The sequence below is a fragment of the Schistocerca piceifrons genome, chromosome 1 (genome assembly GCF_021461385.2).
Source record: "Schistocerca piceifrons isolate TAMUIC-IGC-003096 chromosome 1, iqSchPice1.1, whole genome shotgun sequence".
NCBI classification, from domain to species: domain Eukaryota; kingdom Metazoa; phylum Arthropoda; class Insecta; order Orthoptera; family Acrididae; genus Schistocerca; species Schistocerca piceifrons.
Window position 1 is genome coordinate 574,018,483 of NC_060138.1, and position 288,358 is coordinate 574,306,840.

The 288,358-nt window shown below is 40.6% G+C and overlaps 1 protein-coding gene across 5 annotated transcripts; it reads left to right on the top strand.

Annotated features, from left to right (window-relative positions):
* Positions 1-12,607: 12,607 nt before the first annotated feature.
* On the top strand, positions 12,608-131,219 carry LOC124801730 (palmitoyltransferase ZDHHC6). Of its 5 annotated transcripts, none has more exons than XM_047263098.1 (9): positions 12,608-12,863; positions 51,684-51,865; positions 52,216-52,311; positions 56,585-56,752; positions 78,610-78,744; positions 90,484-90,615; positions 105,847-105,927; positions 120,065-120,211; positions 120,324-120,453. In XM_047263098.1, the coding sequence occupies exons 1-8, from the start codon at positions 12,809-12,811 to the stop codon at positions 120,170-120,172; spliced, it is 957 nt and encodes a 318-aa protein (XP_047119054.1). In that variant the 5' UTR covers positions 12,608-12,808; the 3' UTR covers positions 120,173-120,211; positions 120,324-120,453. The 5 variants fall into 5 exon arrangements, with proteins under 5 accessions (XP_047119054.1, XP_047119055.1, XP_047119051.1 ...); XM_047263099.1 differs by having other exon boundaries at positions 120,096-120,211; XM_047263095.1 differs by lacking the exons at positions 120,065-120,211; positions 120,324-120,453 and adding exons at positions 126,984-127,171; positions 131,078-131,219 and having other exon boundaries at positions 12,614-12,863.
* The last annotated feature ends 157,139 nt before the right edge of the window (positions 131,220-288,358 follow it).

The window sequence follows — 288,358 nt, forward strand, 5'->3', positions numbered from 1 at the left end:
AAGACAGAAAGGAAGAACAGGTCGACGTTGCGGGTAGGGGAGAGGACACGGATGAGAAGGAAGTCGGAATAATGGGAGAAATAAAGGAGAAAATAGGGGAAAAGTGGAAGCAATAAAGAATATAAGGTGCGACCACCGCAAAGAACTTCATAAATTACTAGTAGAACATGCGGAGGTCTTCCTTCCCAAGACAGGATCAATAAAGAACTTCCAATATGAATTTCGTGTATGTCCGCACAACCAGTTTCGTGTGCCACCCTATCCAATCCCCTTGGCATATCGACAGAAGGTAGCAGCTGAAATTACGCGAATGCTGAGTGAAGGAATAATAGAACCTACGGCTTCAGCCTATAATAACCCATTAAGAGTAGTCGAGAAGGCAGACGGTAGTATTCGTTTAGTCTTGGACTCGCAACAAATTAATACCATAATAGAACCCGAAACAGACAGACCGGAACGATTAGAGGAACTCTTACAAAACTTCCATGGAATATCAATCTTCTCATCAGTTGATCTAAAATCGAGTTTCTGGCAGATCGAGCTCCATGCAAATTGCAGATAGTACACAGCCTTTTTAGCATTTGGAAGATGTTACCGGTTTCGTCGTCTCCCATTTGGTTTGAACATTTCGTCTGCCGCATTCATTCGGGGGCTGGACGGCATACTAAGCGATAATTTGAAACGTCATGTCACCAGCTATGTGGACGATTTGCTGATCGCGGAGAAATCTTGGGGAGAGCACAATGCGGTCCTCGGTGAACTCATTGCGACATTCAAGGAATACAGAGTGACTATCAATATCGAAAACTCGAATTTTGGGACGTCCTCTGTCAAATTTCTAGGACATATCATCACGGGTGAGGGCATTGCGCCAAATCCCGAAAAGATCGAAGCGATTGGAAAGTTTCCCATTCCTACGACAAAGAAGCAGTTAAGGGGGTTTTTGGGGATCATAAATTTTTACAACCGCTTTATACTTGTCAAAACTCAGAGCAGTCCTAGGTTGCATCAACTTACAGGAAAGAAGATTCCTTGGGAATGGGATGAGGCGGCCGAATCCGAATGGAAAGCATTGAAATTCGCATTATTACAAGCACCCATCCTCTCACACCCAAATTTAGCAGAAGAGCTTTGCATAGTCACGGACAGTTCATACTCAGATCTGGGTGTCATGGTGTTCCAAGACTATGAACATGAAGGAAACAGGGTGTGGAAGACAATTGCATTTGGTAGCAGAGTACTAGCCAAGAGTGAGAGGAATTACTCAGTAACCGAGTTAGAGGCGCTGGCTATTGTATGGGCCTTTGAAAAATTCAGATACCTTCTGTTTGGTCGCAAGACGAGGGTCTACACAGACCACACGGCACTCGAGTTCCTGATGACTGCAAAGCTTAATCACAGGCGGCTCATTAGGTGGGCGTCATATCTGCAGCTGTACAACTTTTCGATAGAATATATCCCCGGCAGTCAGAACATTATTGCAGACGCCTTATCACGGTCACCGATCGGATTTGAGCACAACATGGAAGAAGATCTGGAGGAAAATCACTACTGCCTTTTCTATATGCAGAAAGTAGCCTTTGAAAATTTTATTACCTGTAGTATGCAAGACATCAAGAAGGAGCAAGACAAGGACCCTGCCCTAGTGTTATTGAAACAGAAATGGATAGACAGAAGACACGCCACTATCAGGCAGTTCTACCGCTTGAGGAAAGGCATAAATTTCCACCGAAATTATGCCAATGACACTGAAGGGGGGGTATGCATCCCTGAACACCTAATAAACAAGGTTATCTGGCATACTCACCTCAGCTATGGACACTTCGGACCACGCAAGTGCAATCCCAAGCTAAGGACCATGTGTTACTTTCGAAACATGGAGCGTCGAATTCGGAGGGTACTGTCGGTGTGTAAAGACTGCCAAAAGGCTAAGCACACCACTGTGAGCATGCAGGCACCATTATACCCAATCGTACCGACCAAATTAAGACAATTAGCAGCAACAGATTTGATGGGACCTTTGCCAAGAACAAGAAGAGGATATACTTACGTATTAGTGTTTGTTGAACTAACGTCCAAATACGTTACCTTTACACCACTGAAGAGGGCGACAGGACGAACTGTATCACGAGCCCTAATCTGGGATTTCCTACCACAGGTTGGTCATGTGAGTAAAATTATTTCTGATAACGGGCCACAGTTTAAGTAAAAAACATGGAAGGAGACATTGCGTGGATGTAAAATAGATCCCCATTTTTATATCTTCACACCATCCGAGCTCGAATGCTGCAGAACGGGTTATTAAGGAACTCGGAAACTTGTGCCGGTTGTACTGTAACAAACAGCACACGACATGGGACGTTTTCCTTAAAGACTTCCAGGAGGTGATCAATGAGGCATCCCATGGGATAACGAAATTGGCATCCATTACAGTACTGAAAAACCGGATTCCTAAGGACTTGATAACCGAGGTCGTAAACTTCTCACCAAGGGCGCGAACACAGCACCAAGCCATAGTGGATTTGGCTCTCAAGAGGATACGGGCTGCAGCAGAGGTCAGGAAGAGACGTGCCGACAGGGGAGCTCGTCTACGACACTTCCAAATTGGACAAAGGGTGCTCGTGAAGTCTTTCCGACTTTCGAACAAACAAAAAATGAAATGCCAAAAATTCTATTCTGTTTACAACGGCCCGTACCGTATAAGGAGAGCAGCTCACCACAATGCTTATGAATTGGAGACGCTGAAAGGAAAGAAGTCCATAGGACTCCACCACATCTCTCACATAAAGGAGTTCGTGGAATAGTAGTAGTGTAAGTGGTGTACATAGTAGAATGGGCAAATACATGAACCTTGCTATAGTAGTAGTGTAAGTGGTGTACATAGTATAATAGGCAAATATATGAACCTTTCTTCAGGGAACAATAATCATTGCATCAATAGATTAAGACTGTTAAATTATTAACACGCTGCATTGTCTCACATAAGAATTTACTGCTGCTATCCTTTTTTGTTTCTGTTCGCGACTTCCAATGTCGGTGGAGTAGGAGACACTACCTTTCCATGAGCAATATTTTAGTCCTTTCCTGTCTGGTGTCCATGTTGAGGGATAATGATGAGTGAGGAGATGTCGCACAAACGGGCGCATACAAGAACGTGCTCTTAGAAGCGTTCTGAGAAGTCGTGATACGCTCCATAGCGGCCACAACCAGTTCGTGAGACGTTCATAACAATGCTTGCAGGCACGCGTCAGTGCACTGCAAGATTGTGGTATATTGCGTGATTTCAAGGATGAACATGGGCGGTATAGTTTTTACAGTGATGCGCCAGCATCGTTGTCTTGCAAGTCGGGGTGAGCGTTTGACTCCAATGGTGCCCTAGACGGTAGAAATACGGGCTTAAAGCCTACCATGCCAATGTGCTGGTTGGGGATTTAGTGTGCTGCTTGTGACTGTCACAGATGAATAACCAAGGAATTATACTTGGAGATTCGTGACATGCTGTGTAGCTGGTGTGTGGTGGGCGACGGAATCCTCAACAGGAACCAGTCCTGGCTTGGTCATATTACATTGCCTCTGGAAAGGTGTGCTTTGACCGCGAAAACCGCATAACATAGAGAAAGAAGTTGCAACTATAAATTTATTGTCTTGTATAGCCATGGCTAACCCAGTCTCTGGAGTTTCAGTGAGGCGTAGTGAGAACTTGGAGGCCATGTCGTACGGCGCGCACATCACTGTCGTCGTCAATAGCGGCGAGCAGCGAGACATCTCAGCGTAACAGGAATTATGTAAGAGTGTTTTAAAAAAGAAAAAAATAGAGAGAGTATCATATACTAGGATAAGTTAAACTTTAGGATTTAACAATAACTAGATCCTTAATATTGTGGTGGTTTCCTACCACAAGTGTTTGGCGCGCGCCTGTTGGGATGCTATTTTTCAGGTCACCAAACCACAGACCCGAGATGGAGGGACGACGGGCGAGCGAAAGTAGAATATTTGCATGTTCTTTATAGCACAGTAAAACTTAGACCTGCATAACAACGTAATTTAATTAAAAGACATAGAATGTAGATCGTTGGCAAATGGTAGTTAATTCTTGAGCATGTCTACTGTCGATCTATATAATTAATAGTAATATTAGTGCGGGCCCGCACATTTAGTTGTTCATCCAATACATAGCATCAGTTGTCACACACCATATACAATAGTGAGATCGGTCTCTACACAAATATCAAGATAAATTATTTCCATGTTTAGATTAGATACACCAAGATTTTGTTATAATGATAGCCATAGATTAATAACTATAAAAGTAAAATAAGAGTGTCTGAAATAACAGACCATCAATGTGTCGTTATGTAAATTTATTATAACATTGAAGGTCACGGGAAAAAGTTAGGCATAAGATTTTTGTCAGAATTGTGCAGATGTCGGGTATCGAGGCAATGCAGAGGCCAGCCGGAGCAAAAACAAGAGGTCTTCGGCTACCTGCAAGAAGGGGAGCATCAGCGTGCCACCTAACGAGAAGGGCGCACGAGCGTCCGGTCCAGCAAGCTGACAGTCACCGGGCCGTATACCTGAGGGATTAGGCGGGATCCTCGCCAGGCCACAAGCGAAAGTGAGGCTGGCCGTTGACATTGACATGTGACCCACACGCGACAGCCAGCTAGCTCTCCGGACACGGCAGCCGTTTGGAGGGATTCCCTGTGGCAGACCACGTTGTCGTGAGTATATGAAGAAGATCGCATATGGTGTCAGAACCTGCACCTCATGTGCCTCAGGACAGAAAGGGACGCTATATACTCACCTGTTTGGGTTTTTACAACTCACTAGCATTGGCCGATCTGCATACACAAAGCAGTATCATGCCACAAACTCTAAGAAATGAATTGTCTCATTTCTAACTTCTCCTCTCTATTAGAGAGCAGTTGTAGCAATCGTTGCTCCTAGTTCGGTCCTGTCTGGATGACCTCACACACTTGTGGAGTCACTCCACGTGCCACCATCCCCCGTCGAACTTCAATATTGGGAAACGTAAAGTACTGTCCAGGGAGAGAAGAGATCTGGACTAGTGATGCATCCCAACTAGCAGGCCTCAGAGACATTTAATCGACATGAGGAGAGCCTATCACTATGTCTTCCTACCATACTGCCATTATCATATGCGTGGGTCTGACTGCAATCTCAACAGTGTACTGCAGATGCTCCAGCACTCCCTATTGCTGTTGCAACAACGTAGCAACAACACCCGACGTTTAGCCCTATGTGATGTCAGTACTGTGGCCTGATCCCAAAAGCCCCCCTCCGATGCTCGAGACATGGAACCACATGCATCAATGCATATGACTCAACATACCAACCCCCTCAGAGAAACTAAGGAATTTGTGAAGTGCTTCGAATATTTCTAACAATGTGATTTAGTGCCTCATTCTCAACACAGTCGTGAACATTGTGCAATGTGCACGCACAACTTGAAGCCCCATGAACCATGTTTTTTTTCTTAAAATTTCTTTCTCTAGTGTTGTTTTTGTAATGTATGTAATACCTCGTATGTGTTTGGGTTTTACACTGTAATTCTTATGTAAGTGATAGAGTAGGGCACACAAATTACAAATTACTGTATTGTTCTCCACACCATGTTGTTTTTTTTGTATTTTGTATTTCTTGTTGTGTGCATGATAACAGTGTGCCTGAAGTCCCCATATACTGAAGCAGATACCACCACTGTCATTGTGAATGGACCATCATTTCAGGGAACATTTTGTAAAGGTTATTCTTGCTGCAGGGAGACAGAATGAATCGGAGGTTGTAATTAGATTCTGAAAGCTCATAAGGAGATTGTTAACTTAAATACGTAGTATCATGTGTGAGTGAGTTCAGGTTAGTTTAATGATTGAAATTGTTGTAACATCTTGGGCATTTAATTGCGGAGCACTCCAACTCTGATTGTAAAGAATAAACTGCTCCATATTTGGCTCACATGCCCGGGCCATTTTTAGTGTGTGAATGTCTGTGTGAATTGGTGTTTGGAAGGGGCTCCCTGGGTATGGATGTGTGATGTGAGTGTTAGAGTTCCATATTAAGAAGGTGAAGTTGGCCACATCATAAATAATCCTCCCTCTATGAGCTGCATTTTTCAGTTGCAGTGATTTTCTTTATAGAGTGCGGCATGTGGAGTCAGTTTGCAAGATTGTTCTTGGGCGATTGACTCACTACCTTGCTCCTAAGTGAGCCAACCGCTCACCAATTACAATCTAAAATGGCGTAGGGGCTATGAGAGGTGGCATGAGCCCCGTCTCATATTTCTATCTTACGATTTTCCTCTCCAATTGCATGCAGTGTAAAGTTGCTATTCCTTCACACGCGGACTTCCCACGCAGCGTCTCTCGTCACCCAGGTGGTCCGGTGACAGGCGGGCTCTGCTAATCTTGAAAGGGTAAGCCGACGGGTGTGAGGGAGTCGAGTGAATGCTTTCCAGACGCCGACATGGTAGAATAGCGGAGGAGACACGCTCGGAGGGGCCTGAAGTAGCGGCTGGGCTAGAGGTCCCGTTACTTCGCAGAAACTTAGCGAAAACACTTTCTGGCGGACTACCAGCGAGGCGTGGGAATGACTTGTGTACCCAGGCAGTTTTGGCGTGCAAATTCCCGCGCTTTCTGCAAAATCGTAACTGTGATTGGCTTGGTCAGGGCATTGCTCCGTGACGTAGCAAAATCGGCGCAGAAATTGGCGCCAAGAATCTCCATTGGTGGAATGGTAGTGCTCCGGTAGTAGAGTGGAATTTTCCGTCGGTTTTCGAGTTGCTGATTGGAACGGTTAACCACGGCCACTGTCGTGGGGGCGGGAATGTTCTGTGTTCGGTTTGTACGGGTGCTCTTGTGGGTAGTCGGCTCTCGCCTTTCGGTCGAAGTAGGTTACAAGGCTGAGCTCTCGCTGCGCGGGTCAGCCTGCCTTCCATTGGCTGTCTAATATACTTTTATTTAATTGTAGCTGTTTGACGAAGTTGCTGAGGTTTCGACTTCAACGTAACTTTCCGAGTACAGTTGACAATTGTGCGTTCTGTGTACAAGAGGCCTATGTTGTCTGTCTTGAGCAGTTTTGGCTAATGTTGACTGTATCGGAGTTACTGGGTGACTTCGCTTGTTAAAATCAATCACTGTACCGTCAGCGATTGTGTGGCGAGCCTTCTTCGTCTCCCTCAGAGGCGCATTTGTATTGCTAGGAAGTCTTTAGTCTGGAACAACCAGGCCAGGATAATTTGTTTCGGGCTATACTCGCGACATTATCATCACCACGACGGGACGTCGAAGCAACCAGCCATCGCTTCCGGTACGCCAGATCGTGTCCTTGCAGCTAAGAAGACAGCTTGGTAAAGTACGTCCGCAGCACCGGCAAAGCAGGCATTTTTGCTAGGCGATAATCAGAGCTCAGCAGAGCGCTCCTGTTCGTCTTTTCTAACTTTGTTCTATCTTGGGTGTTCATTGTCTGAGTTCTCACTAATGTAGCAGCAATTAATGTTGGGTTAGCGGTGTGTCTCTCTTAAGATTTGAGTGGCAAGGAATTGGCTCCACGTACCACTTCATCATAAACGTCACGATCTAGTTTAGGGACAACTTCACTTTCACAGCGTTTGTTTGAGTATCCAATTTGAACCAATTTGATGTATTGTAAATGTTTCATGTGTTTTTGTTTATTATTTTGTGTTTAGTCTTAATAAATCATATTGTTATTTTGGACAGAACTTTCATTCTGTTAATCGGTAGAGTAACCCTATCATTTCTCACTACGTTAATGAAACCTTCCTTTATTTAACTAATTTATCAAATTAAATTATTGCAGGTGCCAAACTCTTTTCTACTCCATTTGCAGGGTTGATTACAGTCAGTTCACGTATCTTTTTAATCCATGTGCAGCAGCAAAAGTCGGAGTTAGAATGGGGAGGGGAGGGGCTTAGAGCATCATTTACATATGTAGATTCTAGAAGAATTTAGTGTTAAATTCACTGCTAGCCCCGGCACCTCGCAACTTTTGTCAGGATAATTTACATCTGTCTTCAAGAGCTTGTCATTTCATGTCCTTTGATACCTCTGTGACACTCGCCCATGGATTAAACAAACTCGTTACCAATGGTGCTGCCCTTCTCTGTATACATTCAATATCTCCTGTTAGTCCTATCTGTTATGGGTCCCACACACTTGGGCAATAGTCTAGGATGGGTCATATGAGTGCTCTGTGAGCAGTCTCTTTTTTAGACTGATTGCACTTCCCCAGTATTCTATCAATAAACCAAGGTCTACCACTTACTTTACTCATACTGAATGTATGTAAGCATTCCATTTCATACCCCTACAAAGTGTTGTGTCCAGGTATTTGTATGAGTTGACCGATTCCAACAGTGACTCATTGATATTAAAGTCATAGGATACTACATTTCTTTGTTGTGTGAAGTGCAATATTTTACATTTCTGAACATTTAGAGCAACTTCACAATCTCTGCATCACTTTGACATCTTATCAAGATGTAACTGAATATTTATGCTACTTCTTTCAGACTGTACTTCAGTACAGGTAAGTGCATCATTTGCAAAATGTCTGATGATACTATTAATAAGGTCTGCAAAGTCATTAAATATACAACATAAGGTTGCCTGCACACTTTCCTGTGGCAAACTCTTAGTTACTTCTACATCTGACGATGGTTCTCCATCCAAGATAACATGCTGTGTCCTCTCTACCAAAACCTCCTCAATCCAGTCACAGATTTCACTTGGTACCCGATATGATTGAACTTTTGGTAAAAAGCATATTTGTGGTACTGAGTCAAATGCTCTTTGGAAATCAAGAAATACTGTATCTACCTGACAACCTTGATCCATAGCTTCCAGTATGTCATGTGAGAAAAGTGTGAGTTGGGTTTCACAGGCTGATTGGCATGGAGGAGGTCATTCTGTTCAAGATATCTCATTATGCTTAACCTCAGAATATGTTCTAATATTCTACAACAAATCGATGTCAAGGATATGGGATGGTAGTTTTATGGATTACTTCTACAATACTTCTTATAGTTGGATGTCACCTGTTGTGTCGGGTACGATGTTTTGTTCAAAGGGTATGCATTAGGTTATAGTGAGAACAGGGGCTAACTCAGCTACAACTTCAGTGTAGGGTCTGAAAGGGATCCCATCAGGCCTGGAGCTTTGTTCAGTTTGTTAACGATTTCAGCTGTTTCTCAATTCCACTGGTACTAATAACTTATTTCATTCATGTTTTCAGTGGTACGAGGATTAAATTGGGTCAATTCTTCCGGGTTTTACTTTTTAAAGGAACATTTCAAAACAGAGTTAAGCATTTCAGCTTTTGCTTTGCTACCCTTAATTTCAATTCCTGTCTCATTCGCTAGAGACAGAACACTAACTTTGGAGCTACTATTAACAGCCTCTCTCTTTGTGTTGACTCCTTCTCCAAAAAGTACGAGTCCTCATAGAATTGAGATGTGCAGATTAGGACGTAGCTCGGTAAGAAAATGAAAACTTGCAACTTCTGCATGTTATAACTTTTAATTAACACAATACTGGGAGAGTGCAAGTACATATGTCTTTATCGTACCAGCTAAAAAAGCCAACAGACACCAAGATCGGTGAAAAAAGTATTGGGGTCCATAAAAAATTGATAGTATAGGTTTCAATTTGCTGTCAGCTTACTCAGATGTAATCATTCCTCCATATGATACCATCGTCACGTGGGGATGGTGCGAATAAGAATCATTACAAATGTTTATTTATATGTGTAGGTGATTTAAAGAACTAGACCATGGACAATAGCTTAATGTATACAATTTCTTTTTGGCAGCTTATGTCCAAGTGTCTCTGAAAGGCCAGAATCGAGATACTTTGTGCAAGCACTTTCAACTAATGAACTGATTTCATGTTCAGCTTTACAGTTCTACTCTGCTTTTGTATATGCGCCTTACTGGTTTCATCTATGATGCGAATCTTCTTGGAATGATTATGAAGTTCATCATTAACATACTCTATCTTATTGTTTGTTCTGATAACTTTTAGCTTATTAACTGTCTGCCTATCCAACAACAGTTGAAACTCTAAGAAAACAGAAGCGTTATCACTTTTGCTCTTAACAAAATATAAAGATTTGTACAAAGTACATTTATCTTTATAAACGACAAAGTAGCTGGCTTCAGCTAACTATGTGAGTGACATCCATCTGCATACATTGGCATGAAATATTTGTCCTGGGGTATAAAGATAGTTTTCAAATTCGAATAAAATTAGTGTTTGTTATACGATCTCTGTTCTCATTTCTCAACGATCATCAATATTTGGGCACAGTGTTGGACTAGGGGCTTCGACCATAGACTGGGCAAGCAGTACAGCGGCTATACGTCTGGCGTGGCTGCAACATAGAATCACGTGACTGTTGGCAGAACGTCGGCGCGAGTTCAAGGCACCATTCTGATTCCTGGTTTCACTTCCAGTATTTCTCAGTGAATTTCCTCCTAACTTCACCACATTAAATGTAGCTTATGTAAACACAGCTAGAAGTGATAAATTATTGCGTAACCACCGTACAAATTTAGTTTTACAGCCATTACTTCACAATGAACTTTGTGAACTGCTGAAACACTTTCGATGTTCGGCAATATATTCGCCGCGAATATTTCAATGTTACCAATTATGAGATGCATTCTCTACTCAATACGCGTTATGCACTGCATAAAATGTAAATATTGCGTGTGTGTCTTTTAGTGCCTTGGTTGTAGAAAGTGTTATAGACTTCATAAATCGGCATAAACAACAAAACCTGTAACGTAAACACACGCGTTCACATCGAATGTAACGAACTCAATTATGTCGTTCACCCACAAAACGTAAAGCAGTTTCATATGAAAGCTCTTTTTTGGTTTAAACAGTTTGTTTCGTAGATGTATCAAATAAGATATCTACAAAATCAGTACCTACTTACATGAATACTTGTTCCACAGATCATGAATATGATACTTCACAATGATGTGTCAGTTTAATGAAAGGTAGACCTATCATTACATAACAATTCTTCCAATCACTTATTTATACCTAAAAAATCGTCTACTGAGTAGGAGCTGTCATTCACAGATTCTTTTAGTTTGATTTTAAATGCTGGTTGGCTATCTGACGGGCTTTTAATGCTTTTTGGTAAATGACCAAAGATTTTTGTAGCAGCATATTATTTATCCCATACATTACAGCTTATTATCTGGAAACTAACATAGGCCATACAACTACCTTTTTGCAAATGGTATTCAGTATTTGTTTCTGATATTTGTATGTTTTGTAACTGGGAAGTACAAAATAAAACTAAACCCTGATGAGAAATCAAACCCCTAACTTGTTTGGAAATACAGAAGCGTCCGATCTTACCCGTCGGCTTTGACCCATGACGTCACAAATACCGTGGAAACGACCATAAACAACAATTCCAATATGGCGGATATAAAAACATCGAATACGTATTGTAAATCAATATTTTCGAATCATAGGCGGCCGCTGCCGCGGCCGCATTCCAAAAAAAAAACTCCCAACCTAACCTCAAGTGGGCTACGCTACAGATCAATATGTTCATCAAATTGCTTCATATTACGTATATGTTCATTAGTGTCAAATCAATATTTTCGAATCATAGGCGGCCGCTGCCGCGGCCGCATTCCAAAAAAAAAACTCCCAACCTAACCTCAAGTGGGCTACGCTACAGATCAATATGTTCATCAAATTGCTTCATATTACGTATACATGTTCTTTAAACAAGAGTACATCAAACCATGTATTAGGTTTTCCGCGCCGTAATGACGTCACACACCACAACACGCTTACGTCACGGGTCAAAGCCGACGAGTAAGATCGGACCTTTCTGTTGACCCACTTGTTTTTGCAAATTGTTCTCTAAAATAATACCAGCATAATTCACCCCTTTTTGTACCAAAGTCAGATTTAATCCAGGATAGGAAAAATCATCCTTTCTTCTTATGTAGTAGCAATGCACATTGCCATTGCTTTTGGAGTGGGAAGGGTTATTGGTAATAAATCTCTCTCTCTCTCTCTCTCACACACACACACACACTATATATCTTCTTCAAAGTGCTTCGAACAGATGCGTGTGTGCGCAGTAGGCTTGAAATCTTTTCGTTTCACTGCCTGTATCCACATCTGCCTGCGCCCTTCATCCTTTGGAAACCTATACGAAAGAGAAAAAGCAGCTTTGTAGCTTACCATTTCAAGAAATATATACGATTGCAATGTGCGCCTAGAAACACACACAGCACTTCAAACCGCCAATTTACGTAACTGTGGCGTTCTGGGTAAGGATATGATACACACAATAGTTTATCAGTATTCAAGAAATACCGCTAAATTATACTAATAATACTTACACGTGAAATTTAATGTTATTTCCCTTCACAAAACGCTCGGTACAACCATAAGCACAACAGGATACCACCATTGTTTTGCCAATAGTCACGTGGTATAGCAGTAGAGATGTTGGTGCCACGAAATATACGTCATGACCAGTCTACCAATATCTATGGTCGAAGACTAGGGGCCCAAGATTCGTTTGTATCACAGAATACCAGAGACAATAAATTCCGTACTCCATAGATACGATAAACTTGTGGGAAAATGTGGGTGTGTATGAATGTGTGGATGTTTATGTGCGTCTTCGGGGACTGTTTGCGGCGTCAGAGTAAAGTTCTTACGAAGCTTCAGGTGTTGTGATATGCTGTTACGTTTGTCATGAACTGCGGCAACTACAGCTGAGCACTATGGCAAAACTGGAGTGGAGGAGAATAATTCACTGGGGTCCACTGACGGCTTTAGGTTGGTTTACATTTTTCAATCATCGTACCAATACGCATTGTGACAGATCTTAGAAACTGTGTGACCACTTTTTATATTTGCTGTTGTTCTCGCCTGAGTGCAGACAGGTTTCTGCCACCAGTTTTGTATGGATAGAATGAACAGCTTATGTTATAGATGGGATTCCCCTTCCCATGTATTAAGAATAGAAAACCTACGTCGGTAACGTCAGCAGGCGTCGTACTTAAGCGTGTAATCTGCTACTTTACCAATAATTTAAATCCTAAAACCAAACATCAAGGCGTGTAACACCCATATTTGTGCTAGGAGCAATATATAGGTTAACTGAATCTACCGACACCATTTATTTCACTTTATCTTATTGACGCTAACTTTCAGTTTAGCTATAATTTCAATTAACTTTAGAAACATTACAGGTGTGAGCAGATTTCCTTCTGCAAGTCTCCTGTATTCGAATTGTGACCTGGCAAACAGTTTTAATCTGCCAGGTAGTTTCAAAACCAGTGTACACTCTGCTACAGAGTGAAAAAAACCACATTGACGGTGATTAACCACGTTCTTCGCGAAGTCCTTACTTTCAGGAGTGCAGGTCTCACTAGGTGTGTAAGAGAGCTGCTGTGAAATGACGAAAACGATTGAGGGTTCGGTGCCCCTCTCACTAAATTCATTACATAGGTCTGCACATCATAAACATTGGTGAAGACGGTAAATAATGTAACATTTAAAAAGTTACATACATACATAATTATGTGGCAAATTCAACAATTATTTCAAATTCAGAAATATAAATAATTTATTATTAAAGAAGACCATTCAAAGGATTTCTTCCCAAAAGCTAACAAAGTTTTCATTCTCTTTTGTGTGTCTCTGTTGATGACTTGACTTTTCCACTTTTGGTGAATGGTTTCCTGTTGTTCTAAATTATTTACTTTCTGCAGAACGTTCCTATTATAGGTATGTCAGATTCAACAAATGTACAAACACCACTCTCAATACTATTTCATACACAGAATGTCGGTACTCTTTTGGGAGGCCAGGTTCTTGTTGTCACTAGTTGTGTTAAATGGGATTGTGGGAATAATGGTATGTACTTTAAAAAAAAGTTTGTCCAACTGGCCCAGCTGGTAGCACCTCGTATGGACTTATTGTCAGAATTATGTTGAAAATTGCAATGGTCTGGGAGGTGAACGAGACCAGAAGGTGACAAATATGACTCACAGGCAGAAGCAGTGTCATCACTGATGGGATTGGTACACAAAGAAGCTACATTCTGAAAGAAGGCAGCAGTTCCTCCAGTAACCACAAAGGCAGAAATCAAGAGAAATTGGATGGCAGCTGTGATCCTACATGCAGTTATGGTTGGAATGATTATTGCTAAAAATGCCTTGCTTCCTTCTGGTCAAAATAGTAATCTACAATGAGTAGATCATTGGATATCAAGAGAATCCATCAGTCAAAAATAGAATGCTGATTTGGGTGGAAAGCAAGGGGAAGAGTTAAATGGATGTGGGAATACAAATATTGAGTGGAGAAAGTGGAAAATGTAAATGTAGAAATCAAAAGGCAGCCAGTAAATACTTTAATTATCTGTGACACATGATCAGAAGAGAGATATTTGGATGGGGTATCATAAGAATGTTGATGCTGGATCAGATAATGATAGAGAGGGAATAACAATGAATAGGGTGATTGGCAAATTAAGTAAAGAGTTATATGCAATAAACCACAAGGAACATTGATTTTGAAATGGAGTAAATAACTGACGAATACTGCAATCACACAAGTATACATCCCAAGCAGAGATGCGGATAATAGAGAAATTTAAGAATTGTATGATAATATTAATGAATTCCTGAAATATGTCAAAGGATTTTGTAGTTTAATTATAATGAGAGAATGGTATACAGTTATTGGTGAAGATAGGGAACAGAATACAACAGGCCAGTTCAGTAGGCCTATTGGCAAGTGAAATGAGGTGAGAGAAGTATAAACAGAGTTCTGTACCATGAATTACTCATTGCAAACACACTTTTTCGGAATGTCTTGAGGAGGCTCAATATATGTATTGGATTGGATATTTTGGTGAAACAATGATTCAGAAATCAAATGAAGATTGCAAGATTTATCTAGATTCCGACATTGGTAGTCACTGTAACCTATTATTAATGGAAAACCAATTGAAATTCAATAATTTAAAGATAAGTAGCCGATGTGTTGGAAACTAGAACCCAAGGAAGCAAGTATGTACAAGAGTGCTTTACTGAAGAATAGAAAAGAAAATTAAAAATAGTTTAGGAATAACTGGTTTGATGCTAAGAAAGGTAGGTATATGCGTCACTCACTTCAGGAATATTAAAGATCAGATTTCTGAAAAATAAGGAACTGTATACCAAAATCAGGAAATGTATAAGGCAAGGGTGCTCATTGTTACCCCTAATACTTAACAGCTGAAAGTGACCTGGAATAAAGTTAGGTGCCTAATGCAATGGAGCATCTATTAACAATGGCTATAATATGCATAAAAATTAAAACATCGGGATCTTTCCACAAGGGTCCAAGGGGTCCCCACTCAACCATCTCAGATTCTGTTAAGAATTGATATGTGTATACATATGTATGTGTTAGGTCACTATTCAAAATTTTGGCTCAGTTCTTTCAGTGGTTCCAGAGCTATGGCCACCTTAGTGGACCCATACCAAATCATAAAGTGCACGGGGTGAATAATTTGGCCAACTTTGGTATACCTTAGTGCATCTGTTGTGGCATATATCACCTTGAATTTTTGTGCACTAGTAAACCTTTTAGTGCTGAATGTAGCTGTAGCACTCAAATTGCTCAGAAATTACTACCCCCTATTGCTACTTGGTCTGAAAGTACCTTGTACAATTTATCATGAAAGATTTACATCATACTTTAAGCATCTTTTATTATAAGGGAAAAGCAGCTATGACCTTGATTTTTGAGCTGCTAGCCAACAACCAGGTGCTAATTATACCACACCAGTATTAGCATTTGTGAGTGTATGCTTCTGATGGGTTTACGGAAGTGTCCGATTCCACCTGTCTGCTTTGACCCATGACGTCATCAATATGGTGGAAATGGCTATTCTAAGTGTCTCCATAATGGCGCCGATGATGTGATTACATACACACGACAACAAACATGAAAACACACATAAAAATAAGAGGCCAACTGCAGCTGACGATACCAAAATAACGCCAGCAGCAAAAACTATGGAAATTGGAATCAAGACATTTCCCTTGACCACAGCTGACAATACCCAAACACCAATATCTACAAGTAAAACTACAAAAATTTTGAATCGGTTATTTCCCTTAACCTATATAGATCAACCACAACTATTGATAAGAAAAAAACAAACGCCTACAACTACAAAAAAAAACCAAAACCACAACACCTCAAAAATTCAAAAGTCAAACATCATAAACTCCGCGCCGTAATGACGTCACACACCACATCACCATTATGTCACGGGTCAGGGCAGGCGGCAGAATCGGACGCTTCTGTTGACCCCTTCTGATTTTATTTACCCTTATCTCAAGTGTCAGATTGAAAATTGCAAATTTACAAATTTTTCAAAACCAGTTTTTAATATAGCTACCATCAACTGATCTTCTTTTAACTGACACCATTGGAAAGAGCTCGGTTTTTTGCTACAAGGAACATTAAAAAGTAGAATGGTAATATTCCATATAAGATTTTTAAACTAGCTTCAAAGATACCTTAGCTTTTGCACATACCGCATGCTTGACATAATATCTTTAATGAATGCATACAAAAATCAGCAAATAAACAACATTGTTGTGAACATAACAAAGCAATAAGTTCACAAAATGAACCAAGCATCCTAAATTTGTTCCCGGAGTTAGTGAAACCATTTTCATGGCTCTAAAATTCTCTTCAATGCTCTTCAGCACCACTGATAGGTAAGTGTGTTTCTGACCCATGGAATTGGCACTTAGAGCTGGCAGGATGTCGATTATCTGCTGCTCTGGGATCCAGTAGGTGTCCTTTCTTAGGGGCCAATGTAATGAATTAGCTGGACCATGTGGATGCATGAAACTAAGGCATCTCTCAATTGGAACACTCAGAGTTTACTGATTGATCAATACTTGCAATAAATGACACTGTGTCATTTTATACTCCGCTAATTTGTAACCGTTTTTCATTGATTGGTCTGAAGCAGTGGTTTTCTCTGGTCCCTGCAACTGTGCAACCATTTTCAAATCTTGGCGACTTGCTTTTGCTGCTAATCACTTTGTTGTGCCCCCATTACCATCACATGGACACTTTCCATGGCTTGTGGCGAAGTAGTTCCATTCTGCACTGATACTAAAGTCATTGTGCTGACATAGATTCATGAAGTTCTTGAAATTTTTGTATTGGGCGGCTGATCCATTGCTGAAATAGCTGATGTGCTTCAGCACTGGAAAGTGGGTTCGCAGGTGATCAATCAGCTTGGAGCAGAAAACGTGAACTGCAACTGTATCATGTCGCAAGCAATCACTGATGATGCAGAAGCTAAGAGACTCAATCTTTCCAGTCAAAGCCTTGTAATGAATAACAAAGGGATATAATGTGGCCTGACTATTTTCCCAGTGGAAGCCTTGTACAGCGTACTGCACGATAAATGAATAATTTTCTGCTAAATCCATCAGAACAACCGGATTTCCACCTTTTACATTTTTTTTTTCTGGTAAACCTTCCTTTCTTAGCTTCTTTTAGATCGTTGCTTTGATGCTTCGCTATGTAATGATGGGGTGAGATATTCACAATTTTGGTCATGATGTTTTGGATAAATTCTTCAATCATTGACTGCTTTGTCTCCAGGGTATCTTGGTCGGTGTGTATCCATTCCTTGTATTCAGTTGCTTCATCAATGTCGTTCCCTTCAAATGCAGCTTCTACAAATCTTTCCAAGACTTCTTATCCAGGGCATTGGTCAGATTGTCGGAGCGGTGCAATCTTTTGAATCCATATTGCAAACTGTTTTGGCTAACAAACTCTTGTAGACATCCTTAATTGCAGTCACTGCTAGCATCAACGTGACATTTTGATGAGCTGTACAAACACAAACTGAGTGTGTTCCTGCTGAACCAACTGTGATGCCCCACTTTGGTCAGAGCCCACAAAATTTGGAAAAGCCAACTTTTGGTAAATTTTTTCTGCAGTATTCTTGATAGGCTTCTTTGAAGTTACAAAGCAGCAGACGTTTCTGCATATGAACTTTTGGGCCAGCTGGTGTCCTTGCATTATTTGTGGTTATTACCTGTGAATGTTTACCTTGAAACTTGGCTGATTCCTTCAATTCATTGTTGAATCATTGTTGAAGTTACAACATGTTGTGGCTTCAAACAATGGAAATATGGATCTAGAGCAGTGCACCATTGGACAAATCAATGAGTCTATGTGTCATTTAATCAAATTCACCAAGGACAAACACCTTCTGAAGTCAATTAGTGACCTCTCTGAGGAGGATCAGAACTTGCTGATTCGATGAGTTGCATTTTAGCGTGATTGTGATGCCAACATATGTTTACATCATGAAGCAGAACTGTTGATCAGGATTCAATACTTGCAGAAATCATGCTGCAATCCATTTCAAAAGAAGAATCATGAGTTCAACAAAGGTCTGCATCTTATTGATGTAGCAATAGCTGACTTTTTGAAACAACTTACGATGGTTGATGTTAAGTCTGGACAGAAGCTTTGCCCTGGTTGTAGAGTTGATGTCGATGCAAAAAGGGTCAAGCCATTGCCACCATCAGAGTCTTATGAAGATGATCCTACAGTTGCTTCAGACGGCTTTGACTCTAGCTTGACAGCAATTGGTGTGTCACCACTAAAATTTCAGCACGTTTCAAACCAGGATTCTAGCGGATATGCAAAACAAAAGATAAGGCAACTTCAAATGGTTGTAGCTACCACAATTGCTGAAATTGGCAAGCTTAAAGCAGATGATGTTATAGCACCAGGTCAAAAATTCCACGATTGCTCTTCATACAAAGTTCTCATCAATGAACTGAAAGCAAAGCTGGAGGTGTTCTCAGCTTCTGAGAAAATTCAGATTTTAACTTTGGTCCCCACGAGTTAACGGGCATTAAAAAACAATGGAAGAATTCAACGTGTCTGAGCGAATGGTAATTACTGCCAGAAAGCTGAGGGAAGAGAAAGGCATATTAGCGAAACCAGATCCAAAGCGAGGAAAGACTTCACAAGAAGATATTAAGGAAAATGTAGCAAAATTCTATGACACTGATGAAGCCAGCTGAATCTGCCCTGGAAAAAAGGACTGATTGACAATTTGCTTACAAAGATGAGTGCTACCCAAATCAGAATGTATGAAATGAGAATACTGGAGATCATTCCATAACATTACATAAAATTCTTGAAAGGAGGATATAAGATGAACATCAACAAAAGCAAAACAAGGATAATGGAATGTAGTCTAATTAAGTCGGGTGATGCTGAGGGAATTAGATTAGGAAATGAGGCACTTAAAGTAGTAAAGGAGTTTTGCTATTTGGGGAGCAAAATAACTGATGATGGTCGAAGTAGAGAGGATATAAAATGTAGGCTGGCAATGGCAAGGAAAGCGTTTCTGAAGAAGAGAAATTTGTTAACATCCAGTATTGATTTAAGTGTCAGGAAGTCATTTCTGAAAGTATTCGTATGGAGTGTAGCCATGTATGGAAGTGAAACATGGACGATAAATAGTTTGGACAAGAAGAGAATAGAAGCTTTCGAAATGTGGTGCTACAGAAGAATGCTGAAGATTAGATGGGTAGATCACATAACTAATGAGGAAGTATTGAATAGGATTGGGGAGAAGAGAAGTTTGTGGCACAACTTGACCAGAAGAAGGGATCGGTTGGTAGGACATGTTCTGAGGCATCAAGGGATCACCAATTTAGTATTGGAGGGCAGCGTGGAGGGTAAAAATTGTAGAGGGAGACCAAGAGATGAATACACTAAGCAGATTCAGAAGGATGTAGGTTGCAGTAGGTACTGGGAGATGAAAAAGCTTGCACAGGATAGAGTAGCATGGAGAGCTGCATCAAACCAGTCTCAGGACTGAAGACCACAACAACAACAACAACAACAACATAAAATTCCGGAAGTTTCTAGTGCCTTGTTATAAAACTGTTGTACCAGCATAAAGTTTTTGGAATCCATGCCTTGTTTTATAAAACAGTGGTACCTCAATATCAAACTTCCAGAAGTTTCTGGAATCTGTTACAAAACAGTCATACCAGCATATCGAATTTCCAGAAATTTCTGGAATCAATGCCCTGTGTTGTAAAACAGCAATATTTGCATCTCAATTTACAGAAGTTTCTGGAACCCCCTGCCCTGCATTATAAAACAGTCATATCTGTATATCTAATTTCCAGAAGTTTCTGGAACCCATATATGAAATAGTTGTACCTGCACATCAAAGGAACAAAGGTACCACGCTAAAAATAATTTGTACTAAGAAATCAAATCACAAGTGCCTCCACATCTCCTGCACAACAGCTGCCAACAAGGTAATACACGCAGTAAGAGTAACATCTTAGGTTTCTTTTGATCTATTTTAAATGCCTTATATGGAAAATGACCTTTCTTCTTTTTCAAGTCCCTTGTAGCAAAAAAAAGTGCTCTTTTCAGTAGTGTCAATAAAAGATGATCAGAGTTGATAGCAATTTGACACTTGAGACAAGGGTCAATAAAATCAGAACTACACACATCAAAAAAGTTTTGTATCACCCTGGTTCACAGAACGACTGAAAGTAAACATAGACTGTGGATATTGTATCAAAGACACAGTCCCTTTGACTGTTCAGAGATGTCGATAAACCCTGACAGCAATGCCACCATGTTGAATAATGCTTTTCATGCAGCCACAGGGCGTCTTATTATGACTCAAACTGTGCACAGTAGGCTGCATCATGTGCAGCTTCACTCCCGATGTCCATGGCGAGGTCCGTTTTTTCAACCACGACACCTTGCAGTGCGGTACTGATGGGCCCAACAACATGCCAAATGAACCGCTCAGGATTGGTATCATGTTCTCTTCACCAATGAGTGTCACATATGCCTTCAACCAGGCAATCTTGGAGACATTTTTTGAGGCAACACGGTCAGGCTGGACGGCTTAGACACACTGTCCAGTGAGTGCAGCAAGGTGGAGATTCCATACTGCTTTGAGATGGCATTATGTGGGGCCGACCTACGCCGTTGGTGGTGATGGAAGGTGACATAATGGCTGTACGAAATGTGAATGCCATCCTCCAAGCAATAGTGCAACCATATTTGCAGCATATTGGCGAGGCATTTGTCAACATGGATGACAATTCGCGCCCCTATCGTGCACATCTTGTGAATGACTTCCTTCAGGATAATGACATCACTTGACTAGAGTGACTAACATGTTCTCCAGACATGAACCCTATTGAACATGTCTGGGATAGATTGAAAAGATTTGTTTATGGACGACATGACCCACCAACCACTCTGAAGGATCTATGCTGAATTGCCATTGAGGAGTGGTACAATCTGGACCAACAGTACGTTGATGAACTTGTAGACAGTATGCCATGCCAAATACAGGCATGCATCAATGCAAGAGAATGTGCTACTGGGTATTAGAGGTATTGGTGTGTACAGCAATGTGGACCACCACCTCTGAAGGTCTCGCTGTTTGGTAGTACAGCATGCAATGTGTGGTTTTCATGAGCAATAAAAAGGGTGGAAATGATGTTTATGTTGATCTCTCTTTAAATTTTCTGTACAGGTTCCGTGTGTATTTACTCATGGTGTAGTGTAGTGAGTACCTGGTTGTTGGCTAGCAGCCCAAAAATTAAGATTCTAGCTGCCTTTCCCTTTAGTTAAGGGTGGTTAAAGTAGGGTTTCAATCTTTCGCAATAAATTTTACAAGGCACTTTCAGACCAAGTAGCATAATGGATGGTCATTTCTAAGGAATTTGAATGCATTATCTCCATTCAGCAACAAAAGTTGTTCTAGCATACAAAAATTTAGAGTGCTAGATATCACAGAAGGTGCACACAGTTATAACAAAGTTAACTGACATCTTCACACCGTGCACTTTGTGACTAGGTATGGGGCCACTGAGGTGGCCCTAGCTCTGGAACCGATATAACCATTGAGCCAAAATTTTGCACATTGACCTTACACATACGTATGTATACAAAAACAAGTTTTGAACCGAATGTGAGATGGTAGAGTGGGGACCATTTTTTATTCTAGGGCACTTGACATGGAATGACCCAGCAGGTAGACCTGCTGAATGGCTAAATGTGAAAGTTGTTCAAGAGGCTCTTGAAGAGATGACTGAATTTTGCTGCTGAAGATGGTAAAGATGGAAATGGATCTCTGGGAAGCCTTTGAAATGTGATGTTACATGATGTTGAAGATGAAGTGGATTAATTAAGAAGAGAAGACATCCTGTAATAAGTCAGTCAGAGAAAAATCTTTATAAAGGCTGTAGTAATCTGAGGGAGTAATAGTTTCACATGTACTGCAACATGATTCTTTGCTCAGAACTGTAATTGAAGATTTTGTGAAAGCAAATACATCACTGGTGCAGGCCCAAATATAAATATATGAAGTAGATCATTTCTAATGCAGCAGTAATGCTGAAATGAAGAGGATAATTGGAATGTAACAGGAATGTGGAGACATGAATGAAACCAACTTAAGGTTCATGACTGAAATAACAAGAAATAAAAGCTGATGAAATCCTCTTGGGCTTCCACTTGGGTGGCTGCGTCAAAATTCTCTGATGTTTCAGTAAGTGTTGACCCCTCCAGAACATGCACTTGGAGGAAAGGGTGGGTATATAAATGGGACACTCATGCCAGCTTTACTCTTTGCCAGAAGATGATGAAAATGACACTCGTGGAAAAATTGTGGACGCATTTACCTAGATGGGAGCCTGAAAAAACTTCATCAGCTGTATACATTGGGAAAGTCTACATTCATATATAAAGAAATAAAAGGTTTGATAGCTTCAGCCCATGTACATATGAATGCTTAGACAAATATTGCAGCATGACTTGTTGATGAAAACTAGTTGAAGGAATGGGAAAATGAGAGGAATATTAATTTTAAGAGTCCCACAAGGGGCGCATGACTTATTTCACGTGTACTTTACAATGTGAATATGGGCCCCGAGGTACTGCATAATACTTTCTCTGTCTTTCCCATGCTGCAATCCCTCTCTTCTGTATCTACACCTCCTCAGACACTACTGATCCGTGTTATGTCTGGGTTTCTGACTCTTGCATTGTTATCCTTTCTTTCTTCTCTGTATCACTTTCTCAGTAAAATAAAATGTAGTTCTCCATTTTTCCAAAATATGACATTACACTGGACTTTTTTGTGAGGGATACTGTGGATAGTGCCCTTTTCATGTACAGTGGTCTATGTTTTCAAACCATGTTGGGAGTTACTCTGGTTGTAGAGCCAATACTGTAGCCAATTCATTTCAGTGAGGTTAAAATTTACGCTCTCTATCATTATCCTCTGACAATGCAACACTTGCAGATTGTGCCTGAGGTGTTACCTCTCTACGCCAATCCACCCACCCCCGGAGGCTCACGGTCCCCTTTCGTGAGTATGTGCGTGGTGACCATGGGGCCCAGAGCTAATGCAGCCTTCCTTCTTTCCTGGGCTGCATTTCCTTTCCCTTCCCCTCCTTTCCTGTCCTAGCTCCTTCCACTCCGCCCTCTCCCCTCCCTCTCTTGGTGTCCTTGTTTATGTTGGCCCTGCTGTCATCCCGGTTATGTTGGCTTTGCGATTTGGTTTTTTTGAGTAATTACTTCATCCTTTTGTCATTCTCTGGTCCCCCTCTGGGGTTTAACCTCCATTACTAAATTTCTATTCTGTAGTGTGAGCCATTGGGGGAAGAGCACCTTACCTAGTATCTCCAGTGTGTGCCCTCCTAGTTCCTTCCATCTTTTCCTTCACGTAGTTGTCTGATGCTAGGGTACATAGCCAGCACGGTAGCCAGCCCGTGTGGTGGGGTCGCTATGTACCCTTGTGGTTGAGCTCCCTGAAACCACAGGGATCACACTTCTGATACCTGTGCTGTGACCTCCTCATGTAAGCCTAGGAGTGGTTTCTTGTCATCTTGAAGCATTGGAACTCCCGGCAATGGCCGCCGTGCGAGATGGCCCTTGCTGTAGCTGGGTGGTGCTTGTGGGGAGAGCCCCTGATTGGAGTGGGTGGTATCAGGGTGGATGCTATGCAAATGAAATGCATATGGGTCCAGAACTCTGGCCGTTGTTCTACGGCCGTCTCTTTGAATGGAAATGATTCTTTTTGTGCTGCTTCTTCTGCCCTTTTGGCCTTTCCTTCCATGGCTACCCCCTGGGAGGTGGGTCAGGCTTGTTGGCTAGGGGCGAAACATTTCCCCCGCTATATGGTTTGCACCAGGACTGATGGGGATACTTTCACCAATACCAAACCTTTATTTTTTGTGGAACACATTGAAGACAAGTTTGGCGAAGTGGACTCTCTGAGCAAGATGCAGTAGGGTTCGTTGTTGATCAAAACTGCTTCAGCTGCCCAGTCTGTGGCCCTTCATGCCTGTGACCATCTTGGCAAAATTCCTGTGTCCATTATTCCCCATCAGTCTTTGAATATGGTTCAAGGTGTAATTTTTCACACGGACCTCATCCTTCAAACTGATGAGGAACTTAGAGACAATCTAGGACGGCGGGGTGTTCACTTTGCTTGGTGTGTTCAGAAGCGCTCGAAGGACAATTGCATAGATACTGGTGCCTTTATCCTGACATTCGAAGAGGATACCCTCCCTGAGAAGGTCAAGATGATGGTTTATCGATGTGACCACCACCTATGAGATGTTTTAAGTGCTTGCATTTTGGACCCGTCTTCCCACTGTTTGCAGACCCCTCTCTGTGGTGACTGTTGTTTTCCACTCCATGAGGGGAGTTCCTTTGTTCCCCCTCCTGTGTGTGTTGATTGTCATGGCAATCATTCTCCAGATTCACCAGATAGCCCGGCTTATAAGATGGAAAGAAGGTACAGAAGTGTAAGTCCCTTCATCATCTAACCTACACTGAGACTCGTCAGAAGTATGCATGTGTTCATCCTGTGTCAATTACTTCTAGCTATGCTTTAGTTACATCTTCATCCCTTCCTCCCCCTTCCTTACCCCAGTCCCGAACCCCTCTCCACCACCCCCCTCCCCTGCAGTTCCCACGCCCTCCCCTCCAGGCACCGCTCCCCCTCCCCAGCCGGAGAAGTGTCCCACTTTTTCAGCGTCTGCCAGTCAAGGGCGCCACTCCCGGAACCCCCCTTCCCGGCACCTTCCAGGCCATAGGTCTGCTGCCACACGACGACCATGAGAGCCATGGTCTGTGGGCCCCTAGGTCGCGCGCTTTTTTTCTGTTCCAGATCTTGCTGCAGCTGGCCCCTTTTTTAGCAGCACAGCCCTCCTCGATCTCAAACAGAAAAGAAGAAGAAACATAAGTCCTGGGACAAGGAGCCTCTGGTGTTGCCAGAGGTCCCGTCCCCACCTTTGCAACCTGACTCTGACCTGCTGTTCATGAATGTCGCCCCCTCCTTGTTTGTACCCTCAGGGGGCTCAGCATTTAGTTGCTGGGTCCGGGCTTGGCGACCCCGGGGTCCCTGAGCTGGGAACTGGGAAGCGCCACCAGTCAGTCCTCAATACCGTAAACTCTGAGCATGCTTCAACGACCACCGTAAGGCGCGACGGTGGGATGTTGTAAAGTACAGAGCCTGGGTTGCAAGGATGGTATAAACCTCTATAAAAACCCCTAAGTCTCAAGGTGTGCTGAGCGCCAAGGAGACGCATGGCTGTTGAGGTAGAACAGTTGCTAGCGGGCGACCACTGGGGAACCTGCCGTCCCCCTGGTTGTATTAGGCTTACCCAGGCAAGTGGGGCTCTGTCTGGGTGGACATTCCTTTCCCTAGCTGCTTGTGGGACCACCATGAAAAGAAATACGAGTAGTGCAGAAGCATGAGTCTCTAAGAAAGGAAACTTCATTTCTTTACAGTATGACCCCTTCCCTGCCTACACCAGGGGGGGTGGGGGTGGGGGGGAACGGCAGTCTAAATTACCTGGTGAGACGTATTCTCCTCGATTTCTGGTTTGCAGCCGAACAGATGGGGACTCATTTCTGAACACAAAGTCTCAGTTTTTTGTGGAAAATTTAGAGGACAAGTTTGGAGAAGTTGAGGGCATGTCTAAAATGAGGTCTGGAGCAGTCCTCATACAGACAGCATCCCCAGCACAGTTACGGGCACTGCTTTCTTGTGACAAGCTTGGTGACGTTACAGTCTCCATTACGCCTCATAAGAGCCTCAATATGGTTCAAGGACTTATTTTTCATCGTGACTGTTGTTGCAGTCTGACGACGAGCTCCGTGCAAATCTGAAATGCCGCGGTGTCCACTTTGTACGACGTGTCTTCAGGGGACCTAAAGATAGTAGGGTCGCCACCGGTGCCTTCATCTTGGCTTTCGAGGGAGACACCCTACCCGAGAAGGTCAAGGTGATGATACATCAATGTGATGTTAAGCTTTACGTCCCTCCTCCCATGTGCTGCTTTAAGTGCTGGAGGTTTGGGCATGTGTCATCGAGATGTGACGCCACCCCCAACCTGTCAGGATTGTGGACGTGCCTCCCACCCCAACGTCCCGTGTTCGCCGTCCCCTGTTTGTGTCAACTGCAGACAGAAACATTCACCTTGCTTGTCAGACTGTGCGGTTTATCAAAAAGAACGGAAGATTATGGAGTATAAGACCTTGGACAGGCTCATCTACACAGAGGCTAAACGCAAGTACGACCGACTTCACCCTGTGCGCATTTCATCGACGTTTGCTGCAGCAGCTTCGATGTTGCCATCCCTGGTGACGAGTCCCCAAACTCAGCCACTTTTTGTGGGCCCTCCAGCCCGGCCGTCTATTCCTGCCCCCCCCCCCCCCCCCCCCAGGTAGTTGGGTGAACACCCTCTTCCATTGCTCCTCTGTTATCAACATCGGGAGTAACAACCCCTCTTTCTTTGGGGACTTCAGTCCCCACCTCTGAGCCGGAGAAGTGCCTGCCTCCACCGGCTCCCCTTGCGTGGAGGGGATTGCTTGGTGCCCTTCCTTCCACAGTTACTGCCCCTCCAGATGTCAGCCAGTGGCTGAAAAAGCCACCACCTGAGGGCTGTAGGGCTTCCAGGTCTTCCTCGGTCCATGAGACTGGGTCAGAAAAGCCCACCCAGCCTGTTAAACCGAAGGACAAAAGGGACCCTATCAAAAAGAAGAAAAAGCAAAAGGAGAAGGACATAGAGACAGAAAAGGACTTCACCACCGCACCTGAAGATGATGTGGAGCATCTAGCGTCCACTCAGGAGCTAGATGTTGCTCGACCCGCAGCTGCTATGGAAGTTGATCAGGCTGCTTCGCAATTGGTGGCGGCGAGCGCTTCTAAGGTGTAACCTATCCCTCCCCAGGTCCTTTCATGTCTTCACAGTCGGATACCATTATCCTTCAATGGAACTGCCGTGATTTTTTCCACCTCCTTGCTGAGTTGAAACAGCTTTTGTGCCACTTCTCTGCCACTTGTCTGGCCCTACAGGAAACTTGGTTTCCTGTTCGGCGGCCCCCCTCCCTCTGTGGCTACTGGGGTTACTATAAGAACCGCGTAGAATACGACAGGGTGTCTGGCGGTGTCTATGTTTATGTTCTTGCCACTGTTCCTAGTGCCCCAGTGCCACTTAACACGGCTCTCGAGGCTGTGGCTGTTAGAATCTGGACTGGAATGGAGCTTACCATCTGTTACCTCTACCTTCCCCCAGATGAGGTTGTCCCTCTTGCTGACCTAGCTGCCTTGTTCACTCAGCTCCCCCCCCGCCATTCCTCCTTTTGGGGGACTTTAATGCCCACCACCCTTTATGGGGTGGGGCCCAGATCTCGGGCCAGGGTAGGAATATTGAGGCTCTCTTGGCACAGCAGGACATTTGCCTCCTTAACACTGGTGCTCCCACATATTTTAGCTTGACTCATGGCACATACTCGGCCATTGACCTCTCTCTTAGTAGCCCGGGTCTTCTTCCATACCTCAGTTGGAGGGTCCACGACGCCCTCTCTGGTAGTGACCACTTTCCTATCCTGGTTTCTCTTCTTCAATCCCGACCCCCTGACCAGCTGCTCTTAGTGGAGCTGATTGGGCAGCCTACACCTCAGCTACTATGGCCATTACTCCGCTTCCTGGTGACATTGATATGGCAGTGGACGAGGTCACTATGGCCATTGTTTCTGCTGCCGAGGCAACTGTCCCCTGTTCTTCAAGTACCCTAAGGCGTAAGTTAGTCTCTTGAAGCTATCCGTGACCACCGGTGAGCCCAGCAACGTCACTGGCGTCATCCTTCCCTAGGGAATCTGGTTGCCTTTGAACGGCTGCGGGCCTGGGCTCGGCGGTTAATCCGGTGGAGCAAACGGGACTGCTGGGAACAATATGTTGCCACCATAGGTTCTCGCACCTCCCCATCTCAGGTGTGGTCGCGGGTTCGGTGCATTTTTGGCTTTCACCCTCACGCGTCTGTCCCTTGCCTTTCTCTTCAGGGTACACTTTGTACTGACCCAGTCGCCATTGCCGAACATCTGGCAGAGTACTTCACTCGTATTTCCGCGACAGCAGGCTACAGCGCAGAATTCCACGCCGTTAAAGAGCAGGCTGAGCATTCGCAGTTGTCGTTTCGCACGCACCGTTGGGAACGATACAGGGCCCATTTAGTGAATGGGAGTTCCAAAGTGCCCTTACAGCTTGCCCCGATACCTCTCCAGATCCAGACTGAATTCACAACCAGTTTCTTCACCATCTCTCGCCGCACTGTCAGGGTGAATTACTCGCCCTGTTTAACCGCATCTGGACGGAGGGCGTTTTCCCACCTCGTTGGCAGGGTAGCGTTACCATCTCGGTGCTGAAACCTGGTGCAGATCCGCTGGTGGTTGATAGCTATTGCCCTATCAGCCTTACCAACGTTATGTGCAGACTCCTGGAATGTATGGTGAGTCGGCGGCTCATGTGGATCCTCGAAGCTCGGGGCCTCCTATCCCAGCAACAGGGGGGTTTCCGTCAGGGCCGCTCAGCGATCGACAATTTAGTCTCTCTAGAGTCGGCTATTCGTACAGCTTTTACTCGACGAGAACATTTAGTTGCTGTTTTCTTTCATCTTCGGAAGGCGTACGATACCACCTGGCACCATCATATCCTTGCTACGCTGCACGAATGGGGCTTACGGGGTCCACTTCCGATTTTTCTACGAATTTTCTCTCCAATCGCTCCTTTCGGCTTAGAGTTGGCACTTATTTTAGCTCTGCTCATATTCAGGAAAACGGTGTCCCACAGGGCTTGGTTCTCAGTGTTCCCCTCTTTTTGGTGGCGATTAATGGTCTTGTGGCTGCGGTGAGCTCAGCGATCTGTTCTTCCCTATATGCCAATGACTTTTGTCTTTATTACAGTTCCCCAAGCATTAGTGTCACTGAACGGCGGCTGCAGGGAGCTATCCGTAAGGCACATTTTTGGGCTTCCAACCATGGTTTTCAGTTCTCAGCCTCTAAGACCCAAGTGATGCATTTCTCTTGTCGTCGAAACGGTCCACCTCCATCCAGAGCTCTACCTTGCCAATGAACTCCTTCGTATTGAGAAGACGCATCGCTTCCTTGGCATGCTGTTTGATGCTCAGCTCACTTGGACACCTCATCTTCGCGAGCTTAAACAACAGTGCTGGCGGCACCTCAACATTCTTCGCTGCCTCAGCCACACCGTTTGGGGGGCTGTACGAACAACCCTCCTACAGCTCTGTAAGGCCTTAGTCCAGTCCCGTCTTGCCTACGGGAGTGTGGTGTAAGACTCAGCAGCACCTTCAACATTGCAGATTCTCGACCCGATTCTCCATTGTGGCGTCAGACTGGCGACAGGTGCCTTCCGCACTAGTCTGGTGACTAGCCTTCTTGTAGAAGCTGGAATCCCTCCGCTACGATTCTGCCGACAACAGTTGCTTGCGTCATACATCGCCTGTGTCCATGTCTCGCCCGACCACCCAAACCGCAGGCTCCTTTTTCCATCTTCTGCACTCCCCTCCCCACGACGACGGCCTAGGTCGGGTCTCACGATTGCAGTCCGCTTTCGTTCCCTTCTCTCATCACTTGAGTCCATACCCCTTCCTCCATCCTTCCGGCCCTCTTCTTCTATCCCTCCTTGGTCCCTCCCTCGCTTGCGGCTTTGCTTGGGTTTGTCCTGTGACTCCAAGTCTTCTGTTCCACCTGCCAGTCTTCGTCAACAATTCTTGGCTCTTCTTGCCTCGTTTCGCGATGCAGAAGTAGTCTACACCGATGGTTCTGTGGTCGATGGACGCATTGGGTTTGCTTTCATCCACGGCGACTATGTTGAGCAGCATTCCCTGCCTTGTGGGAGCAGTGTTTTCACTGCGGAGCTGGTTGCTCTTTATCATGCACTCGCTCACCTTTACTCCTGCCCTGGGGAGTCATTTGTCATATGCAGTGACTCCCTGAGTGGATTGCAAGCACTCGACCAGTGTTTTTCTCGGGGCCCTTTGGTGCACAGTATTCAAGGTGCTGTTTTTGCTCTCGCCGAGTGTGGTCATTCAGCGATGTTTGTGTGGACCCCGGGCCACATCGGCATTCCATGAAACGAACGTGTCGATTGGTTGGCCAAGCAGGCCACCACTTCGCCACCCCTGGAGTTTGGTCTCGTGGAAAGAGACCTCCGGTCAGCCCTACATCGCAAGGTCCGCGACGTTTGGAGCTCTGAATGGTCTGTCTTGAACATGCTCCGCATGGTCAAGTCGTGCACGGCCGTATGGAACTCATCCTTGAGGGGCATGCTTAGGGACTCAGTTGTTCTCTGCCGTCTCCGAATTGGACATACGCGGTTGGCCCACAGCCTTTGTTGTGAGAACCCACCCAAGTGTCGCTGTGATGCAGGGCTGACAGTGGTCCATCTTCTGATGGACTGCCCCCTTTTAGCCCCCCTTTTAGCCCCCTTGCGGCAGTCCTTTAATTTACCAGCTGCACTTCCTTTAATTCTAGGTGACGATGCCTCTATAGCTGACTCAGTTATATGTTTTATCCGTGCAGCTGGGTTTTATCACTCGCTCTAGTGTGGGTGCTCTCACATGATTTTTCAGGCTACACCCACTCCAGCGACTTTTAATTGTGACGTGGATACCAAAATAGTGTCTTTTATGGTAACAAGTTGTGTTGGTACCTCTATCAACGCTTTCCAGCTGAAGGTTCTTTGTTTGTAGTTGAGTGGTTGACCTTTTACCTGATCCATCAAACACTGTAGTCTGTTTTACTCTAGTCAACTATTTGCTCTGCTCCTTTTAAGTGTCCTCTATTTTGTGTTATCCTTGTGCTGGTCATGGTACCTTTTCTGCCATTCATCTTTCTCTTTCTTCTCTGTCCCTCATCCCTTCATTACACTGGTCGCCACACGACGACCTTTGCGATAGTGACCACTTCCCATTGATTCTCTTGCTCCATTCCCGCTCATTTTAGCTCTGTACCCCTTGGTGTTCCCTCGCTCTGGGTGCAGAGGTTACGCTTTTACTGTATAGGCCTTTTACAAGTATGTCTGTTTGGAACAGGGGACTGATGACCTCTATGTTTAGCCCCATCAAACCCCAAAACGAATCAACCCACCTTGTCTGTGACGGATGGTGGCATGACGGCATGACTGGCTTTCGCCTGTTTCCCACCCATTTGAATCATCATTCTGTTGTTATCCAGTGGAATTGTAATGGATATTACCGTCGCCTTCCAGAGTTGAAACCCCTTATTTCTTTTTACTATGCAAATTGTGCGGTTCTACAGGAATCTCATTTTACAGATGATCTGTCACCGACTCTCTGTGGTTTCCGTGCTTTGTTGAAATCGGTTCGGCCCCCTGCGGGCCTCTGGTGGCGTTTGTACATCTGGACTCTGGGGTCACAGTTTGCAATCTTTATCTCCCTCCTGACAGGACTCTTACACCTGCTGCCTTAACTGCCCTTCTTCAGCAACTTCCTCCTCCCTCCTTCCTTCTCGAGGATTTTAATGCTCATCGTCCCTTGTAGGGCAGTGTATTTCCATCTAGTCGGGGTCTTCTCATAGACCAGTTTCTTGCAGGCCACGGCTTGTGCCTCCTTAATGATGGCTCCCCTACCCATTTCAGTGCTGGTCATGGTACCTTTTCTGCCATTCATCTTTCTCTTTCTTCTCTGCCCCTCCTCCCTTCATTACACTGGTCGCCACATGATGACCTATGCGATAGTGACCACTTCCCATTGATTCTCTCGCTCCATTCCCGCTCCCCGATGGACAGATTACCTCGTTGGCCTCTCTGTACTATACAGGTCGTTTATTCTACCTCTTTGTTGGGTTGTATTGATGATGTCCTACGTGACGTGTCCGATGCGATTGTTTGTGGTGCTAGCCTTGCTATCCCACACTTGTCTGGACCATTTCGCCACCGGCAAGTCCTGTGGTGGAATACGGCCATTGCCATTGCCCTCTGTGATCACCATCGAGCTTTGCAACACCTTAAGAGGCACCCATCTGCTGCCAATCTTATTACCTTTAAACGCCTTCATGCCAAAGCCCTTTACTTAATCCAATGTAGCAAACGGGTATGTTGGGAATGCTTTGTTCTTCCCTCAGTTCTAATGTCTGTAAGTCACAGGTAAGGGCTATACTTCACTCTCTCCGAGGTTGCCATCGGCAGTCTACCCTCCCGGGCGGCCTTCGCACGGACCCGTTGATTCTTGCGGAACATCTTGCGACCCATTTTGCAACAGCATCAGCATCGACCTCCTATCCGGCTGCTTTCCTTCACCAGAAACAGCGGGACGAAGCTTCCGCCTTATAGTTTGCCCCTTGTCAGTCAGAATCTTACAACGAACCTTTTTCTGAATGGGAACTTCTTTCCGCACTTTCTTCTTCTCATGATATGGCCCCTGGACCAGACTCCATTAATAACCAGTTGCTTCAACATCTCAGTGCACCACAATGACGACATCTTGTCCACGTGCTTAACCGTATTTGACTCCTGTGACTTCCCTTCTCAATGGAGGGATAGCATCATGGTTCCCATCCTTAAGCCTGGTAAGAACCCCCTGTTTGTTGAAAGCTATTGGCCAATTAGACTGACAAACGTTGTTTGCAAGTTACTTGAATGGATGGTAGCCTGTCGGCTCAGTTGGGTCCTCGAATGGATCAATTGTCCCCTTAGCAGTGTGGCTTCTGAGAGGGACGGTCTCCGATTGATCATGTACTTCAATTGGAATCTGCAGTTCAGCAGGCTTTTTCCTAGTGCCACCATTTGGTTGCAGTATTTTTAAACCATTGCAAGGCCTATGATCTGCCAGTTCCTGTTCCATCGGTCATTCAGGGTTTGGGTTGGTACTGTATTTAGTTCTCCACAGACCCAGGAGAATGGCATCCCACAGGGTTTCGTATTGAGTGTACTTCTTTTCCTCATTGCTTTAGACGGACTTGTGGCCTCCGTCGGTCCTTTGGTCACCCCTGCTCTGTATGTGAATGATTTCTGCATTTGCGTTAGTTCCTCTTTGATTGTCTCTGCAGAGCGGCAGCTCAAGGCTGCTATACAGCGTGCCTCTGCATGATCCCTCTCACACGGGTTTCAATTCTCTCCTTTAAAAATGCAGTTGGTCCACTTCTGTCGCCGTACTACAGTCCACCCCACTCCAGAGCTCTACCTCAATGCACAATGATTACCTGTGGTCCCACAGTTTCGTTTTTTGGGTCTTCTTTTCGACAACAAGCTCACTTGGCTGTCTAATATCAGACTTCTGAAGATAGGATGTTTCTGTAAACTCAGTGTCCTTCACTTCCTTGCCCACACCTCCTGGGGTGTGGATCGTTCCACTCTTCTCCGCCTTTAGTGCTGTCTTGCTTGGACTATAGTTGTCAAGTTTATGGTTCGGCTGCTCCTTCCACACTGCGCCTCCTGGATCCGGTCCACCATTGTGGTATCGGTTTGGCCACCGGTGCTTTCCCCTATTAGCCGTATTGATAGTCTCTTGGGTGAAGCTGGGATCTCCCCCCCCCCCCCCTCCCCCCTTTTCTGTTCGGCGGTCCCACCTTCTGGTTTCTTAAGCAATCGCTGTCTGTTTCTCTCCCGCTCATCCTCTCTATTCTGTCCTGTTCCCAGACCAAGGACGTCGCTCACCTGATTTCTGCCCTCAGGCGAGTTTACTGGTTGGGCTGCGCCTTGCGTTTCTTTGCCGTGATTTTCAGCTTCGTCCTGTCTCCCACGTTCCCTCTCCAACCCCCCCCCCCCCCTACCCCCCCTCCCCTACCCCCCCCCAGTTCCTCAGCCATTGATTCACATGGATCTCCCCCGAGGTCCGAAAGTTTCTGTTCCCCCGATGGTGTATGGTGTTCCATTGTTTTTTCCACCTTATTTTATGGGAGTTTCGGGATGCTGTTGTTTCTTACACTGATGGCTCTAAATCTGCTGATTGTCCTGTGTTGGCATGGAAAATCGTCTCCTGCCAACTGCTTGTGAGGTGTTAACTGCGGAACTCATGGCAATTTCCCGGGCCCTTACTTTTATTAAATGGTCCCGACTCAACCTCGTTTCGTTATGTACAGACTCAATGAGTGGCCTTCAGGCTATTGACTGGTGTTTTTCCCACCATCCCTTGGTCTTCGCCATCCATGACCGTCTCGCTGATCTTCACCATGATTCTTGTTCCGTTGACTTCCTTTGGGTCCCTGGCCATGTGGGTATCCCAAGTAATGAGCTTGCTGATCGTTTGGCTGGGGGAGCAGTCATTTACCCCACCTTCTCTGTAACCCCTCCTGCAGTGGATTTATGACTTCATATCAAATCCCACTTCGCACAGTCATGGGCCAACTCTTGGGAGGCTACCTCCCTGTCTAATAAACTTCATGTGATTAAGGTGACACTTGTCCCGTGGCATTCTTCCTTCAGCTTCTCCCGAAAGGACTCTACCATCCGTGTCATCTCCGCATCGGCCATACCAGACTGACCCATGGTTTTCTTTTGCGTAATGAGCCACCCCCACTTTGTGGTTGTGGAGCCTTCCAGTCAGTAGCCCACATTTTGGTGGAATGCCCCCTTCTTTTGGCTCTGCGTACTAAGTACAGACTTCCCTGCACTTTACCTTTGCTATTGGCTGATGATTCCAGGATGGTTGAACTGGTTCTCAGTTTCCTCCATGAAAGTGGTTTTTATTTTCAGTTATAAGGTTTTTAATCTCCCTCTGGAGTAGGGGCAGGGCGGTAAGGGTTGGGGTGTCTCCCACTGTAAGCTGTGTTTGGAGATTCCTGACTCCCCTCCCTGGCCAAGATCCTCTTTTCTCTCCCTTTTACTCTGTTTTTATCGCTTTTTAGATTTGGTTAGTTACAACACGCACTTTTACATTCTAGCTGTTGAACGCTCTTGAATAGCAGGTGGTCTTGCCTGTACTGCATCAGAGGTGGGATATTTCCTGCCTCTAGCATAGCCTTGGGGTTGCCCACTTGCTGACTTCCCTCCTCTTTTTTCACCATTGACAACATGACTGCACTTTTACTTTTTTTAGCCTGTTACCTTTTATTATTATGATTCTCTGAGATGTAAATCCGTCCGAATTGATCACCTTTGACACAAGGGACTGATGACCTTGCTGTTTGGTCCCTTAAACCTCAATCAACCAACCAACCATCTCTATGCCAACCAAGGAGTAGATGCCTTTTCTTTTTGGACACCAAACTCCCACTAAAAACCATCTAAGCCAGGTGGTTATTGACGTGTTTGGGTGGCACTAGTTGAGAGAGTGCGAAACAATTTCTGTGTCGCATCATCAGTTTCAGGGTGCGGGGACTACAGTAAAGTGGCAGTGGTGCATCAGTTACAAGCTACTAGACACCAGAGGCTGGTATTAGACTCTGGGACGTACGTCAACAGGAAGCGTGTAGTATGCAATCGCGGAGTAATTTCTGTGTCACATCGTCAGTGTGTGGGTGTGGGGACTACAGTAAAATGGCAGCGGTTACAAGCTACTAGAGACCTGAGGGCGAGATTAGTCTCTTGGAGATACGTCGGCAGGGAGCCTGTAGTATGCAATCGCGAAGCAATTTCTGTGTCACACAGGGGGATATCATTAAACATACTTTGCACATGAAATCAAGCATATCCCACATAATAATGGAACTGATTCAACTATCTGTGCAGATAGAAATGTAATAATTATTGTCTTTACTTCTCATCCTGTCCGGTAAGTCTCCCTTGATCTAGGGCTCTGGGTGCCTGTTTTGTAACTCCCCCCATTTCCTAAACCTTGCCAGTCCCCTTCCTTCACCCCTCTTCCTTCCCCTTCAACCCTTCTGCTGAACCTTGCGTGAACATTGAAATATGAATACACACTGATTCATGGCATGCCTTGCTCATCAAACACCACCATTTGCATTGGTATTGTCGTAGTGTGCTGTTTACAGTGCCAGTCCAAAATGGTTTAAAACAAATGATCAGCATGCCAGCTGTCAGATAAGGTCACTCTACTGGTTTTTTACAGCAAAGGAACGTTGCAGTGGTGGAAATTTATTGACAGATAAGTGAGGCGTGTGGCTCAAATGTGATGAGTGATAGCAAAATGTTGAAGTGAGAGCTTTCAAGGATGGGTGGGGAAAATGCCCGTGATGAACCATGAGCAGGCTGACCATCAGTGATCTCAGATTATTTGGTCAATGTTGTCTACAAAAAGATTCGTGAACACCAGTGATTCACAGTTTCAACTTTAGCTCTGTAATTTTTGAATTTGGGTAGAACAGCTGTGCACAAAATTGTGTCTGAGAAGCTGCAATTTCCGAAATTGTGCGCTTGTTGGGTTCCCAGGCTGCTTACTGAGAAACAAGAAATGGAAAGAATGGGTTGTGCTCTTTGTTCTTTTGACCAGCATCATAAGGAAGGTGGTTGTTTTTTTTCCCCAGAATATTCTCATGGGACAAGATGCCTCGCATCATCCCAGAGTCTACATGTCAGTCGATGGAATGGCATCACATGGCATCATTGATCAAAGTCCAGGCCAAGCAGATAATCTCAGTGTGCAGTGTTATAGCAACTGTATTTTGGAATGTTATGGCAGTTGTGTTTTGGGATTGACCTGGAGTTGTGTTAGCCAGTTACTGCACTATCCTCAGTAAACTTCGACATGCAATACAAAATAAGCTACATGGCCTTCTGACGTCTGGCGTTTTGTTGCTGCATGACAATGCCAGACCCCATTGTGCCATTCGCACCCAAAATCTGATCCGATCTTTTGGATGGAAACAGATTGTCTGCCCTGAGTACAGTCCAGACTTGGCAGCCAGTGGTTTTCACTTGTTTCACAACCTAAAGTAGTTTCTTCTCAGTGGCAAGTGCTTCACAGCAGGTGACAAGTTGAAAGAAGCAGTTAAAGACTGGTTAGCTTCACAGACAGCGGACTTATGACTTAGGGATACAAAAGCTTGTGGAACATTATGTCAAACGTTTAAACAAATATGGAAACTATATAGAAAAATAGAGAAACATGTAAGGAATTAAATAAAAACAGTCTTTTGAAAATAAATCTGTGGTAGTTTATGTTCTATAAGAAATTGAACCTTACTTTCTGAATGACCCTCGTAGAAAATCAGGATCTTGAAGAATTTGTGCAGTTATGATCCATCCACCCTCCAGCACCTTGGCAAGTTTTTGCAGCAGCACAAATATGGGCAATAGATGGAAGTTGTCAGAAAATATCTTTAAGAAATTAGACATTTGTCTATTGATTAATAGAAATACTTTAATGTTGCACACAGTGCTTTTGCCACCAGTGATGTTAAACTATGTAGCTCAAGCTTAGTACCAATGATACAAAGGCTGCTCGTGATGAGTAGCTTAACAGTGACCATTACCCCACCTTCTTGGTGGTTTCATGTTGTCGACTAAAACCAAGTGAAAGACGTTGACTGAATCATCCAGGATGCTACAAATACTATTTTATAAGGGGCAGTCAAATGAAAATGAGGCAGTAAGTAAGTAAACTGTTTATTATTTCGAAAGTAATCACCATAACTGCTGATACATTTATCCTGTTGTGAGACAAGATGGTCAGTGCAAAATGGAAAAATTTTGTGGTTGCCTGTGGAATTGCACATGCACCTCTTCGTCTGAAACAAATCGATGGCCACAAATGTCTTCCTTCATATCAAGGTTCTGATATTGAGAAGGCTATCTACACTTACAGTGAAAATGTGCTTAATTCATTAGACAAAAAATTGCAGGCAACTGGTATATTTTGTGATCTGTCAAAGGCATTTGACTGTGTAAATCACAATATCCTTTTAAGTAAACTAGAAGATTATAGTGTAACAGGAAATGCTGCAAAATGGTTCAAATCTTATATCTCTGGCAGGAAACAAAGGGTGTTATTAGGAAAGAGACATGTGTCAAGCTATCAGGCATCATCCAACTGGGAACTAATTACATGTGGGGTCCCACAAGGTTCCATTTTGGGGCCCTTACTTTTTCTTGTGTATATCAATGACCTTTCATCAGTAACATTACCAGATGCCAAGTTTGTTTTGTTTGCCGATGATACAAACATTGCAATAAATAGCAAATCAAGTGTAGTCTTAGAAAGATCAGCCAATAAAATATTTGTGGACATTACTCACTGGTTCCTAGCCAATTCTTTGACACTAAACTTTGAAAAAACACACTATATGCAGTTCAGAACTTGTAAGAGGTGTCCCACGAGTATATGTCTAACATACGATGACAAGAAGATAGAAGAAGTGGACAGTGTTAAATTCTTGGGATTACAGCTTGATAATAAATTCAACTGGGAGGAGCACACCACAGAACTGCTGAAGCGTCTTAACAAATCTCTGTTTGCAATGCGAATTTTGTCAGACATAGGGGATATAAAAATGAAAAAGCTGGCATACTATGCTTACTTTCATTCCATAATGTCATATGGGATTATTTTTTAGGGTAATTCATCAAGCCAAGCTAAAGTTTTCCGGGCACAAAAACGTGCAGTAAGAGTTATATGTGGTGTGAACTCAAGAACATCCTGCAGAAGCCTGTTTAGGGAACTAGGGATACTAACTACTGCTTCCCAATATATTTATTCCTTAATGAAATTTGTCATTAAAAATATATCACTTTTTCAAACCAACAGCTCAATTCATGGAATCGATACTAAAAATAAGAATAATCTTCACAAGGATTTAAAGTCACTTAGTCTTGTACAAAAAGGTGTGCATTATTCAGGAACACACATTTTCAATAACTTGCCAGCAGCCATAGAAAGCTTAACAACCAATGAAATTCAGTTTAAGAGAAGCCTAAAGGATTTATTGGTGGCCAACTCCTTCTACTCCATTGATGAATTTCTTAGTAAAACCAACTGATTTGTATATAAGTACAACATAACTTTTGCACCATTTCAGTGCAGTAATGTGTTCATTGTAAATAAGTATTACAGTAGTTGTATTACATGTTTATTACCTTATAAATAAATAAACTTTTTATTTTAAATTCAGTGCATTAGTATTTGTAAAATGACTCTTAGTGTTCATTAAAAAATGACGATCATTCCACTTGGGACCTGTGGAATGGTAGATTAGCTTATTTGTTTTAGTTGTAAATATTTGTCATGTATTGTTGTTTTTCTGACATGTTCCACATCCTGGAGGACCTCCTCACTACGGATCAATTGGAATGAAAGTAAATCTAATCTAACCAAGAATATGGAAATTGTGTGGGGAGATATCAAGACTGTAAGGAGGATGTGTAAGGGCTTCCTGGTGAAACTTCTGCAGCTTACTGAAAACAACCTTAAAAACATGTCATATAGGTCAGCAAATTCAAATGGATAATGGCAAGAGCACAGTATCTTACAAAACAACAGAAAAAGTACTGTTTGGAATACATGTTGCTTCAGTGACTGCACATACACTGCCTGCTTAAGTGTGTGAAAAGTTGAAGTGCATAAGTTGATATGCCTTTCCAGCCAAAATGGCTATAATTACCAGCAATGAAGTCTTTTATACTCAGCATAAAATGTATAGTTGTTAATAGTCTTTAGTCTATTACCTAGTTTGGTGCAGCTCTCCAATGTTAATCTTTCCCATGGAAACTGTTTCTTCTCTGCATAACTGCTGCAATCTGCACCATTTGAACCTACTTGCTGTAGTCAAGTCATGGTCACCTCTCCTGTTTTTAGCTACCGCACATCCCTCTAGTACCAAATTGATACCTCCAGTAGTTATTCAGTTTCCCCTTCTAATCTTCAGCATTCATCTGTAACCCACATTGCAAGGTCCATTTTCTTCTTGTCGGAACTGTTTATTATCTAAATTTCATTTCAGTAAAAGGCTACACGAGACACATGGCTTCAGGAAGTAATTCCTATCTTCCAATTTTTATTTGGAGTTAGCAAATTTCTTTTTCACAAATGCTTTTATTGCTATTGTCAGTCTGCATTCCATGTTCTTTCTAATGTGACCATTGTCAGTTATTTTTCTGCCCAAATTGCAAATTTAATTCCCTGAGTATTACGTGACTTAATATGACTACATCCATTACCCTTACTTTCCTTTAGTTGATGTGCATCTTGCAGTCCCGTTAGCTTAATGGTTCTTCCAAGTCTTTTGACGTATCTGATACAATTGCAGTATCACCGACAAACCTCAAAGTTTTTAAATATTCTCATAAACTTATTATTATTTTTTAAATTTCTCCTTGGTTTCAGTTACTGCTTGTGCAGTGTACATATGGAATAACACTGAGTATAGGCTACAATCCTGTCTCACTCTTGCCTCAATTTTGAATTCCGTTTTAGATCCTTTGATGCTTATAAATGCAGTGTGGTTTCTATATAAGTTGTAGATAACCTTTCACTCTCTGAAATTTATCCTTGCTACCTTAAGAATTTCAAATAGTGTATTACAATCAACATTGTCAACAACCCTCTCTAAATATACAAATGCTATAAAAGTGGGTTTATCTTTCTTCAGTTGTCTAAGATAAATTGTAGGATCAGTCCTGCCTTAACTGTTCATACATTTTTTAAGAACCCAAACTGATATTCATCGAAGTTGGCCTCTTTGTCTTTCCATTTTGCTATAAAAAAATTGTAATCTAAGTCTGTGATTGTTTTGATTGCCTCATATATCTTGCATACAAAGTGTAATAATTTTATCAGGGTATGTTCTGTCAAGGATCTTAATAATTCTGAGAGAATGTCATCTACTTCATGCCTTATTTCCACTTAAGTCTTTGTCAAATAATTCTTGTGGTATCATATTTCCCATCCCACTTTTATTTACTTCCTTTTCCATAAGAGGGTCTTAGAGTTAGTTTGATTTGTATGGCCCTTCTACGCCTATATATTCTTTCCACTTTAGTCATTCCTTCTTTTCTTAGTACTGGTTTGCCGTATTAGCTCCTAATATTCATACAGCTTCTTCTCTTTCCTCCAAAGTTCTTTAAATTTATATATGGGCGACATCCTACCTTCCCATAGTTATTAATGTTTCTGCAGCTATCTGTATCTCGTCGACCCATTCCTGCTTTGTACCTTTTGTACTTTCTGTCAGTCTAATTTTTTAGACATCTTATTTCCCTTTTATTTATTTCTTTTGTGGTATTTTTGTATTTTCTCATTCTGTGAATTGAATTCAGCCTTACGTGTGTTATCCAAGTATTTCTGCTAGGCCTTGTCTGTGTGTCTGTCTGACCTTTGGCTGACTATGTATTTCATCTATCAAAGCTACCTCTTAGTCTTTTATTGCATTCATTTCCCCTCATTCAGTCAATCATTGCATGATGCTGACTTTTAAATCTCTTGGCAACTGCTGATTCTTTTCATTTACAATGTCCTATCCTTTTAATTTCGTACTTTTCTGCAATTTGTTCAGTTTTAATCTGCAGTTCATTAGCAACAAAGTGTGGCCAGAGTCTGAATTTGCCTCTGATATCTTCCAGTGTCTCCAGCACTCGCACATAATACTTTTGGGGAATATAATACTCTCTCCTTCCACTCCATGAAGCGTTAAACATACAACACTCATATTACTGATGAGGAATTTAATGGTGCAGTAGCACAGTGAGAGATGCCTCCTCAATACCTGACAGAATATGTTGCCATCACCTCACTAATAGTGGGAAATCAGGCATACTAACAACATTCAACAAGATATGCCAAAAAGGAATTTTGCTAACCCAGAAGAAATAAAGTGTAACAATACAAATTATGAAAACTGACAGAAACTTCACAGTTAGGAAATTATTAACTGATTAGCTTAATTGCCCTTCTATGCAAATTAAGTCTTTTGTCTTAGTGTTGGATCGACTTCTAGTAACATGTGAACAAGAAAATGGAATACTGCAGTTGGCTGTTTTAAATACCACCCTTTTAGCCATTGCAATAAATGGAATTGTAACTGCCACAGAAACTAATGTTTATTGGCAGTATATGTTGACGAGATCTTTGCTTCTAGTACAGTGCCGCTCCTGGCTGGTCCAACAGATATCTCCAAATGCCTTTACGTGGAACACAGACATAGGTTAAAGCATGGTTGTTGTATTTCATTGATGAAATCACATGTTGTACCCTTTTGCAAACTTAGCCCTTTTCATCCACATTGCAAATTGTACTTATATCACCAAACATTAACAGTTGTTAACTGTGCCCAGTTCCTGTTCTTACTACTCATTAGTAAACTGGTGTGAGTGTCACACATCAAGCAGACAAAGGCTACTTGTATACAGAAATTTATATTACTTTGGAAATATCTTCTGGGAGGAAATGAAGTCTCCAAAAATTCTGTGTATCATGTACCTTAGCTTGACTACTGTTATGGGAGCATCATTATAGGTCCACTAAGCCATATGCACTAGTGTTATTAAGTGCTGTATATCACAGTGGGATCTGAATCACAACAACAGCTTTTGTATATGAACCCAATAGACAGCCTTCTGGTGGAGGTAGGTAATACTCCATTGAAAATAGTGTTTCAGCAACTTCTAATTAATAGTGGGCCTGAAATAAATAAAATGCCATAATACTTTTGTTATTCAGTCTTCTTCCACATACTAACATTTGGTTATTTAGAGTTCATTTATAGAATGGTGGTCAGCTATGTTATGTTTTACTGGTGTTTACAAAGAGCCCCCTTAGGCCCTGGGCACTCAAGCTCTGCTCATGACAACGTTAGTCTCACCATAGCACATACTCTCTCCTGCCACCTGACTGGATCTCAAGCATGCCATTAAGAATGACAGTTACAGGAATTTACCACTATTGATTCTTCTCTGTACTGCAAAAATTTGATGCTTCTGCAAGATATAGGCATATGGTTCCAAAGGTGGATAAACAGTTGGTATCCATATTTCAATAAGAATTTCTTCAAACACTACTCTCTACCAAGTGAATGTGGGCATTTGTGTAGTGGAATTGATAGTTCTACTTTGATTGTTCATCCATATCAAAACTTGCTCCATTCAAGAATCTCTTCAATACTGTGATTCTCAGCAGTCTCCAGGCAATAATAAGATGCTTTCCAGTGCAGCCTAGTCTATAATATCATAGTGCTCTTATATAACCTTTACAGAATAGGGAACACATTTGGAATTGAGCAACATTGGCATCCTAAGTAATGGTCACATTGATGAGGTAACTGAGGCAGTTTGTCAGATGGAACTGTTGATGCTTCGATCCCCTGGAGCTGGTGTAAGGATATAGTACCTATGTTGCCAGCTTCTGCATAAATTGGAAGAGGTGTGGCAAATAAGCACCTATCTCAACATACTCAGGATGATAAGATAACACTAAATAAAAGAATTTATTCTATAGCACTTCCCAAGGAAAGTTGATTTTCCTGTATCATATTCACACTGTACACGTTAAGCTCGCATGTGGATATATCTTCCTACTAGACACCAGATCAGGTGTCGCTGCATAAAAATTTCAACAATTCAAATATTGTTGAATGCCTAGATGTATGAAAGCTGTGGCACACAGTTAAAACAATCCTTATCACAGATTCTGATGGATGACTAATGCAAACAGTGTTTATTGTAACCCAAGAACACTATGATTTAATGGTTGAACAGTACCCACACATGGAAGACTAGGACCAACACAATTAGCGATACCCAATTGGCCGGTGGAACCTTGTGTTCCAGCATATATTGACATTACTTCCAATAGGTGTTGCAGCCACCAGGCTGCTCATGCAACTGCTGTTGTGTTAGCAAGCCTGGTGGCCTCTGGCAGATGAACTGAGCACAAACTTCATGCCTGAAGTATGAAGCGGTGCGCACACAGAACTGGTAGTTCCAGCACTCTTCTTCCTTTACGAAGAAGTGAGCACTGCGCTCACATCCATTCTTGTGCGTTCGACGTAGGTTGTTGAGTCATGTGATTAGACACCACCGGTGCATAGGGTCATATGTGGCACAAGTGCGGACTGGTGTGTGGTGCGTACCTACCTGTGAGAGGCCATATAGGAGGACAGGCAATGCTGGTGCAGCTTCCATATCCACATCAGCGTCCAGACACAGGGAAGGAGATGGTAGCAGAACTGGTGGCACCAACTGTGCTGGAGGTGGTAGAGATGGAAGCATTGGCTGCAACAGTGTAGCTGGGTTCCCAATATGGCCCCTGACAGCTGAAGAAGGCACCCACAGCAGAAGAGACAGTTTTGAAAACATCGGCAGTGGCAGTGAAGGCGAGGGCGCTAGCTATGATGTACGAGATGGTTCGGCAGATGAAGGCACGAGATGGTGGAGGTGCACACAGTGTGCAGCCGCCCACACGAGGTCGTATCTGGTCGATGCATCGTGACACCCTCCCCGCAGCCATGTGGATGTCGCAAAGGCTTTGGCCATGCGTAATCTAGATTACTACCGGCATCCATTTTGTCTGTAATTTCATGGTGAACATGGGGTGTGGCAACGCAGCAATAGATTCAGTATGGTGGCACAGTGGTTTAATGCCAGTATGCGACACTTCAAAATGCAAATAAATAATTGATGATTGAGAAAGCTCTCTTGTTAAAATTGTACTTTAACCCCGCACACTGTAAAACAGAAAATAGAGCACAAAGGTTTTGCAGATGATCCTCTTTAAAGTCACCAGACAATACTGTGTCATCTTAATAGTTGATGCAGGAGAGAGAGAGAGAGAGAGAGAGAGAGAGAGAGAGAGAGAGAGAGAAGAAAAACTAAAAAACTGCTGGTGCTCATGCCTCACCAAAAGACAAATGCTGGCATGGATAAAACCTAAATGGGGCATTGATAACTAGATGGCATTTAGATTTCTCATCTACCAGCAGCTGTAGATATGCATCTGCCAAGTCAGTCTTTGAACAATAATGCCCCCCCCCCCCCCCCCCCCCCCCTACACCATCCCAATAATTTTGCTAACAGCTCATCAGGGCAATACAAAGGACTGGTCTCAATCATTGACTGTACGTTAATAGATTTTAAAATCCACCTCAGAGGCATAATTTACTGGTAGGTTTTTTACTGTCACCTTTGGTGTTGACCATTCACTGGAGGAAATAGGTTGAATAACATCAAGGGATTGAAGATTGATCTAATTCTGCATCTGGTTGAACCCGTAAAGTAACTGGCACCATGCGGGCCCAGGAAAAACAGGGGCAGACAAACTGTTTCATAGTAATACAGGTCTGAAATTCTGTTGCACAACCCAGTCCCAGAGAAAACGGAGAGGCAAATTTGGCACAGAGAGCACCTTACTGTTGATATGGAACTTTATCAAAAACCACAAGCATTTCATCATTGATGGAGAATCCAAACAGCTTAAAAGCATCCACACCAAACAGATTTTCGGTCTAAGCATTGTCAGCAAATAGGAATGTTAGTGAATGAACCACAGCCTTGTAAGTCACAGGTTCAGAAAACTGTCCAAGAATGGGAATCTGTTGCTTGTTATAACTCACCAGCTTGTGTGACACTGGAGTCAGAGGAACAGAACCCAAATCTACGTAAATCTGAGATTTCATTGCTGTTCCACTCGTGTCCACCTGCATTTGAACGGTTTGTTAAACACATGCATTTCAGTGTATAACTTGTGTTATGACACTGTCACTGCTGACTCACCGAGCACATTCATGTTCATTTCATCCTTACTCAGGTTTGGAAAGGAGTTACATACAGAAGCAAAGTGACCTTTCTTATGGCACCTATTACACATTGCCCAGTGCTTGAGACACGTGGTCCATTCATGTTGAATGAAGCAGTGCGGGCATGAGACCAGCAGAGCATGTGACTGTTGCTGTTGTACATGTCACTGTTGCTGTTGTACATGTGACTGTTGCTGTTGTAATGTGGACTGTTGTTGTTGTAATGTGGACTGTTGTTATTGTAGACGATGATTACGTGTACGATGCTTAGATGTCTGCTGGACTGTTGCAATAGTGTCTGTTCCATTTCAAACTGACTGAAGTCTGGGAGGGGGTGAGAGGAACTGATTTGTGAAACTTTGGACCAGACTTCTGTCTGACTACTTGCAGCCTGTGAAACTTCAAATGACTGATCTATGTTCAATACACCTGCAAGTGTAGAATTTTCACACTGTAGAGCTTGCTCTCGAACTTCCCTATCAGGAGCAAAACCTATGATTTGCATCTGTCACAAAGTTATGACGATGTCTAAGACCACGTAGTTCTGCTGCCCATGGCCTGTATGACTGTTTTGGCTGTTTTTGGGAGAGGTAAGACTCCACATGAGTAGCAATAATGAGAGTATGTTTACAGTGATAGGTGGAAAGTAGTAGCTCACACAGCTGACTGAAAGAAAGAATTGAAGGTTTTTGTAAGGGAGTGAGCTGACATAACAACTGATAATGCAAGATGAAATTTACTACAAGAAAAGGACCTTGCACAGGTTTATGTCTGTCACCCAAGATACCTGGAAATGTTGCCGCATGTGTTTTTTGTAAGCATCCCAGTCTTCTGGTGCATCATTGTTTGGAGGAAACAGCAGTGGATATGTTGTTGATGGGGCCGCAGGTTTTGCCAGTGTAGTTGTTAAACTGGAAATAGCAAATGTCAGCACCTGCTGTTGCTCAAAAAGTGATTTAAGCACTGCCTCTCCAGGAATTAAACTCAAAGAACCAATGACGGAAGTGAAACGTGGAGCTGAATCTCATTCTCATTGCCAAAAAAGTGTTCTGACCCAAGAACACTCTAAACTATTGCTCAAACAGTACAAGCACATGGAAGACAAGGTACAATACAATTATCAATACACAAGTGGCCAGAGGAGCCTTGCACTCCGGCCTATATGGACATCAGATCCAACAGGGGGCACGACTGGCAAGCTGCGTGTGCACTGCTGTCGTATTAGCAAGCCATATGGCCTCTAGTGACCAAATCAAGCACAAACTTTACACACGAACTGTGAAGTGGTGTGCGCACACACAAAATTGGTAGTTACAGTACTGTTAAAATAATTACAAGAAAGCAGTTATTATCACAAGTCTAATTTCCTTGTTAGGAAAATTGAATTTATCAATAGATACAACTTGAGAACCCTGTATCCCTGGAGGCTTTCAATCCTAGTGTATTTCATATGTTCATTACCATCTTCTTCATTTTTTCTTTACTGTACTTTTTATTTAATCATGTCTCATCATTTACCATATTCGTATTTCAATAATTTGTTACATAGGTAGAGCACCACCATTTAATGCCATAAATTGCCTTTTTCCTCCAGAAATCAGAAAAACCACATGTAATGTCTCTCTTAATTTTTCCTTATCCCTTGCAGTGACCCTCCCTTGCTGACAACATGGGGAGATCGTGCCTTCTGCAACAAGATTCTGTTCTGGGAGAAAGGGGAGGGGGTGGTTCACAGGCCATTCTTATACTGACATGCAATCTCTTATACAGCTATTAGTGTTACTAGGAAATGAGTGACTAATAACCCCATTGTTAAATCTGATTAATCCAAATTCTTTCACTACAGTTTTAAGAATTTTTGTGAAGCATCTTTTCAGTGGAGAAAGAGTAGTAATGCAAAAAATTTTTAAATTCAGTTGCAGACAACCATATCGCCAATGTGACATTTAATATGCTCTGACAGATTGTTGAGTTCTTACGTAGCCTTGTGTATTAGTCCTTTCTGTGTTAATGTTAATTTATTGATTTATTTAGGGAGATTGTATTTGATCCTAGTGTGACATTGTAACATACTTATATAACACAGGTTTTTTTTGGGGGGGGAAAGAGAAATGATGATGTACATGCTGTAAAGCATTTTTCAAAGTACGAAATTCTGTTATTAAGATGGCTCTGCTGGATATTCTAGAACAAGCAACCAGTATAATTTTTTTTAATGCTTCAGTATGCTAAAAACTCTACCACCATAAGTCCAACTTCCCCAATAAATGTTCTATATCACCTATCTCAGGAATCGTGCATACTGAAAATGTGACTGACCTAAGACATTATATTAATAGTAGGATATGGATTTTCCAGATAATGTAACTCTTTCTACTTCAAATTATTCATCGATAATAGTAGACTATCCTTATACCTCTTGAAGTTTAAGAAGCTCTGAATTATGTATACTGAGTCTCATCAGATATCTTATTAACTACTTTTCAGTAAGAAAACTGCTACTAGTTTTTATTCCTATGCTTGTATTAACTGTCTGAATTATGTATACTGAGTCTCATCAGATATCTTATTAACTACTTTTCAGTAAGAAAACTGCTACTAGTTTTTATTCCTATGCTTGTATTAACTGTAAAAAGGACAAAATTTGCACCTTCTGACAATGCAAATGAAATTTTTTACATATATGAGAAACAACAGAGGATCCAAAATAGAACTCTGTGGTGTGCCGCGTTTGATTCGCTTTCCAGATTACAACATTCAAACCTGCATGTGGCCATCCTGATTTAGGTCACTCCAGCCAAGTGTCAGGATGGTTCCTTTGAAAGGGCATGGCTGCATTTCTTCCCCATCCTTCCCTAATCTGATGAGACCGATAACCTCACCTTTTAATCTCCTCCCCCATTTCAACCCAGTCCAACCTGTGTCTGATTGGTTCACATTCTGAGTGCATATTTCAACATGAACAACATGGAACTGAAGCATTTTGTTTTCTCCCATGCATATAAGACAAAATGAAACTGATATGCCCATTATTCCATATTATCTAAAATGTTACATCTGTATCTACTTGTACACTCTGCAAGGTACTGTCTTTTGCACGGTGGATGTTACATTGTATTTTTTATTTTCTGTTTTGTCCATTTGCATATTGAGCAAGGGAAAAGTGACTATATAGGCCTCTGTATATACCCTAAAATCTCTCTTATTCTCATGACAGCTACATATGTGATATAAGGTGGTGTCAGCATAATAGTCATGCAGTCGTCTTTGAATATGAATTGTCGAAATTAATGCATTGTGGCTTCACAATTTTTCATCAAAGATTTCCATTTAAGTTCCCTTAGCATTACTGTTGCACTTTCATATTGACTCTGCCAACCTGTGGTGTATCTTAGCCGAATGTCTCAGAATTTGTTTGATGCCCATCGTCATGCCTACTTGAAAAGGACCCTCAACACAGCAACAGTACTCTAGATTTGGTCACACTAGCATCTTGTAGGTGATTTGTTTTACAGACATGTTGCATTTTTCCAGAATCTTTCCAATAAATTGAAGTTTTTCATTTGCCTTCCTGACTGAACACCGATTTTCTGTAACTGTCCCATTTCATATCGCATCCTAGTATTTCTCCTAAATACTTGTACAGTGTGTTGTGTTGAAGATATTCTTCACTAAGCTTCTAGTCTGATGTTATTTGGTTCTTTCTCTTTGTTGTAGGCATTATGTCACATGTATTCCTATTTAAAGCGAGCTGCAATTCATTTCACCATGTGGAATTTTTGCGCAAGTCTATCTGCAGTAGAACAGTGCCCATCTGCTATAACTTACCAAGTCCTGTCAGTCAAATATTCATCGAGCTAATCACATATATGTTCAGAGGTACTCTGTATGATTGTATCTTGGCTATGATGAGACATCATGATTCACACAATCCGAAACAATACACAAATAAACAAATACTCTCAATCTTATAAATTTTGGTTAATTGATTCTAGTATATCATCTACACAGCCAATTCAGTTGACAATTATGTTTGAAATCCAATTTATTTACTACTTTATTTTTTTTAAAGTGGGAGTTTTATAAGTTCTGTTGTGCACTGTATTTTCAAATACTGTCTCTCATGAGATGAATCAGTAAGTCTTTATCAATGTTTTATCACCTTTTTTGTGAAGTGACTTGATAATGGCATATTTAAATGTGTTTGGGAAGATGTTGCTTTGAAAAGATTCATTATTTAAGTAAATTAAAACATTACAGCGTTCAGCTGAACTGATTTTATTTTACCACTAATTACAATGTAATCACTAGGCTAAGCGTTTAGTTTTAAGAGCGTTGAAAACTTATTTTGGAGATGTAGCAAATAGTTGAATTTTATCAAACTTGTTTTCGAACGCTGAAACTGTAGGCTACCTAAAAAGTATGTTGTCAGGCTTAATTTGTCTCCTACACACAGAAAAAAGTCATTAAAAATGTCTGCAATTTTGAGAACTATCATTGATCACTTCATTGTTTACCACATTTCCTCACTAATTTTTCCTGTCCCATTGTTGTGCATTGTTCCAAATAGGTCTTACTTGTTGCCAGAGGTGCTTATTTTTTTCTTGAATAGGATACTTTTTGATGATCTGATGACTTGGCTTGTAATTTTACAAACAATTTGTAACGTGAAATAAGCCCATTATCAACTGTGTCCCTTGATGCTAAGTAAACTCTTCTGATAGTCTGAGTAATATTCTGATACCTGACAAAAAGTTTGAAGTGATAAATTGAAGCAGATAGTCTGAATATAAGAAGTCAGTAACAAGTAGTGAAAAGGAAAAATAAATTATCAAAACTTGTCAAATGTAAAGCTGGACATGTTTTTACAGTAGGTTTAATCCTGTAATAAAGGGTGTACATAAAGTCCGGGAACACTTCCAATTATTTATTGCATAAGAACCAAATACTGTACAGATATCATACATATGTCATTTTGAAGAGAAACCCTGAAAGTGTTTTTTAAATGTATACCGCCAAAGCGTAGTTTGGTAGTTTGCCGATAGTCAGCGCTAGTTGCAAACATGGCGAGTTCAGGTGCGGAGTGAGCTTTATGTGTGTTGGAGTTTGACAAAAACAAGTGTGCTACAGCTGTTGAACGTATGTTTAGAACCATGTACAGTAAGAAACCACCAACAAGGGAGGCCATTTACCTCTGGCACAAAAATTCGTTACGATGGGTTGCTTGTGCCCAGCAAAGAGAAGTGGATGTCCCAGTGTGAGTGAAGTGAATGTGGAGCGCGTACGAGATTACCGTATTAATGTCTGCCGGGTCACTCCTGGTTCGCGTATCAAATGTTTGTAATTAAAAAAAAATGAATAAATAAAATAAAATAAAACTTTCAGAGTTTCTCTTCAAAATGCAATATGTATGACATATGTACAATGTTTAGTTCTTGTGCAATAAATAATTGAAAGTGTTCCCGAATGTTGTATACACCCTTTTATGTGCTAAGAAAAGAATCTTGTTGTTTGATTTATTGCTTTACAATTGCTGAGCTATGACTATTTAAGACATATGGTTCTTCAGATGTAATATATTCATTTTTCTGATTAAAACAGGAATTGTCAAAATCATTACTTTCATGATGGTACACTGCTGCAGTATGTGGTGGCCACCAGCAGAATCCATTAGTGGCTTTATTAACTTGGCAGTTTTCATGCTATTTAGTGGATTGACAATATGTAATTTCCTAAATGCCATATTTGATGGCCCGGGATACCTACCACCAAACTGGCAACCAGTGAGTAATCTACTCAACAGTTTCTTTACTGTAGATGTAAATTAATTGGGACTTCAATGTAATTATCTTCACATATTGTTATGGTGAAATGCACTGAAACACACTATGCAGGTTTATGACCAAATGTAACCAGTTATTATCATTAAATGTAACCAGGTATATGTATTGAACCACTTATTATTATAGAATCTTTATCAGATTAAGTAGTGTTAGTAAGGTCAGTTTTGGGTCAACCTTGTTTTGTTATGAGCTAGTGTCACTTAAAACTCTTTCAAAATTCAGGATCAGTGTTGTTAATTAGTTTTGTACATTTCTAGCAGTAACTGAAGACTTTGTTCTTTTCTCTTTTGATGGTGGATAGGAGAATCCAGATGATTCGGAATACCTGCAGTTCTGTAATGTGTGTCATGGTTATAAAGCTCCAAGATCTCACCATTGTGGGAAATGTAAGTATATGGGTTTTGCTGGGAGCCAGGAAAGTTTCTTTGGCACTGGTTTTTATCTTGAGGATTTCTTAAAATGCATGGTTGGAAACAAAAGTAAACAACTGTAAAATGTTTGTATTGCTGTCGGCTGCCAAATGAATGCAGACATTAACGTAACACACTATTTTGGCAAGAGCACCATGTCACCATCTTCAGGTGATACTGTAGAATGAGCAGCTTTGCTACATTGTGCATCCTTTATAGTCTTAATACTCCCTACCCCCTTCCTCACTGCAGGGCTGAGCATCGTGTCAGGTGGTGTGGTGGAGGGGATGCACTCACTGAATGCTGGGTGTGAACTCTGCTCCCTTAGTGCTTCTGTCATCCCGGTGGGTTCGGAAATCATTCGCAGTCAAGAGTGTGACTGCAGTTGATTGAGTAGTGGGTTCCGTGCTTCACTGAGAGTGAAACGGCTATCTCTAAGGATCAGGCTATAGACAGCTTGCATGTAAACAGGTTCTGTTAGAACACAGTCGCAAAATGATGAAGGCTGTTGTAGCTCTTCTGTTTGTTCATATTTCAATTTTATTCATATCTCATGGAGTTCCTTGTAGCTGTACGATCTGCAAACACGGATTTTGTTGGTTGCTTGAGTTCAGTATGTCTCCCGTGCTCCTGGCGCCTGTCATCTTCTGTCTGCACAGTCTGCCAAATTTATACCTTATCATATTTGAATGGAATGTGATAGACACGCAGTTTATGGTGCCCCAAGTCATCCTTCACCAAACAGAATAATGCATCTGTGTTTGGAAGTTGTCAGAGAAAGCATTTAATGTCATGTTGTTTCAAAATTGTCAGTTTTGTTCAACACTTTGCCAACTTATGATGGATACACCATTGTCTTAACCATATTGTTGTGTTCTATTTTCTCGGCCTGCACCTTCTGCCTGAAAGTCGTATGTCTCCCTCCGTACCCATTGTCCTTGAATACATCCTTAGTCCGCAATATCTTGGCTCAGTGTAACATTAAATGCCTTTTCTGTCCACCTCTGAAAGTTTGTGCCCTATTAGGTACAGTGATGGGGTTTCATAAACTGAGTTTCTACTGTAGTTCATCCAAGTTGGTGGGGCAGACATGAGCAGACTGTGCAGACAATCGAAGAAATGTGCCAGAAGCACAGGAGACACACCAAACTCAAGCAACCGAGAAAATCTGTGGTTGCGGAACATTATGTTGCTACAAGGGATTGAATGAAATATGAACAAATGGAGCTGCGAAGATAGACTATGTTCATTATGGGTCTGTATTCTAAAGGAGGCTGTTGAAATACAAGTGACTGATAGCCTGAGGAATAAAGGCAGTGGCTTTACTCTCGGTAAAATATGGGAAGGCAAGTCTTCTCATTGTGAGGATGCTCTGCCTGTCCTCTTATTACCAGAGTCATTAACACATCACAAAGTTATGATTTCATTCATAGGCAGTATTTTTGCAGTAAGGTGGTATATATTTTTGCAATATGAAATTGTCATCACTGTGACAGATTAATCTGTCATGAGTGGAACTCTACAAACCTTAGGAAAATATAATTTATTAGAAAATGGCAGCAGGGGCTTTTTATCACATGCATAACTATTTTAGTATACCTTAATTATATAAAAGCACATAAAAAGTATTTGTTCAGTGCTTCTAGTGCATCAACTTGACATTTATATAAGTGCGATTAATTCACTATAAAAAAATCTGTGGTTGTAATTATTGCATACAGTGTGTATGTTTGGTGATATGTCATGGCATTATGCTTCATTAATGAAGATATTTATATCTGCTTATATGTGCTATAAGCCAATATTTATTATTTTTTGTAGTATGCTTCTAGTACTTTACATACCTGTTTGACCATTTTCTACTGATGAATTTTTTCCTAAATTTCAATATAAAATTGTGAAGTTGACAACTGTATTTCATTTTGAGAAAACGTCACAAACCCCTCTGTGCCCTTTAGTCAGTAGTGGAAATATACCCAAAAGAGAGAATGATTCATAACATTCAAGACACTGTCGTAAACATTCAGAACCAAGGGAAAGCAGTATACTTGTTGGATCTCGTGAAATGGGAATCAGGGGCAGTGACATAGGGATGCAGGAGCCAAAGATGCATGTTGGGATAGCACAGAATAAGATCATCCTGTCCCCTTCATGCTCTTATCTTACTAATGAGAAGAAAAGATGTGAGTATGCGAAGAAGAGCATTTTCTAATAATGATCAACAAGCTGTAATCAATAAATCACAGCATTTGACCACAATACTTGTTCTTCCACCCACAGAGATGGATGGAAGTGGTGATGTCCAAACTGATAAATGACCTTTTCCCACAATCTGCAGCTACCCTTTTAGACAAAATGATCCTCCAGTATACAGTGTGTGCAATATAACCTTGTCTTTTAGCTAAATGCATTTTATTTTGTAACAAAGAGTGGCCTTTAGATTTTCCAAAGATTTGTCATCAATTGTAGCTGACAACACTATTATTGTAAAACTTTCAAAATTTTATCTTTTGTGGGGCCTGCTCTTATGGAATGTTTTTTATCAAGTGAACAACCAGTCACAATTAGTCAGTAGTGTGATTTTACCTCTCGTATTTTCTCAGGTATGATCTTTTTTACTATGAACATGTAGTCAAACGAACATAAAACCAAGATGTTAAAAAGTTTTTAATGTAATTTGTGAGCAGTCAGTTTTAACTATTTTTTAATGACCTTGCTACTTTTCAAAAGTGTAATGGTGAGGACTCATTGTGTTTTCCCTCTCAGATACACATTTTTCTTACTATCCATTTTCATAGTATTGTATTCTATGTAATTGCTCTCCATCATTCGTAACAGCATGCTTTGTCAATTTTAACTTCCAACCATTCGAAGGGATGCTGTGGAGCGATGCCAACCTCTCATCACCACCACTATCACAGTAGGATTACTTCTGAATGGTTACTTTGTGCATTTCACAAAATTCATACATTTATAATCGGCAAGGGCACTCATAAACATGTTGTTGAGCATCATCATACTCCTTGGATTTTGTCCCATCTATAAAGGTGTGCCTATCGGTAGATATTCAGGTTAGTGAACACGTATTGCTTCTGAATTACTATTTTATTAATCCTAATGCACCAGATTGTGTGATTGTATTTTAATCCTCAAATTTTATCTTTTGACTGTACTACCGTAGTGTATCTTCTGTTTCATGTTAGATGCTATATTATTGACTGATAAAATTATTTAACTAGATGGATAAAAATCTACTCGCCAAGTGGCGGCAGAACACACACACAAGATTGTTGTGATTGACAAGCTTTCGGAGCCAGTGGCTCCTTCTTCAGGCAGAAGGGTTGAAGGGGAAGGAAGAAGGGTGAAGGGAAAGGACTGGAGAGGTCTAGGAAAAGGGGTAAATTTTGGGAAAGTCACGCGGAACTGCGGGTCAGGGGAGACTTCCCGTACAAGATGAGAAGGATGGCCAACCACAACAATCTTTTAGTTTTATCATTACCAGATTATTGACCGAGTGGTAGAAATTTTGGTTTATCTGTAATTGTGATGGAAACGGTTTTGTTGTATATAGATAGTGAAAACTGGCTGATGCTTACTTGTATTTTTAAATTTTAAATGTTAACAATGAAAAGGATAGTTGCTACTCACTGTATAGCAGAGGTGCGGAGTTGTAGATAGGCACAACAAAAAGACTGTCACACTGTGTGTGTTTTTTGTCTATTTTTGACAAAAGCCTTGTTCGCCGAAAGCTTATTGTGTGACAGTCTTTCTTGTTGTGCCTGCCTGTCACTTAGCATCTCTGCTATATGGTGACTAGCAATTATCCTTTTCATAATATTGTTACATTCAATCCTGGATTTTCCATTGTTTAAAATTTTAAATGTGCATTACACCTCAGCTATTTGATTTTAAAAAGTTGGAGCAAGTATGTTTCTAATTTATTTCTTCAGCATTAAATTAATTTCTTCCTAACCCAAAGTAATTTTCCTAGCAATTCAATACTTACAAATCTTTAAGTCAGTATGATTGTTAATTGCCAAAGTTACTCCACAAAGTCGTAGTGTAATATAACTGTTAATTTTCAATTATACCAGGCATCTTTCTCATTATGTGTTGTTACTTTGTCATTCCCAACTTTGTGACTATAAAAGAAAAATGTAAGAAGAATATTTCATATTTTAGATATTTAAACTTAAAATGACTATTTCTCTATCCTTAAAGAGAAAAACAATTGGAATTTCTGTTATTGGCAGGTGGTCACTGTGTGATGAAGATGGATCATCACTGTCCATGGATCAACAATTGTGTGGGACATCGTAACCATGGGTATTTTACTGCCTTTTTATTTTTTGCTGTATGTGGCTGCTTGCAAGCAAGCATTGAGCTGACGTGCTGTTTGTACAGAGCACTTAATCGGGTAAGTATACTGGACCCCTATTATTAAGCAGATGAGATCTTTTCTATGCTTGTTTAAGTTTCAAAATGTATCAGTTTTGAGATGTGGGAAATTATTTAACAGTGTAAGTGGTCAGAAGCAATTTATTAAATTAGTGGAATAACTGAGCACTATTATTAAGAGAAATTTTTCCTCTTGTTGCTTTCTGCCTGTGTAAAGTCTTGTCTTCTATCAGAAAAACAAAGAGCTTTGAACAACATATATATGCTTATGTTAGCTCCTCATTGCTTGTAAACAGGCACAGCCTGAGGTTTGATGAACTGCTATAGATTGAAAATTGTAATGGTGTGACCATGATTGTGTAAAGATACAAGTTAATTTTTACAAAAAGTAAAAACAGCAACTAGCTACCAATATTAATGCAATTTATTAAGAACAAATAGTGCTCTCCTCATGGCATTGAGGCCGTCTTGTCCCAAAGGTCCTGGACGGTTCTGAAAAGCTTATAACGTTCATTTCCAAAACCTTAATTATAAGGCTCAGGAACATTATTTGCAAATAGAAAAGGAAATGGTGGCTATCACATATAAAGTGCGTAAGTACTATATTTTCTTTTTGGGAATACTACAAGCCTTTGTGGTCTTGGTTGGGCCCAAGGCTAAACTTTCAGAACAAACAGCTCACGATCTTCATTATTGTATCTTACACTTTTCAAATTACCAGCACTTGATACATTACTGCCCACCCTATCAACATTCTAAGGCATACTCCCCATGTGTCCAGATTTCAAATTTGACAGACAGGAAAGTGTTGTTTTCAGATTGACTGCCACAAAGAGCAGTACTTGGAAGGCTTTCCGATAAAATTCAGAAGAGAGTTAGTTGGACTGTCCTCAGGGGCTCAGCATTTGTTTGCTGGGCACAGGTTTGGCAAGTCCAGAGTTCCTGAGCTGGGGACTGCTAAGCACCGCCAGTCCCCTGATGCCCTAAGCTCTGGGGATGCTTCAGCGACCACTTTGGAATGTTGTGTGTCAGAGAGAATAGGAATCTTGACTTGACCACCTGGATTGTGAGGAAGGTAAAAACCTCTATGAAAATCCTCTTAATTTCAAGGTATTCTGCACGTTGATGAGGTGCTTGGCTGATGAGGTGGAGCAGTCGTTAGTGGGCAACCTCTGGGGAACCTGCTGCACCTCAGTTGTATAAGGCTTACCTAGGCATGTGTGCTCTGTCTAGGTGGACTTTCTATTTCCCTGGTTGTTTATGGATCCTTCTAAGTTTTCTGTTCCACCTCCCAGCAGAATGCGTGGGCTGCTGGTAGGTACTAATACCCAATCAAATAAGAGGGCTTGTGCAGCCAGTCCTCTGGACTCAGGGATATTAAAGAATTCAAGCGGGTTCAGTAACAGAATGCATGCTGCTGGTCAGAGAGGTTTTTATTGGCTGCATGGAAAGAGGGGGGTTTTGAAAAAGTATCACCTTTTTACATACAAAAGAGTTAGAGGCGATTGCTGGTAATTTAAAATCAGTTAAGTCATTATGAAATGACGCACTGTTGGTGGAATCATCTAATTCTCAACAAATAACAAACCTCCAGAAGGCCGAAAAACTTGGGTAATATGCCATTGAGACTGAGCTCCACTCCACATTTAACTACAGTAAAGGTGTTGTGACCTGCAGAGACCTGGTGGACATCCATCTTTGGAAGACCTGAAAGTTGAATGGACCCTAGGAGGCATTTTAAATGTGCAGAATATTATTAAGAGCGCAGGGTGTTGTGATTACATCTAACTCGTTAATCATCACTTTTAATAGCACAGAACTCCCTGAACATATTAAGGCAGGATTTCTTCACGTAACTATATGAGGCTCTTCGTCCCCAGTCCACCACACTTGGATGTAAGGGAGAAGCCACTTGTGGCAAATATGGTGAGGCTGCCCGTGAAGTAGTCAGATGTTCATCTCCTCCATAGTGTGTGAACTGCAGTGGGGCTAACCCTGTTTTGAGTAGGGACTTCTGTGTCTTCCTTGAAAAACAGAAGATATGGGAGATTAAAACCATATGATGGATCCCCTGTGGTGAGGCCAAGAACATGTATAAGACCATAAAGCCCGCAACATTTGCTACCTTCTTTGCATCAGCTATTAAACAGCCAGTACAGAAAACTGATGCTGCTACACAATCAGAGATAGCTAGTGTTATCACTAGTATCTGCATTTGTCAGTGTACTTGTGCTGCTGCAGTTACTTCATAGTCTACCTTCCTCCAAAAACATTGGAAAAGTCTGTGGTCACTAACATTGCGAGGCTCCCTGCTCCACCTACAGTTCAGTGGGGTTCATCGTCCAATGCTGCCATTACCACTGGTGCGGTTGAGGCGAAATTTTTCCAAACCAAAAAGGCAGGAGTTTGCTAAACAAATAGCAGGTGAAACATAGGAAACAGTATACTCAGAGGTAGATGCAAATGAGAAATTCAAGAACTTCATGACACTCTTCAAACAAAAATTTTAAGAATCTTTCTTAAAGTGTTACGTCCGTTCTCAACAGCTGAACAAATCAAATGGGTGACGAAAGGTATCAAAAAATCATCTCAAACACTGAAGTACCTCAGCTATATCAAACACAGTCAAAGAAATCCATCTTTTTATTCTTTTATAAAAGGTGTAGGAAGACATACAGGAAAGTGTTGTGTGCTGCTAAGAGGGCTCACAACTCCAAACCGGTGCTGAGTGCTGAAAACAAAAGCAAAGCAGTCTGGAAGATTGTAAAACAGGAAACCGGCAACAGAAAAATGAATGTGTCAAACATAAAAATAAAAAAAGACAGGATTCTAATGAAAGATCCAAAATATTTGGCAAGTAAATAATTATTTCAGCAGTATAGGTACAAAATTATGCAAAAATTGCAAAAAGTCCCTCGGATCACAAAGCTAAACAAAAGTGTACCACATTCAATGGTATTACTGCTCACAACAAAGGAAGAAGTGTACAAAGTAGTTTGCAAACTGAAAAATAAAAATTCAGCTGGTTTAGATGAAGTTCCAATTTTTCTAATTAAAGACTGTATAGAGAGCCTGTTACCACCATTAGTTTATATTATATTGTATTGTATATTTATTGGTCCTGTGAATCATACACTGTATAGGGGTACATAATGATATAGGACAAGTCAAATAATTTGCAATAAAGTTTAACAGAAAAAGCTGTTGTATGGTTTTCAGTATATAGCAATATAACTCTAACATATGGGAATAACATTTCACAAATAAATTTTACATGCACACATTTCATACTTTTGGCCTTTATTATACAGACACACACATATATGTAATAGACCACATATAATACACAGATACATCTAATGTACACATTTCTTATTTTGGCCTTAATTGTATAAACTATTTAAAATTTTTCACATATTTACATTGTAGATAAAAATTCATCAATACTATAGTAACAATTCTGTAGCAAGTAGTCACTCACTGCAGTTTTGAATTTATGCATGCCAGTTATTGCCTTAATTTCTTTAGGTAGTTTGTTATACAGTTCTTTTCCTGCTTGCAAGGATCCTTTTTGTTTTAGTGTTGTATGTGAAAACTGCATATGTAAATCTTGATTATCATTCAAGCAGGGTTACTTTCCTGACTACTTAAAATATGCTAAAGTACTGCCTCTCTTCAAAAAAGGAGACACAGGAAATATAGTAAATTATAGGCCACTCTCACTGCTCTCGTGCTTTGCAAAAATAATAGAAACTATTGTGAAAGATAGACTTATGAGCTAATTAAATAAGCACAACCTCCTAGCCAAGGGCCAGTTTGAATTCTGAACAGGGAAAGGCACAGAAGCAGCAACAGCATATCTCACTAAATATATCCCAGAAGCACTCGATAAAGGAAACTATACAACAGGTATATTTCTCGATCTAACCAAAGCTTTTGACACAGTGGATCACAAAACACTATTGGTTAAGCTAGATGAACCAGGAATAAGGGGGATTGTAAAAAAATGGTTCCAGTCATATCTAGAAAATAGAATACAGATGACTGAAATAACACATTTATCATGTAACTCCAACTGTGTTGAAAAACATATTTCTGACCTCAAACATATAAATATAGGTAAACCACAGGGTAGTGTCCTAGGTCCAGTACTATTTCTAATTTATATTAACGATTTCCCACAAAGTATAAAGCATGAACATACAATATTGTTTGCAGATGACTCTAATGTGCTAATTAGTGACATCACATGTAGATCTAAGAGAGAAAGCTGAAGAAACACTAAAAAGTGTATATGAGAGGGCAGCTAATGACCAAGTCATGCTTAATATTAAGAAAACAAGTGCTATGAACTTTTACATAAACAAAAAACCATATTATAATAACTTGAAGTTAGGTAATGAAACCATACAATGGGTGGAAAGTACAAAATTTCTTGGCATGCAAGTTGATAGTCAGTTGATGTGTGAAGACCATGTAAAAATACTTCGTAACAGAATCTCTACAGCAAGCTATGCCCTCAGAGTTCTTACTTCAGCATGCGATATTTCATGTGTTAGATCAGTATACTTTGCGTACATCCATTCTGTTATTAGTTATGGGATAATATTCTGGGGAGTGAACAGGAAAAATATTGAAGCTATATTCAAATTGCAGAAAAGAGCAGTATGTATAATGACCAAGAGTGGCAGCATGGCTCACTGCCTTCAACTTTTAAAATGCTGGAAATCTTAACTGTCCCATGTGAATATATTTTTCAGAATGTTATGTACATTAAAAAAAAATATTGGACACTATGTTAACAATGGTTCTGTACATGGTTACGAAACTAGGAACTGCAATAATTTGCATCTGGATAGAAAAAATAAAGTTAAAACGCAACAGAGTCTACTGTACAATGCCATCAAATTATATAATAAATTATCGCAAAACATAAAAGACATAGAGACAATCACCTCCTTCAAAGAAAAACTAAAAAAATTTTTACATAATAAAAGTTACTATACAGTAATGGAGTACTTGAATTGAAAAATGTTACTTAAAATCTGAAAGTTCTGTGTTAAACTATATGGAGAAATAATAATTATATAAGACTGAAAAATGTAAATTAGGTTATAAGAAAATTTCACTGTCAACTATTGTGTAAGAAACAAATTTAAACAGTTAAGTTGTTTATTATTCAATGACGAAATCCATGCAATGTAAATTGTTTCACGGATTAATAAAGAAATCAAATCAAATCAAATCCAAAGCCTACCCGGGGCAAAAACTCAAAGGCCAAGCATCCACCACCAACAGAGTTGGGAAGTAAACAGTCTGATGATGTCTACATGTACTATCTGAGATTTCACTTGACTCTTCAGTAGAGCTAATGGAACTTGATATCAGACTGAACCCCCTGGTGGAAAGAGAGGGTGAAAGTGCAACCCCGGTGATAGATGGCTCCCATATTACAGTGGAACATTAATGGCTTAAATATACATGTGCAGCAACGGCCCTTGTGTTTACAAGAAACACATTTTAAAGCCACTTACAATCCTGTGCTATGGGGCTGTACCATTCACTGAAAGGATGTCCTCGCTGGTACAGAGCCGAAGGGAGGGGTTGCTGTATTTGTCAACAATGCGCATCCCTCCTCTGCTCTCCCCCTGGCTGCTGACCTGCAAGCAACTACATCTACATCTACATATACATCCATACTCCGCAAGCCACCTGACGGTGTGTGGCGGAGGGTACCCTGAGTACCTCTATCGGTTCTCCCTTCTATTACAGTCTCGTATTGTTCGTGGAAAGGAGGATTGTCTCTATGCTTCTGTGTGGGCTCTAATCTCTCTGATTTTATCCTCATGGTCTCTTCACGAGATATACGTAGGAGGGAGCAATATACTGCTGGACTCTTAGGTGAAGGTATGTTCTTGAAACTTTAACAAAAGCCCATACCGAGCTACTGAGCGTCTCTCCTGTAGAGTCTTCCACAGGAGTTTATCTATCATCTCCGTAACGCTTTCGCGATTACTAAATGATTCTGTAACGAAGCGCGCTGCTCTCCATTGGATCTTCTCTATCTCTTCTATCAATCCTATCTGGTACGGATCCCACACCGCTGAGCAGTATTCAAGCAGTGGGCGAACGAGTGTACTGTAACCTACTTCCTTTTTTTTCGGATTGTCAAAATTCATGTGTATTGGAGGATCACTGTTTGCTCGCTGCATCTACCTCCACCAGATGTAATAGACTGAGGCTCTCATAGAACTTGTTAAGCAACTCCTACGACCATTTCTCCTACGGGGAGACTTCAGTGCCCATAATGTCTTTTGGGACTTGCCATCTACTTTCCCTCGGGGTCAGGATTTGGAAAGCCTCATGGCATCTCATGAACTGTGCACCCTTAACATAGATACCCACACTCATTTCTGCACTGCTACTGTGTCATTCTCAGCCATAGACATCTCTTTCTGCTCTCTTGCCCTCGTAGACTGTGTTCAGTGGGAGATCACTAATGACCTTCATCCCAGTGACCACTTCAGACTCTGCATTCACGTGCTGGTTGGAACACCACGTGAAGAGCAGTCACCAACATGGTCAGCAGGGCTAACTGTATGCTGCTCAGCCAGCTGGCTGTGTTTGAACATCACAACAGCATTCAGAAATGGGTGGACCACATCATGTGAGTGATCCGTCATGCTGCCAACTTGCCCATCCCAAAGTCCACAGGTCATGTTAGGATGTGATCCGTACCTTGGTGGACAGATGAGTGCTGTTCAGCCTTCCATGACAGGCGTGTGTTTGGGACCATTTAAATGCTGCCGTACTGCAGATAGCCTCATTGCCTGTAGAGTCACAAGAGCCATGGTTCGAGCATAATTAAGAAGAGAAAGAATAAGTCATGGCAAGTGTTTCTGGACTCTGTGCTGTTCTATGGAAGGTTGGGAAGCCATAAGGTGGATTTCTGGTAAATGCAGTCATTTGCCAATAGCAGCAATGCTAAAAGAGGGTTGTCTCCTAACAGTGCCTGGAGACATTATACAGATGCTGGCAGAGAATTTTACACAAACTACTGCCAGTACCAGCTAGAATGGTATTTTGTCGCTACCATGCAACTGTAGAGAGGGGAAAGTTGAGATCCAGATCCAACAATTCTGAGATTTTACAACTACCCTTTTCTCCTTATGGGAGCTGGAATTGGCTCTGTCTGAGGTTCATAATACTGTACCTGGTCACGACCAAATGTGGTAATGCACACTTCAACGTTTGCAGCAACGTCAAAGGAAATTCTCCTTGTACATTTTAATCTTATATGGCAGACAGGTAACTTCCCCAACTCGTGGAGAGACGGACTTTCAAACCTCTCCTCAAACCAGGAAGGGACCACACATATCCCAGTAGTTATCGGAGTATCGCCTTAATGAGCTGTGTAGGAAAGATCGTGGAGTGAATGGTTAACTGTCGTCTGGCCTGGTTGTTAGAGACCATGCAACTCCTTAGCTGCTCTCAGTGTGTGTTCTGGAGATTCTGGTCCTCTGTCAACAACCTAACCCTACTAGAGGTGGATATTAAGCAGGCTTTCCTATGTAAATATCAATGTACGTCATTAAGACGTACGATACTGCTTGGAGACACTGTATTCTCGCACAGCTGCATCAATGGGGCTTTTGTGGCCCCTTCTCCATCTTCATACAGTCTTTCCTGTCTCAGTGGTATTTTAGGACCCGAGGTGGTGACACACTGTCATGTTGTTTTGAGCAAAAGAATGGTGCCACTCAGGGGAATGTTTTAAGTGTTACCCTCTTTGCCATAGCCATCAACAGTATCACATCTAGGTAAGTAGTGCTGTACAGTGCTTCTTATTTGTGGATGATTTTGTTGTTTTCTGTTCCTCCTCCAGTATTACAACATGTAGCTGTGAGCTGCAACTTAACACAGCACAGTGGTTAGAAGTGTGGGCTGGAAAGACAGGTTTTCAGTTGTCTGCAGATAAGTGCGTGTGTGTGTGTGTGTGTGTGTGTGTGTGTGTGCGTGCGTGTGCGTGTGCGTGTGCGCGCGCGCGCACTCATGTTAATAATTCTTGTCATATTTTTAATTTACGTGTCTTGCATATGATAGACGCCATCCTAAATTTTAGAGACTCGGTGAGGTTCCTGGGCATCATTTTTTACTCCAAATTGTCTTGGTTGCCACACCTGAGAGACCTGAAAGCCAGAACCCTGAAGCCAATGAACATCATACAAGTGTCTTATCTACAGGTCTTGGGGAATAGACAGAGTGTGTCTGCTCTAGTTTTATATGGCCTTCGTGTGTTCGTGGCTGGCATATGGGTGCATGGTGTATGAATTGGTGAGGCCTTCTTGTTTGAAGATCATTGATGCTGTTCACCATGAGGGGGATTCAGCTGGCCGCAGGTGCTTATAGTGCCAGTCCCATGTATAGTCTCTGTACTGAGGCTGGGCAACCATGACTTACCATCTGGCAGCAGCTCGTCATGGTGCGTCAGGTATGTAAGTTCTTCACAACTCTGACTTCACCCGTGTATCTTACTGTTGCTTGTCTGCCTCTGGAACACCTTTTTTCGAACCATCCATGAGCCACAATGCCATTTGGGATCCACATGCAGTGTGTGCTGGAGTCACTCCATGTGGAGCAAGTACAACCCCAAATCCAGTTGTAACTGTCTTCTGCCCCGGTTACTGCAGAGGCCCAATGTAATTTTAGATTAAGTGCAGTATAGGAGAGATTGCACTCCTGCTTCTGTTTTTAATTTAATAACTACGTAGCTGTCTTTATGGATGGGTGTAAACAGGGGCCTCAGTTGGTTGCTCTATCATTTTCCTGGATTGTGTCCTCAGGGTAACTTCAAGTATTTACTGTGTTCGTAGCAGAATTATATGCAGTCTTGCAGGCACTGTAGCAGATGAGACACTCTTTCAGTGCTAAATTTCTTGCCTGGTCTCATTCTCTGAGTGCCCTTCGCTCTATTCAGCATTTGTAACCAGCAGATAAAGTAATCCAGGATGCCCTCCTTGGGATGGAGGTACCTTTCTGCTGGGTACCAGGGCACATGGGTGTTGTAGGGAATTAAATGGTGGATCTAGCAGCCAAGGACTTATGATCCTCAGGTCCTTATTGTGCCATCTCCGTGTGTGCTATCACCTCACTGTTTAAGTACAAAGTCATGCATCGATGGGAGGTTGAGAGGCTGGAAGTGACCGACAATAAGCTCCATGTAGTAAAGCCCACAACTCGGTTGTGTTGTACCTCTTTCCAGTCATGTTGACAGAACAAAGTCTTTCTTACTCGTCTTCATATAGGGCCCAGCTCTACGATGCATGGCTTCTTGCTATGGCAAGAGGACCCTCCAATGTGTGGTGCTTGTTGCATGCAGACAACTGTGTGCCACATTTTATTGGACTGTATTTTATTTTCCGACCAGTGGGTCACAGCAGATTTGCTGATGGATCTGCCCTGTATTTCAAGTGACGTTCAAATGAATGTGATTTGAGTTTCAAAGTTTTGTGAATTATCCAACATTTTCAAAAGATTTTAGGGGAATGGTTTTATTGTGTTCACAGGGTGACAGGCTCACCCATGTTTTTTTTTTTGTAAGTGGGCAGCCAGCCACATTTGCCTGTGCCTTTCTTTTAGCTCCTTTGTAATTTTACCTGTGTTCTAATCTCCTGTAGAACACATTTTAGTATTTCTTTGTTTTCTCAGTGTGTATGTTCACATTTTGTACTTTTATCCACGATCTTTTCTTGTAATATTTGTAAGCATGCTGATAACATTCCCCAGGGCTGCCCTTAAGCTCCAAACACCACACACACACACACACACACACACACACACACTCTTTGTTGGGCCAGGATTTGGGTTGGAATCCACTTCTGCTTGACCATTGACAGGTTATAACTGCTGCGTGGGCATAAGGTGCCATCTGGTTCAGGCATGACCTGTTGACTGAAGGCAATAGATGAAAACACTTGCTGTTGTTCCATCATATGTAATTCCAATTATACCACATCCCAATGGGCGAATAGAATCTGAAAGTCTTTAAAAAAAACTCTGCATTGCGGAAGGCTTTAAAAGAATGCGTGCCTGAAAATTCGAGGCTGTATGTAGACCAGGCTCAAATAACAGTGCAAATTGGGAATTTAAATTGTCAGTTTTTTCACACAGCACTGTAGGCTGAGTAGTATTAATGGCATGCTTGAATAGAAAAACCAAGAACCAAGTAGACATAAACTCCAAAAATATTTTATACGGAATTAGTGGTGAACACGAGAAAAGGCAATGTCCCGGCCATCTGTTTCTACTTCACAGAGAGCTTCATTTAGTGTGACAGCAGAATTTTATGATGTCCTTAAGCTTACAATTTGAAATGCACAGAGTCCAAAGGCAGAGCACCTATACTAAAGCACATTGATTCATTGTTCATAGTGACAGATGCACCAGTATCAAATAAGAATGTAACAGGTACATTCTTAATTTCCACATGTATCATTATTTTTGGTAGAACCAATGCACTGCATGTTCGCTTCCAGTAATCTTGTGGGTGTCTCTTATAGAAACATGTGACAGGGCTCCTGTTGGACATTGACACTTTCGCTATGTGTCCCTTGTGGAAGCACAGTTGGCACTCAGTTTCAGAGTGAGGGAATTCGTGATATGGATGTAAAGTGAAAAAATCAGGACAATTAGGCAATAAATGAATATATTGCATCTTAACCATAAGACTGGAGCCAGAATGGTCTTGGCAGGCCACCATCAGATGAGACATATTTAATGTATCGGGATTGAAAGGAAAATTTCTGTGTAGTTTCTCGGTCCCACCAGGTCCTTCATAGGTGCTTTAAAGTCAGTGGAAACATTTGCTGAGCCACTTACGAAATTTGAAAAGCACGTGTTACATGTAACACCTCTGCTAATGATGGATCTAATGGACATAAAGATTTTGTGTGTACCTCTTTATCAAGCACAAAACAAATTAAACTTTCAATAAATTTATACTTCCTTTTCAATTCTTGTAGATCTGTAATCCATGAAGTGTCAGAGTCCGATTTACGATGTTGAAAAATTACAGAAATTGAGCATCCGTGGTAGCCATACTATCTCACTGAACTGGAACCTCCTCATCACTGGTTTTTCAGTCTCCAATTAAAACTCATTTATTAACACTTTTTTGAATACCCTGAAACCCACAATAAATCCTCCCTGGGGGCTCATGGTTCTTTTGTGAGGTTGTGCATGGCACACATGGGGCCCCGAGCTATTGCAGCCCATTCTTCTCCCCCTGGCTGCATTTCCTTCACCCTGCCTTCCCTCCCTATCCTCACTCTTTCCCTCTTGCCCCCTCCTTTCCCTCTCTCTGTGTTCTGATTTACATCGACCCAGCTATCCACCTGGTTCTCTGTATTGCTTGCGATTTGTCCCGTCTGCCTGTTCTTTCAACCTTTTCGGCATGCAGGGCCCCGCTTGAGGCATGACCTTCACAATTTTCTGTTTTTAGTGCAGGCTGTCTAGGGAAGAACTCCCTCCCTAGCATCCATGGTGTGGATTCCTCTCTCCCCTTCCTCCTCCTCTCCCTTCCCCGCTTTAGCCTCATTCCAGCCTGGTAGGTCACCAGCACATGTAGCCGGTCCGTGTGGTGGGGCTGTTATGTACCCACCTGAATGAGCCCCCTGACAACATGAGGATCACCATTTTGATACCTGAGCTGTTCCCTCCCCATGTATGTCAAGGAGTGGTTGCTTGTCTTCTTGGCTGTGTGGCGCCCATGGGGAGAGCCCCTGATTGGTGCGAGTGCTATCAGGGCGGATGCTTGGCACATGAAGTGTATCAAGCTACAAAAATCGGGCCATTCTCAAACAGCCATCTCTTCGAATGGGAAGGATCGTTGAATTCTGTTTCATATGACGTGGCATACTTCCCTTCCCTGGCTACACTGGGGGAGGAGGGCCAGATTCACTATCTTGAGATGAAACACTTTCCCTGTTACCTCGTCTATACTAGGATGGATGGGGCCACATTCACCTCCAGAAAGCCATTGTATTTTGTGGAGAATGTCGAGGACAAGTTTGTTGAAGTGGAGCCTTTTACTAGGATGCGGTTGGACTCCTGTTGGTCAAAGCTTTTCCTGCCACCCAATCTGCAGCTCTTCATGCTGGCGAAGTCCCAGTGTCTATTACTCCACACCAATCTCTGGATACGTTCCACGAAGTGATTTTTCACAGAGACCTCATCCTGCGAACTGATGGGGAACTCTGGGCTAATGTGGAGTGACACGGCATTCATTTTGTTCAAAGTGTGCAGAAGGGTCACAAACACAACCACAAAAATATTGGTGCCTTCATTCTGGCTTTTGAGGGAGATACCATCCCAGAGAAGGTCAAGGTTATTTGCTATGGATGTGACTTGAAGCCATATAACCCACCAACCATGAGGTGCTTTTGGTTCTTGCGGTTAGTAAAAGCATGCCATATTTCTGTTTCCAATCTGAGTAAATGGTCAGCTGGAGATCATCCTACCCAGAAGTCACACTGCTACAGGGTCAAAAGGTGTTCTGCAAGAACAAACGGATCAGTGCACGGAGCACCTTGGAGGTTAAGGCTCTGGATAGCTGACTATTGCCGGCTGCCCAGAAGGCTAAGAGCTTGGACCAAACCTGCAATGAAAAGACACATGTCCCCAGGAAGGAAACATAGTGCTCCCAGCGTTCCTTTTTACTCTGCTTAATAAGGTAACAAGACTTAGTACAGAGACACTTTAAAGCAAGAAGGTCAGTTTGTGAAGGGTGTTGTTTAAACCACTGTAGCACCCATTGGCAGTCCTGAACAGCAACTGCTACATCCTTGGTCCAGCATAGTACTGTTTGGTGATGAGGTGACCTGTGGACAAAGGGACAGCAGTGCCAGCAGCATGAAGAATAGTGGCAGAGACGCTTGGCATGACTGCATCAATGCAGTTAGAGGGGCAGATGTTGAAGTGCTGAACAGACGTATACAAAGGCCAACTGGCCCTGCGGAATGCCCAAAGTGGAAGCCTGCCTGCCTGGCAACTGCCGGGGAATGATAGAATCACTGGAAAGTGGTCACTGTCATGAAGGTCATCGTGGGATGACCAATGTAGGGAATCCATGAGAGAAGGGGAGGAGATTGTGAGATCGATAGCAGTGAAGGTGCCTTGAGCGCCACTGAAGTGGGTAGGGAAACCGTCACTGGGGAGAGACAAATTGAAGTCTGTAATAAGTCGGTCAATTAGGAGACCACCCCCCCCAACCCTTGAAGCGGCACTCCCCCACAGTGGGTTGTGGACATTGAAGTCCCAATGAGGAGAAACGGGGGCAGGAGTTGCTGTATTAAGATAGACAGTTCAACATAAGGAAATGGCCTACCTGCAGGGAGGTAGACATTGCCGGAGTCATATGCAGTCTAACCGCTATTGCTTCCAGGTTGTTTTTTAGTAGGATCCAGTCACTAATGATATCAGAGCAAACCAAAGTGCAGACCCCATCAGATGGTACCCCGGGGCCAGCATGGTTTCAACAGAACACCTGATAACCATGATAACCATGAAATGTTGGAGAGCAGCCATTACAGAAGTGTGTTTCTTTAAGAACAAGACAGAACGAAGAATAGTAGGAGAGAAGACGTTGTATTTCTGGTAGGTGATGATAGTATCCACTGCAATTCCACTGAATGATCATGTGGCGAGAGTCCATGTTAGACATCAAGAAGCTGAGAGGAGGCCATGTCACTTGGTCAGTGGTCGTCACTGGCAAGGATGGGGTGACATCCATAAATAAGATCCGAAACCAAAAGAGTGGGCGACCTTGGGGTGCACAGATGGCAGGACTTGTGGCCGAATTGTGGTAGGAGGGAGAGCCCCATCACCGGCTGGTGCCAAAGAAGGGGGCACTTCTTTGGCCGGGGAGGGGAGTAGCTCCTGGACAAGAGGTTGCGGGAACTGCAGGGGAAGAGGAGAGGGAGGTGGAGGGGGATGGGAGAACCAGCTGAAGCTGGGGTAGACATGTAACGATGTTCTTTGACCTACATAAGGGATACGACATGGCTGGTGCCATCACATTTTAGTTACCTTCCATGATTTGTATCCGTGAGATTGTATCTCATCAGCTCTTCTGGGTTCGAGTTGGCACTTCATACGGATTCAGGAGAATGGTATCCCACAGGGTTCTGTGCTAAGTGTCACACTCTTCCTCAACTTCTGTTGGGCCTGTGGTTACCCCGGCGTTGTACGTCGACGATTTTTGCACCTGGTGCAGCTCCCACTTGGTAACATCTGCTGAGCACTGGCTCCAAGGTGCCATCTGATGGGTTGCTGTGTGGGCCATCTGCCATGGCTTCCAGTTTTCTCCATCCAAAACACAGGTTATGGATTTCTGTCGTTGACCCACAGTACACCCTGATCCAGAACTTTATTTAGGCAACCAGCTCCTCAAAGTTGTAGCACAGTCCCATTTGTTGGGTGCTATTTTTGATAAGAAGCTTACATGGCTGCCCCATATTTGCCACCTAAAGACTACATGCATGCGAAAGTTTAAAGCTCTCCAACTCTTGGCCCACACATCTTGGGATGCAGGCCATACCACTCTTATCCAACTTTACCATGCACTGGTCTTGTCCAGACTAGCTTACAGTAGTCAGGCTTATGGCTTAGCGGCTCCTTCCACTCTGCAACTACTTGAGCCCATTCTCCATTGTGAGGTGCCTAGGGCTATTGGTGTCTTTCGCACTAGTCCCATTGACAGTCTCCTCACAGAAGAGGGTATTCCTCCTCTACAGATACAACAGAGCCAACTCCTGGTTTCTTATGTAGTCGTCATTTGCCAGTTCCCTGACCATCCTGTGTACCCTGTCCTCTTTTCAAATGAAGGATATCTCCCTCCTGACAACCACCCACAGGTGGTGTTACCGGTGCATGCATCTCACTTCCCTCTGTCGGGATCTCTGTATCCACTCACTGGAATGCAACCCATGTCTTTTCTTTCACACCCCCTCTTGGATGGTGTCTAGACCATGGATTAGGACCTACCTATTCCAGGGTCCTAAGGTCTCTATCACCCCATTGGTTTTCTGGTGTTTTTTACATGCCATCCTTGCAGAGTTCCAGGATTCCACGATCTTCTACACTGCCGAGAAGGTGAGAGATAATTTCACGTCTTCTACTGTCGTGGAACACCATTTATTACTGGGAACATACAGAGTGTTCACGATAGAGCTTCTACCCATTCACAGAGCCCTCCATTTTGTTTTTCAGGCCTCCCTCCACAGTGTTTTAATTCGTTCCGGCTCAATGAGCAGCCTGCAGGCTATTGAACGGTGCTACTCTCATTACCCTTTGGTATCTTCTATCCATGACCTTCTCTCTGCCCTTGGCTGTGCTGCCTGCTCCTAAGTCATGCGGGCATCCCAGGGAATGAACTGGCTGACCATATTGGGTAGAGAAGCAGATACTAAACCCCCACCCCCCCTCCCAAATTTGCTTTCACGATTCCAGCTGCGGGTATGCGGGTCTATGTCAAATCTCTCTTTGCCCAAAAATGGAATGCCATCTGGTGTGCTACTGTTCATGGTAATAAACTCCGCACAATCAAGGCATCTGCTGCAGTTTGTCACTCTTCCTTCTGCTCCTCTTGGAAGGAGTGTACTGTTTTATGCTGTCTATGCATTGGTCATACCACGCTCAACCATTGTTTCCTCCTCCGTAACAAACTGTCCACACAATGTGGCTGTGGAGTCAGACTGACAGAATCCCACATATTAGTGGAATGTCCCCTTCTTTTGGCCCTTCGTGCCAAGTATAGTCTCCCAGATTCCTTAAATTTAAAATTAGCAAACGATTCATGGTTGGTTGAACTGGACCTCAGTTTCCTCTATGAAAGTGGTTTTTATTTCCAGATTTAAGATTTTGCTTTACTCCTGGAGCACAGTTGAGACCTCTCTTCATTTCTTCTCGGTGTGGGACCCCATGACCATTCCCCCATAGAAAGACCATTCTTTTTTTCCAGTTTTTAGATTTGGTCTCACCTTTTATGCCCTTTACTGTGTGTGTTTTAACTTCTTTATTTTATAATTTGACTCCTCTGACTGGATCCGTCCACTTTTAGTGGACCCTCTTTCTTCTGTGAGTAACTTCAGAATTGCGGGACTGGTGACCTTGCTGTTTGGTCCCATAAACCCTCTTAATTAGTCAGTCACAAAATGAATGACACTCAGTTCATAAGAGTTACTGATCTTGTGAATTTTCCAGGACTGCAAATGAAAACAATCGGTAGGACCACAACTTGAATTACACTGCTGGAAATCACTCGTAAGCGAGCCTGAGATTAATCACTTAGCCTAGTGGTAGCACAGTCTGCTAGAGTAGAAGTCAGCAGCAATAGGTGGAGCTCATTGTACTTCGATCCCAAGCAGGCCCAGTTATAACGTGAACAGTCGAAATAGTAACTGGTGTAGTGCAGAGTCACCATCAGTACTTCAATCTGCCGTGGAGGTGAACACATTAACTTGTGGATAGAAATGCGAACAGTGCAGTTGCTTGGCCTTAAATTGGCAGGTTCATGTGACCTGCTGGCTGGAGAAGCTGGTTTGTTCCCCACTTATACTGACCCCATACTGTATCAACAGATTGATGCATCTGGTGGGATCAAAAGATATGTTGTGCTTAATAAAATAGATAGAGTTAATATGATTATGCTGACTTGACTGGGAAGTCATTGTGTGTGGAAATTTTCTGACAGATTATTCAGGTCACGGATGTGTGGAGTTAGTGATTTCTAGCTTCAAATTTTTTTTTGGCAGTAAAGTTTCCACCAAGATTTGAAAGACATAGTGCATTGTTTTTAAAGATAAGTATTTTCAGCCATTTACATGTACCAGCAATAGTTATTGGTCCAAGACAGTCAAATTTTAAAAGTAAAATGTGCTAGCCAGTTAGGTACAGATCATAGAAGAAAAATGCATCACAGAATCATAAATAGTGATTCAGTCACAATGTGTAGTGAGAAATTATAAGGGGAATACTGGGAATATTCATAAATAAGACAAAGTAAAAGGGAAGTTAAAGTTTGTTGTAAACATATTCTGATAACAATGTGTAATCTTTTGTTTGTTCAACACAAACGAGAGTAAAGTTAAACTAAACAGAAGTAGGGACTGTGAGTGTGTAACTGCTGGGGTTAAAGAATCTTGTGCTAGGAACAGACAGGTCTTCGTAATTCAGAGAGATGATAGTAGCAAGAGTTGAAACTTCATTAGCACTAGCATTGTAAAATTTTCAGTCTGCTGTAGAGTGAAGAACGTGCATTATTTACAAATAATCAGTGAAACCATCCGAGAATAAAGCAAAAACAATTTGGAACATTATTGAATGAGAAATGGTGATTAGTTATTGTTAATACAGTGTACAGATTAAGTTTCTGTGAGTTGTTTCTATTGCGTTGTGTTATTTCTTCACTTGTTATGCTTCCATAAAAGTTCTTTCTTCATGGGTCTATGAAAAATCACAAAGAAATGAAGGAAAGTACAAGCACATAGCCAGATCAATGAGTTAACTGATCCCACCAAGTATCAAAACCTATGACATAAATAAATTCATCATATAGAGTGACAAGTTTAAATTGTTTATTTCCTGCTTGTTGTCCAGTTGCCTTGGATACATCCCAGTACAGTTACATATAGTCCATTTACTTATTGATGCTTGTTATATACGTGCTTATGCAATATTTGTGTAGTTGCTAGTTGCCCATTTTTATGGTCGTAATATTTACATCGAGCAATTTATTTATTTATTTTATTTGAGATACATATTCCATAGATCCAGTATGGCGTGATTATGCATGGATGTGGAACAAGTCAAAGCAGATACAATATAGATGTCATACAATACAATACATACTGGTATATTACACATGGTAGATGAATGATTCAAAATTGGTACAATACAATAATATAATCAAGATAATAAACAATACAATACAAAAATACAATAGTGATAAAAAACAATACAGATAACAATGGCAAAGGAAATAATCTGAATTACTACTCAAATAACTTATCTCTGTTGAAGAATTCATCTAAAGAGTAGAAACATTTTTCCAATAGAAATTCCTTTAGCTTTTTTTTTAATAGCATTTTATTTTCTTTGACACTTTATATTACTTGGGATTGCGTCGTTAAAGATTTTTGTACTTGTGTACTTTACCCCTTTTTGCACCAGAGAGATTTTTCCGTTCACAGTGCATATCACCTTTCCGCCTTGTGTTATAATGATGGTATGCCTCATTTGTTTCATATTCAGAAGAGAAGAGTGAAAGCCATGAGTGAGATATTGTGAGGTAGTGGTTAATATACCTAACTGTTTAAAGAGATTTCGACATGAGGTTCTTGGAGGGACACTACATATAAATCGGACTACATTTTTCTGGCTTACAAAAATTTGTTTTGAAAGTGGTGAGTTGCCCCAAAAGATTATTCCATAGCACATCACCGAATGAAAGTAGCCAAAATACACAGACTTTGATACGTTGGTGTCTCCAATTTTGGAGAATATTCGTATGGCAAATGTTGCTGAGCTAAGCTTTTTTAGTGTTTGCTGTATGTGGAATTCCCAGTTGAGCTGGTTATCTATATGAACGCCTAGGAACTTTTTGCACTGAACGCTCTGCAACTGTTGGCTCTCATGTGCAGTGTTAATCTCTTCTGGGTTTATGTAACTGGATTGGAACTGCATGTAATTTGTTTTACTGAGGTTTGTTGATAGAGAATTTGCCGTGAACCAGTTCAGAGCATTTGCAAGTGCTTGGTTGGCATTTAACTGTATGTCAGTGGAGGTTTTCCTGGCTGTCACTATACTTGTGTCATCAGCAAACATTGTGATATTGCTAGCACTATTTGAGAACAGGGGTAGGTCATTAATATATATAATAAATAGGAGGGGACCAAGGACTGACCCTTGTGGAACTCCATGATGTACTGTTACCCAGTCAGACTCTACCTCTCCTACTTGTAGATTGTTAACACCTAATACAATTTTTGTTGTCTGTCTTCTAGATATGATCTGAGCCAGTTACCCATTTGTCCACGGATTCCATATTGGGCTGCTTTTCCTAAAAGTATTGTGTGATCGACGCAGTCGAAACCCTTATGCCAACGGTAATTTTTTCTTGTCAAGGCATTCTAAAGCATTATTTGTAAGTGCATAAATTGCTTCGGATGTAGATATGCCTGATCTGAAACCAAATTGTTGTTTACTAATTAGTGCAAATTTTTCAAGGTGATTGACAATCCTGAAGTATATTAATTTTTCAAAGACTTTAGAAAATGCTGTTACAAGAGAGATAGGACGATACTTGGAAACATCTGTGGGATCACCTTTTTTGTAGAGGGGCTTCACAGTAACATACTTCATTCTGTCAGGGAAGATACCTTGATTTAGAGAGGAATTGAATGTATGAACTAGAACTTTAAAGAGTTGATTACAGCTGGCTTTTAGCAGTTTGCTGGAAATATTGTCTACACCTGACAAATTTTTACTTTTTAGAGACACTATGGTTTTTTTACTTCTTGCACGGTTATGGGGGCCTTACTTATCATGTCTATAGAGTTAGGGAAAAGTTCTTTCAAAGTTTTTATTGCCTTTTCTGAAGAGCCCTTGCATGCTGTTTTCTCAGCAACAGTTAGAAAGTGCTCATTAAAGATTTTAGCTACAATATCTTGATTTTGAACTAGCTTACCTTCATTGTTAAGGGCAATATTTTGGGTCTTGTTGGGGTAATTTGCACCAGTCTCATTTCATATCACTTCCCATATAGTTTTGGTTTTATTAGTGGAGTTATTAATTTTTGAGCACAGATACACACTTTTTGATTTCAGAATGACTTTGTTCAATATTTTACAGTATTTTTTATAGTTAGGATTTAAAAGGTTAGGGTCATCTGATTTTTTTGAGGGAAGAAATCCTAATTCCAGTAGTAATCCAAGGCTTGTTGGTGGATTTTTTAGTATAGGTTTTATATATTCTGTTGTAACCGCAACCAACAGCGGGAACGCCTTGGGCTGCGGACCGGAGCCGCAAGGCGGGGAAGCCGCCGGCGGTGGAGCATGCACCAACGGGTAAACACAGGACGAGTCGGACGACAAACCAACGACAACTGACAGCAACCGACCACGACCAACTATGAGCAACACAACAAGGAAAAGATAAACAACGGAGGCTTGTGGAAGCCACAACACCAAACACCAAACGTAAATCCACTCGGAACCAGATCCAGGCAAATGTCAACAACGAGCAACGACCAGAACGCAGTACTGCCAAGATAGAAACGAAATCCAGAGTGAGTACCAGACTGACTGGACTAGGGCAGAGCGGGTCCCTATATATGAAACCGGAGGGAGCGGCTCTTGGCCGCTGTCTGCACGTGGCTTAGCGGTGGTGCCCTCGCTGCGCGAGAGCCGCTGCGCAGAATAGCCGCCGCGGAGGCGGAGCCCTCTATGGGCTGACCATGTCCATTTGTTCTGCTGCGTGTTCAACTTCCGTGGCGGAAGGCACTAGATATTCTTTTTGGGAAGGTACTTTCAAATATTAGAGCCACTTCATTGCTGAAAAGGTTGTATTTGGAATTGGCATTTTCTACATTATATACTGGACTCCAGTCTACGTTTTGGAGACGTGATTTAAAGATCTGAATAGTTCCATCAGTAGATTTCCTAGTAATTTTCCAGCTGGGACCACTATTAATCTCACAAATACTTGAATTGTTAATGGTGAGTCTTTGTCCATCATGGTCAGAGAGACCATTCAGAACTTGCCTGACAGCTATATCATCAATCTCGGTTATGTCAATAAATACATTATCAATTAATGATTTTGTTCGTGAAGTTATTCTGGTGGGAAAATTTACAACAGAAACAAGATTATATGAGGACATCAAGTTCTCAAGATCTACTCTGTCTCTGGAGTTCGTTAGGAAATTTGCATTGAAGTCTCCAACTACTATGACACCTCTACTGAGTTTAAATATGTGTGTTAAGAGTGCATCTAACTGTTTAAAAAAAAATGCTTAAGTTACCTGAAAGTTCCCTGTATAAGGCTACTACTGCTATATAAGAGTTATTTAAATCAAGAGAGCAGCATTATAAACTCACATTGAGAAGTGATTGAGTGACAGAGTAAAAGGTGAGGTGATGGTGGGGAGGGAAAAGTGCGTGTTATAGAATAGATTACATCTTCCATTTAGTTCGTTATTTGTGGAAACAGCTAAATTTAACTTCATTCTTTTGCATGAGCAGATACACACATCTCTAGATATACTTTTCTTCTTCGTGCCATTATTGAACTTTCTCTTGCAATTTTTATCAATTTACACAGTATATGGTGTTTGTATATAAGTAGTAGGATTTAATATTTTTGTTCTTTTTGTCCTGTTTTTAGATAGGCACTGACTGTAATTACATTGGCTGTAATAAATGTTTTGTTTTTAGGTTTATTATAAAAATATAGATCACACTTGCCACATAGGGAAGGCACTGAATCACAGATAGGTGCAGTGAAAAAAAGTGCTAAACAATTAAGGTTCCGGATATGAAAGTCCTCCCTCAGAAATAGTGTGCACATGCACATGCACATATACACACACAAGCACACCTTATGGCCGTTTGAGTCACAGCGGTTGGAGACAATGTCTATGCGTGTGCGTTTTTTTTTATGTTTGCAAAGAACGACTGTCTGTCCAGAGCTTAAATGTTTAGGACTATTGTCATTGTGCCTGTCTGTGACTTGTCACCTCCTCCGTGTGGTGAGCAGCAACCTATCATTTTCATAGTATTGTAGTTATTCCGTCCTCAACATACCATTGTTTGTTTTTAGGTTTGGTATCTATACTATGGTAATGGCACAGAACCAATTGTTTACCTTGGAACATCAATGTTGGTACTGTGTGTATTGGCCCTTGGACTTGCAATTGGGGTTGTTTTGGCTGTCGGAATGCTGCTTTACTTCCAGGTAAACTAATCAATACACTCTTATTTTTTTCCAAAACAAAAATTTTAAATATTGCTCTGGTAGTACGTTGATGTTTCATATTGTATAAACCTTTTACAAGTATCCTGCACAGAAATTAACTTTAACACTTTTCGTGCATGAAAGGAACTTGAATGATTCATGAGACTCCCTTTTTGAAGTAGAATTCTGCTTTATGATATTCATACAGGCCTTTATTAATAATGTAACTCATTTAAATTGCTATGTGATGAGAATAGGTCTAATTTAAATATGCATCATCACATGTAGATTGCAGTAATGGCTATTAACATGATCAACATTTTAAGTTTGCAGTGAAATGGTTACTTCCACTTAAAACAGAGTTGATAATATATCGTCTGCTTTTTTACTTAATGTAGCACATCTCCAACACCATTAAGCAAAATATTGTGTTACAAATCTAAGAGTGCTGATGAGCATACCTGGCACTACATGATCTCAGCTGTGTGTTCAGTGTATCATTTGTTCGTATTAGTCTTGGGTATTCAGCCGGGTACAGTTGTTCACAAGACATGACATTTAAATAGCATATTTTGCCATTGTCTTAGTGTGATACCTGTAGAATGAGCATCTTTCATATGTCGTATCTCCTTTACGCTCATAGCATTCCCATCTTTTCCCTCACTTGCTAGCTGTATGCCATATCGAGTGGAGTGATGGTGGGAGGGACACGGTTGATAAATGCTGGGTGCAAAATCTGGTCCGTCATTGCTTCTGTTGCTGCCGTTGGATGTGGAAGTCACTCTCAGCTGTCGTTGAGAGTACCATTGACTGAGTGCTGGGTTCCATGCTTGACTTAAAGTGGAATTACTTTCTCTTAAGATCAGGTTATCGGTCACTCATTACAATACCCTGTTTAGAACACAATCCCAAAATGACCTGGGCTGTCTTAACACTTTTTTGGTTCATACTTCATTGAGTCACCTGTAGCTATGCAGTGTTTTGTAATTGAAAATCTTGTTCGTTGCTTGAGTTCAGTGTGTTTCCTGTGCTCTTGGCACCTTCCTTCCACTGTCTGCAGTCTGCATGATGTATACCTTATGCATTTGTGTGGAATACAGTAGACCTTGATTTACTGTGTCCCAAGTCATCTCTCACTGTACCCAATAGAGCACACATTTTCTGAAATTTATAGAAAATGCATTTAATGTTAGATTGAGCCAATATTCTACCAACTTTTTTCAATAACTTTCCAGCATGTCGAAGATTCACCATTGCCTTGTTCTCCTCATCCGGTTCATGTGTGTACCATTTGCCTGAAAGCACATCAGATGTGTCTCGTGGCATATATATTCTTCTTGAATATTCCCTCAAGGTGATCGTGCTGTCTTTGTAGGCCTTCTGTGTCTATTAATGCACAGACCCTGTGGTCCTGTGCGTGTAGTGCACCCTCACACTGTGAAGGATGAAGGCATGTGGAGGCATGGAGATACATATAGGTGTGGATGGTTTTCCTGTACACACTGTGTCCCATAGTTCCATCTACTTTGTGCTTGACTAAAACATTGAAAAAGGAGAGTTCGCCACTCTCTTCCACCTCCATAGTGAGTTTGATGCTGGGGTGTAGAGTGTTCACATGTTGAAGAAATGCCCGAAGCTTTCCACTAAATGTATCATCAGCATGTGTGAAAAAGCATGTAGGCTTCAGTGCAACTTTTTCCTGAGCTCTCTCTTCAAAATCAGTGTGCTACTGCCAGTGCCATAGGGCACCCCATGGTAACGTCAGTATTTTCTTCATAATAATTCTATTGAAGAGAAAAAATATAGATAGGAGAACGAATTCAAAGTGAAGTTGAATTTCTCCCTGATCGGCTTGAGAGAATCAGAAAGCAACACTTTATTTAAGAGAAGAATAAGAGGCCTATCTGCAGCACACTGGCAAAGTGTCAAACAAAATTGGCAACCTAACATTAAACGTGTTTTCTGTCCACTTCCAAAAATGTGTACACTGCTAGGTATGGTGAAAAATGGTTGGTTGGTTTGTGGGATTAAAGGGACCAGACTGCTATGGTCATCGGTCCCTTTGGTGAAAAATGATTTGAGGCTTCATAAACTGAGTGTCTGCTACAGTCCATGAAAATGTAGTAACGCTTACATTGGGCTGACTGTGTGGACAGTCGAAAAAAGGTGCATGCTGCACAGCAGAAACACCAAAGGCAAGGAACCAACAAAATTTGTGGTTATGGAACACTGAATAGCTACAGGGAACTCAACGAAATATGAGCAAAAGGAACTGCTAAGACAGCCCTGGTCATTTTGGGATTGTTTTCCAAAGAGGTTCTTGAAATGTGCGTAGCTGATCCTTACAGACAGTGGATTACTCTTAGTAAAGCAAAGCTTAAGATCACATACACTATTGTTATTGCTTGGGTTTACAAATGACGTAAGATCTGTCCCAGATATTTTTCAGTTTATTTCTCTCTTTTTCTGTCTACTTCCGAGGATATTTTCATTTGGAATTGCAATTTTTGATGAGCCTTATTTGCCCTAAGTAATAGTGGCTCTTCCTCTGGTAGTATTTTCTGAATATACTCTGTAAATAAAAAGGAAAAATTTTGTGAGAAAAATTATATCACAAACCCACATGAATGCCCAGAACACATCTTCTATAAAATATATTTATAAAAGAGAAGTTAATATGTGTGTTGTTAGTAACAGCCATTTGTGGTGAGAGTAATGAGAACCCCATGATGCAGACATAATGAATGGTGAGAACCATTAATGAAAGCTGAACACAATGTAGGATGAAGAGAATTGTACAAAGAAAAATTAGTTAAAGGGGACAAAGGTCATCTAAATTATAAACTTCAGCTTGGCTGATAGACAGGCTTTTAAACTGAAAATGTGTTGTGACTCGGCGATCTTTCAAAGTGCTGCTGCGCAGTTACACGCGTCCTCTACATGCGGCGCTGTCTGTCAGTGATGCAGTAGCCATGCCACCTAAGTGGCCAGCCAGCCAGTGGCCGCTGGACTTGGACTCAGTTATGATTTGAGTTATCGTGTACACATGTCTTACTTTGTCTACTTGCTCTGTGACTTACGTGTGTTGTGCCATTTTTGAAATATATGTGTTCAACTTGACGTTATAACAATTGGCGACGAGGTAGTAGATTTTTCCTTTTCATCGTTGACCCCCAGGTTTCCATGGCTACTTTAGAGCAACTATTGCAAGGTCTCATTGAACTGCAAACGCTTCTCACATCAGCGATTCGCGATTTCATCGCGGCATCAAATGCGGGGCATTTCTCATTGTTGTCTATACCTCCTTTTCCTCCATATGACGAGACGGCGGAAGACTGGTCTGATTACGAAAAACGTCTTCGACAGCACTTCTTGGCATTTCATGTCAAGGACGAACAAACATGTAAGTCTCTGTTCCTTTCATGGATTTCACCTCAAATGTATCGGTTGTTGTCGCATTTGGCTCCTTTGAAAGATCCTGCATCTTTGTCCTTTGCTGGCATGTGCTCACTTCTGTCCGTGTATTTACACAAGCATAAGCATGTGGTAGCCTCTCATGTTGCCTTTTATCGCTGTCAAAACCAACCGAATCAATCTTATCATGCTTGGGCTGCTGAACTTCACGGCCTCAGTAGAAAGTGTCAATTTGTTACTGAAGTTCACAAAGAATCCTACGCCGATTCCATGGTACGGGATGCTATTATCTGGTCGGCGCCCGGCAAAGAAGTTAGGCAACATGCCTTTCAGTTGGCAAATCTGTCTCTAGATGAAGTCCTATCCACTGTGCAGTCGTTTGAAATGTCTCGCACCGCTGGAGCGCAGATAGAGGCGTGGGGCGACGTCGGAAAAATGCAACCTCTGTGCGCTGTTGACGATTCGTGCAGCGTGTCCCTGCCGGCTGATGTGGCCGCAGTAGGCTCCTAAGGGCAGCCTCGGCCTAACCGTAAACAAACCTCTAAGAAACTGCAGCAAAACCCCCGGCAACTTCCTTCATGTCCGCGATGTTTTACGAAACATTCACGGGAGGATTGTCCTCAACGTTGGGCCGTGTGTCACAATTGCAAAAAGAAGGGTCATGGGTCATCCGTTTACAAATCCGACCGCATACCTGATGTTCATGACCGTGACGCTGATTCTGCTTCTGTGTTGTTTGTCAATGGTACTTCTTCCCTTTCAGGGAAGTTATTTCTCACTGTCCAAATCCTTGGTCGGGATGTTCACATGCAGGTGGATACTGGTTCGGCTGCCACTATCATCAATTCTCAGACGTATCTTCAGTTGGGTTCTCCAATCCTATCACCTATCACTCGGAAATTATGGATGTACAATAAACAGAAGATTTCTCTCTTGGGACAGTTTAATGCTGAGGTATCTTACAAATCCGTCGTTCGCACTGTTACCATATTTGTGGTCGACCATAGTAACGTGGAAAATCTTTTTGGTTTCGATGCCTTTCGCGTTTTTGGGTTCTCCATAGATGATTCTGTCAATATTGTCTCTGATGCCATTCCTTATGCTCAATTGGATTCCTTGGTGACGATATTTTTGTCCCTGTTTTTTCCTGGGTTAGGCCGTGCAAATGACTTTGAAGCTCATATCATGCTCAAACCCACTGATCGGCCTAAGTTTTTTCGGGCTCGGCCCATTCCTGTGGCCCTTCGTGATCGGGTCAAATGGGAGCTGGATCGTCTCACTGCTTCAGGGGTCTTGCTTCCTGTCACTTCAAGTGACTGGTCCTTTCCTGTCATTGTCGTTGCTAAGCCCAATGGTGATATTCATCTCTGTGGCAATTTCAAAGCCACTGTAAATGCTCAATGCCTCATCAACACTTACCCTATGCCCCAACCTGAAGAACTGTTCACTAAACTTGCTGGAGGCCAGTATTTTTCTAAACTTGACCTGTCAGAAGCTTATCATCAACTTCCTCTCAACACTGCTTTCCAGCAGTTTCTGGTCCTTAAGACGCCTTTTGGCCTCTATCAATACCAACGATTGCCATTCGGGGTTGCCAGCGCCCCTGCTATCTTTCAGCGATTCTTGGAACAATTATTGCTCCTTGTCCCTGGGTATATCAATTACATGGACGACATTGTTATCACGGGCTCCACCACTGAAGAACATCTTCAGAATATCTGCACACTTTTTCATGTCTTACAGACTACCGGTTTTAAGTGTAATCTACAGAAATCACAATTTTTTCAGGCATCTATCACGTACTTGGGGTTTCCAACTCTCTCAGCATGGTATTCTTCCGCTTCAGCAAACTGTCGCTGCGATTGATGCCCTTCCTCGCCCTACATCTGTTACGGAACTGCAGGCCTTCCTGGGGAAAATAGCATACTATCACAGGTTTTTACCGTCTGTGGCTTTGGTGGCTCAGCCGTTGCATCGCCTGTTGCATAAAAACATGTCCTTTCACTGGTCCGCGTCATGCGATGGGGCTTTCCAGAAATTGAAGACTGTGCTGAAACAGGCCCCGTGCCTGGCTACTTATCGACCTGGCCAACATCTCGTTCTTGCCACGGACGCCTCTCAATACGGGGTTGGTGCAGTCCTTGTGCACCGTTTTTCTGACGGTTCTGAACAACCCATTGCTTATGCCTCAAAAACTCTCATGGATGCCCAACGAAAATATTCTCAAATTGAAAAAGAAGCTTTGGCCATTATTTATGCTCTTCATAAGTTTGGTGTTTTTCTTTATGCATCCAAATTTCATCTTGTTACGGGCCACAAACAACTTGTTTCCTTGTTTCCTTGTTTCATCCATCAACGTCGCTTCCCAACAAGGCTGCATACCGCCTCCACCGACTCGTAATTGACAGCTACTCTAACTTTTCTTTCATTGTCCGTCGCATAACACCGCGGCAACCACAAGTGCCGTAGCTCGAATTTTCTCTTTGGAAGGCCTTCCCTCTACTCTTGTTACTGAAAATGGTCTGCAATTTGCCTCTTCCGAATATGCGGATTTTTGTGCCCGTCATGGCGTCATGCATGTCACAGCCCCTCCGTTCCATCGACAGTCAAACGGTGAGGCTGAACGACTGGTCCGCACATCTAAGGCTCAGATGAGGAAACTCCTGACTTCTTCTGCTACTGATGATGCGCTACTCCAATTTCTGCCTTCTTACTGTTTCATCCCCATGGGTGACCACAGCCCGGCTGAGCTCTTACATGGCCGACAGCCCCGAACGCTACTTCATCTTCTGCGGCCTTCCAGCTTACGGCCGCGGGTGCCTTCGCTTGGCCGGTTCACCGCCGGCGACCGTGTATGGGTACGGGGATATAGCAGGTGACCAAAATGGAGTCCTGGCCGCATCTTACGTCACCGTGGCCGACGCTTGTATGAAATCCAGACGGACATGGGTGTTGCATGCATCATTCGGACCAGCTTCGGCCTCGTGTGCCGGCAACACCTGTTCCGAATGCCACTACACCACCTTCGGCTCAACCTGACGCTCGGGATCTTGGCATCTCTCATTACTCACAACGCAGCCCTCTCACCATCATCTCGGTGCCAGCACAAGAACGGATGCCATCAGGAGATGTGCCCATGCAGGAACCGGATGACCATCATCTTTCGCAGCAACTTTACTCGCTTCCTTCTCCTACGGACGCGGACACATCGCCCATGTCTCCTGTTATAACAACCGGACTTGCCGCAACATGCAGATTGGTGCATGGGCCCCCAGCAGATTCGACCCCTACATCTCCTGTCATCTTGACCTGTTATCATCGGGGACACTTCCATCCGTACGGAAAGCCTCCTCCTCGAGACTTCACGGCCAGTCAAACAACACCTATGGACGTTAGCAATCTACAGGCCACCTCCATCAAGACCAGTGCAAAAAATTCAAAGGGGGGAAAAGTGTTGTGACTCGCCGATTTTTCACAGTGCCACCGCGCAGTTACGCGCATCCTCTACATGCGGCGCTGTCTGCCAGCGATGCAGCAGCCGCGCCACCTAAGCGGCCAGCCAGCCAGCGGCCGTTAGACTTGGACTCAGTTCTGATGTGAATGTTACCGTGTACACGTCTTACTTCGTCTACTTGCTCTGTGACTTACATGTGTTGTGTCCTTTTTGAAATATATGTGTTCAACTTGACGTTATAACAAAATGAACCACATTAAAACTGGTATGCAATAGTATTTATTACATTTTTGAAGAAATCCACTAACCAAAAAAATTGATAGAGACATAATTGCAATGAATAAATGATCCATAAGTTAAAAAAAGGGTTAAAAAATTATTCCTATAGGGGGAAATACTGTGGAAGAGAAGAAAGATAAGTAGAATGGAAAGAGAATTGTTATAGACAGAAAACAGATAAAAGAAATTATGAGAGAGGAGAGGAGCTGGGGTGAAGAGATGAGAGAGAATGTAAGGGATCAAGGATGATTTTTGAGGAACAGTTGTGTAACATCGAAGTGGAAGGACGAAAGTAGAAGGAAACGTGGACAATAAAGGAAACAAACAAGAAGAAAATCAGATAGATGGCAAGGGAGAGCCTGATATGTAATGTGTAGCTGTGGTTCTTTGGCTTCTCTCAGCATATTTCAGTATGAAATACTTTACAGGTGAACGGCCATATGTTAGTATCCATTATACCCATGGAATGAAGTATGACCATACTAAGATCCTGACACAGATTTCTAACTTCTGGGATGGTGTCATCAAAGAATGTATGAAGATGTGATTAAGGGATCTGCTGATCAGTCATGATAGCGGTAACATCCTTAGTAAAGCATGGGAACCCTCAGTTAGTCTGATAAAGTAGAGGAAGGAGATATTCCCCAATGAACTATCGTCAGGAGCACATGAAACAGCATGTGTCCTTGGGTGTGGACCAAGAACGGAGCAATGTGTCAGCAGGAGGGAGGGGGAGGAGGAGAAGGAGACCTGGACTTCCACCCACTTCCTGCAGGTGGACTACAGACTGAGTGGCAGCTAGGAGGGAGTGAATGGGTGGGAAGGGGTGGTAGAGATGTAAAGGCACCATACTATCCCCTAAGCAGTTCATCAGTGCACTTAATGATAGAAGCATGGTCACTTTCCAAACATTGTGTTTGTTGGACAGTGACAGCTGGCTATTCACTCATGAAGTATTTCAATAGTGAAGAGTTATTGTCATCGGAAGATTAATATTTAGAGAAGAATTAATGTAATTTTGGTGGTAAAAAATTCAGATAGAAAATGAAAGAGATTACAATATTGGTTAAAACTAAGACAATGGGCAGTTTTGCATAACTAATTTTCAAGTTGTGATTGCTGATCATTGTTTAATGGAGTTAAAAATCTTTGTTGGGATAGAATTATTCTTGGCAATCATTGTTTAACAGGGCTAAAATCTTTATTGGGATAGAATTATTCTTGTGGTAATTCTATATTCATATGGTATTGAGGATTCAGAAAAATGCATTCCTTGGTAATAACCGTATATCTCACCTGATGATCTGGTGGCTTTTTGTATCCTAATAAACTGAGACACTCATGCCTTTAATATTAATCATTGTATCATCTTAGAACTAGGGCAATAGATGCAAAACATGACCAATAATAAGTCTGTGATCATTATCATTCCCAATCTCTCACACTTTGTCTATTTTTGGGCCCCTTACCTCATCAAATGTACTTAAAAATATTCTTTTGAATTTTTATCTGTATTGTTATCTATGTAAAATCCAGGATGGAATGTAACATTATTATGAAAAGGATAGTTGCTACTCACCTTGTAGTGGAAATGCTGAGTCGTAGATAGGCACAACAAAAAGACTGTCACACAATAAGCTTTTGATCAAAAAGGCCGAATTGTCTATTTTTGACAAAGACCTTGGTAGCCAAAAGCTTATTGTGTGACACTATTTTTGTTGTGCCTGTCTGTGGCTCAGTATCCCTGCTATATGATGAGCAGCAACTATCCGTTTCATGATATTGTTATTATTTATGTACTTATGTATGTATCTCTACAAGTGAAATTTTGTTTTGATTGACAGTTAGTATTAATATTTTTATTTCTGCCAGTCTCCTCTCCCATCATTGTTTTCTGTTCCCTTTGTTTTCTTCCTTGGCTCAAGATTCTCACAGGCGAAGCATTTTAAATGCTGCCCAATGAGATCGTGTGAGCTTGTCCATGGGCAGGTATAGGTAGTATAGCTATTCATCAGGTGGCGCTATTGCCCTACTTTCAAACTTTGTTCTCTCACCCCTGCCCATGGTCACTCGACAGACATACTGCCTGCATGTGCTACTTGCACCCTCTACCCTTGGATGCCCCGGCTGGACATACACACTTGAGTGAAACCAGTCTGTCATAAGCAGTTGCTCCCTTCTGCTATCTTGTAACAGTTATCAAATATATATCTTAATTTCCTTTGCATCTTTGCTGGTTCTATACCTCTTTCTGCCCTTGGTGAATATGAGCTCTTGTAATTTCTCAGAATAGATTACATGTTTAACTTCTTTGCTTGTATCCAGATTTTACAGTAGTATCATTAGAATTTTATGAAATTGCAAAGTATTTTTGTTGGTTGTCAGTGCTTTTATGGACAAGATTCCAGTAATAGTTGAATGGCTGTTGACTCATTCTCTGGACTTGCTGTGACTGTAGTGTTAGCTTGAATATAGCATGGAAAGTGTGTGACTTTACCTGATGTTGCTCGCACCTGAGGTAGTTGGGCTGTGCATGTCTCTATTTAAAAGGAATACCTCAATTTACTTGTAGAGTCGAGCAGCACATGTCTGTTTTCACGCCCAGCTGTTAACTCGCTGCACATAATAACCTAATGCTGTAGTCCTGCAATCAAATAGTCCATGCATTGGTTAGAATTATGAGTTAATAAATACACAGTAATATATAAGTGAATAATTAATAAAAAACATTGTATTGTAAAGTCTATAATTGATATAGGTGACAGGTAGTTATTGTTGAATAATGTTAATTCAAGGAAAAACATCTTAAAATAAAGGGAAAGTGGTCCTACAATATCCAGTTAAAAGAGAGACAGAAAATACCTTTATCAAAGGTTACGTCCAGAATGTTATGTGAATGGTAGCAAAATCCCCAAACTAAATAGGCATCAAAGACTTGAGAAAACTAAGATCGCAGTACCCAAAATATTCACCAGCTCAGAACAGTTCAGAGTTCAACACGACATTTCACAAATTAATACACATGGTACAAAAAAGTAGCTCATGCCCTGTCTGTCTTCAGTTACATAATACAATCAGAAAAAGTTAGTATCCTACACTGGATCTCATTCGGACCTCTCAAAATATTAAGTCCCTTCAGAAGTTAAAGTATGATAGTGGCCATTCACCAGCCAGAATCAGTTACCTGCATGACTGAATCACACTTGGTACTACAGGCAGGTCTACCATCTTCCAGTGCTTGAAATGGTGTCCTCTTCAATATCTAAATGAAAAGCGGATCTCATAGCAACTGTTCAGTGCCCAGAATCACCCACTAGATCAAATACTTCATGATACCATGGGCCTTCTTCAAGAACTAATGTAAAAGTGTCCAGAATCACTCCTTTGAGCACTTCATTCAAATAGCATCCATATCCACTTGATTTCAGCAGTGTTCCGTCACTATCGAACTCTCATTGCTTAAAGGCCATCCCCACCAAAATTACGTTGTTCATAAGTTCTACAAACATGATTTAACTCAGCTTGATCACTTCCCAGACTAAACTTAATATATCACAACAATATTTAAATAAAGAAATGTTGTAAACATTTGGTTACATTCAGATCTTTCACAATAATTGCAAATAAAAGTTTGTTTATTCATAAATAAACCAGCATTCTTAAGCAAGTGTGCTCTCGACAAATGACGAGAGTTTGCCATTAAATATTGTTTGAACAATTATTTAAGCTCGCTTGACAGAAGCATGTTTTGGTCCTCTTTCCAATTGTTATGTCAGCTTACACACGCAATTTTGACAACTTCTTAAATTATTACTATTTTTTTTAGCAATTGTAATCAGTAATTAAGTAAATAGTAACATATTCATTAAATAACTACAGTAGTATGACAAGATACGAGGTATTCATGCTGCATTTGTTCGCTATGTTATTGTGGAGAATACAATGTTCTGTTAGGCATTTGCATAATGGGAAGATGTAAAAAACATAATAAATTAAGAAGTGGAATGGATACAGGTAAATTGCTTTCTTGGATGAAAGCCATCGTTTAATACTGTCATCGGAGATATCATTTGCTTGAAACCATGTGAAGTGTTTAAAAGTTATTGATTCATTGTGTAAATGTTCAGTCCCCATAAAATATTAACTTCTGTAGTGTGTCACTGGCTGTGCCTAATTTATCTGAGAGCACCATTGTATTCATATTTTCTTTAATACTTGACTGTGAATAATTATAGATTTTCTAAGAGTTACAACTTAGCCATCTTTCACCTTGTCTGACACTCCACCATGTTTGGTACATTTTCTGCACAAAGGCCATGTGAGCAATAGCTGTCCCTAAGAAACAGTATGGCATAAATAGTATATCTGATTTTCTTTATTGAGTATCATATTTCAAAAAAGTGTTTTGTAATACTTGTAGTAGAATTAACTGTTTTGTGTAACTGTTGTATGTGAACATTGTAAGCCAGTTTTAAGGAACATTTTTGACTAACATAATCCTGTGAAATTATAACTGTATGTGGTTTTATTTAAGATTAATATTAATATATATATATATCTTAAATTTTTATATTATTATTCCTGTTTCACAGCTCCGTGCAGTATTCAGAAATCGGACTGCCATTGAAGATTGGATAATGGAGAAAGCAAAACATCGTCGTAAGGGCACAGATGAAATTTTCATTTTCCCGTATAACTTGGGATGGAAACATAATTTTAGACAGGTATTTTTTTCTGTTTTGCTGGAGTTTTATGTAAAATTTTCATTTTTCATTTTAAGAGGCAGAACTGAAAGAATTAGACAAGTTACTTCTGGTTTCAAGAGAAAAATCTTTGCCTGAGAACATTTTTGTAGTAGCCATACTCCAGGCCATTGCTGGTTTGGGCTTCGTTATAAGAACAGATCTACATGTAAAACTGTCAGAATCAGCAATAGACTAAAGAAGAACTGCTGTCTTTGTTCTACAAATAAGGCAGTGTGCTGGCGTTACAAATATGGTCTTCAGTTGAAATTGCGGAAATAGTACTTAAACTGCTTGTACTTCTTAGGGACATAAATATAGTTGCATAACCATGGGAAAAAACTTAAAAGTAAAAATGAGAACTGTTTCCATCATTTCAATATATAATTGACTAAGTGTTCCAGAATGAGATTTTCACTCTGCAGCAGTGTGTGCGCTGATATGAAACTTCCTGGCAGATTAAAACTGTGTGCCCGACCGAGACTCGAACTCGGGACCTTTGCCTTTCGCGGGCAAGTGCTCTACCATCTGAGCTACCGAAGCACGACTCACGCCCGGTACTCACAGCTTTACTTCTGCCAGTATCTCGTCTCCTACCTTCCAAACTTTACAGAAGCTCTTCTGCAAACCTTGCAGAACTAGCACTCCTGAAAGAAAGGATATAGCGGAGACGGCTTAGCCACAGCCTGGGGGATGTTAAGAATGAGATTTTCACTCTGCAGCGGAGTGTTATCTGAAACATATGATAATGTATTTACCCATTACTTAATTTCAGATACTGCAATTATTTCATTTTATTGTCAGTGTTGGAAATAATTTATTTTCTTGTTCTTTATGTAGTTTGACTTATCTAGGAATAAATCACAAGATATCAAAATAACGACAGTCAGTGTATACACATCCTGTGGCAGCTCCACAAAAAAAGCCTCTCAGGGGCTCAGCATTCATTTGCTGGCTATGGGCTTGGCGGTCTCAGGGTTCCTGAGCTGGGGACTAGTAAGTGCTGCCAGTCCTCTGTCATCATAAGCTCTGGATATGCTTCAGTGACCAGCAGGTGGTGCAGCAGGGGATTGTTGTGTATACAGGGAATGGGGATCTTGGCTTGACCAGCTGAGGATGGTAAAACCCTCTATAAAATAGCCCCTCAATTTCAAGGTGTGCTGCACACTGATGAGATGCATAGCTGTTGAGGTGGAACAGTTGTTAGTGGCAACCTTTGGGGAACCTTTCCCAACTCAGTTGTATAGGGCTTACTTAGGCGTGTGGGGCTCTGTCTGACTGGACCCTTATTTCCCCTCGTTGCTCGTGGAACCAAAATTTATACCTCAGAATCTCCTCCTCCTCCACCCCCCCCCCCCCCACCCCCCACCCAGTGTGACATTTGTACCACATGGTTGTACTGGCACTCATTTATCCAAAAGAATGAGGGAGGCTAGTCCTCCTGATAAGGATCATTGGGCCTTAAGTAACAGGGCTCATGGAGTCACAAATAATAATGTGTTTTTGGTGATAAAGAGGAAGGAGGAAACATTTGAAAAAGTGTCCCTTTTCTGTATTCATTAAGGCTTGGAAGGACTTGCTGGCACTTTAAAATCTATTAAACAACTGCGTAATGGTTCCTTCTTGGCCAAAGCTAATCTGTCAAAGCAGGCGGAACTTCTCAAGAAATCACTGAAATGAGTGACTCTGATATCATTGTTGAGAAGCAAACCTATCTCAACTCGAGCAAGGGCGTGGTCACATGCTGTGATATCGTGGATATGAACATAGTGGAGATGAAATGAGATTTGGCATCCCAGGGGGTAGTTGATGTGGAGCAACAAATGTGAAGGAATGATGTAGAAACTGAAAAGATCGCCACTTTCACGGTCACGTTCAATTCTCCATCGGAGCCTGAACGTATTTTTACATACCAACCCCTGTTCGATGTTACAAATGCCAGAGTTTTGGCCATACAACTGTGAGTTATGGAGTTGAAGCGACCTGCAGGAAGTGCGGAAAAGAAGCCCATGCATGACACTGGGACTGACTGACTGTCTCCAGCAAGCTGCATCAACTGCTTTGGGAGCCACCCACTCTGGACCTGAGACTGCTCTGTTTTTATTGAGGAATGCAAAATACAAAAAGCAAAAGTGACCAAGCAGATCCCCAATGCCGTAGCCAAAAAAGAATACAAGGCAGTGAAACACCCCCCCCCCTCCCTCTCCTTTTGCCACTTTGTATTTTTCCAGGGTGCAGAAATCTGTTCCCAAGGTGGACACTTCATTGCAGACATCATCCTGTGTGCCACTATCCACCACAAGTGACTGTACTTGTACTTGTACTTGTATGTGTGTGTGCCAAGGTAAAGCGAGTAAGGGCAGAGCAATCCAAGCAGCTGAAACAGCAAAGCCCAGCAACAATTCCATAGTGAGCATCCAGAAATCACACGAGAAGCAGTGTGGCTTTCAGTGTCCCTTCCCATCTCATCCTCAAAGGGACAGGGTGCAAGGAAAGGGTCATGATGTTTGGGTCAAACATCATGCTGGGACTTCGGACTGATCAGGAGGATATTTTGAAGTTTGACGCCTCGGATATAGGCAGCATCTCCACTCACCCTTACTCCACAATTGCTTCATATCCCTGGATAGGGATATGATAGGGATAAATTATAACCACACCTGTGAAAACGCTCCTATACTACAGTGGAACTTCATTGAGTTCAGGACTCGTGTGGAGGAACTGAAACATCTAGCACTGAGACCCCTGTGCTACAGAGCTATATGTTATATCCCAAGGATGACCTGGTGGGGGAAAGAGCCAAGGGAGGGTTCACCGTGTTCTCACTAACACGCACCACTTCTCCAATCTGTGCCTGGCTGTGTTTGTCAACAATGCACATAACTCCTCTGCTCTCCACCTGTCTACTGACCTGCAAGCAGTTGCTGTCGAAATTCATGTGTATTGGAGGATCACTGTTTGCTCGTTGTATTTACCTCCAGAAGATGCAATAGACTCTGAGACTCTCACAGGTCTTATAGAACCACTCTCCCAACCATTTCTCCCCCTGGGAGACTTCAATGCCCATCACGTCTTTTCGGACTTTTTGGGACTTGACTTCTACTTGCCTTTGGGGTCGGGTTTTGGAGAGCCTCACGCCGTCTCATGAGCTGTGCATCCTCAACAAACACACTCACATTCAATCTGCATTGCTACTGTGTCATTCTCAGACATCAATATCTTTTTTTGCTCTCCAGCCCTCGCAGACACTGTTCAGTGGGACGTCAAAAATGATCTTCATTCCAGTGACTACTTCCCACTTGCATTCACCTACTAGTTGGAACACTACGAGAAGAGCAGTCACCAACATGGATGGTCAGCAGGGCTAACTGGATGTTGCTCAGCCAACTGGCTGTGTTTGAACATCACAACAGCATCCAGGAATGGGTGGACCACATCATGCGAGTGATCCAAAATGGCTCTGACTTATCCACCATGAAGTCTTCAGGTCGTCTTAAGAGGCAACTTGTACCTTCGTGCACAGATGAGTGCTGCTCAGCGATCCAGGGCAGGCGTGCAGTTCTTCGATGTTTTACATGCCACCCAACAGCAGACAACCACAGAGCATTTTGATGCACGAGAGCCCAAAGCACTAAATGTAATGAAGGAGAGCAAGAAAAGGTCACGGAAAGGGTTCCTGGACTCCACCAACCATTCCACTGATCTTCAAAAGTATGGGAAGCTATCAGGAGGGTTTGTGGTAAACACAATAGTTTAACAATAGCCCGAGTGCTGACATGGATATCTGCAAAGAACACCTGGAGATATTGCTCAGACATTGGCAGAACATTTTGTAACAGCTACTTCCAATGCAAGCAAGGATCCAGCACTTTGTTGTTAACATGTGGCTGTAGAGAGGGGCAAGTTGGACTTCGGAGCCTACAATTGTGAGTATTTCAACTACCCTTTCTCCACATGGGAGTTGGAATCAGCCCTGTCTGATACTTGCGATACTGTATCTGGTGATGACCAAATCTGTTATTGCACACTTCAACATTTGCAGCAGCATCAAAGGAAATTCTCCTTGAACATTTTAATCTTATATGGCAGACAGGTAACTTCCCCAACTTGTGGAGAGAGGTACTTCAGATACCTCTCCTCAAACCAGGAAGGGACCACATGTGTCCCAGTACTTATCAGAGTATTGCCTTAATGAGCTGTGTAGGAAAGATCGTGGAGTGAATGGTTAACTGTCATCTGGCCTGGTTGTTAGAGACCAGGCAACTCCTTAGCTGCTCTCGATGTGTGTTCTGGAGATTTTGGTCCACTGTCGACAACCTAACCCTACTAGAGGTGGCTATTCAACAGGCTTTCCTATGTAAATATCATACTATTGGCATATTCTTCGATGTCATTAAGACGTATGATACTGCTTGGAGATAATGTATTCTCGCACAGCTGCATCAATGGGGCTTTTGTGGCCCCTTCTCCATCTTTATACAGTCTTTCCTGTCTCAGTGATCTTTTTGGTCCCAAGGTGGTGACAGACTGTCATATTGTTTTGAGCAAAAGAATGGTGTCCCTCAGGGGAATGTTTTAAGTGTTACCCTCTTTGCCATAGCCATCAACAGTACCATGTCTGTGGTAAGGAGTCCTGTACAGTGCTCCTTATTTATGGACAATTTTGCTGTTTTCTGTTCCTTCTCAACTGTTGCAACAGCGACACAACAGTTGCAAGCTATGGAGGTGAAGTTAGAGGAGTGGGCTGAAAAGACGGTGTGTGTGTGTGTGTGTGTGTGTGTGTGTGTGTGTGTGTGTGTTTAGTTTACCTGATTTGCATATGAGGGACACCAGCCTACATTTTAGACTCAGTGAGGCTCTGGGCCTCATTTTTGACTCCAAATTATTGTGGTTGCCACACCTGAGAGACCCGGAACCTAGAACCTCGAAGGCACTGATCGTAAAGTGCCTTAGCCACAGGTCTTGGGGAGTGGACAGGATGCATCTGCTCCATTTTTATAGGCATTTTGTGCAGTTGTGGCTGGTCCAAGAGTGCATGGTGTATGGGTCAGTGAGGCCTTTTTATTTGAAAATCATTGACTCTGTCCGTCAGGAGGGGATTCAGATGGCCACGGGTGCCCCTACTTATTCTCTGTGCTGAAGCTGGGGAACTGACACTTACCATCTGGCGGCAGCTCTTCATGGTGTGTCAGGCAAGTAAGTTCCTTGCAAAGCTTTGACTTCACCCACATACCACAGTTTTGCTCATCTGCCTCTGGAATGCCTTTTCTCCAACTGTCCACCAGCCACAATACTGTTTGGGATCCACATGTGCTGGAGTCACTCTGTGTGGAGCAAGTACGACCCAAAATCCAGGGGTTTAACCACCTGCCACGCTGATTACTGCAGAGGCCCAGAGTAATTTTAGATTTGGTGCTGTATGGGAGAGATTGCAGCCCTGCCTCAGTTTTACATTTGATATTTTGTGAGTTCTTATATGAGCATCACAACTACGTAGCTGTCTTTACAGATGGGTGTAAACAGGGGGCCTCAGTTGGTTGCTCTAGTGTTTTCTCGGATTGTGTCCTCAAGACTTAACTGTCTTCAACACAGAATTATGTGTGATCTTATTCATGTGATCATAGTCAATCCATATATTCCGAACCCAGAGCACTGCTGTCAGTGTCATCTTTACAACCACACTTGAGAGTCCTGTCGACACCCGGCCAAATGTGTAACCTGTGGCAGGGATGCTCATGTGAAGGTCTGTTCTGCTGCCTCCTCCCCACTGCATCAACTGCAATGGCGACCGTGCTGCCGCCTTCTCCCATGATTGTCCCTTGTGTCTCAATGAGCGGACTGTCCAGGAGATCTGGGTGAAGGAAAAATTGCATTATCTGGTCTCTTGCAAGTTGTTGGCTAGTCGGAAACCCTATATTCTACCATCTGCATGTACAGTACTGTTCTTGCTACCTCTTGCTCCAAGAAGGACATGGCCACACAGCCGTGCAACATCAAATTTAGCACCACGGTTGTGAAGTAGCCCAGTGTCATGGAAGTGTCCCCATCTCCTCCTCCAGCTGTGCAACATGCCACCAAACTTTTGCCTCATGGGGTGAAATCACCAGCTACACAACTGGCAGGCCAGAAAGGACAGAAGGACTACTCTCGTGAAGATCTCCTATGTCCCTACATCCATCCAGCATCTGAATCTTCCTCTGCTAACTGGAAAGGCTCGAAGAAGTTGAACAAAGGCAAAAGGTCCTCTCCTTCGCTGACTCTAAGATCCTCTTCGCTGGTGACACCACGTGATACCCTCGCCCAGCTGACCTCCACGTCGCCTGTGCACACCACCGTTTTACTGCACCCGACTTTGGAGGCCAACAGCAGAAGAATGCCAATGCTCCTGTAGACCTCATGGAGCAGGATCCCCCTGCCTCTGTTCCCTGTAGCAGCAAGTCTTCGAAGGCTGGCACTCGGCAGTTGCTGAGGTGACACCTCTTCATATTTTCCTTGTCACAAGTCTCCTCCATTGGGGCGTTTGTGGCCTTTGGTCCAACACAGAGGATTTATGGCTGCTTGTAGAATGACAGCATCCATGGGTCCTCTGGCTTCAAAAAGGAAATTGCGTCCTTACAACTGCTTTGAGCTCTCACAATTCTTCTTGGTCCATTTTGCCATTTTGACCCCCCCACCCCCACCCCTCCCCCGTCCCTCCTGGTAGACATTCCATCTCATGGGGAAGATGCTGCTCGTACGGGACGATGTTCATAGTCAACCCATCACCCTGACTACCCGCCTTCAAACTGTTGCAGTTCGTCTTTTCCTTCCTCACTTGAACTGTTTCTCTTGTACCGTTTACATGCCTCTGTTGTTCGATGCCACCAAGGCAGACTTCCTCCAGCTTCTTGGGCAGCTAACTCACCCCTTTCTGCTGCTCGGTGACTTTAATGCACACCATCTCCTATGGGGTTCTCCAAGAACCTTTTCAATCAACTTGACCACCTCTGCCTTAACACAGGAGCTTTCAGACTCCATGCACACCTGTTCCCATTTGCACCTATCCTTCTGCACTGGCCAGCTGGCCCATCGTCTCAGGTGGTCCATTCTCTCTGACACATACTCGAGCAATCGTTTCCCTTGCGCTATCCGTTTGCTGACTCCCACCCCACTTAGATACACACTCAGTTGACTCAGGCTGACTAGAGGCTTTATTCCTCCCTGGCAACCTTTGATGAACATCATTTCCCCAGTTGTGATGACCAGGTGGAATATCTTACAAACGTTATCCTTAACAGCCGCAGAATGTTCCATTCCTCACGCTTCCTCCTTACCACACTATGTCTCTTGGCCGACTGATGCTGTGGCGTTATTCGCACGCGGAGATATGCTCTGCGGAATTTTAACTGTCATTCTATGATGGCAAACTGCATTCATTATAAAGGGATGCATGCACAGTGTCATTGCATTCTTCCATAACCTTCTCTTCTCAGAATTGTTAGTGTTACGAGGCCACCTTTACTATGAGGGAGCTAGATTATGCTCTCACTTCATCCTGATCCTCTGCCACAGGGCTAGGTGCCATTCACATTCGTCATTCAGATGTTACAGCATCTTTCTCTTGCTGGCAAGCACTTTCTGCTTAATATGTACAACTGCATCTGGGCAGAGGGCACATTTCCCAGTTGCTGGAGTGAAGCCACTATCATGGTCATACCTAAGCCCGGTAAGGACAAACACCTTCCGTATAGCTACTGCCCCATTTCTCTCACTAGTTGTGTTTACAAGGTGATGAAACATATGATTTGTGGCCGGCTGGTGTGGCGGCTTGAGTCTCGCAACTTACTAAGAGCTGCACAGTGTGGATTTCGAGCATGGCTTTCTGAAGTTGACTATCTCCTCACTTTCTTCACCCATGTCACGAACGGTTTTCTGTGGAAATTTCAGGCTATGGCCATGTTTTCCGATTTGGAGAAAGTGTATGACACCTGCTGGAGGACTGACATCCTCGGTACTCTCTCCACGTGGGGCTTCCATGGTTGCCTGCCCAGTTTCCTTGAGGAATTTTTAAAAGATGTGGGTTCTGCCTTGTCGGACACATTGATCCAGGAAAACAGTGTGCCTCAGGGTTCCGCCCTGAGCGTCGTCCTCTTTGCTATCGCCCTTAATGGCCTGTCTCCCACCTGGCATCTCAGACTCCCTTTTTGTTGACGGTTTTGCTATCTATTGCAGTTCTGCATGGACCTGTCTCATTGAGCGACGTCTTCAGCAATGTCTTGATTGCCTCGACTTGTGGAGCATCAACACTGGCTTTCGCTTTTGCAGTGAGAAAACCAATTGTACGAATTTCTGGTGACACAATTGGTTTCTCCTACTATCTTTACATCTTGGGTGTATTGCTCTTCCATTTGTTGAAACTTTGAAATTTCTGCGGCTCATATTCGATATGAAATTTTCTTGGCCCTCCTACATTTCTTACCTGACAACCCCAGCCCACTGTATGCGGTCCCTTAGTGTCTTTTTTGTCATCAGTCTTCTGACTGGTTTAATGTGGCCCACCACGAATTCCTCTCCTGTGCTAACCTCTTCATCTCAGAATAGCACTTGCAACCTATGTCCTCAATTATTTACTGGATGTATTCCAATTCCTGTCTTCCTCTACAGTTTTTGTCCCCTACAGCTCCCTCAGTACCATGGAAATCATTCCCTCATGTCCTAACAGATGTACTATCATCCTATCCCTTCTTCTTATCAGTGTTTCCACATGTTCCTTTCCTCTCCGATTCTGCGCAGAACCACCTCTTTCCTTACCTTATCAGTCCCCATAATTTTCAACATTCGTCTGTAGCACCACATGTCAAATGCTTCGGTTCTCTTCTGTTCCGGTTTTCCCACAGTCCATGTTTTTCTACCATACAGAGCTGTACTCCGGACATACATTCTCAGAAATTTCTTTCTCAAATTTACGCCGATATTTGATATTAGTACACTTCTCTTGGCCAAGAATGCCCTTTCTGCCATTGCTAGTCTTCTTTTGACGCCCTCCTTGCTCCGTTCGTCATTGCTTATTTTGCTGCCTAAGTAGCAGAATTCCTTAACTTCATCTAGATTGTCACCATCAATCCTGATGTTAAGTTTCTCGCTGTTCTCATTTCTACTTCTTCTCATTACCTTCATTTTTCTTCAATTTATTCTCAGTCCATAATCTGTACTCATTAGACTGTTCATTCCGTTCAGCAGATCAAGTAATTCTTCTTCACTTTCGCTCAAGATAGCAATGTCATCAGCGATTCATATAATATATATCTTTTCACCTTGAATTTTAATTCCACTCCTGAACCTTTCTTTTATTTCCATCATTGCTTTCTTGATGTACAGATTGAACAGTAGGGGCGAAAGACTACATCCTTGTCGTAAGGGTGTAAACCCTTTTTAATACGAGCACTTCGTTCTTGCTCGTCCACTCTTATTATTTCCTCTTGGCTCTTTTGCATATTGTATATTACCCATCTCTCCCTATAGCTTACCCCTACTTTTTTCAGAATTTCGAACCTCTTGCACCATTTTACATTGTCGAACACTTTTTCGAGTGGACAAATCCTATGACAGTTTCTTGATTTTTCTTTAGTCTTTCTCCCACTATTAACTGCAATGTCAGAAATGCCTCTCTCGTGCCTTTACCTTTCCTAAAGCCAAACTGATTATTATCTAGCGCATCCTCAATTTTCTTTTCCATTCTTCTGTATATTATTCTTGTCAGCAACTTGGATGCATGAGCTTTTAAGCTGATTGTGCGATAATTCTCTTACTTGTCAGCTCTTGCCATCTTCAGAATTGTGTGGATGAGGTTTTTCCTAAAGTCAGATGTATGTTGGCAGACTCATACATTCTACACAAAAACGTGAACAGTCATTTTGTTGCCACTTGCACCAATGATTCTAGAAATTCTGATGGAATGTTCACCCTTGCTTTGAATGTCACCAAAGGTTTTTTTTCACTTTCCTGTATGCTGAGTCTGTCGTTCTGACAATCATTTCTTTTTTGATGTCTTGACATTATTTCTGCAGCCATTTCCTCTTAGCCTCCCTGCACTTCCTATTTATTTCATTCTGCAGGGACTTGTATTTCTGTATTTGTGAGTTTCCCAGAACATTTCCCCCTTTCATTCATCAATTGAAGTGTTTCTTCTGTTACCCATGGTTTCTACGCATTTACCTTCTTTGTACCTATGTTTTCCTTCCCAGCTTCTGTGATGGCCCTTTTTAGTGATGTCCATTCCTCTTCAACTGTACTGCATACTGAGCTACTCCTTATCGCAGTATTTACAGCCTTAGAGAACTTCAACCGTATCTCATCATTCCTTAGTACTTCCGTATCCCACTTCTTTGCATACTGATTCTTCCTCACTAACGTCTTAAACTTCAGCCTACTCTTAATCATTACTATATTGTGATCTGATTCTGTATCTGCTCCTGGGTGCACCTTACAATCCAGTATCTGATTTCTGAACCTCTGACTGACCATGATGCAATCTAACTGAAATCTTTCTGTATCACCCAGCCTTTTCCAAGTATACCTCCTCCTCTTGTGATTATTGAACAGAGTATTCACTATTACTAGCTGAAACTTGTTACAGAACTCACTTAGTCTTTCTCCTCTCACATTCCTTGTCTCAAGCCCATATTCTCCTGTAACCCTTTTTTCTACTCCTTCCCCTACAACTGCATTCCAATCCCCCATGACAATTAGATTTTCTTTCCCCTTTATGTACTGTATTATCCTTCAAATATCCTCATACGCTTTCTCTATCTCTATCCCTTCATCTTCAGCCTGCAAAATTGGCATGTATACCTGAACTATCGTTGTTGGTGGTGGTTTGCTGTCAATTCTGATACGAACAACCCTGTCACTGAACTGTTCACAGTAACACACTCTCTGCCCCACCTTCCTATTCATAATGAATCCTACTCCCGTTATACCATTTTCTGCTGGTGTTGATATTATCCTATACTCATATGACCAGAAATCCTTGTCTTCTTTCCGCTTTACTTCACAGACCCCTGTTATATCTAGATTGAGCCTTTGCATTTCCCTTTTCAGATTTTCTAGTTTCCCTACCATATTCAACCTTCTGACATTCCACGCCCTGACTTGTAGAACGTTAACCTTCTGTTGTTGGCAGTCCCCTCTGGGAGATCCGAATGATGGGTGACTATTCCAGAATCTTTTGCAATTGGAGAGATCATCATGACACTTCTTCAATTACAGGCCATGTGTCCTGTGGATACACGTTATGTGTCTTTAATGCGGTGGTTTCCATTGCCTTCTGCATCCTCATGCCGTTGATCATTGTTGATTCTTCTGCCTTTAGGGGCAGTTTCCTACCCCTAGGACAAGAGTGCCCCGGACCTCTGTCCACTCCTCCACCCTCTTTGATAAGGACGTTGGTAGAATGAGGGTGATTTCTTATGCCGGAAGTCTTCTGCCATCAATGCTGATTTATTAATCAAAATTTAAGCAGTGGTGAGATTCAAACCTGGGACCGAAGACGTTTAGATTATGAGTAAAAGACGCTACCCCTAGACCACGGGTGCAAACTACGTGTCCTCAGTGGTACTTCCTGGGGTGCAGCTTGAACCACCCTCCTCCTTTTGTACTGGTCCCTTGTCTGTTTGAATCTAGACTACGGGTACTTCATTTATGCATCTGCACATCCATCCCTCTTACACCGTCTCAATACTATCTACCATCATGGCATCCATATGGCCACTGGCACCTTTTACACTAGTGCGGTTGAGAGTCTGTATGCAGAAGCTGCCGAACTACTGCTTTTCTCTCCCTGTGACTTCCTCCTCAGCAGATACGCATGCCATTTGTCGACCATGCGTGGCCACCCATCCTATGCCTCCTCCTATGATGACTCCTTTGATTGCCAGTATGGGGCACATTCCTCTTCTTTGTTACCTCCTGGAGTTCGCCTTCGGCTCTCCCTGCGGCAGCTTAACTTCATGTTACCTGGAACTTTTCCGATGGGTGTGAATCCTTCAGTACCTTGGCTTCGTGCGGCGACCCATGTTCCCCTTGGCCTTCACTTGCTTTGTAAAGACGTTATTCCAGCCTTGCTCTATCATCTTCAGTTTCACGACTTTTGCATGGGATTTTGCGATACTACCTATGTGTACACTGATCGCTCTCAGACTGATCAAGATGTCAGGTGCATCTTCGTTGTTGACGCCGATGTTTTTTGGTTTTGGCTTCTGAACACTGCTCAGTATTTACAGAAGAGCTCTTCGCCATCTATCAGGCCAAGCAGTACATCTGGCGACACAGGCATTTCAATTGTGTCATCTGCTCTGACTATCTCAGCGCCCTTCAAAGTCTGTTTGTGCTGCATACTGTCCATCCCTTAGTGCAATGGACCCAGGAAAGCTATCACTTGCTCACTGTTGATGGATCCACTGTGATGTTTATGTGAGTTCCTGGTCACATCGATCTAACAGGAAATAAGGCTGCTGACACTGTTGCTAAGGCTGCAGTCCTCATAGCTTAGCCCGCTAGTTCTTACATTCCCTCCCACGATCTCTGTTGCCGGTTGTCAGCAGGTGGTGTCACTTTGGCATCACCATTGATCCTTCCTTCAAGGGAAAAACCTCTGGGCTATTAAGCCTCTCCCAGTGGCTTGGAGGACATCTTTTCGGCTCTCTCGCCTCGAGGAGATAATTTTAACTAGAATTAGGCATTGTCTCTTAGCTATCGCCATTTGTTAAAAGGTGCTCCCCCACCACTTTGTGCCCATTGTGCCCAGCTTTTGGCTGTCTGATGTTTCTTTATGGAATGCCATTTTCTTAACCACTTATGTTCCCATTTGTATTGCCAACTGAGTTATTGGATGTTTTAGCGAATGATGCGCAGGCTGTCCACCGCATTTTATTTTTTATCCGTCGTAGCAGTAAGGCAAAGGCCATTTAATTTTTAGTTCTGGACCTCCATTTCTCTGTGGCATATTTTATAGACTTTTCTCCACCTCCCAGTTTTTAGCTGTCTTGTCTTCCGTTGTTTGGGATTGACATGTAGTCGTTTTTAACTCCTCTCTTTGTCTTTGTGTTCTACAGTTTTGACATGGGGGACTGTAGACCATAGTTGTTTCTGCACCCTAAAACAAAACAAAACAAAACAAACAAACCACCAACCTAATAATCAGTCAGTTATCCTTTCACTTTCTGTAGAGAAGTGATTTGACTTTGAAACTTTGTAGTAGGATGTTAGAAGTAGTCTTGCATATGGATGAGTTGAAACAAGTTGCATGCAGAGCATCTTTCATTGTTGATGTGTAAGAGAGGAATTGGCTAAGGAATGTGATGCTTCATTTTATTGTGTTCTTGCATGATGAGAGTTTTGGGACCACTCTAGATCATTAAGGTTAGAGCTCAGTTCTGCAGGGTATGTACTGTTTATATAAAGATTATCCTCTTGAAAGTTGTTGTTCCTGTCTAGGAAAATAAGAGCAAAACTAAAATTGTTCAGGTTTTCTCATGATTGATTAACTGTTGTGCTTGTTATTCATTCAAGTTGCTGTTTCCATTTTGTGCACAGCATTTCACTGACCAACCCAGTCAGCTTCAGGTGCTGCAAATTATGCTGTTACATTTATTCACTGCTAGACTCAGTGACTGTCCGACTTTCAAGTAGCGCACACGCACTGCTACTGAGCATATGAATGTTTGTGAAAAAGTGCAAATGCCCTGGAATCACTGGAAAAATTGATCTTCTTTCATAACAAGAACATTTCAGTGACTTGCAGTGACTTTAAAATATAATTACTTTTGTGTTTCTATATTTGCTCTTACCATAGCTACATGTAATGGCATACACTGAAGAGTGAGACACATTGTACATTATCTAAGCCTGGTGTCTGTTGAAAGACGAATGATTCATTAAAACTCCTTTATTATACACAATCGTTGACACTTATTACACATAATAGTGACTATCACATTTGAAATGATACTGGTGACACACATTTTAATACTTTATATTCACTCTGTGTAAACCAAACAAATTCTTTCAATGTTTCAAGCTAGTCCTTTTAGTCTTTGCTTACTAACATACTTAAAATGGCTTCCACGTAGTGGAAAATCTCAGTGTGATGGTTTAGCCTGGGTTCCATTGGTGTCACCATCTTTACTTTTTTAGTCGGCAGCAAAGAATGCTCTATTCTCCAAAAAATCACAGTATCAATATAGCAATTCCAAGACTTTCAAAAAGAATATTAACGGCGTGATACATTACTGGCTCTGCTAATTTTGAGAGTCATTTAAGATTGCTTCAAACAATACCTGAGGTACTTTTAACATTTATTTCACTTTTAACCTCAAAACTATAACTTGTTTGTTCAATAACGAGTCACATGTGAATGTCACCAAACAGTGAGATAGGCTGCTTAATGAATATCCCTAGCAGTTTCTCACTTGCCCATGCAGAGGCATTTCCATGAAAGATCAGTCATCTCTGCCAACATTCATCATGTTAATTTGATTCATTTGTTTATTTTCTGAAAGTTTTAAATACATCACAATGCAGATATGAAACATCAGTTTGAATAAAAAATCCGGATTCCAGTAAGGTCAGCTGGGTGTATTAATAAAGTACTTATCATCACTATAAGTATGCACATTGCCGCCAATTTTGTACAGGAGTTTCTGTGGTCTGCTATAGCTCAAGGACAAAGTCTCCTTCTGACTGAAACTTTTGCACACTTCAGTTCTGCATGTCTTGACCATGTCATAATGGACTAGGTAACCAAACTACACCTCTTCAGACATGCAGTGCCACAGCAGTGAATTTAATTCTGTATTGAAATTGAATTATGATCCAGAATGTGACATAAGTGCCACACCAGTGAGGAGGAAACAAATGTTCCATTACTGTCTTATCAGTTGTTGTATGCATTGTAAATAAATTCATACTCTTGCAAAAAAATATTGTAATACAGGTTATGTGTCCATTTCAATGTATTCTCCAACAATTCCAAAAATGGAATAAGTGTTAAGATCATGAACCTAAAAAAGAAATAAGTACTGCTATGGAGACAGATAGGAAATGACAAAATATGCCTAAACAACATGAAAACATATGCTCGCATGTCTTATATGGGAGAGGTTAACAAATGAGCATAATTCATTGTTCACTCAGTTGCTTTTATTTTCGGTAATTATTAGTGTTTGTTTGTCACAGGTGATAAATTGGTCGCTGGTTCCTGCCGGTGATGGTGTCTTCTGGCCTGTAGCAGATGGATGCAATCAGTTCACTCTGACTGTAGGTACTTCGGATTTTGGTCTATTTGCTTTGTTTTAAATTGCATATGCTGTATCCAACAACAAAAAGCAAGCACCTGAAAGATACAGTGGGTGATTGTCTATTCAATTGAAGAGAGAAAGTAAAGTGTTCAGTTGTGATACATGTGTGCGTGTGCATGCTTTTCCGTTGCTTACTCCAATTTACCCAATAAGAAAGAGGAAAAAAAATTAAGAAGATTGTCATCTAACATTCCAGGCGAGTATCAGGCAGATTGTTTCTCATCTCAGCTTATTAACTTGATAAGAAACAGCTTCTGTAGCTATGTTTTACAAGGAAGACACACAGAGCCAGCCAGTTATGGTTGAGGAAGTTGTGATGGTACAGAATTTGACCGATTTGAAATAGGAAACTTTCTCATAAACATTAGGGATACAAAATTTTCTTTACCCTCATCATCTATAATTGAGCAAATGTGTACAACTAATTTTATTATAATTTAACAATATTTGAGTAGGAAAACTTGTTAGTTATATGTAGATGAACCTTATATATGTTCAAATATTCATCTTGTGTTTTTATTATTCGTTTGATGTATTCCTTGGGTGGTGTTTGGCAGATGGAGTTTGACAGCAGAAATCCCTATGTCACAGCAGGTGGTGCATGGAGCTACCAACACTGTAGGAGGACTTCAGAGAACTACATAATCACAATGTACTTCAGTGGATGAATGAAACTCTTGTAAAAGTTTCAGTGTATAACGATCTTAGCTGCTGCTCATACATAGATTTCTGTATCCACATTCATTTATAATACAGGTTCATTGTTGTTTAAAAGAGCCAGAAGTTCTTTGAAGAAAATAATTGCAAAAGATAAGAAAACACTAATTCATTATAATTTAAGGAAGCAACACTAACTTGTGAAAGAAGTTGGTGGAAAAAGTCTTAATTTGATAAATATTACCTGGTTGTTCATTTCAAAAAATACAAACAGGAGAAGAGGCATGACTAAAACAAACACGAGAAGTTGAAAAAAATTTCAAACTTAAGCCATTATGCATTGCAGCAAATTTTAAACTAAGCGATTATGCATCGAAGCATTCTGGTGTATTTTTAAAAACTGAGCAACTGTACAACATAAAAAGAAGTGAAGACTTTTGTGTTTATTTTTATTATAAAACTGAAGATTGGACAAACAGTTTCCTTTCTAACGTGAGTAGACAGATTATTTAAAAAGTGATATTGAAGCACTGTGCATCAGTGGTGTGTGTGTGTGTGTGTGTGTGTGTGTGTGTGTGTGTGTTTCATATTTATATAACGTTACAATAGTGACAAGCCATCATTGATCGGAAATGAAACTAATGCTTAATTAATTACATGACAAAAATTTTTAAATGCTTCAGAATTTGAACTTGAAATTATTCTGAAACATTTCATATGTGTTCATAGAATATGTAATTGTAAACTTTTCATAGCAACAGTTATCAATAGTGAGTCATCAACATATTCAACAGTGAGAGCAAAATGGTAATAACGATTGTTTTGCAATACTTGATGGTTGCTAGTAAATAAAAAAAAGGTTTACTACAGATTTAATATAATTTTGAATGGTCTTGAGAAATGAACAATCAAAAGCAGGAAGTCAGAGAGATGTTTTCCAGGAAGAATAATTTAGGACAGTGGAAACAGTATGTGCAGTGAGCATTTTAGATCTGTTTAATAGGCAGTTCATATGCAGTCATTCCACACATCGTGGCAGCCGGTGCAGTTTGCATCCAGTGACAGTCGACTTCATGCAGCCTCTACAGATGAGCGTCAGACTGACCTATACAAACTCTAATTGGAGTTCATTTCTTCAAAACCCGGTGGGTTGTGATTAAATAAGACACTGTGTATTGTGCAGTTGATTTTTAATTTTTATTTATACAATGACCTCACCAGGTGAATGTCAGTTTAAACGTTGAACATATTAGTCAGGTTTTAATTTAGATAGCGAAATTTTTCAGTGAAGTTTATTGGTTTATGAACAACTTGGATAAAAGAAACATAGATCATTTCCTATATACCTTCTTCATTAGTGTTATTAACATTTCTGTAATTTTTTAATTGTTATTTGTGAGGACATTGATGGCCGTGACTCTCATAGAAGAAAATGAAGCATTTGAGACAGTTGTGTAGCTATTGTCACACACAACAGCAAAAACTGATGATTTTCTCAACTAGATGAAAGACTTTTTAATTCAGATGATAAACGGCTTGATTTGGGTTCTTAATTAAATGGGAGAATGGAAAAACTAGAAAAGGAAATGGAATGAGGATTAAAACATGCACAAGATTGAGATGTTGTGTAGACTTGATGGAAGAAAAGGTAGAAAGCAAAGTTGAGCATTTATATCCAGTTTGGTGTAGAATATTCTAGTGAATATAGTACAAATATTACAGAAAGAAGTAATAGACACAAATGGTAATTTAGAGCAAGTCAAAACTAAGAATGTTGAAATGCTTTTGGTATTTTGAAATTAATTGGAACTGTGATTGTGCAAATTGGATGTATGGGATCCTCAGGTAAGGAAAGAACTGAATTTGATAGACAATAAATTACATGTTTATGTTAATACTGTACAATCTGAGGTAAGAACCTCATTATATAACAGTGGGTTCACATCCCCCTGCGGGTCCGGTGTAAGAATAGGCCCGAGGTATTCCTGCCTGTCGTAAGAAGCGACTAAAAGGAGTTTCAACCGTTTCGGCCTTTCATGTGATGGTCCCCCTTGGGGTTTGACCTCCATTTTTCAAAATTCTACAGAAGTATGAGCCTTTTGGGGAAGGACGCCTTACGTGGTGTACCACTAGTCCTCAGTGCACTAAGTCCTTGGCACTCAGCATTGTACCGGCGTTGTAACCATACCCACTATTCCTCAAATTGGGCCTAAACGCCTGATGGGTTGTACAAGTTACGCCCATAGTGCGTCCCCATCTGCACCTACGATCATGATGGACTTTCCATGGCACCAGAAATCCAGCACGGTAGCCAGCCCGTTATGGTGGGGTCGTCATGTACGCTCTAGGTTGTAGCCCCCTGACAACACAGGGATCGTACTGCCGATACCTGAGCTGCACCCTCCCCACGTCGGCCAAGGAGTAGATGCCCGTCTCCTTGGGGCATCAGGACTCCCGGCAACGGTCATCCTGCCAGGTGGCCCTTGCTGAGGCTGGGTGGCACCTGTGGGGAGAGCCCCTGGTCGGAGTGGGTGGTATTGGGGCGGACGTTTCGCAGATGAAACGTCAACACGTATCAGGTCGCTCTGCGGCCGAGTCTTTCAAACGGAAAGGTACTGTCTCTAGTTTTGGTTCTCCTGCCCTTTCCCCCTTGGCCACTCACTGGGAGGAGGGACAGGCCCGCCGGCTTGGGGCGAAGTACTTCCCCCGCTATTTGGTCTGTTCTCGAACAGATGGGGGGACGTTCGCCACCTCCAAGCCCATGTTCTTTGTTCAGCACATTGAGGACATCTTTGGGGAAATCGAGGCTCTCAGTAAGATGCGTTCGGGGTCCGTTCTTATCAAGACCACCTCCACCACACAGTCGGCGGCGCTCCAGGCGTGCGACCGCCTAGGGGATATCCCAGTGTCCATTGTCCCGCATCTGGCACTAAATAAGACGCAGGGGGTTATTTTTCATCGGGACCTCCTGCTGCAATCTGATGAGGAGCTCAGGGCCAACCTGGAGCGCCAAGGCGTGCATTTCGTCCGGCGAGTCCAGCGCGGCCCCAAAGACCGTCACATCGACACCGGGGCCTTTATCCTCGCCTTCGAGGGGGACGTTCTCCCGGAGAAGGTAAAGGTGATGTGCTACCGGTGCGACGTGCGACCTTATGTCCCGCCTCCTATGCACTGTTTTCGGTGTTTGCGCTTTGGGCACATGTTGTCACGGTGTGAGGCTGAGCCCCTTTGTGGCGACTGTGGATGTCTTCTTCGTGAGGAACATACATGCACCCCACCACCTCGGTGCGTTAATTGTCCTGGCATCCACTCGCCTAGATCCTCAGACTGCCCCGCATATCAGAAGGAGAAGATGATACAAGAACTCAAAACTTTGGATCGTCTCTCTTATTCTGAGGCCAGGAAGTAGTATGACCGCCTCCATCCCGTGCCGTTGACCACTTCGTTTGCCTCAGTTGTGTCCACTCCTTCCGCGGTATCCTCACCCCTATCCTGTCCCCCCTCCACCTCCTCCGCCCATCAGGGGGCTCTGCCTCCACCTCCCAAATCCCTCCCTTCCAAATCCTCCTCCCCCGTGGCACCTGCCCCCTCTGCCCCAGGGGCCACCCTTCCTCCTCCTCCTCTCCCCCCTGCCACCTGAGAAGCGATCCTCTTCTCAGGCGTCCATCGGGGCAACGTTCCGGACCCCAGCTTCCGAGGTCCGGCGTTCCAAAACGGACCCCGCGCGTGAGGACCTCCTTTGGGTCCAGCCCACCATCCCTGTGCCTCCTCGGACTTCCAAGAAGGCCCCCAAGAAGAAGTCTCTATCCCCCTCTCCACCCCGGCGCGTTTCGTCTGACGCTCCATCCGTGAGTCGCTGCTCCTGGCCGTCCTCAGTTTCGCCGGGACGCTCTGCTGCCAGGCGCTCAGCTGGCCTCTCGTCGGCAAATGATGATGCCCCTCCTACACCACCAGGGACAGCGGCCGCAGCTGGCGACGACTCGATGGAACAGGATCCGCCTCCCGCCGGCTGTAGCGTTGTTCCCTCGAAACCTGGCCCTCCGCGGCCGTCGAGGTGACCAGCTCTTCCCCCGTCTTGTTCCCCCTCTTTTTTGACTAGCGATGGCCTTGTTACATTGGAACATAAGAGGTATTCGATCTAATCGGGAGGAATTACAACTGCTCCTCCACCTGCACTGTCCGCTCGTCCTTGGTCTCCAGGAAACCAAGTTGCGCCCGACTGACCGTATTGCCTTTACCCATTATACCTCGGAGCGGTATGACCTCACCCCTGTGGACGGTATCCCAGCTCATGGTGGGGTCATGTTGCTCGTTCGGGACGATGTCTATTACCATCCCATCCCATTGACCACCCCACTCCAAGCAATAGCTGTCCGTATTACTCTTTCTGCTTTTACTTTTTCAGTTTGTACCATCTACACTCCATCGTCATCCGCTGTTAGTCGGGCTGACATGATGCACCTGATTGTTTAGCTTCCCCCGCCGTTTTTATTGTTTGGCGACTTCAATGCCCATCATCCCCTTTGGGGCTCTCCTGCATCCTGTCAAAGAGGCTCACTCTTGGCGGATGTCTTCAACCTTCTCAATCTTGACTGCCTCAATACTGGTACCCCGACTTTCCTCTCGGACTCTACTCATACCTACTCCCACTTGGACCTCTCGCTCTGTTCTACCACTCTTGCCCGTCGGTTCGAGTGGTATGTCCTTTCTGACACCTATTTGAGCGACCACTTCCCCTGTGTCGTTCGTCTCCTGCACCACACCCCATCCCCACGTCCTTCGAGCTGGAACATACCGAAAGCTGACTGGGGACTTTACTCCTCCCTGGCGACCTTTCCGGACCACGATTTTCTCAGTTGTGACAGTCAGCTCGAATACCTCACGGCTGTTATCATCAATGCTGCCGAACAGCCCATTCCTCGTACTACCTCTTCTTCACGTCGCGTTTCCGTCCCCTGGTGGAACGAGGCTTGTAGAGACGCTATCCGTGCTCGACGACATGCTTTACGCACCTTTCGCCGCCATCCTACGTTGGCGAATTGTATTGGATACAAACGTCTCTGAGCGCAATGCCGTAGAGTCATCAAAGACAGCCAAAAAACTTGTTGGGCCTCTTTCACCAGCTCCTTTAACAGTTTTACTCCCTCTTCTGTCGTATGGGGTGGCCTGCGCCGGCTGTCGGGCATTAAGGCCCACTCCTCGGTACCTGGCCTGACCTCAGGTAATGAGGTCCTCGTTGATCCTGTGGCTGTCTCCAACGCCTTCGGCCGGCTTTTCGCAGAGGTTTCAAGCTACGCCCATTACCACCCTGCCTTTCTTCCCAGGAAAGAGGCTCAGCGACCTTCCTTCCACTCGCTGAATCTGGAAACTTATAATGCCCCCTTTACTATGCGGGATCTCGAACGTGCACTTGCACTGTCCCGGTCCTCTGCTCCGGGGCCAGATGCCATTCACGTTCAGATGCTGGCACACCTTTCTCTGGCGGGCAAAAGCTTCCTTCTTCGTACCTACAATCGCGTCTGGACCGAAGGTCAGGTCCCCATGCGTTGGCGTGACGCCGTCGTTGTTCCTATACCCAAACCCGGGAAGGATAGACACCTTCCTTCTAGTTACCGCCCCATTTCTCTTACAAGCTGTGTCTGTAAGGTGATGGAGCGCATGGTTCATGCTTGGTTAGTTTGGATTCTTGAATCTCGAAGGCTACTTACCAATGTCCAATGCGGCTTTCGTCGCCGCCGCTCTGCTGTTGACCACCTTGTGACCTTGTCGACATTCATCATGAACAACTTTTTGCGACGGCGTCAAACGGTAGCCGTGTTCTTCGATTTGGGGAAGGCTTATGATACCTGTTGGAGAGGAGGTATCCTCCGCACTATGCACAGGTGGGGCCTACGCGGTCGCCTGCCCCTGTTTATTGATTCCTTTTTAACGGATCGAAAGTTTAGGGTACGTGTGGGTTCCGTATTGTCCGACGTCTTCCTCCAGGAGAACGGAGTGCCTTAGGGCTCCGTCTTGAGCGTAGCCCTTTTTGCCATCGCGATCAATCCAATTATGGATTGCATTCCACCTAATGTCTCAGGCTCTCTCTTTGTCGATGACTTCGCGATCTACTGCAGTGCCCAGAGAACATGCCTCCTGGAGCGCTGCCTTCAGCGTTGTCTAGACAGCCTATACTCATGGAGCGTGGCAAATGGCTTCCGGTTCTCTGAAGAGAAGACGCTTTGTATCAACTTTTGGCGATATAAAGTGTTCCTTCCGCCATCCTTACATCTCAGTCCCGTTGTTCTCCCATTCGTGGAAACAACTAAGTTTCTAGGGCTCACGTTGGACAGGAAACTGTGTTGGTCTCCACATGTCTCTTATTTGGCGGCCCGTTGTACACATTCCCTTAATGTCCTCAGAGTTCTTAGCGGTTCATCTTGGGGAGCGGATCGCACTGTCCTGCTTCGCTTGTATCGGTCCATAGTCCGATCGAAGCTGGATTATGGGAGCTTGGTCTACTCGTCTGCTCGGCCATCCCTCTTACGTCGTCTCAACTCCATCCACCATCGGGGTTACGTCTTGCGACCGGAACCTTCTACACTAGTCCTGTCGCGAGTCTTTATGCTGAAGCTGCCGAATTACCATTGACCTACCGGCGCGACGTACTGCTGTGTCGGTATGCCTGCCGGCTGTTGTCTATGCCCGACCACCCCTCTTACCAGTCCTTCTTCGCCGATTCTCTCGACTGTCAGTACGGGTTGTATGTGTCTGCCCTGCTGCCCCCCGAGGTCCGCTTCCGTCGCCTGCTTCAACAATTGGATTTTGCCCTCCCTACCACCTTCAGAGAGGGTGAGAGCCCGACACCACCTTGGCTCCAGGCTCTGGTTCATATATATCTCGACCTCAGCTCACTCCCGAAGGAGGGTACTCCGGCTGCAGTGTATTGCTCACAGTTTGTCGAACTTCGTGCTCGACTTGCCGGTCACACCTTTATTTACACCGATGGCTCCAAAACTGACGATGGTGTCGGCTGTGCCTTTGTCGTCGGGGCCGCCACCTTTAAATACCGGCTCCTCGACCAATGTTCGAGCTTTACGGCCGAGCTTTTTGCTCTCCATCAGGCCGTTCAGTATGCCCGCCGCCACCGCCATTCATCGTATGTACTCTGCTCTGACTCACTCAGTGCTCTTCAGAGCCTTGGAGCTCCCTATCCGGTCCATCCCTTAGTTCAATGGATACAGCAGTCCCTCCATTCTTTCGCTGATAATGGTTCTCCTGTCAGCTTTCTGTGGTTTCCCGGACATGTAGGAGTGCCTGGGAATGAGGCTGCGGATGCTGCAGCCAAGGCTGCAGTCCTCTTGCCTCGGCCAGCCTCCCATTGTGTCCTGTCATCTGACGTTCTTGGGGATGTTTGTAAGAGGCTTGATCGTTGTGGGGGGTGCTTGGTCATCCCTCCAAGGAAACAAGCTCCGGGCAGTAAAACCGCTCCCAACTGCTTGGACAACCTCCTCCTGACCATCTCGGCGAGAGGAGGTCCTTCTGACCAGGTTGCGGATTGGGCATTGCCGGTTTAGCCACCGCTACCTGCTCTCCGGTGACCCAGCCCCGCAGTGCCCTTGTGGTCAGGCATTAACAGTGCGCCATGTTTTATTGTCGTGTCGCCGCTTTAGTCAATCTCGTGTTGTCCTGTCCCTGCCATCTACTTTACCGGATATTTTAGCTGATGACGCTCGAGCAGCTGCTAGTGTTCTGCGTTTTATAACTTTGAATGGCTTGTCCAAAGACATCTAACCTTTTTACTTATTTTATCTACATCTTTGTTAGGTCTTTCTGGTGTCCCCCCCTCCCCTTGAGTTTTACTAGATTCCATGTGCTCTAACAACAGTGACTGGGCGCTAATGACCTCAGTAGTTGAGCGCCCTTAAACCCCACCAAAAAAAAAAAAAAAAAAAAGCGGGTTCACATATCAGTTATTGAGGAAACTCTGAATGTGTGTGACATGAGGCAAGCAAAGAATTAGGATTTGTGTTTTGATCACATAAGTGTATATTTTTAGACTAGCACAGAAAATACTGGGAACATACAGTACATGTCAGAAATTCAAAGTATTTACTTCACATACACACATTATTTTATAACCAATAATAACAGGAAGCATTTGGGATCTTGTGGTTGTGGACCTGTTTGGTCCACTGCCTCTTGGTTGGGGAGCAATGGCATACATTTTTGTAATAGTACCAGAAATGCATACAACGAATATTGAAGTGTGTTTATTCAGGGAAGGAGAGAAACAGAAGAAAATATGGGCAATGGCACCCACGTGCAATTGAAAGTGGGAGATTTAATCCTTGTTAAGTCACAAATGTAGCATAAAAAGTGAGAAATTAATTGGAAGGATCAAGGGAAGATTTAGCATACAACATGTAAATTTGTTTTATGTGACAGTATTATGAAAAGTTCAATAGAAAATCCAGGATGGAATGTGACGATATAATGAAAAGGGAAGTAGTTACTCATCATACAGCTGAGTCGCAGATAGGCACAACTTTCCTTTTATAATAGTGTTATGAAAATGATAGTTGCTGTTCATCATATAGCGGAGACCCTTTGTGCACGTGATAGGGGCCAGCATCAACAATTACAGTGTACTGCGATAGATTATGTTATCTGAAAACTCCTGAAGAGTTGTAGCATTATTTAATATTGTGGTCTGGGAACCACATTTTTCTTTTTATTTACCTTTTAAGGGGTAGGCACTGATAATGGTGTATATTGGTGAAGAGTAAAGGAATGAAGACTCGTGGAGCTTCTACAAATAATTACCATGGCCATAGTACCCTGTGTCCTCTGTGGAGGGAAGTACTTTTTTTCCTTATTACGACTAAGTACCAATTTATGGTTGGAATTAAGCCCATGTAGGAGAGTCTACCAGGAATGGTAATGCTATTGTTGGCAATGCCGGAGGAAATAGAACATCCTGTGGGAGTTTTCCTCTGTGGGAGACTTGTTCTAAATTGATGACTACATCAGACCCCTGAAAACTATCTGGGTTGAGCTTAGTAGTGTATATTTTTATTTATTTTTATAGATTTGATTTTTTCATAGATTTTTGTTTGATACATGGTGACAACCGGTAAGGGTTCATACTATTCTCTACAGGGTGTTAACTTTAATATGGTATAGATATTGTACAAAGAGACTGTACTGTTTGGAATTTTCTGAGTGATAACATGGTTGGGATGGTATAATTTTTAAGGATGGTTAGCTTAACTATAGCGTAAGAAGTCAAGCTTATTCTAATTTTTGCCAAAGCCAGTAAATTCAAGAATGGGCTGCATGTATTGCTAGTTGTCTAAAAGGTCTGTCCTATATAGGGTGTCCCAGGAGGAACAGTCAGTATTCAGGGACATGACAGGAACATTCATTCAAAGCCAAAAAGTCTACTAAACATGGGCTCTAAAATGCATACCTTAAGAGTTAGGAGCACTTGTTCAGTAGAATAGATGTGTTTTCGAGTAGCAAAGATGCCCATGTGTTCTTGCTCTTAAGGTATGCACTTCAGAGCCCATGTTTACTAGACTTTTTGTCTCTAATGATTACTCCTCCAGGAACACCCTATACTGAGATATTTTGACATAAGCATAACCAGTACCATTGAAGTTCATATAGCTTTTTAACTGATGATGATGATGAACACACAATCTAAAACATATGTAAACTTACCTGGTGAAATTCGTAAGCTAGTCACTTTCAAAAACAAAGCAAAAATGTTGTTTTGAATGAATTAGTAATTACTTAATGAAAAAGTAAACTTCAGTATTTGTTGTACAAATGAAAAGAGTGATTCTTCTTACAATATTTTGTATTTTAATTAGATGGCCCAGGAAACAGAAACAGGCTTATGTGGGGCAGCAGATACTATGTGATCAAAAGTATCCGGACACCCCCCAAAACATATGTTTCACATATTAGGTGCATTGTGCTACCGCCTACTGCCAGGTACTCCATATCAGTGACCTCAGTAGTCATTAGACATCATGAGAGAGCATAACTCACAGAGTTCGAACGTGGTCACGTGATTGGGTGTCACTTCTGTCATATGTCTATACGCGAGATTTCAACACTCCTAAACATCCCTGCGTCCACTGTTTCCAATGTGGTAGTGAAGTGGAAATGTGAAGGGACACGTACAGCACAAAAGCGTACAGACTGCCAGAGACAACTGATAGCTGAAGAGCATCATAATGTGGAATAGGCTGACATCTATCCAGACCATCACACAGAAATTGCAAACTGCATCGGGATCCACTGCAAGTACTATGACAGTTAGGCGGGAGGTGAGAAAACTTGGATTTCATGGTCGAATGGCTGCTCATAAGCCACACTTCATGCTGGTAAATGCCTTGCTTGGTGTAAGGAGCAAAGTGACAAAAAGCAGATTTCAGAGTACCTGATGGCTCAACACAAAAGTTTTTCTCAAGTACAGATAGTGTTGAGAATCAGTGGACAAAGTTCAAAACCATCGTACAATATGTGTTAGATGAGTATGTGCCAAGCAAGATCATAAGAGATGGAAAAGAGCCACCGTGGTACAACAACAGAGTTAGAAAACTGCTGCGGAAGCAAAGGGAACTTCACAGCAAACATAAACGTAGCCAAAGCCTTGCAGACAAACAAAAATTACGCGAAACGAAATGCTGTGTGAGGAGGGCTATGTGAGAGGCGTTCAATGAATTCAAAACTAAAGTTCTATGTACTGACTTGGCAGAAAATCCTAAGAAATTTTGGTCTTATGTCAAAGCGATAGGTGGATCAAAGCAAAATGTCCAGACACTCTATGACCAAAATGGTACTGAAACAGAGGATGACAGACTAAAGGCCGAAATACTAAATGTCTTTTTCCAAAGCTGTTTCACAGAGGAACACTGCACTGTAGTTCCTTCTCTAGATTGTCGCACAGATGACAAAATGGTAGATATCGAAATAGACAACAGAGGGATAGAGAAACAATTAAAATCACTCAAGAGGAAAGGCCGCTGGACCTGATGGGATACCAGTTCGATTTTACACAGAGTACGAGAAGGAACTTGCCCCCCTTCTTGCAGTGGTGTACCGTAGGTCTCTAGAAGAACGTAGTGTTCCAAAGGATTGGAAAAGGGCACAGGTCATCCCCATTTTCAAGAAGGGACGTCGAACAGATGTGCAGAACTATAGACCTATATCTCTAACGTCTATCAGTTGTAGAATTTTGGAACACGTATTATGTTCGAGTATAATGACTTTTCTGGAGACTAGAAATCTACTCTGTAGCAATCAGCATGGGTTTCGAAAAAGATGATCGTGTGAAACCCAGCTCGCACTATTCATCCACGAGACTCAGAGGACCATAGACACGGGTTCCCAGGTAGATGCCGTGTTTCTTGACTTTCACAAGGCGTTCGATAAAGTTCCCCACAGTTGTTTAATGAACAAAGTAAGAGCATATGGACTATCAGACCAATTGTGTGATTGGATTGAAGAGTTCCTAGATAACAGAACACAGAATGTCATTCTCAATGGAGAGAAGTCTTCCGAAATAAGAGTGATTTCAGGTGTGCCGCAGGGGAGTGTTGTAGGACCGTTGCTATTCACAATATACATAAATGATCTTGCGGATGACATCGGAAGTTCACTGAGGCTTTTTGCTGATGATGCTGTGGTATATCGAGAGATTCTAACAATGGAAAATTGTACTGAAATGCAGGAGGATCTGCAGCGAATTGATGCATGGTGCAGGGAATGGCAATGTAGACAAGTGTAATGTGCTGCAAATACATAGAAAGAAAGATCCCTTATCATTTAGCTACAATATAGCAGGTCAGCAACTGGAAGCAGTTAATTCCATAAATTATCTGGGAGTACGCATTAGGAGTGATTTAAAATGGAATGATCATATAAAGTTGATCATCGGTAAAGCAGATGCCAGACTGATATTCATTGGAAGAATCCTAAGGAAATGCAATCCGAAAACAAAGGAAGTAGGTTACAGTACGATTGTTCGCCCACTGCTTGAATACTGCTCAGCAGTGTGGGATCCGTACCAGATAGGGTTGATAGAAGAGATAGAGAAGATCCAACGGAGAGCAGTGCGCTTCATTACAGGATCATTTAGTAATCGCGAAAGCGTTACAGAGATGATAGATAAACTCCAGTGGAAGACTCTGCAAGAGAACCGCTCAGTAGCTTGGTACGGGCTTTTGTTGATCTTTCGAGAACATACCTTCGCCAAGGAGTCAAGCAGTATATTGCTTCCTCCTACGTATATCTCACGAAGAGACCATGAGGATAAAATCAGAGAGATTAGAGCCCACACAGAGGCATACCGACAATCCTTCTTTCCACGAACAATACGAGACTGGAATAGAAGGGAGAACCGATAGAGGTACTCAAGGTACCCTCCGCCACACACCGTCAGGTGGCTTGCGGAGTATGGATGCAGATGTAGATGTAGATGTAGATGTAGACGTAGATGTAGACGTAGATGTAGATGTAGATGCAGATGAACATTGGACTACTGAACAGTGGAAAAACGTTGCCTGGAGTGATGAATCACAGTACACAATGTGACAGTCCGATGGTAGGGTGCGGGTATGGCGAATGCCCAGTGAATGCCATCTGTCTGCATGTGTAGTGTCAACAGTAAAATTTGGAGGCTGTGGTGTTATGATGTGGTCGTGTTTTACCCTTGTTGTTTTGCATAGCACTATCACAGCACAGACCTACACTGATGTTTTAAGTACATTCTTGCTTCCCACTGTTGAAGAGCTATTCAGGGATGGCGATTGCATCTTTCAACATGATCAAGAACCTGTTCATATTGTATGGCCTGTGGTGGAGTCGTTACACAACAATAACATCCCTGTAATGGACTGGCCTGCAGAGTCCTGACCTGAATCTTATAGAATACCTTTGGGGTGCTTTGGAACGCCGACTTCATGCCAGGTCTCGCCAACCGACATCAGTACCTCTCCTCAGTGCAGCACTCTGTGAAGAATGGGCTGCCATTCTCCAAGAAATCTTCCAGCACCTGATTGAATGGATGCCTGTGAGAGTGGAAGCTGTCACCAAGGCTAAGGGTGGGCCTACAGCATATTGAATTCTAGCATTACAGATGGAGGGCGCCATGAATTTGAAAGTCATTTTCAGTCAGGTGTCCGGATACTTTTGATCACATAGTGTATGTGGGGCTACAGGATTCGGCTGTTTTCTCATAAACATTACAGGTGTGAAATTTTCCATATCTGTGTTGTCTATAAATGAGCAAGTGTATGTAAACTAATTTTATCATCATTTTAATAATATTTAAAAGCACAAAAACTGTTTTTTAAATATTGGTGGTATCCTGTGTATGTTCATATGTTTGTTTTATGTTTCTATTATTTGTTTCAAATACTGCTTGGGTGGCATGTGGAAGACAGAATTTGACACCAGAAATTCCTTTCACATCAGGTGCTCCATTGTGCTACCCACACCAATGGAGTGCCAAGGAGGACTTCGATGAAGATTCAACTCAACAAAACTGTTAATTAATGAATGAACAAAATCTTGTAAAACTTGTAGTTTAGTATGGTATTAGCTACTGCTCATACCAGTTACCTGTATTCACCTTTTAAAAATGGTGGAAGTGATATGGACATAATAATGAGAGAAGATGATAAAACACTAATTTATTATGCTTAAAGTGTTTGCTATTGAATTTGTTGAAAAGTAAAGTTGCAGTAATCAGAGAAATGAGATAATGGCAGAAGTATGAATAAGATAAATATTATCCAATTGTTGGTTTAAAAAAATCAGAAAGGAGAAGAGCCATATTTAAAAGAAAATACTTACCTCTTTGATTTCAACTCTTTGCTATGTGATGTAGTTCTTTTTTTGAATTTGTGCTTTTTAACTGCATAAATAATGTCCATTTCACAACCCTTCACTCATGTTATGCACACATTCCCTTTTTATGCACCTTTCATCATTTTCTCCAAAATAATGTAGTATGTGTTTACTTTGAAATACGTTAACTATAATTTATGCGTGAGAAGAGAGACATAAATATCTTAATATCTACTACTAAAGAGAAACATAATCTACTAATAATGGAATGTTAGATGCTGATCTTATTAATTTTTTCCTTTTGCTTTCCTACTGGGTAAATTGGGGGTTTATTAACCTTACGTTGAATCAAAGTGAAGATAATTATAAGTGTCAGTGATGAGAAGAGGGAGTGGAGTAAGATCTTTACTATCAATTATACACTCCTGGAAATGGAAAAAAGAACACATTGACACCGGTGTGTCAGACCCACCATACTTGCACCGGACACTGCGAGAGGGCTGTACAAGCAATGATCACACGCACGGCACAGCGGACACACCAGGAACCGCGGTGTTGGCCGTCGAATGGCGCTAGCTGCGCAGCATTTGTGCACCGCCGCCGTCAGTGTCAGCCAGTTTGCCGTGGCATACGGAGCTCCATCGCAGTCTTTAACACTGGTAGCATGCCGCGACAGCGTGGACGTGAATCGTATGTGCAGTTGACGGACTTTGAGCGAGGGCGTATAGTGGGCATGCGGGAGGCCGGGTGGACGTACCGCCGAATTGCTCAACACGTGGGGCGTGAGGTCTCCACAGTACATCGATGTTGTCGCCAGTGGTCGGCGGAAGGTGCACGTGCCCGTCGACCTGGGACCGGACCGCAGCGACGCACGGATGCACGCCAAGACCGTAGGATCCTACGCAGTGCCGTAGGGGACCGCACCGCCACTTCCCAGTAAATTAGGGACACTGTTGCTCCTGGGGTATCGGCGAGGACCATTCGCAACCGTCTCCATGAAGCTGGGCTATGGTCCCGCAAACTGTTAGGCCGTATTCCGCTCACGCCCCAACATCGTGCGGCCCGCCTCCAGTGGTGTCGCGACAGGCGTGAATGAAGGGACGAATGGAGACTTGTCGTCTTCAGCGATGAGAGTCGCTTCTGCCTTGGTGCCAATGATGGTCGTGTGCGTGTTTGGCGCCGTGCAGGTGAGCGCCACAATCAGGACTGCATACGACCGAGGCACACAGGGCCAACACCCGGCATCATGGTGTGGGGAGCGATCTCCTACACTGGCCGTACACCACTGGTGATCGTCGAGGGGACACTGAATAGTGCACGGTACATCCAAACCGTCATCGAACCCATCGTTCTACCATTCCTAGACCGGCAAGGGAACTTGCGGTTCCAACAGGACAATGCACGTCCGCATGTATCCCGTGCCACCCAACGTGCTCTAGAAGGTGTAAGTCAACTACCCTGGCCAGCAAGATCTCCGGATCTGTCCCCCATTGAGCATGTTTGGGACAGGATGAAGCGTCGTCTCACGCGGTCTGCACGTTCAGCACGAACGCTGGTCCAACTGAGGCGCCAGGTGGAAATGGCATGGCAAGCCGTTCCACAGGACTACATCCAGCATCTCTACGATCGTCTCCATGGGAGAATAGCAGCCTGCATTGCTGCGAAAGGTGGATATACACTGTACTAGTGCCGACATTGTGCATGCTCTGTTGCCTGTGTCTATGTGCCTGTGGTTCTGTCAGTATGATCATGTGATGTATCTGACCCCAGGAATGTGTCAATAAAGTTTCCCCTTCCTGGGACAATGAATTCACGGTGTTCTTATTTCAATTTCCAGGAGTGTATTTCTTGTAGTAGCACAGATTGTACAATGCCATATGCTTGACACTTGACTTATTAGTAAAAAATTATGTAATGAATTCTGGCCAAGTTTAAAGACCCACACTTAAATTAGGTCCTTCCTGATTTGATTTCAAGGAAGAATTCAGTTATGTTCCAAAAATGGTGCTTTGTAAAATGACAGAAATCAGGGTGTACCCAATAGAAATAATGACATAAGCTTTTAATGTAAGGGTTGCAAAGACATATGAGATATGATTATAAAGTAACGGGACTTATGCTGTCACAGAGTAAGTACGCATGCACCAAAGATAAACAGTCAGTAGGTGTGAAGCATGAAGCTTTCTCAGTTGAATGCAACATCTCTGTTGTCTATGGACAGATAATTGTAGTCGTGGCCTTCTTTTTACGTAAGTTCTCTGATTTTGTTGCACTGGAAAAATGATCACTGTAATAATTGAGTAATAAATTGTCATGAAGTTTCACAAGAAACTTGGAAAAACTGCTTCTGAAACCTATCTTTTATTAAAAGGTGTATGTGGCAAAGATTGTTTATCACATACACAAGTTTTTGAGCAGTTCAAGCATTTCCAAGATGCCCGATAAGACACTGAAGATATCTCACGTTTGGGTTACCCTTCAACATCAATAACGATGAAAATATTAAAAAAAGTAGGTGATATGATTCGATCTGACCCCTGGTTGAGTACTCAATCGATTTCTGAAACTGTAGGAATTGACAAAGGATGCATAAGGTAAATTTTATATAACACATTTAACATGAGAAAAGTGTATGCGAAACTGGTGCCAAAAATACTCACAGTCGAACAGAAAGAAGCTCGGGAAAATATATTGATATTGTCTCGAACGGCATATACCGACTGTGAGAATCGGACGTTCCATGCTACGGGCACATCTCTGTGTCTTACTGAACCAAGGATTTAGTTTTAGAGGAGGAGGAGGAGGAGAGAGATCGTTTTGTTGTGAAACAAAATTATGGTATGTAATCAATGTTCAAATAATTTCTTGCACAAAATAAAATACAATAACTAACATAAAGTATTCAAGGTGTGTGTATCTCCATACCGAATTTAGTTAATTATCACGGTACAGATATTACGAGACATAGATCGCTCGGAGGTGAAGTTTGGAATGATAGTGTGAACCTGCATTTTCCACAGTCAGAATTTGTTGAGAGATTATCTCCAAATTAATGAACTTTAACTTGCTGAATTGTGGGACCTATCATCCAGACTCGTCAAATAACATACCACACAGTTGTGCCAAACGATCTGCATAGCGAGTAAAGGTTTTGGAGATTTCAGGTGGAGCAGATAGTGATGAGGAATTTCTGCGAGATCACAACTGCAGAAGACATCTCTTGCTCTCCTGTGGTATTTAAAATGAAATATTTATATTTTCCATGTTTTCAGGAGATTAAAGATAAAAGGAAATAAGGAACTAAGCCAAACCAACTAAAAGCAATAATTAAAATAAAAACGCACATAAAGAATACTTATTTATAATAATAAATAAATAAACAATATTTTCATTAACTGACCAATAATCTACATCCACACTCTGCAAGCCACCTGACAGTGTGTGGCGGAGGGTACCTTTAGTACCTCTATCGATTCTCCCTATTCCAGTCTCGTATTGTTCGTGGAAAGAAGGATTGTCGGTACGCCTCTGTGTGGGCTCTAATCTCTCTGATTATATCCTCATGGTCGCTTCACGAGATATACGTAGGAGGGAGCAATATTCTGCTTGACTCCTTGGTGAAGGTATGTTCTCGAAACTTCAACAAAACCCGTACTGAGCTACTGAGCGTCTCTCCTGCAGAGTCTTCCACTGGAGTTTATCTATCATCTCTGTAACGCTTTCGCAATTACTAAATGATCCTGTAACGAAGTGCGCTGCTCTCCATTGGATCTTCTCTCTCTCTCTCTCTCTCTCTCTGTCTCTCTCTCTCTCCCCCCCCCCCCCCCCCCCCCCCAAATCAACCCTATCTGGTACTGATCCCACACTGGTGAACAGTATTCAAGTAGTGGGCGAACAAGTGTACTGTAACCTACTTCCTTTGTTTTCGGATTGCATTTCCTTAAGATTCTTCCAATGAATCTCAGTCTGGCATCTGCTTTACCGACGATCAACTTTCTATGATCATTCCACTCCTAATGCGTACTCTCAGATAATTTATGGAATTAACTGCTTCCAGTTGCTGACCTGCTATATTGTAGCTAAATGATAAGGGATCTTTCCCCATAATTAATATGTTAAACTGGGTTACTGAAGATCAAACTATTGATCAACATTACTGCTTTGAGGTTCTTTCTCAACTCTGTGAGAAAATAAGAAGGGAAACAAACCTAAGTTGTGGAAGAACAAGTCATGGGTTCTGCATCAAGACGACACACTGGATCATACTGCATTGTCTGTTAAGAGGCCTCTAGTGAAGTACATCATCCCATTGTTAGAGCACACACCTTATTCACCTGTACTAGCACCATGTGGCTTTTATCTATTCCGTAAGTCAAATCTGCATTACAAGGAACAATATTTCAGTCTCTTGAAGCAGTGAAACAAAAAATGGCACGCGTCGTGAAGGAGCTCATAGAGGAATACTTCTGGCACTGTTTCCATCAATGGAAAATTCACATGGAACATTGTAGGGGTAGAGGAGGGGAGTATACTGAGCGTGATATGTGTGTTTTTTAAATAAAATTCTTTTCAGCCATAGTTTATTTTATAGTCACACCTCTTATGTTCTGATTCAGCAGCTGAAGAGAAAAAGGAGTCCAGTAACGTCCCAGCATGATTCAAAGTGAGAAGCTGGAAACAATAGCATCTGCAGTATGTGAGCTTAAATGGGGAAACATTAAATTAAATCATCAGATAGAGCAAAATATCAAAACAGTGGAAACGGTAGGGAAAGGGGGGGGGGGGGGGGGGAGCAAACTATTAAAATGAATAAAGCTACTTCTCTTTCCTATTGGAGCTAAATAAATGCTGCAATTGGAATAATAAGGGAGCACGTAACTTTCTGGATGTTGTATATTTTTCTATACATCTTTTACTCTTCTTATTAGCATTGTGTGTGCATCTATATTTAAAATAATCCTAACTTAAATTATGTAGAGAGATATTTAATGAGGTTCATTTTAATTGCACTTGAACATCTCAGATACTTTTTTTTATTTTGCTGTCAAATGTGTGTGCAGTAGAGTAATGATTCCACAAAGGATCATCTAACAGCATTCAATTGATTTGGATCACATGAATAATATGATAGTGCATAAAATATATACTAGAATTAAATTTTAGAAAACTGAATGTAGTGCCTTGTACAAGTCATTATGCATTCAGATCTAGTCGGGGATTGCTGCTGACCCACTGCATTGTCTGCAGTGCAGGTAGGTAAGCAGTCGGTCAAATACTGTTCCCCATAAAGTGACCCATCAAGACTGTCATCTTGTCGATGCTTATGGTGGCACAGTGTCAACGTCTCGATTGTACATCACAGTCTACCTTTGTTGCTTCCTTTAATCCCATTTATAATATAAGAAAGAAGTTTCTTCTCCATTTCTTAGTAATTCATTTTTTGCAGTGAAGTCATTCTGTTATACTGAAAATTAACAAAATTTGTATCTATGATTTTTTCCACTTCCAAGAGACTTTCTGTGGTTGGTTGGTTGATGTGGGAGGAGGGGGCCAAACAGTGAGGTCATCGGTCCCATTGGATTAGGGAAGGATGGGGAAGGAAGTTTGCCGTGCCCTTCAGAGGAACAATCTCAGCATTTGCTTGAAGCGATTTAGGGAAAATGTGGAAAACCTAAATAAGGATGGTCAGACATGGGTTTGAACTGTCGTCGTCCTGAATGCGAGTCCAGTGTGTCAACCATTGTGCCACCTCACTCATTTCTCCCTGTGGTGTAAAATTAATGTAATATAGAAGCAGAAAAAGAATATTTTACCATTACCAATGAACGCCGCCCGCACGCTCGCGCGCGCCCACCCACACACACACCCACACCCACACCCACACACACACACACACACACACACACACACACACACACACAGCATTCATTCACAGTTATTTTTGTGTGTAATCTCAACATGAGACACAAAACGAAAATTCCAGTAATGTTTTCTCAATGTGGGCCCTTTCAGACTACGTCAGGTGCTGATAATGTTGTCTCATACAAGTACCTGCTATGTCCTTCACAGTGATCACTCAACATTGGATGCTGTTCACACCCCTTATATACCTGGCCTGGTAACAACACTAATGCACTCTTGTGGCTGTTCTACCTGTCACAGTGAATTGAAATGCTAATCATTTACATACCTGCCAACATTGCGTATGTGTAGAAAGTTACATTGAAATCTGAGGATGCGTTCTGGGGGCTTAACTTTTATTGTCAGGCTGTATATAATATTATTATAATTGACTCACATTTTGTGCTAGAACTGGTGGTAGAAAGAATAGCAGGTGTTCATTTTACTGTGATATCTATAAAAATCTGTTTCTTAATTTCTGACAACCATGAAGTTATTAGACTTGGCAAAAAAACCAATATGATGAAGATGATGATGTATCTCTATTACATAATAAATTCTTCTATTAGCTTACAGGAGAATGTTTTTGATCCTTTATGTTGTCGTTTGCAGATGGAGCAAAAAGAGCAAAAGGCTGAAAAACGCAGTCAGTCTCGAACATACATAGTTAGAGACAGTTACTGTGGTTCGTGGGTTCCTGTATCCAAAGGGTGGCGCATATTATTTTATGCACCTTGTACAGATGAACATCGTCTTCCTCTTGATCAAGGCGATGTTGTATTAGTTACAAGATGGAGAAGGTTTGTATTAACATGGAGTTTGAGATCATAGTATTTTCTTTAGTTTTTTTTATATTTGTTATTTACAGGTTGCTTGCACGTAATTTACATTTTATAGTGAGTAACAGCACAGTAATAGGTATTGTAAGCTGGAAACAATAATTTAACTGAGGCAAGGTAACCACTCGCCTAACTAATGGATGCTTGGTGCATAGAAACATGTAAAAGCACAGACTCATTAAGAGACTTTCAAGCTACAGCTCTTTTTATAGTGTATACACTCAGTCTCATACAAGCAACCATACAGATACATAAACACACCTATTCTGAGCTTTTGATATCACAGAGTAAGATGTATAGCAACTAGGGTGGAGCATGAAGAACTGCTGTTCAAATAAGGCATGAGAAGGTAATGGGAGACATGATAGTAAGGTAGACACAAGTGGTTGTCAGTATAAGTAGAGAGAGAGAGAGAGAGAGAGAGAGAGAGAGAGAGAGAGAGAGAGAGAGAGAGAGAGAGGGGGGGGGGGGGAGGGGGCGTGAGTCAAAGGTAATGTTGGTAAGGATCGAGCAATGAGAGGAAACTCGTTAAAAATTTTAGGGCATTCACTTCATGAGAATTTCCTGTTGTTGCTACACTGCACCTTGGGAGATGAGTGTTTGTATTATTTCCAGTGTCATGTTCGTGAATTACTTCCCTGATCACACATTCTTTAATGCTGTTCTTGACAAAGAGTGCAGACTCATAGATACACAGATTCATCATTGTTAGCGTCCAAAGCCTGTTAAAAAGAGGATGATAGTGCTCTGTAGGACCATCCTTGCATAGTACAGACTTATTTTTTAAATGTTAATGATATAAGGAGAATGTCCCTATATGAGTAGGACATATGATATATATGACTGAAAGAGTCATACAGAGATACTTATTGCAGACAACATATCTCAGTTTCAATATGAGGTGGGACACTCATGAGATCTTTTTACAGACTTGGTTGATTTGCTCTTCCCAGTTGAGTTTAGCATCAATATGTATTCCGAAGGCTTTGACACATTATCTATATTCTTGGACAGTCCTAACATAAGTTTTTGGGTTTTGTCTGGATTAGAAACAAGTTTATTGGCTGTGCCAATTTAATACAAAGTCAAGAGTTTCTTGCTCAATTTTCTCAAGAGTTGGGATGCTGTGATGTGAAGTAACCGACTGTGATACATAGTGGGGCAGGTGATTAACTGCAACAATGAAAAAGAAGGGACCAAGGACAGAGTCCTGTCGAAAATGTGCGAATTTCTTCTAGGAGGGACTATTTCTAATTGAGAAAAACTGTGTTCTGTTGTTCAATTAGGAAGAAAACACTGCTAATGTAGATAAGGTGCATCATAATACTCTAAATTTGTTAGCAACATTTTAAAAGGAATGCAGTCGAATGCTTTACTTAGTTTGCACAATACCTGTGACACACTTTTCTGATTTTCAAAAGCCATTAAAGTGAGATCAGTTTCCACAACAGCTGCAGTGGTATTTTTACCTGTCCAAAATCCGTACTGATTCTTGCAAAGGAGGTCATAATTTTGAAAATAATTGCTTAATTGAATGTACACGAGTGTTTCAAATATTTTTGAGAATATTGGGACAATAGAAATTTGTCAGTAGTTATGAGAGAGTTGTTTATCAACCTTTTTGAATATGATAATAATTTTAGAGATCTGGTGTTCTGGAAAAACCTCATACTCTAGACATTTTTTAAAACAACTCAGTGGCTTACTTATCAAGTGAACTGTTCGTTTAACAACATAATTAGACATCCAGTTGAAGTCCCTACTTTTGGAATTGAGTGAGTGTAAGGATGTAGAAATGGGATTATCAGTGTTTCAGGCTGTGGGCATGCAAAAGTGGAGGATATCACACTCCCATGTTTTATCTTACCCTGTGGTATACAGTGCCAGTCTTCTGCATCTTTCATTTCATGTGTTTTACTGTCATTTTTTCTCTTTTAGTTCTCATAATCTTTTCTGCAAAATGTTGGGCTTTATTTTGATTTATCTCACACTATAAATTTCTGTCCAAACTTAAGAGAAGTGTCACTAATTGATGTGACTGTGATGCCATTCTGTTTAATGCGTACATAATGTCTCCAATGAACTTCCATTCTGCTGTACTTTTAGTCTTCATCACACACACACACACACACACACACACACACACACACACACAGACAGACAGACAGACAGAGAGAGAGAGAGAGAGAGAGAGAGAGAGAGAGAGAGAGAGGGGGGGGGGGGGGCAGTTTCCCATATGTTACTTTCTTTGCTGGTTCTATGGAGAACCTGTTCATCCCTTATCAGTCCACCTACTTTTCATCATCCTTTTATAGTGCCACATCTCAAATGCTTCAAATTTCTTCTTTTCTGGTTGTGCTCCATACATACATTCCCAGAAATTTCTTTCTCAGATTAAGGCCATTGTTTGATACTAGCAATGCCATCTTCACATATAATGATCTGCTTTTTATGTCTTCCTTCCTTCGTCCATCATGTTATTTTGCTTCCAAAGTAGCGGAATCTTTGTCTACTTCATGGTATCCAGCTTTGATGTAAAGTTTATCGCTAACCTCATGTCAACTACTACTCATTACTTTTGTCTTTCTTCAGTTTACTTTTAATCCACATTCTTCACTCAGTAAATAGTTTGTTCCATCCAACACATCCTATAATTCTTCTTAACTTTTACTTAAGATAGCAATGTCTTTAGTGAATTTTATCATTGATATCCTTTCACCTTGGATTTTAATTCCACTCCTGCTGTACCTTTCTTTTATTTTCAGCATAGCTTAACTGATACTCCTTTGGCATATCCTCAATTTTCTTTTCCATTCTTCAGTATATTATTATTGTTGTTGACAACTTGGATGCCTGAGCTTTTAAGGTGATTGTGTGATACTTCTCGCACTTTCCTGCCCTTGCTATCTTCAGGAATTTGTGTAGGTTATTTTTCTGAAAGTGTGATGGTATGTCTCCAGATCATAGATTCTACACTCCAACTTGAATAGTCACTTGGTTACCACTTCCCCCAATGATTTCAGAAATTCTAATGATATTATCTATCTCTTTTGCCTTATTAAACAATGGAAAATCCAGGCTGGAATGTAACAATTTTATGAAAAGAATAGTTACCCATACAGCGGAGATACTAAGTCGCAGTTCGGACAACAAAAAGCCTGTCACAAAATAAGGTTTCGGCCAGCAAGGCCTTTGTCAGAAACACACACACACGAGACCACAGTCTCCGGCAGCTGGAGCCAGACAGTTTGCCTTATTTGACTGCAGGTTGTTCAAACCTCTGTTACACTCTGATTTTAATATTGGTTCATCTGTGTCTTCCATATTGACTCCCATTTCTTCTTCAATTATATCTCTAGCCCCCCTGCCCCCCACCTGCCTGCCTCCCTCCCTCCCAAAGCCTTCAGTGCACTCTTTGGTTTTTCTGTATGCTGAATGAATCCTTCTGATAACATTTTTTTTTCATGTAATCATTTCACCTTGGCTTTCCTGTGTGATGTGTCAAAAGAAAAGTAACTGCTTGATTTCTGTAATGACATAGAGCATGTATGTACTTGTATTTCCAGAATGGTGACATATTAATTTCCAAGTATTTTTATTGGCTTTGCTTGCACTTCATGAACATCTCTTTCTTTTCATTATTTTTTCTATACTATGAAAAGTAAAGATATCAAGATACTCTTTGCAGTGGAGAGGAAGATTAGTAATTTTATAATCTTCTGCTTTTGTCACCATCACTACCAAATGTTTTGTAATTTTTATTTTATATTTGTTGTTTTTCCCATTTTAACAGCAAAGAGGCATCAGTTTTTGTGGTTGCTTTATTATTTGTACATTGAGTTTAATGTGAATCGATATAATTTACAGATACTGGCTGTTTGGTGAAAAACAGAAAGGGGCCAAGGTAGTTGGACATCGAGGATGGTTCCCCCGCTGTTGTGTTGTTGAATTGGCTGAAGCAATACCAAATGATTTTGATAAGAATAAATAAGTAACCCATTCCAGAAAATGTATCATACTTTTAAAGCATTGATAATATCATTGTGAGGTACTGTGTCTTTTCTCCCTCCCTCCCTCCCTCCCTCCCCCCCCCCTACCTTTTTCCTTTGCCTTCTCTCTCTCTCTCTCTCTCTCTCTCTCTCTCTCTCCCCCCCCCCTCCCCCCATATTTATTTTTCCCTCTTCCTTCCTCTTCTGCCCCTCACCACTCTCATTCTCATTTTGTTATGTGGCATCCTTGTATCAGTGGAGAGCTCCTGAATTAACAATAAATGAAGATTTCATAGTAATTTTGTTTCAGCTGTCTTTGGTGGTTGAAACAAACACCTTGAAACTCAAAATCAAAACCATGTGTTGTAACAAATAATAATAATAATAATAAATAGACAGTGCTGATTTGAAACTATTGATTTTTTTCCCTGCATCTTTCTTGTTCCTTATAATTGTGGTCCTGTCTTCCAGTTCACATTGCTTACCTGTCCTCTTTGTTCGCTCTCATCTTTTTTCGCTTTTCTCTTTAGCTGTATAATCTTATTTTTGCACTATCTGCATCTCCTTTCCCCTGGAGTTATTGATCTGTCTGTTGCCCTGAACTTCTGAACACAAGTTCTCCTTGTCCCTCCATGTACACAATTTCATTATATCGTATTATTTTGCTGAATATCTAGTGTTAGCTGCTTGAGGTTCAAATTGTGTATTCCTTCTTGCTCTCAGTTCAGCTCTGTGTCTTTTTTTTAAACCAAAGTCCTATCAACTTTTTTCATCCCTCTGGTTCCTTCTTTACATTGCCTTTACACATGCCTTAAAAGGTACAAAAACTTGCAATTACAGTAAGTACCGCCATTTATTTATCGGTTGCCACAAGTTATATAACATTTTGACTGATAAAAGTACCAGTGGGTATTGTGCATTGCTTCCATTTCCACAGATAATAAAAATGTTAAGAGAGATCTTTCCATTTTACTGATAGAAAAGTGATTTCCTAGACATCTTATTGTTTGTGAATTGATCTCAGCCTTAAATGTTTTTGTTATTGTATATGTTTTTAAACATTTCATGGACCAGATTTGTTATATTATAATGTTTTTATTACATAGCTATGAATATGTATTAACAAATTAGTAATTGTTGTTTAAAAGCACAGTGTTTCAGTTGTTCAACATTTTTCATGTCTTTCACATATGACATGCTTTTGCATGTGGTGACTTTTGTTGTGAATTGTGTGCACATGTTAATAATGATATTTTTATTCATTGTGTAAGCTGTGGGGTACCCTTTAGTTTACAGTGCTGGTAATCAGTTAAGAAACATGGTGTATGCTGCAGCCTTTAGATATCTCTGTGCATTTGTTTTAGACGTATATATGAATTTATCCTTGCAGTTTTAATTATTTGATACTGCTTATTTGATGCATTCAGTGCAGTTAATTGAAATTGTTCCAAAAGAACTGATTCCATTGTACATTGTCCTATGAATTATCACAGATTCGTTTTTATATGCCTTTAGAAAGTTTGTAAATTGCTTTTTTTCACAAAAAGGCTTTAGCATAGTTATCCCTTAACCTCAATAAAATTATTGGAGACTGAACATATCACTAAATTTGCAAACAGAACTACCAGACACATCTTGTTTTTATAAAAGGAGGTGAGCATTGCAGCCAAATTTGAATACTTTCTGATTTTTAAAACAATTTCTATGTGAATAACAGGAATTATATTTATATTTCTACTAGCGGTTTTAATGTAAGGGATAGTTGCTTCACTAGAAAATGATGAAGTGTGAATTTTCATTGTCTACCAGAATGGCACTTTATTGCTGTTTTATTATTCATTCCTACAGTTTAAAAGAAATCAGTTTTTCTTATGGCTACATCATCAGGTACAGAAGTGCACACTGCTGCGTGCATGCACACACACACTTAACGTATTCCATAAATGACTAAATGAATGAATGTTAATGCTTTTGCTTTACTTTTGATTTATTGCTCTCATGGTAACCAAAGAACTTTAGTTTCTTATATGTGCCATACTTTAAATTAATGCAGGGGAGAAGCAACGTAATATCACACGTGCCTGTAGCTCTGTGCCTTGTACAATTTTTAGATACGAAAAAAATCTCCCATCACATTAGAAATGACAGCTATTTATTATAATGTGCAAAATTGATTTCTTGTCCTGAAGAATCATCCATTCATTTAGTATATAAGATGTTAGTTGATGTACTATTTTAATACATTTTTTCTTCAAAGTGAAAATACAGTTTAGTGCTTACTGTACCTGTACTTACATGTTATAGCAGAATTGTAGACACCAAAAAAATTCTTTTATTGTTAGAGATCCAATGAACATTTTTATAATGTTTAAGATTGTGATATAAAATAAAATCCAACCTGTTAAAAACAAATATTTTGTTATTTTAAAAGAAAATTGAATGACTCTAGAGTTTTGAAGGTTGTTCCTTTTTATAGATAATAATTTCTGTTGGTTAATATATCATTTAAATTAACAAAATTTTGTCAATAAACTTTGTGAATTTTTTTTAAAGAAAAAGCTATTTTATTTTCTCCTGTGATATAAGTATAGCAGCATGTCATAAAACATTGTCACTCAGGCTTAAATAACTGATCATTGAACTGCATTGAAACGGTTATAGTAGATTATAATCTGTTATGTGCAAATGAACTGTGTCAGTCTTGTGTTTAATGTCTGTTTCATTTAGACACTACTGCCAAAATTTTAAGGGTATTTGTAAGGAAAAAATTAAAGTGGAAGGGAAAGCAACTATAGTAAACAACCATAAAGATTTTCTCACAAGATACTGTTGCTATTCATATCGAAAGTGCTTATTTTTGTGCTTCAAATATGGATGTTATTCAAAGATAATGATGATCATCCATTAAAATCATAATGTTTGTACTTTTATTGTGTTTGTTTTAGTTTCTTATTGAAGATTACACCATAATGCCACAAAGACACCATTTAGATCTCATTTTACACAACAGAATCATCAGATGTAGTGAAGCATATCAGAGACCGGTAACAGACTCACTAGCATTGAATGTTCCACAGAATATTACAAGGCTTTGATGTGGCATCAGAAACAAAGGAAACCACTTCACCACAGGACTGATAATTACTATTGTTATTTAGTTTATACTCCAGGTCTCCATTGGTATATATCCCACACATGGCAATGCAGAAATTGACCCATTTACAGTGGAGCCTTTGAGGATATAAACTTAGTCTTTTAACTACCGCCAATGACTCTTGCATATTTCTACATAGAGAATATTTCATGTTGCTGCAAGAATCTGTGGTAATTAGAAATAATCATATCCCTTATTTACTGTTTTGTTTTTGTAGAAAGTGGCTGTGTTTGTTTGCTTTTAAATTTTAATATTGTTTGGATTTGTGTCTCCAAGGCTGAGGACTTCTGTATTATAGACATCGTTTCATGCCAAGTGCCCTGTGATTGAACTTTGGCTTGTTCTTCAATATTACGACCTGTTCAGGAAAGCTTTCATTTCTAACTTCATGGATGTCACAAGAAGGAATCTCATTTTGGAGATCAATGAAGGAGTCCAGGTCCTGGAAGTTATATATTTCACAGGTAGCTGCAAAAAATTGGTCTGTGTTTTGCGTAACAGTTGTTGCCATTTTGGTATAAGGAAGTGTATTAAATATATACGCTAATTTTGTTATCTTAAAAGTGTGAGTAGCAAAGTGAAAACTATCATAAGAACATGTGAGTTTGTGCCAGAAAGTGAAAGACAACAACAAACACAAAGTATATAAAATACATCTAGTAATAAATAAAAAGCACCACTTTGCTTTTGTTGTACAATATTACTTTTATTGTAAACCAGTTTTTGGCTTACAAGGCCATCTTCAGACATTTACAGTAAATGTCTGAAGATGGCCTTGTAAGCCGGAAAACTATTTTACAATAAAAGTAATATTGTAGAACAAAAGCAAACGGGTGCTTTTCATTTATTATAATGTTGTTCTACCAAGAACCGACGGAAGATTCTGTTAATATACATCTAGTATTTCCAAAACGTGTACATGCCTAACAGCAGCTGACTCATATGGCCTTCTGCCAAAAGGCAGAGAAGGAATATCTCACATTTTAGTATCAGTTGAGTGTTGGTCAAAATATGTAAAATTATATCCAAAAAATTAGCCAACACAGCTACAAATTGTTTAAGAGAATATTGTTCAGATATAGGGGAGCCACAATGACTGTTAACAAGCAATAGCTCTCAATTCACAAGCAACAATTTTAAGGACTTTCTGGTTTGGGAAGGTATCAAACATGTCACCATTTCCCAGTACCAACCTCAGGGTAACCTTTCTAAGGAGATAGAGAGAGAGATCATTTTACTGTGTTGCAAGTACTGTTCCCAAAAGACAAATGACTTGGGTAAAAATGATTCCCATATTCCAAACGGTGCTCAATGAATTATCACTTTTGTCAACTGAACTTCCACTGCTAGAGATAATGCACAAGAAATTCATAGATGAACTGCTGTCTAAATATTTTACTAGGCTGAAAGCAGAAAAATTAAGTGACACCAAGATTTGTAAGCAAGTGGAAGGGCACTGAAGAAAGCAAGCAGTGTATAGGGTAGGAGACCATAATCTAAAGGCAATTGTACCTAAGTTTCACTTGGATGAACTTCTATTAGTAAGAACTCATCATCAGAGTTCTAATTTTAAAAAAGAAATTAGTAAGTTCTTCCATTGAATTGATGGTCCTTACAAGAAAGTAAATATTCCCCATCCTAAAGCTGTATTCCTTGTGGATCCTTCCACAGGCCAAGAAAAAGGTCCATATAACACAGAACTGATTAAGAGATACACAGCTTAAAAAATAATGACTACAAGAATCGACTGCATTTGACTCTAAATATAACATGAATCCTTCTTGAATACTACCCAACAGTAAAAACAGATGTGAGAAAAGTAAAAAACTCATACAACAGCCAATGCCTATTATAAAATAATATAATAAATATTATATTAAACAATACGTTTTCAGCTATTGATACAAAAGCTAGAGGTTAGCGTTCCGTAGAAAGTTAGTGGTGAACTAAATCTGGGTATGAACAGAGCAATGATAATGCAGGGGAGAGAAAAAGATGTAAACCACAATAGACATGTAAACTAGGCAGTTCAGAAATAAGTTCTAGCTAAAACGGGGGGGGGGGGGGGGGGGGGGGTAAACTGCCTCGAGAATAGAAACATGGTTCAAGGGTGGGAAGACATTTCATGATGTACGACATAATACACTTCAATATAAATTGGTTATGTGGACATTATCGAGGAAGGACCTGTACTACAATGGGAGCAAAAGTAGATAAGGGGGCATTATTGCTGTAACAATTTAGGATTGTGCTGGAAATATTTTTCTGCATTAAGCAGTGTGTTTGACAGTCTCATAAGGGTGGGATGCCGTTATTCTAAGGTTTACTCCAAGTGTTGAGTTCCTACCAAATGAGAAAGGAACTGAAACTGAGGGTAGCAAAGGAAAAGTTGAAATGTTTAACTCTATTTTCAAATGTTCCTTTACAAAGGAAAAGCCAGGAGAATAGCCCCAATATAGTCCTTGTACCACCGAAAAGATGAATGAAACAAGTATTAATGTCAGCGGTGTTGGAAAACAGCTGAAATCATTAAAATTGAACAGAGGTGCAGTCCAATGGAATACCTGTTAGAATACTAACTTTGCAGTTGAGATAGCCTCTCTTCTCACTATAATCTATAATAGGTCCCACAAACAAAAAACTGTGCCCTGTTCTTGGAAAATGGCACAGGTCACTCATGTCTACAAGAAGGGTAGTAGAAGTAGATATCCTTGATGTCAGTTTGTTGTAGAATCTTAGAACATATTTTGAGCTTAAACATAATGAGGTAACTTGAACAGAATGACCTCATCAGTGCCAACCAGCATGATTTTCAAAAGCATTGATCATGTGAACCTAACTCACAGTTTTTTCATATGACATACTGAAGGCTTTGGATCAAGGTAACCAGGTAGATGTGGTGTTTCTTGATTTTTGAAAATCATTTGACTCAGTGCCACACTTATGCTTATTATCAAAAGTGCAATCACACAGGGTATCAGGTGAAATTTGTGAGTGGTTTGAGGACTTTTTGGTAGGGACGACACAGCATGTTTTCTTGGACAGTGTGTCATCGTCAAATGAAGTAACTTCGGGTGTATCCCAGGGAGGAATTTTGGGACCCTTGTTGTTCATGTTGTATATTAATGACCTTGCAGACAATATTAATAGTAAAACCAGGCTTTTTTCAGATCCAGCAATTATCTATAATCAAGTACTAGCTGAGAGGAGCTGCATAAATATTCAGTCACGTCTTGATAAAATTTCAACGTTGTGCAGACATTGGTAACTTGCTCTAAATACTCAGAAATGTAAAATTTTGCACTTCACAAAACGAAAAATCATAGTATCCTATGATTATAATATCAATGAGTCACTGTTGGTATCGGCCAACTCAAATACCTGGGTGTAACACTTTGTAGGGATATGAAATCATACAGGTTCAGTCATTTGGAAAGCAAGTGGTAGACTTCAATTTATGGTAAAATACTGGGGAAGTGCAATCAGTCTACAAAGGAGATTGCTTACAAAACACTCATTTGACTGGTTTTAGAATATTGTGCAAGTGTGTGGGACCCGTACCAGATAGGAATAACAGGGGTTATTGATCATTTACAGAAAAGGGCACAATGAATATGACAGGTTGGTTTAATCAGTGGGAGAGTGCCACAGAGATACTGATGGAATTGAACTTGAAGACCCTTGAAGATAGACATAAAATATCCTCAGAAAGTCTGTTAACAAAGTTTCAAGAACTGGCATTAAATGATTACTCTAGGAATATACTACAACCCCAATGTGCCACTCACATAGGGATCATGAAGATAAGATTAGAATAATTACTGCAAGCACAGAATGTTGCAAGCAATCTTTCTTCCCGTGCTCCATATGTGAATGGAAGAGGAAGAAACCCTAAAAGCTGGTACAATGGGATGTACCCCCTGCCATGCACCTCACAGTGGTTTTCATAATGTAGATGTAGATGTAAGTATAGATGTAGAAGATAGTAAAGCAAAGGAAGTTTCCTGGATAGTGCAGCTTCTTGGCTTTCCATATTTGGCTACATGAATGAATAAGGACGCATGTGCCTGAGCTTTATCGTGTACAGAAGGCACAGGGAACATTAGTAACAGGTAAGAAGCAACAAAGATTGTGAGTTGACTTTAGCTTGTAACTCCTTAAGAAAAACAACCTTAGATGACCACAAATAGTTGTTAGATTAGGTAAAGTGTCAAAGACAGACACAAATTATGAATATACATCTGCATGTACAGTGCATGGGTCGTGGCTGGGTACCTAAAGATAATTTGGATTAAGTGCTACTAATTGGGAATTTTGTTAAAAGTACTGATTTAGATGGTTTGATTTTTAAATGTTTATGTGGGTGCAACATGGATGCCAGCATTACTCTGTTCCATGAGTAACTAGGGTGAGCAGTTAGTAGCTGAACCTGGAATGTACTTGATGAACAATCTTATGTGTGTATAGCACACACATTCCTGACAGTGAACTCAAAAAAGAATCATGTGATAAGAAAAACAATATGTAAAACAACAGATTTTCTCTTACTGGGTTTGCATGTTAAATTCATGGTCTGATAGAAGCTCATGTAAACGTAAGGGTTTGAAACCAAAGCTAAGATGGTTAAAGATAGTTTAAGACTAACAGACTAATTCATTTTAAAGTAAGGTGTTATTTGGTTTGGGGTGGAGCACATAAGTAAAAGACAATAAATCAATAACTATCATTATTATGGATTACAGCAGGTGTGAGTTGAAAAGCAGTTAATTTAGATTTAGTTTAGGTATAGGATAAGACGATCATGACATCATCTGCCTAAGTGAGCACTATGAATTGTAGCAGATTTTTTTGGCATAAAGCAATGTGTTGTACTTTACCTTTTCAATCCAACAAGTAATGTCCTGTACTTTTATAAAGGAACTTTCATTCTTATGAATATAATAGAGGGAAACATTCCACGTGGGAAAAATATATCTAAAAATATAGATACAACTTTCATTCTTAGTTTGTTAGACATGTACAATGTACCTTCCGTACACGGAATTTTCATTTTGCTTGTACATGTACCATATGCTGGGGTGAATGCAGTGTATCTGCGAAACGGGGCAGTGGGTGATACTATTATGGCATGTTGCAGCACTTACCAGAGTCAGCGATTATTCCATGCCACTTATGTCTCAGCTGGGAGATATGCTCTGATCCATGAAATCCCCAGGGAGTTGGAAACTTGATTGTTGATGTATCTAAGGACATAAATCAGTCATTGGTCAGTAGCCAGAATATTTAAGAGATGTACAAGGCAAATGTTTTATAACTCGGAGTATAACCAACTGGGAAAGTGAATACATATAGAGCAAAGAAGACGATTTAGCAATAGCAGGTATCTTAAGCAACTTTACAGGCAGACATAGGCATTGCAATAGAAGAAAAGGAGCCTGAAGCCAAGATACCCTGGCCATGATACTTCTTCAACTACTTTCAAGTGCCAAAAGGTACAGTTTATACTCTACAGTGGCCATAAAATACGCACAAATGGACCATTACAGCTAAAAATCCTGCCACTGCCATGCCTCTATATATTGGAACTAGCTTGTTTTACAGTACAGCACTTGGGCGCCCTCGACAGAAATGGAGACCGCCATACACATGACACCAGAAACAAAACACAGTTACAAATTATAGCCCATAACACAAAATTATATGCGAATGGGGTTAAATGTATGGGCATTAAAATATACAACCACCTCCCAACAGACATAAAAACAAGCAAAAACCCAAAAATAATGAGAATTAAATTAAAGGAATTGCTACTAAATCACTGTTTCTATTCCGTACATGAATTTCTTGAAACAAAATTTTAATTACTTGCATTAAGCTGTTTATTCAGTTTTAGATGTTTCTACTTAGTAAGATAATTTAATTACAGGGCTATTACAAATGATTGAAGCGATTTCATAAATTCACTGTAGCTCCATTCATTGACATATGGTCACGACACACTACAGATACGTAGAAAAACTCATAAAGTTTTGTTCGGCTGAAGCCGCACTTCAGGTTTCTGCCGCCAGAGCGCTCGAGAGCGCAGTGAGACAAAATGGAGACAGGAGCCGAGAAAGCGTATGTGGTGCTTGAAATGCACTCACATCAGTCAGTCATAACAGTGCAACGACACTTCAGGACGAAGTTCAACAAAGATCCACCAACTGCTAACGCCATTCGGCGATGGTATGTGCAGTTTAAAGCTTCTGGATGCCTCTGTAAGAGGAAATCAACTGGTCGGCCTGCAGTGAGCGAAGAAACGGTTGAACGCGTGCGGGCAAGTTTCACGCGTAGCCCGCGGAAGTCGACGAATAAAGCAAGCAGGGAGCTAAACGTACCACAGCCGACAGTTTGGAAAATCTTACGGAAAAGGCTAAAGCAGAATCCTTACCGTTTACAATTGCTACAAGCCCTGACACCCGATGACAAAGTCAAACGCTTTGAATTTTCGGCGCAGTTGCAACAGCTCATGGAAGAGGATGCGTTCAGTGCGAAACTTGTTTTCAGTGATGAAACAACATTTTATCTTAATGGTGAAGTGAACAGACACAATGTGCGAATCTGGGCGGTAGAGAATCCTCACGCATTCGTGCAGCAAATTTGCAATTCACCAAAAGTTAACGTGTTTTGTGCAATCTCAGGGTTTAAAGTTTACGGCCCCTTTTTCTTCTGCGTAAAAAACGTTACAGGACACGTGTATCTGGACATGCTGGAAAATTGGCTCATGCCACAACTGGAGACCGACAGCGCCGACTTCATCTTTCAACAGGATGGTGCTCCACCGCACTTCCATCATGATGTTCGGCATTTCTTAAACAGGAGATTGGAAAACCGATGGATCGGTCGTGGTGGAGATCATGATCAGCCTCCACGCTCCTCCGACTTAACCCCATGCGATTTCTTTCGGTGGGGTTATGTGAAAGATTCAGTGTTTGAACCTCCTGTACCAAGAAACGTGCCAGAACTGCGAGCTCGCATCAACGATGCTTTCGAACTCATTGATGGGGACATGCTGTGCCGAGTGTGGGAGGAACTTGATTATCGGCTTGATGTCTGCCGAATCACTAAAGGGGCACATATCGAACATTTGTGAATGCCTAAAAAAAACTTTTTGAGTTTTTGTGTGTGTTTGCAAAACATTGTGAAAATATCTCAAATAATAAAGTTATTGTAGAGCTGCGAAATCGCTTCAATCATTTGTAATAACCCTGTATTGTATCTTATCTATATTCTGTCTGTATCTCATATATGTATTCTGCTATGTGAACTATTTACCACAATATTTTAATTACTTGTAATAAGCTGTATATTCACTTGTAGATATTTCTACTTAGTAAGGTAATTTAATTATTGTTTGTTACTGAGAGCAGGAAGTGCCAGTAAATGAGAACTTATCGCCCCAAATGTTCAAGTTAATGGCATATTAAAATCAGATAACAACACCATTAATTCAAAAATGAACAACTTGTGTAGTAAGAATGACATTAGTATTTCAAATTCAAAGATAGACACAAGCAGTAGTGTCATTAAAAGGAATTTTAAAAATAAATGGTATAATGGATACACATCTTAAAAAATTAAATAAGAAAATACAGGAGACAGAAATAGATTGTGAAAAGAAATTAAAGAATATAGTACAGGAAACAAATGTAAAGTTGAGAAAAGCTAAAAATGTTTGCAGAAATAATAAAAGGGTAGTTTGCGAGTAAAAAGAGAATGGATGCTGTTCACAAATCATGCAAAAATGATTTACAAGTGACAGAAAATTGTTATGCTAATTATAGGGATGAACTTGAAAGTCAAATTGATCAGATCAAAACTGAATTGGAGGGAAGGTTAGGAACAGTGGAAACAGGAGTAGAAAGGAAATGTGTGGTTGTTATTAAAGAAGAAATGGAGTGGGTTAATAAGGATGTACATTCTAAGCTTGTTGAAACTGAAAGGAAAGTTAACAAAGCACAGTGGAGAATGTAGTGTGCATGTGCAGTGTTAAATAAATGTTCTTTTGTTAGTTGTAGAAATTCACTAATTTTGAACCATATGGGCAAGTACACCCTGTGGACATCTACATCTATGTCTACATCTAAATCTACAGTGTGCAAACCATGGTGAAGTGCATGGAGGCGATATGTCCCATTGTACCAGTTTTAATGTTTCTTCCTGTTTTATTCACATATGGTGCCTGCAAAGAAAGAATGTTTGAATGCTTCTGTTGTGTGCAATAATTATTCTAATCTTATCCTCATGATCCCTAAGTGAGTGACACATTGGGGTTGTAGTCCATTCCTAGAGTAATCATTTAATCGCAGTTCTTGAAACTTTGTTAATAAAATTTCTCAGGATAGTTTATGTCTATTTTCAAGAGTCTTCAAGTTCAGTTCTTTCAGTATCTCTCTGACACTCTCCCGCAGATTAAACAAACCTACCACATTCATGCTGCTCTTTTATGTACTCGTTCAATATCTGCTGTTAGTCCTATCTGGTATGGGTCCCACACACTTGTGCAATATTCTAGAACCAGTCACATGAGTGTTTTGAAAGCAATCTCCTTTGTAGATTGATCGCACTTCCCCAGTATTTTACCAATAACCTGAAATCTACTATGTGTTAATTCTGTTGGTTGATTTTGGAATAACCCTGCTGGGAAGCAGGCTGAATAGACATGAAATTTATGTAATGAAAGATAGTTATTACTTGCAGTACTGGAATTAAAGCATGAATTCTTGTTGTAACTAAACTGGAGCCATGAACAGTCTTCCACACAGTGTAAGAAAATACAATGCAATGTACCAGTACTGAAGTCACACAAACTGTATTTTGCAGCAAATTTGGTCACTGTTAAGTTAGCTGACATCATTTTATCTCTAATTTTCTGTAGTTGCCGATCATATAGTCCATCCATCAAATCTTGACGATTGGCACATATATATTTTTAGATGTCTTGCAGAATGGAAGAAATTACTTCCTCTTCTTACGATCCCAGGTAAAAGTCATGCTTGGGAGTGAATATTAGCATAATAAATGAAAATATTCTTGTGTCTCTGATAACTCTTAATATATGTAATTTTTTTGCATTTTTATCACACATAGCATTTTCTACTACATTGTTGATGTACCAGTAAAAATTACATATCCTTCTTGTGTGATATCTAAAACATTAAGTCCCCTCAAGTGAGACTGAAACAAAAGTAGTTTAAAAAATTGAGTATTCTCCAGACATTGTTCTTTTGTCACAAAGATAATTTTAAAAGCCTGTCTTTGCCATCTTCTGCGGCAATGTACAAATTTCTTATTACTAATGAGGAAAAGAAAAAATTCATAGATATTGCAAGGCAAAATAAAAGAAAGCTATTACACAATTGCCTCACCCCCTGGTACAGTGACATTTTATGTAGTTGTACAGTGTTAGACAGTATCATGTGCTTGATTTGTTGCTATCTATTACTGATGTGAGGGGGTCAAAGACTTTAACTCTCAGTCTTTTAGGTAGACTTATGTCACATTAAGTGGTGATGTCAGCTTTACTTTATTGTATCTACATATACCAATAAAAATAATGAAAAGGAAAACAGGTTATAAAAAAAGTGGTACAGATATCAAATACTGTGCGTATTCAACAATGCTTGATCAAGTCTCTTTCATTATTGTGCCCACACACCTGGGAGTAAGACTTTAATGGCTGCATCCTCATCGAATACTTTTAACTTGTGCATGTCCAATTCACATGGAGTAAAACAGTGAAGCGGTCGTGTGTTGCACTGTGGCTCCTCCACAATTATTTGTTTATTTCTTTGAAATGGTGTGTGTGCTTGTGGTAATTGTGATGCTATGACAGAAAACCTCCAATTTTGTGCCCAGGGCCTATTGTTTACCCTTCATAACGCTCATATTAATTGGAGAGGAAATCTGTCGATCAGCACCTGCCGATGAGATAAGTTCCTTATGAAACACTTCTCCATTTATTCACAGATGAGTGTAGCTCAGTAAAAATTTTTGTAGGCTTGCACACATGTAATAACCATCAACACACTTCACTTTTGGAAAAAAATATCACTTTTACACAGGTTCCTTGCCGAACTGCTGCCCAAATGTATTAATCACTTATTTTGCATAAAGTGGCTGCTTTTGTATGCTTTTACTCTTTAAACAAACTGTTATTTACATAGTAACAATTTTAATACACTCATATATTACATGTTACTGCTGACATTCCACTCAGACTTACTTCATATTGAATTCCATTTTGGTTATTTTCATAAACAGCCATATCGCTTTAGTTTGTAAATAATAGATTCATTTACATTCTTATTATAGAACAAACATGGGTAACCTCAGTTACATCGATCATCCTTATATACATATACATGCCCGTATGTTTGGGTATCACAAATCTTTACATAAGAAACATTATCTATATTTCCTTTCACATTATTCATGGCAGATTGTTATTTATTTATGGAGCAGGTGGGAAAGCCTTGGCATCTACTTGAAATACACTATGCACTGCTTGTTTACCTATGCTTAGCATCACCTCTAGGAATGAAGGAAGCAATCTATTCGGATTACTCAGGAAGATTGTTCATGATAGATTCTTGTTATGTTCCTACTACATGAAATAGATATTGTTTACTTCAGGTGACGTGTAACATAAGAGTGCTCATGACATGTATTTAATTGCCATAAGAGTTGTTGTCATTTGATGTGTAGAAGTAATAATCCTGTTTATAGTGATCACGTACATATACATATTATAAAGAGAAAAATGGGTGTTGGGAGCTTCTGGTGCAGTGACTGTACCCTGGGTGTAGGTCGGCACTTTACTTGTTCAGTAGCATCAAACCTATATCTTTACAACATTACTTGCTGGACTGCTACTGCATTTACTTTGAATCGTTCATTCATATCACTTATATATATTATTTTTCTTACACCAAAATTTTATTTACTTGAGGTGCAGCCCGTTAAACTTGTAAGGTACCATGCCATTCTCAAAGCTTATCATCTCTTTTTTTCACGCTGTGTCGATGCACTGGTCACTGAAAAGAAAAAGCCTAAAACTAACTTAAAATTAAATGTGTAGCAGCTCAGTGGCCACTGATTCAATAATTCTTTTACGTCAGTATGCAGCCATTTTATTCACCTGACCTGCTCAGTACGTCACCAGTTTCACTTACCTTTACCCTGTAAAGAAAAGTACCTACAAAATTCTATAAAGCTTGAGATACGTATGCTCCTATCCCATATCCTGCTTTCATCTCAGCTGTCATTGTTCATATCCTTAAGTGTATGTTACATGTCCTGCAGTTCACTTTCTGTAAATGCGTGTACATATCTGTATATGGTAGGCTAACACTATTATTTTATGTAGAATGTAGATATTACTCATAGTCTAGATGTAGTCCACCTTAATTTTACATTCCTTCTGTCTTCCTATATGTATATTATTTTTATAAATATATGTGTGGGGGAGTTGCATTCAATGGCATTAGCTGGTGGTCATTTATCATGTCAGCTGTCTAATAATTAAACCTCCTGTGGCCGTTTTTACATGCACTTGCCTGTCAGTTGTTTCTTTCACCTCATCTGTTGATGTAGCTTACTGTTGCAATTACACTGCAGTATGTGTCGCAAGTTCTGCTCTGCTTTGCTGCTCTTCGTATCGAGCAAAGTGCTGTATTATTTTACGTCCCTCTAAATTTAACTTACCTGCTGCTTTATATATCAAAATACAAGTAAAATCTCTTATATCTAAACATGTTTCCTTAACACTAGTATTTAAAAGAAAACAGAAATTAAATTACTATTATGTACACTGTGTACAGTCGCTGTTTCTCTCATCTGGAACAGACATGCCCCCAGATCCTGCAAGGAGGCATCTGGGCACAGACAGAAGTCCTTCCCCACATCGGAGTGACTAAGCATATTTGCATTAACTAATACCTTTTTTTTCATCCAAAGAATGGGATAACATGATAAACAAAAAATTTCACATGGGTATACATCCATTTTATACTAATAATCCCTGATAACTCCGGGCTGTTTTCCAAGTACATGTGCATACTTAAAAAACAGATCTGTAAGTTCCTGTTGTTCCTGTTGATTTAAGGTTCTGGACTGACTTACCTTTTGCTCTACGACTTCATAGTTTACGTCTGATTCTGGCACTTGTTCATTATAGCGTGTGTTTACAATAATACAGTAGGAAATACACACTGAAGTGCCACATATGACTCCTCCTTCTGCTTGACCTTCTTGTCTGATATTTTTATTAAATTGGCAGAAAATACCAATTCATTTACACTGAAGTAGCATTTCCCACTTCCTATGACAATTTCTAAATGTGTCCATCCCAGTCAAACAATTTACTTTTAATTTGTCAATGATGAGGAAATTAGTTTGACAGTACAGTGTCCTATTTTATATGAAATAAGTGCTTTAACTTCACTACTTTTAATTTGTTTCTAGTGGCTGTCTGTATTCTACAATTCTGCAATGGGAATGTGGGAATTTTACCTCTTTTCTTTAGTGCTTGGAAAAACTCCATTGACATGAAGTTAGTCATTGCACCTGTGTCTAGAACTAAGTGTACTTCCATGTCAAATATTGTTCTATCTCCTGTACCTGCTCTTCCTACAAGTTTTCCTGAACTTTCTCCTCATGTCGGTATAAATAATCTCTCGTCATCTTTTTCATTTTATCTCACAAAACATGTCTTTATAAGTGTATTGCTCACACTCCCTACTTGGTCAGCAGTGTGGGCCTCACTGCAACTGGTTGGAGTTTTCCTTTGGTGCAGGAGCATTGACCTCAGTGACCGGAGAATTTCAGCGAGCTGTGCAGTGTGTGTTGTGTTATGCCAATTCATCTTGACCCATCTTCATGCGAATTCATGTTGGTGGTTGTAAAATTATAGTTAATGTTATTATGTTGTCTGAAGGTTGGCAACAGCATAGCGCATGGCATTTTATTGTTGCCAACTGCTTGCCACTTAAGGGTGGATGGATAGCCTTGTACTGGTGGACTGTAATTTGCTTGTCCATTGTAATTGTTCCTGTTGTTCTGATAACCTCACTCAATTTTTTTTTTTTCCGTTACCATATCCATTCCCTTTTTGTATGTATTGTGTTGGATATGGTTCCCATGCTTCTTGTGTGGTAACATTATTATTTACAGGTTGGTTTCCAAAGACATGTTCAGGTGTTTGTTTATCTGCTGCTTTATGTTGCCACCTTCATAAATCAAATCAGTGCAACCCAACACTGACAAAATGTACTCAGTCTCGTGTCCTGGCTTTATTTTTAATTTCTCCCTTAAGAGTGGTGGAAGTTGGCTCTTTAATATCTTCAATACATCCACCTGTGATATGGTTGTTGTTGTTGTTGTTGTGGTCTTCAGTCCTGAGACTGGTTTGATGCAGCTCTCCATGCTACTCTATCCTGTGCAAGCTTCTTCATCTCCCAGTACCTACTGCAACCTACGTCCTTCTGAATCTGCTTAGTGTATTGATCTCTTGGTCTCCCTCTATGATTCTTACCCTCCACGCTGCCCTCCAATGCTAAATTTGTGATCCCTTGATGCCTCAAAACATGTCCTACCAACCGATCCCTTCTTCTAGTCAAGTTGTGCCACAAGGCTTTTGTGATATGGTATTGGTCCAATATCTGGTCTGATTTAAATACTTTTTGAAATAACCCCACAAGCTTCCATACTTGCTATTAAATGGAACCAAGTTAAAGACTTCATGTCTTAACCCCTCTTTAATGGCTGCCGACCACTACTTGTCTAAGCAAGCACGTTCAAATTGCTCATAACTATGACAACATTGTGTTATTTCAGTGGTCACAACAGAACATCACCTTGGGTGTAACCTCTCTGTCCGGTTAGGCAGAAATCCATTGTGGAATGCACTGATAAGAACTACTGTGTTCATCCACTTTCGATCTGTTGAATACGTGGGAAACTGCCTATGTCTAAGCAACTCTTCATCAGCAAAGATGAATGTTAAACATGTGGCATTAACAGACATGAGTGTGTTGTTACAAGTGTGCGGGGCACTGTGTGGCAAATGCACATATGTTGTAGGTACTACTGTAGGTAAATTACGAATTTTACAATCATTACTTGCACTTGCTGTCAGGCTTGTGACATCCACCTTGGGCACAGGTAGTTGAATTTTAGCAACCTGATCTATTTCATTTGATGATATAGTTTCCCTTTTCTTAAAGGCCTCATCTACCATGTCTACATATACTTTGCATTTAGATGTTACCTTCTGCGCTAATGTACTACTTTGCTCTAAGCTGTCTGCTCTGCCCTTTTGGTTATATCATCTAAATTTTTCCCTCTCTGAGTTCTTTCTCTTTTGGCACATTCAGACTGTAATTCTAAGTTTTCTACTCTTAATGTTAGCTCCTCTACTGCCAATGGTAAACCTCCATAGTCCTTGTGTAGTTTATTGGCAGTAGTGGTCGCTTTCTTTATAGTATTACTCATGTGATTTTGATTTGCTCTTATTGATTTTCTTTAATTTAATTTTCTTTAATTTATGATCTACATGTTCTTGATTGTCACTAATTGAGCCTACCTTTTCACTGAAAACATCAATACTTTTTTAATGTCAGAAATAACCTCCTGTTTTAAGTGTTTTTCCATTTCTTTTAAATTTTCAGACATCTCTGTAAGTAAGTTTTCTGTCAGAAATTTTCATAATAATTTACGCTATACTGATTAGTCAAAGTTTGGTATGATTTTTGAGTCCTTTTGATTAAGAAATTTTCTGCTGCGGAAATGGTGAGGAAAAAGGAAAGAAAGCTAACTACGACAAGAGAGGTGCTAGCAAGTGTAATCATGTAAGCTATTGCGCAAATTTCATATCACCTCTGCATAGTCAAGCAGCTCACTTATGTCTCACATTGGAGGATAAATTGGTCTTGTTAATTCTCTGCTTCTTGGTTTTTTATATTATGCTCCTCATATTTGTATAATATGGCTTTTGTTGCACTCATATTCATGCAATAAGAAAATAGGCAAAAATTATTTTTTCTTTCACACAATAATGACAAAATTTTTGCGTATATTTATTTAACATTCACTACAAAAAATCTGTTCATGTTTAGCTATGGATTTGTCCTGAAAAATCAGTCGCTAATTGTATTCATTCTGTTGGTCGATTTTGGAATAACCGTTTTGGCAGGCAGCCCAACAGCTAACACAAAGGGTAAGAATCAGTATGAAATTTACATAATGAGAGATAATTACTACTTGCAGTACTGGAATTAAAGCATGAATTCTTGTTGTCACTAAATTGGTGCCATGAACAGTCTTCCACACAGTGTAAGAAAAATACAATGCAATATATGTATGTAAACGATTTGGGAGACAATCTGAGCACCTGTCTTCGGTTGTTTGTAGATGACGCTGTCGTTTATCAACTAATAAAGTCATCAGAAGATCAAAACAAACTGCAAAATGGTTTAGAAAAAATATCTGAATGGTGCGAAAAGTGACAGTTGACGTGTGTGTGTGAAATCTTATGGGACTTAACTGCTAAGGTCATCAGTCCCTAAGCTTACACACTACTTATCCTAAATTATCCTAAGGACAAACACACACACCCATGCCCGAGGGAGGAGTCGAACCTCCGCCAGGACTAGCCGCACAGCACCTTAGACCACTAGGCTAATCCTGCGCAGCGGCAGTTGATGCTAAATTATGAAAAGTGTGAGGTCATCCACATGAGTGCTAAAAGGAACTCTTTAAACTTCGGTTACATGATAAATCAGTTTAATCTAAAAGCCATAAATTCAACTAAATACCTAGGTATTGCAATTATGAACAACTTAAACTGGAAAGAACACACAGAAAATGTTGTGGGAAAGGCTAACCAAATGCTGCGTTTTATTGGCAGGACACTTAGAAAATGTTACAATACACTTGTCCGTCCTCTTTTAGAATACTGCTCCAAACGTGGTGTGGGATCCTTACCAGATAGGACTGATGGAGTACATTAAAAATGTTCAAAGAAAGACAGCATGTTTTATATTATTGCAAAATATGGGAGAGAGTGTCACAGAAATGATTCAGGATTTGGGCTGGAAATCATTATAAGAAAGGCGTTTTTTGTTGTGATGGAATCTTCTCACAAAATTCCAATCACCAACTTTCTCCTCTGAATGCAAAAATATTTTGTTGACACCGACCTACATAGGCTGGAACAATCACCATAATAAAATAAGGGAAATCAGAGCTCATACGGGAAGATATAGGTGTTCATTCTTTCCACGCACTATACGAGATTGGAATAATAGAGAATTGTGAAGGTGGTTCAATGAACCCTCTGCCAGGCACTTAAATGTGATTTGCAGAGTATCAATGTAGATGTAGATGTACCAGTACTGAAGCCACACAAACTGTATTTTGCAGCAAACTTGGTGCTTAACAAAAAGTCAATTGTTTGATTATTACACATATATGTATTTAATATAAGCCACTGTTAAGTTATGCTGACATTATTTTACCTCTAATTTTCTGTAGCTGCCAATCATACAGTCCATCCACCAAATCTTGATGATTGGCACATATACAATTTTAGATGTCTTGCAGAATGTAAAAAATTACAGCCTCCTCAAAGTTGAATATTCTCCAGACATTGTTTTTTTGTTAGAAAGATAATTTTAAAAGCCTGTCTTTGCCATCTTCAGCAGCAATGTACAAATTTCTTATTACTAATGAGGAAAAGAAAACATTCATAGATATTGCAAGAAAAAATAAAAGAAGTTATTGCACAACCCTTTGCTTTTCCCACAAGTGAACCTACGAAATCATTCCATTTTATATCCATACAGTGTTACACCCAGGTATTTGTATGAGTTGGCTGATTTCAGCAGTGACTCATTGATGTTATAGTCATAGAATTCTACATTTTTTCATTTTGTGAAGTTCACAATTTTACATTTCTGAACTTTTAAAGCAAGTTACCAATCATTGCACCATGCTGAAATTTTATCAAGATCTGACTCAATAATTATGCAGCTGCTTTCAGATAGTACTTCATTATACATAATGGCATCATCTGCAAAAAGCCTGATTTTAATACTAATGTTGTCTGCAAGATCATTAATGTGTAATATGAACAGCAAGGGTTCCAACAAACTTCCCTGCGGCACAACCAGAGTTAATTCTACATATGACGATGACTCTCCATCCAAGATAACATGCTGTGTCCTCCCTACCAAAAAGTCCTCATTTCAGCCAAAAAATTTACTTATAGTTCTTTTCACAATAAATGTAGGTGCAATACTGAGTCAATGACTTTCAGATATCAAGAAACATTGCATCTACCTGGTTACCTTGATCCAAAGCTTTCAGCATGTCATGTGAGAAAAGTGCGAGTTGGGTTTCACATACTTGATGTTTTTGAAATTCATGCTGGTTGGCATTGAGTAGATCATTCTGTTCAAGATACACTATTACACTTGTGCTCAGAATATATTCTAAGATTCTACAACACATCGAGGTCAAGGATAATGGATGGTAGTTTGTGGATCACTTCTACTACCCTTCTTGTAGATGGGTGTGACCTGTGTCTTTTTCCAAGAACTGAGCACAGTTTTTTGGTTGAGGAATCTGCAATAGTTTAAAGTTAGAAGAGGGGCTAATTCAGCTATAAATTAAGTATAGAATCTGATAAGGATTCCTTCTGTGCCCGGAGCTTTGTTGAGTTTTAATGTTAAAGCTGTTTCTGAACACCATTTGTAGCAGTTCCACCTGCTTTTAATTATTTCATTTGTTGCTTACTGTCCTAGGTGTTGACATACTGAATTGCTACACTGGATGAAAAAAATGGGTTGTGGATTCCGACACTGACTACGGCAAATTATGTAGCCGACAGGAGCACAGTTGTGTTTCATAGTACTTAAATTTCACTGTTCACAACCCACCCCCCTCCCCCAATAATACACAGTTATATGGCCAATGCACTACTGTTTAACTTTTGATAAGCCTCATTATTAGTTTGCAGGTGAAACCCCACATACTGCTACAATAGTTCCCTGTTGAACATCTATGAGCAGTAAAAGCCTAACCACAAAGTTCACAATTCTTGAAGAATAATCAGGTATGTATGGAGCAGACACTGTCGCTGGGTTTTACACGTGGCCTAATTGTTTAACGCTTATTTGACAGTTAATTTGAAGCATTGTTGTTGTTCTAACCAGCACAGGTTACTCATCTGAAACTCAGCCATGAACTGACTGTCTCGTGGCCAAAAATCGAGCCCTTATATATCATCACAATAATAGGTGCTGAAACTACACACTGTTTTAAGTTAAATTTACAGAAATTCAATTAAAACTTAACTCGCTTAATTAACTGAATACTCTGAAAAATTTCATCTTTTGAAAAGTCTCTTCTACTGCAAGAATTAGGCAGAATTATTTGTTTAAATCATGAAATTAACATATATAGTTATGCAAAAATACTTTAGGTAAAACTGTTAATTACCTTGAAATTAATTAAGGGCTGGGTTTGCTAACATGTTTTTGAAGAGAGCTAAATAGATACTTTAAGATTACTAGTACTTTGTCTTCCAAATGTTTACAATTATTACAGAATTTATACTTGTTTATGTGTCAACAATACAATTTAAGTTATTAAACAATCACTGATTTCACCCTGTAACAAATGATACCAACTAGGAATAGTCAAAATAAATTAGAAAATCAATTACATACATAAAACTAAGCACAAAATTAGATCTGGTGTTATTTACTTTAAAACTGATGGCCAATCTTCCTCTTTTATGGAAATGCAGATTATGTTCACATATGCTAATGATAAATAGTTAAAAGTAACAAAACGAATTGAAGGAGGCAGATGCCAAAACAAGAGAGGAATTAAAATTATCCCAGCTTGCTTCGTCGCAGACTGACACTGATACTTATTTAATTCTTTTTTTCAGTGGTATGATGATCAAATTGGGAATATGATGGTTTACCTGAAAATTAAACTGAGAACACAAAAATGTCATTTGTTAGGGAGGGTTTTTGAAATGAGATTCTTATAGTTTGGCAGTTGAAATTGCAAATTCATCTAAGTCATAGGAAGAATTTAGGAAATCATTTTTGAAGCAATATAGGTCAAAGAAAAACCAGAAGAAGCTGGCAACTGAATTTAGGGGAGGAGAGAAATATGATACTAGAAGATGCACTGTGAAAAGTTTTTGTCATTGTTGTACTAAGAAGCTTAAATATTTGGATGAAAAACTAAATAATACATCCTCTATTACAGGTTTGAAATATAGACTGCCTCAGTGTGGTAAAAAAGTACTTTTACCAGCTCCAAGAGATAATATAGCTCACTTTCTTTTTTGTGTGGTAGACATGAAAGCAGTTACAGCAATCATAGACAGCAACAGGAGTAATTATCATGCAAATAGGATGAACAGGGCAGCTTTGGGGAAGAATAATGGTGACCCTAGGAATAATTTTGTGGACAATGGTCCAAATGGAGGCAGAAATGAGAGAAGATATTCTAGAGATAAGGATGTTGGACATAATGGTAACTTTAGAGTAACAACAGCAGTAGCAGATCCAACATGAGAAGTACCATCAAGAACATCTCAACCTGTCCCACAGAAGACTCATCAGTTCACCCTCAAAGATACCTCCCCAGAAGAACATATAAATTACAACCAAGTTAAGACCTGGAAACCACTAGCAGTAACAACAGGGAATCATCTAAGGACATCATTAGCAGAAGCAGTGGCAACAGCAGATTGACCCTCAAAAGTACCATCAAGGCCATCTCCACCAGTAAGTGTGAATTGAAGACCAAGTCAGAACACACCTAAGATCAAGGAATGTTTTTACCCTCATCTAAGAAAATAGAAAACTTAGCATCTCCAAATGAGGGTAACATCTACTGTAATGCTTCCAATGAACTTCATCAGCCAATCATAATTAGCAAGCAGCAGTAGCACTCCGTCTTCAGGCCGCAAGTGGCCCATCGGGACCATCCAACCGCAATGTCATCCTCAGTTGAGTATGCGGATAGGAGGGGCGTGTGGTCAGCACACCACTCTCCTGCTCGTTATGATAATTTTCTTTGACCGGAGCCGCTACTATTCAGTCGAGTAACTTCTCAATTGGCATCACGAGGCTGAGTGCACCCCAAAAAATGGCAACAGCACATGGTGCCTGGATGGTCACCCATCCAGGTGCTGGCCATGCCAGGCAGTGCTTAACATTGGTGATCTCGCAGGAACCAGTATATCCACTGCGGCAAGGCCGTGGCCATAATTAGCAAGATAGTGCCTAATAAATCTCATCAATGTACAATGCAACCTAACAAAAAATTCCTTGAACAAAAATTTTATTTTCATAATGTACCAAGTCTAAAAAAGAAACTAAATGAATTAGAAATTTTAATTACAATTGGAAGTGATCTGTCATATGCAGAGATATTGTGTGATGATGATGATGATGATGATGCAGTCCCATACCCCATGACGAAGTGTAGAGGAACGATGCGGGAGACCCGCACCGCTGTACTAGGCAAGGTCCTAGTGGAGGTGGTGGGGGACTGATGACCTTCGCTGTTTAGTCCCCCTTAAACATCCCAACAACCACCACCTAGTGGAGGTGGTTTGCCATTGCCTTCCTCCGACCGTAATGGGGATGAATGATGATGATGATGAAGACGACACAACACCCAGTCATCTCGAGGCAGGAAAAATCCCTGACCCCGCCGGGAATCGAACCCGGGACCCCGTGCTCGGGAAGCGAGGATGCTACCGTGAGACCACGAGCAGTGGACATGTATTGTGTATTAATGGACATATCGTAAGGTCTTTCAACATAGAAAGAGTTGTGTTAACACAATTTAGACTTTTGGGTCACTTTTCAAGACAAACATTTAGAGGTGGAAGTAGCTGCATATTTGAAAAACAGAAAATTACTGCCACACCACCAGGCATATGCAATGCCCATAGTTTTGGGAAAGAAGTGTAACTGTCACACATAGAACTTACAGACTGAATGTTTGTATAATAAAGCTTACAGATCATCCTATGGCAACATGAGCTCCTTCTACAAAAGTCTAGCCATAGTACAGAAAAATTAAGTGTAAGAAAATCTCATTGTATTTTAATATGTGATGATTTTAACACAAATCTTCAATTAGAACCAAATTTATGCCCTCACACACTATTCTTAATGCTAATACAAGAAACAGGGACAGCACAAATAACTCGTAGCAAAATAAAGAAAAAAATCATTTGCTGGATAAGATCAAATCCTGTGCTTTCATCTTCAAACTGCAGTAACCTTATCAGTAAACCATTGCCTCACATAACAAACTCCTTATTCCTTAATGGTACATTTTGTAATAAGCTCAAAATTGCAAACATAATACCTGTTCATAAATATGGAAGTAATAAATATCCTAGCAACTAACAAATCTTTGCAGCGCTCTGAATATTTCATAAAATATTTCAGTCTTTAATGATCATCAGGCTGAATTCACTTCTAAACAAAGCAAAAATCTTGTCACCTGATCAGTGTAGAATAGAATATTTGTCATCCACCAAAAGAAACTTACAGCTGTTGCAATACAAGAGTTACTGGTTCTTGCTATGGATTTTGCCGACCAGAAAACTTCCTGCCATATGTAGACCTCTTAAAGGCCTTCGACATGATTAATCAGAGGACTCAGCTGCAAAAGGTGTATTCCTATGGAATAAGAGGAACCATCCATGACTGGGTAAAAAGCTATCAGAAAGAGCAACAGCAGGATGTTGAATTAAATAAAATCAAGCCCTTAGGCACAGCCAGTGCTGCACATTCATCTGCACAAATTATGAAATAAGTTGTTCCATAATGGTCAGTCCTAGGGCCCTTGTTGTTTTTACTTTACATAAATGTTAAAAAAGCACTCGAACTAAATCTTCAGGTTGCCCAAATTATAAATCAGCTCATACAAGCTATATCACTGGACAATATTAATGTTGAATTGTCAATGAAACTAAATTATTGAAGGTTTGCATAACTGGCAACCTTATCTGGAAAAACCACAGTGGTTCAACTAGCACAAAGATCAGTAAACCATGTTTTATGATCATCAGTAAGGAATGAGTGTACTGGTAACATTGTATAATGCTTTTCTCCACACAATACTTAATTATGGAATTATTTTCTGCGCTCAAAGTTATGAGACAGCTATGTTATTTAAAATTAAAAAGAAAGTAGTCAGAACAATTTTATTCAAACAACAAAGAGAAACATGTAGATAACTATTTAAGAAGCTGAATATACTGATCCTTCCATGCCAATAAATACCAGAAATACTACACTTAATTAAGAAAAGCATTGACAAACTTGACAGTAATATGGATTGCCACCACCATGACACTGCATCATATAAAATGAAAATTATGTTTCTCTTAATAAAACACTGTTTTTTCAGCATCCAGGTGTTTTTGGACTCTGACTTGTCCAAATGAACAAAAGTCTATAAAAACAGTCATTGCTTAAGCCATTTTCATGCATATCTTATGCTAGCCGTAGAAATAAAAGCATAAGAATTAAAAATGTTTGAATATGCTAGACACATTGCCACTCATGCAGAACATAAGAAATAATGATAATAAACTATCCAAAGTTGTAGCTATTAGAGCCTCTGCTATATAGATAAAAATATATTAACAATATTATAACATTCCTGCCTGATATTTTTAAAAAGCCTATAGTAAAACTTTGTGAAAATCCAGTATGGTATTAATAGTATATTTATGCTGATTCTGGACCAAACAGCTTATTGGTTAAAAAAAACTCCGAGATAGAAACAAATATTATATTTTCGCAGTATCCCCCAACCAAACCTCATTTGTCTGTACCGAAAACAACCAAATTATCATTTTCTCATATAAAAATTACAAATTTAATAAATTTTATTCTTTATAAATAAGAGTCATCAAACCTCTTTTGGCTATAGTGAAAAACCAAAATCTCACTTTCTCATTTAAAATATGCAAATCTCATAAATTTTATTCTTTGTAAATAAGAGTCATTAAACCACATGTCCCTATACCAAAAATTCCCAAATTCCGATTTATTTTAAAAGTAAAAATCTAATAAATGATTCTCTGTATAAATAAGATCTGTCAGAATTTTCTTATCTATACTATCAATTGAAATTTGAATTAAAAAACTCAATATACATTTTAAATATAAACATTTTATTAACAAAAACATAAATTTCGTTCTACATAAATTCAACCAAAGCAAAATGTACACCAAATCTGGGCTGTCTAAAAATTAGAAAATTATAGTAAAGATTGCACTGAGTTATAGAGATTTAGAAAATTATTTTATAGGAAATGGTCATTCAAATTTAACTAGAGAGATCGATTACATTAATAAGAAAGAAATGAAGAAGAGCTAACCAAAATATAAAATATAATAGAACTAAGAACAGTTTGTAAAACAGAAAATTTAAAGAATTATTCTAAACAATAATCGACATTATTGTAGATCCTATTGATGATATTAATAAATAGAATAACGTTAATGCACTGAATAAAAGAATCTTTAAATGAACTTTATCAAATCTAAACTTAGAAAAAGACAATTAATGGATCTTGTCAAAAAATTTGATGGTAAAATTAATAATGCTAACAATTTTGGGTAAAAAATTTTAAATTACCTTCTTAAAATTCATTACATGAAAAATTTAAAAATTATTCTAGAATTAATAACAAAGAAACAATAACAGATGTGATGCTTAAGTTAATAATAGCAATAATGAAAACTATGTTCAAAAGCTTCTAATAGTTAAATATGGAGAAACTGAACAAAACATTATCAAATAAATTTACATGGTTTCAGTTTTCTAGATGATGAAGATTCTTTCAAATCAGTTAAACGAATTTGTAGAAATGAATCTGCTATTAATTCAAGAATAATAACTGATGGAATTAATAATAATGGTAGAATTGTTGAGACACAAGTATTTGTTAATCAAATTAAAGAAGAAATCATCACAAAATTAAAGAATATTTTAATACAAACGAGAGCAATTAAATTTAACATGTTATTTATTGTAATTTTGAAATCCACATTGAAATACAAGAATTTACTTTAAAAACAATAATCCAGTTTTTTAAGTAAATTGATTTAGAATATTATTATAAAAAATCATCTAATAAACTATTAACTGAAATGGAAGAATTGCAAAGAATAAAATCTTGTTGAACTTTATTTTATATATATAGTTTGGCATTGAATGTTGACAGACACAAACGAATTTTTCGTTCTCCTTATATCGAGTTACCAAAAACAATTAAAAAATATCAAAATGTTTTCTTTATTCAATAAAAACAGCTTTATATCCAGCAAACAACCATGTAGAAAGAGTTAAAAATTATAAGTATATCGAATTTGAAACAGATGAAACTTTTGGGAAAAAAGGAATTTACTTTTTCTGGTCAGTTAACAGATAATCCAAAATTTGAAAAGAAATCTAACATTTCAATTAATGTTTATCCTCTGGAAAGCAATGAAGAAGAAAAACTTATTGGATATCCTCTTTACCATACACAAAATAAACCAGAAAAACATAATAACTTTTTCTTTCTATCAAAAATTAAAATAATTCACATTATTGTTAGTTAAAAATCTATCTAGATTTTAGTTCACAAGCAACTAAAGAAGATCATCAAATTTATCTTTGTGATCGATGCTTAAGATATTTTTATCCACAAAAAATTCATGAAAACGATTGTAAAGAACATGAAGAAGTAATAACAGTTAAATACATACATTAATCCTTGTTCCATACATCATGAATCCAACGTTTTGTAATGATTTGGAGTGAGTTACTTTAAAATAAGTTTTCTTTACACAAAATAATATATATGAAACTACTTCATATCTAAGAAATCGTTTGTTGAGTAGAAGCAGTTGGCATTCAGAAATTCTTTTACTTTGCTTTTAAATGTTGGTTGGCTATCTGGCAGACTTTTAATACTATTTGGCAAATGACCAAAGATTTTTGTGGCAGCATAATTCACCTCTTTCTGTGCCAAAGTGAGATTTAATCCAGAATAGTGAAGATCATCCCTGTTGTTGTTGTTGTGGTCTTCAGTCCTGAGACTGGTTTGATGCAGCTCTCCATGCTACTCTATCCTGTGCAAGCTTTTTCATCTCCCAGTACCTACTGCAACCTACATCCTTCTGAATCTGCTTAGTGTATTCATTTCTTGGTCTCCCTCTACGATTTTTACCCTCCACGCTGCCCTCCAATACTAAATTGGTGATCCCTTGATGCCTCAGAACATGTCCTACCAACCGATCCCTTCTTCTGGTCAAGTTGTGCCACAAACTTCTCTTCTCCCCAATCCTATTCAATACTTCCTCATTAGTTACATGATCTACCCATCTAATCTTCAGCATTCTTCTGTAGCACCACATTTCGAAAGCTTCTATTCTCTTCTTGTCCAAACTATTTATCGTCCATGTTTCACTTCCATACATGGCTACACTCCATACGAATACTTTCAGAAATGACTTCCTGACACTTAAATCAATACTGGATGTTAACAAATTTCTCTTCTTCAGAAACGCTTTCCTAGCCATTGCCAGCCTACATTTTATATCCTCTCTACTTCGACCATCATCAGTTATTTTGCTCCCCAAATAGCAAAACTCCTTTACTACTTTAAGTGCCTCATTTCCTAATCTAATTCCCTCAGCATCACCCGACTTAATTAGACTACATTCCATTATCCTCATTTTGCTTTTGTTGATGTTCATCTTATATCCTCCTTTCAAGACACTGTCCATTCCATTCAACTGCTCTTCCAAGTCCTTTGCTGTCTCTGACAGAATTACAATGTCATCGGCGAACCTCAAAGTTTTTATTTCTTCTCCATGAATTTTAATACCTACTCTGAATTTTTCTTTTGTTTCCTTTACTGCTTGCTCAATATACAGATTGAACAACATCGGGGAGAGGCTACAACCCTGTCTTACTCCCTTCCCAACCACTGCTTCCCTTTCATGTCCCTCGACTCTTATAACTGCCATCTGGTTTGTGTACAAATTGTAAATAGCCTTTCGCTCCCTGTATTTTACCCCTGCCACCTTTAGAATTTGAAAGAGAGTATTCCAGTCAACATTGTCAAAAGCTTTCTCTAAGTCTACAAATGCTAGAAACGTAGGTTTGCCTTTCCTTAATCTTTCTTCTAAGATAAGTCGTAAGGTCAGTATTGCCTCACGTGTTCCAGTGTTTCTACGGAATCCAAACTGATCTTCCCCGAGGTTGGCCTCTACCAGTTTTTCCATTCGTCTGTAAAGAATTTGTGTTAGTATTTTGCAGCTGTGACTTATTAAGCTGATAGTTCGGTAATTTTCACATCTGTCAACACCTGCTTTCTTTGGGATTGGAATTATTATATTCTTCTTGAAGTCTGAGGGTATTTCGCCTGTTTCATACATCTTGCTCACCAGATGGTAGAGTTTTGTCAGGACTGGCTCTCCCACGGCCGTCAGTAGTTCCAATGGAATATTGTCTACTCCGGGGGCCTTGTTTCGACTCAGGTCTTTCAGTGCTCTGTCAAACTCTTCACGCAGTATCATATCTCCCATTTCATCATCATCTACATCCTCTTCCATTTCCATAATATTGTCCTCAAGTACATCGCCCTTGTATAGACCCTCTATATACTCTGTCCACCTTTCTGCTTTCCCTTCTTTGCTTAGAACTGGGTTTCCATCTGAGCTCTTGATATTCATACAAGTCGTTCTCTTATCTCCAAAGGTCTCTTTAATTTTCCTGTAGGCGGTATCTATCTTACCCCTAGTGAGATAGGCCTCTACATTCTTACATTTGTCCTCTAGCCATCCCTGCTTAGCCATTTTGCACTTCCTGTCGATCTCATTTTTGAGACGTTTGTATTCCTTTTTGCCTGTTTCACTTACTGCATTTTTATATTTTCTCCTTTCATCAATTAAATTCAATATTTCTTCTGTTACCCAAGGATTTCTACTAGCCCTCGTCTTTTTACCTACTTGATCCTCTGCTGCCTTCACCACTTCATCCCTCAAAGCTACCCATTCTTCTTCTACTGTATTTATTTCCCCCATTCCTGTCAATTGCTCCCTTATGCTCTCCCTGAATCTCTGTACAACCTCCGGTTCTTTTAGTTTATCCAGGTCCCATCTCCTTAAATTCCCACCTTTTTGCAGTTTCTTCAGTTTTAATCTACAGGTCATAACCAGTAGATTGTGGTCAGAGTCCACATCTGCCCCTCGAAATGTCTTACAATTTAAAACCTGGTTCCTAAATCTCTGTCTTACCATTATATAATCTATCTGATACCTTTTAGTATCTCCAGGGTTCTTCCATGTATACAACCTTCTTTCATGATTCTTAAACCAAGTGTAAGTTATGATTATGTTGTGCTCTGTGCAAAATTCTGCCAGGCGGCTTCCTCTTTCATTTCTGTCCCCCAATCCATATTCACCTACTATGTTTCCTTCTCTCCCTTTTCCTACACTCAAATTCCAGTCACCCATGACTATTAAATTTTCGTCTCCCTTCACAATCTGAATAATTTCTTTTATTTCATCATACATTTCTTCAATTTCTTCGTCATCTGCAGAGCTAGTTGGCATATAAACTTGTACTACTGTAGTAGGTGTGGGCTTCGTATCTATCTTGGCCACAATAATGCGTTCACTATGCTGTTTGTAGTAGCTTACCCGCATTCCTATTTTCCTATTCATTATTAAACCTACTCCTGCATTACCCCTATTTGATTTTGTGTTTATAACCCTGTACTCACCTGACCAGAAGTCTTGTTCCTCCTGCCACCGAACTTCACTAATTCCCACTATATCTAACTTCAACCTATCCATTTCCCTTTTTAAATTTTCTAACCTGCCTGCCCGATTAAGGGATCTGACATTCCACGCTCCGATCCGTAGAACGCCAGTTTTCTTTCTCCTGATAACGACATCCTCTTGAGTAGTCCCCGCCCGGAGATCCGAATGGGGGACTATTGTACCTCCGGAATATTTTACCCAAGAGGACGCCATCATCATGTAATCATACAGTAAAGCTGCATGCCCTCGGGAAAAATTACGGCTGTAGTTTCCCCTTGCTTTCAGCCGTTCGCAGTACCAGCACAGCAAGGCCGTTTTGGTTATTGTTACAAGGCCAGATCAGTCAATCATCCAGACTGTTGCCCTCGCAACTACTGAAAAGGCTGCTGCCCCTCTTCAGGAACCACACGTTTGTCTGGCCTCTCAACAGATACCCCTCCGTTGTGGTTGCACCTATGGTACGGCTATCTGTATCGCTGAGGCACGCAAGCCTCCCCACCAACGGCAAGGTCCATGGTTCATGGGGGGGGGAGATCATCCCTAGCTGTCAGAATTTTTACTGTGGTATTTTATAAAAATGGGTGGATATGATTATGGAATTATGAAAATTTATGCTTTGCTATTATTTTTTTTGAATTGGTTCAGTTATTAATGACAGATCTTTGTAGACCAGCATTCGTCTGCATCCTAGAAGCATCATGACAAACAACAACAGCGAATGTTATCCAACCATTACCAATACTACTTGATTCAGATGATTTTGCAATAGAAAAATTCAATTTCAGACCTAAAAAGTATTTAGGACCTGACAATACAGATATACTGGCGATCTTCTTCAAATTGGTGACCTTCTTACTGGTACCAGGCGCTGGAACGGAACCATAAGTGCCAGAAATATTCAGCAGATCTTTGTAGACCAGCATTCGTCTGCGACGGCGATATCCAAAACGGCGACCCATTGTAGAATGATGCTATTCATATAATGAATGCGCGAAGTTGCATCAGCAGCTATTTATAGCTCATGACGCAAGCGCACGCTGACGTAAGCGGCCCCGTTCTGTTATCTTATGTAAACAAATCGGCCGCTCAATACAACTCCGCGGCACTGGGGCCGCAGCCTGTGTTATCTCCATGTTATAACTACATGGCAAACTCCGCGGCACGGTCGTAGTAATTTTAAGGACTGTACTCGCGGAGTATTTGGTCGAAAATAAGTGGTACCTCTAATATGGAAGATTGTAAATTTGTTGGAGATTGTATGGTCTATTATCATTAATAAAGACTACACATTGATCTTGCCAAAAGCCGAGAAGCGATTCTTCTTAGTGTTGTAGCTCCCTGGGGCACCCTGGGATGCTCTCTGGGCCCCCCCTCAGGGGCCTCACACAGTAGATAACTCCGCGAGTACAGTCCTTAAAATTACTAGGACCGTGCCGCGGAGTTTGCCATGTAGTTATAACATGGAGATAACACAGGCTGCGGCCCCAGTGCCGCGGAGTTGTATTGAGCGGCCGATTTGTTTACATAAGATAACAGAACGGGGCCGCTTACGTCAGCGTGCGCTTGCGTCATGTCTAATGTTCAAGCTTTTAAAAATGCCCGTACATGGTTGAAATATATTACAAAATCAGATCGTGATCCTTGTACTAACATTGATTATTCTAAATTAAATTTCAATTGTGAAATATATCAATGGGCGAAGCGTACTACAACGTTTCCCTCTTTGGATTCTTTTGTAGTTAAGAATTGGCATCGTGTAAAATTTCTTGAAATGTATTTGAAAGAAATGCACACAGTTAATCAATTTGTACACCAATTAAAATATTACGATGGCTTTGCATTTGGATGGGCAGGTCGTGTAATAAAATGGTACAACAGATCATATCAATCTTCTATAATGAGAAAGAAACAATTGTATCTTTGGGGCCCACTAATGTAGGAAAATCTACATTTATAGATAGAGTCATTGGACGTTTCGTAAATGTATTCAGACCTGTGTGTTCCGAATTTGGATTTGCTGGTTATAATTCATCTGTTCACCGTGTTATATTAAATAGCTGCTGATGCAACTTCGCGCATTCATTATATGAATAGCATCATTCTACAATGGGTCGCCGTTTTGGATATCGCCGTCGCAGACGAATGCTGGTCTACAAAGATCTGCTGAATATTTCTTGCACTTATGGTTCCGTTCCAGCGCCTGGTACCAGTAAGAAGGTCACCAATTTGAAGAAGATCGCCAGTATATCTGTATTGTCAGGTCCTAACATATATATATATAATAGAGGGAAACATTCCACGTGGGAAAAATTATATATAAAAACAAAGATGAGGTGACTTACCGAACGAAAGCACTGGCAGGTCGATAGACACACAAACAAACACAAACATACACACAAAATTCAAGCTTTCGCAACAAACTGTTGACTCATCAGGAAAGAGGGAAGGAGAGGAAAAGACGAAAGGATGTGGGTTTTAAGGGAGAGGGTAAGGAGTCATTCCAATCCTGGGTGCGGAAAGACTTACCTTAGGGGGAAAAAAGGACGGGTATACACTCGCACACACACACATATCCATCCACACATATACAGACACACCTGTTCCTTGGGTGGGCTCCAGCTATTATTCCGATTACACATTTTTGTGCAATGAATATTTTCTCTCTTAATGATGAATTGCCCCAAAATATGATGCCATATGAAACCAGTGAATCAAAACAGACATAGTAGGCTAATTTTCTGATATGTTTATCACCAAAATTTGCAATAACCCTAACTGCATAAGTAGCTGAACCTAACTATTTCAGACGATCTTTGATATGTTTCTTATTATTCAATTTCTCATCCATGCACACAGCCAGAAATTTGGAGTATTCTGCCTTAGCAACAGACTTCTGTTCATAGTCTATGTTTATCAATGCTGTTATGCCATTTACCGTACAGAATTGTATAAACTATGTTTACCAGAAATTTAGTGAGAGTCCATTTGCAGAAAACCTCTTAATAATTTTCTGAAAGACATTATTTTCAATTTCCTCAGCTGATTCTTGCTTCTTGGTTGTGATTACTATACTTGTATCATCAGCAAAAAGAACTAGCTTTGCATCTTCATGAATACAGAGTGGCAAGTCGTTCATAGATATTAAGAATAATAAAGGGACCCCAGACTGTACCCTGTAGGTCAACATTCTTGATACCTCCCCAGTTAGAGGACTCTGCTGTTTTTTACAGGCTACCTGTACTGTTAATTTCAACCCTCTGCATTCTTCCAATTAAGTATGAATTAAACCAGTTGTGCACTCTCCCATTCATACCACAATATTAAAGCTTACCTAGAAGAATTTAATGAATCACACAATCAAAAGCCTTTGAGAGATCACAAAATATCCCAATGGGTGATATTTGGTTATTCAATGCATTAAATATTTGATCAGCATATGTAGCATTTTCTGTAGAAAAGCCTTTCAGAAAACCAAATGGTAATTATGTTAGTACTTCATTTTTACAAATATGTGCTGCTACTCTTGAATACATTACTTTTTCAAGAATTTTGAATCCAGCTGTCAGAATATACAAAAGTTTTAACTATGGTATTTTATAAATATGGGTGGATATGGTTATGGAATTATGAAAATTTATGCTTTGGCTAGCATAAATTGTAATGGATGTGAAATAAGCTTAAGTATATTCATATAGTTGTAATAATTGAGTCATTGAATAATACTTTATTACCAAGCAAAATTTCTTCAACTAAATGTATCCCAATTATCCTTGATTTTTTATTTTTAAATATTAGCATGAGACTGGTTATTTTTATTACTTGAATATCACACACAACTATTAGTATGTTGATTAACTAGAGGGATCACTTCTTTTCATTAACTAATCGTAAATGAATTAAGTATTACACACATGAAACTTTTTAGTTTATTCTACTCTTTTTTACCTTTTATTGCTTAAAGTGTAGGTCAGTAGACTGGTAGCATGCTGAAAAGCGATTAATTTCTGTTTTTGTAATCTCTTAGAAATTTCTAAGTAGCTTCTCGCCTCGTGAGAGATTCAGAATGATTTAATTTAATCTCATGAGTATCGCGTTGGCATTGCAAGAAAAAATGTAGTAAATACAAAATCTGTAACACTTATAAATTAGAAATTTGTGATTGCTACTATGAAATGAAAATAGGAATGTCAAATTAAACAATTATGATTTAACAAAATAAGAAATCTAACATTTTGTGAATAATTCTCACAGTTTTGAACATAACATAGAATTGTGTCGTATTTTGGTGAAATACTTGGAAATTAGAATAATCTTTGCTCAGCTCTGTACCAAAAGAATAAAGTATTTATAATAAAATCCTATCAGTAGTCGCATTTGGCGATAATAGTGGAATGATTAAATAAATTCCTAAGAGGAACAGAAGTTTAGTTCATTTGAACAAAAATGGAAGAAAATAAGAGCCTGATAGCGTAAGATGCTGTCAGAAAGAAGTGCGATTAAAGAATAAGATGAGGAGAGAAAAAAGACTTGCGCACATTCTTATATAGAACAAAACACAGATAATAATTATACGCCACTCACATTATTCTGGGGGTACATATTCACTGACTTACAGCGAAGTTATTTGAGTTAGCGCTTAAATTATAACGTTAGATCATAAGACTCTGATAGAAAAAGAAAATAGTTGTTATCACGTCGCAGGCGGGTAGAATTTTATAAGAAGTGAGACTGGGGGTAAATGTTACCATCAGATCTATCCCCTTTTTTATGCAATGGTTTAACAATAGTGTATTTCACTCTCATCAGGAAAAATGCCATATTTAGTGAGCTACCACATGTCGCTGTGAATCCTGGTTATTTGTTGGGAAAAAGATTTTATTACTCTGTTGTAAATACCATGAATTGTATGTGAGCTTTTATGTTTGAGTGAATTTATTATTTAGCTAATCTCAGTAGGAGTGGTGGGCTGAATTTCAATTTTATCAAAATGCATAGGTATTGCCTCTTCCTTACACTGCCTTGCATTTTCTTATGAATAGCTGTATCCTATTTTCTTTATAACACTTAAAAATTATTATTAAAAGTGCTTTCTTCTTCTGACTTCTTGTCAATGAACTTTTCATTGTGTTTGTGATTCTGCCCTCAGTTGGCCTACTTCTCTTTTAACAATATTCAAAGTTGTTTTAATTGTATTATCAGATCTGCTGAACTCACATATAATGCACATTCTTCTGTACATTTTAATAACTTTTATTAAAACAGTGCAGTAGGTTTTATAATGTTACACTGTTTCGGGATCACTAGATATAAGATACAGATGCCTTTTTTTTACAAGATAATTTTATGCCTGTGAGAGGTCTTAAAATTTCTTCGAAATATTACAATCATTTATTAAGGGTACATTTTGTAATTTATGCACATACCGCATATTTATTAAAAGGTATTAACACTTGTCAACCAAACCCTGAAAAATGTTATGGTAATAGATTTCAAAAACATTCAACAATTTGATTCAGTCATTATGTTAAACCTTCTAATGGAGCTTATAGAAATCATGTTGCATATACTGGCAAAGCTGCAGCAAAATCATTTGCTTAAATGTTAAAAGATGAAACTAGATGAATTGATAAAATAAATGGGATAAATATTCCAATGATAATTACAAATGGAGATAACATAAATTTTATAATTTCCAAAACTTGTCTACAGATTAGCAGATTTGATAATACAATTAAATGAATTTGGAATATTGTGAAATAGAAAAAAAACTAAAGTAGATAAAAGAGTAAGACACCGCTGACATTGAACAGGAAAATATCGAGGAGTTGCACATTAAGAATGTAATCCTAATTATCAAAATCCTAAATTAATTCCAGTTATTATTCGTAATTGAAGAAATTTTGATGTTCATTTGATTATCAAACAATTAGCAATAGATAATAAAGACATGCTTTCCAAATAATGAACAAAAATATATATCTATTAATAAAATAATGAAGATAGATTAACAAGAAGACTTTTAGATACACTTAAATTTATTGCCTCAAGTACTGTTAAACTGTCTTCTAATCTTACAATAGAACAATTTCGAGAAACAGATATAAATTTTTTAGGGTAACAATTCGATTTAATAATTGAAAAAGGAGTTTATCCTTAGAAATATATGGATTCTTAAGAAAACATACAAGAATACAATTACTTAAAAAAGAATAATTTTATTCGAAATTTAATAAAGATAATATTTCTGATATGGATTATAATTGTGCAAAATTAGTTTGGAAATAATTCAATGTTAAAAATATAGATGAATATACAAAGTTGTACAATAAATCTGATGTGGGCTAATATTGACCAATATTTTGAAAGTTTTAGAGATATAGGTATTAAATCCTATAATTTTGCTCCAGTTTGATATTTTACTACACCAGTATTATCTTGGGATTCTATGTTAAAAATGACAAAAGATGTACTAGACTAATTGAATGGTACTGATATTATTTTATTTCTTGAGAAAGGTATTCGAGGTGGAATTTCTCAAAGTATTAAGAGATAAAATGATAATTAAATGGACACCCCAACTGCAAACAGGCGTTGATTTACTTCATTGGGGACATGTTGAAAATGTGTGCCCCGACCGGGTATATGTCTTCTCGGCCATTGACCTTCCTGTGCGAATGACTGAACTCGTATGGGACTTGGTAGATCAATCTGCCATGAGTAATGAGTATGATGGGCAAACATCTATTAGGCGCACTATGAATATAGTGGTGTGTACATGTTGGGAATGTGGGTCTCACGGGGAGTGTGCAAGTGTTAAGTCCCTGAAGGTGCACTATCCTCTGTGGCCTTGGTGGCTCAGGGATACAGCATCTGCCAAGTAAGCAGGAGATCCCAGGTTCGAGTTCCCGTCGGGGTGCACATTTTCAACATGTCCCCAATGAAGTGAATCAACGCCTGTTTGAAGCTAGGGTATCCATATAATTATCATTTCATTCTAGCAAAGCTGCATGGATGTCAACAGTAACTGTTGTTTCATAAATGTTAAGAGATATGCTAAACCAAAGTAAATATGATAAATTTTAAGCTGATGAAAATATCAATTTATATTGCATATTTATATGCATATAATTATATGGTTGGGAAATGTCTCAGATTTTACCCAGTAAAGACTTTGGTTGGCATTAAAAAAATTTTAATGCTGAAAAAGGTACTTAAAATTTCATTTGATAATAAATTTGGTTATACATTAGAAGTCGATTTAGAATATTAACTACTAAAAGATTTATCATGATAAGAAGAAGGATGAAATAAATTATCAACAACTTTAAATAATGAAGAACAATATGTTTAAATAATAGTAGTGTGTTACCACATGTTGTTTCTCAATTAAGTGAACAAAAACAAGTCCAATTTTTTTATTTTAAGTTTACATAATTGCAATTATAAATATTATGTTATTTGAGCATAATTTACAGAATAAAAAAATGTCGAAAATCATCTAGATATTATTAGAAATAGATGAATAAATTACGAATAATTTTTAAGGATTAACTATGTATCAAATTCTGTAAATTTATATTAACGAATTAAAGAAACCTTAGGAAATATTTGTCATCGAAATTATTTCAATAATTTGGATAATTTATCACCAGAACAATTGTTTGTAGATATAACTATTCAAGTGATGGTATTTGGAATATTAAACTAAATTTCCAAGTACTTTTTCAAACATAAATTAAAGCAACATTCAAAAAGAACTTTAAATACATTTAGTAAACTAAATTCATTAAAACCATATGATTCCATCAGTTCAAATTTAAAATCAGTCAACGATTTTTATGTTATTTCTATTACGGAAATTTTTATTTGACTATCAAAATAAGCTCTATTTTCTTCAATAAAACAACAAGCCTAATGAATATTATATTCAATGTCCAAAAAGAATGCTCTACATTTATATTTAAATTTTTTTACTGAAATATTGAAAAATTACATTACTTTTATTTACTAAACTGTTCTGTGAATTATGAGAAATTAACCATTTGACATATACTTTATTACCTTTCATTTTTAAAATTTTTTCAACAAGGTAGAACTCTGGAAACTTTTTCTTCAATAGTATGTAAAACGTTCTCGGTATTCTTGCCGCATCAGTTCTGGATAAAATCTCTAGCTTTCAACAATTACTTCCATCATCATCATCATCAGGAGCAACAATCGTAAGTTGCTCCTGACGATGACGATGGAGGTGACCATCTAAAGATTGAGCACTGACACGACAAGAACACCGAAAATGTTTTACATATAATTGACATCGCGAAAAACTTCGTTCCCATAGTCTTCAGTAGTTTTTGCTCATAATAAATTTCGTTTTATTTGATTTCCATTAAAATCTTTCCATTTATGTGTGATTGGTTTAGAATGAATAACATCTCCAATTTCAAAAAATTGAGTTTACCGGCAGTATAACCTTTTACAAAAATTCTTTTTAATTTACCTGTTCTTACTAAATCAACAATTGAATATTTAGTTTCAGTATCTAAACAATTCCTTACACAAACACTTATTAATAAGATTTTTTCATTTTTTTTGTTTACATCATTTGGCTTCATTTTTATCGCTGGATGTTTTTTGTTATTATATTCATCAACTAATTCCGAAATTAAGTTTGCCCATTTATAATTTTTATGAAGAACAAATTTTGCACATCTTTTTTATTGTGTTATATTAAATCATTTAACAACAGATGCTTTTAATTCACTATGAGTTGAATAATGAATAATGCTAAATTTTTTCATAAATTCTTCGTATTCTTTATTCTTTACCATTATCAGTTTGCAAATTTTTTGACGATCTAGCTATGAATATTTTTTAGAAAAATATAACTGTATTTTACCTGCTTTACCTTTAACCGAAATAGCCCAACAAATTGTGAAAAAACACCTGAAACAGTCAATTAGTGTTTATATCCTTAATTTATCTTCGAAAGTCCTTCCAACTTACCTGAATCAATTGCAACTAAATCAGTTCGCCATAAATCATCTATTCCAAAAGAAATTACACTTTTTCACTTAAACTCTTGTGTCATTGGTTTACGTGACTCATTAATAATTTGTTCACAGATACTTAGGCCAACAAATTTTTTTAAACGAATTTACTCATTTTACTTGTACATACTGCAGAAAAACCATGAATTTTTTTCCTTTAATTTGTAGTTATAAATCTATGAAGATTACCAGTTTCTGTAAGTCTTTTACATTTCAGTAAATATGGTCATCATTCTTCATTTATATAAAATAAAAAATTGTTAAATTATTTCACCAAATACAATTATCTTTGTATCAACTGGAACAGTTTTAACAGAATCTTCTAATGTTACAGCTACAAATTTTGATTCATGCACTATTTTTATTAATTGGACACCAGCAGTAATTTTGTAAAGTTCATTTAGAACACTGATCCAAATACCAAAATCAGTAAACATTAAATCTCTGTTCATATTTTCACCACCAACAACAACTTTTTAAAGAATAAAATCACATTCTTTGTAATTGTGCAGTTTCTGTTCACCTCCAGACACAATAGAAAATTCAATAATTTCTAATCATTTGCTTTATGATTAAAATTTCTTATTTCATTTGAGTATGAAGTTAAAGCTACTTTTAATAACTTGTTCAATTTCTGTTTTTGTAAAGTATTTACTTAGTTCTTGTTTAGTAATATAATTATTGGTCTGTGTTAGAATACTTATATATTTGATTTTTGTGACAAGATTTGATGACTTATTCTGTAAATAATGTTTGTTAACTGCTTTTTTGCATTCATTGGATCATTTGTATTGGCAGTTCTCCTACCTTTAAATCCACTACAGCGTATAGTTATTTTAAAAATAACCATTTATTTCTTTCTGAAATTTTTTAATTACATTAAATACGTCTCAGACTATTGATGACTGAATGTTTTAAATTTTTGATTGATAATTTTACTTAAGTTAAGTCATTACTAGTTTTTGGTTCCAATGATTAAAAATTTTTAATTTTTTCTAAATCAGTATTGAGCTTATTTCAAAAAACATCCTTTTATCACATTTAAAGTATCATTAACGTTATGTCATACATAATAGTTTTAAATTAAATAGACACAATTGTTCACAAGTTATTTCATCGAAGTTTTCTATTCTCAACTGCTTTTGAAATTACCACAGAGTTACCAGCAAGTCAACAAAGTGCAATTACTTATGGTAATGCAGCCAAAAGCGATGGAAAAATTCACTTTTTTGTTATGTTTCTTTCTTCTTCATAAGGAATTCAATTATTTTTGGTGTCAGGAATAGCTAGGGAAACAAGTAAATTTCACTAATTTTTCTTCTATCTTTTTTTGAATATCAGTTAAAAATGGTGCAATACTAGTTAATTTTCATTATTGATGTTAATCACCTGAAAAGTTATTCATTTATATAGATTAAAAATTAGTAAAGAATTTCCAGTTTTCATTCCCAATTCTAACTTTCGTTTTCCGCTGAAGCTTTTTTTTTGCTGCTAGCGAGAGTCACCTGCCTGCAGTCATACTTTTGCAATTAATTGCAGTTTTTTATCAGCTTTAAGTCTTTTTCTAAATCTTTATTACCTTTATAAAAAACATCATGTTCCTTTTAAGCTTCATCTGGTGGATTAATTCCTTTATTGCCGCTTCCTAATCTTTGTTCTAATTCTATTCCAGCCCCCAAAATCAATATCTTAAAAGATGAATTTGAAATGGTATTTTACTTGTTAAAGTATTAACTAAGCCTTCCCAATATTTTCACTTTTCCAAAATGTATGTGATAGTTTATTCAAAATCCCAATTAAATCTTTAATTCCTATTCAATGATTAGTAATAAAATCACTGAATTTTTTAGTTAACATTTCATTTATTCCAACTTTCTCGTTATGATAATTTTTATTTCCAGCTAATTCTTTTCCATGGAATATTGCTAATCTATCAATTAATTGTCAGACATGTTTCATCCAAAAACATTCAGTTGGTTTTTATGATCATTTTTTTCTAAAATTTCATTAACTTTTACTGATGAATCATTAAGATTTCTTTCTGAGAATATGGAAAATGTTTTTCAACAATTATTTTTATCAAATAATTATTTTTCTTTCCTTTATCTTATTTGATTTCGATTCCTTTCATAAAATACTGTATTTGCATCAAATAAAATCCTAGCATACTTTTGTAAATCAAGAGAATTAAATTCTGTGCATACATCATCAATACTTCTTAGTTTTTTAGTTAAGATATTCAATAATCCATCTGTTCCTTCATATACTTTTTCACCAATTTTTGATGTATCACTAATTTAATATCTGGAAATTTACAAATATTTTAGAATGTATTAACAGGCCTTAATCCAAAAAATTGTCTTCACCATGATTGATATGTTCTAACATTCTCTCTCTTATATTTATTTTTTAACATCTTTTTCTTTGAATTACATTTTCTTAACTCTCTATCAAAATATTTATTTCAGATTCAGTTAATGTAAACTCATACTTATTAGGATTATCACCAACCCATTCACATTATTCTTCGTACATCATTAAATTCTAATATATAATGTTGGTCATAAGGAACCATTTATTTTTCAACTTCTCTGTGTTTATCAGTTGCTTTTAAAACTTTATCTCCTATTTGCACTTGGTTGTTTTTGCCCTTTATTACTCTTGCATTAATTGTTCCTTGACTGTTCTACTTCATCTGGCTTTTTGATAACTTCTGGATCGTATTTTACAAACATTTTTAAGGATAAAAAACATAATAACCATTTTCATTTTACATTCATCCTTTATTTTCAGCTTTTCTATGTTCAAAGTTTTTATACTTACCGTTTTCTGTTTAACTTTTCGTGATCAGCGTTCATGCAGGGGTGTAAAGGAAAATTATTTAAAAAATCATTACAGCCATATTTATTAATGTACATATCTAAAATTTTGTATGTGTAAAGCAAAAGAGTTGTGTTTTAACATAAGAAAACAAAAAAAATATGCTGGAATAACATTTTGCCAGAAATCTGAATTTTTAATTTTTATTGTCTTTTTTATGATAAACCATACCTCATATTCTAATCACACAACTAATCAGAAAATTGTATTGTAGTGTCCTGAAAAGATTAGAAGGCCACTGAACTACAGTTATTAATTTATGGTACAAATTGTATAATTATCAGAGTTTTTAATGTGCATATCCAAAAACAAAATTTTTTTACATACAATCATCTAAAATCAAAATGTAAATGCAGGTTCATTTTTTTATTTCCATGGAGACAGCAACATGTTGTGAACAGTTCCTGAAAATTTCGTAGCACAGTGCATATACTTACTTAGATAAGGCTTCTAATAATATAAAATATGTAAAACAGAGGGAATGACGTTCTAAGATTTTCTTCTAATGCATGTATGTGTAATAAGCTTACCTCAATTTTAAAATTCTCCATACTCATACAACAGTCTCATGTAACAGTCACTACACTCACTGCTGTAAAATTTGTTACCGTTTGACAGTTGGAGCGACACTATCGCCCCAAGTGGCGAGTAAGGTGAACATCAGATGCGTCGTATGCATAATGTTTGTTTTGCATCCATTTCACACGTAGATTACTAAATATTGGTTATTTTCTTGCCTCCAAGGGGCTGTATAGTATCAGAAGGCATATCTGTGTCTAAAAATGATTCTAAAATAAGCGCAAGTATGGACAAAAACCATGAATCGAGTGGCACGCTCCAACACATTCGTGAAGAAACACTTGTGACGTTGGATAGAATTGCAGCTTACCTCGTTGATATCAAAAGAATATAAACACACAGACTCACACGTAAGAAGCACAGACATGTTTCTCTACATGCAAAAGCGATCGACAGCTCATTTATCGTTCAGTAGGCCTACTGTGTTTGTCATTGTCCCTTGTTGCCACAAGTACCGTACGACCTTTATATTATTCTAAGTGGGACAAGCAACTGCCAAATAGTGGGTGAAATATGTTGAAAACATTATAATGAGCTGATTCCATTACAGTTCATGCAAAACAAAATATTTGAATAATTTTCAAACAATCTGTCAGTGAACAAGGCGCTAACAAAACAACGTCCTCACAAGATGGAAACAAGAAAAATTAAGTGACTAACAACAGAAGTGAATGAAATACATACCAAGCATTATGCTTTTGTAAGACACAAATAACTCCAATAATCTAACCACTTCATCGTCACAGCAGGTCTGTGTTGACGATTAACACGAATCTAGCACTGATACATGGAGAGCTGAACTGGCTGCTTCTCTGTCATAGGACTATTTCACAGCTTTAGATGGATTGTCGAATCTTTGTAACAGTTTCCTCTTCATCGTCAGTTGAGGTGGCTTATTTGAGATGTCAAACAGTGTGGGTACTGTATTCCACAAGAATTTATTATTGTCTGCGTTCATGAACTGGTTTTGTTCGAAATGTAGCGAAAAAAACCTAATATTATTGTACGGGTAAACTGGGTCTTTTTTCATAAGGTATTGTCGTCAGCCATTAACTAGCCATTTTCTGATCCTTAAACGGAACATCAATCATTAATACACATGTAGTTTGCAAGTGAAACCTGATGATACAGTTTAGTAACATGGTTGTATATAACTCTCAAGATCCTTAGGAAACCTAAAAAAGACAGCTGTGATGTCTTCTTCCTGTTGTTGCTGCAATTTATTGCGCTACAAACTGTCCCGCTTGTAAAAACCAATGAAGAAATTATAATAAACGACCACTACTTGTTTTCACAATCGCGCCAAACTCACAGTTTAAGTTACCGGCTGCTTGGGGCAACAAAATCGAGGCGAAGAGTCGTGACTGTTATGTTAGATTGTGCTGATACTCCTCATCCTCCAAGTTTCTCTTCTCTCCTCTTCGAATCTGTCTGGCCTGCATTTGCAAGTAAGACGCTGATCTGTTAGCTTTCTTGGTCCTGCTTTTGTCGATGGTGTAAAATGCTTAACTCACCAGAATCTGTATCAACTCTCATCAGCACTTAAATTCTGTTATTATTTCCGTTATTGCAATATAAAACTGCATCATAGACACTTAGTTTGAGTACTTCAAGTCATTTTTGAACATATAATCCAAATTTAATTATTGAGGCCTTCATTTGCATTTTGTTTCATTCCATGAAGACACTTCCTCGATAAATCAGGGTTTTCAACCAACCTGAGTGTGGGCTTCATTGCATTCATAACTGGTTCTGGTAATGAGTATTTATGTGTACACATATCACGTCTGTTGTTGAACTTACACCAACATCTTCAGGACACAGATTCTGCATTGGTGTGTGGTCAGTGGATAGTTTGCGGAAAAAAATTGCCCACTCAGCACACCTCATTGCCTCTAAATTATGTGTGTTTTTCCTGATAGCTGTTCCTTAAAATAATTGAAGAGAATCAATTTTTTTCAGAGTAAGCCTGACTTTTCCTCCTAATAGTTTTCCATCCTCAAGTACTTCACCTTTCTTCTCTTACAGCAAGCAACAAAGCCTACCACCAAGCCTCTTTTGGATGTTGCCAACACATTCCAACTTTTCTATTGTCGTCTTGTGTGAATTTTTATCTGTTACAGCTTTGGATGAAGTGTAGTGGATGTGTGTGATGTCCTTAGGTTAGTTAGGTTTAAGTAGTTCTAAGTTCTAGGGGACTAATGACCTCAGAAGTTAAGTCCCACAGTGCTCAGAGCCATTTGAACCATACATAAGTAAACGAACTGGGAACAGGATGTAGGGACAAAGCTGTAAAACACAGTCAAAAATACATGTACATAGTTAACCACATATCAATATCATTTAAATAAGTTTGACCAGTTTAACACCCCCACTTCAAAACATTTAAATGATTTCTTAAAAAATACCTAGACCCACACAATCCAAACAAACTTAATGTTTCCTTTTTTCTCAATCCCTGTGTCATCATGTCAGCAGGCATATCAGCTGTTTGTAAGTAAACAGATTTAACAACTTTATTGCACACAGTTTCCCTTATAAAATGATGTCGAACATCAATGTGCTTTGAGCTGTTATGATTTGTTGAGTGTATTCTGATTATCATTGAATAATGTGACATACTTATTTTAGCTTATCAGTTCATGTAAAAAGTTCCTTAAATAAATAGCCTCCCAACAAGCTTCTGAAAGAGCCATATATTCAGCTTCTGTGCTAGAAAGAGCAATAATATTTCCTTAGCTCTCTGCCATGACTACAGACCCACATAGTTTGAAAATAAAACCAGTGTATGATTTTCTGTCTGAAGCACAATTTAATATTTGCTTAGCACATATCTAGTGTTTTTCAGTATACGAATTATTGAACTGGCATAAGTAGCTCACACTGAAAGAGATGTTAGGTTTTGTAAGTACTGATAAATACATTAAGACACCAATTAGGGCTTGACAAGGTACATCACTAGTCTTAGTTTCTTTTTGATTTAGAAAAACAAGCTTCGTTTCAACAGGAGTCATTACAGTTTTACAATCTATCATGCTGAACTTGTTCAACAACTGATCAATATAGTTCTCTTGACTTAAAGCTAATAGTCCACTTGCTTTGTCATATTTGATTTCTATGCCCAAACAATTTTTAGCCAGTCTTAAATCCTTTACTTTCAACCCTGACCTTAACTTACTTTTTAAAAATTCTGTTTCACTTGAGTCATTTGAAAAAATATAAAAGTCATCCACAGATAAAGCTACCATAGTAACTAAGTATTTATCTTTATGTTTTGTAAACAAGCAAGGTTCTAAATCAGATCTTTTGTAACCCAGACACCTTAAGACATCATTTACTCTCAGATTCCATGCCCTGGATGATTGTTTTAAACCATACATAGCCCTTTTTAACTTCAAAACATTTCTTTTATCATTACAAAGATTTAATCTTTCAAGTTGTTGTAAGAAAATATCCTCTTTGAGAATACCATTTAAAAAGTAGTTTTAACATCATAATGTGTAATGTTCAAATCTAGTTCAATGGATAAAGTCATTAGAAGTCTAAATGTTGAATGCCTTACTGCAGAAGAAAAGGTCTCATAATAATCAATTCCAGGTTTCTGAGTGAATGCTTTTGCCACTAGTATAGTATGATGCTGTACTTCACCTTCACTGTTGTTTTTTTTTTCTTAAACACCCACTTACACTACATGATACTTGCACTTTGTGGAACTTTTACTACTTCGCAGGCATTATTGTATTCAAATGCCTGTATCTCTTCATGTATAGCACGTTTCCATTCTTCTGCATCAGGTCTACTAGGGGTCTTCTGCATGTTTGTTGGATGCTCGAGCTGATCTGAAGTTCCAACTGAAAAATAAACCTCATAACCATCAAATCTTCTGATATTTCTCACTTTATCTTCTTGCATACCACATATTTTATCATCTGTTTCTCTCCCTGATGTGACTGCTTCTTTTGAGACATCATGTAAGTCCTCTTTTAATACAGTATCAGAATTTGCATTTTATTCATCATCCCCCACTGAAGAGGTGCCTTCTTCACAATTCTTTATTTCGGTTTCTGCATAACTTGCATTTTATATTGTAGTCACATCTCGGCTTATCACAATATTTTTTGCTTCAGGGTCATAGCGTCTACAGCCTTTTATAGTATTGCTGTATCCCACTAATACTGTATCATTTCTTTAGCCTTTTTATCCCATTTTGATCCCTTGACTTGGGGAACATGCATCATGACCTTGCTTCCAATTATTCTTGGATAACCAATGTTGGGTTTCTTGCCAGTCCATATTCATACGGTATTTATTCTCTAACTTGAACTCGTTGACCTATTTTGCGGGTATATTGCACTATTAACTGCTTCAGCCCAAAATCTTTATTCAAGTTTGCCATCAAAGAGTAAACATCTTGCGTTTTATACAACAGTTCTATTTAAGATTTCTGCCAAATTATTTTGTTCTGGTGTTTAGCTGTTTGATAACTGTTGTATAATACCATGTTTTTTTTCAACAAACTGTCAAAATTCACATCACACAATTCTTTGAATACTGTTTCGATTTTCCTTTCTTGCTGATTCACCACCATTTTCTGAAATTCTTGAAATTTTTCTGAAGTCTCATTCTTTGCCTTCAGAAAATACACAAATACCATTCTGGTGTAATCATCTTCCAAAATTAAAAAATATTTTGCACCACCTAATGACATGACCTCCACTGGTGCACACAGGTCTGCATGTACTACTTCAAGTGGATTAGAGGCTCTAGTGCCTCCAAGTGGAAATGGCTGTCTTGTTTGTTTGCCTTCATTGCATACTACACAGTTTTGCTTGCTAATGTTGATGCTGATGTATTCACATACCTGTCCTTTGACAGCACCATTTTTCATGTTAATAAAATTCTTTGCATTTAGGTGACCTAATCTTCTATGCCAATTAGCTGCTGTGATCATTCCCAAAAAATCACTTCTTCTGTCAATGTTTAGCTTGTACTCACCATTAGAGAGATCTGCAGTTGCAACTAGTTCCTTATGCCTGTTATAAATATTGCAATGATCATTGCTAAATTTAACAAAATTTCCTTGTTTGGTCAACCTACTCAAATAGAGCAAATTTGTAGTTAGTTCTGGAGCACAAATAACATTTCTTATAGTAATATCTTAAAAGTTCTTCACCTCCACTGTTGTTAAATCAACTTCTCCAGAGCACAACACGGACATTTCTGTCTGATTTGCAGCCATCGTCTTTTGAATGTTAACATCATTCACTTTGCTTTGTATCCATTCTTTATTTGCTGTGATATGCACACTGGCACCTGAATCAACATACTAGTCATTTCTGTTAGAAGAACCACTGGAAACATTTGAAGTTTTGTTTTGTCTTGTATCATTTTCACTGATAGGGCACTTACTTTCAAAATGTCCTGCTTTCTTGCATTTATAGCAAACAATGTCCTTCCTGTTTTCGTTTGCCACTGCATTTCCATTTTGGTGAGAAAACATTGGTTTACTTTGCCACCTTTTGTCCCTAAAAGCACTACCAGCCGTGGTGACCTCTTCTTCCATGTCAAGAAGTTTACTTCAGATTGCATCCATTGTGATTGGAATTCCCGAGGGCGCAATTGCCATTATCATGAGAAAATATTTTTCTGGCAATCCTGCTAGCAATAACGAACCAATCCATTCGTCATTAACAGCAAAACCTCTTCCAGGTAATTTCTGACCATTATCTACTATCTGGTTCACGAGCTCATCATTGAATCACATTTTTCTAGACGTGTGGATATCAGTGTTCTGAATAAATTTATTCTTCTTGCAAAACCAGAGTCATCAACCACTGATTTCAGTTTCTTCCACAAATCGACTGTCATTTTTGCTTCTCTTATGTGCACATATAAGAATGGATCAATCGTAAGAATTATCTTCGCTTTGGCCTTCGATTCTTCTGATGAAACTACTTCTGAGACACACTTCCCTAATCCTTCGAGAATAAGCACATTTTCAATAGCGAACGTCCAATCTCCATAGTTGTCATGTCCTTTTAGCTTCGGCACATTAATTAGAAAATTTGTCGCCATATTTGTCGATTCGATCGTATCTTCTTTGTGAACAACAGCAAACTAGTCTTTGAATCATGACACATGGGTTTTAAACAGCGATTCCCGATACTTTTATTGATCGGGTTATCTGTGTATCTGGGCCCATAACCTGTTGAGTTTCTGTGGATATTGAGAACATGATAAACTTGTGCACATTATATAATTTATTTTAACGGTTCACATTGGTACACTTCGCATGTTAGCTTACACATCCGCAAGTGAACGAACTGGGAACGACTGGGAACAACATGTAGGGACAAATATGTAAAACACAGTCAAAGATACATATACATAGTTTAGTATATCTAACACCATACTGGTTCTCAGATTTGGAGAACATCCTTTTTATTTATTTATTTATCTCTTGTTCTGGTGATCCATGTTCTGACACTATCACAGGATATGGAATGTGTCAATTTTACAAGCTTTTGGCCAGAATTTACGGTAATACATAAAACAAAACAAAAAAACTAAATAGTAACTTAGGTCCCACTACACAAAAATACATTTTAGAGATAGATAGAGATTACAAAACAAAAAACAGTAAACAGTAACTTAGGTCCCACTACAAAAATACATTTTAGAGATAGATAAAGATTACAAAATAATAAGTGTTACAGAGAAATAAATATTGCAAAATATATGTTTACAATAAAAATATTCGGTATTACAAATACAAATTTGGGCATACAGTACAAGAGGTGTTAAACACTGTGGTTCAGGAACTCTTCTAATGTATAAAATGATCCTTGCAATAGGAACTGCCTTAAGGTTTTTTTAAACAAGAGATCATCATCTACCAAACACTTAATTCTTGAAGGGAGGGCATTAACAATCTTACAGCCACTGAAATGGACTCCTTTCTGCACCATACTTAGATTTGGCTGTTCATAGTGGATATCATGTTTCCTTCTAGTATTGTGACTGTGATATGCACTATTCAGCTTAAAGACGGATTTTTCTTTCCTTATGAAGCACATCAACGAGAATATATATTGCGCAGTGGATGTAAGTATTTCAAGCTTCTTAAAAAGATTCCTGCATGTGGCTCTAGGATGGACTCCACACATGATCCTTATGGCTCTTTTTTGTACACACAGTAGTTTTTTAGCCAGTGGCTGATTTCCCCAAAATATAATTCCAAATGCCATAATTGCATGAAAGTAACCATAATACGCTGACTTCATGGTTTCCATATTTCTATAAGAAGAAACTATGCACAATGCGTATGTTGCTGAACTTAGTCTTTTGCACAGATCCACGATGTGGTTTGACCAATTCAGTTTGCTATCAATATGCAAGCCTAGGTATTTTGAGGAATCTACCCTGGTTATTGTCTGCTCACCTATCTTTACAAATATTTCCTCATCTTTGGATGTTTTGTGGAACTGAATGTAGTTTGTTTTACAGTAATTTAAAATAAGACCATTAATGTTGAACCAGTTCACTGTTTCATTTAAAACCTTATTTGCCATTACCTCAAGTTTATCTACTGAATTATCAATAAGTAGTGTAGTGTCATCCGTGAAAATGGTGAATCTACAATATTCCGTGGAGAGAGGAAGATCATTTATAAATATAATAAAAAGTAAGGGCTCCAGAACTGAGCCCTGCGGCACTCCACATGTGATGGTACCCCATTCTGAAGATACTGGGACACCATCTTGACTATCTACTACAACTTTTTGTTTCCTGTTTGACAGATATGAGTCGAGTCATTTCCCTGCTGCACCACTTATACCGAGATGTGCAGCTTTTTGTAAACGAATTTGATTTACACAGTCAAATACTTTTGTTAGGTCACAAAATATGCCAATCACTTTTAGTTTTTTGTTGATAGATTCCAAGAGTTTACCAGTAAATGCAAATATTGCATCTTCTGTTGACAAACCTTTCTGAAATCCAAATTGACTTTTGCTGAAGCTATTGAGTTCACTGAAATGCTTAACTATCCTGGCATCCATTAGTTTCTCTAAAACCTTTGAAAAGCTTGTGAGTAGTGATATTGGCCTATAGGTAGCAGAATCCGTCTTAGCCCCCTTCTTATACAGCGGTTTTACAACTGCATACTTAAGCCTCTCAGGAACTATTCCTTGCTTAAGTGGCAAAGGACTTTACTTACATGGCTGGAACAGTATTTTAATAATTTGTTAGAAATGTTGTCAATTCCAGCAGAGTTTTTACTTTTCAGGGATTTAATAACTCTTTCAATTTCTTGAACAGTGACTGTTTTTACCTTCATGTGTTGTACTGAACCAGGTACTCTAGCTTTCAAAAGATTGATGGTTTGCTTCATGCACCCTTGTAAACCTATTTTTTCTGTTACTGTTAAAAAATTGTTGTTGAATGTTCTGCAACTGTTTTTGGATCGCTAACAAGATTACCCTCACCTTTGATTTGGATATTTTCTCTACAAACTGCATTTTTCCCCATTTCCTTCTTTACAATTTCCAGGTAGTTTTTACTTTATTGCTCGAGTTGTCAATTTCTACCTTCAAGCACATGTTCTTTGCTGCCTGAATGGTCTTATTCAGAACTTTATTGTAGATTTTATAGTGTGTAATCCTACTGTTATCATTTGAACTCCTGGCTGCAGCATATAGTTCTCTTCTTGTTTTACAAGAGATTTTGATGCCTTTAGTAATCCAAGGCTTGTTTCCAGATTTGAACAGGTTTTCTCTCACTGATTTTTTAGGAAACGCTTCTTCAAAAAGGCTTGTAACTTCATTTATAAATATATTAAATATTGAATTAACATCAGCTTTAGCATATACAGGAGACCATTCCACAAGCCGTAATTGCTGATTAAAGGTTTCAGTGGTGTGTCTGTTTATAATCCGAAATGTTTTCCAAATGAAATTTTCTTTTCTTTGTACATTCATTTGGTTTAGAGTGAGGAATTGCCCTTCATGATCAGAGAGACCATTTATAATATTTTTCATGGTTAAATTATTGCAAATATCCTTATCTACAAATACATTATCTATTAAAGTGCTAGAGCTGGCAGTTACTCTAGTTGGAGTGTCCACCAATGGTACTAAATTGTAACAGTACATTAAATGTTCAAAATCTGTCTTGTTTCTATTTTCTGTTAAAAGGTCCACATTGAAGTCACCCATAACAATGATAGATTTAGTTTTCCTACATAGGTGGGCCAGAAGTGATTCAGTTTGTCTTAGAAATACAATTATATTTCCAGCAGGTGCCCTAAACAGCCAGAACAATAACAGTTGCACTGTCTGCTGTTAACTCAATGTCACACACCTCAAAATGTTGTTCATCACAGTATTTGCTTAAATCTAGGGATGTATATACTATATTATTTTTTATAAATATTGCAACACCATCTTTATCCATAACAGATCTACAGTAATGAGTAGCTAAACTAAAGTTCTCAATCTATCATGTGGATCCCACTCATAACGTGATGTTCTGAGAAACACAGTATATCAGGCTCACTTTCACACTCGTCTTGAGGCTACATATATTTTGGTGGAATAAAGACAAAGTTTGATTTTTTCTCACCTCTGCATTTGCGTATTGTTTGCTGGGAGTGGCTTTTTTCAGTTCATTAGTTGATAGTATTGCTTGAGGTGTGGAAAACCCATATTGAACACACGAGAGAGATGCTTTGAATCCTCATCTCTCGTGTTACTCACCATAAAAAAACGTTGAGTTTGTTTTCTGTTGCGTGTGGGGCAGGCAATAGTTACCGCTGAATATGTTTTAGCTGTTGGTTCCGCCACTGACGATTCTGCTGCTTTTGAGGATGCTTCTTTTTCTTTTGCTGAGACTGGTCCCATAACGGTGCATGGAATTTTTCTGTTCGCTCTCACTCTATTCGCAATGACTTCATTTATCATTTTATATACAATGTTTTTTCCTTCATAATTTAGATGCATTCCGTGTTTGGTATGCTGGCATCTGTCCGATTTGCCTATATCAAGGACACGGTTGAATAAAATATGGTGGCAAGTAGTATGGTTACAAGTGAGTTAGCTCCCAAGAAAAGTAGAATTTTGATGAGTATAAAGTGCATAAAGTGTAGTAAAGTCGTGAAAAACGGAATTCTGTGTGATGAGTGCGACGGTTGGTTACATTTTCGATGTGCAAAGTTAGAAGAAGACAATCTTCCAGACGCAAACAGCGAATGGCGATGCAATGTCTGTCTGAAGAGTAAGGACAATATGGCTGATGGAGGAAGATAAACATGAGGTAAATGCTGACTATAATACTTTACAAGCTATCTTATCAGTGGTAATTGAAGAGAACCTAGCTCTGGCCAAAGAAAACGAACAACTGAAGAAGGAATATGCAGCAATTAATCAGGAACTCATTAAACCAATTTCCCAAGAAGAGGTTAGTGTCGTCTACACAGAACCAAGCAATCAATGTAGGCCATTAGATCGCCTACAAAGACAATGGCATGCTGTTCCCATCACAAAACGCGGTAGAGTCTGTGTAAACTTTCCACCCTTGGAAAACAGATTTAGTGTTCTTGCTACAGAAAAAAACATTAAAGTAGACTCACAAGTCAATGTGCTTAACACAAGTAAGGTTAATGAAAGTGAAGTGAGTAATAGGTGTAGCAACAATATTACATCAACTGTCAATAGAAGTGAAATGAATAATGGGCGCAGTAAAAATAGTACGTTAACTGTCAATAGAAGTAATGAAACTGTCAATAGAAGTGAAGTGAATAATGGGTGCAGTAAAAATATTATGTCAACTGTCAGTAGAAGTAATGAAACTGAAAACCACAAGAAAGCAAGCAGCAATTGCAGACCTAGGCCTGTGAAAATACATTTATACGCAGACAGTCAAGGAAGGAAATTAAGGGATATAGTTGAGAACAATTCAAGCCACCATATCTCAGCCACAATAAAACCTAGTACAAAATTTAAAGATGTAGCAGGTTCTTCACCAGCAGAAGCCATGGAACTGGCAGTTTTTCTGGCTGGATCAAATGACGTAGCGAGAAATGAAGGAAAAGACTTCTTGTCCTCATTAAAGAAGAAACTGCAGGAACTACAAAATACAAAAATCCTCATCTTTTCAATACCATTTCAACATGTTCTTCCATCCTGGTCGTGTGTGAATGTTGAAGTGACAAGAGTAAATGAAGAAATGAAGAAAATTTGTAAATACTTTAAAAATGTCTGTTTTGTAAACATAGCTAACTTAGGTACAAGATTTCACACTGTTCATGGTGTCCATCTGAATCAACTCGGAAAGAAGTATGCGAGTAATGAAATCATAAAACTAGCCAATGAGTTAGGCATAACAAAAATCGAGAGCTCTAAGTCAATACCACTTAGACTTAAGGAAAACTCTTTTTTAGAGGTAGCAAAGAAGGGCTGAGACCAACAGCTTTGCCCAGATTCACACTGGATGACCAGATTAAAGATAAGAATAATATAATAAATGTCAGTAACACTAGAGAGAAATATAGCAGTAATGATGAATGCCCCATTAACAAAAACCACTCACCAACTTTGTCTTTCAAGATAGGCTATCTTAATATTGAAAGTATAAGTGGAAAACACATAATTTTAAACGAATTTGCAAATGAGAACTTATTTGATGCATTATGCTTAAGTGAGCACTGGTATAAAGGAAATGAAATATCTTTTTATGTACTAGATGATTTCCACTTAGCGAACAGTTTTAGTAGAGAGCTACATATTCATGGGGGTGTATAAATTTACATTAAGAAGGGATTAATAAATTGTAGTAATGAACTAGATCTAGGATTTTTGTGCAGTGAGATACATTTTGAAGCCACAGGCATATATCTGGATCATTTAAAAATTGCTATAAATTTCTTTCTTAGTCCTCAGTGGAAGAAATATAGTATTGTGATTGGTGGTGACATCAATGCCGCATTTGATGTAAACAAAGATGTGCACACTGTAAATGAATTTAAAAACCTGTTACAACAATTCAACTTCATTTTTACGAACTGCAAACCCACAAGACAGTCCGCTTGTCTCGACGACATACTTACAAATGTCAATAGAGAGTTACTGTCTTCAGATGTAGCTGTCTTCAATTTCTCGGACCATGACTCAGTTTGGGTAAAAATAGGTACAGATAGGCCTAACATGGAGTATAAGGAGTTTAAAGAGCCTAAAATAGTCATCACAAGACCAATAACGCAAGAAAAATTGTCTAATTTCATGGTCTCGCTCAGTAATTATGACTGGTCACATCTGTTTAACAATAATGCTCAGGACTCTGCCAATACATTGTTTGATAGATTTTTTCATTATTTCTTAAATATATTCGAGACCAACTGCCCTCAATACAAATGTAAAGTTAACCCTAAAAGTAACACTAATAGACATAGGGATAAGAGTCCATGGTATACCGCTCAACTAGCCAATATGAAAAGAAGGCTGCTGTTGTACAGAGATTCTTACAGACTTCAGAAAACTGATATGGCTAAACAAAGGTACTCAAGAGCACAAAAGGAATTTAAGTATGCTTTAAATGAGGCAAAAAAACAACATAACCTAGTCAGCATTGAGTCATCAAAAAATAAATGCAGAAAAGCATGGACTATAATAAATTCAGTGGCCAAAAGCAAGCAGAAAGTTGAGGTAGTAATTTCAGCAGACAAATTTAATAACTACTGTATAAAATCTGTTAACAAAATTGGGGAAAGCATTGTGAGGCCACAGGAGACTGTTGCTGATCTCATTAAATACCATAATGTAGACTACACCCTAAACGATAAATTCCTTTTAACAAAGGTCACACCAGATGTTGTTTTAACTCTTGTAAATAACTTTAGACCCTCTGATAGTGAAGATATATATGGTATTTCTTGTAATATGTTAAAAAAGATAATTGGCTACATAGTATATCCTCTTACTAAATGTATAAATAGATGTCTAATTGAAGGAGTATTCCCAGAAGTATTAAAATTATCTAGGGTAGTGCCCATTTACAAGAAAGGAGACAAAAATTGCCCACCTAGCGATCGCCCAATATCCCTGACACCTATTTTATCTAAAGTTTTGGAATCCATCATCAACTCCCAGTTGTGTGATTATCTGACATGTAATAACATTATTACTGCGGTACAATTTGGCTTTAGGAAGGGCAAATCCACAGTCCATGCCACTGACTCCCTGATTAAAAAAGTGCTTAATGCTTATGAAGGAAAAAATTTTGCTCTGGCTACCTTTTGTGATCGTAGCAAAGCCTTCGATTCTGTGGAGCATATTTCACTCCTCAACAAACTAGTTTATTACGGAATCACAAACAGTGAAGTTGACAATATTTTTTAATCTTTCCTCAGCAACCGTAGACAAATTGTTTGTATTGGTAAACAGAGATCACAGCTAGCTGAAGTTAAGTGCAGTGTGCCACAAGGCTCAGTATTAGAACCTCTGCTATTTATCCTAATGACAAACGATCTACCATCCTACATAAATACTCACTCCATTCTCTATGCAGATGATACCACTTTTTTCAATATCAGCTCAGACATTGATATGCTCCAAACTGTGGCAAAAGACACAATATCACAGGCATCAGTCTGGTTCCATGCTAATGGGTTCCTGCTTAATGAGAGTAAAACTCAAAAGATTGTATTTAGTTTGAGCTATCCGCCAGCAGAAGACTTCAAGAATAGTGTTAAGTTCTTAGGTATTGTTATAGATACTAAACTGACTTGGGAGCCACATATTAAATACATTAGTGCAAGGCTTTCTAGAGTGGTGTATTTGTTAAAGAATTTAATAAACCATGTACCTGCAGCCTATGTAAGATCAGCCTACTTTGCTTTTTTTCAAAGTATTATATCTTATGGGCTTTTAGTATGGGGCAATAGCTCACACCTTCAGGACATTTTGGTACTTCAGAAGAAAGTAATTCGAATTATCACAAACAGTGATAAACTGGCCCACTGCAAACCACTGTTTATCAGTTTAAAAATATTAACTGTGATAAACATGTATATTTACACTGTCCTACTGCATATAAAGAGCAACTTATCAGAATACCAGTGAAGAAGAGATGTACACTCTCATGGAACCAGAAATAGTAGCAATATTGACATACCTTACTACAGATTATCCAAGTCATTGAACGGCTACGAAGTGGTGGGTTTAATAATTTGCCACTAGAATGGGTAGAAGCTCCATTTGATTTATTTAAAGACAAATTGTTCAGTTGGTTAGCTGCAAATCCATACTACTCTGTAGTCACCGCCACACTTTTAATAGCGGGCCGACCGGTCCGCTGGAACAGTGAACAGAAAGATGAAAACCCAAACACTCTGATTAAATAAAAGTCGGTACTTATCTTTATTAACGAAGATACAGAAACACAGTAGTGAACTCCGTGTCTACAGAAATCTGTCTAGTTCGAGTCGGAGCGGCTAGGTCAGCGTCGGCTGATGACAAACAACAACTCTGCTGCGATGAACACACAACTGACTAGCAAGTACACAATTCGGTGGCGAGTATACAACTGAGCGGCGAATACCGAACTGTCCTAGCGCTCGCGACTCCAGCGCTTAAGAAACCAGAAGCCAGCGGTGGCGCGCGCAGACTTGCGGCGATTTCCTGTCTCGCTGGCGCTGCTTATGCGGACGGCGTCCGGACTTTGATGCTGCCAACCTTTTGGCAGCAGGCTCGGGTGGCATTACTAGCTAGGATATAGCACTCCTCCTCCCCAAATCGCCGCACCGTCGTTGAATAATGACGTGGCGAGCGTCGACGGCGGGGGAGGGGTCTGGCCGCAGGCGTAGCAGAAGAGACCGGGGCGGAGACTGCTGTCGGTGGTAGCCCCCGGTCTGCACCCCAGCATTGGCTGCGCGGGGCCTCGGGAAACACCGACTGAAAACCGAGGTCAGGGTGCACGCCTGTGACCACGGGCGCAGCTTCTGGTACTGGACGCAACGGGGCATCGGGACCCACGAAGAGAGGCAGCGTCTCCTGACGCTGCGTCGATGGCTGCTGAGTGGGCGCCGGACAAGGCGCTGCGGTGTCAGACTCCTTGGGGGTGCCCAAGGAAAGCGGCTGCAGGACAGGCTGCACAGCCACCGCTTGGGAAGGCGGCCCGGCTGAGGGGTCGACGTTTATCAGCTCCGAAGGCGGTGGCGACTGAAGAGGGACTGCAGGCGCCGGAGCGACCACCTGGGGCACTCCCGGTTGAAGCTGCGCCGGAGGCATCAATGGGACGGGCTGTCGGCGTGGTAGCGGCGACGGCTGCTGCTGCTGCCCTGGGGGCGGCAGCGAAGTCGGAAGGTGCGGCTGGAACCCGCTGCGGACCAAATCTGTGGACAAAGAACGAGTGGCAGAATCCGGGCGGCCAGCGCGGCGCAACTGGTTCTGATGCCTCCTGTGCACCCCAGTAGCACCTTGAACAGTATAAAAAACCGCGACCCTGGACACTTATCACGGTACCATGTTCCCAACGACGGCGACCGTGATAAACTCTGAAAAAAACGGCGGCGGCGCGCTGAAAACGCGTGCGATGCTCAGAAGCGGTGGGTCGATCCGGGGGGTGCAACAACCGTAGTAGGGTGCGATGACAATGGCTGTGGAGAAGCTCCGCAGGCGAAGGGCCGTCGCGTGGCGTGGTCCGGTACGACGACAGGAACGTGATGAGGGCCTGCTGACGAGAGTGCGTAGCACGAAGGTGGTCCATATGATCCTTGAATGTGCGTACAAAACGTTCCGCTGCACCATTCGATTGAGGGTGGAAAGGCGGAGTAAGAACACGGCGAATGCCATTGGCAGAACAAAAACTTTCAAATTCAGCAGAGGTAAATTGTGGACCATTGTCAGACACTAAAACTTCTGGAAGACCCTCAATACAAAAAATTGAAGTCAACGCCTGTATAGTTTGTGCAGACGTTGTAGACTGCATGGGCACAACAAACGGAAAATTACTAAATGCATCTATCACGATGAGCCAACGAGAATTCCAATACGGACCAGCGAAATCAATATGTACTCGCTGCCAGGGACCGGCAGGGCGTGCCCACTCAAAATAGCGTTGAGGCGGAGCAGCTTGGTGTTCGGCACACGTCGAACAATCTGTAGACATCTGCGTAATCTGCTTATCAATGCCGATCCATGCACAATGACGGCGGGCAAGCTGCTTGGTGCGGACCACTCCCCAATGACCTTGATGCAACGAGTCGAGGACCTTGGATTGGAGCACTTGGGGAACCACTACACGAAGCTGGTCATTCTCGGTGCGTAACAGCAAAACTTCGTGCGAAACAGACAACAGATGACGTTGCGGATAATAGCGACAAACCACAGGATCCGATATGTCCTTTGCCTTGGACGGCCAACCACGTTGAACAAAACGTAATAGTAAACTCAGATGAGGATCCGTAGCTGTCTCACGTGCCACCTGACGATAATCAATCGGAAAATCCCGGAGGGATTGATGCTCATCGGCGTCAATCTGATGGCAAGAGTCGTCAGAGAAATCGAAGACATCATCCGCAGCAATCGGCAATCTAGAAAGCGCGTCAGCGTTTGCATGCTGAGCTGTAGGGCGACACAGTATCTCATATTGGTATTGTGATAGCAAACGAGCCCAACGTTGTAGTCTCTGAGCTGTCCGCTGAGGAACTGGTTTAGACGGAGGAAACAGTGACGTCAGGGGCTTGTGATCCGTTACTAAATAGAATGGTCTACCATAGAGGTAGTGATAGAATTTTGTGACACCGAACACAATAGCCAACGCTTCCTTGTCCACTTGGCTATAATTACACTGAGCTTTGTTTAGCAATTTAGATGCGAACGCAATAGGACGTTCGGTGTTACCGACTCGGTGAGACAACACAGCACCGAGGCCGAAAGAAGAGGCATCACAAGCTAACACCAGAGGCTTGTTAGGGTCGTAATGGACCAGACAACGATCATTCAATAAAGCCTCTTTACGCTGCTGAAAGGTTGATTGGCAATCAGCTGACCACACAAACGGAACATTCTTACGGCGGAGACGATGCAACGGTGCAGCAATCTGTGATGCATTAGGTATAAACCTAATATAATATGTCAATTTGGCAAGAACTGCTTGCAATTCATGCAGATTGCGAGGGGCGGGCAAATCACGAATAGCTGCTAAATGTGACTGGGGGGGATGAATGCCTTGAGCATTAATAACATGTCCCAGATACTCCATCTCTGTAAGGAAAAATGAACATTTATTGATGTTGCAACGTAGGCCTGCCTGAGACAACACTGTAAACAAACACTCCAAATTACGGAAATGTTCAGCAGGCGTCCGACCGGACACAACAATATCGTCTAAATAGTTGCAACACGATGGCACATTAGCCAGAAGTTGTGACAAAAAACGCTGAAAAACAGCTGGAGCTGACACACAACCAAAAGGCAAACGCAGAAAACGGAACAACCCCAACGACGTGTTTATGACAAAATACTGTTGTGATTGCTCGTCGAGGGGAAATTGCAAATATGCTTCACGGAGATCAATTTTGGAAAAGAAACGAGCTTCCCCTAACTTATCCATCAGCTCGTCCGGTCTAGGCAAAGGAAAAGAATCAATGACAGTCTGAGGATTAACTGTCGACTTAAAATCAGCACACAAACGTAAGTTGCCAGACTTTTTCTTTATAATAACTAAGGGAGAAGCCCACTGGCTCGCTGAAACGGGTTGAATAACACCGTTGTTTTGCCAACGACGAAGTTCATCTGCTACAGGTGCCCGGAGGGCTTGAGGCACTGGACAAGCACGAAAAAATCGAGGCTGAGCATTATCTTTTAACGTAATATGAGCGGCAAAGTTCGCAGCACAACCTAGTTCGTCTTTAAATATGTCACTGCATTGTTTACACAAACCGGTTATGCTGTCTTGAGGAACAACAACAGAATTAATTTGCAACACATTGTCTTGGATAGACAGGCCAAACAAGTCAAAACAGTCTAATCCGAAAATGTTTACACTGTCTGTAGCGCGGAGCACTGTGAATGAAACTGTTTTTGTATTGCCACGGAATGTGGCTGGCACACTACATACACCTAACACAGGAATTTGTTCTCCACTATAAGTAGCCAAAGAATGTTTTGCCGCTGAAAGTTTAGGGCGGCCGATAGCCGCATACGTAGCACTATTTATGAGAGTCACAGACGCACCAGTGTCTAATTGAAAATTGAAGGTCTTATCCTGGATGCGTAGCTTCACAAATAGTTTATTACACTGTCTCTGGATCGGTGCAGTGGAGGCGGAAGACACAAAATCAGCGCGTTTAGCGCGTGTTCGCTGCTTACGACAACTCGTGGGTTGGGTGGGTGGAACAACAACTCCCGCTTCACTTGCAGTCTGTACATTACTTTTTACAGCGTTTGAATTACGCTTGGGTCGCATAGCAGAGGGCTGGGTGGGTGGCTTATTGCGAAAAAGTTTATTACCCACACGAACCATGGAAGAGTCTTTAAATGCGACCTTCTGGGCGGGCTGGCTTTGAAGAACATGAATATCCATAGGCTGGGCAGCACTAGAATTGTTCTTGCGTTTACGCAAACAAACAGTCTGGATGTGTCCTTTCCTTTGACAAAAGTGACAAACCGCGTTTCTTAACGGGCAACGTTCACGAGGATGAGCAAGAACACACTTAGGGCAAGACTTAACTCTATCATTTTGCACACGCGGCTGACGAATGTGTTTAACATGACGCGGCCGGCTAGTGTTTACAGTCTGACTCTGCCGGTGGGGCCGCGGGCGTGACATAACTTGCTTAGCACAGGCAATTTGAGAAATACATGGCTGATCTAACTCACACTCAGCATAGTCAAAAGTATCTTGGGCTTCAATGATGTTCATCACAGTCTCTAATGACGGGTCAGGCAACTTTAAGATAGCAGCACGAATACGAGAATCTGCAATGTTTTGAGTAATAGCGTCTCGTAACATGACATCACTGTAGGAAGCTCCACACACACAATTAAATCGGCACTGACGGGTGAGGCCCCGTAAATCTGTTAACCACTGTTTATTAGATTGATGTGGCAGTTTCTTTAATCTGAAGAACTTGAATCTGGCTGCTGCCACATGAACTCGCGACTCAAAATACTCAGCAAGCTTGTTAACAACAACGTCATAGTCTAAAGCTTCTGGCTTGGATTCCGGGAACAACTTACAAAGTAGTCGATAGACTTCCACGCCTGCAGTGGAAATTAAATAAAGCTGCCGCTCAGTACACGTGATTTTATAGACTGTCATGTGCGCCTGCAACTGCGCGAAATATTCTCGCCATTCTTCTCTTGATGCATCAAAAGCACGGAAAGGTTGTGCTGCCTGTGCTTGTTCCTTTTGTGTTGGAGGATAAGCCGCTTGTTTGGCGATTGCTTCCACCAGACTTTGTATTTGCTGACTCTGTAACAAGATCAACTGTTGTAATTCGGCAGACATAGTGAACACAAATTAAACCAGCCCCCAAAATTTTATCGCTATAATTAGTATAACCAGAAACAAGTTGAACCAGCCCTGCACACGAGTTCGGAAGCCCTCGTCGCCAGTTTTGTGGCGGCGTTCGTAGCGACAAACAATTCGCTGTAGAAACGGCTTACGAAGTCACCGCCACACTTTTAATAGCGGGCCGACCGGTCCGCTGGAACAGTGAACAGAAAGATGAAAACCCAAACACTCTGATTAAATAAAAGTCGGTACTTATCTTTATTAACGAAGTTACAGAAACACAGTAGTGAACTCCGTGTCTACAGAGATCTGTCTAGTTCGAGTCGGAGCGGCTAGGTCAGCGGCGGCTGACGACAAACAACAACTCTGCTGCGATGAACACACAACTGACTAGCAAGTACACAATTCGGTGGCGAGTATACAACTGAGCGGCGAATACATTACTGTCCTAGCGCTTGCGACTCCAGCGCTTAAGAAACCAGAAGCCAGCGGTGGCGCGCGCAGACTTGCGGCGATTTCCTGTCTCGCTGGCGCTGCTTATGTGGACGGCGTCCGGACTTTGATGCTGCCAACCTTTTGGCAGCGGGCTCGGGTGGCATTACTGGCTAGGATATAACAATTTCTACGTTTAAAACTTTACCTGAGTCAGTAACAATAACAGATGCAACTCCATACAGAGATGTGGACCCTTCTTCATCCAGGTCCCATCTTCAGACACACACAGGTCAGTAACATTTGTAGTAGATTCACTGTCATGAACATCTACCCCAGGATCTATTTCCTTTGGTTTATTTCCACCAATTCCTCCACTGCTTCCTTCATGGAAACTTTGCTAGTATTGCATACAACATCAGACATTTCTTTATTTATTTATTCAAACCTTGCACAAGGTGGAGGCATGTTCAGAAAAGCACACAATAACAAGAAGGAAAATGAAAATTCATAGCCACACGAATTACAAATTAATTTAAAGTCATCAGCTGTTTCCACCCTTCTTTCTTCAACAAAAATCATGCTGTCCATATTTTTGCAGCTAACAAATGAATGTGGAAACTATATTGCCTGGCAGAGAAGCTGTAAATCAATGTCTCAATCCAGTGGAAATCCATGATAAATATGATTTAAATTTGTATCATTCTGTCTAAGAAAATTTAAAAAATTAAAATCGTCTCTAATTAAATGTTTTGATGTTTTTGAATATGTCTGACTTAAATGAAAATATCTATTCCTTTTGCCTACCTCTAGTACAATATTCTGTAACTGTGTCTTGATTTATAAGAATGAAAACATCAAAAACTACACTGAATTATCTTCACATTTATCTAATGGAATAATTTCATCATTACTTTCAATAAAAATAAAAACTTTTTCATTAATTTTATCCTTAATTTTTGGCATCTTTTTAAAAATTTTTGATATTTTGACCGATCTAAACTTTTTGAATAATTGTACACAAGATTATTTTTTTTCCAATTTAACCACCCTGGAGCTAGAATATATTGCCAAACATTACCTTTGTTTTTCCAGAACCACTTGTTCCTATGATTACACATTAGATAGAATTTGGTAAAAGTTTTCCATGTATTTTTTTAAATTCTTTTCTGGAACCCTTATTTTTCGTTCCCAACCTGTTATTTATTTACATAATTTTTACTAGTATAAATGAGTAGATTATTTCAGTTGAGTGATAATTCGTCTGTTCTGAAAGAAGGTTAACTGTTTCAATAAGAGAAACTTATAAAAACGTGTCACTACCTGATTTTTATTCAACTTCTTTAAATCCCACTGTACAGTGGCGCAGAAATAAATTGATCAAAAATAATAAATTAAATACTGTTACAGGAACGATATAAATTCCTGTTGGACAATATAGTTTGAAAAATTTAGAAAATTTTATTCAGGTGAAAAAGCCGACTATTCATATTGAAGCAGATGAAATTTTAAAAATAGTTGTTACTGAATGTGGTGTTAAATTATTTATCAATAAAGAAATTAGTGTTGGTCAAGTTTTAGGATTTAATAATTAAATTACTGGAGCTAATAAAACACTGTTGCTAACTATGTTCCTAAAATCATCCTGTTTTAATTAATTAATTTAAACTTCAATTTGGCTGATGGAATGTTTGTTAAATATAATGCTTATTTTCATAGAGAAACCAATATGATTGCTTTACTTAAGCCTAGCGCTGAATTTGGTGGTCCAATAATTTATGAACCAAATCATCCAATAAATATTCCAAGTTTTGATACTATTCAAAATTTAGAAAGAGCTGTAAGTGATGAAAATGATATTTTGACTGACTTCAACAGTGCTTATGTAACAGTTATTTTATAATAAATTTTTCCCATCATAAATCATGAATGAAACTGTGAGTTACAAGTTTTTCTCATTTCCCATTAACGAGAAAGCAAAAAAAAATTAAATCTTTCTATCAAGGAAACAGAAATTTATATTAATATTGGTGATGTTTACAGTCATCCTAATTGTTCACATTTTTATTGATGTTATTCACACAGATGATACAGATTTTTCAGCTTATGATGCAATCGAATATTAAACTAATTGCTAATTAAGGTTTAAAATTGTTTGATGTTATTACAATTACAATTAAAAAAAGGAACAATATTTTATCTAGAACATCCATTCATTTCTTCATCAACTCTTATTTGATTAACTTCATCCCTATCCAATGACTGAAATGTGGAAGGAAATATTCTTAACAATGGAAAGAATTAATCTAAAGAAAATGAAGTTCTTAATATATTAGAATTATTTGCTGAATATTTTAAAAATTATATAGAAATTATATGGGGTGGAGATTTAACTGTAATTTTTATTTGTAGTTCCAGAAAAGATCAAGAAGACGTTACTCTTCATTGGACTACTGATAATGATAATAGTACTCTTTCTAAAGAATGTAAAATTGTTCTTAAAACTATGGAAATTCACGTTGCTGAGTTTAAAAATGAACCAAAGTATACATTTGTACCAGGGCAAGAAAGACTTAAAAATCAAAAAATCAAATTTATTTCATTCAACACCAAACAATTGAATTTGCAGGATTACATGGAAAGAGAAACCTCGAACTGGATGTTACAAACTATTATAATTCTACCGAATTTGATATGCCTTACTTTATTTTCGTTGTTTTTTACACTAATTGAAAAAATAATAATCTGTTAAATGATTATTCTTTATTTGATTATGTTAACTAAGAAAACTTCTATGCGAAAATGGAAGAAATGAAGTTTCTCCTCAAGGGTTATGGAATTTTAGTAAACCAATTAACTTCTTAAAAGCTTACAACACTTTTACATGTTTTAAAAGAATAACACAATTAACTAACGATGTAAATGTAAGTACTTCGAATTTTATTCAAAATTATTTTATCTATTTAAACAATATGGTTAGAAGAATAAATTTTGTAACAACTCAAAAAACAACAATGAAATTATGTGCATTCTTTAATGAAAACATAGCTAAAAATACAATTCTATATGTTGTTATGTATGGTAAAAATAATTTGTCTTATGATTCACAACACAGAATGCTCACTGAAAATTTTTGATTACATAAATACATAAAAGAATAAAATGATAGAGAGAAGATAAAAAACTGAATACTTTAGATTAACACAAATTAAAATATTTTCCACACATTTTCCAAACATTTTAGTTTTTTGAAAACGTTTAATTTTTTTCTATATAAATAAAAATTAATGCATATGGTTGCATTGAAATTCTATTAACTGAACTTATCAATTATAGTAATGGTTGAACAGAAAAGTTCATTAAATTATCAGAGCTGAAAACCATAAGTCTTATACCATTTCAAATTCTGATAGTTTGCCTACTAAATTTGGTGATAAAGGTTTATCACTTTTAGATGATAAATATAAAGTCACTCTTTCAGAGTGTTATACTGAAATTGTTACAAATGACAATGATAAATTACATAAAATTGTAGGATTACATTTTACTTATTGTGATAAAAAAAAGATCGTTCAATTCATATTATTGAATTTGAATAAATTTAGAATTTTTTGGATTTTTAAATTTAATTTTTCAATATTAAATTTTAATTAAATTAAATTTTTGTTTTGTGGGTATAGATAGATGTTTTCATAAGTGGTTATTGCAAAATTATAATCTTGGTGTCCATCCAGCAACTTTTTAACCAATATGCTCATTGGTTCAGAATTGGTAGAAATATACTACTTATATTCATGTTTTATACATTAAAATATGTATGTTTATATTGACTTATTCCATGTGATATGTATTTTTGTAGCGTATTATCTTGTGTTATAGATATTTTTGTAGTTACTTACTCCACATCGGTTGTACAAGGAACTGTACTGATTTGATCCACAGGACAAATAATAGTAAGTAAAATAAGTTTTATGTGGAAGACACTATAATAGGGACTAATGAAATCTGGAATCCCGTAGTGATGGCTAATATCCAAGGTTTAGCTGTTAAGTGTTTGCTAGACAGCGGTAGTGAATTAAATTGTATTTTGCAAAGTTTGTTTTATTTTCTTATTTATTTTTATTTTTATTTAATTTTTTGTGTCAGTTAAAGATAGGGAAGGAATGGAAGCAACATATGTTTCAGGAATGATAGTCATAGGTGCTACTGGAAATATGTCAAAAGGTATTAAGCAGGGGAGATGAATTAGCATGATAACAATTAATGTGTAATTTCTTGGTGATACCTGATCTCACCATTGAAGCAATTCTTGGCACAGAGTTTTTATGTAAATGGAGAGTAAATGTTGAATAGAATAGAATAGAAACTTTATTGTCACATAACATGTCATATACAATCAGATGATTGGGACATAGGTGACTCGTCAGTTTAAAGCTACTTTCTAATTGTAAATATACAGAATAATTACACAAAATGATTTAAAATAATCATGTTGAAGATAAAGTAAAATTAAGAATAAGTATTTACTTAAAGCACTTTCTTAGCGCTCAGAATAAAATGTAAAATTGATTTTGCTGAAGAAAATTTTAATTTTGTATCTAATAAAAATGTGTATGAAATGTCACTTTTAGAGAAAATGGGTACAGCAGTGTATTCTGAAATGAATTTGCCATTAAGGTATTTAGCTACTGCACCTGTCACAGAGAAGTCGAAGAGGAAACAGTTAGATTAGAAATAAGGAGGAAAGTTCAGGACATTGAAGGTATAACTGCAAATTAAAAGGATGACTGAGAGAGAATTTTGCTGTAATATCGTAGGGAATTTTTGGACACATCTGGTTTGGTAAAAGACTTTGGGGGGTAAACTACAAGTTAAGGAATATGAACTAGTTTTCAGAAAACCATTTGCTCTATTCCATTTGTTAAAAAAGAAGCTGTAAAAATGAAATTAGGGAAATTCTTGAATGGGGTATTATTAAATAGCAAAATGGTAGATAAAATAATCCCCTAATAATTCTAAAATATGAGAAATGGTGGTGTCACAGTTGTGTTACATGCTAGGATGCTGAATGAAATAGTTTCAAGGGAAAATTACAGACATGCTTATATGGATGAAATTTTGCAAAAATTCCACGGTTACAAGTTTTTGAGTTCTTTTAATGTAACTTGTGGGTATTGGAATATCAGAAATGGTGGTGTCACAGTTGTGTTACATGCTAGGATGCTGAGTGAAATAGTTTCGAGGGAAAATTACAGACATGCTTATATGGATGAAATTTTGCAAAAATTCCACGGTTACAAGTTTTTGAGTTCTTTTAATGTAACTTGTGGGTATTGGAATATTAGCCTGGCGAATGAACCTAGGCCTTGTGCAGATTTTCTACATGAAGGTGATACCAGTACTGTGTGGTATCCTTTAACACTAGAACCACTGATATTTGGACATACCTAGAACCACGGCTGGGTCACTAATGACCCACAATCTTTTCCTTTATTTCCCCTATGTCAATGGATTATTGTTACTGCCATTGTTAGAAGCACTAGGAAATTTAGAATGAAATTAACAAAAATAAACAAGGTTTACACAAATTATAATTTTATATTTTAAAACTTACATGTATTTGCTGAGTGTTTTTGCTGACTACCATTACATAATGAACACAAATAATAGTCTTTTGATGTACATTTGTTGCACACAGTTTTCTCACAGATGTGACACTTTACAAATGATTTGTTTCCTTCACAGGAAACGTGTTTGCTTTTTTTGTCTGTCAGGAATATCTTCAAGTCTGACAGGGATGCTAGTCTCTCTAGTCACTGCGTACTTCTCAGCAAGCTCCTCCCCCAGCTGTAGTATGAAATCCCTGTGTTTCAATTTTTTATCATGTACATAATTGAACAATACCCACCCATTTATCCCAGTTAAATCCAGCAAGTTGTAAAATGTATGAACAGGCCAACGTCTCAATGGTGCTTTGACAGAGTATTTGCGAGCTATTTGGTTGACCATGTCCACTCCTTATTTAGAGCAGTTATAAAACATAACTGTATCTGGCTTCTTTTTTATACCATCCTCAATCGTCACATAAGGATGCATAGTGCTGAGAATCAGGACATTCTTGTTGCTCTTACCCTGATAAACAGTCAGTGTGGTATCATCTTTTTTCAACAATACCATGCTGTATAACTGTTCTCTTGCCTTCTTGATACAGGCTGGTATTTTCCTGCGAGATCGATTTATTGTGCCCACAAGACACGTAGAATTAGCTTTCAGTGTCTCAGAGAGCACTAAGGAGGTAAAAAATTGTCACATGTGACATTTATTCCTTGTTGAGGTAAGGTTGCATCAATTTTTTTACAATAAAGTCACCAAGATGCTCATCACTCCGCCTATTGTCATCCTTTCCTAGATAAGGGATAGAATTCACAACATATTTTGAGTCTTTATCTGCCCATCTAATACTTTTGTCCTTATTTGTCTGGTTTTGAGGCCATAAACTGCGTGAATCTGCAACGGCACTTTGAAGGAAAAAGCTGTTCGTCGATTGTTATATATGGATCTGGTATGTAGTTAGTCTGTGCATTCGCAATGAACTCATTCCAGATTTCTGGTACCAAAGCAAACTTGTCTTCTCTCAGTCGTTCTGATCTTGTGGATCTAATGTCAAATCTGAGATAACACATTATCTCTCTGAATCTGTAATGAGCCATTGTTGATTTCATAAAATTATTTCCCCACTTCACTGACCACAATGTGTCTAGTTCTAAGCTCTTAGCTCCAATAGCAGCACGGATGTACAATATAGCTATAAAAGCTTCCAGTTCTTCAATTTTTATAGTCCACTCATCTGAGCTCAGTACACAATGTGCTTCAGTTTCTGTACATTTTACAATATGTTTCAAAATTTTGTCCGTTATCATTAGATGCCATGCACTGTAACAGGTCTCATTCACGTTTTGTTTTGCATGTGGAGATGGTCCCGTCCTATCTTTGAAAACATTCTGTTGTCCATATCTTCCAGCTGAACACACACCTATCACTACAACTTTCCAGGTTGTTCAATCAGGTGCTACAATATCGCTACCTGAAGGAAACTGAAGTAGTCCAGAACCCTGGGCATTTTGTTGTCCACGCCAACCTTGAGGACGTCCACTTCCTTGAGTTGACTTAGTCTTTGTGGCAGCTGTTCCCGTAATAGTAGTTATATGTATTAGAGCGTGATTTAATATTGAATATATTGTGTAACATTAGAACAAAAAAACACCTTCATAAATGTAATATATAACTTGTAAAAATTCAATGCAAAACAAAGTATAAACATAGGTGTTGCAATTGAAATTAGTGTCTATGCAACATATACATAAAAAAATTATTGTAAAACAGACACATAAACAAGCATACCTTTCTCATCAGCATTCAGTAGAACCTTCTCAGGAGTAAGATCGTCTTCTGATGAAGAATCCGGAACTAATGGCGATGGAAATTCTTCCTCAAATAAAGACTCCACCGGTTCAGGCTCAGATTCATTATCTAAAATCTCATTTAGAGCATTTATAATATCCTCTTCTGTGCACAGAAATTTGGCCATAATATATTCGTAAGTTACAAGCACTATCTACACAGACAAAATGCACTACTAAACCTGTTTTCATGGTACAAAACTCTGGGTGCGCAATATCTGCACACAAGGTCAGACTTGTTTGAACCTCTCTCCCTCTTGTCCCATGCTGAAAACTGGAACATCAGTCGGAAGTGAAGTAAAAATGAGTTTTGCGATTGTTGACCAAACACACACAAACAATAGGCATGAAGCTACATGAAAAATGTGATTGTTATAGCGACTGCACCATGCGGGTCAGAACTGACCCTTCCGCAGTTCTAGGTGAATCTTCATATTTCTCTTTTATGTTTTCGCCATAATATGTGAAATGAAATATAGTCACTAATTACATTATTTCATAAAAATTCACAGAAATGTAACACTCTAGGCAATAATACAAAAGAGTGACAAACAAAGGAATTATCAAGTCATTAGTGACCCACCCATGGTTCTAGTGTTAAATTTGTTCTGTTTGTAAAGTGTTGGGTGATGAGTTGGTTGATAACATAACTGAATATGTTGAGGACATTGTAGCTGCTAGTTCTGAATGGTTGAGCATTATAAAATTTTGGATGAGGTACTGAAAACCATGTACAGAGGAGAATGAAACTGAAGCTAAGCAATTTTGAATTCATAAAAGGGAAATTTCCTGTTTGAGACATATGATTAATGAAGAAGATATACACCAAGATCCAGAGAAACTAAATGCTATTGCTGAGTTCCTATCAACTAGAAAGAAGAAAGAACTGAAAGCTATGTTTTGTCTACCTGGGTATTATTGAAAATTTGTAACAGATCATTCAAGCATCCTTGTTCAGAAAATTTACTGTAAAGTGTGGAATTGGACTGAAGAATGTGAAAAGCTTCTCAAAATTTAAAGGAGGAGTTAGTCAACAGTAAATTGCTTTACATTCTGATTTTTCATTATCTTTCTGTTACATAAACAGACTCAAGTTTTTATGATTAGGGGTTTGAAATTTTTCAATTGGTACAAACTGACACAAGGACTGAACATAAGATGATTGCATCTGCAAGCCAACCCTTACATGCCCATGAAAACAAGTATTACATTTTGGAACTGGAAGCTTTGTTAATCATTTTTGGGTTTAGAAAATTTGAGTATTATTTCCTAGAGCACACAACTATAGTATACACAGACCACATAGCCTTGAGTTTTATCCAGCAGTGTAGGTTGAAACACCTTAGGTTAACCAGATGGGCCTTTTATCTCCAACAATTTGATCTGGGAATTCGCTAAATCATAGGAAAAGATAATATCATTGCTGACGTGCTCTCTAGGATACCAGCACGAAGATGGAATGATGACAGAAGGGAGGATGATGGGAGTCATATCAGATTATTTAATTTACAGGGGCTAAAAGATGAAAAATTGATTAAGAAAATTTTTTAAACATGTCAGAAGGAAACAAAATGAGGATCCAAATTTAAGACTAGTTAAGCAGTATTACAATTCAGATGACAAAGTGAAACAGTATTATACACTCCTGGAAATTGAAATAAGAACACCGTGAATTCATTGTCCCAGGAAGGGGAAACTTTATTGACACATTCCTGGGGTCAGATACATCACATGATCACACTGACAGAACCACAGGCACATAGACACAGGCAACAGAGCATGCACAATGTCGGCACTAGTACAGTGTATATCCACCTTTCGCAGCAATGCAGGCTGCTATTCTCCCATGGAGACGATCGTAGAGATGCTGGATGTAGTCCTGTGGAACGGCTTGCCATGCCATTTCCACCTGGCGCCTCAGTTGGACCAGCGTTCGTGCTGGACGTGCAGACCGCGTGAGACGACGCTTCATCCAGTCCCAAACATGCTCAATGGGGGACAGATCCGGAGATCTTGCTGGCCAGGGTAGTTGACTTACACCTTCTAGAGCACGTTGGGTGGCACGGGATACATGCGGACGTGCATTGTCCTGTTGGAACAGCAAGTTCCCTTGCCGGTCTAGGAATGGTAGAACGATGGGTTCGATGACGGTTTGGATGTACCGTGCACTATTCAGTGTCCCCTCGACGATCACCAGTGGTGTACGGCCAGTGTAGGAGATCGCTCCCCACACCATGATGCCGAGTGTTGGCCCTGTGTGCCTCGGTCGTATGCAGTCCTGATTGTGGCGCTCACCTGCACGGCGCCAAACACGCATACGACCATCATTGGCACCAAGGCAGAAGCGACTCTCATCGCTGAAGACGACACGTCTCCATTCGTCCCTCCATTCACGCCTGTCGCGACACCACTGGAGGCGGGCTGCACGATGTTGGGGCGTGAGCGGAAGGCGGCCTAACGGTGTGCGGGACCGTAGCCCAGCTTCATGGAGACGGTTGCGAATGGTCCTCGCCGATACCCCTTGAGCAACAGTGTCCCTAATTTGCTGGGAAGTGGCGGTGCGGTCCCCTACGGCACTGCGTAGGATCCTACGGTCTTGGCGTGCATCCGTGCGTCGCTGCGGTCCGGTCCCAGGTCGACGGGCACGTGCACCTTCCGCCGACCACTGGTGACAACATCGATGTACTGTGGAGACCTCACGCCCCACGTGTTGAGCAATTCGGCGGTACGTCCACCCGGCCTCCCGCATGCCCACTATACGCCCTCGCTCAAAGTCCGTCAACTGCACATACGGTTCACGTCCACGCTGTCGCGGCATGCTACCAGTGTTAAAGACTGCGATTGAGCTCCATATGCCACGGCAAACTGACTGACACTGACGGCGGCGGTGCACAAATGCTGCGCAGCTAGCGCCATTCGACGGCCAACACCGCGGTTCCTGGTGTGTCCGCTGTGCCGTGCGTGTGATCATTGCTTGTACAGCCCTCTCGCAGTGTCCGGAGCAAGTATGGTGGGTCTGACACACCGGTGTCAATGTGTTCTTTTTTCCATTTCCAGGAGTGTAAAATACGTAAGGGGTTGTTGTTCAGGAGGAAAACTTTAGGCCAATAGAAATGGCAATTGTGCTTCCCAGAACAGCATAATAATAAACTGATTAATGACCTACATGAAAGTTGGAACAAGGCAACATCTAGCAAATATTTTGGAGACAGTGGCTTTCTACAGCTTGTGGTGAAGGGTGAAGCAGAGGTTGGAAGGGTGTGATAAATGTCAAAGAATGAAAACTATTGGGGTACAATGTAAAGATTTGACACATTCAGTTCTTCCTTATGAATCAAAATACTTAATTACAGTGGATTTAAAACATCCTTCTCTTGCATCTACCCACATTTTTGTAGTATTCAACACGTTTTCCAAACATGTCAAACTGTATCCAGTTAAAAGAGCAAACACCAAAACTGTACTTGAGTAATTAGAAACTGGTTATTTTCACACTGTGGGGGTATCAAAATCACTTTTGTCAGATAATGGACCACAGTTTATTTCAGAAAGATTTACACACTGTATGATGATATGCAAAATTAACCACTTCAGAATCCTTACATATTTTCTGCAGGTCAACTTGAGTGAAAGAGTCATGAAAGAAATTAATAAGTTCTGTAGAATGTATTACAGCAAGAAACATACTGCATGGGCTAATCATATACAGCATTTTGAAAACGTTATTAATAATTTATAGGATGAGTCCACTATCTTTGCACCATGTGAACTTATGTTTGGGGAGAGACTTATTAACATCCATACACAACAGGAGTAATTTCCAATGGTAAATGAATTGGCACAAGATGAGACAGTTAAGCTAGCTGAAGAAATGATGAAGAAGGAAGTCTTAGGGACAAAGAAGAGAGATGATCAAAATGTAAAACCCACTAGTTTTAAGACTGGAGATTTAGTCCTGGTGAAGACAAAAGAAAAATCAAGTAATGTTAATGATGAGATTAAGATATTCTTGCATCATAGTCTGTTCAGAGTTATTCACAATGCACATCACAATGCTTATAAATTAGCTTACACTAGATCCAGCAGAATTTTTGGTTTGAAGAATGTGATTGGCTTAAAACCATGTGTACAGCATGCAAAATGTCTGATATATGATATATAACCATTTAAACTACTTCTGAATTTGGGTAACATTAATCTTACTAAGAGAATCAAAAACCTATTGAGACAAGAATAAACCAATTAGGTAGGGTGTTTAATGACTTTGGCAAACACGCCATGTGGTAAACTGTGCTTTCCCTAGCTAGGTGTGGCCATTCTTAGTTTCTGTGCACTGGTCTTTACTGTCTAGGTTCTTCTCCCTACATGCTCTTGAACTTTTTTTTTCTTTTTTCCCCCTACCTGGGGTCACACTCCTTACGTAACCATGGTTCTGCCCCCAACAAATGAAATCCTGGCAATGGATGAGTTAATATATGTTCTTTTAAACATTATGTGGAACATGAGAAAGATGTTGTCTTATAGATAAAACACAGTTTTTCACTAGACTACATGGATTTCTTCATGAGAGGTTAATAATCACCCATTGATTTTTCTGTTGTTAATGTTTGTTTTAATATCCAGTTTTCAATAAAACAACAGAAGACAGTAACAAACTTTGCAGTCGCATATTTTAATATGCAGGGAACATCTTGAATACACAGTTTAGTAATATTTGCGGTAATATATAAAAGTCATGTGTTCAGTGCAGTTATTTAGGGAGAAGGTTTGTCCATCTCAGTTGAAAATCTGCCAAGCTATATGTCTACAGGCATCAGTCAGTCAAAGTGAAGTTGAAGTACAGTTGCCTATAATAATATGCGTGGAATGAGGAAGCAAGGTTTGTTATCTGTTTTGCCCCTCAAGTTTCAGAAATTAAAGTAAAATGATGGAAATCGTCAGTAAGTCTTAAGTCTGTTATACTATGAAGGATATGGTTTGTCCATATGATTATAATGTGCTGCTGTGGAGGGTTATTCTTTAAAGTTAATTTTGTGCTGAGCAAATCAGGTGGTTATTTATTGTTTAATGAGCTAATGGTGTACAGAGATTAGGGAGACTGTCTTTCCATTAGAGTAAGTGTGGCGGATGCACTCCTTTAGTTAACATAGCTTTATACAAAAAGTAATTGGTGGTAATAACAGGCGTAAGTAAGTATAACATGTTAACTGTGTACCGATACATACAAGGTTTGGGTAATGAAAGAACCAACGGTCTTACCACATTGTTAGCAATGGTTCCTGCCTGACTCCCAAATATGAGCAACAATGGGTCTGGTTAGTATTTATAAGGGTGATCATCTGGGGAAAACTGGGTGACATTGGTTTTAAGGACACACAAGTCTTTGAAGTGGCATCCAGTTGAAAGACTTGCTCCAGATTGTGCTGCCACATGGCATTTTCTTGGGTAGCGAAATATCTTTTATCAGTTAGTCAACATGTAATGGTTTTGTACATTATTTGTGTTTGTGTGTGTTTGTATATTTTATTTGTGTATGACATTTTGTGTATGAGCCCTACAACATTGTATGTCCAGCTGAGTTCATAGTTGCAGATTTCAAGAATGTTTTTGACACCATTCCTCACAAGAGACTTCTATTAAAATTGTGTGTCTATGGAACATCACATTAGTTGTATGCTGTATTTGTGAGTTCCTGGTGGAAAGGTCACAGTTCATAGTAATTGAAGGAAAGTCATTGAGTAAAACAGAAGTAATATCTTGTGTTCCCCAAGGAAGTGTTATAGGCCCTGTGCTTTTCCTGGTCTATGTAAAAGACATAGGAGACAATCTGAGCAGCCTCCTTTGGTTGTTTAATAATAATAATAATAATAATAATACTTTATTCAACATTGAATGATTCACTGCAAATGTATAAAAACAGGTTACAATTCTTGATACATAACACAATAATACATTCTTCTGAATATATCATTGATTAAGAAAATTACTAAATTACAAATAAAATGGTTTGCTTAACACTATTTACTTACTTTTTCAGAGCATTTCTTATGGTGGATGTAAGTATGATAAATGTAAATTTTACTTTACGTCTTGTATTGTACTGATGCAAATCAGAACAAATGTTGCACAGTAATCTTTTAACAAGTAATATGGCTTTCAGAATGTTTGCAGATGCTGTCATTTACTGTCTTGTAATGTCATCAGATGAGCAAAAGCAATTGCAAAAAATTTAGACAAGATATCTGCAGGCCGCCCAGTGTGGCCGAACAGTTCTAGGCTCTTCAGTTTGGAACTGCGAAACCGCTACGGTCACAGGTCCGAATCCTGCCACTGGCATGGATGTGTGTGATGTCCTTAGGTTAGTTAGGTTTAAGTAGTCCTAAGTTCTAGAGGACTGATGACCTCAGATGTTAAGTTCCATAGTGCTCAGAACCATTTGAAACAACCAAGATAACTGCATGGTGCAAAAAGAACCAATTTACTCTAAATAATGAAAAGTTTGAAATCATCCACATGAGTACTAGAGGATATCCTCTAAATTTCAGTTACATGATAAATCACATGAATCTAAAGAGTGTAAATTCAACTAAATACTTAGGAATTACAGTTATAAATAAATTCAATTGGAACAGTCACATAGATAACGTTAGGGGGAAAGCAAACCATAGACTTGATTTACTGGCAATACACCTAGAAAATGTAGCACGTTTGCTTGCAGCACACTTGTCTGTCATCTTCTGGAGTATAGCTGTGCAGAGTGTGATCCATACCAGATGGACCAACAGAGGACATCAAAATTTTCAGAAGTGCAGGTCTTTCTGTATTATCATGAATCATGGGAGAAAGGGTCACAGATGTGATACATGAATTGGGATGGCAATCATTAAAACAAAGAAGTTTTTCTTTGTGGCAGCTTCTCCTCATGAAATTTCAATCATCAGTTTTCTCCTCCAATTGTGAAAAACTCTGTTGGTGCCCACCTACATAGATAAAAATGATCATCATGATAAAATAAGTGAAACCAGAGCTCATATTGCAAGATTTAAGTGTTCATTTTTCCTGTGGCCATTCAAAAGTGGAATGATAGAGAAATAGCTTGAATGTGGTTCAATGAACCCACTGCCAGATACTTAATTGTGAATTGCAGAGTAATCATGTAGATGTATGACACTGGTAATGAGAGGTTGGCTAAGAGTGTAATCCTTTGGTGAAGCAGTAATAATGGTGTGCTGCATGTTCTATTTCCTTTTCCAATATGGAGAATGATAAGAGAGGAATAAGGCGTTGATAGAGTAATTCAATACAATGAGTCAACAACTAACTGGATTTGACACTGTAAAGGTAGAAAGTTTGACAAATACTAAGTGACATTTTGCAAATGTACATAAAAATTTGACTTTTGAGCTCAATAACATGAGAATGATTTGAGCTAAAGTTCAGAACTACATGGAAAAGATTCCATTCTTTTTATATTATCCTTATAAGTAAACTGTTGTAATTTTAAGAATATATCTAAAAACAAAGATGATGTGACTTACCAAACGAAAGCACAGGCAGCTTGATAGACACACAAACAAACACAAACATACACACAAAATTCAAGCTTTCGCAACCAACGGTTGCTTCATCAGGAAAGAGGGAAGGAGAGGGAAAGACAAAAGGATGTGGGTTTTAAGGGAGAGGGTAAGGAGACATTCCAATCCCGGGAGCGGAAAGACTTACCTTAGGGGGAAAAAAATGACAGGTATACACTCGCACACAGACACACAGTACACAGACACAAGCAGACAGTTCAATGTCTACTTGTGTCTGTGTATGTGCGGATGGATATGTGTGTGTATGCGAGTGTATACCTGTCCTTTTTTCCCCCTAAGGTAAGTCCTTCTGCTCCCGGGATTGGAATGACTCCTTACCCTCTCCCTTTCGTTTGGTAAGTTACATCACCTTTGTTTTTATACTTACCAAACGAAAGCGTTGGCATGTTGATAGACACACAAACAAACACAAACACACACACAAAATTCAAGCTTTTGCAACCAATGGTTGCTTCATCAGGAAAGAGGGAAGGAGAGGGAAAGACGAAAGGATGTGGGTTTTAAGGGAGAGGGTAAGGAGTCATTCCAATCCCGGGAGTGGAAAGACTTATCTTAGGGGGAAAAAAGGACAGGTATACACTCGCACACACACACATATCCATCCGCACATATACAGACACAACTGTGTTCAGATGCCTGGGACTGCTCTCATTATTATTACTGTAGATTTTGCTTATTCTGGAATACAACAGCTAACTATGCAAATTATCAAATTCACATGGTTAGTGTAACTGTGCAATATGACAATAACAATTAAGTATGAAATTTTATTTCAAACTGTAAGGCGGAATATATTGACTCTACATAAGAACATCTCCAAATGACACCAAAAATGTTAAAATTCTCGGTAACTTTTTTATTTACTTCGGGTAGCAAATGTATGTAGCCCTACTTCCAGTATCAACATGTGGGCTGTCATCTTCATCACTCTCTTCCTCACCAAAAGTAAACTGTGGTGCAAAACAAGGTACATCCAATTTTTGATGGATTTTTCCAAAAAGAGTCATTCGTATCTGTAACAGAAAATTACTTTCAGCATACTGAAAGCAAATTAGAATAAAACAAATACTAAAGAATAGGATATGAAATATGCTATTCACTATTTTATTGTCAGATGGAATGGAGTATACTTTTAGCAACATGAAGTGTACTCTGCCAGTATTAAGTAAATTAATGGGTAGATTCATTTTATGTAACAGGAAGTTCAGTGATTATGTCTTGTTACCAGATATTACTTAAGAGGGTGGTTCAAAAATTAAAGTTACAATTGCTCCACTAGAAGTGGTTTATCCAAGAAGTCAAAGAGTTACCCAAAAATACTAAGGCACTGGTAAGTATTAATTAGCATTTGTTCCATAAAATATATATATATATATATATATATATATATATATATATATATATATATATATATATATATATATATATATATATATATATATATATAAAAAAAAAGAAAGATGATGAAACTTACCAAACAAAAGCGCTGGCAGGTCGACAGACACACAAACAAACACAAACATACACACAAAATTCTAGCTTTCGCAACCAATGGTTGCCTCGTCAGGAAAGAGGGAAGGAGAAGGAAAGACAAAAGGATATGGGTTTTAAGGGAGAGGGTAAGGAGTCATTCCAATCCCGGGAGCGGAAAGACTTACCTTAGGGGGAAAAAAGGACAGGTATACACTCGCACACACACACATATCCATCCACACATACACAGACACAAGCAGACATTTGTAAAGGCAAAGAGTTTGGGCAGAGATGTCAGTCGGGGCGGATGTACAGAGGCAAAGATGAAGTTGAAAGACAGGTGAGGTATGAGCGGCGGCAAATTGAAATTAGAAATTAGCGGAGATTGAGGCCTGGCGGATAGCGAGAAGAAAGGATATGCTGAAGGGCAAGTTCCCATCTCCGGAGTTCTGACAGGTTGGTGTTAGTGGGAAGTATCCAGATAACCCGGACAGTGTAACACTGTGCCAAGATGTGCTGGCCGTGCACCAAGGCATGTTTAGCCACAGGGTGATCCTCATTACCAACAAACACTGTCTGCCTGTGTCCATTCATGCGAATGGACAGTTTGTTGCTGGTCATTCCCACATAGAACGCTTCACAGTGTAGGCAGGTCAGTTGGTAAATCACGTGGGTGCTTTCACACGTGGCTCTGCCTTTGATCGTGTACACCTTCCGGGTTACAGGACTGGAATAGGTGGTGGTGGGAGGGTGCATGGGACAGGTTTTACACCGGGGGCGGTTACAGGGGTAGGAGCCAGAGGGTAGGGAAGGTGGTTTGGGGATTTCATAGGGATGAACTAAGAGGTTGCGAAGGTTAGGTGGACGGCGGAAAGACACTCTTGGTGGAGTGGGGAGGATTTCATGAAGGATGGATCTCATTTCAGGGCAGGATTTGAGGAAGTCGTATCCCTGCTGGAGAGCCACATTCAGAATCTGATCCAGTCCCGGAAAGTATCCTGTCACAAGTGGGGCACTTTTGGGGTTCTTCTGTGGAAGGTTCCGGGTTTGAGGAGATGAGGATGTGGCTCTGGTTATTTGCTTCTGTACCAGGTCGGGAGGGTAGTTACGGGATGCAAAAGCTGTTTTCAGGTTGTTGGTGTAATGGTTCAAGGATTCCGGACTGGAGCAGATTCGTTTGCCACAAAGACCTAGGCTGTAGGGAAGGGACCGTTTGATGTGGAATGGGTGGCAGCTGTCATAATGGAGGTACTGTTGCTTGTTGGTGGGTTTAATGTGGACGGACGTGTGAAGCTGGCCATTGGACAGGTGGAGGTCAACGTCAAGGAAAGTGGCATGGGATTTGGAGTAGGACCAGGTGAATCTGATGGAACCAAAGGAGTTAAGGTTGGAGAGGAAATTCTGGAGTTCTTCTTCACTGTGAGTCCAGATCACGAAAATGTCATCAATAAATCTGTACCAAACTTCGGGTTGGCAGGCCTGGGTAACCAGGAAGGCTTCCTCTAAGCGACCCATGAATAGGTTGGCATACGAGGGGGCCATCCTGGTACCCATGGCTGTTCCCTTTAATTGTTGGTATGTCTGGCCTTCAAAAGTGAAGAAGTTGTGGGTCAGGATGAAGCTGGCTAAGGTAATGAGGAAAGAGGTTTTAGGTAGGGCGGCAGGTGATCGGCGTGAAAGGAAGTGCTCCATCGCAGCGAGGCCCTGGACATGCGGAATATTTGTGTATAAGGAAGTGGCATCAATGGTTACAAGGATGGTTTCTGGGGGTAATAGACTGGGTAGGGATTCCAGGCGTTTGAGAAAGTGGTTGGTGTCTTTGATGAAGGATGGGAGACTGCATGTAATGGGTTGAAGGTGTTGATCTACGTAGGCAGAGATGCGTTCGGTGGGGGCTTGGTAACCAGCTACAATGGGACGGCCGGGATGATTGGGTTTGTGAATTTTGGGAAGAAGGTAGAAGGTAGGGGTGCGGGGTGTTGGTGGGGTCAGGAGGTTGATGGAGTCGGGTGAAAGGTTTTGTAGGGGGCCTAAGGTTCTGAGGATTCCTTGAAGCTCCGCCTGGACATCAGGAATGGGATTGCCTTGGCAAACTTTGTAAGTAGTGTTGTCTGAAAGCTGACGCAGTCCCTCAGCCACATACTCCCGACGATCAAGTACCACAGTTGTGGAACCCTTGTCCGCCGGAAGAATGACGATGGATCGGTCAGCCTTCAGATCACGGATAGCCTGGGCTTCAGCAGTGGTGATGTTGGGAGTAGGATTAAGGTTTTTTAAGAAGGATTGAGAGGCAAGGCTGGAAGTCAGAAATTCCTGGAATGTTAGGAGAGGGTGATTTTGAGGAAGAGGAGGTGGGTCCCGCTGTGACGGAGGACGGAACTGTTCCAGGCATGGTTCAATTTGGATAGTGTCTTGGGGAGTTGGATCATTAGGAGTAGGATTAGGATCATTTTTCTTCGTGGCAAAGTGATATTTCCAGCAGAGAGTACGGGTGTAGGACAGTAAATCTTTGACGAGGGCTGTTTGGTTAAATCTGGGAGTGGGGCTGAAGGTGAGGCCTTTGGATAGGACAGAGGTTTCGGATTGGGAGAGAGGTTTGGAGGAAAGGTTAACTACTGAATTGGGGTGTTGTGGTTCCAGATTGCGTTGATTGGAATTTTGAGGTTTTGGAGGGAGTGGAGCTGGAAGTGGGAGATTGAGTAGATGGGAGAGACTGGGTTTGTGTGCAATGAGAGGAGGTTGAGGTTTGCTGGAAAGGTTGTGAAGGGTGAGTGAGTTGCCTTTCCGGAGGTGGGAAACCAGGAGATTGGATAGTTTTTTAAGGTGGAGGGTGGCCCGTACTCTCTGCTGGAAATATCACTTTGCCACGAAGAAAAATGATCCTAATCCTACTCCTAATGATCCAACTCCCCAAGACACTATCCAAATTGAACCATGCCTGGAACAGTTCCGTCCTCCGTCACAGCGGGACCCACCTCCTCTTCCTCAAAATCACCCTCTCCTAACCTTCCAGGAATTTCTGACTTCCAGCCTTGCCTCTCAATCCTTCTTAAAAAACCTTAATCCTACTCCCAACATCACCACTGCTGAAGCCCAGGCTATCCGTGATCTGAAGGCTGACCGATCCATCGTCATTCTTCCGGCGGACAAGGGTTCCACAACTGTGGTACTTGATCGTCGGGAGTATGTGGCTGAGGGACTGCGTCAGCTTTCAGACAACACTACTTACAAAGTTTGCCAAGGCAATCCCATTCCTGATGTCCAGGCGGAGCTTCAAGGAATCCTCAGAACCTTAGGCCCCCTACAAAACCTTTCACCCGACTCCATCAACCTCCTGACCCCACCAACACCCCGCACCCCTACCTTCTACCTTCTTCCCAAAATTCACAAACCCAATCATCCCGGCCGTCCCATTGTAGCTGGTTACCAAGCCCCCACCGAACGCATCTCTGCCTACGTAGATCAACACCTTCAACCCATTACATGCAGTCTCCCATCCTTCATCAAAGACACCAACCACTTTCTCAAACGCCTGGAATCCCTACCCAGTCTATTACCCCCAGAAACCATCCTTGTAACCATTGATGCCACTTCCTTATACACAAATATTCCGCATGTCCAGGGCCTCGCTGCGATGGAGCACTTCCTTTCACGCCGATCACCTGCCGCCCTACCTAAAGCCTCTTTCCTCATTACCTTAGCCAGCTTCATCCTGACCCACAACTTCTTCACTTTTGAAGGCCAGACATACCAACAATTAAAGGGAACAGCCATGGGTACCAGGATGGCCCCCTCGTATGCCAACCTATTCATGGGTCGCTTAGAGGAAGCCTTCCTGGTTACCCAGGCCTGCCAACCCGAAGTTTGGTACAGATTTATTGATGACATTTTCGTGATCTGGACTCACAGTGAAGAAGAACTCCAGAATTTCCTCTCCAACCTTAACTCCTTTGGTTCCATCAGATTCACCTGGTCCTACTCCAAATCCCATGCCACTTTCCTTGACGTTGACCTCCACCTGTCCAATGGCCAGCTTCACACGTCCGTCCACATTAAACCCACCAACAAGCAACAGTACCTCCATTATGACAGCTGCCACCCATTCCACATCAAACGGTCCCTTCCCTACAGCCTAGGTCTTTGTGGCAAACGAATCTGCTCCAGTCCGGAATCCTTGAACCATTACACCAACAACCTGAAAACAGCTTTTGCATCCCGTAACTACCCTCCCGACCTGGTACAGAAGCAAATAACCAGAGCCACATCCTCATCTCCTCAAACCCGGAACCTTCCACAGAAGAACCCCAAAAGTGCCCCACTTGTGACAGGATATTTTCCGGGACTGGATCAGATTCTGAATGTGGCTCTCCAGCAGGGATACGACTTCCTCAAATCCTGCCCTGAAATGAGATCCATCCTTCATGAAATCCTCCCCACTCCACCAAGAGTGTCTTTCCGCCGTCCACCTAACCTTCGCAACCTCTTAGTTCATCCCTATGAAATCCCCAAACCACCTTCCCTACCCTCTGGCTCCTACCCCTGTAACCGCCCCCGGTGTAAAACCTGTCCCATGCACCCTCCCACCACCATCTATTCCAGTCCTGTAACCCGGAAGGTGTACACGATCAAAGGCAGAGCCACGTGTGAAAGCACCCACGTGATTTACCAACTGACCTGCCTACACTGTGAAGCTTGCTATGTGGGAATGACCAGCAACAAACTGCCCATTCGCATGAATGGACACAGGCAGACAGTGTTTGTTGGTAATGAGGATCACCCTGTGGCTAAACATGCCTTGGTGCACGGCCAGCACATCTTGGCACAGTGTTACACTGTCCGGGTTATCTGGATACTTCCCACTAACACCAACCTGTCAGAACTCCGGAGATGGGAACTTGCCCTTCAGCATATCCTTTCTTCTCGCTATCCGCCAGGCCTCAATCTCCGCTAATTTCTAATTTCAATTTGCCGCCGCTCATACCTCACCTGTCTTTCAACTTCATCTTTGCCTCTGTACATCCGCCCCGACTGACATCTCTGCCCAAACTCTTTGCCTTTACAAATGTCTGCTTGTGTCTGTGTATGTGTGGATGGATATGTGTGTGTGTGCGAGTGTATACCTGTCCTTTTTTCCCCCTAAGGTAAGTCTTTCCGCTCCCGGGATTGGAATGACTCCTTACCCTCTCCCTTAAAACCCATATCCTTTTGTCTTTCCTTCTCCTTCCCTCTTTCCTGACGAGGCAACCATTGGTTGCGAAAGCTAGAATTTTGTGTGTATGTTTGTGTTTGTTCGTGTGTCTGTCGACCTGCCAGCGCTTTTGTTTGGTAAGTTTCATCATCTTTCTTTTTAGATATATTTTTCCCACGTGGAATGTTTCCCTCTATTTATATATATATATATATATATATATATATATATATATATATATATATATATATATATATATATATATATATATATATATATATATATATATATATATATATATATATAAAAAAAACAAAGATGAGGTGACTTACCGAACAAAAACGCTGGCAGGTCGATAGACACACAAACAAACACAAACATACACACAAAATTCAAGCTTTCGCAACAAATTGTTGCCTCATCAGGAAAGAGGGAAGGAGAGGGGAAGACGAAAGGAAGTGGGTTTTAAAGGAGAGGGTAAGGAGTCATTCCAATCCCGGGAGCGGAAAGACTTACCTTAGGGGGAAAAAAGGACAGGTATACACTCGCACACACGCACATATCCATCCACACATACAGACACAAGCAGACATATTGGTCTTTAAATATGTCTGCTTGTGTCTGTATGTGTGGATGGATATGTGCGTGTGTGCGAGTGTATACCTGTCCTTTTTTCCCCCTAAAGTAAGTCTTTCCGCTCCCGGGATTGGAATGACTCCTTACCCTCTCCTTTAAAACCCACTTCCTTTCGTCTTCCCCTCTCCTTCCCTCTTTCCTGATGAGGCAACAATTTGTTGCGAAAGCTTGAATTTTGTGTGTATGTTTGTGTTTGTTTGTGTGTCTATCGACCTGCCAGCGTTTTTGTTCGGTAAGTCACCTCATCTTTGTTTTTATATATAATTTTTCCCACGTGGAATGTTTCCTTCCATTATATTGATATATATATATATATATAAACACCACGGTCCAGGCCCAGAGGCCACTTGACAACAGCCACCTGAATGTCAGCAATAGTTCCACAAAATGGTGAATTGTTTGGTATGAGATCCAGGCTGTATGGAAGTCTTCCAATACAATATTGTACCAAATCTTATGTAACTGAGTCTGTCTGGGATCAGACATATCATGCGACATACAAAAACCTTTCTAAAGCAAACCCAGTCATCTGTTCTGAACCACCTTCTGCACCTGTTCAGACATGGCACAATAACTGGCAGCATTCACAGACTTTCCAGGAGTAAGGTAACCAACCAACATCACACCCTCTATGTCTTAAAAGACTATGGCTTTCTTTGAGGGCACTGCTTTCTTATCTGAGAGGGGAGATGAGTCTTTATTTCCATGGTATTGATGCTTTCTTCCTCTCACATGTTACATGATACAGCGACATTTCATCCCCTGTTGATAAAGTGCAGGAATGGAACACTCTCTGCCCAATACCTTAATGAGTGCTGGAGAATCATCATTTTTCACTTCACTTTACTCTTGTCTGAGAGTTGCAGCACCACCCAATGCAGATAAATATTCCAGATGAGCAGTCTTCCAAACAAGAGTGCGATTGTGAAGTGAAGTTGGGGATGTTTTCCTTAAATGCAAAACACTTTGCACTTCAATCACTGACTGTGCATCTTTTCACCACTTCCATATGGGAAATTATATTTCAAAGCACAGTGGCACAACTACCTTCATCCTCTGGTTGCATTTAAAAACTTTTACTCCCTCGTCTGTCTAGACCTTTAATTTAAACAGCATGGAGTATTTATACATAATGAGATCTCTTGTTACCTTACTTATTAAACCACCATTTTCCAACTTTGAATGACATTGATGTAGAACAATCCAATTTCAATCAAAAATGAAAGAAATACTGCTTTATGGTTTAAATTTTGTTCTATATACCGTGTTTTCATAGAACAAAGCTTACGTAAAACACTGAAGATGACACTTGTTTCTTTTTGATACAAACAGAGGTGATTAATGGTGTGCTTTCAGGTGTTCGCCAAACTGTGTTCTTATATGTATATGCTGTCTAGACTCCAACCAAAATGTAAAGCATTGTTGGTGATAGGTCACTATTTATAGCTGAGTTCAATTCCTGCCTCCTGGCACCAGGTGCACCATTTTGATGCACATTTATTTTTCAGATCTCACATTGTTATTCAATGAAATGTGCATTCTTTCAGTTTTTTGCAGCTCTGATAGGTCAAACTGACAGTGAGGCCTTAATAAACTGAGTGCTACATCCCAAGCCTTATTCAAACAGAAACTACAGTGCTCAGAAATAGCTGATTTGCTTTGTTGTCTTAACTAGGCTATAAGATTACTCAATTGATTGTAAATCTTCTATCCTCTTTAGTACCAATGCCTCTGAGTCTCTTGCTGAAAGCTGTTTATGTTCTTCTAGTAAATAGATAAATAACAGATGCAGTACAATGTACTTTATGTTTACTTACTGGTATGTTTATTTTTATCACAACCAAAACAAGCAATCACCAGTTTTTTCCTAACAGTACTTCAATGACCATAATCAGTAACTCTCATATGATCTAATCAGTCCCCTTTCCTTCATGACAATGTTGTCAGGCAACCAAGCTAAGCAACCTTATAACTTGATGTTCAAGAGAAATGTTACTATCCAATGGTAACTTTTTTACCAGTTACTAATGTCTCTCCTTAAATCTCTTCCACACAATATTGCTTCAGGGTACACCGAGTTCACACACAATATTGTCCCTTAATCAGAGTTTGCAAGTCAGCTACAATAGATATAGATGTTTCTCAAACAATAGTTCATAGGGAAGACACAATTCAACTGAGATTGGTTCATGTATCATTAGAGCACAGAAGTGCAGTGACAAATATGTATGAAAAGTCTGTGTGCAGAGTCACAATGATGGTTGGTCTTGGTGCTTGTTCTTATTTGAACTAGGAATGTGGTGTGAAATGTTTTCTCAAGGAATAGCAGATGTTGCTATTTCTAATATAATGACTACAGTGGCACAACATGCAGTCCCACCAATAACATATCCATTGCCATTCCCTGTATAGACTGGAATACTTGTAAAAAATGCTTGTGACAACATTTCCAGGCGTTTGGGGAGACAGACGTAAACCTATGCAAGGCTCTCTTTCAGTTGTGGATCTCATCTTGTGTGTATGAGTTGTGTCAGATCGCCCCTTGAAAGAACTTTCAAGTCTTTCTTTTGCTCAGATGTGTGAGCTACTTTCTACCTATCACTGTAAACATATTCAAATTATTGCTGGCTGTGTGAGGTTCTACCTTTGTCAAATATGGCCAAAACAGTTATACAGCACATGGGCAACAGAACTACATGGACTTAGTCATCGTCATAATTTTGTGACAAATGTTGATAAGGAATTCTATGCAAGTCAGATGGTTTGAGATGCAACCATACATCTTCCTCCTGAAACAGAAGTTTGAGAGTGAGCTCTAAAGTGTGATAATCCTATACTTACAGAAGTATTAAACATACCTTGGCCATTTTTAGTTTCATGGGCTGCAGGTAGTCAGATAAAAATCTGGTCCAAAGTTTCAGAAATAACTTCTTTTCACCCCTCCCAGCCTTCAGTTGGTGCCATGAAAAGTAACTCATTACTTCTGAGTGTAACTCTCTTCTGAACTTAAGTGAAGATGAAATGAACATGAATGCAAACAGTGTGTCAGCAGAAACAGTGTGTCCAAGCAAGTTATGTATTAAAGTGTGTGTTTAACCCCTGAGAATGCAGGTGGACATGGGTGCAGTAGAAACAATGGTGAATTTTCAAACAAACATGTATTTCGGTTCTCCCTCTCTGAACACAGTGTCGTGGAGTCTTATACGGTATAACAAACAACAGATTCCAAATCTTGAACAGTTTTCTGCACCTGTGGCTTACGGCAGCCTAATGAACTATTAACACAATTATTTATAAAAAATTAGTAAAATTATTAATTTTCAAAGACAGACTTGTCAGGGGTATATTTGAAGTTATTGCTGGATGAGAAAAATAAACACATGCTAGTTATGAATACACCACTTGTGCTTCATCAGATATCAGTGTTTGCCTTTTGGCGTGGCACACACAACACCTATTTTTCAATGATTTTTAGAGAAACTTATTGCATCAGTTTCAAGCTACATAAACTATTTATATGACATAGCACTGTCAGGAGCCTCTACAGAGGAAAATTTGCAGAATCTTCATGCTCTATTTTCTATTTAATAGTATGCAGGGTTAAAGTGCAATTTGGACAAGACACAGTTTCTTCAACCATCTATTATTTGTGTGGATTTTGCAATGTCACATGATGGCATTAAACCACTGCATCAGCATATTGATTGTATTGCCACACTGCCACATCCCACGTCCATCAAGAAATTACAGGCATTTGTAGGCAATATTGCATACTACCACAAATTGATACCATATGCTGCTACTGTGGCACAACCACTCCATGCTTTTTTATGTAACGATGTTCCTTTCCAATGGCCATTCAAATAAGCTGCAGTTGGCTCCTTGTTTGGTCACTTTTCACCCATGCACACATCTCAGTTCGGCCTGGTGCCGTACTTGCTAAGTATGTGCACAAATGAGAATGCTGAAATGGTTATGACTCTAAAACCTTAAACCCAGTGCAACAGCTTTATTCTCAGATAGAGAAAGCTTTAGAAATTGTGTATGCTCTAAGAAAGTTTCATGATTTCTATATGGGTCTAAGTTTCACCTGATCACAGACAACAAACCACTGATGTCTCATTTTAGCCTTTCAAAGTCATTGGTCGACAAAGCCACACACTGCTTTACAGTGTTGGGACCTTTTACTGTCATGCTACAATTATGAGATACATTTTCAACCTACAGTGCAACATGCAAATTCTGACAACTTATTGCATCTGCCGATTGGTCTGGATCCAAAGTTTGATGAAAAGGAATTGCTTTATTTACATTTAGAAGTGGAAGCTCAAAAAGTTGTTGATGGTTTTCCTATTAGTAGCATTAAAATTGCAGCCACAGTAGCCACAGATCCTGTCTTATATAAAGTTGTTTCTTCAGTGCAACATGGCTGGCTGGACAAACCTCCATCCTGATCCTTTTTAGAAATTGTTTTGCATTACAAAATTATCTTTCTGCTTGGGATGGAGTTCTACTGTTAGCTACAGAGGAAACCACTCCCCAGGTTATAGTCCAGTGTGCCCTTCAGTGTGAGGTTATGTGTTGATTACACGTGGAATACTTGGGTGTGTTAGTTAGCCTGCAGATATGTTTTTGGCCAGGCACTTATGAGAATATAGCACATGTTGTTGCTGGCTACCCACAGTGTGCCATCCATCAGGCAGCCAACAAGGCATCTTTGTCACCATGGCGAGATCAGTAGCGTCTTTGGGAATGCATTCATGTAGATTTGGTGGGATCTTTTTTGAATTTCTACTGGCTTGTTGTAACAGATACTTAAACCATGTTTCTGTCTACTTATGCAGTGACAACACTTTCAGCTCTATCAAAAGTTTTTGCAATGGAAGGTCTTCTGTGTATGTTACTTACAGAAACAGCCCCAGATCATACCTCAGGAATTTGAAGAAATTTGTAAAAAAGTGGTGTTTGCCAAGGCATGGCTCCTCCCTTCCATCCTCAATGAAACACAAATGTGGAAATGTTATGGTGTAAAGTCAAGCAATGGCATGCCAGTCAGGAACAAAAGAAAATAGAAGGCTGTAACAAGAAGTCAGCAAATCACATGCTGACCGGACCTCCCTCCAGGATGACAGTGTGACAGCAGCAGTCCCTATGTGAAGAGGACATAAGTGCCATGACTGACTGGTGACAGCCCAATCCAATAGCAGCTTCAAGATTAGCAACTTTGAGAGCAGTGTAAATGCTAGTCATTTTGCTTGTACTCTCTATGTTGCACAGACTTGGGTATACTGAAGAAGATTGATTATTTCATACGTTGCCCTTTGCTTGTGACCCATCTGTGTAATTGTCAAAGTTAAGTATATTAATTTTTCTTATTGTAATAAAACTCATTAACATGACTTGTTTCATTGCTTGTCTAACAAACCAAGTATGCAGGCTTCCTAGACACTACGTATTAGATGATGAGGTGAACAAAAACCACAGTGGCAACCCAGAGCCTGGCTGCCACAATTTTGTTTTGTCAAAGAGTTTTGTGTTTTGATGGCACCTTAATTCTACCTTGTCTTTTCTTTGCAGTGGTGTGTTTACATGTTTTAACAGCATCTTATAGTGTTTCTTCTATTCAGTGTTGTCAGGGGGCACTGCAGAAGTATTCTTTGCTTGTGTGCTTATTTTTATTGCTTGCTTGTCTATTTATTGTATTTGCCTATTCCAAAATGAGCAACCCACCACTTCCACCCCCTGATCAGGCACCTCAGCTGCAAGTGACAGATGCAATGCAGCTAACACAGATGTTTCAGTTTCAGACACAGCAGCTACTAACCAATCAAGAGACGAATGCAGCATAAACTACAACTGTAGTTCCTACATCTACATCTACATCCATACTCCACAAGCCACCTGACGGTGTGTGGCGGAGGGTACCTTGAGTACCTCTATCGGTTCTCCCTTCTATTCCAGTCTCGTATTGTTCATGGAAAGAAGGATTGTCGGTATGTCTCTGTGTGGGCTCTAATCTCTCTGATTTTATCCTCATGGTCTCTTCGCGAGATATACGTAGGAGGGAGCAATATACTGCTTGATTCCTCGGTGAAGGTATGTTCTTGAAACTTCAACAAAAGCCCGTACCAAGCTACTGAGCGTCTCTCCTTCAGAGTCTTCCACTGGAGTTTATCTATCATCTCCGTAACGCTTTCACGATTACTAAATGATCCTGTAATGAAGCGCGCTGCTCTCCATTGGATATTCTCTATCTATCCGAAAGCCACACCACCTCTTTGCCAGTTTAATGAAAAAGAAGAGGAATGGCTCAAGCGGTTGCAACAGCATGAAGCCCACATCGTTGTTCACAAAGGGTCAGGTACTGTGAAACTTCATGACTTTTTGCCAATGGTAGGAAGTGCCATCTTTCGCCTCACTCAGATATTGTTCCCTTATGCCACTCCGAGTGAACTTTCTTGTGATCAGGTTGTAGGTTCTCTAACTAACTATTACAACCAACAAGTGAATGAGGTGGCAGCTAGGTAACAATTATTTCATTGTGGGAAAAGGTCAGAACAAACTTATCGTGGATGGGTAACAGATTTGCAGGATATGGCAAGGAAATGCAAATTCAAATGTGCTTGTGGTGCTTTATATTCAGATATTAAGTTGCATGATGCAATCATGTACAATGTAACTAATGTCAAACTTAGAGAACAGATTTTGATATAGTCAGATCCATCATTTCAACGGGTAGTGCAAATTCTAGATCAGTATGATTCAGTAGCTGTAGTGGCTAATACACTGGAGAATCCACCAATTTGTCAGGTTGAGTCATCCCTTGCTCACGACTGGCCCAGTAGGCAGCAACAGCCCATGCACACCATGCTGTGTGCACAGTTTTCTAAATTGGTGAACTGAATTAAGTCATGCCCTATGTGCTATTCACAGCACAAATGCCAAATGCTCATCCAGCCAAGCCCAGTGTTATGCTTGTGGCAAGAAAGGTCACTTACAATCCATATGTTTGCAACAGAACAAACACAAGAATTCTGCCCACTCACAAAAATCTAGTCATAAGGCCCACGTAGTCAATGCAGTGTATTTAAAGCCTGCTGCATTCATTAGCAAAACTAGCAATCAAACAGTTTCTCCAGTGCTACACCAGTTCAACAAACTTTTTGTTCATTTGCTTCTTTGTGGAAAACGTGAAATTTCAGTTAGACACGGGTGCATCTTATACATTGCTAAATCATCACACATAAGAACTGTTAGGCTCCCCATGCCTGTCTAAAGCTTGCACACACCTGATGGCTTATAATGGACAAGACATTCCTGTTCTCAGAAAATGTACTTTGCCTGCCATATTTTCGCTCGACATACATGAACTGTTACTTTCACTGTGTTACAATCACATGATTGTGAGAACATATTTGGCTGTGAATTGTATGGATTTAACATTCAGAACAATGTAATGTCAGTGACTGCATTACATGCCAAAGACAGAACTCTTTTCTGGAGGTTTAGCAAGGCTAACAATCTTGTTGCACATATTACTATGAATGACAATGCTCAGCCAAAATTTTGCTGGGCCAGATCTGTTCCCACTGCATTACAGGACAAAGTCACTGCTGAACTTAAAGAATTGCAGGATAGCAGAGTTATTGTGCCAATATCAGCTAGTCAATGGGCAAGTCCACTGGTTTTGCTCCCCAAACCTTCAGGTCACATTCGCCTCTGTGTTGACTTTAAGTCTACAGTCAACCCACAATCTGTCATCAATACTCATCCATTGTCATGCCCAGAGGATCTCATGGACAGATTAGGCACTGGTTGCTACTTTTTAAAAAACTGATTTGCACGATGCATATCTTCAAATATCACTAGATGAAGAATCTCAAACCATGTGTGTTGTGAACACTCATCTGGGCTTGTTTAAATATTTGCATTTATCTTTTGGCAGTGCTCCTGCACCTGCCAGTTTCCAATGGTATTTGGAACAGCTGACTGCCTAAGTACCAAACTGTTCAAACTATTTGGACGATATTGTCATAGCAGGTTGTACACCTGAAGAACACATTGCAAATTTGTGTGCTTTGTTTTTTGTGTTATCTGATGCAAGACTAAAGTGTAGACTGGACAGGTGCAATTTTTTTAAAACCTGGGTTGCAGTATATTGGTCATGTCATAAACAGTCACGGTGTACATCCTCTTTAGTCACATTTGTTAGCCCTACATGACCTCCAGTTCCTTGCAATGTCACAGAATTGCAGTCAGTCTTAGGAAAAATGAACTATTACATTCGGTTCATACTGAATGCTGCACAAATTGCAGCTCCATTGAATCGCTTGCATTGCAGGAATATCCCCTTTGTTTGGACAGATGAGTCTAAGAAGCTTTTCAGAAAATTAAAGATGCATTGTTCAGTGATCGATGCTTGGTTCACTTCGATCCTGAAAAACCAGCTGTGTTGCAAGCTGATGCTTCCTCTAATGGAATTGGTGCAATGCTTTCACGCAGATTTGGTGATAAAGACAGACCTATTTCTTTCTCATCAGAAATATTGTCCAAAGCTCAGTGTAACTATTCTCAAATAGAGAAAGAGGCATTGGCTATTGTGTATGGTGTCATCAAATTCCACCACTATTTGTATGGCAGCAAATTCTACTTAGTAACTGTCACAAGCCATTGCAGTCCTTGTTTCATCTGATGAAGCCAGTTCCTGTATGAACTGCCAAAAAAGTGCAATGATGGGCTTTGTTGGTGTGTCAATACCTGTATGAGATTGTGTATAATCTGACAGCTCAATATGGCAATGCAGATGCACTGTCATGACTTCTGATTGGCCATGGTACAAACTTTGATGCTTCTGCTGCGTATTTTTGTCACATTGATGCTCAAGGAAAATTGCGGAGGCCATGGCAGCTGATTTAGATTTGAACATTTTGCTACAATACATTTGCACATCTTCACCTTGCTCAGTGCATGGCATAAAGAACTCTGTAATGCACCAATACTTTGCATGTTGGCATAGCCGTGCTATACAGCAAGGTGTGAGACTTGTTCAAAATGACAATGGACAGTCACAAGTGTTGATCCCCAATGCTTTGGAAAAAGAAGTGTTGCAGTTACTTCACCAAGGATATTGGGGGATTGTTCATATGAAACAGAATTATCTTGTCAATACCATACTTGGTAGGGTATGGACACCTAAATAGAACAGATGACATCATAGTGTCAGGCATGTGTGGAAAATCAGTTCACTCCACCACAAAAATTCTCTTTTTGGCCTAAGTTGCAATCACCATGACAATGTTTGCACATAGACTTTTTGGGTCCTTTTTGGATCATTTGTTCAGTAATTGTGGTAGTTTCCTTTTGCTGTGGCAATGAACTCAACATCATGTAGCACAGTTCAGGCATTGTTCTCTACCTTTTTCCTTGAAAGTTTGCCTGAAGTCATAGGTCAGACAACAGCCCTCAGTTCACGTCCAATGAGTTTGAAACTTTCTGTGAATGCAATGGCATATGGCATCTAACTGGTGCACTTTTCCATCCACAGCCAAATGGCGAAGTGGAACATTCTGTCAGAACCTTCAGGCAGCAGATGGCCAAATTCACACCATACACACTGCAGATCAACCATTGCAACTGTTTCTTGCCTCCCATCATTCGTATCCATGAGATGGTCCATCACCAGTGCAATTGCTTCATGGCCTTGCCATCAGACACTACTCCACCCTCCTCGGTATCTGGCACTAAAGAAAGGCCACAAGCATTGCTTCATGTTGCATGATATTGTGTTTTTCAGGGTTTTTAGTGGCAGCAAATGGTGGGCGCAGGGTGCGATCCTTTGTTGACTTGACACAACCATATATCTCATTTTAGGCCCAGATGGATTGCAGTGCCGACATCACAATCAAATTCTCCACTGTCCTGTGCAAAGTAATCCTTCTGTATCTCTATCTATTCCCCCAGATTCACGAATCCTGGGGACAGCGCAGCCAGAGCCGCCAGGGGCTGTCATTATGCCACTGCAGTTGACCCAAAGGAGATGGAGCCTTCACTTTCTTTGCCTCCTCTTGTCCTACCAATGGAGCTGCACCCACCCACACCACAGCAGCTGATGCCTTCTACATCAAGGAATGGATGGGCCACAGGAGGTGGATGCATACCCTTCTGGGTGTTTTCTGGGAGATGTTTCCACCATAGCAAAGGTTGGATGACGGGTTATGACTAGAAATCTGATGTTCCAGTCCATCTGAGGGTCCATGCTCCTGCCTCCCCTCCTGTTGTTATGCTCCATATACGACGATGGTCCATTGTTTTGGGTGGGAGGAATGTTATGGTGTAAAGTCATGTACCAGCACACCAGTCAGGAAAGAAAGAGAAGAAAAGGCTGTGAGAAGAAGTCAGCCGATCACAAGCTGACTGGACCTCCCTCCAGGATGACAATGTGACTGCAGTGTCCTCTATGTGAAGAGGACATAAGCATTGTGACTTATTACTGACAGCCTAGTTCAATAGCAACTTCAAGATTAATGAGTTCGAGAGCAGTGTAAACACTAGTCATTTCGCTTGTACTCTCTGTGTAGCACACTCTTAAATCACAGTGAGTGCCCTTGCCTTCTGTTATAGGATGACCGGAGCGGGTGACGTGGTCAGGGTTGTAGGACATGACACTCGTGTCATGGTGGAGACGTGCTGATGTACGTAGCCAACACGACGCCATGCTTGGTCAGCGGCTGCGCAGGCGGTAGGAGGTTAGCAGTTTGAGGCCCGGCCTAGCTCGCCTCCTGCAGACACTGTGGCTCGTGATGACGCCGGGAGTCACCGATGCAGCAGTGGGCAATGCCCTCCGCTGGATGGTCCTCGGGGATAGTGTCACTGATGATGACGTCGTAACAGTGACCGAATGCCCAATTGGTCGAACTGATGCTAACACCCACCTCTGATGCCCTTAAATAGTGCAGACCGCTGCTGAGTCTGCTGGTTACGTGGCGCCATGTTTATTACAATGTTCTCGATGAGTTGGCTAATGCAACTGCACCACACGCAGCCTGTGCCTGCATAATTCTGCTAATGCTGCATTCTGTCTGTTGATGGCTGCTGCGCACGTACATACATACCAATGCTCATTGCAAAACTGTGTCACCTGCATAATGCGCTGGTCAGCCTTCGTCCACTGTCTGCTGTGAGTCTGGCGCATCACGCACTGAAACACACTAAATCACAATTTCGCACCATATTTCCTAAAAATAATCCCTTGTCCTCTACAATTCCTCCCTCGTATGAAAAGAATTCGTTCCCAAATTCAACCAGAAAGTCAAAACAACTACAGCTCACTTCACAAACACCACAAAATGCGATTGATTCACTATTTACACTGTGTTCATTCACTTCTATCCTCAGTCTAATCTTTGTTCATAAACATTACTCAGTGTTCTGCTGCAGTGCCTCACAACCGTTCAGTGATTTTGTCTGGACCCTTAGGTAAAAGGTTGGAAGGGGCGGGATTTGGGCTACCTTCCTCTTGAGCCGATAGTACACTAATCTTATGCCAAAGATAAAACTACAGGTAGCGGTGGTTGATGATCCAATAACTAGTAAGCGTTGCTTATGCTCATTATGGTACTCATGCACTTGTTGAAAAAGATGTTCCATAGTTATATGTCCAACCTGAACTGCTAGCATCCGGTCCAAAGAGGTGAGGTAGCACCGGTTGGTCGGGTACATAGATCAATGTGTGTTTATGTTCATGATTGTAGCTCCAGTAATCACGGCTGGTAAGCAGAAAGTTGGCCTTGAAATGTCACACTGTGTGCCATTAATTAACATTCCCTGCCCCTGCAGTTCTATTCTTTGCGTACTCCCTTGCTTACCCTGTTCGTAACAAATGCAAATAACGACTGTGTTTTGCATTACTGAAAATACCCAATGTGGACCCACTTGCTGAAAGAACTGCATCGTGCCTGCTATAATTTCCTTAGGGCACTCTGTGACTGGTTCTTGACAGTGAAATAGAGAATACTCACAAGGGAACAGTGTGTAACAATTTCGCGGGGCTGATGGTAACTGGACCTGTTCAACAACGCAGCAAGTCTTCTGCAGTGAGGAACACATGAGCTTGTCTGTTACATCCCACTAACAGTATTTCCCGTACGGTTAATTGTACCAATTTCTGCAAAATTTCTCACTTCACTGGATATGTATGCAAGGCATAACATTCAAATTTACAATCCTTACATATTAATGGTATTATGATATGAATTCTCATACCCATCCGCGTACTGGTAACAGTGGCCATTTTGTAGTACAGAGATAAGTGTTCATCTGTTAATGTCGTCAGTAGCTCCAGGGATGTGGCAATTCCGATTGAACTTTCCGTACTCCTTCCTGAAGTTGTTCTGAAGGTAACAGTACCGGGGTTAGGTGCCTGCACATTGCATGCAACAAAGCCTCCTGTAGTTCTGTGGTTTCTATGTGTGCTTCCGTAATACTGTCAGCAAGAAAACAGAGCAGCTTAGGGATTATCAGCTGTGAATCGATGTTATCCGACCAGTACTTGATTATACCCAAGTCGTGATTGGTTGTGTCGGCTGTGGCCTTAATGTGGGACATCGAGGTCATGGCCAAAGCTCACAGTTGGCATGTATTATTAACTACATCTCTCTCCAAACTCTCTAATTGGGTTGTGTGAAGATCTAGCATTCCCTGGTTGCTATTCACATTATCCCGTACCTGCCATAGCATTTCATTAATACACTCCTGGAAATTGAAATAAGAACACCGTGAATTCATTGTCCCAGGAAGGGGAAACTTTATTGACACATTCCTGGGGTCAGATACATCACATGATCACACTGACAGAACCACAGGCACATAGACACAGGCAACAGAGCATGCACAATGTCGGCACTAGTACAGTGTATATCCACCTTTCGCAGCAATGCAGGCTGCTATTCTCCCATGGAGACGATCGTAGAGATGCTGGATGTAGTCCTGTGGAACGGCTTGCCATGCCATTTCCACCTGGCGCCTCAGTTGGACCAGCGTTCGTGCTGGACGTGCAGACCGCATGAGACGACGCTTCATCCAGTCCCAAACATGCTCAATGGGGGACAGATCCGGAGATCTTGCTGGCCAGGGTAGTTGACTTACACCTTCTAGAGCACGTTGGGTGGCACGGGATACATGCGGACGTGCATTGTCCTGTTGGAACAGCAAGTTCCCTTGCCGGTCTAGGAATGGTAGAACGATGGGTTCGATGACGGTTTGGATGTACCGTGCACTATTCAGTGTCCCCTCGACGATCACCAGTGGTGTACGGCCAGTGTAGGAGATCGCTCCCCACACCGTGATGCCGAGTGTTGGCCCTGTGTGCCTCGGTCGTATGCAGTCCTGATTGTGGCGCTCACCTGCACGGCGCCAAACACGCATACGACCATCATTGGCACCAAGGCAGAAGCGACTCTCATCGCTGAAGACGACACGTCTCCATTCATCCCTCCATTCACGCCTGTCGCGACACCACTGGAGGCGGGCTGCACGATGTTGGGGCATGAGCGGAAGACGGCCTAACGGTGTGCGGGACCGTAGCCCAGCTTCATGGAGACGGTTGCGAATGGTCCTCGCCGATACCCCAGGAGCAACAGTGTCCCTAATTTGCTGGGAAGTGGCGGTGCGGTCCCCTACGGCACTGCGTAGGATCCTACGGTCTTGGCGTGCATCCATGCGTCGCTGCGGTCCGGTCCCAGGTCGACGGGCACGTGCACCTTCCGCCGACCACTGGCGACAACATCGATGTACTGTGGAGACCTCACGCCCCACATGTTGAGCAATTCGGCGGTACGTCCACCCGGCCTCCCGCATGCCCACTATACGCCCTCGCTCAAAGTCCGTCAACTGCACATACGGTTCACGTCCACGCTGTCGCGGCATGCTACCAGTGTTAAAGACTGCGATGGAACTCCGTATGCCACGGCAAACTGGCTGACACTGACGGCGGCGGTGGACAAATGCTGCGCAGCTAGCGCCATTCGACGGCCAACACCGCGGTTCCTGGTGTGTCCGCTGTGCTGTGCGTGTGATCATTGCTTGTACAGCCCTCTCGCAGTGTCCGGAGCAAGTATGGTGGGTCTGACACACCGGTGTCAATGTGTTCTTTTTTCCATTTCCAGGAGTGTACTTTTAATATCTTCTGTGTCAATGGTCCCAAAAACAGTTTCTAGGATACAGCCACCTGCATCTAACCATCCTGTTTTCCTATGGATGTGCAGGTTTAACCCTGCAGTTTGCCGCAACTGAGCTTGTAAGTGTGCAAAAGCTGATCGTACTAGCTGATATTCCACCTTTGTGTCATTAAACCTTGATTGATTAGCCACCATGGAATGAAGTTCATTAAATGTATCCTCTAATTTACAGATTTCGTCTTCAACTGCCCAAATATCACAGTCCACGCTTAAGGTCCATTGATGTTAAGACATAATTATGTCCGCTTGTCATGAGAACAAAACACCACTTGATATAGGACATACCTTCAAGGTTTCGGCTAAGTTGCAACAGCAAAACAGAATAACTATGCTGAAAGATAGTGCACACCTTCCCTCTTCCCTCTTCAGTGCAACCCATGACACTGGAACTGCTGGTCTTACCAGAATGTCACGCCTCCTGAGAAACAAAGGAAAAACAACTCACATTAGCTCTCCCTTTTTACGCCTGGCCTAAGAGCATAATAGCATGTCTGATCACTTCCACAATTAAATTGGTTGTCTTGTTTATCTACTCCTTTCTTATTCTTTTCCTTAGATTCATCTTTCTCTCCACTAGACATTACTGTAGATAATGAAGGAAGTTCCTCAAAGTTGCCCTTGAAAGGCCTAATTCAGCTCACATGCACAATAGTAGGGCGAGGTGGATGCTGTAATTTTACTTTCACCAGTGATGTCATCTCGATCACCTGGAAAGGACCTTGATAACGGGATACAAATTTTTTTATTTTGCCTTTTGGCACTTATGGATTAGTCATCACCACCCATTGTCCTACATGATATTTGGGTAAAGCAACCTTTCTATTGTGCACTTTGTCCTGTCTCTCTAATGCTTTAGTGTTCATTTTTTTCACCTGCCACTAGATTGTTTTCAACTTTGTAGATAAATCCTTAACAGCCAAAATATCGGTTCCTGGTGGGGTCTTGAGCAATTCAAACGGAGATGGCATCTTCCGACCGAACAGTACTTCATACGGAGACAATAATGTACTTTCATGCACTCTTGAGTTACACGCCGCAGTTGCAAATGCCAACAGGGTATCCCAATTGTCGTGTTGCAAATTTACATAATAACTTAACATCTTAGCTATTGTACGATGAACTCTCTCAGTCCAACCATTAGCCTGCGGGTGTAATGCACTCGTTCTCAATTTCTTTACATGCAACAACTTGCATAACTGTTTCATCAAATCAGACATAAAGTTTGTTCCTTGATCTGTAATTATAGTTTCAGGTGTTCCGAATTTCAATATCCATTTATGTACCATGGCATGAGTCACTATTTCGGCTCATGTTCTGGAATAGCTGTCATAGACACAAAGCGTGAAAAATGATCTATTATTGTCAAAGCATAGTGATTACCCACTGGTGTTTGCACAAACAGTCCCAAGACATATAAGCCAAGTAATTGAAAAGGTCTATCTACTTCCGGTAGTCATTGAACACAATTTTCTGATGACTCAATTCCGCCCGTTGAGCACACGGAATGCAGTTCTTTACATACTGATCGACATCTTGCCTATGTGTTGACCACCAATAACTCTGTGCTACCCTCCTTTCCATTGCTCTTTGACCCAAATGACCAGAAAACATTGAATCATGTGCTTGTCTTAAAATTTCCCTTCACAATTTTTCTGGTACGACTATGCGTGGACCGTTCCTAGCTTTTTGGTACAATATCTCATCTTCCACGATGCGCTGTTGCTGCAAGGTATATCACTGACAATCTGTGTTGGTGATTTGTGCCTCCTCCCATTCGTTCTCATTTATTCTGTGCATTCCATGGCGCATACTTTACGACTCAGACCATCCGCGTTTTCGTGCAATCTACCCGGTCGATGAATCACTTCAAAATCGGACTCACTAAGACGCAAAGCCCACTTAGTTAATCTACTCATTGGGTCTTTAAGCCCTAACAACCACTTAAGTGCTGCATGGTCAGTAAGCACCTTGAAACATCGTCCATACAAATAACAATGGAAATGGGTTATTCCAAAAATTAATGCCAATAACTCCTTCTCGGTTGTTGAGTAATTTTTTTCTGCACTGTTTAGCTGTCTGGAAGCATATGCTATAGGGTGTTCCTGCCCATCTATTTCGTGAGATAATACAATACCCAAAGCAAAATTGCTAGAGTCACAAGATAATATGAACTGTTTACTAAAATCTGGAAAAGCCAAAACCGGACTAGATGTTAACAAATTATTTAACTTTTGAAAAGCTGGCTGGCTGGCTCTGAGCACTATGGGACTTAACTTCTGAGGTCATTAGTCTCCTAGAACTTATAACTAGTTAAACCTATCTAACCTAAGGACATCACACACATCCATGCCCGAGGCAGGATTTGAACCTGCGCCTAGAACCGCACGGCCACTTCGGCCGGCCTTTTGAAAAGCCTCTTCGCATTCTGCTGACCAGTGAAATTTTGCTCCCTTCTTCAACAACTGCATGAAGAGCCTTGCAATTTCAGCAAATTTTGGAATACACCTCCTGTAAAAATTGGTGAGACCTAAATAAGACTGCAACTCTTTTACTTTTGTAGGTGTCGGAAAATTCATTACCGCCTCTACAAGTTTTGGATCCGTGCGGACACCCTCCTGTCCTATAATATGACCTAAATAACAGACTTGTTGCAACAAAAAATGACATTTTTCCATATGAAGACTTAACCGCGCTGCTTTCAGATGATCAAAAACTTCGCGCAAACGGTGCACATCTTCTTGCACGTCCTTTGAGAAAACAATTATGTCGTCCAAATATACCATACACTGATTAGGTTTCAGCTCTCATAACACACTATCTAGTAACTGATGGAAGGTTGATGGAGCATTTTTGAGTCCGAAAGGCATTCTGCGGTACTGGAAATGACCTGTATGTGTTGAAAAAGCTGTCTTTGGTCGGTCTTCTGGGGCGACCTCCAACAGGTGGTACCCGCTTCGAAGATCGAAGGTCATGAAGTACCGACACTGACCCAAATTTCAGTGGTATTAGGCATTGGGTATGCATCTGATACAGTTTTTTGATTCGGAAATGATAATCACAACAAAAACGATATGCCTTGCCCCCATCAGGTGATTTTTTTACCCACTATTACGACAAGAGTGGACCAGGGACTACTATTGGTTTCTATTATCCAATCCCTAAGCTGTTGATTAATAAATTCTTCCATGACAGGCTGTAAACTTTTAGGAACACGATACGGAATAAAATACACCGGTGCTTCGTTCCCAGTGGGGATGTAAATGCTGAACTAATGGTGTGGCAGGCAGTGGACCATGAAAATTAAATAACTCTTTATATTCCGTCAAAAGGTTCTCCATGACTTCTCTGTCTTGCCCTTCTAAATGTGCTATTTTACCCCTCAGTGCGAACCAGCTGACAGACTTTCCCGGCACTGTGTAATCTGCTGCGAAATCCTTATTCAGTTCACCTTCCCCTATTATCTACAGATTTGCTATTACAGTACCCCATGCTAAATGCACCTCTTCAAGGTCAAAATTATCAATACTGACAGGCACAACCTTTTTTCCTTCTATCTCCCGCAAGAAGGACACACTACGGCGCATAAAACACTTCATTTTATCCAGCGGCTCATTCTCAGACAAAGGTTCAATGACATACAACGAATTTACTGGCACGCTAGCTCCAACATCTGCCCAAATTATTTTCCCTGTACCCTTCAGTATAGTATCCCATGAGTTAACCCTAAAGGACCTTGTACACACTTTAGGTGGCCCACCCGATGTCTGGGTGGTTCCTTGGGACAGTAATGGTTTTTTGGCCGCAGAACCTAGGTGAAATTGTATTCTGTCCAGTTCTACTGTACGACATTCCAGTTTAACTTTTGCATGATGCACAACAAGGAAACCCAATCCAAGTATGACATCATAGCTGCTGCCAACAACTGGAAGAACTTCTACCTTCACCTGTAAGTTCCTCATTTCCACTCGGAAGTTTAACACCGCTGATCTGAGTGACTTCACCTGTCCCCCACTCACGCCACTTAACGCCCAGCATGGTGGTTTTAATTCTACTTTACCGAGTACATTTCTACTCACCACAGATACCTGAGACCCGGTATCCAATAAAAATTTGCATGGTCTGCCCCTCACCAAGCCGGTCAGATAAAAGTCTGCCACTGATTCTGCACTAGCATTAATCCTTACCGGGAGTGTTGTAAAGTGGAAACACCACCCTCTGTCCCATTTAACTGAGGGGGGTGAGGCCCACCTTGCGGTTTCCTATCATGTTTCTGCCAGGACCAATTGCAATTACGCTCCTGATGACCCCAATGTCTGCATTCACTGCACTGCACTTCCTTGCAATCGTGTCTAATGTGTCCCATCCGACCACATCTGAAACATTTTATTTCTGCATTAAACACTGCTTTCCTGTTCTGCGTCTTTGTTACTGCTTCAACTTCCTCTAACACCGCAGTGATTCTGACTGCCTCATTGAGAGTGTTAGGGAATTCCATCCTAATCTTGCGGGAGGTTTCTGGTTGTATTCTCTGCAAAAATGCGTCTAGTGCCCTCTGTTCAGCTTCCTGCAGAATGGATTCATTACCCTATCAGAATCTGTTAGTTCATAGGTATTAACATTAATTTTTCGAATTCGATCTACAAAAGCATCTATTGATTCCCCTTTCCTTTGATACATTCTATTCAATTGTTCCCGATAATATCTAGACATATTTTTCCTCCGATACCTTACCAGCAACCCTTTTTTGAATATTTCAAATGTCCGAGCATCCCTTAATTCTTCATGGCATGTAACGCACGCTCTGGCATCCCCAGTTACTTTCAACTTAGCCACATGCAAAAGTGTTTCTGCACCCCAATTTCCCAATTTAGCGGCCATGCTAAGGTTCTCAAAAAAAATCATAACATCCTCCCCAGCTTTTCCCGAGAAAGGGGTGACCAAAGACATAGCGTTAGTGTCAAGAATTACTGCACTAACAGGAAACCATTCATTGCTCACTTCTTTAGACCGAGCAAGCTCTATCTCTAATTCTGGCACTTGCTCAAGTAGCTGCTGAATAGCCACCTTGGGTGACACAGACTGCTCCATCACTACCAGCTATCGAATCAAGACTACAGTAAGCCCAGAAAGAAGAACAGGAAGGGAACATGGACTATGCTAGAGGTTCAGACATACCACCAAACGAAAAATTGGCACTTACTTGTCATGTTGCAGAGGTTGCTTCTTCATTGTTACCCTTCTCATGTGCCACATATCCTCATCGATTACCAGCCACAATTTCCTCCAAATCCAGGGAGAAGACCACTACTATCACCAATTGTTACAGGAGTATGTGATGCACAGGTTGCCCAACTGACACCACTTGTAATAGGATGACCGGAGCAGTTGATGTGGTCAGGGTTGTAGGGCGTGGTGCTCGGGTCGTGGTGGATACGTGCTGATGTGTGCATCCCAGGGAATGGGACGCTGTGCTCGGTCAGTGGCTGTGCAGGCGGTAGGAGGTTAGCAGCATGAGGCCTGCCCTAGCTCGCCTCCTGCAGACACTGCGGCTCGTGACGACACATGGGAGTCGCTGGTGCAGCAGCGGGCAATGCCCTCCGCCAGCGTCACTGATGGCGACAACATAACAGCGACCAAATGCCCAATTGGTCGAACCGATGCCGACGTCCACCTCTGATGCCCTTAAATAGTGCAGACTGCTGCTGAATCTGCTGGTTATGTACAGCACTGTGTTTATTAAAATGTTCTTGATGAGTTGGCTAACGCAACTGCACCACACGCAGCCTGCAACTGCGTAATTCTGCTAATGCTGCGTTCTGGCTGTTGATGGCTGCCACACATGTACACACATACCAACACACACATACAACACGTACATACATACCAACGTGCATTGCAAAAGTGTGTATCCTTGATAACGCACTGGCCAGCCTTCATCCGCCGTCTACCATGAGGCTGGCGCATCACGCACTGAAACACACTAAATCAGAATTTCGCACCGTATTTCCTAAAAATTACCCCTTGTCCTCTACAATTCTTTTCCATTATTGCCAATGCATTCACAACTGTATCCCCTGGTGTGGGTGCCTCCTTCAGTTGTCGGGGACTGAGGTGGGACCCCAGCTCCCACACCACCACAGGCACCACCTCCACCGCTGCTGCCTCCATCGCAGCCAGCGTCACCTGTTCAGCCACTTTCAATGCCACCTCATTCAGTGGGGTAGGATTCAGATATGGAAAGGAAGCCATGCCAACCTCAACTGTCCTAAGATAACATCTCTCACAGGGGGGCAGGTGCTGCAGCTGTCTGCGCTTGCACCGCTTCCGACCCTATGCACCAGTGGCAGCATGTTACGTGACTCAGCAACCAATGTTGACAACAGAAGAAATAAACATGAGCACAGTGCTCACTTTCTCACAAAGGAAGAAAAATAGTTCACACATTAGGTTTGTGCTTAATTCAGCCACCAGTGATCACCTGGCCTTCTAGTACAACAGCGGTTGCGTGTGCATCCTCTGTTAGAGCTAATGGCTATAAAGGTCAGAGCACAATGCTCTGCTGGCCAATTGTGTGTTGTATGTTCATTATCTCTCACACTTTTACACAAAAAAAAGGACAGTCATGACATTGAGTAAGCATCTGGTTCTTCAAATAATTGTGTCTTTTTGCCAAATGAAGCATATCTGCAAGGCAGCGCCAATGGGCACCTAGATTCCTTTACTTGGAGACACCTGTTGGTTGGGGCAGTTATTCACAAAAACACTGTCCTACCTCAGAGATTCACTATGGACTACAAAACCTTGCTGTGTATGACAATGGTCAAGAGGTCACTTGTCAAGGGAAAGTGAGAGAGAATGTACAGCATGCAAATGATAAAGTCTAATCTGTACTGTGAACTTTGTTAAAGTTGTATGCTGTGATAAAATATAAAATGGAATACATATAATGGAGGTGAGGTGAAACACACATGTCGTAAAGAAGCAGCACATGAATTTGTTTCGTTGTAATTGGAGTTTGAGATTTCTAGCTGGTATGGACTCTGTATCTTTAAGAAAGGATTCTGCTGCCTCAAGACACAGCAACACAGTCAGGCAGGTAATACAAATAAGTTATCGTGACCACAAAAACATTTATGTAGTCCATCTCCATATGATACCTGAACAATGGCAGGCATCTTATATTCCAAGTTGTAAGGTAGTTGTAAAAGGAGTTGGAATGGAGTTGGAATTGTGGTTTATAAGGAAAGTTGTTGTGGGCTCATGGAAATGATACTCTCAACAGATTTTTGGACCACTCCACCTGTCTTCATCCTAACATTAAATACCAAGAAAGTTGAAAGGGATGGGATACATCCATTCTTGGATGTTATGGTACTGTCTGACACAGTGTTCACCAAAATCTGACACACATTATCTGCATGATAAGAGCTGCCATCCACCATACCAATGCAGTGACATCCTTAGGACTCTGGTTGTGCCATTCCAATGTGGATAGTTTAACCCAAAAACTTGCACATTTTATAGTTGTTTTTAAGGAAAATGGATACTCTGAGAAGCAGATTCATCAGGTTATGAAGTTTGGACCATCCCCAGAGTTGCATGAATAGAGCACAGATTTTTGGCCTTTATTCATTATGCTGGAGGCAAATAATTTAATAGTGGAAGAATTTTATGGCGTTTTAACATTAAAAGTGTGTTTTGTCCACCTTACAAGATTAGGGCACTACTTGGCTCTGTGGAAGATGATTTGTGACTTAGCAAGCATGGCACACTTAAAATTCTGTGTCAGTGTGTGAGAGTTTCATCAGCCATTCAATTCACACAGTTCAGGACAGGTTCACGGAACATCATCACAGTCATGCAAGGCTACAGTACTAAAAAAATTGGCAGTAGTGGAACATTGCTTAAATGAAGGACACGGGATGAAATTTGATGAGACTGTGATAGTGGCCAACACTTCCAGTTTTTGGAACAGTGTTTATAAAGAGGCAATTGAAATTAGATTGGCAGACAATTTGGCTAACAGGGATAATGAATTTCCTCTTAGCAAGATGGGAACCCTATACTATGCTGTATGAAAACAGAATATTCTTTGGTGCAACCAGTCCAATTGATTGTAATTGGTCTTGGGCAAGGGTATGGTCCAATAAGACATGTTGAAACTTACCCTGAAATTTTTTACACAGGTAGAAGACAACAAAAGAAATGCACTGCCAAAATTTAGAGGTACTGCTAAGTATTTTGTAAAAAATTTTGAAGTTACACATTTTTGCCGCATGAAGAACAGCTCATAACAGCAGTTTGTAGAGCCCTGCCTGACTAGTACGTGACTCAGCAAATCACTCACACAGCGCCTTATAGCGGAATAATCTGGAGTTCGCAGATATCAATTTTAAGCACCTAAAGCCTGGATTACAATGGAGTGAATGGAAGTGAACACATGCAAAAGAGAATTTGCAGAAAATTCACTACCATTCACTTGTGTATGGGTAGAATCATTTATACTAGAGAGAATGGAAGAGAATATGAGGTAGTGAACATTGCCTATGAATTCTGTGTTTTTAGTTTTTGGAATTAATATTCGGCATACAGGATACAACTCTATCTTGCTAGAGACACAATGCAAACCTTTGCTATTCAGTGAGGATTATTTTGCATGGCGAGCACACTGTACTTGTTGGAATGTGCAAAATGTCACAGGGAAGGAAGAATTTAGGTGTCTCAATTTGTATGGAAGTGTGACACATGTGGAGATCATGCACTTTACACGGAATTGCATCTCCATCTCTCCTTAGCACTGTTCCAAAATTTTCCTTGTATGTCAGCTGCCATTTTTCCCTGGCTTCTCATTACCTTTGAGGGGAAATTTATAAACAAAACACTAATTACTGACATCAAACTTCATCTCAAGAGATGATACTGCTAGCGTTTCCACTACGCACGTAAGGTCTAACAATCATATTCCCTTAGAAAAAAAAGGTCTTGTGGCAAAGCACGTGGTTCAAATCCCACATTAAACTGCAGGTCTCCATTTTCTGATCAGGTAACTGGGCTAGTTTAGGGACACATATGTAGCTACAGTGGCGTCCAGTTGAAAGACCTGTAAGAAGCCTACCAGGTACACCAGACAGAATTCTCTTTCTCTCATGCTTGTTAGCTTGTTTGCTCTGGTGAAGACCTGGCTTAAAATATACAAAAAAAATTTGAATAACTTCATATCAACAGTCCAATTCTTGACATGTAATTCTGATAAAAGTGGCTAGCGGAAAAAATAAAATCACAGCAGCATTTGATGTTACAGACGACATCCATCAATGATGACTAGTAATTTATTTAAATGAAATGTGTCTTGCAGTACTACATTTTATAACAGTTCCTGTAGGCCATTTCTTATAATAATTTTTGAATGTTGCACATCTGACTGTCAGTGAAACAGTTCTTTGTTTATTCCCTGTAATCATCTCAAAAAAGTGAAGTGTCTATTGAATGACAAAAACAAACATTTTTCTTGCACCAGGCATGCCAGACAAAGGAAAAATGATGCAGCAGGCACTTCACAGTGACCACTAATCTTATTTAGACAGAACTGGGATGAAGTGAGAAATGGTCCCAGCTGTTGTTCTGCATATTGCACTGCATACCATGCATACTTGATCAAATTCATAAAGAGTGGTGAAGAAAACTGGTAAAACACAAATGACTCAAGTTTAAGAATACTGTTCCACTGATGAACCTGAAATGAGAGAGAGGTATCGGAAATTATGTTGTCTGATAATTTTCTGAAAAATGTTTTCCACTGTCGAAAAAATTATCAAGAGGTTGAATTGCACTAGTAGTTCCAGGTGGAATCCACATTACATCTACAGAGTTTTTGTCATCCTCAACAAAAACAGAGATGTCATTATGTCCAGACTATGAATCCAACAAAAGCAATGAATTAGTTTATGCAGCTGGTAGGAATACGTTTTGAACAAAATGTTGTGACAAAGCGAGCTAGGATAATTTTACTTCCCCTCTTGTTTTGCCATCTGCCTCCTTAAATTCGCCTTTTTTTTTAGGCGGGGATGTTGATGAAAAACAAAAACTATTACAAAAATGCACCAAATCCACAGTTTTGGAGATATGGCAATTTTGTACCATGCTTTACATGAAAGTAACACATTTACATATAAAATCCTTTGATTATATATATTCAACTTTTTTTAATGAAATTTTAAGTTTTATTTTCAAAAAAATAATGTATGTTCCCTTTTTTTTCAGAAAGTATTCAAGAGATTTCTACAAAAATTTCTCTGTTTCATCTCTTTATATGTTGTAAGCTTCTCTCATGTGGTTTTTGGTATAGGCCAAATAGGAGAATTTTCATAATTTTTTAATTATAATTCCACAAGTACAATTTTAAATTCATGCAAATTTCCAAACACTTTGCCCCATATCTCAGCTTGCAATCAGAATTTCAAAATTTACTCTTGAGGCAATGTTTATTAGGTTTACAGAAATATGTGCACACAATTTCATAATTCTAGCATTCATAGCATGTGAGGAAATGATACATAAACTTTAAAAAACAAACTTTTCAGGAAATGCAATGGCTTTAAGAAAGAAAGGTTAGTATTGTTAATTCATCTTTTATTTACTTCTAAATCAGTACTAAAATATTGTTAACAGTTCCCTGACTACAATTATATTAAAGAAAGTGACGTGAAAGGCGATTTTACTTCTGAAAAGTCGTATTTTAGTGGATGTAACATATTTGATACATTGGGTCTCTGTGACTACATTTCACATGCCTGTGAGCAAATAGCAGTCGGCTACATTTAATATTGTTGTTCATTGTTTCAACGTTATTTTATTATTTTTAGTGCGCATTTCACAACTTTAATAATGGGACAAGCATTTCTAATGCTTTTATTACAAATAAAACTTCGCAAATGTGATTTAAAAACAAAACTCTAAATATTATTGACAGGTCTATCCGATTCAGAAATAGTTCAGCTTCTGGATGAGGTCTTTGACGCTAATTGTTCTGACATTGAAACTGATGACGATGATGATAATGATGGTGATGATGCTGAAGTTCACATTCAGGGATCGCAACTCACAGCATCTGAAGAAGAACATGAAGTTTCAGACAGTGAAAGTTCAGTAGTGCCAACACAAGCTCATGAAACTCCATCACCTAGAGATCCAACACAATGCTGGCGCCACAGAAAACAGTAAATAATGTTATTAGTAATTTTAATAGTCATGAATGTCAATTATTGCAAAACAATCGTTTTTAAGCAATATTGTTCTTTCTGTTTCAGATTTTCACCCAGTATCTCAACTGCCACAACGTTAACATCATCAAGTTCTGACGTAGAATCTGGCAGTACTGGAGTTTGGAAACCGTTTGAATAGTTTAATAAGTGTAACGCTTCAGGCGCTCTCGGCGAGATCTTGACATGTGGAATAATCGGGTCTACTGCTGGATGTTTGTGTCACTCTGGCACAATATATCGATCATGTACCTCATTGCCTTCTTCAGGTGCTACCTGAGACTGCCGTATTGGAGGATCTTGTTCAGTATTTATGCTCGGAGGGCGCTGGGTGCTCTCTCTGCCATCCGCTCCCGCCTGGCACTGCTTGTAGTGTGTTGTCTCTTCCCCGGTGCTCCCTCGATGTCCGTGGCCGACTTGGTCGTCATCTGTGGCAGCTGCCTGAGGCCCGCCATGTGACGGGCGTTCCGTTCATGGTCCGCACCCGCCTGGTGCTTCTCCTGAGGTTTTGGCCCTTCCCTGCTACTCCCACGGATGTCTGCACCTAGCTCGTCCACCATCTGTGGTCGTGGCAGCTGTCTGGCGCCGCACCCACGTTTGGCGTTCTGTTCATGGTCTGTGCCCACTTGGTGCTGCTCCTGAGGTGTTGGCACCTCCCTGGTGCTCCCACGGACATCCGCACCCAGCTCGTCCACCATCTGCAGATGTGGCAGCTGTCTGAGGCCCGTCTTGCATTGGGCGGTCCCTTCGCAGTCCGCGCCCACCTGGCGCTGCTTATAAGGTGTTGTCTCTTCCCTGGTGTTCCCTCAGATGTCCGCGCCCGACTTTGTCTCCATCTGTGGCAGCTCTCTGAGGCCTGTCCTTTGTCGGGAGCTCCGTTCGCGGTCCGCGCCCGCCTGGCACTGCTGCTGAGATGTTGACACTTCCCTGGGCTCCAACGGTCGCCCGCTCTCGGCTTGTCCATCATCTGCCTCTGGTGTTCTTTGCACCTGACGTCCACCGTCCTGGTTGTCTGGCCAATGTATGATTTCCACACTGGCACAGGATGTTGTAAATGCCTGGTTTATGTAGCCCCAGGGTGTCCTTCACACTCCCTAGCATTGTGCCACCAGCCGGCACAGAAGAATGGAGTCTTCAAACATTAGTTCACAGGGCTTGGGCTCTGTCGGATACAGAAAGTCTGGCCACAGAGATAGACCATCTACAGCTTGTGTTCAGCAGAAATGGATACTTCTCCACAGACATCCAAAGGGCACTTCATGCTACCAACGAACCACAGGGTACAGAAGAGGAGTCAGAGGAGGTGAAGGAGGTGGCATACCTGCCATACGCTGGACCTATTTCTGCAAAGATCAGCAGAATTCTTTTAAAATATGATATAAAGAGTATCTTCTGTCCACCCTCCAAAATTGGGACAATGCTAGGGAGTGTGAAGGACAACCTTGGGCTATGTAAACCAGGCATTTACAACATCCCGTGCCAATGTGGATATCATACATTGGCCAGACAACCAGGATGGTGGACATCAGGTGCAAAGAACACCAGAGGCACACCAGACTCGGACAGGCAACCAAATCTGCCATAGCGGAGCACTGTCTGGAGCTTGGTCACTCAATGGACTACAACAACACCAAAATAGTGACACAGACTCCAAGATTTTGGGACAGTGTCATAAAAGAGGCCATAGAGATCAAGGTCACAGACAACCTAATAAACTGAGACAGCCGTTACCAGCTCAGCTCAGCGTGGAGTCCAACTCTGGAGCTTATCAGGGCCCAACAAAAGGAACCAAGAAACTCCTCAAGAAGTAGTAACACCGTAGGAACAGTGACAGGTGGGCACAGACCGCGACCGCAACTCCCAACACAGGACAGGCCTCTGACAGCCACCACAACTGCAGATGATGGACGAGCCGAGCGTGGATGACCGTTGGAGCATCAGGGAAGTTCCAACACCTCAGCAGCAGCGCCAGGCGGGTGCGGACCGCGAACGGAGTGCCCGACCAAGGACGGGCCTCAGAGAGCTGCCACAGATGTAGACAAATTCGGGCGCGGACATCTAAGGGAGCACCAGGGACGAGACAACACATTACAAGCACCACCAGGTGGGCGCAGACCGTGAACAGACCGCCCAATGCAAGAAGGCCTCAGACAGCTGCCACAACTGCAGATGGTGGACGAGGTGGGCGCGGATGTCCATGGGAGCACCAGGGAGGTGCCAACACCTCAGGAGCAGCGCCAAGTGGGCACTGACCATGAACGGAACGCCAAACACAGGTGCGGCCCCAGACAGCTGCCACGACCACAGATGGTGGACGAGCTGGGTGCGGACATCCGTGGGAGCAGCAGGGAAGGGCCAAAACCTCAGGAGAACCACCAGGGGAGCGCGGACCACGAATGGAATGCCCGACATAGGGCGGGCCTCAGACAGCTGCCACAGATGGCGACCAAGTCGGCCGCGGATGTCGAGGGAGCACCGGGGAAGAGACAACACGTTACAAGCAGCGCCAGGCGGGCGCGGACGGCAGAGAGAGCACCCAGCGCCCTCCGAGCATAAATACTGGACAAGATCCTCCAATACGGCAGTCTCAGGTAGCACCTGAAGAAGGCAACAAGTTACGTGGCCGAAATATTGTGCCAGAGCGACACAAACATCTGTCAGTAGTCCCGATTATTCCAAATGTCAAGATCTCGCTGGGAAAGCCTGAAGAGTTACACAGAAGACTCTACGGGGAGGAGATGTACCTTAATATCAAGAAGCTGGGTAAGCTTCAACAGAGGAAGGGGAGGATGCTGAGTTCTCTCAGTTCCCTTCTGAGATGCCGAGAGGGGGATGTAATTCCTGTCTTCGCCAGGTTCAAGCATCATGTTAACACCAGAACTGTGAACACAATCAAACACCATGCCAGCCTTGCACTGGTAAGAGAAAGAGTGTGTGACATGAGCCACCGCCTAGATGTCACGTCCAGGGAGTTGCTGTATCTCCACCTTTCCATAGCAGCTACGCTGACCCGAGAAGACTGGGACCAGGTTAATGGTGCCTCCTGGTCCTTGGCTGAATGCACCATGAGGAAATCAACAGCATGTCAACAGGCCAAGTCTGAGCACCTTAACAAGAAGGTACAACAGGATGGGGACACATGGACAGTGGTCAACCTGAGTGACAAGCAGCTCAATGAGGCCACCTCAAAAGCACTCAGAAAGGGCCTCAACTTTGCAGTGACTCCAGAAGCATACCTGTTGCAGCCTTCGTCAGTTTGGTTGAGCAGGTCATCTACACGCTACCTTCCAATGTGTCTGAAGAGATCCGCAGGGAGACCTGCAGGGCACTCACCAGGAGAAAGCCCCCCCCCCCCCCCCCCCCCCAAAATCCAACATCTCGAGCAAGGAGATTGTGGCACTCAGGCACCTATGGGAGGATGACAGCATTTTAGTTCTGCCAGCTGATAAGGGTAACTCCACGGTCATCTTAAACAAGTTGGAGTATGATAGGAAGGTGCAACAACTTCTGGAAGACACTGCTTACAAACCACTAGATGGCAACCCCACTGACAAGGTGGAAAAGAAGACCCGGAAGTTGCTCAAGGAGACAGGTCTACCTGAACAGGTAATCATAAAGCTTCATCCCAAAGCACCTGTACCACCCAGACTCTATGGACTCCCCAAGGTCCACAAGGAGGGGGTCTCCTTCGACCTACGGTCAGTAACATCAGCGCAGCGACATACCTCACTGCACAATACCTGAAGAAGATATTGGCACCATATGTGGGCAACTGTGCACACCACATTTGGAACTCGGAGGACTTCCTAAAACGGCTAAGGCAGCTACACACTGTGGACTCTGACATGGTCAGTTTTGATGTGATGTCGTTCTTCACACTAGTGCCACTCACCGATTCACTCAATATCATTGGAGAGAAGTTCGATGGTGCCCTGCTCGACCTGTTCAAGCATGTACTGACCTCAACATATTTTCTTTACAGGGGCTAATTTTATGAGCAAATGGAAGGAGTGGCAATGGGCAGCACTTTATCACAAGTGGTAGCCAACCTTTTCATGGAAAGGTACGAAGAGGAGGCACCTGCATCAGCCACTTACCAAACCAAGTGCTTTCTTAGGTATGTTGATGACACTTTTGTCATTTGGCCCCATGGCAGGGAGAAGCTAGATGACTGTTTGGAACATCTAAATTCACGCCACCCAAGTATAAAATTTACTATGGAGCTAGAGAAGGATGGACAGCTCCCATTCATGGGTGTCCTGGTCAAGAGGAAGGCAGATGGCACTCCGGGGCACAGTGTGTATCGTAAGCCCACCCACACTGACTTATACCTTCAAGCCAGTAGCTGCCACCACCTGGCACAGATGAATGGTGTCTTGAAAATATTAGTTCACAGGGCTCAGGCTCTGTCGGATACAGAAAGTCTGGCCACAGAGATAGAACATCTACAGCTTGTGTTCAGCAGAAATGGATACTCCTCCACAGACATCCAAAGGGCACTTCATGCTCCCAGCCAACCACAGGGTACAGAAGAGGAGCCAGAGGAGGCAAAGAAGGTGGCATACCAGCCATATGCTGGACCTATTTCTGCAAAGATAAGCAGAATTCTTTCAAAATATGATATAAAGAGTATCTTCTGTCCACCCTCCAAAATTGGGACAATGCTAGGGAGTGTGAAGGACAACCTGGGGCTACGTAAACCAGGCATTTACAACATCCCGTGCCAGTGTGGAAATCATACATTGGCCAGACAACCAGGACGGTGGACGTCAGGTGCAAAGAACACCAGGGGCACACCAGACTCGGACAGGCAACCAAATCTGCCATAGCGGAGCACTGTCTGGAGCTTGGTCACTCAATGGACTACAACAACACCAAAATCGTGACACAGACTCCAAGATTTTGGGACAGTGTCATAAAGGAGGGCATCGAGATCAAGGTCACAGACAACCTAATAAACCGAAACAGCGGTTACCAGCTCAGCTCGGTGTGGAGTCCGGCTCTGGAGCTTATGAGGGCCCAACAAAAGGAACCAAGAAACTCCTCAAGAAGTAGTAACACCGTAGGAACAGCACCAGGTGGGTACAGACTGCGACCGCAACTCCCGACGCAGGACGGGCCTCTGACAGCCACCACGACTGCAGATGATGGCCGAGCCAAGTGCGGATGACCGTCGGAGCACTAGGGAAGTGCCAACACCTCAGGAGCAGCGTCAGGCGGGCACGGACCACGAACGGAGCACCCGACAAAGGACGGGCCTCAAAGAGCTGCCACAGATGGAGACAAAGTCGGGCTCGGATGTCCGAGGGAGCACCGGGGAAAAGACAACACCTTACAAGCAGTGCTAGGCAGGCGCAGACAGCAGAGATAGCACCCAGCGCCCTTTGGACTTAAATACTGGACAAGATTCTCCAATACGGCAGTCTCAGGTAGCACCTGAAGAAGGCAACGAGTTACGTGGCCGAAATATTGTGCCAGAGAAACACAAACATCTGGCAGTAGACCCAATTATTCCACATGTCAGTTTAATAAGTATTTAAATGAAGATTTTTTCAGTAATATGGCAGAAAAAACAAGCATAAAGTATGTTTCATCACATGGAAAATCTTTCAACACCACCCCATTTGAGATAAAGAAGTATTGGGCTGCAAGTATTGTGATTTCACTTCTCGCTTTACCTAAGATTAGGATAGGATCGGAACCATGTACTAGATATCCAATGGTTGCAGAAAACATCATCAGAGATCATTTCTACTGCCTTAGAGCATCTCTCAACGATGTTGATGACAATGGTGCCAGTGACAATGAAAAAACAACCGAGAAATACTGGAAAGTAAGACCAATGTTGTCAGTGATTAGAAAAGGGTGTCTGCAACATCCTCATCCAAAAATGGTTTATATTGACGATTAAATGGTGCAATTCCATGAACAAGTCCACATGAAACAATATGTTAGAGGAGAACCTCAACTTTTGTGCCTGAAAAACTTTGTAATGTCTTCATCAAGAGGACTTCACTTAGATTTTTTTTATGTATGAGGGTGGAACAGATTGTTCAAAGCTAACGAATGTGAGATGTTCTGAAAGTATGGTGTTTTTGTGCTTTACTTAAGAAACAAACTGTTTCAAAAAGCTTCATACTTCATAAGAATATCCTACAACATTTTTAAAAATTTGTAAAAGGTATTTGTAATTTTTTATTTGTTACATTTTTAACAATTCATATTTCAACAAGAACATGTAATGAGACAATTGTAACAATTTTGTGCATTTTCTAGAATGAGAAGGAATGTATGTCTTGCAAATAAGCAAAAATAAAGTAACATCTATTTCTTCACTGTGTGGCAGATTTTCTTGTTAGCAGCCCAAAGTATTGTATATGATACATGGAGTGCAGCAGTGTATAAATATTAAAAAAATTAGTCATGAATATTTTAGTATTAGTGGTCCCAACCAACTCATTAAAGCTTGTTTTGTTCGATTTAGTGTATAACTCTGACTTCAGGTCTCTAGAGGTTAATTTTCAGGCACTTTGGATGCGATTTCAACATTGAAACTTTGGTAATTTATTGTCCATGCATTGAACTAACAAATAAAAAATAAATCGAAAGTTGACATTTTTGGTCAATTTCATCAATGTCCCCCCTTAACTTATTACCATTAACTTATATGAAAATAATCTGCATTTTCATAAATGAAAGGTTGGCCATCAGATTTAAAGAAATTAACACCAGATATAATTTTTGTGGTTAGTTGTATGCATGTAATTGATTTTCTAATTTATTTTGACTATTCCTAGTTAGTATCTTTTGTTATAGGATGAAATCAGTAATAGTTTCGTAACACAAATTCTATTGTTGACATATAAACAAATATAAATTCTGTACTAAAAATAAACATTTGGAGAAACAACTAATTGTATCCTTAAAGGATCTACTTGGCTATAATCAAAAACATGTTAGCAAAGCCAGCCCTTAATTAATTCTAAAGTGATAAACAATTTGGTCAAAAGTATTTTTTGCATAACGATATACATTAATTTCAACATTTAAACAAATAATTTGGCCTAAACCTTGTAGCAGCAGAAACTGTTAACAGGAAGGAATTTTTCAACGTATTCAGTTAATTTAATGAGTTAAGTTTTAATTGTAATTTCTGTAAATTGGTCTTCGAACAATGTAGAGTTTCAGTACCCATTATTGTGAGGATATTTTTGGTCCTTAACAGTCAGCCCACTGCTGAGTTTCAGACGAGAAACCTCTGTTGGTTAGAACAACAACAATGCATCAAAATAACTATGAAATAAATGTGAAGGAGATATCAAGGTGGTAAGGTAATGACCAAGGTTTTCTCTTCTAATCATCAATACTTTCATTACACGTCAAACGTACAGGTCGAAGACTAGGCCGGAACTGAGGTCCCGGAAGTATACAAAACAAAGATCAACTCGAAGACATAATACACATATGATGTTCTGGCCTATCGTGATCCGTGGATTGCGCCACATAGCCCCCCTCCCCCCTGCAGTATGGAGTACGTACCAGAAGGTGGGGGTGTTGGCAAGATTTTAAGTGTGTTACAGTGAGTCCCTCCGCATCTAATGGTACGGGCCGCGTGTGGGAGGAGAGCGTGGAGCAAATCCTGGAATGCTGATGCTGAAGTCTTGAAGTGACGTTTGCGGTCATAGTCGTCGGCCGGTGCGGGAGCGCTGGAAAGGTGTCGTCGGCACGTAGGTTGCCACACGTAGCACTTCGAGAGATTCTGAAACGCTTTGCTACACGTTATGATACACCACCTAACAAGTCATATGAATCATCACACGCAAGCAGCACTAATGCGGTATCACCACTAACGATGACAGATAAACTACAAATGTCATTAGGATGAATGTAGGTAGAGAGCTCGTAAGTGGCACCTGCTAACAGAGAGCTATGCTGAGCCGGTGGGGTGGGGAAACCACAGCATGGTCAGGGCGGTGTGCTGCGAGTAGAGGGGTGAGTGTCAGACAGTGAGGTCTGAGTGGGCACGGCAGGAACCTGCGGGCTGCACCGGTAAGAAGAGCAGCACAGTGTGCTGTCGCACGAAGATGGAACTGTTATATTAGAGCCCTGGGAGCTGGGGCCTCTGCTATGGGAGCTGGGAGGCGGAAAACCCTGGAATGAGTGTGGGCTCATTGACAGGGCCGGTGTAGGTGTGAGTTTACTCAAATCATGAGCAGAGGAAGAAGGCCGAGGGTGGCCAGAGAGCATGGTCTCTTCAATCGTGGGTGAGGTAGGGGAAAACTTGACGTGAGCAGGTTTAGCCCTGCTGAGGGAGACAGTAGTTACTGAGCCCTTAATTACGATGTCCACTGTGTTACTGGTTCGCTTGACAACTCTGTACAGGCCTGTGTAAGGGGGCTGTAATGGGGCTTTTACAGTGTCGTCGTGAAGGAACACAAATTTGCAAGTGTCGAGCGCCTTGGGAACATATGTGTGCAGCGGAGTGTGGCTGGAAGGGGGCAGGGGTTGAAGCTCATTACAGTGTAACATCACCCGTTCTACCAAGGACGGCAGTTCGGACGGTTTAGTGGCTGGAGTAGAAGCAACAAGTTCGCCTGGCAGTGTAAGGGACTGGCCGTAGACGAACTCGGCCACCAAGCCTGTAAGGTCTTCCTTGAAAGTGGTCCGCAAACCAAGTAAGATGAATGGCAGGGTTTCCATCCAAAGGACGGCTCATTGACAGGGCCGGTGTAGGTGTGAGTTTACTCGAATCATGAGCAGAGGAAGAAGGCCGAGGGTGGCCAGTGGGCATGGTCTCTTCAATGGTGGGTGAGGTAGGGGAAAACTCGACGTGAGCAGGTTTAGCCCTGTTTAGCCATCTTAAGCATCCTATGCCAACGTTCCACGAGGCTGTTGCTTTGGGGGTGGTATGCTGTTGAATGAATTTCCTTGATGCTGCATAGCCTACAAAGAAGACTCTAATTGATGGCCTTGGTCAGTCGTCAAGTAAACAGGGCAGCCAAAGCGTGAAATCCAGCATCTATGAAGGATCGTGCCACTGATTTGGATGTAATATTGGGTAGCGGGGCAGCTTCCACCCAACGAGAGGTTCTGCCTATAATAGATAGCATGTATCTGTAACTCTCGTAGGGGTGAGGGGGCCCACCAAGTCGATGTGAATGTGCTGGAAGCGACTGGGAGGAGCGGTGAAGCTGCCTAGTGGGGGCGATGTGTGTCACGAAACTTTATTTTGTTGACATGGAATGCAGCCATGGGCCGAGGCTTGGCAGTCACAATGCATGTTGCACCAGACGAAGCGCTCTGAAATAAGTCCAGCAGAGGCTCTCACACCTAGATGAGCTAAGTTGTGTAATTTGTCGAACACTTGTCTCTGTAGAGGTTTGGGTATGAAGGGACGCAGCGTACCAGTTGATTCATCACACCAAACCTCACCTATGACACAGGGAAAGGTGGATCGCACAGGTTTGAGTGACGAGCTGTGATCGGAAATAAGGTCCATAGTATCCGTGTCGGCAGACTGCAGCTGAGGCAACATAGAGACGTCTATCAGACTTGTGAGAGCACCGACATGAGACAAAAAACCTGCGACCACATTATCTGCACCCTTGATGTATGGTATTTCAGAGGTAAATTGCAATATAAAGTCCAAATGACGGAAGCGCATAGGTGGTGGGTCAGTCGGGGGGTTCTTCACAGCAGCAACTAAAGGTTTGTGGTCAGTTAAAATGTAGAAGTCCCTACCATCAACCTCGGTGCAAAAGTGTTTCACAGCCTCATAAACTGCCAAGAGCTCCCTATCAAAGGCTGAGTTCTTTTTTTGAGCGCCATTGAGATTCTTAGAAAAGAACTACAAAGGAGAGGTAGAATCTTTGATAGTTTGGCTGAGGACAGCACCTACTGCGGTATCACTGGCGTCCGTGGTAATAAAAAATGTAGCGTCCAGATGTGGGTGGGCAACAGTCACTGTGTTTGCTAGTAGATGCTTCAGTTTGTCAAAAGCTTGTTCCATGGCAGGGGTCCAGGGGACCAGGTGGATACCGGTCATACTTTTGCCAGCAAGGGCGTCTGTTAGGGGAGCCTGAACCTCGTCTGCAGCAGGCAAGTGCTTCGTATAACAATTAACTGTTCTGATGAACCTGCGTAGCTCCTTAAATGAGTGAGGGTGTGGAAAATCCAAAACAGGTTTGATTTTATCCTCGGGAGGAGTGAGGCCCATAGCTGACATGATGTAGCCTAAGAATCTTACCGAAGTCTGGTGCAACTGGAGCTTCTTATTATTCAGTTCAACACCGGCAGTGGTAAGAGTGCAATCTGCAAATGTTCCTTGCTCTTTTGCAGAGTAGGACTGAAAATAAGAATGTCGTTCAAGTAAACAAAACAAAAATCCAGATGAAACAACACCTTGTTTATGAATCTCTGCCAAGTTTGTGCAGCGTTGCGGAGGCCAAAGGACATGAACCGGTACTCGAAAAGGCCAAAAGGTGTTGTAACAGCTGTCTTTTCAATATCCTCTGGTGCCATCAGAATTTGATGATAGGTCCTCCTACAGTCCACTACCGAGAAATATGAGCATGGTTAAAATCCACGACGGTAGGAACTGGGTACTTGTCTATCATAGTATGAGAGTTCAACTTAGTATAGTCACCAACCATACGCCAGGTGCCATCGCTTTTTGTGATGAAGGGGATAGGTGAGGCCCAGCATCCAGCAGATGGTTCGATGATGCCGGCTGTTAAGAGATCGTCTATTTGTTCGCGAGCCACTTTCATGAGTTCTGGCTTGAGACGGCGTGGTCGGCAAGAGAAAGGCAGTCTGCCTTGCAAGCAAAGTTTGTGGATGGTGCCGTCTGTAGCCACAGAAATGCGCAATGCGGTACACGAAGCGACTGTCTGTGGTATAGTGTGCGTGGTGGCCGCTAGGCTGGGTTGTGGCACAGATGGTGAAAGTTTGCATAAGTGCCAACTGTTGGGTGGCTGGGAGTAACAAACAAGTGAGCTTTGCAAAACAAGGTTTGTACACTGTTTATTAGTAACTGAAGGTGCCGCTGTCAAGCTTGGTTGCAGTAGCGGGCGCGAATGAACAGCTGATGGCAGTAAATCAAAAACATTAAACTGCGCCTGGGAAGTCAGCTGCCCAAGCGAGGTGGGGGATGAATGTACGCTCAAATTAACACAGCTAGAGCTGGTGTTAGCGCGGACACTGTACAGTTTATGTGGCACACGGTCACAAATGCACTCGGGCCTGAGAACACTGTAGTGGCACCGATTAACCTTGTGCGTTGCCGAGGTGTCGTCTGCTGCAAGCTGCTGCCGTGCTGAAGATAACTCGTTACTTAAGTCGCTGAGGCGATGACGTAGCTCAAGTTGTTCCAAGCGCAGGCATGTAGACTCGACACGCTCCGTGAGCCACTTATTCGTCCATGACAAGAGATCAGAGGAGGGGTTATTACACTTCCAAGCCAGGTGGACCTGTTTAACAGTACTATTGACACTCGACGAAGCACACGGGATGTGTTCCTTCATAGGGTGGTAGAGCACTGTATTCTTGACGAGGTCAGGCCACAATTTGTGGTGTTGTAGAAAGTTGATGCCCAAAATGGGATCATCGATGTCAGCCACCAGGAAGGACCACTTCAGGTTGCACTCAGGCGAGAGGGACACTGCATATGAAGTAGAACCTAAGCACGACAAACTAGATCAGTTTACAGCACGTAGGACAGTTTTGTGTAGTTGTATCTTTTCGGTAACAAGACGAGATGGAAGCAGGGAAACATCTGCGCCCATGTCAATGAGAAAGTTTGTGCCCGAGTTCAAGTCGCAGACATAGACTCGTCCATTCGAAGCATTAGTATTGGACACAGAATGGAGCGTGCGAATGCGCCTGTTGTTTACGTCGCAGAAGGTGGCACCGCTGCCTACCTGCTGTTGAAGTTTGGGTAGGAGCATGGTGGTTTACAATTGCGTACTTGTTCCGTGAAGTTTGCATGGAAGAAACAATATTTATGGGTGGACATTTGCTCCAGCGAGTGATCAGACGGCGGCGGCCCAGAATCTGTTGCAGAGTCAGATGTGCTGTTGTTGTGCGGTTGTGAAGGTGCCGGTAGTGCAGCGAGCTTGACAGACTTAGGTTTAGTGGGGTGTCCAAGATGGTGCCCTGGTTGTGGTTGGAAACTGGCGTAGCTGCCGGAACGCTGGGCACAGTGTTCACGTAGTAGAGCAGAGTAAACTCAGTCAGCGGCACAAGCGTTCGCTATTTGGTCTATCTTCGTAAGCGAAGATGGCTGTTTGGACAGGCAGAGGCAGCTTTTCCGTCCAAATCTTGGTGAGCATGGCATCTGGTATGTCGCATTCACTGACGAGAAGTTGAAGGCATCGCCACAGCTGGGACAGAGATCTGTCGCTGAGGCGTTCTTCATAGACGAGCTGTTGAATGTTTTCTCTTCTTGTCTTGGAGATACGTTCCAGTATTGCTTGTTTAGCCATAGTGTACTTCTCATTCTGAGGAGGTGACTTAACCAGGTCATAAATTAAGTGCACAGACACTGAAAGTTTGCTCGACCAGGTTGAACCAGAATTCCAGGTGGGCAGGTTTGAATGCCGGAAGGTTCAGTAGATTCGACGAACTGGCGGTCGAAGAATGCGGGCAGCCACTTGCGGACACAGGAGTAGGTAAGTCAAAGTTAACTGTGTGTCTTGAGGGCAGTAGAGAGGAAGCAGACGTGCTGGCTGTGTTCATAGTAGCTGGAGGGGAAGCGAAATCCGTTAGCAGGTAGCCCGGCATGGAGCGAAGCGGGACCAGTTGTTGTGGTGGAAGGTCAAAGTGGTCATGGCGGTTGCTCGACAGCTTATTATGCAATTGGTCCTCCACATCTGCAGCGAAATTGCCCATCACAGAGTCACTGATGATCTTGGTGGAACCTGACGCGCTCAAATTACTGCACTGATGAACACTCAGAGTAACAGGCTGGCGAATGTCATTCATGTAGTGTGCAACCGGTGCAGAGTGATGCACACATGGAGCTTGCACATTCAAAAAGGCATCCTGTTGTGGCACATTATGAAAACTATGCTCCCCACTATTTACGGTACTTGCATTAAAGTTCGGTATCAGTGTGTAGTGGTTTCTTGTACTGCTGTGCGGTGAAAACTGAAGCACTTCGGGGCTAACAAAGCTGGAGTCAGAGATCGCTGGCATCACATTCAAAACCACTGCACCTGACGAGGTCCCGGGTTCTCTAAGCTATAGGACTGCGGAACTGGTCCCGGCGGAGGTTTGAGTCCTCCCTCAGGCATGGGTGTGTGTGTTTGTCCTTAGGTTAATTTAGGTCATGTAATGTGTAAGCTTAGGGACAGTTAAGTCCCATAAGATTTCACACACATTTGAACATTTTTTTTACTGCGGAAATTCACGTCGGGCACCGACTACAGCTGACATGCTTGAATTTAGTTGCTGTTGCTGGTGAAAACCGGGCGGTGGCGGCTTGTTGTAGAAGGCCTTTGTGTAGTGGACAAAGGTCCATGCAGAACACGGAAGCTGGCGCTGTAGTCACTTTGTACTCGGTTTGATGGATTATTCGAACTTCGGGGTGGTAAGATATCAAGGTGGTAAGGTAATGACCATAGTTCTCTCTTCTAATCATCAATAGTTTTATTACATGACAAATATACAGGTCAAAGACTAGGCTGGAACTGAGGTTCCGGAAGTATACAAAACAAAGATCAACTCGAAGACATAATACACATATAATGTTCTGGCCTATCAATCCATGGATCGACACCACAAATGTTACACAATAAGGCCATGTGTTAAAACAATGACAGTGTCTGCTCCATACATACCTTTCTATTCTTAAAGAACTGTGAACTTTGTGGTTAGATTTTTACTGCTCGTAGATGTACAACAGTAAACTATTGAGGCAGTATGTAGATGTTCGCCTGAAAACTATTAAAGAGGCTTTTCGAAAGTTAAACAATAGTGAATGGGCCATATTGAATGTGTATATGTGGGACTTGTGAAAAGTGAAAGCAAATAACTGTGAAACGCAAATGTGCACCTGTCGGCTACTTCATTTACAGTAGGCAGTAGTGCACTTCCACCTACTATTTTTTCAGCCATTACATCGAAACTGAGGACAATCAATGAAGCATTAAAGCAGGTGAACCGCTACATGTGGTGCCCTGGGTAAGGGCTATTGTATGTGGGCACTATAAACTAGAACTCACAAACTTTGTCAGTTATGAAATCGGGTGGTTTACAGTGATTTCAATGGAAGAGATAATACAGCAAATCAGTGCTAGGGTTTCATGGCCACAGAATGACAGCAGGCAAAAAGCAAGTGGGTTCTATGGAAGCAGTCATTGAGAATAGGAGCAGCACGCAGCTGACCGAGATAAACAAGATGCCTCACCAAGAGAATTACAGCTTGCAGCAGACGACAAGTCGAGATGACAACTACACCAAAGCAGCAGTAGATGAGTAATTAAAAACAAGGTAATTCATTGCAAAAGCTGTTTTGTATTAAGTGATACATAATGAGTGATCATAACAAAACAAGACAGTGTGACTGAGAACAAAGCTGTAGAGGTTAAGTTTTCAAGAGAACAGAAAGACCTAAGTGGGACTGGTTCTGTAGACCCTAGTAGTTAGGGAGATCAGACATGAATGTAGCTTTCAAGGATGGGGACGAGAGTCCAGTAAAGAGCAAAATGGATGAAAACAGTACTGAAATGGATGAGGTCGTTGAGGTTGAGGAGGAGGAATCTAGGAGCAAAAGTCAGCAAGAGCAAAAGTGTATGGCAGACGGAAAAGGGGAAGTGATGTTAATTCAAATTATGAGTAGTTTGAATAGTATGAAAATTAGTAAGAAAAAAGACTTTAATAGGGTGGAAAGTAGTGTGAAAGAAGACATTGGTAGGGTGGAAAAGAAAACTGATTGCATTAGAGCTTTCATGGCTACCTTAAAGGATGAACTGAAGAAAGAAATTAAAAATGAGATTAAGGTAGTCAGCTGAAATCTTTCCAAATCAAATAGGAAGGTTGAAGTGGCAGTTAAAAATTGTGATGGAAAGATAAAGAAAGTTGAGAGGAATACTAATGAGAAATTAACATTAATGAGTAGTAAATGTGTAGAAGAGAGAAAGACGCTTTGTGATGACTATAGTAGGAGGCTTCTGAGAAACAGTGTAAAGATAATGTCCAAGTTGCCAAGAAGTTTTGTGCTGAAAACAGGGTTAAACCTGAGGACCAAATTGATCAGATTAAAAATGATTTAGAAACTGAGATAGAAAACAAGTGTGTAGTAGTGGTAGAGCAAAAACCAGTAAAAGTAAATGAAAATGTAGCTTCAAAATTGACTAAAATGGAGAAAAAGGTGGAAGAGAAACAAAATCTAAAGCATAGAGAAAGTGACAGTGGGTCTGATTCTGACAGCAGTTGTAATGATAACAGCAATGATGAATCCAGTAGTGATGAGGATGAGGTGTTTGAATTTATAATTCATAATGACGGCAATGTGTAAAGTGAAGACAGATTAAAGGAGGGGAATGTTAGGCCAAGGAAGAATTAGAGTTCGAGAGTGGTAATGAGGAAGAGGACCATGCTATCTGTCATTTGACTGTGTCTGATAAACGTTTTGACTGGCAGGATGATAGTTTTTTCAGGGAAAGTGTTAATGAGGATTTGTTGTATGAAGAAGATCACATGGTAAGTAAAAAGAAAGTGCATCAACCTGTAATAACAACAAGTGTACAATATATACATCTTAAGTGTTTACTGGACAGTGGTAGTAATTTGGATGTCATGTCACAGGCATTTTTTGAATCTATAAAAACACAGAGGCTACAGTAGTGATGCAGGTGTCTGAAATAAAAATTATTGGTGCTACTGGTAAGATATCAAAGAGTTGAAACAAGATGTACTATTAACTGTGGAATGGATGGGACAGCTATTGGAGTGTAATTTGTTGGTGATTAAAAATCTCAGCATTGATATAATATTTGGCACTAATTTCATGAGCAACTAGCAAGTAGGGGGTTCAACATTCCGTGTTGGATTCATTATGTGGCGATAATGCTTACCCCAGCTGTCTGTCCCATTTTTCATGTTTCCCTAGGCTGTCAAACTCTTCTCCTGTCCTGTCTGTAGTTCATAAGTGAAGCAGTACCATTCCATCTTCAACTTTCATATGATTTTGTACAGCAGGATACTTAAGTATAAGAATATTTTAGAAAAGGTTTCTCCAATATTATTTATATACAGGGTGATTATAATTAAAGTTAAACTTTCATAACACTGTAGAAATAACATCACTGGTCAGAATGACATCAGATTGCAATGGAATATTATCAGAGAAGGTAGAAAATGTATGGCAGAAGAAAGAAAATAGTGTGCAAATTGATCAATAGATGGCACTGTATGTGACAGAATATGTAAATGAAAACACCTGTCATGCGCACGACCCATTGAAGTTGGTACAAACACACCAGGTACACAGCTTTTCCTCCTTCCACGTCTGCGATGTTTGCCACGTCTGTCTCAATGCAGGATCAGGCTCTGCTTGTACAGCTGTATTACAAGAATTATGACTGTGCACACATTGCTCTACAGAAGTTCCAGACACTGAAGGGTTTGGAAAAAGGCGTTGATTTGATGACTGACATGGGTCTGGAGAAAATGATTCATAAATTCAAAAAGATGGGTTCTTTTGGTGTGCGTTATGGTAGAGTGAGGAAACAAATTGATTTGACATCAGTGGAAGCAGTGGCCACAGCAATCCAGGGGGAGACTAACAGTGGTGTGCAAATGTGTAGTGCACAGTGAATTACCTTAACATTGGACATATTTGTGAGCACGGTCCTTCTTTGCTATCCATTCAAAATTACCCATGTGTGTGAGTTGCTTTCTGTTGACCTGCCAGGGAGAGAGACCTTTGCTTTAGAATTTCTTGCTCACATGGAAGTGGACAATGATTTGCCGTGGAAGGTTTTGTGGACAGACGAAACCACTTCCATTTGACAGGATATGTCAATACACATAACTCTCGAATATGAGTAATGGAAAATCTGCACACAAATCAACCTGTACCACTTCATCCTGGAAAGGTCACTGTGCGGTGCGGGTTTGCAGCATCATTTATCATAGGGCCATATTTTTACAAAGAGACATGTGATTCCAGTCCTGTTACCTGTACACTGGTAAGTGCTATGAGTGTGTTTTGTGCAACCACATCACACCAGCTCTCCAACAGCATGGATGTGTGGATGGGGTTATTTATATGCAAAATGGCACACATCCACACATTGAAAATGCAGTTAAGCAGCTGCGGAAGTGCCATTTCGGAAATACTAGAATTATTAGCCGCCATTTCCCTACAGCCTGGCCATCCCAATCACCTGATCTTAATCTGTGTGACTTCCGGCTGTGGGGCTATCTGAAAGATGTTGTGTTCAGTGTTCCGATACCAAACTTAGCTGCATTGAAGGCATGCATTGCGTAACACATTCTGAATGTGGAACATGTTTTTCGCCAGTCACACAGAAGTTAATAATCAAATTTGATTTTGATTGATGCTTTTTAGGCTGTTTTGGCCTCAGGACACTTTAAACCAATGTGAGTGATGCTTTTTAAGTGGTTTTTGGCCTCAGGACAATTAAAAACTGATTTTGCCCATCCGATGAGATACGATCTTGCTGTTTTTATGGGTTTATGTAAATAACAGTATCACACCTGTACACCCATGCACACTGAGTAGTACAGTTTGTTTAGTGTCAAAAATGCACTTTAGGCATTGTTGTATGATTCATTTGTCATTTGTAGTCAACCACTATTACATTATATGATGCTTACAGCGCCATCTATTGCTACATTTTGTAACTATTTATTTTTCTTCGGCCATATGTTTTCCCCCCTACTCTGATAATATTCTGTTGCGATTTGATGTCATTCTGACAACTGGTGTTATTTTTACAGTGCTTTGAAAATTTAACTTAATTATAATTAGCCTGTATTTTATGTTGTGTAAGTTATTAGTAATGGAATCATAAGAGGATGGGAGAAAATAAATTGGTACCACAGTAAAAGGATTTCCGTCTACAAAGACGCAAGGTAAACAGAAAAAGAAAGTTGTCAGCATATGTGGAGGATAATTGACATCTGAAGTAATTAGCTCATGAGTGCAGCAGCAGCAGCAATATGCAGTAAAAACCATCTTGGATACCAAGTTATTAATATTAATTGTGGTATAATACAAGTGTTTGTGTTCAGTGAAATAGGTATATGGAGATAATTATCTACCCACAGAAGTGTCATTGTACACTCTTTTCTAACATTAAGGAATTCCAACTTTAAGCATCATTGCCTGGAATAATGTGTGGAAAGAATAAGCAAGAGTTGCATGTATATCATCCTTCAGGCTAGAATCTTAAGCAATTTGATGGAATACAAGGAAGTAATAATTTTTCTGAGTGATAATTTTGTCTGATCGGTAATGAGAGTTAAGTTTGCCTTAGCATAAGGATCTGTTATGGTGAAGTGTTTTTCAGTAGGGTCAATTTTGCATTGGATAAGCAAAGCAGGTGTTTATTAATTAGTTACTGAAGCAATAAGGAAATAATAAAATAATGAGCAATGTTAGGGCCTTAATGGTTAGGGATCCTGTCTTTGCAGTAGGGATATTTTTTGGGAATACACTCCACTAGTTAAAGACGTAAGAAATTAAGTAAAAGAATGGAGCTGAAAGACGTGCTTGAGTAATGAAAAGATAACAGTATACAAACAAATGTGGAGTAACTGTAATGATGATCTAATTTTGAACTTTGTAACATTGGGTACTGGGTATATTGTGCAAGTCATGACACTGCAGCTGGGAATGAGAACTTAACAGAAAGAACAATATTTTAGTGAGGCACAAGTCATATAATGTTGCATTATTAGATCTATAGATTATCTGAAAACTTCTATTTGTGCTGAGGAATTATGAACTTAAAAGTGGTAATACTGGAATGAAGAACAATATGTTTCCTGATTAATGAGAACTGTGGTGTTAGAGTGATGTGAATATTTCTGACAGGTCATTTGGGATTTTGTGAGGATTTAATTTTCTGTTTGAATGAGAGCGTGGCGGTTATCGACTGCAAGAGTCGACTGCCTCATCTTTGAGAACGAACTTTTTTGAAAACTGTTGATCTCAGTGTGTTCCGAACTTTGTATTTGAGTGGATGTGTTTGTACCGACATGATCAAAATAAAGTTAATTCATTATAAACGAGCGAATACTTAATGTTGGGTTCACTATTACCATACGAAACACCTTGATTCCCACACTGGTGACCCCAATGCTCATGAACACTTCTTACGATGCCAGAAATGTGTACTGGAACAATGCCATGGACAAACAATGTAGCAACCCTTTGTCGGATTTCTACGTCCATCGACTTCGCATCGCGCCGCATCTGGATGCAGTGTACAGGAAGTGTAATTAGTGTGTAAATTTCTGGCTCTTGTATGAATTGTGCTTTTTGGTAACTTTCGTCACCTTCTCACACATCGACAATGCATCTGAGGCGCACACGTCGTCCTTCGAAATCCGCTCAACACATCGGTAATTTCACTTCCGGACTGTGCAGTACTCCTTGCCGATTAATTTGGACAATTTTGACTTGCTTTTGTGTAATGAATTAACTCTGTACAGTGCTTCAATACCAGACAATCATGTCAAACAATGGACTGCAACAAACAGGGATTATGTTGCAAATCCCAGTTCGCACGAACCCCGAACTACGGCTAAATCCCATGCCTGGTCGAATTAACAGGTACAATTTCATCTAGGACATCCTACCGATCAATGACAATGCACTAATTACACTGACGACAATGCTGGCTGTTTCTCAGTGCAACACTGGACGTGCCACGCCTCCCTCTACGCAGCACCTGAGTCAAACCGACTCTGCTCGAACGCTACCAACAGCAACGTCACGGCTGCCGCCTGCTGGCTCTCTGACCTCGATCCAGTCAAAACAAACAGCTGCGGCTGCATGACATATGATCCCACTACGGCTACTGCACCCACATCTTGTCAACAACTCGCCGACACTATGCACGCTTACCGCCTGGCCGTTCACTACTCGATCGCGCCCACAACTTATTCACCCACCCCAGAAGATGATTTCAGCCGTATCAATGCTTCATACAGCAGTGAACGTGTTCTCACTCCATTGCCGTCGAGTACTGAGTTTCGCATTTGCGATTGCATACACCATCTCTTCTACTCGAACTGTTACGTCAATACCGTGCCGCCGACCTTGTCTTGTACGCCAGGTTACCCTTTGATAGAGATAGATTCTGGTTTCAACCCCATCTTACTCAGTGATACACAGCAGACTGCTTCACGATATACATTTTCGCCTGAACAACTGCAACAGCTACATGAGCAAATTTTGTCATACAACTTGTTGGTACAAGATCAGTTACACATGCTGCAGCTGACACCGACAGAGCACGACATGCAACAAGATGCTCCTGTCATTGTTCCGCCTCCGACTGCTGATGATCCTTTGCTGTTACTACCACCTACAACTAATACCCTGATGATCATGCTACATTGATCTATGTCCAAGATGTCACAACTGTCATCATCACGCCGCCTCAAGTGGAAATTCTACGTTACTGATGTGATACATGCACAACTTATTTATGCTGCTGCCACCTTTCCTTGGTAGTTCCAGACACTTCATTTCTGTACCGCTGCATTCCAGTGCTGCTTGCTTTGCTGCCCTCTTCACTACCTCTGCAATGTACGACGAACACATCTGCCGTTTCTGCTTCGACGAGTGAGCATCTTTCCGCTCTGACACACGATCGTGCAGCAGTTTCGCGTGAGCAGCTTGCAGCCTTACGACTCCACCGCAGCGCTGACAGTGACAGCACACACACAGCTCCAGTTCCATCGAACTGTGTCGCTTCTCCACCACGGACCAGTAGTTCATTCGCCGATTCTACTTCTTCACGTTCACATTACGTGTTATCACCTTCCTGCTCCAAAAATGGTTTCGCCGACCACGTCTGCCTTCCACTACCTCGCCGTCGTCATGCCTCATGCACAGGGCTAGCGGCCTCGCCCCCCTACCTTCGATCATGGCTGTTTTGCACATCAAAACACTGACACTATCAACTCTGCTTGGAACATCGTGCCATCAACCGCTGTAACACACTCACTGTCCACGGACTCTGAGGTGATGCTTCCGTCTACACCGAAGTCATTCACCACCAAGGTCAGTCATGTGCAGCTTGCTGTTTTCTGCCCTGCTGTGACATCAAGCGCCTCTAATAACTCCATCATTACCGCGAGTGTTGCTCATCCGGCATCTCTGCAACCTGTTAAGCCACAAAATGCTTGCTCCTTTATTTCATATGGCCAATAACAAACTGGTCCTGGACACGTTGCACTTACCGCGGTGCTTGCCGGCAAATACGTTGGCAATACATCGCAACGCATCTTTGATGTACTCCGCGTCTTTGATCGGATCAAAACCCCGCTGCGTCGCACGGCCTCGGCATGACAATGTTCCCCCCACTGACACACTGACACCTTCTGCTTCCACTGTGCCATCAGCAGCATGGCACGGTCAACCTGTGGACACCTTCTGCACCTCCTTCCCTCTGCTGGTCGTGCCTACCAAGACATCGAGAAATGGTCCAATCGTGCCTCGCACTAGCACCTGCCATGACACGATTGGTCACGCGCACCAGTGCCATCAGCCGGCCGGTTGCACACAGGCCTCTCATCATCCTTACCATGCTCTGCACTACCGGCAGGGGCTCTGTGGCGGTTATTGACTGCAAGAGTTGATCGCCTCATCTTTGAGAACGAACTTCTTTAAAAACTGTTGATCTCAGTGTGTTCCGAACTCTGTATTCGAGCAGATGTGTTTGTACCGACATGATCAAAATAAAGTTAATTCATTATAAATGAGCAAATACTTAATGTTAGGTTCAATATTACCATACGTAACATCTCAATCTCCACAAGAGTAATGCTCAGAGTTGAGTAGAGGAATGGGGTGATGATTAGGTACAACTTTCATCCCAGTAACTTTGATTTGAATAGTACTTTTGTTATGTGATGGTGACTCTATTCTTTTTTTATAACATAATGATTAGTAAGTCTATGCTACTGCAAATCTTGAGCTTTTGCTATTTTGCAAATGGGAAAGAAACGAAAATCTTTCAAGTTTAACAAGTTTCAGACCGTTTTGTCTTAGATTAATGTTTAGTAATGTAATGTGCACTTCATTGTAAAATTTTAACAGTCAACTCCTTTTGTACTATGGTCAATTTTAGTGCTCATTATTCTAATGTCATGAGAACTATGTAATGTATCTTTATATGATGTAATGATTATCATTTGCCATTGGCGTTGAACATATTGTTTCTTATACCTAAGTCAGAAGTAAAAGTAAGTGTACTAAAGTTGGGCATTTGGTCTAATTTTTTTATGTACTGTGGTGGAGGAGAACCATCTCCAAGGGAACTGATAGCAGTGCATTTCCTTACTAACTGCCACTTGGACCCGCTGAAGGCATGGAAAACTTGGTGAGAAAGTGTGTAAAAGCTCATTAAAAGTGTGAAAGTGCTTGAGGAAAATACTAAACATTGAGCAACTGAAATTTTCTATCTAATTTGCAATGTAATTTAGTTTTTTGCAACCCACGACGATTTATTTTGTTGAGCAAGACTGCACTTATACAAAGTGGTATTTGTTTTAAAATGTAGTCTTTGTTTACCCAAAAAGGACATCACTTATGATGAAGATGCGTAATTGCTCTTAAAAGTATAACTTGTGGATATTTTGTGCAATTGTACAATACACTGTATGTAAATATGTTGTGTTGGGACTTTCACATGGGCAGTTCATGTAAGTATAAATTTGAAAAAAAAACATATGTACTGTATTTTTTTTATAAGATATCTTACGTAAAATTTTTTTGTGTGGATTTTTAGCCAAATTTCTGGCATCACTTGTGGTTATTGAATTGCTGAGTTAGCTATTAGCAATATCTATCTGGTCCATCCAATGAGGAGATGATGTGAGGAAACAAGATCAATCAATCCATCTCTTTATTCATCAGTTAACAATAATCAATAATCATTGTGTGGATGTAGTCAATTACAATATAGTTTCTTATTTTTAATTTGTTTCAAAAACTTGCATAATAAATACAAATATTTTATATCACTCTCTCTCTCTCTCTCTCTCTCTCTCTCTCTCTATATATATATATATATATATATATATGTGTGTGTGTGTGTGTGTGTGTGTGTGTGTGTGTGTGTGTGTAATATTACTTTTCCATATTCAGATATTCTTCAATGCTATAAAAACTATGTGTTAGTAAAAACTGTTTAAGATCTACCTTGAATTTACGAAATTCTTTGATTTCCTTTATTGTAGAAGGCAATGTACTAAAAATTATTTTGGGCTGGTAGTTTACACTTTTTTGGTAGAGTGCTCCTTTGTGGGTGTCTCTGTGAAAATCATCCCTGTTCCTTGTTTCATGGTTATGAACCTGATTATTTAATGTTGAAAATTCCCGGTGAGTTTTCAGAAAGCATACACATTCATTATTTTAAATTCTTTGAATATTTCCTTGCATGATACTCTGCAGGGAACCGCTTTCATTATTCTAATAGCTGTTTTTTGAAGTTTGAAAGCTTGTGTTGCCGTACCTGTATTTCTCCAGAAGATCACACCATATCTAAGCAAACTGTTCATGTAAGCATAATAGGCACACAGCAATCATTCAGTGTTGCAGCATTCCTGAAGCATTCTTTTCACTTGGCACCATTTACTTAATTTTTTACTCAAAACTTCTAGATGCTTTTCCCATCTCAAGTGGTCATCCACCCATATACCGAGGAATTTTGTGCACAGAGTTTGTGCAATAACATAGTTCCCTAACTCTGCTTTTACTCTTATTCTAGCTTTACTTTTAATATTACTGAAATTCATCAATACCGTTTTACCCTTATTTATGATCAAAGCATTATCACTAAACCATTTTCCTGTCTCACTTATTGTCCTAGAGACACTCTGCAGTAGATCGTCCTCAGTGTATACTTTTATAAAAATGCTAGTGTCATCAGTGAACATCACCATCTCTGCAACTGTCAGATGGTTTGGCAAATCGTTTATGTACACCAAGAACAACAAAGGGCCTAACACGGAACCCTGGGGCACTCCATAGCTAGTTTTTTTGAAATCTGAAAGATACTCTTTGCCTTCATGACATATTTGTACTCTCTGTTGTCTGTCAGTGAGATAAGACTTGAGCTATTTGAAGGCAAGTCCCCAGACATAACATTCTAGTTTTGTAAGTCATGGCTGATTAAATCAAATGCTTTAGATAAATCTAAGAATATTCCACAGCTTAATTCGTTCTTGTCCAAGGCATTTAGAACCATTTTCATGAATTGGAAGATTGCCGTTTCTGTGGATCTGTTCTTTCTAAACCCATTTTGATCATTAGTCAGTATTTTATTTTTATTCAGGAAGTCCTAGCCTTTCACGCATTACTCTTTCGATTACTTTAGAGAAACCTGACAATAATGACACTGGCGTATAATTATTTGTCAGATGTACTATCCTTTTTCTGAAGTGGTTTTATTATGGAGAGTTTTAGTTTTGATGGGAAAACCCCAGTCCTGAAAGAAGTATTAATAATGTCAGGTAGGTGAGTACCTATACTGGTAGAACTATGTTTGATTACCTTGTCTGGAATTCCATCAATACCACAAGACATTTTAATAATTTTTGTGCTTAGTTGTATGTAACTAATTGATTTTCTATATCTTTTGTTATAGGATGAAATCAGTAATAGTTTTGTAACATAAATTCTATTCTTGATGTATAAAAAAATATAAATTATGTACTAATTATAAACATTTGGAGGAACAAGGACCTATTTGGCTCTATTCAAAAACATGTTAGCAAAGCCAGCCCTTAATTGATTCCAAAGTGATTAACAGTTTTGTGAAAAGTATTGTTTGCATAATTATATATGTTAATTTCATCATTTAAACAAATAACTCATCCTAAACACTGTAGTAGCAGAAACTGTTAAAAGGAATGAATTTTTCAATGTATTCAGTTAATCTAATGAGTTAAGTTTTAATTGTAATTTGTGTAAATTGAACTTCGAACAATGTGGAGTTTCAGTACCCATTATTGTGAGGATATATATGGGCCCAATTCTTGGTCCTGAAACATTCAGTCTATGGCCGAGTTTCACACGAGAAACCAGTGTTGGTTAGAACAACAACAATGCATCAAATTAACTCTGAAATAAGTGTTACACAATTTGGCCATGTGTTAAAACACTGACAGTGTCTGCTCCATGTGTACCTTTCTATTCTTCAAGAACTGTGAACTTTATGCTTAGATTTTTACTTCCCGTAGATGTACAACAGTAAACTACTGAAGCAGTATGTGGATGTTCACCTGAAAACTATTAATGAGGCTTATCAAAAGTTAAACAATAGTGCACTGGCCATATTAAATGTGTATATGTGGGGGTTGTGAAAAGTGAAAGTAAATAACTGTGAAACGCAAATGTGCACTTGTCAAATACGTCATTTACAGTAGACAGTACTGCACTTCCACCCACTATTTTTTCAGACAGTACGTTGACACCAAGGACAATCGATGAAGAATTACAGCAGGTGAACCACTACTTATTCTTTCCCATTTTTCCAGATTTTGATATAGAATTTTTTTGGCTGCCATCCTTTATTGTGAAGAATTTTAACAGTTGCTGCTGCAGCCATGTTTAAAATCTTGAGATTTTGATATGTTGATTACAAGATTTTTGTCATAATCTGCCTTGCAGTTCTTGAAGGTAGATATACAGCTGCGGAAACAGTTAACCACTCATAATTATCAATGGCATTATTGTATATGAATGTATCATTGTATTCATTGACTGGGCAACCAACTCTGTCTTTTTTTCACCCCAAAATGATAAAGTGTGGTGTGCAAGCAGTTCTTTCACGAAATATGACTGATCAACATTATAAACAGCAGTTGTGGGAATAACAGGAAGTTTCATCTTTACATCAGCTATGAATTTCTCTATAGCATTGTCTATCACTGGCAACTGAACTACATGTTTACGTGACGTAAACTGGGTAATTTTGTGACTTCCTATTCTGTACGATTTCTTGAACCTGATTAGCCAGGTCGACAAAGCCTGAAAATTAACAATGTTCATGTCAGTTGCAATTTGGAGGTCCTAGTCTCTTAGATCTACATTGGTAATGGTGCATATCCTCTCATGAGCAATTCTAAATCTTTTCAACTGTTTTTCATTCAGATGGTTTTGGGTTTCCATTTGATGCATACTTCTTTCTTCATGTAACTCATTCTTTCATCTGTACGGCTCACGCTCCAATTTTATGAAACAAAAACAACTTTGCACACTGTGTTCATTTAACCAATATTTCACTGCCTTTTCTTTGTCACTGACAGCTGTTGCAATACCGGTACATGTTTTGTTTAGGTTTGGAAGGTATTCTTCTTCAGAACTGCTACTGGCACAACAGACATTGTCTAAACCACAATTCATGGAATCATCACAGTTATTTCCTATTTCTTCTAATGTATCCACAATTTCAAATGAAATGTAGATATTATTCAAATGAATGTCAAAGGAATCAAATAACAAATGACATGTATGTTTGTCCTTAGTGGTAGTGATTTTGGCTGGGAACCACAGTCTTCATATTTCATCTTTGCTAAATTGTGAACTATTAGCAGGCATGCCTTATGAAAGCACAATAAATATTAATTCAGCTTTATCTGTATTGTCAATTCTTACCACTACATGCAAGAAACAACTGATAATTTGTAATAGATGTTGGAAGGCTAATTTTAGGAAATTGTGTGTGTGTGTGTGTGTGTGTGTGTGTGTGTGTGTGTGTGTGGGCATGCACATGTGCCTAGCTGTGCATGTGCATCTGCCACTGGAGTTACTTCCATAAAATATCTAGGAATGTGTGTACAGAGCAATTTGAAGTGGAAATACCAAATAAAACTAATTGTGCAAAGGCAGATGCCAAACTGAGATTCAATGGAAGAATCCTCAGGAAATGTAATCCATCAACAAAGAAAGTGGCTGTTCATCTTCCTGAAGGGTGCGCACTTACTAAATGTGCTGCTCTTCTAGAATATTCCCTATTTTCTCTATCAATCCTATCTAGTTCTGAACGCAGACTGGTACTCAGGTACTGGTCAAAGAGGTGTTTTGTTGTCTACTTTCTTTGTTGATGGATTACATTTCCTGAGGATTCTTCCATTGAATCTCAGTCTGGCATCTGCCTTTGCACAAATAGTTTTATTTGGTATTTCCACTTCAAATTGCTCTGTACACACACTCCTAGATATTTTATGGAAGTAACTGCTTCCAGTTATTTTCTGTAATTGCATAATCTTACAATAAATGGTCTTTCTGTCCATGTATTCACAATACATTACTTTTGTTTGTGTTGAGGGTCAGTAGCCACTCCTTGCACCTAGTATCAATCATCTGCTGGTCTTCCTTCATTTCGCAAAAATTTAATAATTGCTGCTTGGTGACAGTACATGGCCACATGGGCAGTGTGGGCAGTTATGGCAACACTCGGTAATGTGCAATAGCTGTAGGGACTGAGATGGGACTATGATAGTGATGTCCATTATGGCTGGCAGCTCATTCCCAGAACCTCTACTCTCTTGCCTGCTGCATATGTTGGTTCAGAGCATGTGGTTGTCAGTTGTCAGTGTGACATTAGCACACTGCACATAGGAATATGGTTTTAAGAGTTTCAGAATACTTGGAGATGATTTGAAAATCTTGCCACTGGGGGTTCGGCAAAGAAATGGCAAAGGTATTAAGGACAGGGAGACACAAACAGTTAACAGACAATGAATAGGAGGGTATTCCTGAGACACACAACACACAATCACTGGGTAGTATAGTTAACTGGTGTAGCATCGTTAAGAATTATAATTCTTGCATTCACAATAAAAGTGTAATACATGGTGTGTGTGTGTGTGTGTGTGTGTGTGTGTGTGTGTAAAATGAAGCTGCAGTGTGATAAGAGATGTGTGAAGAGTTAAACAGACAATGCGACTTCATGCAAACCCTATATAATGAAACACTCCGTCACACTCTGAAGAAAGACAGTAGACTAGTGTAATGGCAATGAGGGGCACTAGAGGCTGCTGAGCTTTTCTGTGAATTGAGGGCAGGGAATAACAAAATTGAACAGCACAGTTGCAGGTACCTACTTTTCCATTTGCTGACTGGGGGGACTAGGGGGAGGGGGGGGGGGGGGGGGAAGACGGATGTACTGATAACAATAGATGCTTAGCTCAGGGGCTAAGCTGAAGAGCGAAATACGAACTTTCAAATGTGACACTCCACATGAGGGAGCAGAATCAGTGAGCTAATGAAAATAACAGCAGGAACCTCTGTTTGTACAACCTCCACAATGTGACAAAGAAACCATACACCCATTACAGGTGTGCAAACCAGACATAAAACATTGAATATAATAATAATCACATGAAGAAACAAGAGCTGGGGAGCAAGGTGGGACAAGACATCTGGTGATGTAAATACTTACTCATTCCAGAGTAAAGAAAGGCAGGAGGCTGGCCTTGGCAATTTATCAAAGTGCAGAAGGGTGTCCACTCCCATTGCTTACAAATAACTGCATTTCCTACATCCTGAATATTATACACACATTCAGCAGAATGAAGATGTGAACAGCTGCAAAGTGAGATGAAGTGCACCCTAACTAACATATTAGAAACAGTGCCAGTTCTGTTAATGGGATGTCATACCATGGGAGTAACCAAAGATGCAGCTTAGCAACACTTGATGTGCTAGTAGTCACAGAATCATATACAATAGAACAAGTTAAAGAGGTTAACAAGGTTACATTCCCAAATTTGGGCTCACTGCTGACACAATGACAGCAAGGATGACAGAGTACATGATGAATCATAACAGGAAAACAGAAACTGAAGGACTGCTACAACCTGCTGGAAAACACCATGGCTGTGTCAACTTCTGAAAGTTACCAGGTCATGGAGGATTAGTTTTCATTTTGTGACTGAACACCATCGACAGCTCAAAAAAATTAGAGATTATCATGCCTAATCTCATGATCGCAGGGCATAAGGGTGCTTAAACCAGGTCATAGCTAGAGGGTGCGAGGGTAGAAGTTTTCTCTGCTTCATTGCGCACTTTAGGGTGTGAGGATTGACTTGCAATGGTTCCATGAAACCACAGATGGGAATAGCACTGGTTTTCCACAATAATGCTTCATTATATTGACGTGCATGATTACAAATTGGTCTGCCAACTGTATTTCAGTGTTTACTGGGGATGTCAGACATGTAATTTGGTATGGCCCTTCATACGGTGGGGAGAATTTATTTGTTTTCCCTTTTATGATCATTGTGTTCCATAACAAGACCCGATCACATGGTGGATACTTGAGCAGCACTGCTGCTTTACTATCTCTCTGAACTTGTCTCATGACACTTTTGTAAATGCATTTGAAAACTGCTTCCCCAAGAAAATAGTTAAATATACTCGTAAGAAACCATGTAACAAACCATGGCTTACTAAGGGTATAAAAGTATCTTGTAACCGAAAAAGGGAAATGTATCTGACAGCAAGAAAGAGTAGTGACCCAGAAACTATCAAACATTATAAAAACTACTGTGCTATATTAAGAAAAGTTATTAAAAAATCCAGAAGTATGTGTATCATGTCTGAAATCAGCAACTCTGATAATAAAATTAAAACAATTTGGAATATTATTAAAAGAGAAACAGGTCAACCAAGAGCACAGGAAGTCAGTATTACCATCAAATTGAATGAAAACTTTATGAACAAAAAGTCAGAAGTTGAAAACTTTTGTAAATGCATTTGAAAACTGCTTCCTCAAGAAAATAGTTAAATATACTCGTCAGAAATAAATATACTCATAAGAAACCATGAGTGGGACAGTGCACAAATGGTTTAATTCGTACCTCACTGGAAGAGTGCAGAACGTTGAAGTAAGCAGTTCTCATAATATGCAAAGATCAGCACATTCCTCAAATTGGGGAACTATCAAGAATGTGGTTCCACAAGGGTCGGTCTTGGGTCCTTTGTTGTTCTTAATATATATTAATGACTTGCCATTCTATATTCATGAAGAGGCAAAGTTAGTTCTCTTTGCTGATGATACAAGTATAGTAACCACACCAGACAAACAAGAATTAACTCATGAAATTGTCAATAATGTCTTTCAGAAAATTACTAAGTGGTTCCTTGTAAACGGACTCTCACTGAATTTTGATAAGACACAGTACATACAGTTCCGTACAGTAAATGGTATGACGCCATTAATAAATATAGTCCTTCATCAGAAGCATATAGCTAAGGTAGAATATTCAAAATTTTTAGGTGTGTCCATTGATGAGAGATTAAATTGGAAGAAACACTCTGATGATCTGCTGAAACGTTTGAGTTCAGCTACTTATGCAATAAGGGTCATTGCAAATTTTGGTGATAAACGTCTTAGTAAATTAGCTTACTGCGCCTATTTTCACTCATTGCTTGCATATGGCATCATATTTTGGGGTAATTCATCACTGAAGAATAAAGTATTTATTGCACAAAAGTGTGTAATCAGAATAATAGCTGGAGTCCACCCAAGATCATCCTGCAGACATTTATTTAAGGATCTAGGGATATTCACAGTAGCTTCACAGTATATATACTCTCTTATGAAATTTGTTATTAACAACCAAACCCAATTCATAAGTAATAGCAGTGTGCATAACTACAATACTAGGAGAAAGGATGATATTCACTATTCAAGATTAAATCTAACTTGGGCACAGAAATGGGTGAATTATACTGCCACTAAAGTCACTTACCAAATAGTATCAAAAGTCTGACAGAAAACCAACAAGTATTTAAGAAGAAATTAAAAGAATTTCTGAATGACAACTCCTTCTACTCCATAGAGGAATTTTAGATATAAATTAAGAAAAAAAGAAAAAAACCAAACAAAAGAATTATAAAAAATTTAAAAAATATAAAAAAACAAAAGAATAAAAACATTGTTATATTAACTTAATTATGTTGTTAAATTAACTTAATTATGTCATGTATTGGAAAATTTGACTCGTTCCACATCATTACAAAATATCGTATTCATGATCCATGGAACTAGTATTAATCTAATCTAATCTACAGTTACTTTTGAGTTACCCTGCTGTACTTTTCATCAACACATTTTAAGTCATTGGGCTAAACTCTTCATTTCCCCCCAAATCAACACCCAGAAAGAATTTAACTCAAAGAGAGAACTTACGGTGTCCATATCTTACTTTTCAAGATGCACCTGCAGCGGAGTGTGCGCTGATATGAAACTTCCTGGCAGATTAAAACTGTGTGCCCGACCGAGACTCGAACTCAGAGTGAAAATCTCATTCTGGAAACATCCCCCAGGCTGTGGCTAAGCCATGTCTCCGCTATATCCTTTCTTTCAGGAGTGCTAGTTCTGCAAGTTTCGCAGGAGAGCTTCTGTAAAGTTTGGAAGGTAGGAGACGAGATACTGGCAGAAGTAAAGCTGTGAGTACCGGGCGTGAGTCGTGCTTCGGTAGCTCAGATGGTAGAGCACTTGCCCGCGAAAGGCAAAGGTCCCGAGTTCGAGTCTCGGTCGGGCACACAGTTTTAATCTGCCAGGAAGTTTCATATCAGTGCACACTCCGCTGCAGAGTGAAAATCTCATTCTGGAAACATCCCCCAGGCTGTGGCTAAGCCATGTCTCCGCTATATCCTTTCTTTCAGGAGTGCTAGTTCTGCAAGTTTCGCAGGAGAGCTTCTGTAAAGTTTGGAAGGTAGGAGACGAGATACTGGCAGAAGTAAAGCTGTGAGTACCGGGCGTGAGTCATGCTTCGGTAGCTCAGATGGTAGAGCACTTGCCCGCGAAAGGCAAAGGTCCCGAGTTTGAGTCTCGGTCAGGCACACAGTTTTAATCTGCCAGGAAGTTTCATGAATTGTACTGTTATAAGCGGACAAAATGTATGGCAAATACATATCCCAATCGTTGTATATCTTGTTCACATAATAAAATAACGTTTTTACAATCATTTCATGAACTCATTACATTCTGTCATTAACTTTAGTGTGAAAGGGCATTAGTTCTGCACTTATTAATTTTTAAAATTATTAATTTTTAAAATTATACATACCTGTACATATAAAACAGTAATATATGAGATTTTCCATTAATCATACAGTTTAGATTAGATAAGATTTACTTTCATTCCAATTGATCCGTAGCGGGGAGGTCCTCCAGGATGTGGAACATGTCAAAAAAACAACAATACACGACAAATATTTACAACTAAAACAAATAAGCTAATGTACCATTCCACAGGTCCCAAGTAGAATGATCGTCATTTTTTAATGAACACTACGAATCATTTTACAAATACTAATGCACTGAATTTAAAATAAAAAAGTTTTTTATTTATTTATAAAGTAATAAACATGTAATACAACTACTGTAGTACTTATTTACAATGAACACATTACTGCACTGAAATGATGCAGAAGTTAGATTATACTTACACACACACACACACACACACACACACACACACACACACACACACACACACAATTTTCAATGAACACATTACTGCAATGAAATTGTGCAGAAGTTATGTTGTACTTATATACAAATCAGTTGGTTTTACTAAGAAATTCATCAATGGAGTAGAAGGAGTTGGCCACCAATAAATCCTTTAGGCTCCTCTTAAACTGAATTTCATTGGTTGTTAAGCTTTTTATGGCTGCCGGCAGATCGTTGAAAATGTGTGTTCCTGAATAATGCACACCTTTTTGTACAAGACTAAGTGACTTTAAATCCTTGTGAAGATTATTCTTATTTCTAGTATTGATTCCATGAATTGAGCTGTTGGTTTGAAAAAGTGATATATTTTTAATGACAAATTTCATTAAGGAATAAATATATTGGAAAGCAGTAGTTAGTACCCCTCGTTCCCTAAACAGGCTTCTGCAGGATGTTCTTGAGTTCACACCACAAATAACTCTTACTGCACGTTTTTGTGCCCAGAAAACTTTAGTTTGGCTTGATGAATTACCCCAAAAAATAATCCCATATGACATTAAGGAATGAAAGTAAGCATAGTATGCCAGCTTTTTCATTTTTATATCCCCTATGTCTGACAAAATTCGCATTGCAAACAGAGATTTGTTAAGACGCTTCAGCAGTTCTGTGGTGTGCTCCTCCCAGTTGAATTTATTATCAAGCTGTAATCCCAAGAATTTAACACTGTCCACTTCTTCTATCTTCTTGTCATCATATGTTAGACATATACTCTTGGGTAACATATACTCTTGGGTATATTTTTATATAAGTACAAGGAGTAAATATTTAAGATGCCTAGTCTTTTGAAGCAGTTTCTTCATGTTTTTCTTCTTAATATGATTCTGACAGCTTTCTTTTTTTTAAATGTGAACACCCATGATAATAGCATCATGACTTACAAAAGGCAACACAAGAGTGTGACTGAGGCTACTGCCACTGTCTCTGCTGTCATTTTGGTAACTGGAACCAATACAAAATCGTATGAAAAATGCTCAACAATGGACAGAATATACTTGTTTACCTGCAGAATGGGTCCCATAATGTTGAACACAACAATCTCAAATTACTCAAAGGCTTCAGGCAAGGTTTGCAACAGTAATTGTGGCCTGATCTACAAAACTTTCACGATAACATAACCATTCAATATGTTCTTCAAATGTTTGTGAAAAGACAATGATACTGTCTAAGTAAGCCAGACATGTGGTTTGTTTCACACCCCTTAACAATAACTCTGCAAACTACTAAAATGCAGTGGGTGCTTTCCTCAAAGCAAATGGCATTCTAAGAAATTCATTCAACTCTGAGAGCCCTAAAAATGCTGTTATATGCCTGTCTTGAGGCACAACAGGAAATTAAGGATATTCTCATTTCATACACTTTATACACTGCTTGATATAGCACATAAGTGATAGTTTTCTTACCATTAACAGGGTTTCTGGGCAAAATTATTATAGATGGGTCCCAGGGGCTAGATGATGGCTGAATGATTCTGGAGTCTAAGTACTGTTGAATACTTTCTTCCACCACTGATAGGAGGTGATAGGGCACTTGATACCATTTTTGCACTGTCGGACCAGCATTCCCAGTGAAAATTTCGTGGTATGTCCTGTGTTTGGCAAGTATTACCTCTCCTCAGAAAGTCATGCATATTCCTCCAGCATCACATACAAATATAGGAGGGTTGAATGAAAAGTAATGCCTCCACTTTCATTAATTGGGTTTGGATGGGAATATTTTAATAAATCAAATTCAGAAATAATTCTTAGAATGTGATCTTTAATTACCAATATTCACTTTTCCACATAATCACCAGCCAATTGGATACATTTCTGCCAACGATGAACAAGTTTTCTGAAGCTGTCATGGAAGAAGTCGACACACTGTTTCTGCAACCACAGTCTCACAGTTCTCTCAACGTCTTCATCAGAAGCATAATGGTGTACCCCAGATTGTCTTTTATTATCAGGAACAGATGGAAGTCAGACAGTGCTAAATCTGGACTGTACCAAGTGTGTACGGTGGTGAGATTCAGTCTCTGAAGTTCTGCTGTGGTGGCATGTGAAGTGTGTGGTTTGCCAAGCAAAGCAATAATGTGACCCAGACGTTCTTGTGAAATGCCAATAGTGCTTACAATTTCTGAGTGATACGATGATTGTCCTGAATCAATGAGTCAACATTTTGCTTGTGAAACTCAGTGGTTACTGTCACAGGATGTCCAACTCTTTGTTTGTCATGCAGGTCAGATGTTCCTGCCTCAACATCTTTAAACTTACTTACACAATGACACACAGTGACTGCACATTGCTTAAATCGCATTGACCAACCATCTATGGAGGGTTCCATACTTTACACTGTAACAACACAACCATTCAATGCTAAGGCTTCCTGCCAACTGGGGCTGTAGAGAAGAGGCTACAGAACAAGCCAGTACCTGCCTCATACCAATTCTGCCAACTGTTGAAGAAGGTGGAGCCATTACTTTTCAGTCAACCCTCGTAGAAGTCTTTGAATTGATACTGATAAATGTGACAGTTTTTCTTGCATGCAATTTTTATGATGTTACGTGACTGTATAAACTTCCCCATGGGTAATGACTTCTGCTTCCTATTATTTTGAAATTTTTTAAAGGTCTTCATATTCACAATTGACTGTAGAGATTGTTTATGTCATAACTGCAATTTTAGCATTAAGGCTGGTGGTACTGGAAATAATTTTGGTTCAACACATTTCAAACTTCAAAATCCTTTGAGATATATGCATTAATCATCAGAACTGAGCTTTTTCACTGTAAAAAATACAGCAGCATTGAAAGGACATGAAGTTCTGAACATCATAAAATAAAGTAAATTACATGCAATATTGCCAGTGTTCACATTCTTACATAAACTGCAGTAAATTGATTTTATTACACACTGTTTGCAGTGAAAAGGCTCTGTTCTGATGATTATATGTACACATGTCAGAAGATTTTAAAGTCTGACATGTGTTGAAGCACAGTCTTTTACTGCGCCATTTCATAATGGCCTTAAGCTAAAACTGCAATTGTGAAATAAACAAGCTCTACAGTCAATGGCAAATATGATATACTACAAAAAATTCAAAATTACTGTGAAACATATAATGGAGCTGTTTTTTTTTTCTTTCCCCTCATAATGTAATAACTTCAAGTTGAACAAATATATTTCAAGGAAGACACAATACATGAAAGTCACAGATCAAGTAAACAGAGGAAGAGGTGTGTACACTTTAACAGTCAAATCATAACTGAGTCAAAGTCCAGCAGCCGCTGCTGCATGGCTGGCAGACAGTGCCGCATGTAGAGGATGCGCGTAACTGTGTGGCAGCACTTTGAAAGATCGGCGAGTCACAACACTTTTCCCCCCTTTGAATTTTTTGTACAGGTCTTGATGGAGGTGGCCTGTAGATTGCTAATGTCTATAGGTGTTGTTTGACTGGCCGTTAAGTCTCGAGGAGGAGGCTTCCCGTACGGACGGAAATGACCCCGATGATAACGGGTTGAGATGACAGGAGACATGAGGGTCGAATCTGCTGGGGCCCCATGCACCAATCAGCCCATTGTGGCAAGTCCGGTTGTTATAACAGGAGACATGGGCAATGCGTCCACATCCATAGGAGAAGGAGGCGAGTAGAGTTTCTCTGACAGATGATGTTCATCTGGTTCCTGCATGGGCACGTCTCCTGGTGGCGTCAGTTCTTGTGCTGGCTCCGATATGATGGTGAGAGGACTGCGTTGTGAGTAATGAGAGATTCCAGTATCCCAAGTGTCAGGTAGAGCCGCAGGTGGTGTAGCGGCATCCGGAACAGGCATTGCCAGCACACAAGGACGAAGCTGGTCTGAATGACGCATTGCAACACCCGTGCCCGTCTGGATTTCATACAGGCGTTGGCCACGGTGTCGTAAGATGTGGCCAGGACTCAATTTTGGCCGCCTGCCATATCCCCGTACTCGTGCAAGGTAATCAGCAGTGAACCGGCCAAGCGAAGGCACCCGCAGCTGTGAGGTGGAAGGCCGTAGAAGATGAAGTAGCATGCGGGGCTGTTGGCCATGTAAGAGCTCAGCCAGGCTGTGATCGTCCATAGGGGTGAAATCGTAAGAAGCCAGAAATTGGAGAAGCACATCATCAGCAGAAGAAGTCAGGATTCCTTGTCTGAGTCTTAAATGTACGGACCAGTCATCCAGCCTCATCGTTTGACTGTGGATGGAACGAAGGGACTGTGACATGCATGACGCCGTGACGGGCACAAAAATCCGCAAAATCGGAAGAGGCAAATTGTGGACCATTATCAGTAACAAGAGTAGAGGGAAGGCCTTCCAAAGAGAAAATGCGAGCTAGAGCATTGGTGGTTGCCGCGGTGGTAGGCAACGTGCAACGGACAACAAAGGGAAAGTTAGAGTAGGTGTCAATAAGGAGAAGCCAATAAGTACCTAAAAAAGGTCCCACGAAGTCAGCATGAATATGCTCCCAGGGCTTCTCAGGTGAAGGCCACAGTGACAAAGATGCCTTCGGGGCGGCGTCCTGTGATGCACAAGGGCCGCAGGCAGCGACCGTGTGTGCGATTTCAGAGTTGATGCCGGGCCAGTACACATGACAGCACACCAGAGATTTTGTGTGAGAGACACCCCAGTGCCATTGGTGAAGGAGGTGTAAGACCAAAGCATGCAAAGACGCAGGTACAACAACACGCGGCGAAGCATTGTTGGTAGAAAGGAGGATAACACCATCCCTATCCGTGAGGCGGTAACGCAAAGCATAGTAGTTCCACAACAGATCAGAAGTCTTAGCAGATGGACGATCTGTCCAACCCTTCTGAATACAGCGTAAAACCCAGTAGGGGGTAGGGTCAGAACCCGTAGCAGCTGCCAGCCGGTCCTCGGTGATGGGGAACCCGTCCAGAACCCACTGCTCGGCAATATCCAGCTAGAAACACAACAGTTCATCCCTATCAAAAGCCGGATCAGGACCCATGGGAAGGCGAGACAGTGAATCAGCATTTGCAAGTTGAGCTGTCAGCCGGAAACGAATCTCATAATTGAAACGAGACAAGTAAAGAGCCCAATGCTGGAGGCGGTGTGCAGACTTGTCGGGAAGTGACGTTGATGGATGAAACAAGGAAACAAGTGGTTTGTGATCTGTAACAAGATGAAATTTGGATCCATAGAGAAAAACACCAAACTTATGAAGAGCATAAATAATAGCCAAAGCTTCTTTTTCAATTTGAGAATACTTTTGTTTTGCATCCGTGAGCGTTTTGGAGGCATAAGCAATGGGTTGTTCAGAATCGTCAGATAAACAGTGCACAAGGACTGCACCAACCCCGTATTGAGAGGCATCCATGGCAAGAACAAGATGTTGGCCAGGTTGATAAGTAGCCAGGCACAGGGCCTGTTTCAGCATAGTCTTCAATTTCTGGAAAGCCGCATCGCATGATGCGGACCAGTGAAAAGGCACATTTTTATGCACAGGTGATGCAACGGCTGAGCCACCGAAGCAGCAGACGGTAAAAACTTGTGATAGTATGCCATTTTCCCCCAGAAGGCCTGCAGTTCCTTAACAGATGTAGGGTGAGGAAGGGCATTGATTGCAGTGACAGTTTGCTGAAGTGGACGAATACCATCCCAAGAGAGTTGAAACCCCATGTACGTGATAGATGCCTGAAAAAATTTGGATTTCTGAAGATTATACTTAAGACTGGCAGACTGTAAGACATGAAAAAGTGTGCAGAGATTTTGAAGATGTTCGTCAGTGGTGGAACCAGTGACAACAATGTTGTCCTGGTAATTTATACACCCAGGGACAGTGAGCAATAATCGTTCCAAGAATCGCTGAAAGAAAGCACAGGCGCTGCAAGCCCGAATGGCAATCGTTGGTATTGATAGAGGCCAAAGGGCGTGTTAAGGACCAGAAACTGCCAGGAAGTTGATGATAAGCTTCTGACAGGTCAAGTTTAGAAAAATACTGGCCTCCAGCAAGTTTAGTGAACAATTCTTCAGGTCAAGGCATAGGGTAAGTGTCGATAAGGCATTGAGCATTTACAGTGGCTTTGAAATCGCCACAGAGACGAATATCACCATTTGGCTTAGCAACGACTATGACAGGAGAGGACCACTCATTGAAAGTGACAGGAAGCAAGACCCCTGAAGCACTCAGATGATATAGCTCCCGTTTGACCTGATCACAAAGGGCCACAGGAATGTGCCGAATGCATTGGCCATTAGGCTGAGCAGTGGGTTTGAGCGTGACATGAACTTCAAAGTCGTTTGCACGGCCTAACCCAGGAGAAAAAAGGGACGAAAATGTCATCGACAAGGAATCCAATTGAGCATAAGGAATAGGTTCAGAGACGATATTGACAGAGTCATCCATGGAGAACTCAAAAACACAAAAGGCATTGAAACCAAAAAGACTCCCTGCATTACTGTGGTCGACCACAAATATAGGAACAGTGTGAATGACAGATTTGTAAGATACCTCAGCATCAAATTGTCCCAAGAGAGAAATCTTCTGTTTATTGTAAGTCTGTAATTGCCTAGTGACAGGTGACAGGATTGGAGAACCCAACTGAAGATACGTCTGAGAATCGATGATAGTGGCAGCAGAACCAGTATCCACCTGCATGCGAACATCCCGACCAAGGATTTGGACAGTGAGAAATAACTAAATTTTTTATGTTTGCTGGAAAATTATTGAAGATGAGTGTTCCTGAGTAGTGGACCCCTTTTAGAACTAAAGTAAGTGCTTTTAAGTCCTTGTGCAGATAATTTTTTGTTCCTGGTATTGTTTGTATGAACTGAGCTGTTTGTTGGAAAAAGAGATATGTTATTTAGGACAAATTTCATTAAGGAGTAAATATACGGAGAGGCAGTAGTTAGTAAACCCAGTTCTTTGAAGAGGTTTCTACAGGACGTCCATGAATTTACTCCACAAATAATACATATTACACGCTTTTGGACTCTGAAAACTTTTGTTTGACTTGAAGAGTTACCCCAAAATATTATACCATATGAAATTATGGAATGAAAGTAGGCAAAGTATGCAAGCTTTTTCATTTTTATGTCACCTATGTCTGCTAACACTCGGATTGCAAATACAGATTTGTTAAGGTGTTTCTGCAGTTCTGTGGTGTGGTCCTCCCAACTGAATTTATTATCAAGTTGTAATCCCAGGAATTTAAGACTGTCAACCTCATCTATCTGCTCTTCTTCATACTTTATGCATACGCTGGGTGGAAACCTCTTGCAGGTTCTGAATTGCATACAGTGAGTCTTTTCGAAGTTTAATGTCAGTGAGTTGGCTTTAAACCATTTATTAATATCCATGAAAATATCATTAGCAGATCTTTCTAAACAAAACGAACTCTGCTTCTGGAGGTGTCACTGATGAGAGATCATTAATATACACAAGAAAAAGCAATGGCCCTAAGATGGATCTTTGTGGGGCATCACATGTAATTTCTTCCCGTTCTGATGATGACTGATGACTTAATTCACTAGCCCCTTGCACTGACACCCTTTGTTTCCTGTTAGCGAGGTATGACTTGAACCATTTTGCAGCACTGCCCATGACACCATGGAATTCTAACTTATTTAAAAGGATGTTGTGGTTCACACAATCGAATGCCTTTGACAAATCACAGAAAATACCTGCTGCTTGTAACTTGTTATTTAATGAATTAAGCACATTTTCACTGTAGGTGTAAATAGCCTTCTCGATATCAGAACCCTTCAGAAATCCAAACTGTGTTCTTGATCATATGTTATTTGTGGTCAGATGGTTGAGAATCTGCCTGTACATAACTTTTTCTAAAATTTTTGAGAATGCTGGCAAAAGTGAAATCGGTCTGTAGTTTGATGGTATCTCTTTATCCCCCTTCTTGAATAGAGGCTTAACATCTGAATATTTTAGCCAGTCAGGAAATGTCCCAGTTGTAATTGACTGGTTACACAAGTAACTCAGAATTGTACTAAACTCACAAGAACATGCCTTAATTAACTTTGTTGATATTTCATTGTAACCACTAGAATGCTTTGTTTTTAAAGATTTTATTATGGAAGTTATTTCTTGTGGTTCATGGTGTGGGTTCCTGTTGTCATGTCCTTGTTCATGAACCACGGGCAATGTATGAGTGGCCAAGTAAGTGGTCCTGACAGTCAGGATACCAGTTACATTGGAATAAGGTTGGGCATCTCAGACATATTCTGAGTCCTGGTCACCTTTGTGCTCAGACGGCAAAGACTACCAAATCCACCGGTTAGTCCCTCAGCCGTTAGGGGTAAAACCCAATGGGATCCGGGGCAAGTAAGGCTAGCAACCTGCTTCCCTGGTACTTTAAATATGATGCTGGCAATAATCAGAACAAAATGCCTCGGACCTTTGGAGGTGACAGAGCCCCACCTCCAATTGACAGAGCAGGGACTCATAAGATACGACTCGGCAAACGAATGGTAACGAGATGGGGAGCTATTAATATCAATGGGGGCTACTCTGGGAAGAAGGTAGAGTTGGCAGAGGCTGCAAGTAAGATGGGGTTGGACGTTTTAGCTGTTAGTGACATTCGGGTAAGGGGTGAGGAAGAAGAGCAAATGGGAGAATACAAGGTTTACCTGTCAGGAGTCAAAGCAGGAATCAGGAAAGAAGTGGAATCCAGCGTAGTTGCAGTAAGATACGTAAACGAACGACTGATGTGGATAGATTTGACAGTGTCTAACAAGAAAATTAGAATTGTGTCAGTATATTCGCATTGTGAAGGGACAGATCAAGATAAGATGGATAGTTTTTATGACACATTCAGTGACATAGTTGTTAGAGTAAAGGACAAGGACAGTGTTCTGCTCATGGGTGATTTTAATGCCAGAATTGGAAATCGAACAGAAGGGTATGAAAAGGTTATGGGTAAATTTGGAGAGGATATGGAGGCCAACAGGAACAGGAAACAACTCTTGGATTTCTGGATGGGCTTAGTAATCACAAACTCATTTTTTAAACATAAGAACATTCACCGGTATACTTGGGAAGGCAGGGGAACCAGATCTGCCATTGACTATATAATAACAGATCAGGAATTCAGGAAGGCTGTGAGGGACACACGTGTATTCAGGGGATTCTTTGATGACACTGATCACTATTTAATCTGCTGTGAAATTGGTATTGTGAGGCCAAAAGTGCAGCAGGTCAGGTCCATATGTAGGAGGATAAGAGTGGAGAAATTTCAGGATAAGGAAATCAGGAACAAGTACAGAACAGTGATCTCAGAAAGGTACCAGTTAGTTGAATGTAGGCATTACAGTCATTGGAAAAGGAATGGACAAGGTACAGGGACACAGTACTAGAAGTGGCTAAAGAATGTCTTGGAACAGTAGTGTGTAAAGGTAGGATGAAGCAAACAGTTTAGTGGAATGACACAGTCAAGGCAACCTGTAAAAGGAAAAAGATGGCGTATCAAAAATGGCTACATACTACGAGGTGCATTCAAGTTCTAAGGCCTCCGATTTTTTTTCTAATTAACTACTCACCCGAAATCGATGAAACTGGCGTTACTTCTCGATGTAATCGCCCTGCAGATGTATACATTTTTCACAATGCTGATGCCATGATTCCATGGCAGTGGCGAAGGCTTCTTTAGGAGTCTGTTTTGACCACTGGAAAATTGCTGAGGCAATAGCAGCACGGCTGGTGAATGTGCGGCCACGGAGAGTGTCTTTCATTGTTGGAAAAAGCCAAAAGTCACTAGGAGCCAGATCAGGTGAGTAGGGAGCATGAGGAATCACTTCAAAGTTGTTATCACGAAGAAACTGTTGCGTAACGTTAGCTCGATGTGCGGGTGCGTTGTCTTGGTGAAACAGCACACGCGCAGCCCTTCCCGGACGTTTTTGTTGCAGTGCAGGAAGGAATTTGTTCTTCAAAACATTTTCGTAGGATGCACCTGTTACCGTAGTGCCCTTTGGAACGCAATGGGTAAGGATTATGCCCTTGCTGTCCCAGAACATGGACACCATCATTTTTTCAGCACTGGCGGTTACCCGAAATTTTTCTGGTGGCAGTGAATCTGTGTGCTTCCATTGAGCTGACTGGTGCTTTGTTTCTGGATTGAAAAATGGCATCCACATCTCATCCATCATCACAACCGACGAAAAGTTAAGTCCCATTCATGCTGTCGTTGCACGTCAACATTTCTTGGCAACATGCCACACGGGCGGCCATGTGGTCGTCCGTCAGCATTCGTGGCACCCACCTGGATGACACTTTTCGCATTTTCAGGTCGTCATGCAGGATTGTGTGCACAGAACCCACAGAAATGCCAACTCTGGAGGCGATCTGTTCAACAGCCATTCGGCGATCCACCAAAACAATTCTCTCCACTTTCTCGATCATTCGTCAGACCGGCTTGTGCAAGCCCAAGGTTGTTTTGGTTTGTTGTCACACGATGTTCTGCCTTTATTAAACTGTCGCACCCATGAACACACTTTCGACACATCCATAACTCCATCACCACATGTCTCCTTCAACTGTCGATGAATTTCAATTGGTTTCACACCATGCAAATTCAGAAAACGAATGATTGTGCACTGTTCAAGTAAGGAAAACGTCGCCATTTTAAGTATTTAAAACAGTTAACATTCTCGCCGCTGGCGGTAAAATTCCATCTGCCGTACGGTGCTGCCATCTCTGGGATGTATTGACAAGGAATGCGGCCTCATTTTAAAACAATGCGCATGTTTCTATCTCTTTCCAGTCAGGAGAAAAAAAATCGGAGGCCTTAGAACTTGACTGCACCTTGTAGAACTCAGGTAGACAGAGAAAGGTATGTTGAAGAAAGAAACAAAGCCAAACAGATAATTGCAGCACCCAAGAAGAAGTCTTGGGAAGGCTTTGGAAACAGGTTGGAGACTTTGGGTCAAGCTGCTGGAAAACCATTCTGGAGTGTAATTAGCAGTCTTCGAAAGGGAGGTAAGAAGGAAATGACAAGTATTATGGACAGGTCAGGAAAACTGCTGGTGAATCCTGTTGATGCCTTGGGCAGATGGAGGGAATATTTTGAAGAGTTGCTCAATGTAGGTGAAAATATGATAAGTAATGTTTCAGATTTTGGTGTACAATGGGATAGGAATGATGATGGAAATAGGATCACATTTGAGGAAGTGGAGAAAATGGTCAATATATTGCAGTGCAATAAAGCGGCTGGGGTGGATGAAATTAAGTCGGAACTCATCAAATACAGTGGAATGTCAGGTCTTAAATGGCTACACAGGATAATTGAAATGGCGTGGGAGTCGGGACAGGTTCCATCAGACTGGACGAAAGCAGTAATCACACCAATCTTTAAACAAGGAAACAGAAAATATTGTAACTACAGAGGTATCTCTTTAATCAGTGTTGTGGGTAAAATCTTCTCATGTATTGTTGAAAGGAAAGTGTGAGTATTAGTTGAGGACAAATTGGATGAAAATCAGTGTGGGTTTAGGCGTCTTAGAGGTTGTCAGGACCAGATCTTTAGCTTACGGCAAATAATGGAGAAGTGTTATGAGTGGAACAGGGAATTGTATCTATGCTTTATAGATCTAAAAAAGGCATATGACTTCCTAGAAGGAAGTTATTGACTGTTCTACGAGATTATGGAATAGGAGGCAAACTTTTGCAAGCAATTAAAGGTCTTTACATAGATAGCCAGGCAGCATTTAGAGTTGACGGTAAGTTGAGTTCATGGTTCAGAGTAGTTTCATGGGTAAGACAAGGCTGCAACCTGTCTCCACTGTTCTTCATATTATTTACGGATCATATGTTGAAAACAATAGACTGGCTGGGTGAGATTAAGATATGTGAACACAAAATAAGCAGTCTCGCATATGCAGATGACTTAGTTGTGATGGCAGATTCGATTGAAAGTTTGCAAAGTAATATTTAAGAGCTAGATCAGAAATGTAAGGACTATGGTATGAAGATTAACATCTCCAAAACGAAAGTAATGGCAGTGGGAAAGAGATATAAATGGATTGAGTGCCAAATAGGAGGAACAAAGTTAGAACAGGTGGACGGTTTCAAGTACTTAGGATGCATATTCTCACAGGATGGCAACATAGTGAAAGAACTGGAAGCGAGGTGTAGCAAGGCTAATGCAGTGAGTGCTCAACTATGATCTACTCTCTTCTGCAAGAAGGAAGTCAGTACCAAGACTAAGTTATCTGTGCACTGTTCAATCTTTCGACCAACTTTGTTGTATGGGAGCGAAAGCTGGGTGGATTCAGGTTACCTTATCAATAAGGTTGAGGTTACGGATATGAAAGTAGCTAGGATGATTGCAGGTACTAGTAGATGGGGACAATGGCAAGAGGGTGTCCACAATGAGGAAATCAAAGAAAAACTGGGAATGAACTCTATAGATGTAGCAGTCAGTGCGAACAGGCTTAGATGGTGGGGTCATGTTACACGCATGGGAGAAGCAAGGTTACCCAAGAGACTCATGGGTTCAGCAGTAGAGGTTAGGAGGAGTCGGGGGAGCCCAAGGAGAAGATACCTGGATTCGGTTAAGAATGATTTTGAAGTGATAGGCTTAACATCAGAAGAGGCATCAATGTTAGCACTGAATAGGGGATCATGGAGGAATTTTATAAGGGGGACTATGCTCCAGACTGAATGCTGAAAGGCATAATCAGTCTTAAATGATGATGATGAAATGATGATGATGAGTTATTTCTTTTGGTGAAGTGAGTGACATATTCAAGTACCTGAAGCTATTTGTAAAGGCTAGTTTCAGATATTCAAGGGCATTATTTACTGATCCTGACAATCCCATTCTATCAATAACGGATATAAAGTACTTGTTTAATAGAGTTGCCACACTATGCCCATCAGTTACTTGCTCCTGTTCCTTTCTGGTTCTACCAGTCTCCTCTTTCACTATATCCCATATTGTTTTTATTTTGTTCCACAACATTGCTTCCTTCTTCTCATAGTGCATTTGTTTAGATGTCTGAATTACTTTTTTTAATATTTTACAGTATTCCTTGTATTTATCTAAATCATCAGCATTGGAGCTATTCTTGGTCGACAGATACAT

Excerpts from the sequence above, each read along its gene's own strand:
- LOC124801730 (XM_047263095.1), top strand. The coding sequence starts at position 12,809 with ATGGCAAAACTGGAGTGGAGGAGAATAATTCACTGGGGTCCACTGACG. Across the intron at positions 12,864-51,683 it reads GGGTCCACTGACGGCTTTAG|GAATTGTCAAAATCATTACT; the intron begins GTTGGTTTACAT and ends TGATTAAAACAG. Across the intron at positions 56,753-78,609 it reads TGTACAGAGCACTTAATCGG|GTTTGGTATCTATACTATGG; the intron begins GTAAGTATACTG and ends GTTTGTTTTTAG.